At 44.1% G+C, this 288,358-nt stretch overlaps 5 protein-coding genes, 2 long non-coding RNA genes and 2 pseudogenes across 19 annotated transcripts; 3 read left to right on the top strand and 6 right to left on the bottom strand.

Annotated features, from left to right (window-relative positions):
* Positions 1-17,494: 17,494 nt before the first annotated feature.
* Ipo5-ps1 (importin 5, pseudogene 1) lies at positions 17,495-25,172 on the top strand (annotated as a pseudogene).
* Positions 25,173-36,662: 11,490 nt separating this feature from the next.
* LOC102551486 (uncharacterized) lies at positions 36,663-42,923 on the bottom strand. Of its 5 annotated transcripts, none has more exons than XM_063277684.1 (5): positions 42,788-42,923; positions 40,366-40,409; positions 39,888-39,968; positions 38,928-39,087; positions 36,663-38,216 (listed from the first exon to the last, which is right to left on the bottom strand). In XM_063277684.1, exons 2-5 carry the CDS (start codon positions 40,395-40,397, stop codon positions 38,175-38,177), a joined length of 315 nt encoding a protein of 104 aa, XP_063133754.1. In that variant the 5' UTR covers positions 40,398-40,409; positions 42,788-42,923; the 3' UTR covers positions 36,663-38,174. The 5 variants fall into 5 exon arrangements, with proteins under 5 accessions (XP_063133754.1, XP_063133752.1, XP_063133751.1 ...); XM_063277682.1 differs by lacking the exon at positions 42,788-42,923 and adding an exon at positions 41,685-42,150 and having other exon boundaries at positions 38,782-39,087; XM_063277681.1 differs by lacking the exon at positions 42,788-42,923 and adding an exon at positions 41,685-42,150 and having other exon boundaries at positions 38,849-39,087.
* Positions 42,029-98,883, top strand: B4galt6 (beta-1,4-galactosyltransferase 6). 4 transcript variants are annotated; one of them, NM_031740.2, is given in 9 exon segments: positions 42,029-42,991; positions 59,439-59,555; positions 67,741-67,854; positions 79,129-79,253; positions 84,534-84,650; positions 92,670-92,857; positions 94,214-94,336; positions 94,518-94,619; positions 95,000-98,882. In NM_031740.2, coding segments are annotated over 9 exon segments (1,149 nt in total). In that variant the 5' UTR covers positions 42,029-42,876; the 3' UTR covers positions 95,148-98,882.
* A 7,377-nt stretch (positions 98,884-106,260) lies between these two features.
* Ttr (transthyretin) lies at positions 106,261-115,549 on the bottom strand. 2 transcript variants are annotated; one of them, XM_006254457.2, is made up of 5 exons: positions 115,427-115,549; positions 113,296-113,480; positions 112,119-112,249; positions 109,442-109,577; positions 106,261-106,514 (listed from the first exon to the last, which is right to left on the bottom strand). In XM_006254457.2, the coding sequence occupies exons 2-5, from the start codon at positions 113,362-113,364 to the stop codon at positions 106,407-106,409; spliced, it is 444 nt and encodes a 147-aa protein (XP_006254519.1). In that variant the 5' UTR covers positions 113,365-113,480; positions 115,427-115,549; the 3' UTR covers positions 106,261-106,406. The 2 variants fall into 2 exon arrangements, with proteins under 2 accessions (XP_006254519.1, NP_036813.2); NM_012681.2 differs by lacking the exon at positions 115,427-115,549 and having other exon boundaries at positions 113,296-113,475.
* Positions 115,550-127,388: 11,839 nt separating this feature from the next.
* Positions 127,389-134,830, bottom strand: LOC102551809 (uncharacterized). Of its 4 annotated transcripts, none has more exons than XR_005496211.2 (4): positions 134,390-134,830; positions 133,824-133,969; positions 131,418-133,377; positions 127,389-128,921 (listed from the first exon to the last, which is right to left on the bottom strand). It is a non-coding gene; the product is annotated as an uncharacterized LOC102551809 (long non-coding RNA). The 4 variants fall into 4 exon arrangements; XR_010059781.1 differs by having other exon boundaries at positions 131,514-133,377; positions 134,390-134,826; XR_361255.4 differs by lacking the exon at positions 133,824-133,969 and having other exon boundaries at positions 134,390-134,824.
* A 17,812-nt stretch (positions 134,831-152,642) lies between these two features.
* On the bottom strand, positions 152,643-210,946 carry Dsg2 (desmoglein 2). Its single transcript, NM_001427278.1, has 15 exons — positions 210,764-210,946; positions 188,683-188,718; positions 186,903-187,037; positions 182,757-182,918; positions 182,516-182,660; positions 181,208-181,374; positions 178,683-178,820; positions 178,406-178,591; positions 175,870-176,135; positions 172,385-172,527; positions 171,874-172,101; positions 169,530-169,757; positions 167,835-167,956; positions 164,744-165,091; positions 152,643-155,686 (listed from the first exon to the last, which is right to left on the bottom strand). Exons 1-15 carry the CDS (start codon positions 210,821-210,823, stop codon positions 154,664-154,666), a joined length of 3,387 nt encoding a protein of 1,128 aa, NP_001414207.1. The 5' UTR covers positions 210,824-210,946; the 3' UTR covers positions 152,643-154,663.
* On the top strand, positions 164,582-166,563 carry LOC134482997 (uncharacterized). Of its 2 annotated transcripts, none has more exons than XR_010059783.1 (2): positions 164,582-164,884; positions 166,333-166,563. It is a non-coding gene; the product is annotated as an uncharacterized LOC134482997 (long non-coding RNA). The 2 variants fall into 2 exon arrangements; XR_010059782.1 differs by lacking the exon at positions 164,582-164,884 and adding an exon at positions 164,900-165,135.
* A 15,332-nt stretch (positions 210,947-226,278) lies between the features above and the next one.
* Dsg3 (desmoglein 3) lies at positions 226,279-257,912 on the bottom strand. The gene is made up of 16 exons (NM_001191079.2): positions 257,756-257,912; positions 247,836-247,871; positions 246,988-247,119; positions 245,981-246,136; positions 245,419-245,563; positions 244,666-244,832; positions 243,770-243,898; positions 243,127-243,312; positions 240,220-240,491; positions 239,305-239,444; positions 236,643-236,870; positions 234,776-235,030; positions 231,709-231,851; positions 231,374-231,437; positions 228,816-229,033; positions 226,279-227,754 (listed from the first exon to the last, which is right to left on the bottom strand). The coding sequence occupies exons 1-16, from the start codon at positions 257,801-257,803 to the stop codon at positions 226,942-226,944; spliced, it is 3,132 nt and encodes a 1,043-aa protein (NP_001178008.2). The 5' UTR covers positions 257,804-257,912; the 3' UTR covers positions 226,279-226,941.
* Positions 257,913-267,546: 9,634 nt separating this feature from the next.
* Positions 267,547-269,571, bottom strand: Tuba1b-ps14 (tubulin, alpha 1B, pseudogene 14; annotated as a pseudogene).
* Positions 269,572-288,358: the final 18,787 nt, after the last annotated feature.

The following is a 288,358-nucleotide window of genomic DNA, read 5'->3' as shown; positions in this document are numbered from 1 at the left end:
ATAAGCCATTGGTGTTTTGTTCAGGAAATTTTTTCCAGTGCCCATGTGTTCCAGATGCTTCCCTAGTTTTTCTTCTATTAGTTTGAGTGTGTCTGGTTTGATGTGGAGGTCCTTGATCCACTTGGACTTAAGCTTTGTACAGGGTGATAAGGATGGATCGATCTGCATTCTTCTACATGTTGCCCTCCAGTTGAACCAGCACCATTTGCTGAAAATACTATCTTTTTTCCATTGGATGGTTTTGGCTCCTTTGTCAAAAATCAAGTGACCATAGGTGTGTGGGTTCATTTCTGGGTCTTCAATTCTATTCCATTGGTCTATCTGTCTGTCTCTGTACCAATACCATGCAGTTTTTATCACTATTGCTCTGTAATACTGCTTGAGTTCAGGGATAGTGATTCCCCCTGAAGTCCTTTTATTGTTGAGGATAGCTTTAGCTATCCTGGGTTTTTTGTTATTCCAGATGAATTTGCAAATTGTTCTGTCTAACTCTTTGAAGAATTGGATTGGTATTTTGATGGGGATTGCATTGAATCTGTAGATTGCTTTTGGTAAGATGGCCATTTTTACCATATTAATCCTGCCAATCCATGAGCATGGGAGATCTTTCCATCTTCTGAGGTCTTCTTCAATTTCTTTCCTCAGTGTCTTGAAGTTCTTATTGTACAGATCTTTTACTTGCTTGGTTAAAGTCACACCGAGGTACTTTATATTATTTGGGTCTATTATGAAGGGTGTCGTTTCCCTAATTTCTTTCTCGGCTTGTTTCTCTTTTGTATAGAGGAAGGCAACTGATTTATTTGAGTTAATTTTATACCCAGCCACTTTGCTGAAGTTGTTTATCAGCTTTAGTAGTTCTCTGGTGGAACTTTTGGGATCACTTAAATATACTATCATGTCATCTGCAAATAGTGATATTTTGACCTCTTCTTTTCCGATCTGTATCCCTTTGATCTCCTTTTGTTGTCTGATTGCTCTGGCTAGAACTTCAAGAACTATATTGAATAAGTAGGGAGAGAGTGGGCAGCCTTGTCTAGTCCCTGATTTTAGTGGGATTGCTTCAAGTTTCTCTCCATTTAGTTTAATGTTAGCAACTGGTTTGCTGTATATGGCTTTTACTATGTTTAGGTATGGGCCTTGAATTCCTATTCTTTCCAGGACTTTTATCATGAAGGGGTGTTGAATTTTGTCAAATGCTTTCTCAGCATCTAATGAAATGATCATGTGGTTCTGTTCTTTCAGTTTGTTTATATAATGGATCACGTTGATGGTTTTCCGTATATTAAACCATCCCTGCATGCCTGGGATGAAGCCTACTTGATCATGGTGGATGATTGTTTTGATGTGCTCTTGAATTCGGTTTGCCAGAATTTTATTGAGTATTTTTGCGTCGATATTCATAAGGGAAATTGGTCTGAAGTTCTCTTTCTTTGTTGTGTCTTTGTGTGGTTTAGGTATAAGAGTAATTGTGGCTTCATAGAAGGAATTCGGTAGGGCTCCATCTGTTTCAATTTTGTGGAATAGTTTGGATAATATTGGTATGAGGTCTTCTATGAAGGTTTGATAGAATTCTGCACTAAACCCGTCTGGACCTGGGCTCTTTTTGGTTGGGAGACCTTTAATGACTGCTTCTATTTCCTTAGGAGTTATGGGGTTGTTTAACTGGTTTATCTGTTCCTGATTTAACTTCGATACCTGGTATCTGTCTAGGAAATTGTCCATTTCCTGAAGATTTTCAAATTTTGTTGAATATAGGTTTTTATAGTAAGATCTGATGATTTTTTGAATTTCCTCCGAATCTGTAGTTATGTCTCCCTTTTCATTTCTGATTTTGTTAATTTGGACACACTCTCTGTGTCCTCTCATTAGTCTGGCTAAGGGTTTATCTATCTTGTTGATTTTCTCAAAGAACCAACTTTTGGTTCTGTTGATTCTTTCTATGGTCCTTTTTGTTTCTACTTGGTTGATTTCAGCTCTGAGTTTGATTATTTCCTGCCTTCTACTCCTCCTGGGTGTATTTGCTTCTTTTTGTTCTAGAGCTTTTAGGTGTGCTGTCAAGCTGCTGACATATGCTCTTTCCTGTTTCTTTCTGCAGGCACTCAGCGCTATGAGTTTTCCTCTTAGCACAGCTTTCATTGTGTCCCATAAGTTTGAGTATGTTGTATCTTCATTTTCATTAAATTCTAAAAAGTTTTTAATTTCTTTCTTTATTTCTTCCTTGACCAGGTTATCATTGAGTAGAGCATTGTTCAATTTCCACGTATATGTGGGCATTCTTCCCTTATTGTTATTGAAGACCAGTTTTAGGCCGTGGTGGTCCGATAGCACGCATGGGATTATTTCTATCTTTCTGTACCTGTTGAGGCCCGTTTTTTGACCAATTATATGGTCAATTTTGGAGAAAGTACCATGAGGAGCTGAGAAGAAGGTATATCCTTTTGCTTTAGGATAGAATGTTCTATAAATATCCGTTAAGTCCATTTGGCTCATGACTTCTCTTAGTCTGTCTACATCACTGTTTAATTTCTGTTTCCATGATCTGTCCATTGATGAGAGTGGGGTGTTGAAATCTCCCACTATTATTGTGTGAGGTGCAATGTGTATTTTGAGCTTTAGTAAGGTTTCTTTTACATATGTAGGTGCCCTTGTATTTGGGGCATAGATATTTAGGATTGAGAGTTCATCTTGGTTGATTTTTCCTTTGATGAATATGAAGTGTCCTTCCTTATCTTTTTTGATGACTTTTAGTTGGAAATTGATTTTATTTGATATTAGAATGGCTACTCCAGCTTGCTTCTTTTGACCATTTGCTTGGAAAGTTGTTTTCCAGCCTTTCACTCTGAGGTAGTGTCTGTCTTTGTCTCTGAGGTGTGTTTCCTGTAGGCAGCAGAATGCAGGGTCCTCGTTGCGTATCCAGTTTGTTAATCTATGTCTTTTTATTGGGGAGTTGAGGCCATTGATATTGAGAGATATTAAGGAATAGTGATTATTGCTTCCCGTTATATTCATATTTGATGTGAGGTTATGTTTGTGTGCTTTCATTCTCTTTGTTTTGTTGCCAAGACGATTAGTTTCTTGCTTCTTCTAGGGTATAGCTTGCCTCCTTATGTTGGGCTTTACCATTTATTATCCTTTGTAGTGCTGGATTTGTAGAAAGATATTGTGTAAATTTGGTTTTGTCATGGAATATCTTGGTTTCTCCATCAATGTTAATTGAGAGTTTTGCTGGATACAGTAATCTGGGCTGGCATTTGTGTTCTCTTAGGGTCTGTATAACATCAGTCCAGGATCTTCTGGCCTTCATAGTTTCTGGCGAGAAGTCTGGTGTGATTCTGATAGGTCTCCCTTTATATGTTACTTGACCTTTTTCCCTTACTGCTTTTAATATTCTTTCTTTATTTTGTGCGTTTGGTGTTTTGACAATTATGTGACGGGAGGTGTTTCTTTTCTGGTCCAATCTATTTGGAGTTCTGTAGGCTTCCTGTATGTCTATGGGTATCTCTTTTTTTAGGTTAGGGAAGTTTTCTTCTATGATTTTGTTGAAGATATTTACTGGTCCTTTGAGCTGGGAGTCTTCACTCTCTTCTATACCTATTATCCTTAGGTTTGATCTTCTCATTGAGTCCTGGATTTCCTGTATGTTTTGGACCAGTAGCTTTTTCCGCTTTACATTATCTTTGACAGTTGAGTCAATGATTTCTATGGAATCTTCTGCTCCTGAGATTCTCTCTTCCATCTCTTGTATTCTGTTGGTGAAGCTTGTATCTACAGCTCCTTGTCTCTTCTTTTGGTTTTCTATATCCAGGGTTGTTTCCATGTGTTCTTTCTTGATTGCTTCTATTTCCATTTTTAATTCCTTCAACTGTTTGATTGTGTTTTCCTGGAATTCTTTCAGGGATTTTTGCGATTCCTCTCTATAGGCTTTTACTTGTTTATTAATGTTTTCCTGTGCTTCCCTAAGTGTGTTCAGGTCTTTCCTGAAGTCCTCCAGCATCATGATCAAATATGATTTTGAAACTAGATCTTGCTTTTCTGGTGTGTTTGGATATTCCATGTTTGTTTTGGTGGGAGAATTGGGCTCCGATGATGGCATGTAGTCTTGGTTTCTGTTGCTTGGGTTCCTGCGCTTGCCTCTCGCCATCAGATTATCTCTAGTGCTACTTTGTTCTGCTATTTCTGACAGTGGCTAGACTGTCCTATAAGCCTGTGTGTCAGGAGTGCTGTAGACCTGTTTTCCTCTCTTTCAGTCAGTTATGGGGACAGAGTGTTCTGCTTTCGGGCGTGTAGTTTTTCCTCTCTACAGGTCTTCAGCTGTTCCTGTGGGCCTGTGTCTTGAGTTCACCAGGCAGCTTTCTTGCAGCAGAAAATTTGGTCTTACCTGTGGTCCCGAGGCTCAGGTTTGCTCGTGGGGTGCTGTCCAGGGGCTCTCTGCAGCGGCAGCAACCAGGAAGACCTGTGCCGCCCCTTCCGGGAGCTTCAGTGCACCAGGGTTCCAGATGGTCTTTGGCTTTTTCCTCTGGCGTCCGAGATGTGTGTGCAGGGAGCAGTCTCTTCTGGTTTCCCAGGCCTGTCTGCCTCTCTGAAGGTTCAGCTCTCCCTCCCACGGGATTTGGGTGCAGAGAACTGTTTATCCGGTCTGTTTCCTTCAGGGTCCGGCGGTGTCTCCGGCAGGGGTCCTGCCGCTCCTGGGCCCTCCCCCACGGGAGCCCAGAGGCCTTATACAGTTTCCTCTTGGGCCAGGGATGTGGGCAGGGGTGAGCAGTGTTGGTGGTCTCTTCAGCTCTGCAGCCTCAGGAGTGCCCACCTGACCAGGCGGTTGGGTCTCTCTCTCACCGGGTCTGGGAGCAGAGAGCTGCTGCGGGCCGGGATCCGCGGGTGTGGGACTTCCGGTAAACACAGAACGTGCCCGGTTCTAGAGAAATTCTGCTTCCGTGTGTCCCAAGCTCACCAGGCAGCTTTCTTGCAGCAGAAAATTTGGTCTTACCTGTGGTCCCGAGGCTCAAGTTCGCTCGTGGGGTGCTGCCCAGGGGCTCTCTGCAGCGGCAGCAACCAGGAAGACCTGTGCCGCCCCTTCCGGGAGCTTCAGTGCACCAGGGTTCCAGATGGTCTTTGGCTTTTTCCTCTGGCGTCCGAGATGTGTGTGCAGGGAGCAGTCTCTTCTGGTTTCCCAGGCCTGTCTGCCTCTCTGAAGGTTTAGCTCTCCCTCCCACGGGATTTGGGTGCAGAGAACTGTTTATCCGGTCTGTTTCCTTCAGGGTCCGGCGGTGTCTGTGGCAGGGGTCCTGCCGCTCCTGGGCCCTCCCCCACGGGAGCCCAGAGGCCTTATACAGTTTCCTCTTGGGCCAGGGATGTGGGCAGGGGTGAGCAATGTTGGTGGTCTCTTCCGCTCTGCAGCCTCAGGAGTGCCCACCTGACCAGGCGGTTGGGTCTCTCTCTCACCGGGTCTGGGAGCAGAGAGCTGCTGCGGGCCGGGATCCGCGGGTGTGGGACCCAGAATTTCTTTTATTGTTGAAAATAGTTTTTGCTATCCTGGGTTTTTTGTTATTCCAAATAAATTTGCAAATTACTCTTTCTAATTCTATGAAAAATTGAGTTGGAATTTTGATGGGGATTGCATTGAATCTGTAGTTTGCTTTTGGCAAGATGGTCATTTTTACTATATTAATCCTGCCAATACATGAGCATGGGAGATCTTTCCATCTTCTGAGATCTTCGAATTTTTTTCTTCATAGACTTGAAATTCTTGTCATACAGATCTTTCACTTGCTTGGTTAGAGTCACCCCAAGGTATTTTATATTATTTGTGGCTATTGTGAAGGGTGTCACTTTTCTAATTTCTTTCTCAGCCTCTTGATCCTTTGAATAGAGGAAGGCTACTGATTTGTTGGAGTTAATTTTATAACCAACGACTTTGCTGAAGTTGTTTATCAGCTGTAGGAATTCTTTGGTGGAATTATTGGGGTCACTTAAGTTTATAGTATCATATCATCTGCAAATAGTGATATTTGACTTCTTTCTTTCCAATTTGTATCCCTTTGATCTCCTTTTGTTGTCTGATTGCTCTGGCTAGGACTTCGAGAACTATATTGAATAAGTAGGGAGAGAGTGGGCAGCCTTGTCTAGTCACTGATTTTAGTGGGATTGCTTCAAGTTTCTCTCCATTTAATTTGATGTTGGCTACTGGTTTGTTGTATATGGCTTTTACTATGTTTAGGTATGGGCCTTGAATTCCTGATCTTTCCAAGACTTTTATCATGAAGGGGTGTTGAATTTTGTCAAATGCTTTCTCAGCATCTAATGAGATGATCATGTGTTCTTTTTTCCTTTGAGTTTGTTTATATATTGGATTATGTTGATAGATTTTCGTATATTGAACCATCCTTGCATCACTGGGATGAAGCCTACTTGATGATGATGAATGGTTGTTTTGATATGTTCTTAGATCTCGTTTTCAAGAATTTTATTGAGCATTTTTGCATCAATATTCATGAGAAAAATTGGTCTGAAGTTCTTTTGCTTTGTAGGGTCTTTGTGTGGATTAGCTATAAGCATAATTGTGGCTTCAAAGAACGAATTGGGTAGTGTTCCTTCTGTTTCTATTTTGTGGAATAGTTTTAAGAGTATTGGTATGAGGACTTCTTTGAAAGTCTGATAGAATTCTGCACTAAACCCATCTGGTCCTGGGCTTTTTATTTTGGTTGGGAGATTTTAATAACTTCTTCTATTTCTTTAGGGATTATGGGACTGTTTAGATGTTTATCTGATCCTGATTTAACTTTGTTACTTAGTATCTGTCTAGAAAATTGTCCATTTCATCCAGATTTTTTCAGTTTTGCTGAATATAGGCTTTTGTAGTAGGATCTGATTTTTTTTTGAATTTCCTCATTTTCTGTTGTTATGTCTCCCTTTTCATTCCTGATTTGGTTAATTTAGATACTGTCTCTCTGCCCTCTGGTTAATCTGGCTAAGGGTTTATCTATCTTGTTGATTTTCTCAAAGAACCAGCTCCTGGATTGTTGATTCTTTGTATAGCTTTTTCTGTTTCTACTTGGTTGATTTCAGCCCTGAGTTTGATTATTTCCTGATTTCTACTCTTCTTGGGTAAATTTGCTTCTTTTTGTCCTAGAGCTTTCAAGTGTGCTGTCAAGCTGCTAGTGTATGCTCTTTCCAATTTCTTTTGGGAGGCACTCAGAGCTATGAGTTTTCCTCTTAGTACTTATTTCATTTCATTGTGTCCCATAAGTTTGGGTATGTTGTGCCCTCATTTTCATTAAATTCTAAAAAGTTTTAAATTTCTTTCTTTATTTTTTCCTGGACCAAGATGTCATTGAGTAAAGCGTTGTTCAGCTTCCATGTATATGTGGGCTTTCTCTTGTTTTTGTTGTTATTGAAGACCAACCTTAGTCCATGGTGGTCTGATAGGATGCATGGGATTATTTCAATCTTTCTGTATCTGTTGAGCCCTGTTTTATGACCGATTACATGGTCAGTTTTTGAGACGGTACCATGAGGTTCTGAGAACAAAGTATATTCTTTTGTTTTAGGATGAAATGTTCAATAGATGTCTGTTAAATCCATTTGGTTCATAACTTCTGTTAGTTTCACTGTGTCTCTGTTTAGTTTCTGTTCCCATGATCTGTTCATTGATGAGAGTGGTCTGTTGAAGTCTCCCACTATTATTGTGTGTGGTGCAATGTATGCCTTGAGCTTTAGTAAAGTTTCTTCTATGAATGTGGGTGTCCTTGCATTTAGAACATGTTCAGAATTGAGAGTTCATCTTGGTAGATTTTTTCCTTTGATGAATATGAATTGTCCTTCTTTATCTTTTTTGATAACTTTTGTTGGTTGAAAGTCTCTTTGATATTAGAATGGCTACTCCAGCTTGTTTCTTCAGACCATTTGCTTGGAAAAATTTTCCCAGCCTTTTATTCTTAGGTAGTGTCTATCTTTGTCACTGAGTTGTATTTCCTGTGTGCATCAAAATATTGGGTCCTGTTTACGTATGCAGTCTGTTAGTCTATGTCTTTTTATTGGGGAATTGAGTCTATTGATGTTAAGAGATATTAAGGAATAGTGATTGTTGCTTCCTGTTATTTTTGTTGTTAGAGGTGGAATTATGTTTGTGTGGCTATCTTCTTTTGATTTTGTTGAGAGACGATTACTTTCTTGCTTTTTCTAGGTGTAGTTTCCCTCCTTGTGTTGGAGTTTTCCATCTATTATCTTTTGTAGGGCTGGATTTGTGGAAAGATATTGTGTAAATTTGGTTTTGTCATGGAATATCTTGGTTTCTCCATCTATGGTAATTGAGAGTTTTGCTGGATATAGTAGCCTGGGCTGGAATTTGTGTTCTTTTAATGTCTGTATGACATTTTTCCAGGATGTTCTAGTTTTCATAGTCTCTGGTGAGAAGTCTGGTGTAATTCTTATAGGTCTGCCTTTATCTGTTACTTGACCTTTTCCCCTTACTGCTTTTAATATTCTTTCTTTGTTTTGTGCATTTGGTGTTTTGACTATTATGTGATGAAAGGAGTTTCTTTACCAGTTCAGTCTATTTGAAATTCTTTAGGCTTCTGCTATATTCATTGGCATCTCTTTCTTTAGTTTAGGAAAGTTTTCTTCCATAATTTTGTTGAAGATATTTACTGGACCTTTATGTTGGGAATCTTCATTCTCTTCTATACCTATTATTCTATGGTTTGGTCTTTTCATTGGTCCTGGATTTCCTGGATGTTTTGGGTTAGGAGCTTTTTGCATTATGTATTTTCTTTGACTGTTGTGTCAATGTTTTTTATGGTATCTTCTGCCTCTAAGATTCTCTCTTCTCTCTCTCTGATGATTCTTGTCTATGACTCCTGATCTCTTTCCTAGCTTTTCTATCTCCAGGGTTATTTCCCCTTGTGATTTCTTTATTGTTTCTATTTCTATTTTAGATCCTGGATGGTTTTGTTCAATTCCTTTACCTGTTTGGTTGTGTTCTCCTGTAATTCTTTAAGGGATTTTTGTGTTTCCTCTTTAAGGGCTTCTACTTGTTTACTTGTGTTCTCCTGTATTTCTTTAAGGGAGTCATTTATGTCCATCTTAAAGTCCTTTATCATCATCATGAGATGTGATTTTAAATCCAAATCTTGCTGTGGTGGGAGAACTTGGTTCTGATGGTGCCAAGTAGTCTTGGCTACTGTATCCGGCAAAACTCTCATTTACTTGGTTCCTGTTGTTTAGGTTCTTGTGCTTGCCTCTCACCATCTGGTTATCTCTGATGTTAGCTGGTCTTGTTGTCTCTGACTGAAGACCAGCTCTCTCAGGGCATGTTTTGACCTGAGAACTGTGGGACCAGCCCCAGTTCTGGGCACAGATGGAGACTGGAAGGGTCCTGTCCTAGGCTGCCCTGTGGCTCCTACACCCTGTGTGCTCCCAGCAGGTCTCTCCTTTGACAGTCAGTGGAGAGAACATGGGATCCTACTTGTGAGCTTAGGAGGGAGACTGCTCCTGGCAGAGTAGCTCTCTGCATGCAGGTTTTATGTCCTGTTTCATTTTCTTTAACCTGTGAGAAGAGCACCTCATCTTAAGAAGGGTGTTCTATATTTGATGACATTATCATTATTAAATGAATACTCTGGGATTTCACAAATCCACTGTTATGTATTAAATGTATTATAAGCTTTAGGTGTGGCATCATTTATATTCTAATTACAATGTGTTTATTGCTTAACTAATTCAGTGTGTGTGTGTGTGTGTGTGTGTGTGTGTGTGTGTGTGTGTGTGTTCATGCACATGCTAGGGTACATTCATGAAAGTTTGGAAACCATTTATTGGAGAAAGTGGGTCCTAGAGATGAAACTCAGGTCATCAGGCTTGATTGGTGGCAGGAGCCTTTATCTGCTGGGCCATCTTGAGGCCCCTGACCTATTCCTTTCAAACCAGTAAGAGTGAATAATACCTGGGCTATATTCTGGCTCTCAACACTCCCTGACCTGTGTCAGATTACATCCCAGCCCTGGATCCTCACAGACATAAAACTCTGTCTGCCATTCTTGTTTCAAATGATAAAAAATTCATCTCTAATTTGAAGTGTCAAGGTAGGTAGTCCACCTGACTGTACCCAGACTCTCACTTCCATCAACAGAGGGTATTCAGAAAGCAGAAAACTAACCATGTAAGACTGAACCCCCAGTGAACTAGACTGGTGGGGGGAGGGCGGCAATGGGGGGAGGGTTGGGAGGGGAACACCCATAAGGAAGGGGAGGGGGGAGGGGGATGTTTGCCCGGATACCGGGAAAGGGAATAACACTCGAAATGTATATAAGAAATACTCAAGTTAATAAAAAAAAAAAAAAAAAAACCTAACCATGTATCTTGTCCTTGGCTCACACACGAGGACAGCCACAGGAGCATGTGGGATTACCCAGGGGTGCAATTCTCACGAAAACAGAGATACATCCCAAAGCTTCAGAGAGATAGCAGGCCTGGGCTGTGCCAGCATAAAACCATTGCTTTCCTCTGGCAAATATTGGGTTTCTATAAAGCCCTCCTCTACTTTCCTTACTGCCTCAGTGTGTGTGTGTGTGTGTGTGTGTGTGTGTGTGTGTGTGTGTGTGTGTGTGTGTGAGAGAGAGAGAGAGAGAGAGAGAGAGAGAGAGAGAGAGAGAGAGAGAGCCAGACCTTGAGCACACCAGGCAACACCAGGCAAACATGCAGCCAGGAGCTACAGCTCCAATGTGTCTTCTCCTTGGTTCCCAGTGCCCTGCTTCACAAGGCAGGCTATTCCCCTGCAGTTCTGAATGCCGACCTCTCACTCACTGACTTTATACACACAACCTGTTACTTAGCAACTTCTGCCAAACCTGAGACCCTCTGACCAACCTTTCTTGCTAAAATGAGAGAAAATAAATTGAAGAGACTTTTTACCACTAAAGAGATAACGTTTATTCAATAATAGGTTTTTTACAGATTTAGGGGTTAGAACAGATACCTCTTTAAAGGTTTTATTTTGGGAAGTTCTCACCCAGTACTGTAATACTGGTCTGGAAATAACGCATGAGGTCATCTGGTCACCAGCCCTTTACTTCCCATGTAAGATGACTATTTTTAGGCAAGTGTGTGAGCTCACGGCCCCTACTTCTGTTAAAGTAACAATAAAGACAGTAACCATGCTTTTTTGGCTACTTTATTGGGTTCTTATATCTACCACCTTTCTCTATCCCAATCCCTTCCAACTCCCCAACACTAGGTTGGAGAGGATAGTGAGAGGGAAAAGAGGGCATTAAATCTCTTTAGACTACTTCCTTCTGACTAGAGGTGTTGAGTTTCTAGGGCGAGTCCAATCTTCCTGGCCAGGATATCTGCAACCAATAACCAGAAAAGGCAGCAAAGCAGCAGACCCGCAAACACAACCGCAGGGACCAGGAACAGCAGCTTTAAATCCTCTCAGGACCCTCTCCCAGGATTCCAAACCTAAACTCCCTGGAGCTGGCAGAATCACACCCCTGCAAGAGCACGAGACGAATCAGTCAGCTGCCGCGGACAGTCTGAAGCTGCCGCATATCCCTGCTCTCCATTTTAATCCTGGGATTAAAATGAAAGTATATTCACAGAACATAACTGGGTTTTAAAATAAACCAAATTTCTCACTACAGATGACTATTAAGGAAAAACTTCTTGTGGTCAGGAGAATAGTCCCTGGTCTGGGAAAGCAGGCCCACCTTAAGGCATGCCAAAGAGATAGGCAGAATAAATTTTCTTTTCATGAGATGCTATACTTTCCCTCTCAGCGATCACACCCTCCCCCAGTAGTCCGCAGGAGCTACCATGAAGTTTGAGGTTTGACTGAGTCGTCCCATCTTTCTGAGGCTTGAGCTTGAGTCAAAGGCACGATTTTCCCTTTCTCTGCCTTTTTCTTGATACTTTGGGTTTCCTGTGTAACGTGTAATTATTAAAAAAACAATCCACACTATCTCAGATTAGGCATTGGTGGTATTGGGCTGGGAAAAATCGGAGACCAAGACCACGTGTTTCTCTGAACCAATGCCTCTCCCACAAACACTGGCTCTGCCTCTCCAGGGCTCCGAGGTCAAGATTGCTCCAAACCTCTCCACACTCCCGATTTTCGCAGTTAGCTGGGGGCACACTCTCGCCAGCGCGCGCCCCACTGCGGTTACCTCTCCCCGGAGCCCACCTGAGTCTCTGCGAATGTAAAACACCAGTCAATCTTAGTTTAGAATCAACCTCTGGGAGTGGACTCTATCGTCCTAAACCATCACTATTCTATGTTAGAAATCTTCCGGTGGTGGAATTGGCCACCAGATCTAAGGGTCCCTGGTCTACATTTTGCCTGCTTTCACTCCGGCATCACCGTCCCTTCCTGCCTTCCCTCTTCCTCTCTCAGACCCAGAAGGCCTATCCCTCCTTGCCCAGCAATTGGCTTCTTGTCGTCTTTATTATCCAATCAATTAATTAGGGGGAAATTCCGCTACATCTGTGACTCTCTCAAGCTTCCTTCCTGTTGTGTGGTGGTTAGTTCACCATGTGTCTGACCGCGTGGCTTTTTCCTCTTGGTTCCTTGGACTCACAGCTTACCTGCTGTGCGCGTTTAACTTTTGAACTCGAGTACAATTGTCCTTGAGCGTCTGTTTGAGTCAATTCTTAATTTTTTTTTGTCAGCGAAACTAAGAACCCCCAAGAAGGGACCCCGATTTCTCCTTTATCATTTCTACTAATGATTGTTGTCTGAGTAAAGACAACAATAGATGTTTCAGCCTCATTCAGAAGTTTTCCTTGGGCTAGAGTTTTAGGACCTTGCCTAGCACACTCAAGGCCCGGAACCACCCCCAAAGCATATATTGTTTTTCCTGGTCTAAGATGGGAAACGATTTCAACTTTCTAGACTTCAAACTATTACTGTATTGAAAATGTTTTCAGTTAGGTCCGGGAAATAGAGCCCATCTGTAATCTCATCGCTCCCTACAAGATAGGAGGCAAAGAAAAGAGAGCTGTCCAGAGGTCTGAGGGCCAGTTAGCCTGCAGTACAGCAGTGAGGGGGTGGGGGTCTGGGTCAGCCGAAGGTGAGAACGGAGTCTCTGAAGTTACCTCCGTAAGAGTGAACTGCTAGGTTCTAGCCTCTGCCCCACCTCTTCTCACAGATGCTGACAAGCACCCTCCTGGGAAGATTGTCCAGTTAACAGACTTGCTGGTACCATGACGTCTCACCTGGGAATCAACTTTCTATCAAAGGGGTACCACAACTTGCTCCCTACTGACTTCCTTATCCTCTGTCTAGGAAGCAGAGAGCTTAGCTACAAACTCCTCCCGTGAAATCTTTCTATCCTCAGAGAGCTAGAAGAGATGTCCACTTGTGCCACGTGGGCCCTGATTCCCTTTGAGACCCTACCATGGGGTTGGGGATTTAGCTCAGTGGTAGAGTGCTTGCCTAGGAAGTGCAAGGCCCTGGGTTCGGTCCCCAGCTCCGAAAAAAAAAAAAAAAGAACTAGAGACCCTACCATTCTGTCTGTCTCTGCTGGGGCCCGAGCTCTCCCGGAAGCCCCCGTCATACTGATGCTCTCTGTCTGTCTGTCTGCCTGTATCTCTGACTGTCCGCAGCATTAATAACTTCTTTTTTTTTTTTTATTAACTTGAGTATTTCTTATATACATTTCGAGTGTTATTCCCTTTCCCGGTATCCGGGCAAACATCCCCCTCCCCCCTCCCCTTCCTTATGGGTGTTCCCCTCCCAACCCTCCCCCATTGCCGCCCTCCCCCCACCAGTCTAGTTCACTGGGGGTTCAGTCTTAGCAGGACCCAGGGCTTCCCCTTCCACTGGTGCTCTTACTAGGATGGCATTAATAACTTCTAATCAGCCCCTTAGTTTTCAGCAATCCATCTCAGTGTCCTCCTGAGCCATCTGACACACCCAAGCGTAACAGTCCTCTGACCTCTACCCACATGCCTTCATGTACTGTAACGTGTGCGGGCACGCACACATACAAAATGAAAATAAATAAATAAACTTCACTTGTATTGGCACAAACGAGGAAACGAAGAAAGCTGAGTACTAGGTGTATTTTGCCACACAACACAGTAAGTAGTATTGTGTTATTTGGGGGTAACTGTTCAAGTGTTTTGGAGGCTAATAAAGTCTGTCTTAGTCAGGGTTTCTATTGGTGTGATGAAACACCATGACCAAAAAAGGGAGAAAAGGGCTCATTTGGGTTACATTTCTGAATTGCTGTTCTTCACTGAAGGAAGTCAGGACAGGAACTCCAACAGGACAGAAACCTGGAGGCAGAAGCTGATGCAGAGGCCATGGAGGGATGCTGCTTACTGGCTTGCTTCCCCTGGCTTGCTCAGCCTGCTCTCTTATAGAAACCTGGACCAGCAGTGCAGGGATGACTCCACCCTCCATAGGCTGGGCCCTTCCCCATTGACCACTAATTGAAAAAATAAAATAAAATGCCTCACAGTTGGATCTCATGGAGGCATTTCTACAACTGAGGCTCCCTCCTCTCTGATGACTCTGGCTTGCGTTAAGTTGACACAAAACCAGCCGGTACAAAGTCCAACATAATTCTTCTTGCAAGCTCTAATGGAGTCAGATGACCGTGTTCGTAATGACTGATTCACTCTGCTGAAGGGCAATATAGGTTGCTGAGGTGCAGGAGAGCCTGCTAAGCTACAGCCTCGTCTCATATCCACGTTCATCCCATGCCTCCTGTGGTGTCGTGCATGGTATCATCTGTTGAATCTCTGCTCAGACGCAGAGAGCTTATGGAGATAAACACCTCAACTCCTTCCGCCACCCGCAGGAGTGCAACTGAGGCAGGCCTGTCATCTCTCCTCTGAAGCCTGAGAGCCTGAGAGCCTGAGAGCCTGAGAGCCCAAGTCCATGGCTTTTCCCTGCGCCCTCTCCCTTTGCATAGGTAACCTCTTTTTGACCTTGTTCACTGTAGGGCTCCTGGGGCAGAACAGGCCCAGGGCTACTCATTACCTGGCTGTGAGGAAATTCTAGGCTTCAAACTAGGTGACTGAGGTAAATGAGAGGTTGAATATCTCATGACTGTTTAAGAACAGTTCTGAACATAAAATATTCTTGCAGGCAGGCTCGGCCTGCACTGCTGCTTCTAGTCCAAAGGCCGATCTATGCGTTCCTTTGACTTTATTGTTCAGTATGAACTGTGTCTCAGACCCCTACATGTCTGAGACCTTGGGTTTTTCAGCTTCCCTCAGTTCTTTCCCTTTAACCTTATAGTTGGCTGGTGGGTCAGAGATGTGACCCAGTGAAAACGTTAATTCGTTCTGTCTCTGTCTCTGTCTCTGTCGTGTCTGTCTCTGTCTTTTTCTAATTCTCATACCATGACTACTTATACAGGAGTTGAGATTGGAGCCAGAAGACCCTCTCTGGGGTCCTAGGCTGACTCATGTAGTAACAGCATCAGCTTCCTCATTAACAAAATGAAGTAACTCTGCTGTTATTACAGTTACAGTGGTGATCAAACAGAGTATGAAGGTGACAGCCAAAGGTTGCCTCAGATTCCTCCCCAGGAGCCTGTAATTCCCCAGAAACAGACAACTTTTTAAAAGGGAGGAAGTTTGCCTGAGAAATAAAACACATTCCAGACACAAGCAAATTAAAAATGACCAGAGCTCATACGCCTGAGTGAGCTCATAAGCATTAGAATTAGTGGGAGGATGTGTGTGTGTATGGGGGGGTGCTGTGAGGGGAGGGTTTAGACCAGATGTGCATGTCAGAGGGGAGGATTTAGACCAGATGTGCATGTGAGATGGGAGGGACTTAGACCAGATGTGCATGTCAGAGGGGAGGGACTTAGACCAGATGTGCATGTCAGATGTCTGCCTTGATTATTCTTCACCTTATTTTTTTAACCTGATATTAAGGTTTATTTACTGTACTTTATTTGTATGAAAGTTTTGCCCACATGTATGCATGCATGCTACATGTGTGCCTAGTGCCTGAGGAAGTCGGAAGAGGGCACTGGATCTCCTAGAACTGGAGTTACCATGGTTATTTCTTATCTTTTGTGACAGGGTCTTTCACTGAACCTGGAGTCCAGGGATTGAGCTGGGTGAGCTGGTCAGAAAGCCCCAGGGGACCCACCTGTTTCTACTACTGCAAGGTAAGCAGTTTATTGAGTCATGCTTCCAACTCTCAAAGCCACATTTGTATGTGAGAGACATTAGTATAGATTTCTGTTAGTGCATGGAAAAATCACACACGAAATAATATTAATTGTTCAACTGAAAATCAAACTTTACTTATAATACCTGGCAATCTTACTCAGCTGATTTTCTTAAGCAACCTGCTTTTGCAGCTACTGGCACAGCCCCTGAGCATAAAACCAGAGAAATGAATTCATGGTCTCTATGGGCTCTTCCTCTTCCTACAAGGGTGAAAATTGCTACTTTATCCTCCCTTCTAAGCCTGACATTTTACTCTTGGATTTTCATATACTGTATATGCATAGTATATGTATATACAGGCACCCACAGTATAGATACTTCAGGTGAGTGGTATCTATGAAGGGTGTTCTTAATTGTCAACTTGAATACATCTGGAATGAACTACAATTCAGAAATAGAGGGCACACCTGTGACACACACACACACGCACACACACATAAACTTTCTGCTGGAAGTCTATATAAGGGTATGAAAAAGGGAAGATTTTGCTCTTTGCCTGCTTGCCCTTCCCTTGCTAGCAAGCCCATTTCTTTACTGGTATTAGAGCTTACTTTCTTCAGAATTCTAGCCTCTAGGGAAGACCAGCCCAGACAACTAGCTTTGTGGACTGAGAAATGTCTGGATTTTTGGGCCTTCTGTTCATAGGCAGTCATAGTCTTAGTTGGACCATAGTCTGTAAATCATTCTAATAAATAAGTTAATTAATAAAATGTAAATAAATAATTTATACGGGGATTTATTATATAATTATATTGTCTATTATTATATGAATATAATATGTATGGTGGTTTATTATATATATGTACACACATATGTGGGAATTTATTAGAATGACAAACTATGGTCCAACTAATCCAATGAGTATGTGTGTGTGTGTGAGAAAGAGAGAAAGAGAGAGAGAGAGAGAGAGAGAGAGAGAGAGAGAGAGAGAGAGAACACAGGTAGCAGGGACTAGTGGGAAGGGGAGACTGGGGCCAAGCCCTTCCTTGGGATTGCTCACCATATGCTTTCCTATTTCCTAGGCCTGCACCATTTTACTGTGTCCTCAGTGACAGCCAGGCTCAGCCTGGTATGTTATTTGAGTGTAGGCGTCCTGTTTTAGAGGAAGAGAAATGCCAGGGACAACCTGAGGGCAACACGTCCACTCTGTAGTGAGAGTTGGCAGATCTTCCCGAGGACAGCAACGCAGCTCAGGTTCCCTAACTCTGGGAATTCCTCTGCTCAGCACTGCCCGACAGAACTTTCTACTGGTAATTCCACAGAATAAGGCCACTACCACAAGTGTTGAGTCAAATTTGAAGCCAGAATGATGGACCTTGGCCAGGTCCCTATCCAGGATTCCCAGAGAATGGCCATGAATCATGAATTATGTTCATCAGGTAAACCAAAGGCAAACCCCACAAGCCATGTACTTCCCACTTTCATCCAATCAGAGGCAAGCATACATCCTGACATACTTCCTGCCTACATACCTCCCACCTATATATGATCAAGTACATCCTGTGCAGCTAGGCAACCAAGCTTGTTTACAGAAGCAAAAACATGTGACTTGTTGTCTTTTCTTTTCTTTTATTTTCGGAGCTGGGGACTGAACCCAGGGCCTTGCACTTGCTAGGCAAGAGGTCTACCACTGAGCTAAATCCCCAACCCGTGACTTGTTGTCTTACATGAACAACAGCTCCAACAATCCAGGAAGTTGTCTGTCCTGGGTAAGTGGGGCTTAGAGTTTAGAACTGTTTTTGTTACATAGATCTCTTAAGCATAACAATTTAAACTCAAAACATAACTTTATCCCCTTTAAGTTGTATTCCAAGTCAAATCCTTGACTCTGTGGTGAGTACCTGTTCATATTGGGATCTAATAACTATCAGCTTAATGGCTGCCAGAATGGGAATTTATGTATCTGGTTAAGGCATCAATCATTCAAAGGCCAATAGCAATTAGCAGAAATAGGAGGACCAAAGGCTCTGTGATGGTGACACAGAAAAGACAAAAGGCAGCAGCAGATCCCATCCTGTCCTGTAAACTCTATTCTAAGCCACTGTCCCTGGGAAACTTTGGGAAACCTTGGGAAAGACTGCTGTTTCTTGCCCTTGGAGGAAGCAGAGGCTGCAGTCTCCTGTCCTTGGAGTGATACTGCTACTAACCCAGACATAACTCTTCTTCAGTATGTAGATGAGCTCATGGTTGTAGCAGAAACTAAAGAAAATTGCCAGAGAGGAACTCAAAATCGTCTACAGGCTCTGGGGGACATGGGATATCAGGTATCTGCTATAAAAGCTCAGCTCTAGTCCGGGGTCCTGAGCGTCTTACACAGATTTGGCACTTCATGTACGACACTCTCATCAAGGCCATCAGCATGGAGCCTGACCCAGTCATCCTCTCAGAAATAATGCACTCCTTTGCAAAGTGCATTGAAGTAATGGGACATAGGTGCCTCACCAATGAACACTCTGAGGAGCTGGAAGGTATAGTGAAGGAGAAGCTTGACAAACATTTCAAAAATCAGAGTTGCGACAAGTTAAAAGACAAGATGAAGATTATGAATGAACAGGTTGAAGAGTCACAAGATGAGGATGATAATGATGTTTATATACTGACTAAAGTGTCAGATATTTTACACTTGATTAGCTACAAAGAGAAGGTGTTGTTGTGGTTTTAACATCTGTTCCCATTAATTGTCAACCTGATTTGTCCACATAGACCATGGCCAGACAGACAATGGGCATTGTACATCTTCGATGATATCATAGAACACTGTAGTCCAGCTTCATTTAAGTATACAGAATATTTCTTAAGGCCAATGCTCCAGTAGGTATGTGACAACAGCCCGGAAGTCAGGCAAGCTGTCGTATGGCCCTGGCGCCATGGTGCAGTATGGTGGACATAACTACTGCCCCTTCTGTACAGAAGCACTCCCACTGCTTGCAAGTGTCATTCAGTCTGCAGATTCTGACACCAAAGAAAATATCAATGCCACAGAGAACTGCATCTCAGCAGTGGGAAAGATCATGAAGTTCAAGCCCGACTGCGTGAATGTGGAGGAGGTCTTACCACACTGGCTGTCTCGACTCCCCCTCCATGAAGATAAAAAAGCTGTCCAGACCTTCAGTTACCTGTGAAACCTGATTGAAAGTAATCACCCAATTGTGCTTGGCCCAAGCAATACCAATCTACCAAAAATATTCAGTATAATTGCAGAAGGAGAAGTGCATGAGGCCATTAAACATGAAGACCCCTGTGCCAAACGCCTGGCCAATATAGCTCACCAAGTACAGACCTCTGGAGGATTGTGGACTGAATGCATAGCACAGATCAGTTCAGAGCAGGAGGGAGCCATACAGGAGCTCCTGAACTCTGCCTGAAGGGCCTTAATACCACTTGACAGAAGACTCACTGCAAATAAATGTTTACCCTTTTGTTTAAAAAAAAAAAAAGCAGCTCAGCTCTGGGAGACTGAAGTCACCTATCTCAATTGTATTCTGGAAGAAGGCCAGCAATGGCTTTCCATGACAGGAAAAGAGACTGTCATCAACATCCCTTCCCTCCCCCACCCCAGAGCCCACGATAGCTGAGAGAGTTTCTTGGGGTCTGTGGGCTTTTGAAGATTATGGATTTGGGGCTTTGCTGAAGTAGCTAAACCTTTGTATGAAGCCACCAAGGAAGCCAAGGACTTTGTTTGGACTCAGGAACACCACAGGGCCTTTCAGAAAATAAAACAGAACGCACTGTTGGCCCCTTGCTTTGGAGCTCCCAGACATTATCAAGCCATTCCATGTGCATGTTGATGAACATAAGGGAGTAGACAAAGGGGTCCTGACCCAAACTCTAGGGCCATGGAAGTGACTAGGGGCTTATTTGTCAACGAAATTAGACCCAGTGGCAGCAGGATGGCCACTTCGCTATGTATCATCACTGCTATGATGTTACTGGTTAAGGATGCAGATAAATTAACTTTGGGACAGAATTTAATCATAACTACCCCCTATGCAATAGAAAGAGTATTCAAACAGCTGCCAGAATAGCGGCTCAGTAATGACTGTATGATTCATGCTACGAGAATGCCAAAGCTTTACTGAGGTCCACGGTATATATACACCAAGTCCATCACGTGGAAAAACCCTGGAGGCACAATGGAAAGACAAGTTTATGTTCTCAGGATAAAAACAGGAACTGACTCGACGGTGTTACTGCCCATCAGCCAAACAGCAAAGGCCAAGATGTTCTTTTCCTAAAAACAAAAGCTTTTGGGGTTGGGGATTTAGCTCAGCAGTAGAGCGCTTGCCTAGCAAGCACAAGGCCCTGGGTTCGGTCCCCAGCTCCGAAAAAAAAAAAAAAAAAGGAGAGAAAAGAAAAAAAAATTTCACATGCATCAGCAAGGCTCAGCAGGGGGCAAACACTGAGGGAGCCCAGGAGGGTCCGACAGGTCCCCCTTTTTTTAGTTTTTAAAGTAGTCCTCTCTTAGGTCACTCTGGGAAAACCAATACCCTTACCCGTCATTTGGAGTCTCTGCTAGTCTCAGAGACCCTGTCTTAGGTGGTTGCTGATCCCAAAGGGTTGTCCGTCATATGCTAACTACTTCTTGTAAAGGCTGAGTCAGATTTTGGCAGAGTGAGTGTCTCCTGCCAAGGAGAGCAACACTTGCTTAGTTGCTGCCTGGGAATGTTGTCTACGCATGTGACAAAGAAGTAAAAGGTCAACTACTGAGGCACCAAGAGCCATAAGCCACTATAAGGTTTTGAACTCTAGTTGGAGTCACACAAACATGCGTGAAAATAGGAGAACAGGAGGCCATATGAGATCAAGCCATTCCTGTAAAAGTGCTGTCTGTTGATTTAAATTTAGAGTTCCCAATTGTCAGCAACTTTTCCTTTAAATTTATGTACTGTGCTTGCCTTAACAACAGGCTGGGAGAGGGCAATCCCAGACACTGCAGCTACAGTGGCCACAGTGGCAATGGCTGTTATAATAGAAGTGATGATGTCAATGTCTCTCCTATGACGGTTCAGGATCAGCTGACTCTCTCCCAAATGACCAACAGGCAATGGAACCATGCCTGGGATCTGCACAACCAGGGCAGACTACTCTGGTCCCCAGTAACCTCACATAGATGGCAATTCCTGCAAAGAATAGTCAAGACTATCTCCAGCACTAGTACCATTCCAAACCACAAAGAAAATGGAGGAATTACACAGGTGAAGGAAAAGATATTAAAATTTTTACTAAACCTACTATTTTCAAATTAGAGGGAAACTTCAAAGGTGATAGATGTATTCCAAGAGGCAGTGGAATTAAAAGCTACCCCCTGTCTTAACATCAGAGGAGCAGCATCCAGGCATGTAATAGGACCACAAAGAAACATTCCAGGGGGAAGTAGAGGGAACAATGTGTGCTGCCTGCAACTGCTCCCACACAAGTCCATGTGCTACCTCCAATCCCCCAGAGAAAAGGGACCAGTGCTCCACCCACACAGGATAGGAAGCAACTTAGCAGTGGCCCTCATGAAAAATCTCCCAATCCCATCCCATCTACATGGGCTCAAACAATCAGGTCCTCAGTAGACACAGATTGAGCATCCCCCTGTCTTACCTCCCCAAACCATTACAGGGGGCAAATTCCTGTTGATGCAACATCCTCAGCACTGATTGGGGTTGACTGGCAACCACTGCTCCCATGTCAGGAAAAATGTCTCTCCCCCAACCCGCAGAGCATCTCCTTGAGCTGTCTGGGCGCACTGCTCCCGACATTCTCCTCTGCATATGAGTCAATCTCCCCCAGACAGCACTGCCCTACATAATTGTAAGTAAAGGGAGCAAGAGAACCATAAGCAAAGCAACTCCTTAAAACTTAGAGGAACATGTTATCTAATAAACTGATCTACATTGGTGGGGTCCGGGACCTCAACAACAAGATACACTGCTACCTGTCTAGGGGGAGGCTCAGGAAAAATTACCCCTCTCCTTGTAGCCTTGTCTTCATAACAGCACTCCAAGGAAGGATAAGGTTCATAGGCAGGAGGAGCAGTAGCTCCCTCTTCTTTACTCAAGAAAGAAAACATCCTTGATCAATCTCCACAAAGAGATCATGGCGAGAGGAATGCTCTCAGGGCCATCTCTCAGCAGTGTGTTTTGCAAATCTGTCTTAATATGTTCCCAATCAGGAATATTAAGTCCTCCTGAATGAACAAACCAAGAACTAGTCTTTTTTAAAGTTTTAATAAATTCTTTAGCTATTTTTACCTCTATCCCTGTTCCCTGGTGTTTGAGCAGAGCTACCATCTGATCTGTTAGCTGTAATGTGGAGCTCGAGGTTCCCCTGGCCCGATCCTTTTACTTACTCCGAACTAAACTTACCTTTGGTTCGTCGCTGCACCACTCACCCAATATGTTCCTTTTACTTCACCAGCTGGCTTCCTGGAATGATCCTGTCAGGGGCTCCTCAGTTTCCCAATCTCGGTGGGACCTCCACTTGATGGTTCCTGTGCTACCATGGTACTAAGAACTGGGAGTAGGACTGGAGGATTTAACAAAAGACAGAGACTTGGGTCATTTGTGCTATGAGAATGCAAAAGCTTTGCTGAGGTTCACAATATATATACACCAAGTCCACCGGGTGAAAAAAAAAAAAACCCCTGGAAGCACAATGGAAAAAACAAGTTTACATTCTCAGGATAAAAACAGGAACTGACTCAACGGTGTTACCCCTCATCAGTCAAAGAGCAAAGGCCAAGATGTTCTTTTCTTTTAAAAAAAAGTTTCCACATGTGTCATCAAGGCTCAGGAGGGGGCAAACACTGAGGGAGCCCAGGAGGGTCCGACAGAAAGGACCTTTCATTATCCTGCTAACCATGCCCACTGCCATTAAAGTGGACAGGATCACTGCCTGGGTGCACTACATTTATGCCAGATCAGCTGATCCACTCTCTCCTAAAGAAGATTGCTGAACCCTAGGGGTGCCGAATGAAAAGTTCAAAAGGGCACCACCCCTCTTAAGTTAAAATTAACTCGGTCTTGAACCTATTATTTTTGTTAACTGTATGTATTACATCAGTTTTTTTACTTAATCTGGGAGATTGAAAATCCTGAGGCTGGCTATCATGCCCAACTAGCCTGTACAAAGGGACCACTTAGAACACCCTGATTTGACTTTTGATTTAGGCCAGCTAGCTGATAACTCATGGCCTGACACTCAGACATGAGATTCACATCCCAAATGTAGATGGGAGACTTTTCATATATGTCTGGAGGCAGGGCTGCCACATGTAAGGGTCCCGAACAATAGTACTGTGCTGCTTGGGCATGTGAGACATCAGTCACAGGAAACCGGGAGTGGAGGTGTCAAAAGGAGACCTTATCACAGTCGCCTGGCAGGGAGATGGCTCCAAAGTTTTACTCAGGTTCACTGCCAAAGAGAGGCACGCTAAAGGATGGGGAGGCACGAAGTTGTGGGGCCTTAGGCTTCACACTGTCAGAGGTAGCAATCCTGGATTGCTTTTTACAGTTAGACTCTTGCTAAGGCCAATTGTAAACCCATTGCCAGCAGCTGTGGGCCCACATCAGCTGCTATAATAATGTCATCTCTACATTATCAACTACCTTATCCCCGGTTACCCAATTGCAGGGACCCTCAGCTCTACAACTTCTCGTGAAACACTCAGAACCAGTTGCTCCACTCTGGTCACTCTGGTCAATGATGTTAAAGACCTTTCAAATTCTGAATGCCTCCAATCCAGAGCTTACCACCTTTTGTTGGTTATGTTATAGCTAGACCCCCTTTTAAGACTATTTCACACTGTGTATAGATGGTCACAAAAAGTTCTAGCTTTAACCATGCAAGCCATATCAGGGCAAGGTTTCTGTCTGTGGAAGGTCTCTGTGTCACACCAACACCTCTACAATTAGACCATTCCTACAGTTCATTCCAAATGGATTATTCCCTTGAAACAGGCATGGTGGGCCTGCTCAACAGGACTGACCCCTTGTGTGCATAGAGAAGTTCTTAATTCCTCTACCCCAAAAGGGTTTTATATTTTAGTTCAGTTAGTGCCTCATAACCTTTTATTCAGAAAAGACAGTATTGAAAACTTTGATGGGGCATGTTGAAGGAGACCTCATGGAGCAGACAAGGGAACCTATATCTTTAGCCTTAACTTTAGTTGTAGGGACAGTTTAAAGGTTAACATTCATTTACCCCTTACCTAATCATGTGATAGCAAGGCTTGATAGCCCCAGCTTGTGAATTTTCCCTATATAAACCCTAAGCCCCTAGGCCCGAGTGTCACATTCCTAACCTGTTGTGCAGGGAGGATTACGGTCCGAGTCCAAACTCGAATAAATGATTGTCGTGTGTTTGCATCAGAGTTGTGGTGCCTGGTGGTCTTTTGGGGGTCTCACAAACTGGGCATAACAACACCAGAATTATTGTCCAGGAGGAGCATAAAAAATGAGAATGGGAGCCAGTTATTTATTTCATCTCAGAGCCCCTATTTTTGAATTTTTTATGAAGTTCAGCCAAATTATCTCTAAAGACTCTCAAGAGGTTTGAACTGAATCAACAATTTTCTCTTAAAGCTACCTAATAACCTGGCTTTACATGCACCCAGTTGAATGTCCTATCATACTGTGGAACTGTTTCAGCTAATCAATCTACCTGTTGATAGTTCCTGGTCTATTTGGTTTTAACAGGTATCTTTCTAATAGTGAGAGAGCCTGGAGGCTATTATGAGTCCTGGCATGCCAGTAGGCACTAGGGTAGCCATTTTGTCTCCTGTGCCAGGCAAATTCCTTTGGATCGTACATTCTAGCCTTTTGCTGAGCATACAGGATGACATACTCTTTTTGTAACTATATCCTGCTGAAATTAGGATGCTGTTATCAGGGCCCGGCAGGCTGGAGTGCCAGTTAAAGGACAGGTGGGGACTCAGGCACTGGGGCATTCATCAGAAGAATCTGGTTTGTTGACCCAGTTGAAGAGACAGGGAACAATATGGACTGACTCACATTAGCTTTCAACAAGCCCAGGGCTCCCAGATATTTGGACCAGTTTCTAGCCCATAGCTGGTTTCTGGATGGGGTCTGCCAGCTGAGTAGAAATCTGCTGGACCAGATATAGACTAGAGATAGGAATCAAAGTTAAGAGACTTAAAGAGAAATCTTACATTTTAAACTTCCTCCTTAGGAGTTAGTGGTCAGTGAGGAAGCCGAGACTGTTTATTGACAAGAACACTTACCCAGAGTCCATTTGAACAGTGACAGGTGGATTCAAATTGTGAATCTCCATTCGTTAGTTTGCAAAAAGAGAAAAAGTTTTAGATACATTAGCATTTCTGTGGCTTATAATCTGTACTGAAATCCATGTTGTAGAAAAAGCACCTAACAGGTGTCCGTAAACAGCTGGAGTAGACCTTCACCTTTGAGTAACAGCTAGAGTTTTATTTTGGGTTTAAAAAGCATGGGTACTCTTTCCTCTGTCACAGAGGACTGGATATACTGATTTTTTCTCCCTCCCAATGATGTTTTCAATCCAATGAGGTCTTTTAAGTCTATATTTAGAAGAGAACCAAAGGAAATTTAAAATCTTTTGAAACTTAAGAGTAATCAGAGCTTCACCACTTTGTCAGATCAATGTTAAAACTCTGAACTTTAAAAGTTATACTTTAAAATCGTAGTCTAGCAATAGCAGAGAAAGGTGGAATGCAAGCTGAAGCATTTTTTTCCTTATCCTAAACCATGTTCTTATACCTTTATAGCTTGTATTTATATACCTTAAATCACGTTTTAAGCTTTCACATTCTCAAATGTTTACAACTTGAATTTGCACACCTTAGATTTCTTTTTAGACCTTTACCTTTATATAAACCTTAAACTTTTTTTCCCTATCTAATCACTTGCCACAAGACTCAAATAGTTAATTATTGAAAGCAGTCTTGCAAAGTGACTGCCTTTAAATAAAGGAATAGCAAAAAGCTACATCTAAACCCTGTTTGTCTTTTAGTATGAAGGAGACCAAGAAGCTTTAGGAAAAGTAAGACATGATTTTTTGTATATGAAATGAAGTAACAGGATAGCTACTTAGGGGAAACACTTGGTACCTGTTGCTGCCATAACTGATTATGCTACAGTTAGCTGTCAATACCATCAGAGACCTGAGAAATATAAATTAGAGCAAGACATATAAATGAAATGACCTCCATACTGGTTAGAGAGACTTTCCAGCTATCTGGATGATTACCCTAGTGGGCTATGTGATCTCTGTAGCTTTCTTGGAAGGCTGAGGGTGTGCGTGTTCAGCTGTTACACAGGACAACATTATATTTCCAATTGCTGCACAGATCAGCATAGGGCTTCAGCTGTCAGACTCGGAAGATCTGATTTTCCTGTGGGGAAAAAACTTTGGAAAATTAGCCGACCCTGACTTACGAAGAGTAGGGTAGACAACAGTGACAGCAGTTTGTATGGGGGCCCTATCAGCTGGCAAGGCAAGGGACAGCTTGTCCAGTGGTTAACATCTGTGCTCCAACTGTCTTCTTGGGAGACCTTAGGTTTGCTGTTAACACTTGGCATTTCTGTCTGTTACAGGAAGCCTTTTCCATTAAACATCTTAAATGCCATATTCAGCAGACTTCTGAAGATTTTGAAAATGATAATCTATTAAGTATACCTGCTTTTAAACAAAATTCACTAGATTTTAGTTATTTGATTTAGGCTTGAAAACATACAGGAAACTAAACAAAGCTTGTCCTTGTAATTACTTGCATTAGTCCTGAGCATGACCACGAGTATCGTTCTGAACAATTCGATCATTTACAAGGTAACTGACTCTTAACTTGGATGTCTTCATCATCTTTAACAGTTTACAAATTAGTAGCTTTTATAAGACTAGGATTTGCATTTTTTTTTGTCCCTGTTAGATTAGCCTTAAAAATACCCCCACCCCTTTTTTTTGGTTTTAAAAAAAAATGAAACTCTTTTAGTATGAAAATAAAACTTGAAATTTTAATTATAGTCCATAGGGGGACTGGCAACCTTAGTTACCTGGTCCTTTCATAGTGCACATTACAGAACACCACAGTTTCTTGTATGACTCAGTTTATCAAAATAGCTAAGGCTTAACAAAGTTAGCAACGGCTAACATTCTTAAGCCAGCCTCTGTTAGCCTACACTTTCTCAGGTAAAGAGAGACACCCTATGGCTCCTTGGTTAAACCTGGGTTATTGTTTAGCCTCATCATAAGATGGTTAGTGTTTGGTGTTCGTATCTGTGGCCCTAACTCCTTAGCCTTTTGTTTAAGATTACACATTAATAAAAAATGATAAAATAGTCTTACAAATGTAAATATTTTAAAAGATGTTTCTTTAAAAAAATCCAGGTTTTTTTTTTAATTTTAATTTTTTGGGTAAAATTTCAAAATTACATCTCTTAATTGTGGAATCCTATTGCTGAGTCTTATAAAATGTTGGCAGTGTAATTCGGTGGGAGGGAGCACCTCAGCGGCTGGCCAAGGCGTACCACTCCAGCCCCCACCGGAACAATCAAGCCATCTGACAGGCCTAATATAAAGAGGTGTATTGGCAGGAAGGGAAGGGGACCTGGAGAAGGGAGTAGAGGCAGAGAAAGAATAAGGAGGAGGAGGGAATATGCCTGGCTCCTGGCTTTTACCTAGAGGGCAGAGAATCAAGTTGTTGCTAGGTAACTGTTGGACTAAGCCACGAAGAATTGCTAACACCTACAATATCAAAAAATAATTCAAGTATCTTTTTCACCTCAAGAGGGAAAGGGCGCAACCACAATCCGGAGAAAGCAATACAAACTCCAGCAGCACAAACAACTCAATTGCTCAACAGCCAGGACTCTCCGGGCTCCTTCCTCCAAGGGACTTGGGTCAGCTCTCAGCTCTGCTCTTGGCAGTGTATACAACCTGTTGTCTAGACTCCAGCCAACTCCATTTCACTGAGGCAAGGCTGTTGTTTCTGGTGGCTAGCACAGGGCACTAGCATCTCCAAAACAGCTGGGGTTCCTTCCTATTCCGAGGATCTCATTAAGAACTCAAGCCCTGCCACACCACCAAGCCTCAGCTGCTCCCCAGGACTCCTTCATGCCTTTAAAACCAACAAAACCCAGGTGACTCGAACATTACAAAGTTCGGCTCTCAGAGCGAGGTACATTCTTATATACGAACACATGGAGATGCAGCTTTAATCCCTTATTTTAAAAGCACCGAGATGAAATGGATACAGCCCTGAAGATCTGTGGTTGATACTGCATGTAAAATTCAGGAAGCAGCTTATTTTAGGTTATACTCGGTTATTTAGGTTATTGTATTTAGGTTATCTACAGCTTTTGTTTTTGAGGCAGGATCTCACTGTGTAGCCCTGATTTTCCTGGAACGTGTAGCTCAGACTGACTTCGAACTCGGGATTCTACTTGAATGTGCCACCACAGCTGGCTGACTTACAGTTTTCATACAGAACATCAATTTTGGGGAAAAAATGATGGAAATTAAAATAGTGTAAATAGTAGAGTGTCTTTCTTGTTAATAAATAAAAAATAAAGTTCAGAGGTTTGTGTATAGCAAATGTAGGGAGCCGTATTGGATTTGGGCCTGGCCGCTTTGTGACTGTATAGCTCAAGGTGGCTACGTGACTCTGGACTGTATGGCCACAGATGCTCACCCCTAAGATGGCTGCTGTAAGATTATGAGATTGTTGGACAAAAGCCTCTCCCAGGAAGATTCAGGGAGCAATCACAGGATGTTTCAGCCTGAGCAAAGCTAGTGCCCTGCCCTGAGCAGATTCCTGAGAAGGGCTCGACCTTTCAAAGAATATGTCCCCGGAAGACTGTTGCCTCTTTGTTTAAGGAGGATATCTTGCAGTGTAGTGATTCACCTTATATCCTTGGGCACTTCCCAATACTCCCCCACCCTAAGCTTCAGCTCCTGCTTCAATTCCTGCCTCAGAGCTTTAAATGCTGTACATTCCTCTCAATAAACGAGACCTTGACAAGGACACTGCTTAGTCTTGCTCCTCTTTCTCGCCCGTTCTCCAGCAGGTATGGGTCCCTCTCGACCCCCACAAATAACTGGGTTCCCGCTGGCGGGGGCAAGGAAACAGTGTTTTCATATTCTCATTACTCATAGATTAATAACTATACGTGAACCTGTATTTCGAGCCTACCAGGATGACAGACTCATTACCATTCCATTTCTGGCTTCATGCCATTCTTAATCTAGCATTGGAAAAGAACCAGATTTTAAAACACAATCAAATTTAGACGGAGCATAGCGTCATTAAAAATTCTTTAAAAGGTGGCAGTGAGTATCAATATGAACGCAACAAAAAGAACTGTGCAGGAAGACATGGGCGTGACCTTTGTAAAGAATACTGCAATAAGAAAGCTAAAGGAGAATGGACAACAGTGACAAGCACAAACTGTTGCAGAAATCCAGCAGTAAATAAGAAACGACTTCTACTACAGCTGGTTTCCAAGTCGTTAGGAGAAGTGGCTAGGCAGAATTGGTCAGATTTTAATGTAATTAATTTTGTAAGACAGCAGTTTAAACTTTTTAATTACAATCCTTTTTAAGATGTTTGATTATTTAAAAAGTTAACATTTGAGTAAGCTTTAAATGCAGAGCAGTGGGAATAAATAATCAGGACTCGGCTTTTTGTAGAATAATCGGAATTATTCCTCTCCCCTTCTAGTTTATAAATGCACGAGACTCAACTACGGTTTATTTATTTATTTTTTTTTGGTTCTTTTTTTTTTTTTCGGAGCTGGGGACCGAACCCAGGGCCTTGTGCTTCCTAGGTAAGCGCTCTACCACTGAGCTAAATCCCCAGCCCCATCAACTACGGTTTATTTACTTGGCTTTGGCAGTTACTGGGGGGTCACCCGTAAGCTACTTTTCTAACTGCTGGACTGGCTACTTCCCCAAAATATTTGAAAACGTTTGAATCTTTTTGGGTTTTCTGTAGTCTGGTAGTCTGATGTCCTGGGTTGGGGTATTTCATTTGGGCACACAGTCCACCGTGTTTAATGGAGACTTCCTGTTCTCCCAGTCTACTCCTCCTCTTCTTTAAAGATTTATTTATTATTTATGAGTACACTGTAGCTGACTTCAGACACACCAGAAGAGGGCATCAGATCTCATTATAGATGGTTGTGAGCCACCATGTGGCTACTGGGATTTTAACTCAGGACCTCTGGAAGAGCAGTCAGTGCTCTTAACCACTGAGCCATCTCTTCAGCCCACTCTGGTCTCTCTCCTCTCCTCTCCTCTCCTCTCCTCTCCTCTCCTCTCCTCTCCTCTCCTCTCCTCTCCTCTCCTCTCCTCTCCTCTCCTCTCCTCTCCTCTCCTCTCCTCTCCTCTCCTCTCCTCTCCTCTCCTCTCCTCTCTCTCTCTCTCTCTCTCTCTCTCTCTCTCTCTCTCTTTCCTTCTCTTTTGTGGTCCCTACCTTTGATCCCAGCCCTGTAACTCAAACTTCACTTCTCTCTATTTTCCCCAGTAATTCATTGTAGCCATGTTTATTTAACCAGTAGTTTTAAAGTTGGGAGCAAGATTTGCACAACAAAGGCTAGTGTACAAGGGAATTTGCTTGTCTTAGGGAAACCAGATCTTGGGGTACAGAATTTAGCATTTGAATACATAGCAGCATTAGACTATCCCCCAACAGTTTGTTATTACAAAAATGAAATTTAAAAAGTATTAATTTTATTTAATTTACTTACTTTTTGAGACATTGTATCACTTTGTCACCCAGACTGACTTGGAACTCAGTGTGAGGAAGTAAAAGAATAGAGAGCCAATGTGGAGACATGACACAATGAAACAGTTGCACATTTGATATTGCTGAAAAAGAAGCAAAACGAACTTAATGGAAAAAGCTCAAAAATGGAATTGAACTAAAAAAGAGAACAAGGACCTCTATTTAGTATAGATTTTGCTGGTTCTTTTAGTCTTATCAAGTATTGATTAATCAAGTTTTATTTTATTGCTATTTCTTCTTTGCTCTTCTCTACCTTCTATTTCAAACATTTTATTGACTATGCTCAGATTTTAAAACACATAGCTAATTTGTTTATGTGTGTGTGGTACAAGCTAGTCCAAACTATATAGTCCAAAGTAGCCTGGGAGACATGATTGTCTTAGTTCTGCTTCTGAATGCTAGGATTTTAGGTATACTCAGCCACAGCCCGCTTTTAAATGGTTACTAAAGCAGAGTAATTAAGAGGCGCTTTCTATGGACTTATCTGTAGAGAAATACCAAGTCTTCAGGAGGGACGAAACCACAGGATCTGTTAGAGTCAGATAGCCATGAAGAACATTCCCGATGATGCATCATTTTGGTAAAAACATCTTAAAAGATGGGGCTGGGAAGATGGCTCAGAGGTTAAGAGCACTGACTGCTCTTCCAGAGGTCCTGAGTTCAATTCCCAGCAACCACATGGTGGTTCACAACCATCTGTAATGGGATCTGATGCCCTCTTCTGGTGTGCAAGTGTACATGCAGGCAGAACTCTATACATAATAAATCAATCTTAAAAAAATAAAAACAAAACCTCTTAAAAGATGACTCTTTAGGACAGGATTATAACTTTGCAAAACAAACAACCCCCTAAACGAAGGCCAGGCAGCTTCCTGGCAGATGCAGGGCTTTCAGGGTAGATTATCTGTGGTTGCAGGCTGTGCGTTCCAGGAGCTCTTCAGTCAGGGAGCCTACACGGCAAGCATACTGTGGCCTCCTAACCATGAAGTGAATCTAGGAACGCACACATGCATTTGCTCCCTCTGTGAATTGCACTACATCTTAAAACTCTAACGTTGAAGGTATTGTGTCATGAAATTTAATAAAACTACTGAGAATTTACTATGCTCTAAGCACATTGTCTTATCACTACCTTTCTGAATATACTTTATAAAAATCCCCAAATATAATTCTCACTCTGATACGGAATAAATTTATCATTTAACTCTCAAATGCCTGAATCAGCAAGATGATAAAGCTGTTAGAAGAGTATTTTGAAGAAGCAAATGTGTGGGTGTTTGAGGAGATTGTTAGATAGATTATACTTTGTAACTATAAGACAATAAAACTCTGAGCACAATCTTTCAATCCTACTGAAATTAGTTTAGGTCTGGTCCACCTGCAAGTTAATATATAATTCCACTCTTACTTCCTGCGTGAGTCATACAAAAAGCTCTGTACAAAAGTCACAGCAATTGTACCCTGATAGTTCATTGGAATGTGAGTGAACAGAGTTAAATAATGATCTAGTGTGTCACCAAAGGCACACCCTGGGTTCTCTCTGCCTTAGATGCAAGCTTTCCACATGATTTAAGGAATTCACGCTGCTGTTCTCTAGAGGAACAGATCCTGAGGAATCTATTGTTATAAAAGGGATTTTCTAGATTGGTTTACACAGTCTAAGGCTAGGTAATCCCATGATGCTTGCTTGAATGCTGGCGAGTCAAACAAACAAAACTCAAGCTGGAAGCCTCAAAAAGTCACTGTTTTACTTCTTTTTAAAGGCAAAAGTACCTTAACCAAGGCAACTTACAAAGAGAAAATTGTAGTGGATTGGCAGAATGTTGCTTGTATTCTAATTAATGCTAACTTGGGACCCCCAAGACTGGTTGCGCCAGAGGCGAGCATGTCCCTATGTAAGACACGGACAGAGTGGTCTGGCCCCAGTTAATTGTGATTGGTAAATAAAGATGGCAACAGCTAATATCTGGGCAGAAGAGACATTGGTGAGGTTGAGGCTTGGTGAGAGAGGACCATGAGGTGGGAAGGAGAGAAAAAGAGCCACCATGAAAAAAGGAAAAGTGTGCATGAGGGAGAAGGAGACCCACCATAGTAAATAGTAAGTGATACCTCAGGCTTATCAACAGGAAAATAGATTCTCTCAGCATGGAGGGTAGGTAGCTACCCAGCTATTTAAAAATATAAAGGCTGCGTGCTTCTTCCAAGAACTCAATAACCAAAGGCAGGGTAGAGACCCCATGACTGGGTATTCGATATTTATTGCTACTGAACATGTTTACTGGGACTCACAGTTCCAGAGAGTTAGAGTCCATGATCACGTGACAGGGAGCGTCACAGAAGACAGGCGGGCATGGAGGAATGGTGTGAACTCTTGAAACCTTGAGTCCCATCCCCCTAGTGACACACCCCCTAAGCAAGGCCATACCTAATCCTTCCCAAACACTTCCACCAACCGGGAACAGGTATTCAAGTATATGGGTCTATTGGCACCGTTATCATCCAAGTCACCACAGGCCAGGAGTAACAGCGCAGTTCCCGAGGCCCGGGTCGCTGAGGCCCGGGTCGCTGAGGAGTGGCCGATATGAATCTGAGTTAGAAGGCTGCAATCTGTGGATGATGTAGCAGCAACAGCTTCCCTGCTGCATGAACCCTGAGCTTCTTGCCTGCTGGATCCTTCTACTTCAGTGCTCACGGGACGACTGGGTGGTGCTGATCATTTTGGGAGGGCGGTTGACAGAGCTGCTTTTATTTCGTGAGTGTGAACTGGAAAGCACACTCAGTCAGTCTACCCTTTTTAGCGAGCTTTCTTCTCGTTGCGTGAATAATACTTGTTTGATTCCCTTTTCTGTGGCAGTGGAGAGAGACGGGCAGAACAAATATCCCAACCTTATTTTATTTTTTAATTTTTATTAATATTATTTATTTATTTTTAGAGATTTATTTATTTATTATGTATGAGTACACTGTAGCTGTCTTCAGACACAGCAGAAGAGGGCATCAGATCTCATTATGGATGGTTGTGAGCCACCATGTGGTTGCTGGGAATTGAGCTCAGGACCTCTGGAAGAGTGGTCAGTGCTCTTACCTAACCACTGAGCCATCTCTCCAGCTCCCCAACCTTATTTTAATGACATACTTCAGAGCATTAATATTCTCTCTCTACGTCACAGCATGGTTTAAGAATTAAGGCATGGTGGTGCTTAATCCCGGCAGTCAGGAGGAAGAACCAAGAGGGTTTCTGTGAGTTCAAGGCCAGCCTGGTCTATATAGTGAGTTCCAGGACAGACAGAGCTACATAGTGAGACCCTGTCTTAAAAAACTGAGCCTGGTGTGGTGGTGAACACCTTTAATTCCAGCACTAGCAAGGCAGAGGCAGGCAGATCTCTATGAGTTCAAGGCCAGCCCTATACAGAGTAACCCTGTCTTAAAAAAACAAAAGCCAACAAACAAGCAAAAACCCCAAAAGCCAACAAACAAACAAAAAACCCCAAACCAAAAAGCATTGCTGTCCTCGATAAAGACTTCTAGAAGATCTTCAAGTCATTCTACTAGTAGGGGTCAGGAGCTGGGTGTAGTGGATCTTGCTTGTAAGCTGGCAAGAGGGTGGCTGTAATTTGGAGGCTAACTTGGGCTATATGAGTGCCAGGCCTGCCTGACTTGGGGTACATAGTAAGGCCCTGTCAAACCAAACAAAACAATACCCAAACAATCTTGGAATTTACAGGTTTGTTCATTAGTCACTATGTGACACACATTGCTAAAATTATCCTAACATGTGCTCTGGACTTTGCTGGATTAAGATGTATTTGTCGTTTCTTTGTGCTGTTGATTTTAGAGTTACACAGGTTATGTTAACATTTAATATTGGTCACGTGACATTTTAGTAAGATAAGGTTGCGTATACGTGTGTTTGCATATATAATATGTGTGTATACATCTATACTACAGTGTTGAGAACTGAGCCCAGGGTCTGTGTGTGCCAGGTAACCCTGTATTACTGAGCTGTATACCTTCCCTTAGTAGCTTTTTATCATATCTATGAAAAATCGGAAATTTTTTTTATCAAAGTAAGTTGATGATTGTTTCTGTCAAAATGACAGTGTTGGCCACTAACTTGGTAAAAACTGGCTTTCTCTTCAAGTATCCATGTGACTAGAAACCCCACTGGTGCTTTTCATTCCGACCTTTGATAACAACAGAAGTATGTTTGTGTAAATACTTACCTTAGACTGTTAAGGTGACCTGGGGATGATGGGGTTGCCCAGCAGTCCGAGAACTTGTGCAATGTCTGTATCTCCAGAAGGCATATAAATGCTGCATAGCATGGCTGCCAGGCATAATTAATACCAACCTTGGCAGGCGAGACAGGGGCTGGGGCTGGGGATGGGGCACGGTCTCTGGAGCAAACTGGTTGACAAGACTAGCATCCCACAAGCTCTGTGCTCTACTGGGAGACTCTGGTCAGTGAATAAGTTAAGTGAGTGATGGTGGATGTTTTCTTTTCTTTTTTTCTTTTTTTTCTTTCTTATTTGTTTATGACAAATATTTTCCCACCTTCACTTTGAGACAACAGTGTCAGCCTTAGCCAAGCTGAGAATAGAATTGTCTGACTGACCGAGCCATTCTTCATTAAAACTGCCTGTGACCTTGTCAGCCTCAGTCACATTCATCTGGACGGACATGTGGTCCTTGTCTCCAGTGATGCTTTTGGTCTTGGAGCATTTTCACAGCACACACAGGTCCACGAACTCTCAGGTGTCAATCTGCTTGTCTGGGTCACGTCTTCTCCTTCCACTATTTTTATGAACAGGGCTGTTTTGCCTGTATGTATGTGTGTCTGTCTACTCACTTGCATGCCTGATGCCTCCCGAGGCTGGAAGAGGGTGTTGGATCCTCTGGAGCTGCAGTTGTGAGCTGCCACGTGGGTTCTGGGAGTGAAACCCGGGTCCTGTGGAAGAGCAAACAGTGCTCTTTATAAATGAACCTAGCCTGAGGATGATCGTTGAAGTCTCCATACATGCTTTAATATCAAGCTCTGATCTCCATACATGTTCATCCACACACCTGAATGGATATCCACATACATATGTACACATACACACAAGAAAAATGGAAAAAGGAAAAATTACTGCATTTTCGACTTGCTATATTATATTACCTATTTGCTTAGTGTTGCGAGATGTGTGTCATCTGGCCAAGGCTCACTGGCCGTGGTTACCTGGTGTTACTCTGACTTTGTAGGCAAAAGGGCTTTGTTTCTTTCTTTTAGGTACCTGTGACATATCTAATGTTCTTGCCTTTTATAGTAACTTATTCCCGTTTACAGTAACATTGTCCTTCCTGTGGCTGTGCAATGAAACCCTAACTGCTAGTCTGGAACCCCTGCTCATTCCCCCGACCCCAAACAAGCTAGGGAGCCCCATCTCTGCCCTCCTTCCCCACAACCCATCCCCACAAAGAAAACTCTGCCTCCCACTTGGAGAAAACTCCAGACGAATACATTATCACTCCTCATCTCTCTAATTTCCAGCAACCCGCCCAATAGTATCCACCCAGGGGCTCAGGTTCTGACCATGTATGAACACCTTCCCAGCTCCTAGCCAGCACATCCTCACTCCTCACCTAAGCTCTGTAAAACCCCCTTGCTTTACCCCGGATGTGCGACTTCACTGACCTCCACCTGTGAGATCAGGAACCCACCGGAGAGCTGCTTCCTAGTAAACCTGACTTTATCTACTTTTTTTTTTTTCTTCTTTTCGGAGCTGGGGACCGAACCCAGGGCCTTGCGCTTGCTAGGCAAGCGCTCTACCACTGAGCTAAATTCCCAACCCCGACTTTATCTACTTTTAATCTGGCCTGTATTTGCACCAAAAGAGAGAAGCCTGTCAGTAACCAGCACCACCAACAATAACAGCAACAACAAAACAAATAAACAATGTGTCTTCTCTCAACCAGAGCACACTAGCAACACAAGTGTTATACTCACAGGTGAATGCCTCAGATAGAAGATTTAGGCCAGTGGTTCCCACCCTTCCTGAAGCAGTCGTCCCTCATGTGGTGGTGACCTCAACCATAACATTAGTTTCATTGCTACTTCATAACGGTTATGAATTGTAATGCAAATATCTACGTTTTCTGATGGTTCTCAACAACCCCTGTGAAGGGGGTCGAGACCCACAGGGTGAGAACTGCTAATAGATGGAAGGTCATGTGTTATGAAAGAGGCCTTTTACCTCAAGAAGAGAGCCAGGCAGTGGTGGCACTCTCAGAGCAGCTTCCCAACGCATCTGCCTTTAAGATATTCTAATCTGGCTTGAATTGGCTCATTTCACTGGTGGAGAAATAATCTATAGCCAGGAGCCGTTTGCCACTTCTCTGAAGCATGAAAAAACAGAGAGAGAAAGAAAGAGAGGGAGAGGGAGGGAGGGAGGGAGGGAGGGAGGAAAGGAGACTGTCTGCCAGGCAGAGTCGAGGCAGGGCAGGGTCTGTCGGCAGATTTCCCGGCCTGCTAAGGCATGGACCCATAAGAGGAGGTATGCTTGAGGCTCAGGGTGAGGGACTGAAGATTCTATTGACCTTGGCGTCCTTTTGAACAGGGAATTTTTGGGGTGAGAGCAAATGTCTTTTATGTAGTTCAGCAAAACTGTTCCTGTTGGCCTGTGGCTTTGCTTCCCATGGTACTGTAGTATAAGACGGCTGTGAGAACTACACTCGGGTTTGGTGTGGTGATGACCCGCAGCCCTCCCATCAGTGGCTTGCATCGTTTTTTCATCTTCCCTATAATCAGCCTCACTCCCCCACAGAGGACTGTCTGACTCTGTACCAGCCTTACAGGTACAACCCATCCCTTATTATATACACAACTTTTGCTTAGGAAAACACGTTTTTAAATAGCAAGGATGCGCTTTGCCTCCATTGCGGCAGATGACGCCATCAGCACGAAGCCACGGTGTATGCTTCCATTGCAATAAGTAACAATAAAACCCTCCTTGGCAACCTTGTCTTGGAGAGGTCATGTCCTTATTTTATCCACATGCATATGTGTGTGGGCAGGGGGACTTCACTCAGTCTTTTTGGGCTGCACAAGCCCCACGTATTTATAGCCTCAGAGGAGCAAAGGCAGGCTTTTTATTCAACCTGGGTGTCTAAGACCACCCCTTCCCAGGGAGGACGATGGGCTTTGCTTTCTGTGGGCCAGTGCAACACTTTGATCCTTCTATCTTCATTCTTCAGCTGGGCGTGTCGGCGCGAATGGGTGTAATCTCTGAAAGGCAGAGCAAGGAGGATCAGGATTCAGGGTCATTTTCAGTTACACAGTGAGCCTGAGGTCGACCTGGGCTATTCAAGACCATGTTCAAAGTAAAAACTAAAACTAAAAAGTTTTAGTTCACCCCGCCCCTCCCCCGACCGCATTCACTCCTCCTGCCTGTCTGCTCAGTGCACAACCCGAGGGTGTTCTGAATGACTCTTCATTTCCTCCAGGCAGGCTTCTTACTCCAGTCAGCCTTGGATTTGCTGGCCCTGGACTGGGGTCCATCGGTGACTATCAGGTGGTTCAGATTCTCCGGGATGCAAACTGCTCAATAAACCTGCCACACTCTGCTAATCTTCCATTTTGGTTTATGGACCAGATGGAAATGATCTAACTCCCACAAGGGGCCTGGCCTTCGTACACTACGCTTCCCTCCCAGAACAGTTCCATGTAGGACCGTTGAGACAGAATCCTGGCACAGACGCTTATGACAAAACTGCTACAGAGAGCTGGAGCCACAAATCGTCCCTATCAACCCCGACAGAGACGATAAATGCTCACTCGCTAGAAGCCCTACCGTGACAAGCGAAGGAGCCCAGGGGAAGATGGTGCATGTGAGGCTAGCAGGAAGGGCAAGAGGTCACCTTGGCTGATAACAACTGGCGGAGTTCCCAGCTCTGTTCCTCATTCATGCTTGACCTGAGGTCAGTTGTTTTTGTTCACCTGTCTAGCTCCTGTTTCCTTATCCCCAAATGTCCTATAACGCTCGCCAACGGGGTGTCGTGAAATGACGTGCAAGTAAGTCATCTGAATCCTTGAAAATCTGACAGGGTGTTCCAGTGATACGCGAGAACTGTCTCGTGTTAGATGAGCGACAGAAGGCCTGTGGAGGTCAGCACAAAATGTGGGTCAAATGTTGAACTAGGGATTTTCTATACATTTTTATTAGACATTATTTCATAAATGCTGTATATCTGAACATGAAGGTATGGCTTTAATGTGACCAAGTTTCCATGTCGATATGACATTTATTTTAAAATTTCTTCAATAAAGCCTAAATATTGAAGAAATCGATATCTTTTTTTACTCAGCAGAATTCTGACCATTTATGAGGGAAAATTTTATTTTAAGAGAAGGTTCTGTACTGCAACATATGTATAAAGAATTGTATAACTCATGCTAGTGTCTAACTTTCAGGTGATTTACATTTAATTATATAAAAATTTTTGTGAAATATTCAGTTGTTTAAGCATAATTTATTAACCCAATATTATTTCCGAGTCTCAGATAAAAAGACCGCGCATAGAACAAGGTATAATACTATCTATTAATATGCTTATCAAGTTAAAATCGATTTTCTGTGTGTGGTATATGCATGGTGTTGATTGGTTCGGATGTGCAGGTGTCTTTCTGTCTACCTCTTGGCTTTAATTATCGAGGTAGGGTCTCTCTCTGAATCTGAGCTCCCTGATGCAGGTAGTCTGGCTGTCCTCACTCTCCCAGAAGTAAGATTGTAGATGAGCCTCACCACGTGCAGCTTTTTACCTGGGTGCTGAGGATCAGAACCCAGTCCCTCATGCTTGACTAAACGCCTCAGCAACCATAGCCCGAGCCCCATAATTACCTGTTCATCCAGTGATATGGAGGATTGAAGCCTTAGCAACAATAAAAATGAGATGTTACCTCTTTTCTTTGAAGAAATAGGATCTTGTTAGGTTAGCTTGGCGGGCTGGATATTTGCTGGTCTCAAACTTGTAGCATTTCCTGGAATTACAGATATGTTCTACAGTGCCTGGCCCGTGAGAGACTATATGCTATTCTATTTCCCATTCCCTCTTCTATCATATAAAATATTTTTAGCATGCTCATAAACTTGGATACTGCTCTTTCTTACTTTACATTACACCAAGTAGAGACAGACAATAAACAATTTCTCTATCCTCCCACATTTTCACATTCTCTCCTTCCTCCTCCTCCTCTTCTTCCTCCTCCTCCTTTCTCCCCCTCTTCCTCCTCCTCCTTCTCCCCCTCTTCCTTCTCCTTCTCTTTTTCTCCTTTCTTTCTTCTTGGCTTTTTGAGGCAGGGTTTCTCTGTGTAGCCCTGGCTGTCCTGAAACTCACTTTGTAGACTAGGCTGGGCTCAAACTCAGGGATCCACCTACCTCTGCCTCCGGAGTGCCGAGATCAAAGGCATGTGTCACCACACCTGAGGAATAAATGAAAAAAGGATTCCATTAGTGCTCACAATGTACCAGGCTCCCCTGTGTCCTTTAAAGGCATCAACTTGTTTAGTAAAGTCACCACATGCACTTGTTTCCATTTTTTCTTAATTTATTTTTATTTAATGTGCACTAGTGTTTTGCCTTCATGTACGTCTGTGTGACGGTGTCAGATCTTGGAGTTACAGACAGCGGTGAGCTGCCATGTAGGTGCTGGGAGTTGAACCCAGGTACTCTGGAAGAGCATTCAGAGCTCTTAACCACTGAGCCATCTTTCCAGCCTCTAAACTTGTTTTCTGATGGAGTTGTGGAGGGGTGTTTTATTCCAGAACAGTCGGTCTTTTGTACCGGAGGTTCTGTGTAATGTGCGTATGTGCATGTTTGTGTATGCATACAGCTTCATACGCACATGTATGTGTCTGTGCAGGTGGAGGGCAGAGGTTGACATTGGATGTCATTCTCTACCTTGGTGTTTGAGACATGGAGTTGAGTAGTCTGTCACCGAATCCACAGCTCGCCGATTACCCAATAGGTATCGGGACAGGGATCCACCTATGTCTGAGCTGCCCAGGGATAGGATCATGCAAATAACGATACAAGAGCACACAACCGTTGCTAGAATCGTTAAGATCAGAGTCGGGGCCCTGGCTGTCCAAGCCCCTGTCCTCAACAGGACAATTAAACAGCTAAGTAGCAGTGACAAACAACACAAAACAAAACAAAAGATTTACTCAATGTGACCACAATGGGAGAAGACGCAAATAAAGAGATGCAGTGACCCCACCCCACCCCACCCCACCCCACCCCACCCCACCCCACCGAGTCCTGACCTGAGGTTTCGTTTGTAATGCAGGGCAAGAGATATGCCTAACTAAGCAGTTCTGGTCAGAGTGTGGTCCCTACCATCTTGACCTAGTTCCTTCCCCAGCATGATACTACGGAGAAATTCCATTTTTTTTGTTTTTTGTTTTTTGTTTTTAATAGTCTGATGGCTAAGGGAAGGAACACATGTCTCTTTGGAATCTACCTGTAATCCTGCTGGGATGGTTTATGTAGTCATGATCAGCTGAAAAGAAACACCTGCACACAATATGCGGGGAACGTGTGCTGTAGGTAAGGAACCCAGTTACGTAGCTAGCAGCAAGAAACATTCGAACCAAGGGTAGCCTTGTGCCTAGGAGATGTATCCATTCACTGGTCAGCTTGGGGGTTAGCTAAGTGAATGGGGCTGCCGTGCTGGTGGGCCTAGTGACTGTATTCACCTTCAATGAGAAGGCTGGTCAAGGCATAACGGATACACACAGGCCCACATCGCATCGACAGTCCATAAATCCACGAGAGAAATGTGTCTCCTTCATCCTTCTCCATAAGGTCCTTGTTTCCCACAAACGTCATCCCTGGTGCACAGCGCATCCCATGCTGAGGACCCAGTACTTGCTTAGTGTCTGGTCCACCAGGGATGGTGACCGGGTGGGCGGGGCGAGGTGGGGGATGCTGGCGCGGAGTAACAGGACCAATCAGGATCCGCGGCGCTCCAGGGGCTAGGGCTCTTGGTTCCTCTTCTCCCCGCGCAGCGCCGCCTGGCGAGTTGTGCACGGGCGGGCGGAGCCTGCAGGGGTCTCGGGGCGCACAGGGCTGCCGGGATTGTCCTCGTGGGTGTCCGCAGTCCGAGATCGCCGCGTGTCTGTCATCTGTTTCCTTCGTCCTCTGGGCCCCGGCCGCGCGCATCCGCCGGGTAGTCCGGGGTCCGTGCGGGGGCGGCGCCGCCTCTCCCTCGGGCCGGGCGGCGGGAATGCGGTTGCCTTGGCCGGCTGGGCAGCGGGCGGCGGCTGCAAACGGAACCCGGGTGCACTCGCCGCTGGCCGGGACGCCGCCCTGGCCTGCTCTCGGCTCCCGAGGCCGCCGCTGCGCTCTGGGGCCCGGCGCGGAATGAGGTGCAGGCCGCGCACCGGCGAGCGCCCCGCTCCGCGGCCCCCTGGTTCAACGCGGCCGCCCGCGCCTCGCGTGCCCCAGCGCCCACGTTAGAGCCTCGCACTGGCAGCGCTCGCGGAGGCACAGGCCTGCAGAGCGCACGCCACTCGGCCCGGGTCCCGATCGCGGGGACTCGCCTCTTGGACACCGCCCCAGGTGCGGGGACCCCGACACGCTGCAGCGCGCGGGCCGCGCTCCGCATCGCAGAGCTCCTCCAGCCTGGCCCGTGGCTTTGGCCTCCACGGAGCCGGATCTCCCTGCCTCCCTCCACATTTCTCCGCATCCTTTCAACACCCTTCCCGCTGCTCTACCACCTCCCATTCATTGCATCCATTTCTCCTTCCCGGCTCGGTTCTTCTTCCCATAACCTCCCCGGCCGGACCCCGCTACCCACCCGGTACATTCATGGAAGTTTAGGGCCTGGACCGTGGCTCGGAGTCTGGCCTGAGAGCGCAGCCGGAGCTGCTGGTAGGGCAGAGGAAGATGTCTGCGCTCAAGCGGATGATGCGGGTCTCCAATCGCTCCCTGATCGCCTTCATCTTCTTCTTCTCCCTCTCCACGTCCTGTCTCTATTTCATCTATGTGGCTCCAGGCATCGGTAAGCACCCAGACACACCCTCGCCTCCTATGGTCAGAAGGAAGGTAACTGTTGTGTTGAGGGGTTTGGAAGCTGAACCAAAGCATCTGATTTGACTTATTTATTTCAAAACTGTCGAAGATAATGCTTGGGCGTATTCGCTTGGTTAAAAAAACCTTTAGATGAACTTAAAAGGTCGCACTCAGGAGATGCAAGAAAATGAGGGGCCTGGTGGCTGGTGAGTGGGGTGTGTGTGTGTGTGTGTGTGTGTGTAGTGCCTCTTGTCCCTTTCTTGAGTATTCATCACTACTTTATTTAATGGGGTAGCGTTTAATTGTAATTTTACCCAGACACCTTTATTTTATTTTTATTTTTATTTTTATTTTATAAAATAACAGGTAGGGAAAATATGAGGTACCAGTCTGTAGGAACTGCGGGAAAGGTCAAGAGTATCTATCGTGGCATTGCAGGTCAACAGACGTTTGCAGCACACTTGAGACATTTTAGCCGTTGAAACCCAGCTCTGTAAATTGGCTTGAGTCTTCTTGTTAAATTCAGCCTCTACCTTACCTGTGAGATGCCTGCTCAGACAAAATACCGATGAAAACAATTATGCACGGCAATTTGTGGGTTTAAATTTTTAACTTTCTGTGAGTTACTTTTGACTTTTGCTCCAAATACACCTTTGATCTTGGCTTCTTTATCGAAATATTCTAATTCCTCATTTCTCCTGCTGCTGACAAGGGATCCATATGGCTTTGTTTTAGTGAATGAAAAATTCTATGGATTTATATGGTTGTTAAAACACATCCTGTTCACTAAGCTTGGCTGAGTCTTCTTGTCGTTGGGCATTTAATGCTGAGTGACTTGGTAACAGGGCATACTCTGTCATTTTTCATTAGATATTCAGTTGTCTTCTGTTGAGTCAGGGTTTCTCCCCGGAGTTATCCAAAAATGTCATTTCTTTCAGAGAGGAAAAACACCTGCAGAATTTTAAGGTGAAATTCTTATCCCTGAAGAGGGCGTGTGTGTGTGTGTGTGTGTGTGTGTGTGTGTGTGTGTGTGTGTGTGTGTAGTTTCAGGGGAGAGACTAGCCTCATCCAGACTGTTTCTTATGAAAAAAAAAAACACTATGTGATCTTTCTCCTTGTTGGATTTAATAAGTATACAGTCAGATGATAATACTTAGAAAGACCTTCTCGTGTCATTGCCAACTAGAAGTTTTGGGTAAAGTTTGAAGGAGTATGGATTTATTTTATTATTATTATTATTATTATTATTATTATTAATTTAACAATTTGGTCCTTTAATGTGGGCTTTCTTTAGGTAAACATGAATAACAATCCATTCTCTTGAAATTTTTGATACTTATGACAGCAACTCACATTTTAGCCTAAATTGGGCAAAATTTTCATAGACATGGTTCATAGACTATGTAAGACTGTTTTTTATTGACCCTAAGTTGGATGTTTTGAATCTCTATTAGGAAATCTTTATTAATTCTACCACACTTAATATCTTATCATTTAGAAGTTGGGTATTGCTTAGAACATTTAGGAAAAAGTTTTAAACACAACTTGTTTTCTTTCTTGCCATTTTAGACATCATAAATGGCATTTAATCCTATAGAAATTTTTTACTTTTCCATGTAACTCCTTAAACGTTGAACTCCTTTGAAGAACATTATTTTACCAGATATTTAACTGTGAGATTCTGCACAAGAATATTTTAAAGTATCTTTATAGGGTTTCACTAGGAAATTCAAATTTTGTGTTTGGCGACAAGGACTGTCAGGTCACTTTCTTAAATGCAGGTCTGATACCACAGTCTGTCAGCTGTTTTCTGAAGTGAAAATGATGTGGCAGATGTGGTGAGAGAGTTCACAGTGCCTCAGCCAATTGCATGAATGCTTTCCCTTGAAGCCACAGGTGCCTTGTGGGGCTCTCCAGGCCATCACCTATTCCTTGTAGTTCTCCATTGGATAAGCATACTTCTCTCGGTGCTCGGAATTCTCACACAAGTTATACCCCAGAGCAAAACTTCCTAGTGACTGGAGTGTGCTACATGGGAGTTCATTTTATTTTATTATTTTTTTTTAAATTATTTTATGTGCTTGAGTATTTGCTTGTGTGTCTGCATCATGTGCATGCAGAAGCCCAAAGGGATTGTTGGGTGTCATGAAGCAGAAGTTATCGATGATTATGAGCTGTCATGTGGGTTCTGGGAATTAAACCCCAGTGTTCTGGAAGAGCAAACAGTGCTCTCAACCATCTTAACCACTGAGCATTCTCTCTAGCCAGCTGGCCCCTCCCCCCAAACACACACACACACACACACACACACACACACACACACACACACACACACACACACACACGGTTTCTCTGTGTAGCCCTGGCTATCCTGGAACTCACTCTGTAGCCTAGGATGGCCTCAGACTCAGAGATCTGCCTGCTGGATTCCTTTCAGTGATTAAAAAAAAATGTTTCCGATCTACTCCATTAAGTCCTTACAAGCCACGTCACATGAACTTGTTAGCTAGGTGTTACGGTATTTCTCTACTTTTTGGGTGTAGACAGGGTTGGTCATGTATGTTCCTACACACAGGTCTCCCATTGTTTAGTTAGTTGACTCTTCCTTGGGCCTTTTCCCCTATGCCCATCTCTTCCTCTCTTTCTTTCTTCTGTGCTGACGGGTCACACACTGTCAATCTGGTTAATTCTCATTCTGTCTGTCTGTCTGTCTGTCTCCCCCCCACCACACTGCTCTGCATTCTCTGGGCTCTTTGGGCCCCAGTCTACGGTGTGTTCAATAGAACTCAAAGCTCATTATTTTAAGAGTAAATCGAAACCTTTTCCCTAATACTTCATTCAGGAAACACAAGATAGCGTCTTCCAGTTAGGAACTTTAGTGCTGAGGAGAACTGGGCTGTAGCTAAGTCTCTTGGAACTATCTGCACAGGAAGTCTGCGAAGACTTTGCCCTGGCCTTTCCAGCTCCAGGAGAGGCCAAGCAACTTGTTTTGTTGTCTGCCCTTGTGTATGACAGCCAAGGTGAGTGCAGTGTCCACCCAAGGCCTTGAGCTGGCTGTATTGAGAATAAACTTACATTTATTAAGAAGCCATTTCCAGTATAACTTTCCATGCAACGTAGTCATGTCAGACTCCTGTCATATCAGAGGAACAATTGGTTTGCCTGGAGCACCCAAGAGAAGCTGGACCACGAGGTCTGGAAGACATCAAAGGAGATCATCTTTGGAGGTTGGCCCCAGAAGGAGCTCCGCTGTACGTGATAGAAAGCATATAGAGGGGGAGGTTTGCTTATAGGTTCCTAGGATGGGTAGCATAGGATTGGGGTATATTGAACGCAGAAAGCACTTCTAGAAAATGTCAGTACTCAGGTTCTCTAAGGCGACTCCTTAGGGTGTGGAGAGGTAGGTTGCAAAAGGACTTTAGAGCTCCAAAGTGCAGCCCAGTGGAGTTCTTGAGGTCATTAACATTCACAGCAGAGTGGGCTGGTCTGGCCCTCACAGCTTTATCTAAATGATGATAAGAAAGGCCGTGCCTGCCCCTGGTAAGAGACGGCATAACTTCCTTGGGAGTGGGGAGTTTACTGTCCTTTTGACTCACCAAAGTCCTTGACCTTTTCCTGGAGAGGCTTTCTTGGTCTTTGGGGGTGGAATCTGGTTAGACCACAGGAGTCTGAAGTCCTGTGGGTCTCTTGGTTACTTGGGCCTCCAGGGCATTTGTTTGTGGCCTGCAGGAGAAGGTGGAGTGGGTGTTGTGGGGTGTGTAAGAAAACAGATGTGTTCCTCAGAGGCAGCTCAGATATTTTGCTTGCAAGTCTAGCCTGGGGTCTGACTTTAGTTTGCTTTGGGCTACCTCAGCAGGTAGCTAGCTACTTGCCTTGCAACCTTTGTGTGTGCTGTTTTAGACTCGGATCCTCAGGTACCTGTCAGGGCTCTTTGAGCAGATTTAACCTGCTTTGTTTGGCAAAGGCCCTTTGTTTTTCCCTCATCAAGTTCCCTGTTCTCTGGGGCCTCTTCCTGCGGTTCTTCTGATTGGGTATTGGTCACATTTTTGCCTCTGGGCCTCTCTAGCTGCTACACGCTATTTTTGTTCTGTGAGTAGCAGGACTCAGCAGGAGCTTTGCAGAGGGAAATGAGACAGCCCTTTGTTTTGGAGTAATCCTAGCATGAAGGATGGGGAATGTAGGGCAGCGACCGGGAGACCAGGTAAGAAGCTACAGTAGTGGTTCCAGCACAGGAGATTAGATTCAGGTCAGACCATCTAGCCAGAGCAGTGGAGAACGAAAGGGACGTTTTCCTACGACGCTCAGATTCTAACTTAGACCCCAGGTGGCCAGTCTCAGATGATGTCCAGGTGCCGAGGTTGAAGAAGCAGTTTTGGCTTTAGGATCCTGGAATTGGTTGACCCTGGAATATCCAGGAAGAGTTTGTCAGTGGCTAGGTAGGTGGAAATAAGGTCTTGAAGCCCCAGGAGCAGAGTAAAACAGAGCCCACCTACCCCGGGATCCCCTAATGTGCTTTAAATCGGGCCTGCAAGCCCAATTGCTTATCTCTCCATCTTGGAATGAGAGACCCCCTCCCCCCAATGTGGATTTCTGCAGAATAAAATGCTCCTTGCTTTTGCATATAATTCGGGTCTGGGGTATCATTCTTTGTTGAAAAATGGACCTTACACAGCGTATAGGAGAGTTCCATTTGGCTGTCTTTGGCATCACAGCTGAGCAGTACTCTCCCTTCTGCAAGTGCTTTTAACTCACCACGGTGGTGTCCCCTAAGCATGGTCTAGTGAGGGTACTGCCCAGGAGGCCAACGTTCCACTTGCAATCATTCCCAGAGGATCTGCCATCGCTTCAGCCCCTGCCTTTTAGAAAGGAATCAGCAAAAGTTTTCAGATTTGGGCCCAAGGCAGGGGGAGGGAGGCACTGTGTCAAATTGTCCTTTAGGGTAAGATGTATTAAAAAGAGTTATTATCACCTCGAACATGGTGTGACAGGGGCTTTGAGGAGACAAGAGTGATGATCCCTTCTTATCGCTCAAAGGAAGGGAGTGGCTTCATGTGAGCATGTGGTCAGGCTGTCAAGGAGAAGGAAGGAAAGGCACTGCCGGTAAGAAATGTACAACTATAAGATGGGGAGACAGGGGGAGGAACACATCTTGTTGAGAAGTAGTATTTTGGAGGGGGGGGGAATGTGCCCTCATAGTAGCCTTGTGATTGATGTGTTAGTGGCTGGCAACTTCCCTGGGGAATTGGGAAGGCAACAGGCCATTGTCCCCGAACATGGGTACCTGTTTAGGGGTCAGAGATTCACCCACCTCCTCTTGGTGGGAGGTTTAGCTTTCCCTTTACCAGGCTGCCGCAAGTCGGTGAGCAGAAAGGCAGTCTGGTTTAGATTCTAATAGTTCGGAACTGTCCCTTGTTCATGACAAGCAGTCCCTCAAAAGGACGGTCCGAAGCAATGGGATGGTACACTCAGGACTTGTGACTCTGCCCTGAGTGTCAAAGACAGTTGATGTAAATCATATGTCCTGGTGGGAAACTAGCTAATTTATTGATCCATAGAAGTCCATCACAGCCCTCCCCTCCACCTTGTTTGGTGATGTGTGCCATCTACAACCCTGCTTTTTATTTCTGCCTTGACTGTTTATTGAAGACAAAAATAGCCGTGTCTGAAAGAGAAATCCTAGCCTGGGTAGGGTAAGTGTCTCTGTGTGATAGATCTCTTCAATGCTGTAGACAATGCTTTCAATCTTTATAAATATGGTAGTTAAATTTGGAAACTACCGAAGCCATAGTGAATGTAGTAGCTTTTTGTTGTTTTGTTTTGTTTTGTTTTATTTTCTTCAAGACAAGGCAAGGTCTCTAGTTCAGGCTGGCTAGAATTCTGTAAGGGTGGCTAAGGCTGACTTTAACTTCTGCCCTCTCCCATCTCCCGAGTGCTGGGACTGCTGCTCCTGTGGCTCTTTTTGTGCATGGCAGGCAGGCAGACACACTCTGTTTCAGCTGAGCTACCTCTCTACCCTGAGGTACACTCTTTTAATAACCCCTTTACTACATCTTATCTCGCAAGAGCTTGGTTCTTACTGTTTTGAAAACAATTCATCCCATGCAAACGACTCCTCCTCGACTTTTCGGTCCTTGGACCTCAAGCCCGTGGTTCCATGGGTGGCTGCTTCTGTCCTCCTCATGGTCTTCCTGTTTTCTTTGTGCAAGGGCGTGGAGCCGAGAGAGCCTGGAGCGTAGATGATGCTTTGGTGTCCTGGCTGCCACAATTGTTCTTCAGACAGTATCAGGGTCGAAATTCCAAAAGTGGCCCACAGGCAAATCTTATAAAGACAATTACTACACCGAGACTTGGCCCTTTTTTTCTGGTGATGCTAGGCTGGGTCAAGTTGACAGTCAGTGCTGACTACTGCACTCACAAACTTAAGGTTTAACGTTACTAGACATAGCTTTATCGACATTTTGCTGTGTCACAGCCAAAAGCATAATGGCTGACACAAACACTCCAACTCCTATTTCAACTAAGCAAGGTTTCTGTAGCAGCTCAAATCAAACGCTGGCAAACTCTGCTATGACCGAAAAGGCAGATATGCCCGCAGGAGTTGAACCATAAAACTGATCAAACTGGCCACGCCATGGACAGAGAGTACACTCTGAGCTACCAGTGGAGGAAGCTGGTATTTTCCCAAGGCATCCCCGGCCGGGCCTTGCGGAAGCCTGTACCGTCTGCTTCCTTCCCCTCATCCGCTTGGTCTTCACATCCACTCTGTATCACTCACACAGTGTGCTCTTTGTTTCTGTTCTGGCAGAAGGCTTTTTAAACTATTAAGTCATTGTGTGCACTGGGAACAGGAGGCTCTGCAGGTCCTCCTCTGTGGCCTCCCTCACTGGTTATCTTTTGATACTATTAAAAGTGGCTCTCAAATGTGAGCGCGTGTAAGCCTTATTTAAGGCGGTCTGTTTTAATGAGCTTTTTTTTTTTTCCGGGAATATTTTTCAGATATACTTTTCTCCCCCTTTCATACCCTTATCTTCTTTTTGCCTTTATTGAGGCAGGGTCTCGCACTGTAGCCTTGGCTTTTCTGGAACTTGCCATGTATAGATCAGGTCAGCCTTGGATTTAAAGATATCCACCCGCCTCTGTCTCCCTTGTGCTGGGATTAAGGTGCAGCCACAATGTCCTGCCATACATTTTTTTTTTTAGCTTGCCTTTGCTGTACAAGATAATGGGCCCCTTTGTAGCAACTGTTTTGTATTACACATATATACTATGTACCGTGATCTTATAACCATCCTGAAGCCTTTTCCACAAACAGGTCTCTTCTATGCACATCTGTCAGTAGAGCTATTGATTGTAGCTCCCACTCAGTACTCAGATCATTGTGCAACGTGGCGGTGGCAGTGGTAGTGGCGATGGCGGTGGTGGTGGAGGTGGTAAGTAAGTACCTGCTAGGTTTATTTTTGTTTTGTATAGTTGAGAATGACCTTGGACATCTGATCCTCCTGCCTCTTCCTCCAGAGTGCTGGGATTACGGGCGTGTATTATCAAGTTGGTTTCTGCAGTGTTGGGGGTTGAACTCATGGTTTGGCGGGCGCAGTGGAGCTCCATTTCCTACCCCTGTGTTTACTTTTCAGAATTGATGACTTGAGTCCCTTTGATCTTTCGAAGAACTAGTCTTAAAGTTTGAGAGCCAAACCAGCTTGTTTTAAGATAGAAGTGGTGGGCCATTCGTGGTAAACCATGTTTTGCATCCAGAGAACTGGAGAGTGAATGAAAAGACCGTGTCATGTGTCCGTTTATAGGTTAGCAGTGTCTAGGGGATTTGGCCGAAAGTTGATCCTGAGTGCTTTATTTACCATTCTTAATTATTAGAGAGGCACGTAGCAGTTCTTTAACACAATTAATAAAAATCTGTAAAACCTTACAGGTTCCCCGGTAGGTTTAATTTTAAAATAGCATTTCTCAGCATTGGGCTAGCAAGCTTCTTAAACTATCTTTACAACAGCTGGCTCAGTGGTTAAGTGCCCTGGCTGTTCTTGTAGGTTCAGTGCATAGAACCCAGACGGCTGCTCTCAACCGTTGGTAATACAGGTTCTAGGGGATCTGATGCTCTCCTCTGAACTTCCAAGAACACCTGGCAACACACTAAACAAACAGACCTAAAAGAAAATATAAAATATCTTTAGAATGTACATTTTTGGGGTGTGGTGGTGGGTTGAGGCAGGGCTTACTGTATAATATAACCCTGGCTGTCTTGGAATTCATTCTGTAGACCAGGCGGACCTCGTATTCAGAAATCTGCCTGCCCATGCCTCTCTAGTGCTGGGATTAAAGGCATTTACCACCAGTGCCGACTGCAATAGCATATTGAGTGATTGCCTAAAGTTTGTTACTGAAGCTCCATACCTTGGTTGAAATATTCCGTTCTGTTGGTCCCCACTCCCCAACCCCCAGACAAGGTTTCTCTGTGTAGGCCTGGCTGGCTTAGAACTTAGAGAGCTGCCTGCCTGTGCCTTAGACGTGCTGGGATTAAGGGCATTTGCTGCCGCCACCTGGACTATTGGTTTTATAATATGAATATAACTTGGACTAATATTACTTGTTGAATAAATAATGTTGCATAGGTTGTCTGTGGTAATTGAAGAGCTGGCAGGCAAATGGCTTGGTTCTAACTGTCTAGCATACTGATCCAGGAGGATTGCCTGAGTTTGAGGCCAGCCTGTACAATATAGGACAACATCTCTTGAGATAGAGGAAGAAAGAAGGAGAAAGGACAGAGAAGAGCCTGACTTCGCAGGCTAGTGGAACTTCCAGTTTGACTCACAGGAAGGAGGAGGAATCTGATAGTTTCCACTTGAGTCAACAAGTTGAAGGGACAGAACCGAAAGCTGCCTTGCTTCCTGGTCAAAAACATCCTTTTCTTTTGGAAGTTGCTAAAATCCATTTTTATTATCCAGTGTCCTCTCCTCTGTGCCTGGCTTTAGAGTTCCTCTCTTCTTGCGAATAAGTTGAAATTCTGAACTGTTATTCATTAAAACAGTGTTTGGGGATAGAAAACACAGCGTATACCATGCTTGCTCCGTCTGTTTCATGTAAGTCTTAAGTGGGAAGAGATTTGCTTCACACTCACTTGTGGACGTGGAAAACACTGGCTCTCCAATGCTTTCAAGGTATGTCTGATTGCTTTGTCCTCCAGTCTGTCAGACCACTGGGTTTCCTGATTAGATTTTGCCTTCCTTTCTCTAGCCCTTCCCTTTATCCTGGTTTCATGTGTGCTTAGCTCTGTTAGAGTCCCCGGGGTCCTTGGAAGAAGCTATGCACACATCCTAGACGATTAGCGCTATAAATTAGCAAGTGCAGGACACGTTGTCCTTGGTTAGTGTTTTCACACCAGTAGGTTGGTTCCAAGTGTACTCTTAAAATACGTTTGTTGCCTTTAAACAAGGCTGAAGCCACGGCTAGCTGTTTGTCTTTCTTTGAGATCTTGATTTCTTTCCCCCCACCTCCCTCCCTTTCTTCCTTTCTTTCAGATTTGTTTTTAAACTAAATGAAGTTTAATGCTTAATTTTGAGGCAGGGTCACTCTGTGGGTCATGATGGCCTTGAACTACTCAGAGATCCGACAGCCTCTACTTTACAAGAGCTGGGATTAAAGAGGTGCGAGTTATAGGCAGTTATAAGGCATCCAACATGGGTGATGGGATTGCACTTGGGGTACCCTGTAAGAGCGCTATGTGTTCTTAATTGCCAAGCCATCTCTTCAACCCTGTTTTATTTTGTTTGTTTGTTTATTTGTTTGTTTATTGTTTTTGAGACAGGGTCTCGTGTAGCTCCAGTTGGCTTTGAAACTACCAGGTAGCCAAAGATGACCTTGAACTCCTGATCCTTCTGCTTCGCCCTCTTGTGTAGGCTCCAGTTTTATGCAGTACTGGGTATGAGACCTTTGTGTGCCAGACAAGTGACCCTCACAGTGAACTCCACAGCCTAGAATCTAGGTGCCTGGTAAATAGTAGATAGTATATATCTGCTGGATAAACTTGTCTCCACGCGACTAGTTTTAATATGATAAGGCTGTTGGAAAAGTCAGTTGTTGTTTAAAAATGAAAGCTACGACCAGCCCTAACACACATGCTCTCGGAGCATAAGCTGTTGCCGGCTGCCCAGAAGTGATAGACACGTTTAAAGGCACTCCTGTTAATTTGTAGTCTCCATCAGCGAAGCTGTTGAGTGGGATTGGAGATGGGCGTGCTTTGCCTGTTACCATTGGTTATTATCAGTTGACGAACTGGAGCTCTGAACACAGGGTTCTTTCTCTCTTCATGAGTCAGTTCATGACTAAGTTGGAAGATGGAGTTGAATCTACAGGCTAATGGTTTGCACAGTAGATTACCTTGAGACCAGTGTAATGACACTGAATAATACTTTGGCCTAATGGGAATCGTTTATCGACCTGGCATAGTACCACCATTTATTTTTGTTTTTAATCCTTTCCCGTAAGCAATGGCTCTCAACCTTCCTAATGCTGTAACCTTTAATACAGCTCCTTGTGTTGTGGTTCTTTTCGTTGCTACTTCTTATCAGTAATTTTGCTACCGTTATGAATCGTAACGCGTAAACAGTTGTGTTTTCTAATGGTCTTAGGCTACCTCTGTGTAAAAAGGTCTTTTGATCCTCAAAGCGGTAACAATCCACAGGTTGAGGCCCGCTGCAAAATACAAATCCTGTTTCATGCTTGATCTGGCCTAATCCTAGTGTAGCCATGATTATTATAAATGTAGCTTTGTTTTGGTGAACATGGATGAGTAATTTCCAGAGGACCGTTGGTTATGGCACTAAATATGAAAAGAAGATAAGTTTGCGGTGTCTGGAACATGTAGACTATTGTAATTTGTAGAAACTCTTGAGGTACCTGGCTCGGTAGATAATGTTGGGTAAGTGGTATGGTGTCTTCTGAGATACTGTCTTCTTGTGTGTTCTTGGACTTTGTGAAAGGCAGCTTTTCGCCTGCCATCCCTTCTGGCTTTTGAAATTAATTGCAGTCTGTTTATTGTGCTGCTTTCTTCATGATTGCTTTCATTTACTTGTGTGTGTGTGTGTGTGTGTGTGTGTGTGTGTGTGTGTGTGAGAGAGAGAGAGAGAGAGAGAGAGAGAGAGAGAGAGAGAGAGAGAGAGAGAGAGAATATGAATGGAAGTGTCTGAGTGTGTAGTATGTATGTGAGGTCAGAGAATAGTTCTCTAGAACTGATTCTTTTCTACCCTGTAAGTTTTCAGGTTCAAACTCGGGTTGTCAGGCTTGAAGACACCCCCAGAAAGTTTTGTCTTGAATCCTTTTTTTCCTTACTTGCTCCCTGTGTCTTTGCTGCATTGCTTTTAAAGTCCCGATTCTCAGGCCCTTCATAGCTACCCTTGAATGTCAGTCTTCAATCTACTTGTAAGGTACCTCTGGGTTTCTTTGTCTTCCTGTTTTTCTTACTGATCTCATAGTAAACAAAGTTGACTCCCCTTCAGCTACTACACTGGTTTCCTAGGTCTACACACCTTCCAACGAGCTTGGCTTAAAATACTAGGAATTCTCTCTTCCCAAGGCTTAAAATCTGGAATGGAGGGCCTTGGCGGGATTCGTCCCCCTGAGATTGCAGGTGCCTGCTGGCTTCCTGGGTTGGTACCACACGAGCTTCTTCTGCTTCTGTGTTCCTGTGCCTTCTCTGTGTATATCCACAACACATCCCCTCTCCCTTTCTCTTATAAGAGCAACTGCCCTTGGGTAATCCAGATGAACCAGAATGGTCTCTTCATCCTGAGACCCTTGACTCTGCTTTGCTGAATGCTGGGTGTCAGTCAGCTCCTCTGGCTTGCCCTTCCCATCCTCTAAGAACCCAAGGCTCTTCCTCAGCTTAGTTGATTTTCCACCCCATCTGCTCACTTCTCTTTCGGCACTGGGAGCTGTCCAGCTCATCTTCCTTTCCTTGTGACTCCGGGAGGGAGTGGCACTATGAGGAGGTGTGTCTTTGTTGGAGTGGATGTGGCCTAGTTGGAGGAATTGTGTCACTGTGGAGGTGGGCTTTGAGACCATCCTCCTGGCTGCCCGAAAGTCAGTCTTCTAAGTGCCTTCAGATCAGGATGTAGAACTTCTCCAGCACCGTGCCTACCTGGATGCAGCCATGCCCCCCACCACGATGATAATGGACTGAACCTCTGAACCTGTAAGCCAGCCCCAATTAAATGTTGTTCTTTATAAGAGTTGCCTTGGTCACGGGGTCTCTTCACAGCAATGGAAGCCCTAAGACACTACTAAACTCTCCTGTGAATCTTTTGCACTCCCTTCCACCCCAGGCACACTCAGGCATCCCGCTTCTAAGGAATCTTCCCTTCATCTTGTTGGCTGCCCACTTTCCTTTAGTGAAAGGTGCCATCTACTGAACCACAGACTATTTTACTTTCTCTTCCAAAAGACACCGCCCTCTCAAAGGTTGGAAAGGCCCGCCTCCTAGCATTGTCAGGAGGTGTGGCGATGACTGCTCCGTCGCTTGCAATAAGGATGTGGTTATCCCAGCGACCTGCCTCAATTTCTCGATCTATGAATTGGAATAATATTAGTTTCCACAGAGTTGCTTGAGAGGGTTGATCGAGATGACATCATCAAGGGATGGTGCCTGGAACACGTGTCAGGGACCATGCCCTGCAGTAAGAAGAAATCTATTAGTTTATTTTAAATCATTTATAGCTAAGACAGTACATTCCTCAGGTAAATGGGCCTTGGAGGGCTGGTCCCTAAAGACGGGAACCCACTTGAGGATAAAGATCTACTTAAACACAGGGCAGCCAACAGGGACTCAGTGGTGTATCAACAAGTCACACTAACCAACCGTCAGGACACAGTCCCCAACATCAGGCAGCCACACTGACAGCCACGCTGACCCGAATTCAGCTAAATCCTGGCTAACTATCACTTAGATGAAGTGTAATCTCTCTCTGGTAAGACTTAAAAGAGAAAAATCCTCGTCTAAAATTCTCATTCCAACTTGTGAGAAGCTATAATTCAGGAAATAAGTAAGGAAATCTTTCTCAGCTTCGCCCTGTGTCTTGAGACAACTCAGAAATATACTAACGAACGCTGCTGCTTAATTAAAACCATGCTGTGCGTTCTTTAATTAGCTCATTTTCTACTTTCCTCTACACAGTGAGACATAGACCCAGTCTGTTTGCCAGTTATCCTTTCAGAAGGAAGAAACACATCTTGGGGAAAGGAAAGAAAAACTTCAAAAGGCAATAGTTTACAAATGCAGCTAGGCACTCTACCAGGGCTTTGGACAGGAGCCTCCTGAACCTGTCTCCTTCTCCAAAAACAACAACAAAAAAAACCTCGTGTTGACCACCCTTCCCATATCCAACTCTGCTCACTACAAGTGTTGAGTGTTACGGTGAGGGCTGCCCATGTGCGGGGACACAGAAGTGCCACTGGACAGAGAGATCTCCAGCACTGACACCCAGTTCCTGACCACTGAGGTTGCCTGCCCACGAGGTCCCTTTGGAAGCAACTGTTCACCTGACACTAAAGTACCTAGCAACAGGTATAATGGTAGGACTGCAGCTAAGAGGAAAGACGAGGAGACGGGCAGATAATAGCACAGGCTGGAATAGACTGGTAAATCGCCAGAAAAAGGATCCAGAATGGATGTAAGCAGGTGACAGGCCCATGATGCAGATGACACGTGGGAGGTCCCCAAATTAATTAACTTCAGAAGAATCTACAGACTAAACAGAAACCATCTAGGTTAGATGCTACAAAGGCTACAGAGGAAGTACTGTGATGGCCTGAATGTTGGGAAGATGGCTCAGTGGTTAAGAGTGTTTGTTGTTTTTGTAGAGCCCTAGGGTTCTGTTTCCATCATCCATGTCAAATGCTCACAATGACCAGTAACTCCAAGTCCAGGGGATCTGACACCATCTCTGGCCTCTGTGAGCACTGAAATAAGTCTTTTTTGGTTGTTTAATATTTATTCATTTATTTTATGTTCAATGAGTGCACGGTCTTCAGACACCAGAAGAGGGCATTGGATCCCATTACAGATGGTTGTGAGCCACCATGTGGGTGCTGGGAATTGAACTCAGGACCTCTGGAAGAACAGTCAGTGCTCTTAACTGCTAAGCTATCTCTCCAGCCCCGAAATAAAAGTCTTAAAACAATAAAATAAAAGGATAATTTAGGAGAAAATATCCAACATCCGACATCTGACACATGTAGGGACCATGAGCTATTTAATAATTATTAATGAGACATGCAAATAGCATTAATAAAATAATTAATAAATTGGAATGAGAATTTTAGACGAGGATTTTTCTCTTTTAAGTCTTACCAGAGAGAGATTACACTTCATCTAAGTGATAGTTAGCCAGGATTTAGCTGAATTCAGGTCAGTGTGGCTGTCAGTGTGGCTGCCTGATGTTGGGGACTTTGTCCTGACGGTTGGTTAGTGTGACTTGTTGATAGCTATAAATGATTTAAATAAACTAATAGATTTCCTCTTACTGCTGGGCATGGCCCCTGGCTCTTCCTTATGCCTGTTTCTTCATCCCTGGTGTAGATATAAAATGCATTTCCTTTGGTTAAAAAATTCATTTACGTCATAAAACATTTTTTATAGACAGTTTTGTTACCTGTAACTGGAAGTGTGTGGGTTTTAAAGATAATGTCTCCAAGATCTAGGAATGCCCCTCCACTCTTAGCATCTTAGCATCCATACAGGTGCAAAAGTGGGGTATAATCATGTGGTCTTTCTAACTGTACGTAATTCATGCAAGTCTAAACAAGCTAAGTCCAGTTATAAGACTGCGTTCTAGAAAGGTGAGGGTAGCCCTTTACATTTATTTTATTGTGTGTATGCGTGCACATGCCCGTGTTCATGTGGAGGCCAGAGGACAGCTTGAAGGAGTTAGTTTTCCCCTATTGTGTGGGTGTATTTACCCTCTGAGCCATCTCCTAGCCTAGACCTACATTCAGATGTATGACTGCGGTAACTGAAACCCAGATTCCTGTTTATCTCCTTCTTGTGCATTGAAAGTGAAAGGGAAAAGGTATGCAGTGCTGGATTGAACCGGGGGCTTCCTGTGTGGCAAGACAGTTCTCGCTCAATGACATGTCCCAGCTTGGGCGTTCGTTCTCTGGGAGTGTCACCACTCTGAACAGTGACAGCTTTTCATCGGGTGGACAGTCTTTGGTGTTTGACTGCTGTGGGAGTGAACTTCTTGCTTGAATGGAGTCCTGAAGGTTTGTCCTTGTGATGAAACTAGTTAGCATGGGAGGGGCTTTAGCGGGCATCTAGTGTGATGTTACCTCCTTAAAAAGACGGAATTGGGGTACTGTAGGCTATCCTGGGTAGGGCTTCCAAGAGGATCTCCTGAATTAGTTCCCCGCCTGCTTAAAGGAGTATCACACCTGAGTCAAGGTGTTCTGAAGTCTGTCCGTTTACTGATTTCCTCAACAGATAGAAATTATGGGCCTGCTTTTGAACACCACAAATAATTAAAGAAACCTTAAACTGTACACTGATGGGTGATTTTTTTTTTCATACTTTATATGTGAAAGGAATAATAGTACTTTAACTCATAGTGACTTAAGAACTATTAGTTCTAAGTTACTGCTCCTTTCAGACACTTTAAGGCTTTGTGGAGCTCCAGAACAGTGACCCCATCTTGGTGTTATGATGATCTGAAGATCCCATCCCAGTGTTATGGTGATCTGCAGATCCAATCCTCATGTTATGGTGATCTGTAGTGTATTAACTGTCAGGTAACAGATTCTTACCTTTGTGGAATATTTCATTTTAGGGAATTAATATGGAATTTTTAAAAGTGAATTTTAAGCTACAGGACTGTGTCCTTATAATAAATAACTTTTTTTTTGCAATGACTAGTTTATATGTTTTGTAGAAGTTAAGGAATTTTATTACAATTTGTGTATGTAGTCTTATTCTGTTAGCTAGATGGATATTACCTGTTGTAGAAAATTCCAACCTGGGGTTTCTACCCCTCCTTGTCCATTTATTGAAAATTTTAATCATTGCCACATAACTTTTTTCATTTTTATTTAACAACTTGATATTTATTTTGTGTGTGTGTGTGTGTGTGTGTGTGTATGTACATATGTGTATGTGTGCATTCAAATGCTACAATGCACATGTGGAGGTCAGAGGACAACTTTTGGGACTCGGTTTTCTTCAATTATATGGGTACCAGGAATCAAACTCAGGTCACTTTAATCTCTGAAAGTCCATTTGTTCTTAAGTTTTAAAGTAGGAAAGAGGCATCTTGTATTTTGTTTTCTCCTTTGGCATGGTAAAAAATTGAGTGTCCACTTTCTGGATACTTCAGTAAGTCTGAATATATCGAAGAAAGTCTTATTGTATTGTGACCTTTTTCCCTTTTGCCTTTCCCTTCTAGCCAACACATACCTCTTTATGGTACAAGCTAGAGGCATCATGCTGAGAGAAAATGTGAAAACAATTGGACACATGATCAGGCTGTATACCAATAAAAACACTACGCTCAATGGGACAGGTAAGACTGAGTTCCAGATCAGTAAAGAAACCTTTTAAATTCTAGCTCCTTTACCTGCACATAACTCTGTTAAAGAGGGATCTGCCTCCTACTAAGTGCACTGAGAGATGATTAGCATCCCCTACTAAGTGTACTGCTGAGGGGGTGTCTTCTAAGGGTGCCTGTTACTAGATAGGCGTCCTCTGAGCAGTATGGCCAGGTTGGTCCATTACTTAGTATAGCACTAGGTCAGTGTATTCATTGCTGATTGTTGTATCAAGGTTTAGATCCCCTCCTAAGTGTTCTACTAGACTAAGTGTTCTACTAGACTAAGTGTTCTACTAGATTAATAGGCCTGTCATTTAGCTTTGGATGTACTTCTTAGTAATTTTATGACCTTTTAAAGAAACAAAGGATACATTTTTATGATACTGGACATTACTGACTGACTGTTCTTTCCTGTTTACCGTGTTAACTGAGAATGGGCTCTCCCATTAGAGTCACACAGGCTAATATCAAGCTGATTCAAGGAGGGATTTTCTACTAGGAAGTACTTCATGGAAAAAAAGTGTCTCCCAGAGTATTATGGGATGTCATATCATCATTGATAAGATCAAGATCTTATCATCATTAGATCTTTGGTTAGATCTTTGGATCTTTGCTTTTAAATAGCTAAAAATATCAAAACTCTTTGTGCCACTGCAAACTAAGTTCTTATCAGTTCTGCTACCTTCCTCCCAGCTAGAAAGCCTCTGTCCCCACCCGTGGTGGTATTTCAGTCTGTGGTAGGTGGGTGGAGGTTTTAGGATGAGATGTGTAGAGAATTCATGGTACTCGTTTGTCTGATTTATTTATGATTTCCCCAAATCTAGGCATAGGTTCTTTCCTTTAATCTTCAAACCTTAGTCTCCCTTAGAAAGACTGGGGAGCTGGCCCTATGGCAGTACAGCGCAGGCCCTGGTGGGGATACTCGTTGGTCTATTGTGCTGGAGTGTAGACTATGTTTAGGTTACTGTATCTGTCTGTGTGAGTACTAAGAGTTTCCTGTGCCTCACCCCCACCCTGGGATATGAATAAATTTTATGTGTGGGTGCTGGGCTTGGCTGGAGCAGTGGTAACTTTAGCAAGCAGATGTTCCCTCACAGCACCCTGCAAAAACACAAGGGAGTTCTTCCCCACTATGAGCCACGGTCTTAATAAAGACGGAGCAACTGGTGGGTACTTTGACAAAGAGTTACTTACTTGGTGAGCCTCTTAGAACCTTCCGGAGGACTCCCTTGCTGATGGGAAATGTGTTCTAGAGTGCACACGCAAGGCGTTCCTTTCCAGGGGAAGTCTTGTAAGCGGGTAGCCCGAGGTTGTTGTGTCCTGAGCACAGACGTCAGCAGGTGGCTTTCCTCCTTCCCCATCTGCCCCACCACATTACCTCTTAGTTAACTACAGCCCCAAGCAGTTGCTAGCGCTCCACTCGGCCGCCTTTCGGCACGTACTTGGTTCGGTGGGGGTGGGGGTCAGGGGACTAAAGACATCTTCTTTTAAGGAGGCTTCACAAAAGTGGCAGTGTGTTCTTTCACCACCTCAGTGGCCAGACCTGATTACATGGCTGCACGGTGCTGGGAGTGAACATTTGAGATATGCACACCCGGGTTCTGAGTGAAGCTGGGGGTCCGTCATCCAGGGAGGCAGAAGTAGAGTGGGGTGGCAGCTCTGAGGCTCTGACAGTCTCGTTTAGGCAGCGTTTATTGAGCAATTAGTGTAGGCCGTGCATGAGTAGATATGGGAGATGCAGTGATAGGAAAAAAAATCCTCGTTCAAGGAGGAGCCTTCCAGGCTTCTGGGAGAGACAGAGACATGATAGCTGAAAAGCACATAATTATTTCTGCAAACACTTATATACAATTGACCAAAATTAAAAAAAGAAAAGAAAAGAAAAGAAAAGAAAAGAAAAGAAAGAGGGCAGTAAAATGTATAAAGCTGTGAGCCCTATAAGAGAGCTGATCAATGTATTTATAACTTACCACAAGAAGGCACATTGACTGTGGTGTTTTATGAGTGTATTTGGTCTCAGAAGGTTCTCAGAGCTGTCTGATAGTCGTCACCATCAACTGCAAACAGAATACTTTTGTGTAGAAATTCTAAGTTCTCAGAATCAAATGATGCCTTTTTGAGTGGCCTGTGGAGTTGAGGAAAGGAGGTGTTGTTATTGACAGTGGGTGTAACAGGCGACCAGGGCTGTGTGGGGCAGTGATGAGGTGACCAGGGCTGTGCAGGGCAGTGATGAGGTGACCAGGGCTGTGCAGGGCAGAGATGAGGTGACCAGGGCTGTGAGGGGCAGAGATGAGGTGACCAGGGCTGTGAGGAGCAGTGATCTGGTGACAAGGGCTGTGAGGGGCAGTGATCAGGTGACCAGGGCTGTGAGGTGCAGTGATGAGGTGACCAGGGCTGTGTGGGGCAGTGATGAGGTGGAGGTGACCAGGGCTGTGAGGGGCAGTGATGAGGTGGAGGTGACCAGGGCTATGAGGGGCAGTGATGAGGTGACCAGGGCTGTGTGGGGCAGTGATGATAGGTTTGTTTGAACGAACCTGGTGCACATCCTTATTTAACGGATGCTTAGAGTGAGGCCATCGGGCCTGTTAATGAGGAGCAGAGCAGAGCTCTAAAGAGCTCCCACAGCACCTTCTAGGGTTCCTCTTGTAGACAGGAAGCTGTTGAGGGGTGTCCTTTGGTCCCCTCCTTTTCTCTGTGTTTCCACTTGAGAGTGGTGTTGGGATCTGCTTAGCCCATCTCTGCAGGAGCCTTCCGCTTCTCTGGGTGTGGTTGTGGGAGGAGTAGGCAGGCAGGTTTCCTGGGGGCTGGTTCTGTTACCATCCATTCATTAGATGAAATCATGTCTGCCTTCACAGAAGCTGCGGTGAGGCCAATGGTGTCTGTCTTTGAAAGTGGTGGTGGCACTGTGAATCCTGCCCACAGGGGTAATGACTGTGGGTTTTCAGTGTCCTTTCCGCAAGCTTACATCAGGCTCCTTTATCAGAATTTGGTGTTGATTTGCAGAATGTGCCTTGGATGCCTTAGGTGCCTTATTCTGGAGGTTAAGGACAGTTAAAGTGATTCCAGTTAAAAGTGATCCTTGAGAGCATGGAAGCATTTCCGAGTCTCTTAATGACTGGTGCTCTTTACGGTCATTTATTTAGCTCCAACACCTGATGCTCAAGTGATTAGCCGGCATCCCATGCCTTTCAGGCACTTAAAAAAATTATTGTTGGATTTTATTAAAGCTGGTACAAGAGACGATTGTGTCCTTTTATGAAATATGTAATCAGCCTAGCCTAGATTACCCATTTGGCCTTCTTTTTGTCCTCAGACTCCCTCTAGGGAGTGATGGTTAAATTTGTTTTATAGAAGTCACCAGAGACCTTGAAATTTAAGGGGTTAGATGCAAGTCTGTAGAACTGTAGAATGAAGAAGAGGAGAGGCCCGGATACTAGTGACACAAATTAATCAAGTATGCAGAACAAGAAAATACCATGATTTAAGTTAACACGTAACACTAAGGAGTTACTAGGTGGGGCTGGAGAGGGGTCTTCAGTGGTTACTGAGAGCAGAGGACCCCAGGTCAGTTCTCAGTACTTAGGTAGGATAGTTCACTTCCGGTAACTCAAGTTCCAGAAGCTCTAATATTTCTTCTGGCTGCAGAGGTACCCACACATGCTGTACAGTCATATACTCTCTCTCTCTCTCTCTCTCTCTGACAGACAGACAGACAGACAGACAGACAGACAGACAGACACACACACACACACACACACACACACACACACAAGCAAAACAGTTTTATAACAGAGAAATCACCCCAGCATTAGGGAAACTGGGGCAGGAGTGTCGATGCAACCTCAGGCTAGCCTGGGCTACAAAATGAATTGAATTGCAGGCCGCCCTGAGCTAGAATCAGATCTTACCACAAACCACCAAGTAACCTAAAAACAGACGAAAACAGACTTGAGAGCTGTACGAGAATACAAGTAGTTTTTAGTCTTGGCATCATTTAAAAAAGTCTGGGGAGCACACCAAGGCAGCGGGCCCAGGACGGTCTGGATTTCCACTCCCATCTGTTGTGGGTAAGCATGTGCAATAGAAAAGTGTCTAAGAAAAGTGGACGAGGTTAAGAACCGTCATTGACAGAACTGGACAGGCCGTTCTCCTGGCAGTGTTTGCAGAAGGAAGCAGTGAGATGTGCATATGAGAGAGGTGTGGGGGGAGGGAGGGAGGGAGGGAGGGAGGGAGGGAGAGAGAGAGAGAGAGAGAGAGAGAGAGAGAGAGAGAGAGAGAGAGCGCTCATATCAAAAAGCAAGCTATATGAAATGCTTTCTTCAGTTTTTACTTGGAGTTGGAGTAATCGTTTATTTTTTATAAGGTAGAGGGGGGTTATGATTTAAAAAAAAGTTTCTGTGACTGGCCCTCTCAGTTCTAGTACTCAGAGAACAACCTAGAACTTCACAATTTATTCTGTATTTATGTGGATGTCTCTTCCGCCCTCCCTGCCTGCCTGGCTGAGCCCAGGGCTTCAGCAGGCTGTGCATGAGCTTTGCCTGCCCAGATTGCTCTGCCGCTACCCTGCTGTGGAAGAAATGCGTTTGAGCTCCCTCGGCTCTCACAGCCGCCACACTAGAGTAAAGATAGGACTTAGAGTCAAATCCGCAGAGTTCAGAATATAAATAGTGGTTTCTGAGTTCCGGGGCCAGCTGTTTCAGTGGCACTGCTTGTCCACCCCCCACCACACCCTCCATCCCCCCCTCACCCCCCACCCTTTCACTAAGCATTTCTGCTGTCTGTCATCAGGATGTTCCCTGGGCTGTTTAGACAGACCGTGAGCTGTGCTTATGAAGGGTTCCAGGTGCCCCTGTGGTATTTTCTGTCCTCTGTTGTTACTTTTGAGAAAGTGGCAGACATTCTGATGCCAGTTACGTGTTTGGACTAACTGTTTATTTGATTCTCCCCTTTCCTGGGGTTTTGGGACACTCCCTCTTCCTTTGCACTCTCCTCCTTCTAATGTGTTTTATAGAGACCCTTCACGCTGTCTCTTCTCTTACATAGTTGATAGCCATGGCTGTGGGCTCTCTGTGTGCTTCTCTGAGGTACTGATTGCTTGGTTCTTTTGCTGCCTGCTTACGTTTCTGGTTCTCAATTTTTGTTTTCTTTTATTTTTAGTGTTGTTGTTACTTGGTTTTTCTTGAGGCAGTGGCTCTCTTCATAGCTCTGGCTGTCCTTGAATTCACTGTGTAGACCAGGCTGGCCTGGAGCTCAGAGATGAGCCCCGGGATTAAGGGCATGTGCCAACAAGTTCAGCTTGTTTGTTTTTCTTAACTGTGTTTGAAATAAGAATCCCTTTCCTGTCGAATGAAAAAGGAAGCTTCAGTTATGGCTCAGTGGTTAAGAGCACTGACTGTTCTTCTAGAGGTCCCGAGTTCAAATCCCAGCAACCACATGGTGGCTCACAACCATCTGTAATAGGATCTGATGCCCTCTTCTGGTGTGTCTGAAGACAGCTACAGTGTACTTGTTATACTTGTAATAAATAAATCTTAAAAAAAAAATAAACAGGAGAGTCTATTTATTGATTAAATAATTATAAGCAGCTCTAATGTATAAATCTAAGAATTTGGCAAGAATCTGCTGACACCCACAGCGGTAGTAATAATTAAGTATTTTTAGTGGAAAGGGAGAATTTTTATTTTTTAAATTTTGAGATGGGGTTTCTCTGTGTGGTCCTGTTCTATATGAAATTGCTCTATAGACCAGGCTGGCCTTGAACTCAGAGATCCAACTGCTTCCAGAGTGCTGGGTTTAAAGGCATGCGCCACCATGCCCAGCAAGAATCTTTTTTTTTAAAGAGTTATTTTTACTTTTGAATTATGAGTCAATGTGTATGTCTCTGTGTGGGCACATGTGTATGTGAGGGAGATGCCCGTGGAAGGCAAGAGAAAAGGAAATGCAGTTACAGGCGGTTTGAGTTCCCTTGTGTGGGTGCTAGAAACCGAACTGGGGCTCCTCTGCAAGAGCTCCATGTGCTCTTAAATACTGAGCCATACCTCCCCGTGTGCGGCCTCTTCATGTTTAGAGCACCAGTTCCTCCCACTGGCAGAGCAGAATTCCTTGTGAAAGAAGAGATGGTTTTAAAGATATCTGCATTTGATATATCCAGATACTTTCTTATAAAGCTTGAAGCAGTGAGCCTCATTGGACCTCCTTGTCTTGGATTATGTTGAGCATAGTATAAGTCTCTCAGATACATTAGGTGAGAGTATAGAGTGTGGCCGCAAGAGGTTTTATGATTTTGGTCTGCCCCTGGCACGTTAAATGTTGACTGCTCGGTCTCCCCTGCCCCTCTGGCTTGGAGCAGCTCCCTGCCTGCTGTTTTCCAGGGCTCCTCCTGAGAGCAGCAGGGGACTGGCTGTCATAGGGGTGGCTTCCCATATCCGGGTGAGATATACCATAGTGTTCTCCGATCTGTTTATCACGTTAGGTGTTCCTGGCAGGTCAGCTAATGCCTCACTGACAAGCTCCTCAGTTAACGGGAAGTGAAATGTAGCTGCTCAGAAATGTCTGTCTGGTTCCCACCAACTTAACTTCATTGATGGTGACAACCTCTGGTCTGGGGTGGTGCTTACCCTGCAGTGGCTTTTGTCACACGTGATATAACCACCACAGTGCTGCTTTCCCACGGGTCAGAGGGTTTAGACTGCAGGAGTTTGTCCACATTTTCTGTGCCCATGGTTGGATGTAGCAGGCACAGCAGCTGGGCAGTTGTTTCTGTCTCTTATCTCTAGTAACTACTCTAGGCCAGCTTCCTCCACACAGCAGGAAATGGGCACATCCTGGCCCTCAGATTTATTTGCATTTTGCATCCATGCCCTAGAGAGTAAACTAAATTGCAATCCTGGATTCCATGGTCAAAATCCTGTTTGTTACTGTCTCCTTTTGGGTTTGTATTCTGTCACTCACAACTAAAGCTATTGAAGTTTCATGAGATTATTCTCTCTCTCTCTCTCTCTCTCTCTCTCTCTCTCTCTCTCTCTGTGTGTGTGTGTGTGTGTGTGTGTGTGTGTGTGTGTGGTGTGTGGGGGTGTGGTGTGTGGGGGTGTGTGTATGTGTGTGTGTGGGGGTGTGGTGTGTGGGGGTGTGGTGTGTGTGTGTGGTGTGTGGGGGTGTGGTGTGTGTGTGTGGTGTGCATGTGTGTGTGTGTGGTGTGTGTGTGAGAGGAGAGAGAGAGAGAGAGAGAGAGAGAGAGAGAGAGAGAGAGAGAGAGCATGCTATGCATTTGTGTACAGGTTTACACTGGGTATCTTCCTGTGACTTCCACAGTCAATTTTTGAGACAGGCTCTCTCACTGAACCTGGTTGTTTCAGGTAGACTGGCTGGTCACCAACCCCCTGGAACCGTACCTATCCCAGTGCAGGATTTGTAGACGTTTCCATGGTTGTTTGGGATCCGAACTCAGGTTCTCATGTGTGCACAGCAAGCACACTTTATCCACGTGGTCAACTCTCAGGCCCTCATAGCGATTTCTTCTTATCAAAGTCCAAAAATGCCAGTGGCAGGTAGCAAAATGAGAAACGGACTATTGCACTCTGAAAGGGAGTGCACGCTGGAGCGGGGTTCTAAGGTGAGCGTTTGCTGGTGTTCTAGGCCATTGCTCTGGGCGTGGTGGAACTTGATGACTTTAAGGAAAATGGGCCTAATTTAACAGTTACAGACAGGTTCCTCAGGGGAACCTGAGATTAGGAATGTGACTGTCTGAAAGGCTGTGTTCCAGAAGTGAGTTCGAAGGAGAAATCTCGGATTTTTCTTCATGCTCTGTACTCAAGAAGCAGTGCACAGATGGTGTGGCAGTCAGAAGATTGAGGGAGTCCATGTTCCTTTAGGTTGGGCTCAACTGTGGAGGTAACGGAGCAAGTGGCCTCTAGCCACAAGAGGCTCTGTTGTGTTTGTGTATAAGGGGAAGGGCCTGTGGCTTTCTGCTCCTCCCTAGGGAAGTCCTGCAGAGTGTCTGGCCTAGCTGTGGTATGCTTTATTTCATATTCTTTCCAGGTCGTTGCTTGTAGCTACTGCTGGGAATCCCGCAGTCTGCCATACCGTGACATACTTCACATTAGAGGCAAAGAGAGGCAATATTGGGTTGTAAATTTCTTCTTCTCTCTCTCTTTCCAAGATTATCCCGAAGGCAATAATACAAGTGACTATCTTGTTCAAACAACAACGTATCTTCCGCAGAACTTCACGTATTCACCGCACCTCCCCTGTCCAGAGAAGCTGCCTTATATGCGTAAGTGTGACCGAGTTCCTTTCGGCTGAACTGTTCTGCTGTCGTTATAAAAGACATGGTTTGAGCATGTCGGATGGGTCATTATTGGGGGTGCTAATATTCTAATATACTGCATGGGTTTCCTTTTTTTAATTTTAATTTTTGGAAGTGTAGTGGACACTGCTTTTGAAAACGGATAATTAATTGAAACGCTGAAGAAAAATACAAAAGAAAAAAAGATAACGAGAAATACCTGTGTTTCTCCCATTCAGATTTGAAAATGAATACTTTGACTTAATTCTCTTAAAGCAGACTTAAAAAGAATACTGTGGGGGTTGGGGATTTAGCTCAGTGGTAGAGCGCTTGCCTAGCTCTGAAAAAAAGAAAAAGAAAAAAAAAAGAATACTGTGTTATTCCCTCTGGATTTATTAGAACATGGTAAATTAAGACAAAGTCTCTCTCTTTCCTTGCCCTCTCCCAAATGTTAGTTCCTCATCCTTCCCTCGGACATGACCGGGTGTCTGTTTGATGTGTGTACATGTAGATGTTTTTATGAACTTGGTTTTGCATAGGTAAATGGAGAGATTACAGTTTTAAAAGCCTTAGGAATATTCCAACCCTAGAAACTCTCTCCCATTGGCAATCACTTACAAAGGAAAAATCAGTTTTCTCCAGTGGAGTGTCAAAGGGTACACAAACCACTCTTAAGGGCAAGCCTCATGTCCGGCAGTAGGTGGCCAACACAAAGCTGAACTAAATAGTAGTTTTTGAGGTTTTTCATTTTTATTTTATAAACATTTGTCTGGCCTTTTTCTTTTTTAATCTTACAGATATATGTATATATATACATATATATATATATATATACACACACATACATTTTGATTTCTGATTTCTGATTTTTGGTTTCTGATTTTGTGGGGTTTTTTTAGTGGAATTTCCATGGGCAAATACACATGCATATGCTCGTGTGTGTGTGTGTGTGTGTGTGTGTGTGTGTGTGTGTGCGCCCGCGTGTGCGTGCGCGCGCGTGTGCTTTTTTCCTATTTGTTTCTTTGTTTGTCCTGATCTGGTGGTTAGTTTTTGATTCTGGTTTTTAATGAGATTCCTATTTGTTTAATGAGAGAAAGAAAAGATGTGGACTTGGGTGAGCGGGGAGGGTCTGGAAGGAGATGGGGAGGGGAACAATGACCAGAATATATTCTGTGAAGAAAAATCTATTTTCAATTAAAAAATGAAATAAAGAACTCCCACTCCCAATTAGAGGGTTGTATAAATGACAGGCTCTTATGCTATGTCCCTCTCCTACAGTTCTATAGTTCCTTGTAAGAGGGCTTCTCTGCCCGGTGCTTGGCTGCTGTGGGCTTTGTGGCTGCCACTCCACTGGGGTCTTAGAGCTGCTGCTGCTTTTTTTCTGCCCTCCCCCACCCACACTTAGAGCCCTGTATTGTTTTAGAAAACGGGAGAGCCCTGCGGGACAGCCCCCCTTTCACAGCAGGGTTCTTCATGGTTCTTCGCTTCAGACTGGGCAGCAGCCCCATGAAAATGTGACTGTGTACAGGTGATATTATTTCAGAAAGGGACTTTGAGTCTGACCAACACAGTGAGGCTCCTGGGTGCCGGGAGGGGAGCACTCTAGCCCTTCACTGACCATATGACTCTGCCCAGGACACCTCTAAACCCATTGGTAACACCCAGGATGGCGGTGTCACCTTCATTGTGAACGAAGACGAAACTCAGTGTGAAGGGCAAAGCTCAATGGCTGTCAATTGGATTCCTTCCTTTCTTCCCTACTTCTTTGATAGAACCAGACTTTCCAATGATCAAGGGGATGAGACGTGCATGTCCTCCTGAAGCTTCAGACCGAGTCGTGCAGACTTAAAACAATCTTCCCTCTGACAGCAGAGAGCAGCATTATGTGATGTCTGAGTGCAAACTCTTAACAGCATTCAAAATAATTGACTAGAATACCTTTCCAAGCTGTGGTTGGATGCAAGACATTCATGGTGATATTTAAGCTACCTGTGCCTGACAGATGTGAAGTGAACTAGTAGTGTGTAAGTTTTTCTGGATTCTTCTCTAGTGTAATTGTAGGACGGCCAGCTCCAGGTTTCCATAGTGTAGAGTCTGGATTTCAGTAGTGTGTGGTATTCGATAGTGGCCAATCATACTAGAGTCGATCTTTTTTTAAAAAAAGAGTTTATTTACTTATTTTATCCATGAGTGCTCTCTCTGCATATACACCTGAATGCTAGAAGAGGGCATCGGATCCCATTGCAGATGGATGCGAGCCACCATGTGGTTGTTGGGAATTGAACTCGGGACTTCTGGAAATGCAGACCGCTGAGCCATCTCTCTGGTTCCTAGAATCTATCTTACTGCATGTTACTTGTTTGAAGGGGGTGAGTGACTCCTTCATTGCTATTCATATTTATTGGCTCTGCAGAGGACAAGTCTATGCTGTTTTGTTGAATCTCTGTGATTACCAAGCCCAGTAGCAACCTGTCCGGGGGGGGGGGGGGGGCATAAACACAAGTGCTTTGCATGCTTGTTCTGGTTTTGATTTTTCTGGGTGAGGTAGAGAAGGGAAATGCCAGTTGTGCATGACACATAACAACGAAGGTAGACTTCCCCCTGATTGTCTTGTCATCCAAATAGAATACACTCGAAGTGACTTCCTTATCCTGCCCTTGCCTTGATAGTTCCCATAGTTACAAACCTTATGAATGCAGGAACTTTCTACGACGAATTTAATAAGTGAATTGAAAATAAGTGAAGAGGGAAAAGCACATAGACTTTAGAAGAGCTCAGATAATGCTAAATGTGGCAAACTGTCATGTTACATGGATGTCAGTTGTAGAGACAGACAGCCTTTGAGAGTGATTGAGAGTAGTTGGTCAGGGGCTGGGCTGCAGGCCTGGGTGTACACGGGGGCTCTCAGTGCCATCTTGTAGGACTGGCCAGCCAGCAGCAGGCGGCACCAGAGAAATGCAGTATTCTGCTCTCAGAGTGAGGCTTAGGGCAGAGGGAATAGACACTGAGGGAACTTTGAAGGTAGGTCTTCAAGACAATCCAGCACAAGGCTACGAGAGAAAGCACCGTGGGGCTGACAGGCAGCTTATATGTTCTGGAGTCGGGAGGGCAGCTCCAGCCAGAGGGCTGTGTGGGTTACACTGAAGGTGACTCTAGAGTAGAAGTGTCTGTGCTGGGGAACCTTCGGGCATCCGTGACATGGCTTTGGAGGGTACCAGACCTGGAAAAGGGTTGATCATGAGTCTGCAGGTTTCAAAGGTGATAGAATGGGGGTGGGGGAGTTGGGAGCACTGCTGTGGGGGAATGAGGCCATAAAGGCGGGGCGGATGAATGATGGACTAGGTGTGTTCTTCACAAAGGTTGTTCACTTGGGAATTTCAAAGATATTTGGGAGAGGCTGGATTCAGGGTCACTGGTGAGGAATGGAACTCCCTTGCCCAGATGTCACCTCTGTCTGAAGGATGTCTGACTTGGTGACCCTTTACTGACGCAAACAGCTCACAGAAACATCCCACGTGGAGAGTGGGGAAACTCATGAGTTCAGTTGCACGTGTTTTATTGGAAGTTCAGAAAATTAACTTGGGGTCTGCATTTTGTAGGAGGAACGGAGTTGGAAATCAGAGGAACTGAGACAGGAAGAAGGCTGAGGATGGGCTGCGAGAGGCCCTGGAGTGATGGGGAGAGCTGACTAAGAGAGGGGACACGGGGAAGGACACGGAAGTCAGGATGGGGTCCCAGGCGGGATGAGGGACTGTGGACTGACTGCCGTGGAAGATGTGTGCAGTGACTGGGAGTCTGTAGAGAAAGGGAAGGGACACAGGGATCCCCTCAGGTGTGTGAGTTAGCTGTGTGGGTAGGAAGCCTGGTCCCCCAGGCCACCATAAACTGTCCCTGTGGAGAGGAGTCCTGAAAGTTAAGGCCTTGCTTCTATGGTGTGTGATACAACTAAGATGTCTGTGTATGTGTGAGACAAAGGGGTGGAGTAGTAGGAAGAGGAAGAGGAGGCAGGGAGGGAGGGAGAGGGAGAGAGAAGATGGGGTCAGGCAGGGGAGACACAAAGAAAACTAGCAGAGTAGGACCGAGTGCCTTGAAAGGGAGGAAGAGTGGACAGTAGAACCAGCTAATCACACAGGAAGGGTGACTCACCAGACAGGGGCGCCTGCCAGAGCACTCACAGGGTGAGTCCTGGCTGGGTCTGTTGGAGGCAGTGATGAGGGTTTGTCACGTCATGGTAGGATTGCTCTGTGCTTTCCTTCAGTGCTTTGTGTTAGCTAGAGAATTCAGGCACAGCCTTTGCATCAAGGTCAGGTTTGAGTCCATCTTGCCAGGCTCAGAAAGGGAGTAGAAACAGGTGTGGGTGAGGGTGTGGGTACTGTGCTGGGACGAAGGCTATTGACTATGTTTTCCTGAATGTGGTTTGGGAGCACAGGTACTGGAATCAGCTGGGTAATTTATTCAGATCCAGGCCCCCAACAGCCCAAACCACTTAGACCCCTAAGTAAAGGTTTGCATCCCTTGTTGCAAAGCACACTGTGTATGGTTTAAGAAGACAGATAGAGACTATGGAACAATACTAGAGAGACTCTGGGGAACTTGGGTGGACAGTTAGGTTGAGAGATTGAGTAGCACAAACGAGGCCCAGCCCGTGCTGTGAAGAACCTCTTGGTCGCCTCTTGGCAGAGCTCACAATCCCTTCAGTCACACTCAGGTCTGAAGACGGAATTGCCATTGTTTCGTGTCCCCAAGCCACCACGTTTACTGCAAACCACATTGCAGAATGCCCTGTCTTCATACTATTTATTGTTTTTCTGTCTTTTGTGGTCATGTGACTGTCCTTTCCTGCTTGAGATGCTGAGGGTTGAATTCTACATCCTTCCTTTGGGAAGTCAGGCTCAGCAACCAAAAATATACACGGGAGAGTTGGTCACCATGGCCATGCCTTGTGGGCCTCCATTGACACAGAGATATTGAAAACCCAAAACTCATATTTTAAAGAAGAGCACCCCCTAAGCTGTCAAACCTTTTTTATGAGGCTGGATAGAGAGGTCATACTGAAACAGAACCAAGACGACATGACCATCAAGATGCCGAGGAAGGAACTTCCAGGAAGAGAAGGGGTTGGGTGATAAGAGAGGAACTGTATTGATGGTCCATCGGAAGTCTGTGCTGAAAGGCCATTTCCCAGGATGTGCAGGGCAGGAGGCACCTGTCAGAGAATGGAGCGGTGTAGAATAGCTGGTGTGGCTATTGGCAGAAACCGTAAGGTGTTGAAAGTGTGGCACAAGGAAGCAGACAGTTTGGAGAAGGCAGGTAGAAGTGTGCAGACACCTCCTTTGTGCTTGGCTTCAGGGTTACGGATTTGGCAGTGTGACCTTGTGTTTTGCACTCTTTGGAGGCAAGAGAAGGGTTTCTGTGAGATGAGAAGCTAGGAGTGGTGCTAATTTATGCAGATCATTGAGACACAGTGCATGGGAGTTTCTTGGCATGTGACTGTCTCCGGGAAACACATTTGAAAAGGCAGAAGCAGATGATGTATTTTCTTGATTTCATTTGCATAGTGGCTTTTGGGGACAAGAAAGAAGCATTGTGTGTAGTGCCCATGTTGTACCCTGTGTCAAAGCGAAAAGGAAAGGACAAGTGAGTGTCTCAGAAGCAGGGGAAGAAGAGGTAAACAGTAGTGGCAGGTTATGTCTTCTAAGGGAATGGTCAGACTTTTCGTTGTTGGGGAAGGGGAGACAATTGGCAGCATTTGATGAAAGATAATCTCCAGCCCTCCCAGGGTGGATTTCAAGGCAGAGTTGGGAACAGAACCAATGAAATTGACTGGAAACTCAGTTGTTTATTGTTTGTTTGTTGTGCAGAACAAATCAAGGAAAACAACAAGTGAGTGTGTGTTGGGGGCAGGGTGAGTGCTAAGAAGTGTGTACTGTTTAAGGGACAAGGGCCTGGGAAGTTATGGGATGTGTTAGATTGGGTCATTTACACATTGAATATTTTTGGTACAAGTGCTTTCAAAGATGTGTTGTAGCACCTGGGGGAATCAGAATACAAATACAGGTAAGAAAGGAAGGGGAGTGTAACAGCTTTACTGCCACCATGCACACGGATATCTATCCACACAATCTATTCATACACACACACACACACACACACACACACACACACACACACATCCATCCATGCACACATCCATCCATCCATGCACACACACATCCATGCATACACACATCCATCCATGCACACACATATCCATGCATACACATATCCATCCATGCACACAAACATCCATGTACACACACATCCATCCATGTACACATCCATCCATGCACACAAACATCTATCCACGCACACATACATCCATGCACACACATATCCATGCATACACATATCCATCCATGCACACATCCATCATCCACCCACCCACCACCCATTTATCCATGCTGAAGGCACTGACTTTGTGTTGGAATTTATAACTGAAAACCACCGTTTTATGCTTAGAAAGCTCTAGTTTGGTCATTTAAAAAACAGCTGAGTAAGAAAACATTTTGAAGTCATGGAAATTCGAGAAGTCCATGTACGACATTTGAAGGAGTGCTGGTGCTAGCTTCAAAGAGGACAGTAGGTGAACGGTGGCAGGGTGAGTCATCTTCAGCCGCAGAGCCAGGCTGGGCAGCTGAAGGGTCAGGGAGAGAACATCCTTCTCGTGAGAGGAATATTCCTGGAAGTCTTTCACGCTGTCACTAGAGGTCTGGACAGTGCATATTTAAAACCCCGGGGGGCAACACAGCCAAGCAAAGAGTCAGGAATCAGGCTTTTTCTACTCAAAACTGATAGAGCCCCCGATCCCCATCCCCACCCTCTGTGTGAGTGATGAAGTCATTTCAAACTGTTGATTTATAGGGAAAGAGCCCTCTGCCTGCATATTAGAAGTTACTTGAGCTGTAAGAAGGATTTAAGCTTGAGTAATTCACACAAATCCAATGCTTGTACATCAGAGGCTTGCATTTAAGAGAAAAAGAAAACAAAGCCCTCAATCCTGCCTAGAGATATGTTATAATCCACCTTGCCTTAGCCCATCTGTGGTCATTGAGGACCCAGCAAGCCCCAGATGCATCAGGTCCAGCTTCAAGCCAGGAGGCATTGCTTCACGCGTGCACACACACATGTTCAGGAGGCTGGAGTCTTTGTCCACAGTGGAATAGATTCTCATGCACAGCAGCAGTCCTGGGGCTTGTGGGCGTGGCCGTAAGACTGACAGGTGACTGGCCTTGGCTCAGATTCCGCCTTCCCCTTTGCTCTGTAGGTAACTGGGAGAGCCTCATAGACACCTGGCTCCTTCGAAGGCTCTCGTAAAGCACTGAGACTTGTAGGGGCCAGCTGTTACACAAGAAGTGGAAGTGGCTTTCCTTAGGGACCAGCACACCCACGCCAGAAATGGTGGTGCTGCTGCTGGCAGGATGACTTCAGACACTGGGTCACCTCCGCCCTTCAGAGCGAGGTGTTAGGATTACAGAGCAAAGTGCAGGGGCTGCACGGGAAGCTGATAGCAGACAAGGTGGGTTGCAAATGAAGGAAGCAATCAAAGGGAAGATGAAGCCCGGTGCCTCTGGTGTCCTTCAGCAGGAGCCCATAAGGCCTGACTCCTGATTGACTGGAGCATATAAATTCATAGGGAGATGGAAATTAAACTGCAAAGGATGCTGGGAAACCTGATGATGATAATTACAGCTGCCGAGCTGAGAAAAGATAAAAAATTGTTTAATAGTGCAAGAAAAGTCCAATTAGGTAAGTTGCTTATAATTTTGCCTGATCACTAACTATCATTTTAGTAAGGCGCTTACTTTAAAATGCATCTGATTTATTAGTGTGATTTATTTACTCATTATTTAATGTATGTGAGTACACTGTTTTCTTCAGACACACTAGTAAAGGACGTCGAATACCATTACAGATGGTTGTGAACCATCTGTACGTGTGGTTGCTGGGAATTGAACTCAGGTCCTCTGGAAGAGCAGTCAGTGTTCTTAACCACTATCTGCGAGATTTTTATTTGATGAATGCTAAATTCTCTCTGTGCTTTGTGACCAAGTCTGGGTATTTTATACCTGATGCCGGGTTTCCCTTACATTTGACTTGCCTTCCTCTCTTATGTTTGTAGGCCTCATTCTGTTTTACATACATAAATCTGACTTTTTTTAAGATCAGCAACTTTGCATATCTTGTCTCCTGAAATGGTGGGTATTTGTTTATAAATTTGTCAGTAGAACAGGCTGGTGTTAGAAGATAGATTTTCCTCTTTGTTCACTCTGGGAAGCTTAGGCATTTACATCGACAGATGCGTCTCTGTAGCGTGCGTGAGTGTGTGTGTGTGAGTGTGTGTGTACGGTGTGCAGTGTGTGTGTGTGTATGGTGTACAGTGTGTGTGTGTATGGTGTGCAGTGTGTATGTGTGTATGGTGTACAGTGTGTGTGTGTGTGTATGGTGTGCAGTGTGTGTGTGTATGGTGTACTGTGTGTGTGTGTGTATGGTGTGCAGTGTGTGTGTGTATGGTGTACAGTGTGTGTGTGTGTGTGTGTGTATGGTGTGCAGTGTGTGTGTGTGTATGGTGTACTCTGTGTGTGTGTGTGTGTGTGTGTGTGTGTGTGTGTGTGTGTACGGTATGCAGCCTCTGCCAGGCCTGCTTCATCAGGTGAGGTGGGATGGGAGGGGAGACTGTGTCTAGACCTGAGGAAGAGGAGGGGACGCCTAGAGAGGGACCAAGTGTTTCCTGTGTGCAGCTGTGGCTGTGTGAGGTTCTGAAGACGCAGGAACATGGCATCCAGTTGGTTTAACCTTACGAGATGAGGAAGTTAGAAGAAAGACTTGACCAGAGGGCTTTCCACACCACTTTGTACCCATTTCGAACTTCAGCAGGTGTCGGGTTAGTAAACTGCTACAAGACGACATGTGATTCTATGTTCCCGGCTTTCACCGAGGATAGGAGGACAGCATGTCTTTGAGGGGTGTTAGTGAGTTGTGGTTCTATGGTTCAGGATTCGACTAGGTTAAGAGCAGTTCCTTCTCGTTGCAGAGAGAGAGCTGGGAGTGTTCTGTGGTAGAGTGGATGCTTGTGAGACCAAGAACATCTTAGAAACCCTTAGCTTTTCAGCTTCACATAACCAGGGGCCTGATGCGCTGCAGGTACTCAGAATAAATGTGCTGTCTTGGATGTACAGTTCTCGCTTAAGAACTGCTGGGGTGGGGACTAGAAAGATAGCTTAGTAGTTATCATCACTCTTCCTGTGAACACAAGTTTGGTTCCCAGCACCCTCTTAAGGTAATCACAACAGGGAGATCTGTGAGGTGCACACACACACACACACACACACACACACACATACACTTTTATAAAAGAAAGATGTATCAGGGGTCAGCTGTGACGGTGCATGCCTGTAAGCCTAGACAGGAAGCTGAAGCAGGAGATTTGAGAGTTCAAGGCCAGAGCTGTATTGGTGGTTTGGGTCTGCTATCCCAGCTTTTTGGGAGACGAAGTCAGAAAGATTGCAGTTAAGAGCTCAGCTTGGTCAACCTGGAAAGACTTTGTTCTGTACTTAAAACAAAAAACAAACAAACAAACAAACAAATGGGGTACCACACAGAGACCTAGGTTCCATCACCAGCACTGCACAACCCAACCAACCAACTCATGGGAGTTCAAGGCTGGCCTGGGCTACTACTTAGTTAGACTGCGTCTTTATCATCACCAACAAACAAGTCAGTAACTGAGGGCTTAGAACAGGGAGCTGCCACAGAAACTTCTCAGGCAAGCTGGATCCTTGACTGCACTGCAGAAGAGTTCAGGACCAGCCAGAGTGAAGCAAAGATATTTAGACAGAGCTGTACAGGAAAAGGTCACACACCAAAGACGGGTGTGAGGGTTTCTTAAGAGCAAGAGTCCCCCAGAAGTGTATTTAGGTGACTGTATACATGATCGTGTTGCTTTGAACATTACATTATTCAGTGGATATAATTTGCGATAAGGTTTAAACGGTGTACAAGTAAAGCTTAAATGTATATGAGTTGGTTTGTATATTTATTTATCGTAAAGAATTCTTTTGTTTTTGTTTTTATAAAAATATTTGTAAGGCAGTTTTCTGAGGTGCAGTGTTTATTTGGGGGGAGGGTGTCTAGCTCAAACCCACAAACATTCTGGCCCCAGGTAAGCTTCATTTTTCTGTTTTCAGCACCTTGGAGAACTGAGCACTGCTTTTGCAGCTCCTGTAATGTTATCAGTAGTGGTGCAGATTCCTGACTGCCAGCCAGGAAGAAATGCAAAACAGCTAGGACGAGAGGCTTCTCCTTCCTCCTCTCTAGGGAGTGGGGGATTGACTTCAGGACCTTCTGGTTCAGAGGCCCAAGTCCGGGGACTCTTTCGTTCTTTAGGTAAATGTTGTCGTGTTTGCGTGTATCCCGTGCATGGACTCATGCACACTTTTAGTTTTCTCCAGATTGGTTATACTGTCTGATACATGAAGGTATCATGTATGTTGTTTGTTTAGGGAAGAAAAAAAAGTCTACATGACATTCTTTTTTTCTCCCAAATGTTTTGAATCAAATGGGTCTAACCACTTTGGATGGTGCCTTTCTACAGAAGAGGACCTAGAGTCAGAGAAAGAACGATGTCCCTGGGCTAGGGAGACTGATGGTCTGGAGAGTTCTTGCCTCGTAAGCACGAGGACCTGAGTTCAAGTCACGGGGACACACACAAAAAGTCGGTTGTGTCTGTGCACGCTTGCAGCTCTGTGATGGAGAGATGGGGGGATGGATTCCTGTAAGCTTGCTGGTCAGAAGGTGGGAAGTACGTTAAGGACCTAGACCAGAGGAAGTTAACCTCTGACCTCTATACACACACACACACACACACACACACACACACACACACACACACACGCACACTTTAAAATACTTGATTTGTTGTAAGAGTGTGCTGTGTTTGAATGTGGTTCAACATTTTCCATTTTTTTTTTTAACTCAAAAGCAAAGGAAGGGCTAACGATTTTCATTTTCTTAAGCCAGTGTGTCAAGTGTAGTGTGGTGGCCATAAAGGTTACCGTCTAAAAGTGAAAGGAGGTGCTATTCGCTGACTACATGGTGGCGACGGGAGTAACCCAGATCGTGCATCGCTCTGTTACTGACGTTGATACTTCATGCAGTTTGAGGCTAAATAAATGAATGAATAAATAAATAGCTGGAAAACAGTTCCTTATGTGTTTTGGCTTGCAGGGGGATTCCTCAGTGTCAACGTGAGTGAAATCAGCTTTGATGAAGTCCATCAGCTCTTCTCCAAGGACTCGGAGATTGAGCCGGGAGGCCACTGGAGGCCCCAGGACTGCAAGCCTAGATGGAAGGTGAGGGAGTTCTCCTCACGGCGACGTGAGGCAGTTCTCCTCACGGCGACGTGACAGTGACTGAGCATTTGGGGACAGGCATGTGCCTGGTTCAAAGTGGAGGCATTCGAATGTATGCATTCACCGCCCCGCAGCCCCGCAGCCCGCGCTGTCAGTTTGAAGGCTGTAAATGCATTCGTGCACAGACAGAGTGTGTGCGCATGCGCTCCGGGCCTCGGAGCTGCCGGTAAAGAAATAAGATAGAGACTGGATTTCTCTTCGGAGCCGTCTGTCTCCTGCGGGTGTCTCCACCAGTTTCCGGAACTGAGAACTCAAGGGGGGATTCTAATGTCTTTATTTTCAGTTGGGTCCAGCACTGGGCCACCGGGGGCTTCTCAGAGACCACAGTCGAACTTGAAAGAGAGGATTTGAGCCCTTTGCTTGGCTTAAGGCTGAGCACAGTGCTTCACATGTCAGAATTCTGCTTAGTGTTTTGTTTGAAAAACCGTGAGGGAGTATGTCAGCCTCTTGTGCACGAGGACAAACAAACAAACAAATAAACCAACAGCAGCAGCAGCAAAGGAAACAGGTTGGCCGTTGTTCTCAGCCCTGTGAAACGGATCCTGGATGAACATTGTGTAATGGTGCTATGTTTGAGCCAGCCTGGCACTGTGCACTTGCAGTGAGAACCAGGAGTCATTACATCCGGTATACGTCCTCAAGGGATGTGATGTGACTTCAGCCTGGAAGTAGTCCTTTTAGAAAGTACCAGTGTCCTTCTAACATACTTGTGTGTTTGTTCAGATTAAAAGTAGATATTCCCAGTTAAAATGATTTAATTAAGGAAAGAAAAACCTTTCCCACGTGTACTCGACCACTTGGGTTTTAGATAATTCCAGATGTAGTCAAGTTGACAACCATCACAATGAGACATATGTGGGTTTTAGTTTTAGGCTGAAGGTCCTTCAGAGGTGAGCTATCCTTGCCAAGTTCAATTCCAACCCCACCCACCCCGCCTTTGCGTGCATGTATGACTGTAACAACGCCCATTCGAATGCCATGCAAGTCTGAGAGAAGAAAGCAGTTAGACACGTGTTCCTTGAGGCTCTCCTTCCCTGTTTTTTATTTAAGCCCCAAAGTCAGTCTGTACTGCAGTCTTCCAATATTAGAGATTCTAGAGGTCTGTGGGTATTCCAGATACCACAGGTTTGAGAGGAAGGTTCTCCACGGGTCCGGGATCTTCTGAGGCAGGCTATCTTCCACATGGGAATCGTGGAGGGACGGATTGGTGCTTTTCAGGCGGTCACCTGCAATGTTGGCTTTCCATGCAGGGCTCGCCTGAGGTCCTGAGTCACTGCTCTGACATCTGCAGGCTCAGGTGTGATGATGCTGTCCTGATTAGAGGCTTGAACTTCCTCATGTCACCCGGGGTCCTCGGGGATGGGTCTTAGCCACCTGTGTCAGCCCGCAAGAGCTGTTAAGGCACAACATGCCAATTCTTGAGCAAAGTCATCAGACCTGACCCTAGTAGAGGAAACAGATAAGAACTGCCCTCTCCCTTCTTTATGAAAATGAGGAAGAGGAGGAAGGGTGAACTACAACACCCCAGGAGGTGAGAATTCAGTAGCTCACGGCTTGTTTCCATCTAGTTCAGTGGTAGCAGCTAGCTGGGCTCTAAACCAGCCTGGTCTAAAGCCCCGCCTTGCTGGAGCATGTAGGTGGTGTGTGATTCAGAGTGTGAGAGGGGAGTATATACACATCATACACACAAAAATAAATACATTTTAAAATCCAAATTATAGGGACTGGAGAAACGACTTAGTAATTAAGAATTGTTGCTGTTCGTGCAGAGGACTTGAGTTTCATTCCAATACCCAGTTTCGGAGGCTCACAGCCACCTGTAACAGCGTGCTGGCTGGGCAAATGTCTGTGTGGCAGACATTTTCCTGATTATCTTTTCATAGTGTACTTACGAGGCAGTGAGGAAGGACTTGGGAAGATAAAACATTGTTTCCGAATATAGTGACCAAATGTCCTTCATGGTGCATCCAGAAGAGAGGGGCTCCGGCATGTCCACACATCCGGAAGACGTGCCGATGACCCCACAGGACACTGTGCTTTCTTCTTTCTGCACAACAAATTACAAACTATTAAGAATATCCTTCTTGATAGGAATAAAGTATCAGTCATAGCAAGAAAAAAAAAAAAAGAATATCCTTCTATGGGCTGGAGAGATGGCTCAGTGGTTAAGAGCACTGACTGCTCTTCCAGAGGTCCTGAGTTCAAATCCCAGCAAGCTACTGTGTCCTTATATAAAATAAATGAATAAATTTTTAAAAAGAAATGCATTTAAAAAAAGAGTATGGAGTACAAAGGGAATGCCAAGTGAATTTTAAAGATTTATTACACACACACAAACACAGAGAGAGAGAGAGAGAGAGAGAGAGAGAGAGAGAGAGAGAGAGAGAGAGAGAGGAGAGAGGGGGGAAGGGAAGGAAGGAGAGGGAGAGAGAGAGAACAAGTGTGTGCACTTTAGGCCTGTCACTTAAAATGTGGATTGACCTTGTGTGTTTTTCTGCATGCTCGTGTTTTCCTTCTGGCCCTGCTCCTGATAGAACGGCTCTGAGGCTCAAATAGATTTGCAGATACTTAGGCCATATGCTTTGGCTGTTCCCCAGCTAGTTCATAAGTTAATCATTGGGTTGCTCTCTTCTAAGGTCTGCCATGTGGCTGGTTACTTGGTCCTCGGTTTTTTGCTGCTGTCTCCATCCGTGTTCTGGGGCCAATCTCCGACCTGCCTCTATCCCAGCATCCTTCTCTCTCTTTGCTGGATATCTCACCTTCTAATTTCCTATCTAAACTCATTGGTCAATCAAGTTTTTATTGACAGGTGAATACTTTTTATATAATACACAAGAGATTATCTCTACATGATAGCATCTCATTGTAATTTGGACATGCATTTGCTATTAAAATTTTATTTGTGGAGGTTGGGGATTTGGCTCAGTGGTAGAGCGCTTGCCTAGCAAGCGCAAGGCCCTGGTTTCGGTCCCCAGCTCTGAAAAAAAAAATTATTTGCCAGAATGCTTTCTTATTTTCTTACTAAGATAAAAGACAAACAAATAAACGAACAAACAGCAGGGGACTGGAGAGATGGCTCGCCATTAAGAGCACTGATTGCTCTTCCAGAGGTCCTGAGTTCAGTTCCCAGCAACCCATTACAACCATCTGTAATGGGATTCAGTGCCTTCTTCTGCTGTGTCTGAGGACAGCAACAGTGTACTCACATACATAAAATAAAAATAAAGTCTAAAAAAAAAAACTAATACAAAAGCCAAAGAAACAGTAACAAACAAACCAAACCCTACACCAACTCTTGGTGTTTTAAGACCACTTAAAACTTCTCTACTTCTCTGAGGATCTCACGGCATTAAGGACTGTAACTTGGTACTTTCCAGTCCGTGTATAGTCAGCTTCTCAACCTAATTGTATTTAATTCATGGGGGCAATCTTTAATCCAGACTGCCTTCTCTGCTTAAATGTATATAATCTATTTCTTTAAATACTTATTTTCATCTGTGCATGTGTCTACGTGTCTGTGTGTTTGTATGTCCGATGCCCTCAGAGGCCAGAGAAGGAAGTCAGATCCCTGGGAACAGGAGTTGCAGGTGACTGTGAACCACTTATGCTGGGTACTCAGGTCCTCTGCATGGGCAGCAAGCACTTTTGACCACCAAGCCATCTCTCCAGCCGCTATAATTTGGCTTTGGGAGTTTTTATTTATTTTTGTGTATATGAGGAGCATAGCATGGGTGCTGTGACCTGTGGGGAGGGGTCTGGCTTGTCAGGCAATTTCCCCGAGTCATCTCCCCTGATCTATCTGTAATTTCTCTTAAGTGCTTTGGAGAGCCTTTGTATTATGTCGTAGGTAGGCAGCTTGTAGCCAGAGGCAAAGCCAAGAGAGGCAGATTTTTCTACAGTTCCACTGCTAGACCCTGGGCATGGAGGTAACACTCACTAACTGTCCTCCTACCCTCGTATCTACTGTGACCCCACGCCCTGTGAGCTGGTTGGCTGCAGATCGAGTTAGGAAATCCTCAAATGTGCCAACCATCAGAAGCCCACAGCAAGTTCCCGCTTGGCACCTTCTGTGAATATCAAGTGGGGAGCAGGGTAGGAGTCTTGGATGCATCGTGCACATAGATCCCCAAGAGCTAAGAGATATCTTCTGGGGCAAGTCAGACAGGTCCTTAGGGGAAGAGAGTCATGGTGGTGCCCAGGACTTAGCAAATGTGAAAGCATCAATGGGAATGCCAGCCTCTTAGCATGGTCTCTGTCCTAGCTGTCACGTCAGTCAAGGAAGGAGAAGTGTGGTCTTCTAATCCCGGTACCTTCTTCTCTTCTTAAGTAAACCCTCGATAACTCAGTTTGTCCCTTTTGTAAGTCTGGTAATAGACTTGTCTTCTTCCCCCGGTGTTGGGGGACTGAATCCAGGACCCACACACGCTAAGCACGCGTTTCACCTTTGACTACGCCCCTACCTCCGTTGATGACTTTTGTGGTTGTTGGCAATACCTAATGTCGCGTCCCGATTTCACAAGTAGAATGAGCCCCAGGGCTTAGCATTCTCAGTCAGTGTTTCTGGTCTAGATTAAAAATGTCCACAAACGCCAGGTTTGTGGTTCTTTCAAAGCCTAGACTATGGAGTGGTACAGACACTGTAGTAACCTTTTTTATTTGTGAAAATTCGGTGATGTTTGGAATTCATGTATAGAAAGTTTACTGTGCTGATTTCCAGTTATATTAGCAAGCTAACACTAAGGCCAATTGAACTCAGACTCAGGAAGCAAATTAGAAGACACTGGAGCTTTGAGAAGGTCAGAATCAAAGGTCTGGCCTTTGATTTGTTTGGATCCTAAGAAGTTAAGGATGGGGTGGAGGGTCGTGGGGATGATGAGGGGTGGAGGATGGGACTCAGGGTGGGTTGGGGAGGGTGGCTTTGTGAGTGATATTTAAGAATTGTTCAGGGGGTTGGGGATTTAGCTCAGTGGTAGAGCGCTTGCCTAGCAAGCGCAAGGCCCTGGGTTCAGTCCCCAGCTCTGCAAAAAAAAAAAAAAGAATTGTTCAGAGGTCATCTGTCTTCCCTAGCTTCACAAGACCAAGCCTGTGTGTGTCTGATAAGACAGTCACAAGGTTAGTGACTTAAAGGCTGGTGTCCAAGGCCCAGCTGTTGTACGCACTTGTAGGCCTTGCTGCAACAGTACCTTACATGTGCTGCAGGGGTTCTGTTTTGTTTTGAAGGTGGCAGTTCTCATCCCCTTCCGTAACCGCCATGAACACCTCCCGATCTTTTTCCTGCACCTGATCCCGATGCTCCAGAAACAGAGGCTGGAATTTGCCTTTTATGTCATCGAACAGGTGAGGAGAGTTTTCAGAACGGCAGTAAATATTCTAGAGCCTCACCGATAGAATCAAACGAGATCACTGGAATGGAAATTTGTTTGTTTTTTTTTAATATTGCAATTTGGTCAAATGAATTGAGCAATGATTATGCTTGATGTTGAGATGATAGTATTATATTAATGGCTTTATATGTTTGCCTTAATTTGTGTTTCTCTGCTGTGATGTGACCCCATGGGTACAGCAATTCTTATAAAGGAAAACATTTAGCTGGGGCTGGCTTACGGTTTCAGAGGTCTAATCTATCACCGTAGTCACGTAGTTCAACGTGTCGATCAATAAGCAGCAGAAGGAGACCGTGCCGCACTACGTTTAGCTTGAGCATAGAACTCAAAGCCCACCCCACAGTGACACACTTGCTCCAGTAAGGCCGCACCTCCTAATAGTGTCAGTCCCCATGGACCAGGTATCCCTGGGACCAAGTATTCAAACTTGGGGGTCCATTCCTATTGAACCTACCACACCTATGATTGTGTTGTCAAATTGTTTTGTAAGTACCCGTGGCTTCCTCTGCAGAAGTAAATGCTGAACTTGTAACATTGATCCACTTCTGCTTTCCGGATATATGTGAGCTTGTATTGTTCTTAACCTGTGCGAAGGGCAGTTTACTAGAGGGTACTGCTTCTTATTAACGTCAGCTACTTAGGAGTATTTGGTCCTATGCAACTGTCTGGGACTCATGATGGTGCAACTTGGAATGCCATCCCTGCCCTGTCCTATCTGAATTATGGATGTACTCACTGTGTGAAAGCCCTCAAACACACCCACTGTGTTTTCATTTCTGACCTATTGTTTTATTTCAATGCATAAAACATAGGATAAAGATCTTTATTGTTTTTTTTTCAAGGTAAGTATTGATAGTCTTGATAGGGTATTTCTGTCTGGAAGGGTTGCTGACTAGCCTTGAAAGTTAATATTGCCTTGACATTATTAGGTAATTAGAGGTTCTTGACTAGAGCCAGGTAGTAATCCTTGAAAAGAGAAATGGTACGTGACGGACATCTTCTGTTCTGATGTCATGGTTTGCTATTTTCAGAATTATTGTTTCTTGGGAGCAGAGCTGTATCTGGTGTAGACACACGTAGCTTGTCAGCCACACATAGGCTGATTTCAGTGATAGAACACTATCCCTTTCACAGTAGGGACCAGCTCGGTAAGTCAATGCTCATCCAATGATGGACAGACAGGCCAAAATAAATTACATAAGAGAATCAATCTGTAATGCCCAGGATCTCTTCCAAATGGGAGTCTAGAGTTCTTTCAGAACAAGAGATAAACAGGAAGTGAGTAGAATTAGTAAATACATGTTGAGTGGCTACTATGCGAGCTGGCATGGTCTACATAGACTTGAAGTGACTTTGCCTTTGTTTAAAGACCACGATTGTAAGTGTAATGAAACAATGTAGTTGCTTCATTATATTCTCTTAAGTGGAAAGTGCTGTGTCAGAAACCTAACGTAGTCTAAGACACCTTAAAAAGAGAGCTCTCTACTGCCTTCTGCCTCTCCTACTGCGACCTCAGCTGTAGGCGCTGTATTTTGTCCTAATGCACACCGTCCGAATCATTTCTGTGGCTGTGATAAATACCCTGACAAAAGGCTGAGGGGAAAGAACTTACTTCACCCCACAATCCCAGCTTATAGTCTCTTACGGCAGGGACTTAGACTAGTTGTCATGTCCTCAGTCAGGAGCAGAGACAGAAGGGCTTATGTGCTCACCTGCTTGCTGGCTTGCTTGGCTTAGCTACCCTTCTCCACTCATGCAGTTCCAGACAGGCAGGAAACGGGGGGGGGGGGGGGGGGCACTCACAGCGAGCTGACTCCACCCACATCCATTAACTTAATTATCCCCAGGACAGTTCCGTGGGCCAACCCGATCTAGACAGTCCCTCCTCGAGATTCTATTCCCAGGTGACGATAGGTTGGGTCAAGCTGACAATCAAATCTGACCTGCCTCCTGGCTGTTCCGGTCACAGAGCACTTTCCCACGTTCCCCGGTTACGTCTCACTGCATCTTTCATTTCTCTTACTGATAAATTGATCTTTTAAATGTCTTTGCTGTTCATTCGAGTCGGAAGACTCTGTTTATTCTTTTTATGATATTTTAATTGCGGTGTCTTTGGTTGGGTTGAAGAATGTTTTGTATGCTCACGGTAGGTAATTGGTGAGTCATGCTTGGCAAGTGTTTATCTACAGACTGTGGGCTGCCCTTTCATTCTGACGGTGTTTGTTTTCCCCCGTTCAGTGCTGGGATTAAACCCAGAGCCTCCCCACCCCCCACCCCTGCTATACAGTCCATACAGGGTTTTATTGAAAAGCAAAGGTTTTAATTGTAATAAAGTCCTATTTATTGATTTTTTTTTTTATTTCGTAGTACCTGCTTCTTGTTTTGCAGCTGAGAATGGTTTTCAGATACTCTCAGAGTATTTTTCTCCAGAGCATTTGTGGTTTTTGACTCTGATATTTAGGCTAGTCCCTCTGGTGTGAGGTAAGGAAGAGGGGTTGGTGTTGGTGTTGTTTTGTTTTTCTCTTGGCTTTGGATTTCAGCTATTTCCTCATATTTTATCACCATTTATCAATTAAGTAATCTTTTCCTCATCAGCCCTTTTGTTGGAACTGAGTTCCCATACACATATATACATACACGGAACGTGTATAAATCTATTTCTGGTCTTTCAGTCCAGTTCCATTAAATCTACTTGTCTGTTTCTGTAAGACACTTTTTTGGGGATTTCACCCTCCATTTTTTTAGTAAAATATGGAACAAAATTAATAATGGCCAAAGTGTGGCCTAACTTGTATTACTAAAGGCTGCTTCTTTCTTTCTTTCTTTCTTTCTTTCTTTCTTTCTTTCTTTCTTTCTTTCTTTCTCTGTTTTCCTTCCTTCCTTTCTTCCTCCTTCCCTCCCTCTCTCCCTCCTTCCCTCCTTCCCTCCCTCCTTCTGTCCCTCCCTCTCTCCCTCTCTCCCTCCCTCCTACTGTCCTTTCCTCCCTCCCTCTCTCCCTCTCTCCCTTTCCTTCCTTCCTTTCTTTTGTAGCAATTACTCATATTTTTACTGAAGACTAAATAATATCCAATTGGAAGTTTTTCTTCTATGATTTATTCTGAATCTTTTAAAAACCTTCTCAGCTTTTTGTATGCGCCTTACTCCCTCCCTTAGAACAATGCCCGCTCACCCCACATTGAGAGCATCTCACTGTGTGGCCCGCCTGGCCCAGCCGGTGTTCGGTATACAGAGCAGACTGGCCTTGAATTCACAGAGCCTTTACCACCCAAGGGCCAGCATTAAAGGCCTGGGTAATGAGGCCTGACCTAAGTGTGTGCACTTTTTTTTTTTTTCCGGAGCTGGGGACCGAACCCAGGGCCTTGCGCTTGCTAGGCAAGTGCTCTACCACTGAGCTAAATCCCCAACCCCGTCTGTGCACTTTTCAACACGGCAACTTATCCTGTAAAAAAAACAAAAAACAAAAACTGACCTTTTTAAAAAATGGTGACAAGTCGGAACTTTAAGCCACCTTCATGGTGGCTGTAGTTAGGGGTCTGCGTGGTTTCGGGAACTGCGAGTTTTTGTTTCTGCGTCTCATTCACCCATAACGCGCAGAGGTGAGCTAGCACTGCACTCTCAGAGGCATGCAGTCTGGAATTCAGTGGATTCTGCATGGGATGAGGCCAGAGCAGCCGAGATCTGCATTTTAACTCTCAAGTCTGTTAGGTCTGAATGCCAGCCTTGATCGATCAGCAACACACGTTTGATAGCTGCGGCTGTTTTCACCTTCGCCAGTTAGAAGAGTCACTTCCCTGCTGGGCGAGCGCCCAGAGGTTCAGCACAACTGAAGAGCTCCCAGAAAGCTGGGGTATCCAAGAGTGTGCATGGCTTTGCCTCCTCTCTAAGACGAAACGTAAGGACAGAGATGAGGAAGGCAGTGGAGCTAAAGGGTGCCCAGCACGGCAGATGCTGTTTAGATCTTTCATGTAGAACACAGCTGAGACAAGAAAGAAGTTAATTCCCGGCTAGCCGATCGAGCACAGAGACGGGCTTGAACACTGAGCTGCTTATGTTCAGTCACAAGACAGCCGAGTGCCTCATTCATGCGGCATCCATGCTGGTATTGCTAGGTGACCGACACTCATAACCTACAGTGTAGCCTCCAGAGAAGCTATAGGGGAAGCCCTGGGCTGTCGTGGGGTCTAAAGACAGGAGTCAGCTTAGGGTCTCTCAGGTCTTTACCTTGCCTGTCTTTTTAAGAACAGCAAGGGATCCCTGTACTCATTCATTGATGACAAGGCACACACAGTGACTTCACCAGAGAGACGCTTTAGACGCAGAAGGAAGTCTAACCTAGACATCTGCAAAGGCCAAGACGGGCCACTGCCTTTTCGCTTGTGCAGCCCATGTCCCTTCACTCAATAAATCATTATGAAAGAGCGATCAGAGCAGAACATCAGTGCGTGTGAAATGTGGTTTCTGCAGTGAATAAACCAGGGCTCCTTTTTGTTGCTGTGGCAAAATGCCTTGGCAGAATGAGACTTAGGGAAGAAGGGATTTGTTTTAGCTCACAGCTCAAGATTATAGTCCGTCATCCCAAGGAAGTCAAGGCAGGAACTTGATGTAGTCAGTCACCTCCTGCCCACAGTCAAGAGCAGAGAGAGAGGAACATTCATGCCCACCTCCTCTTTCACCTTCTACTCCCTGATGTAGTCAGGACCCAAAGCCAGGGGATGTTGCTGCCCACAGTGGGCTTGGTTTTACCATGTTAATCAATACAAGGAAGATCTTTCACAGACATGCTGACAGACCAGCCTGACCTCTAGACAACCCTTCATTGATACTCCCCATCATACCAACTAAAGCCCCTTATTCTTCTGAAAGAGAGCGGTAGTAAATTGTCATGTGATGTGCAGGCTCGGTCTAGAAAACACGATGGGCTGGCTCTATGTAGAGAAGGAGACATAAGTGAGACCAGAACGAGAGGGAACACTTAACTTCCATAATCATCCTTAAAGGAGATGATAACGGCTTGGGTTCCGGTGGCCCAGGACATTGTGAACAGTGGCTGGGTTGGGTTTTAATTAGAGTGAAATTATTTACTCATACAGTGGTAAGTAGCTTGAGTGGTACGGAGCTCTCCTTGGCTTTTATTCTCAAGCATGAATAGGCAGCCACAGAGCTCCAGGTTTTAAAGAAAATGAACAGTCAAGCCAGGTAGCGGAGAGAACAAAGAAGACAGAGTCAGCAGAAACTCACAGTCAGGAGCCACAGAGCTAAGGGAAAAAATAAAAGTATTTCTGACAGGAAAATGGTTTATCATTATGAAAGAGCGATCAGAGCAGGACGTCAGTGCGTGTGAAAATGTGGCCGCTGAAAGCTTTTGAAAGAATAGCTGGGGGGCAAAATAACATCTAAAGCAGAACCAAAATGTCAGAAAGCAGAGGCCACGAGCATCACTGTCCTCCGAGAGGCCTATGGATAGCACCATCCTCTGAAACTGGACCTCTCACTTGCCCTGGTGAGGCTCTGCTCTGCTCCCAGAAGAATTCTGTTTCTGTCGATGACATGGTCAGCATCATAAGTGTTGGCTGGCCTTTGTCATTTCTGCTCCTTTTTTCTATCTCTAGGGATCTAGCATGGCCACTGAGTTACACGTCCCATCTATGGAGGTCACTGAGTTTTACTGCAGTTTTTAATACATTAATGTGTAACTGATACACACATTCATCAGAGTTCTAGAAGAACCACAGCAGAAACGTTTTTTAGGAGTGGGGAGAGAAGGAGCTAAAGAAGAAACTATAAGGAAAAATTCCAAAGCTTGATGGGGTAGTTCATGCCTTTAATCCTAGCCCTTAGAAGGCAGAGGCAAGTGGGTTTCTGAGTTCAAGGACAGCCTGGTCTGTAGAATGAGTTCAGGACAGCAAGAGCCACACAGGGAAATCCTGTCTCAGAAAAAAAGCATATGTCTTTAGGTGAGAGGCATCCTCCCTGGTGCCCATGTGACTAGAGCACATATCCACTATAAAGCATAGTATTTGTCAATTTTAGAATAAAAATAAAAAAAGAAAAATATTTAAATAGAGTATAGAAAAAAATGACAAGAATCAGGAATGTATGAACTATCCTGCCATTGCAAGTAGCTAGAAGCCTGACTTCCGGATTCTAAAATAAGAAAGGTACCATGCCCTAGAACTTTCTTTCTACTCATGGTATCAGTCTGGGGTAGACGGTGGCATGTTCAGTCATTCATGATGAAACACAGACACACAGACATACAGACACACACACATTTTTCAAAGAACCTTCTGAAAGACAGACATGAGCCCCATCAGAGACATGAGTGGGCAAGGGCATGAAACAGAGTCCTGGGTGATATTCACGTGGCTGGCCCATGAAGACAATGGGAATTGAGCTGAGGAGAAAAGGAACCGAGAGAGGTTTGAAATTTCTATAGTTACATCAGTTACTAAAGGGCTAGGCTGTATCGACTGGCCTTTCTAGTTATACAGAAAACCAATTATCTCCTTGATGAAGAAAAAAATCAATTCAGTCAGCACTGAGGAAAAATTTACACAGTATCCATAATAACGTTACCATTTATCTTCCTTTGCATCGTTTCTATTTCACTACAAAAACCAGTGTGCTTTCTGCAACCCATGCACCACACCGAGTAACATCTCTCAGGAGGCCACACGCTGGTGTTGGCCACACTGCACAACTCCTTCCCTTCTGCCACAGTCCTTTTTCCTGTGTTTCTGGGGGTGATTTTGTAACAATTGTTAAGGCATTTGTAAATGTCCTTAATTTTCTTTAGATGCCAAACCAAACTTTGCTGTTTCCTGTAGACAGGATCATCACTGTGAATAGAGGAAAATGGTTACAATATAGGAACTCGGGTTTTATGTAGTAAGTTCCTGTATTGTGTCAGTTTAAAATGTTTAGAGTGTAACAAAAGAAACCGTTGTCCACGCACTGTAATGTAACATAGTTACACTAGGAAGGGGGCTGGCTGTGTGTCGTCTAAAATGTTCTTGGCGTACTGTAAACATCAAGACTTTGAAGTCCTTCAGAGTACATCTGTCCTTCCAGGAAGATGTCCCGCTTTATTATATAGGAGAGTGCCAGCCTGTGGGTTGCCTTCAGTTTCCTGCCTTAAGTTTCTCCCCATCCCCCATGTTAGGGATCAAACCCAGGGCTCTAAGCATGCTGGGTAAATGTTCTCATCACTGAGCCGCATCCCCTTCCTCCTGTCTTAATAAAAATTGTTTTTATTACTTAAAGCGGGTGCGGGCAAATGAGTGCAGGTGCCCTAGGAGATGGAGTCACAGATGTTGTGAGCTCTGTGATACGGGTGCGGGAAATACACTCGGTTCCACTGTAAGAGCGGACGGGGCTCTTGAGGGGGCTGCTGAAAATTAACACAGCAGGGAAATACGGAATATACTTACTCTCAGTCGTTCTGTGTGTTCTTTGGTATAGCATCTCTACTATCTTATCTTTAGATTTTGGTCACACATAGTCTGCGATCCGGCATATTTGAAGTGAGGCAGAAATGCAAGTTGACTTGTTCATGGCATGTGCGTTGCCCCGGTTGAGTAGATAGCAACCGCTATTCTCTTTTCTTCAGTCACCAAAGGGGTCACGAGTAGATTTAAACAGTATGCAGTCATGCGCCCATATCAGCATCACCAGTCAGTGGCATCACTCATATAAAATGGCAGCACCCAAAGTGTATCACCCAATGGTACAGCAGCCACAGTTGTGTATGTGACCCTGGGACGTCTCTACGTCCATCAGTCCCTCACCCCTCAAAATGCACCCTCAACTGGGAAGTGGCGCCTGGCTGCGTCCCATACGCTTCTGACTTGTTTCTTTCGTTAACGAGACGTAATCATTATTACTTAACCGTGATACAGCAAATTAAGAAGCGAAAGGAAAGCCTCACGTGACCGAGTCTGAGTACATTTCTGCTTTTCTCTGTTCTGTGGAGACCGGCACACAACCGTTCAATCGTGCCATGCTCTTTAACGTGGGTTTCAAAGAGGCCATGAAGGACAGAGCCTGGGACTGTGTGATCTTCCACGACGTGGATCATCTTCCTGAGAACGATCGGAACTATTACGGATGCGGGGAGATGCCGCGGCACTTTGCAGCGAAGCTGGACAAGTACATGTACATGTGAGTAGCTCGTCCCTCTCGATCCTAAGTGGCGTGTGCTTGCAGCAGCCTGCAGGGCGTCCGTCTGGGACTGGTCAGCGGACGGAGGAGCCTCATCAACACCATCCCCCGCTCCACTGTGTCCTAGGGAGCCGGGACGGGGACTGGTTTGTCCATTGGAGATTATACAAGGGTTGAGTGGGGGAGAAAACTGGCTCCTGTAGTAAGCACATGGATTTAAATCTGGGTTTTCACCCTTGGGTCTTGCTTAGACACTCAAGGTTGCTTTCCTTTTCCTTGGACAATGGAGCCCAGCCGCGGGGCGGCTTTCTTGGATCACACATCCTAATCCTACCATGCTAGCTCTTCCTGCTTCCCCACCCCTTAGAGACTGAAGACAACTCCCAAAAGGTGACTTGGGATAGTCTCCCTTCCTCAGGCACACACACAAATAAATAGATACAGCAAGCATTTAAAATGTTTCAAAGCTTGACCTGCTCCTTGGAATTTGAGTTAGAGGGAATAGGGAAAATAAAACCTAAAAATATTTTTCTAAGTGCTAGTGTTTTAAAAATAAATTATATTTGGGGCTGGTAAGATGGCTCAGCGGGCAAAAGTGTTTGTAAGCCGGCCCGGCAACCTGAATTTGATCTCTAGAACCCATGTGGTAGATGAGGGAACTGATGCCCACAAGTGGTCCTCTGACACCACACCCCCTTCCCCCACAATAAATGTGTGAAAAAAATGTTTTAAAAGTGTATATTAGGGGTTGGGGATTTAGTTCAGTGGTAGAGCGCTTGCCTATGAAGCGCAAGGCCCTGGGTTCAATCCCCAGCTCCGAAAAAAAGAACCAAAAAAAAAAAAAAAGTGTATATTAAGTATCCATGACTGTTTGGTTAGTTTAATCCAAGCAGGTAAAGTAAAGCCTTTTAGAAATAGAAATTCATTTCAAAACTAAATGCGTTTCTTTCTGGTTATATTTACGCTGTTCTGTGTAACTAATAACACACTTATAAATAGTTAATATTTCTAAATGTTTTCAGCTTAGCGACATTTAGCACTGCATTTGCAGTTATTAGTATGTTTAAGCCTGGCTTTCGTGAGAATATTATGCACCTTTTGAACACTGGAACTTGAGTCAGAAAAGTACTACTAAATTTCAGTTGACATACATGTTTTGATTTTACATTTGATTTAAGCACTTGCTTTGATATCCTATAAAAATGTTTCATTTTTTCAGTTCACATTCTCCAGAATCCTTTTATTTTTTTTAAATCAGCTTGTTTTTTTTTTTTTTTAAATAGAAGTACATGTTATAGCGTATGAGGGGTGGGGCGTGTGTGACTGACCAGCCCAATGGGTGTTCTCTTTTTCCAGTCTTCCTTATAAGGAGTTCTTTGGTGGGGTGAGTGGCCTGACAGTGGAGCAATTTAGGAAGATCAATGGCTTTCCCAATGCCTTCTGGGGATGGGGAGGAGAGGATGACGACCTTTGGAACAGGTATGTTGAGCTCAGCACAAGTAGCTTGGTAACTCAGCTTCCAGATTCTGGAATGGGTAAATCACACCTCTCCTAAGAAAGGAGACTTTGGGTTGGGGAGTTTTGGAAGTTCCCAGATTTGTTTTTGTGGTAACCCATTTCGTTCTGAAATTCATTTAATCCATTTTATGTCACCCTGCAGAGTTCACTACTCTGGATACAATGTAACCCGGCCAGAGGGGGACTTGGGAAAATATACATCTATTCCCCATCACCATCGAGGGGAAGTACAATTTTTAGGACGGTGAGTGTAGTGCTATCCTGAGACTTCAGGGCTTCAAAATGAATGTGCTGCGTGGGCTTTTGTTTGGTTTGGGTTTTTAAGGGGAGGAACTTTTTTTCATGATCAAAGGTCTCTGGCAAATGTGTTTTTGGGTTGCAGTTATAGGGTTTGTCTCTGTGTATGTGTGTGGGGTTTTCTGTGTGCGTTTTGTGTCTTGTGTGTGTGTGTAATCTAAGTTGCAAAAGTAAAAAATTCTCTCCTTTTTTAGGGTAATCTGTTTCTGACTAGTAAAAGTCTAATTTAAAATAATGGCTTAGATAATTTAGAGTATGCTTTTATTAAAAGAATGACTCAATATATTTTCCTCTTCTTAACACATTCGCTGCTGTTTTTTTCCTTAGGTATAAATTACTTCGCTATTCTAAGGAGCGTCAGTTCATTGATGGATTGAACAATTTATTATACACACCCAAAATACTGGTTGACAGGCTGTATACAAATATATCTGTAAACCTCATGCCGGAGTTAGCTCCAGTTGAAGACTATTAAAAAGAAGTCATTCCCGTGGTGGGGTAGACCACAGCACTGAATCATGAACTTGGCTTGGAATGCACTCACCGTGGAAGTTAGAGATTGGTGTGTATCTCAGTGTCCCAGTCTGTAAAAAGAACCAGCAGTCCTTAATGTTTACAGCGTGGGCTCCATCCGTCACACTCCCCACTCTCCTCCCTGCTGGGAGCACCTCCCATGGCGAGCACTGTCGAGATACAAACCCATTGCTTGGGATTGGAAGTGAAGAAAACTCCCTACACAGAGAAGATTTTTTTTATACTGAAATCTATAATTTAATTCAAGAGAATGCTTTTATTTCCGTTCAAACATATTTTGTACATATGTGATGTAAATTAAATATGTTCAAATTGTTGGAAAATAAGATGTCATAATTTTGCATGTAATTGGTTATGCCTTCATTGGACTTTTATAGACATTTTTTTTATTTGCATGGGGGAAAAAACTGTAGATTTATGTCGCCAGACAAAGGTTAAGCCTTGTGTGAAATGAAGGGACTGTCAGCGACGGACAAAGATAATACCGTAACTGTTTCGTTGAACTGGTGTTCAGCTTTAGGCCTTCAGCCTCATGGGAAGAGGCACAGTCCTCTGAGGGCTTTGAAGGAAGGAAGGAAGGACTCGAATAGCTTTTCTTCCTGCCAGGATTACCTGTTTTGTTTGTTTGTTTTTTTCACTTGCTTGCAGTCTCATCAGATCTTGCCAAGTCAGCAGCCATATTGTTTATGCATACTGCATGAGTATTACCAAGAAAATCTTCAGAGTTGTAAAGTGACATGCTGTACAGGACCTCTTCGTGTTAAATGTCTCTATGTACCTCTGCTGTGTCAGGGATCTTGTGCCTCAAAAAAAAAAAATGTCCCCAAGGTTGTGTTTATACACGGTCTATATTTTTTTCAATCTCATAATGAACAGCATTATTATTTCCACTTTAGAAGAACCAAAAGAAGGTATCTTCTTTTAAAAACATTTTTTTTAAAGAATGAATTTATGGAAAATCCAGTAGTGCTTATACAGATGAATTATACTATTAGATGAGAAATTAGATGCTCTATTTTTATGAAGATAAATGCTTAGATTAAAACAGACTTTAACTTTAATTCTCAAACGTACATAGTTCCCTTTCACATCAGCCAGTCACTTGAACTGTTTTTTTTTTCTTTTTTTCCGCTTTCAAGAAATCTCTGGTGTTATTCAAATTTTTTTTTCACTACCAGTATAATTTAATGCCCCCCCCCCCGTCCCCAGTGGAGCTGGGAATTGAATCTAGGGCCTGTAGACTTACCTTAAAATCATTATTGTATGTGTGGATGCTGTGACTTCTGAACTAGGTCTCACAGCCTAACGCCAGGTCTGCTCATCCTCCTCACTTGGGTGAGGCTTTTGACAACCAAAGAACAACAAAGCCCAAACAGTGTTCTTACTTGAAAATTATCAATTCTAAAGATTCTTGAAAAATAGCTTGTATTCTCATGTAAGATCTTATCTCCCATATTTAAACAAATTGAAAACATCGCCTATCTGTCAAGTGAACCCTCCCAAAGAGCAAAGAGTGAGAGAATTCTGAATGTGGGGAAGTTTGTCCCCTTGTCTGACGTGAGAGCTTAGCTTGCAGTTGTCCTTGTCTGTCACAGTTTTTAATGCTGATGGCCACAAGCCAAAGTAATTAGATCCTTACACCGGAGAAGACAGACACCCTATCTGTTGTGACAGCAGTCTTTCCAGGTTTCTTCTTAGACGTGCTTCTAAAATACTTACCTCCCAACTTTTTTGGTTACTCAAAGTAGTGGGGGGGGGGGGAATCACAACCTGTGGAAATGAAGATTTTTGTATGCTATCAGTTATTCTCTGTCTCTTGTGGCTAATGAGGTGTTTAATTCGACGGAATGACAGTAAAGTGTAATGTTAATGTTAAGGCTGGTGAGACAGGACTCTGGGTGTGTGGTGAGCCCAGCCCTGGTCCCTCCTCCTGGTTCTGTGGAATGTGGTACCACGTGGATTCTTACTGGGGGAAACACACTTTATAAGGTGACAGGCTATCCACAGTCAGCACCTTTTGCATTGATATATAGTTCACAGCTTTAGGAAAATTCAGAACTGGTGAACTGCCTTACTCTCTTAGGGTAAGTCTGGCATTAACATGGCTGCGGGAGTCGGATGTATTTCTGCTAAATCTTCATGCTGAATCTGCTGTGTCAGCTTGTGAGAACCGCCTTTTCTAATTCAGACCTGGAATTATTTTCTTTTTCTTTTTCTTTTTCTTTTTTTTTTTTTTGGAGCTGAGGACTGAACCCAGGGCCTTGAGCTTGCTAGGCAAGAGCTCTACCACTGAGCTAAATCCTCAACCCCCTGGAATTATTTTCAGTAGTGAATAGTGATCTCTATATGTCACCACAAATGACAGTTTTGCCCTGTTACCATGACCACAGTGAATCTCCTCCTTCTATATTAGCCCAAGCAGACAGTCTGATAGAATCAAATGCACTTGGTGGCTTTGCACTGTCTGCCCACATCCGCTGCCTTGCCAACGGCGGTATTTAAACGTGGTTTTTGTTTTGCTTTTGCCTGAACAAGTCAAATCGAGACAGTTGAAACTTACCTGAGATTAGGAAGAATGTCCTCTGGTAACTTACCTGTCACTTGTCTTAGACTCGGAGCCAGTGTGGCCACAGATGCTGGGAGGCCCTCGTGGCACTGGGGAAATGATCGATGCCTTTGAACTGAAGAAAGAAAGCATGACTGACAGGCCGAAAGTTCCCACGTCCACTGTAACATTCTGTCTGATTTTTTAATGAAGATGTCATTTAATTATTTGCCAAAACTAGGGTTTTAATGAAGTGGCTTCCCCAGTCCCCTTTTTATAGTTATTTTCTGGTGTAGACCCTTGAGGTGGCTCAGGGTATAAAGGTGCCTCTCCCAAGCCTGACAACCTACGCTTGATCCCTGGGGTTCACACTGTAGAAGGAGAGGACTACCCTGGTACATTGTTCTCAGACTTCTGTATGTGTGCGCGCTCGCGCTCACACACACACACACACACACACACACGCGCGCGCGCGCGCGCGCAAGGCAAATTAAAAGGTATATAAAAGTTAAATTTCTGTTTTATAAAACGGTGTTTAATAAGAAAATATTTATAAAATTTAAGTACAAAATTATCTATTAAAAATTCCTATTCCTGCCAGTCAATGGTGGAGTTTGCCTTTAATCCAAGCTCTCTGGAAGCAAGGCAGGTTCTCTGAATTGGAGGCCAGCCTGGCCTGTGGAGTGAGTTCCAAGACAGCTGGGGCGACACAGAGAAACTGTCTCAAAAACAAAACCAAATCAAAACAAAAACTGCTATTCCAGTTGATACTGATAACCATTGTAAAAGAGAGCAGAAATATCATCAATACAATATCGTCCCTTTGGGACTCCCTGGGGGGGAAGCAGATTGTATTTGTGTCATTGTATCTGCCCTGTTTCTTTATAAATAACACTCTAGATTTCTTGCCTTGGGTTTGCAGAGTTGTTGAGAAGCAAACTGTCGCCGTGTTTTTTGGAAGGTGGAAGTGTACTTAAGATTATTTATTATGAAATGGAGTACTTCTATGTAAGTGCGTTGATGTAAACGCTAGTGATTTCTCGCTTTTTTTTTTTTGTCTTGTTTTGCTTCTCATGGAAATGTTTGTACTTTTTTTATCATTGTCTTTTATGAAATACAATGTTCTAAAGAGTTTGTGTGGTGGCGTCATTGTTTTCTCTCAGAACGTCTTGGGGATTATCTGGTTTTCTTCTCCCTAAATTTTGGGTGGATCGTTGATGCTTTAGTCGCTGTTAAGGACGCACTGAAAATACGTGGAGATCAAAGCGTAAATACACTCAGTGTTCACCATGACTCCCTCCAAAACACACTATCATTTAATACTCATGCGTACACTTGGTAATCCGTGATATCAAGACTCATTTAACTCAGAATTATTAATTAAGAATTAGTTAAGAATTGTGTAAAGCGTTTTCCCCACAGACGTGAAGACCTGACAAACTAAACACCAGAGTTATGTTCTAACCTGTAGCCTTTGCTTCATTTTCTAGGCATGGCTTCTAGGTACTGATCCGGATGTTACAGCTTACGTGTTTTTCAGATATTAAATCATTTTAAAGATATTTTAGGAAAAGCAGTCAATTTCAAATACCTTGGGGCTAGGTTTGTATTGGGGCTTTTTCTGGCTTGCTATTTCTGTACTCAATTCTGGTATTACTAATATTTAGACAACGTGTGATCGGCGGATCATTGTCACTGCATAGCAGAAATAATTTCAGTCATTAACCACCATTTAAACAATTAGTCATAAAGTTTAATTAGGTTCTTGTGCCTGGGGTTCATAGCCATGGTTTGTGCTCAGAGAAGAGGTTTTACTTAAATCGAGTGTTACAGGGGATGGAACCCAGAACCTATCACTAAGCTATGTCCTCAGACTACTGTTTCGATTTTCTGAGGTAGTCCCCAGGCTGCTCTAGAACTGACTGAGAGGCCCAGACTGACCTCTACATTATTCTAGTACCTCAACCTCTCAAGAGCTGGGATCACAGGGGTGCGCTACTACTCATGGAGGTTGAGTTTAAATAGCGTGTGTTCATTTTTGGTCCTGTCTTTAAATACAAGTTGGGACAAAATGGTTTTATCTAGAGAAGGTTATATTTATAAGGAGTCCTATGCTGTATCACGCGATTAAAATGACTTCAGAACAACGTGATTTGCCACTACAGTATACTATAATTAAAGGGAGGAAGAGGAAAAGGGGGAGAAAGCATGGTTTGAACAATAAAATTAACTCTCAACATTTTCTGTTTTGTTTCGTTTCGTTTGAGACAAGGTCTCGTGTGTCCCAGGTTGGCCTTGAGCTCACTGTGTGGCCAGAGCCAGCCTGGAACTCCTGATCCGTGCCAAGTGCTGGGATTTGATTGGGGAGACAGCCCTTCCAGAGGACAAGAGTTCAATAAGCAAGCACCAGATGACATGTGTATACTAATATGCCCAGACTTCAGATAGTCTTAAAATATAGTTTGATGTGCTTGAGATATATTATTAATTTAATCAACTTATGTTCTAGAGGCTCTTTGTGGTAGTTTGAATATTCTTGGCCCAGGGAATGGCATGATTTGGAAGTGTGCCACCATGGGTGTGGGCTTTAAGACCCCAGTCCTAGCTGCCTGGAAGCTAGTCTTCTGTTTGCCTTCAGAACAAGATGTAGAACTCTCAGCTCCTCCTGCCCCATGCCTGCCTGGACACTGCCATACTCCTACCTTGGTGATAATGGACTGAACCTCCGAACCTGGAAGGCAGCCCCAATGCAATGTTATCCTTATAAGAGTTTCCTTGGTTATGGTGTCTGTTCACAGCAATAAAACCCTAACTGAGACGCTCCTGAAGGGGCAGCAGACACGCTAACCCTCAAGAAGAATCTGTCTTCTGAACATAAAACCAATCGAGTGTGTAGACCTAAAGAGCATGTGCCATCAATGAGGCTGCACTTGGTGACTCAAGTTCCTCAGCGTCACTGTAGGAATGACTCTTCTCCATGTGCAGACGCTTCCCAGCTCTGAATATGGACTCTGAAAAGGTAGTTCTTCTGCAGTAGACTAGCAATCGGTAGTAAACTCTATGGTCTATTGAGGTTTGGTCTGTTGCTATGTGTTGTAATGCTAAATACTGGCCCCCGAAGTCTGGTTTTCCCCAGGGACAAGGAGATCATCATGTACGAGGGAAGCTATGTAGCCTTACCTGCCCTGCCCCACCCAAGTTACCCTTGATGGGTAAATAAAGATGCCTACAGCCGAGGAGAGGTAGGCAGGGCTTTAGTTCCTGGGCTTGAGATCTGAAGTAGAGACCAGAGAGAGGAGAGAGAAAGTGGAAAAAGGAGAAGGCACTATGGAATAAATGAGTCAGAAAAACATGACCATGAGGGCTGGCCAGTTGGAGTAACAGCAACCCCGGCAGACAGGGCAAGCTATAACTTGAGGTTATTGATAGGGAAGTAGGCACGAATAGCTTAGATGGCAGATCTCTGCTCAGCTCTAGTGCTTTAAAAGCTTATCATAAATATGAAGGTTTTGTGTATTTTATCTGGGAACTGAATACTCAAAGGTGGGGTAGAAACCCTCAATTGGCACTAATTTTTACCACAACTAACTCTTAGGAAGGCTCTGTGGGAAGACTCATACAAGACTTAGTCAGTAAACAGTAAGTCGTTAATTAAGGCTGGTGTTCTCAGTTCTGTGAGCCACTGGAGAATTATGGGAAAAATTAGGTAAGCTAGCACTTGGAAGACGCTTGGCACTCCCAGCAAGAACTTGATTGGTGTGAAGCCAGCTCCTGGCTTTACCTTAAAAGCCTTTCTTCCATGCCAGAGGTCTGGGTTATGTTTAAACAAATATTTGGCAGGGAGTCCTTTGATTCTCAGAAGTTTTTGACAGTAGTTATTATGCACAATTAGTAAAACTGACAAATGCCCTTGATTGACACGTGTCAGGAGTAGGAGTAAGAGTAGAAATGTGACCAAGGAGCAGGTGCTTAGAGGTAAATATGATACAGTTAGCTCGCCATTAGCTAACGAGAGGGCCTTTTAAGAAGAAAGGGAGGGAAGATTCCACATCTTAACCATGTCAAGTCAGTTCCATTGCTCTAACACACACACACACACACACACACACACTCTCTCTCTCTCTCTTAGGGAAGACGTAGACAGCATTCATCCCTCCTCAAAAGGTACTAATAACAAACCAGTGTGTAGTCCACCTCGGGGAGCCAGTGGGTTTTAGAGTTATTTACAGAGTACGGGTGATGAGATTCTGACAGGGGCCTGAGCAACTCCAAAGCAGCCACACCTGAAAGTGTTCACGTGATGGTGGCCTCCCCGTACCCCCATACATGGTACACCCAGTATTCCCCAGTATTCCCCAGTGTATGTTCTAGCTATGGGCAGAACCGAGTACGAATGACTAGAAGGAATGGCCAGATACTCCAGCTGAGGGTTGGTGACTTTCCCATTTTCCTTCCAGGGGGAGTGTTAGCAGTTCCCATCAAGATGGCCTCTCTCGAGTATAGGCACAGCTGATCTCAGGAAGATGGTGGCAGTTTGGCTCAGAGGATAACATCTTACAACACAGTTTATAACTTTAGTCTTTAAGTTCAAAGAAATCCAATAATCTGTGAAGGCTTTGCACGTCCATGAGTGTGCACACACAGTGAATGGTCTATGTGTAGGACGAAGGGTTCCACTGCATCCAAGAAAAAGAATACAGCATTGCCTATACGGAGAACTTGTTAAATAAGGAAATAAAAGCTAGCTAAAGGACTATTAGGAAAAACGGAGGAAATAATAAGTAAATATTTGTTAATAATGAGTTTTTAGTAGCTACTTATCTAAAAATTCCTTTTAGAAGTCATTACTGGAACTGGATGTAATTTTACTCTGTGCCCCGAAGCTAAAGCATTATAATTACAAATCCCACCAAAGAACAAGTTAACAGGAATCATGGAACCAGGGAGAAAACTTTCAAGCCATTCGATTCACTTCCTTTACTTTTTATTAGAAACAAAGTAGAGATAGAGACTCTCTTCCCTCCCTCTCTCCTTCCCTCCTTCTCTCCTTCCCTCCCTGTCTCCCTGTCTCCCTGTCTCCCTCCCTCTCTCCCCCTTTCCCTCCCTCTCTCCTTTTCTTTTCTCTTCTTTGTTTCCTTCCCTCCCTCTCTCCTTCCCTCCCTGTCTCCCTGTCTCCCTTCCTGTCTCCCTGTCTCCCTCCCTCTCTCCCCCTTTCCCTCTCTCTCTCCTTTTCTTTTCTCTTTGTTTGTCTTTTTGTGCACTCCAGGCTGGTCTGAAACTCACAATGTTTTCTGCTTATCCAATATAAACAGAAATGCTGTCTCTCCACTGGGCAGTCGTACCAGGCTTTCAGTGCCCACAATCCAGTCCCTTAACCACAGGCTGAGCTTCCGAAGGCCCTGATTCCTCACCACTCTTCTTACAAACTCTTCAGACTTCTTGCCTCGATAGGATGTGCACAGGTCCTAATAACCAAGTGCAATCTTTCTGTGAATACTGTGAGTCTCCGTCTTAGCTTTCTTTTCATGACTGGGCTTTTCCTATGCACTTGCCTAGTGGGTCCCGGCAGCTTCTACAGATTAGCAGTTTTCCCCTCTTAGTGAGGTCCCTGGTCCCCAGGAGACCACAGTACAGTTTTCTATTTTGCTACTCTAGGCTTTAACTATTTTGATGACAATGGTGACTGGCCATCCTATCCAACTGGTCTGCCTTCTCATCTTCCTGCCGTTCTTCCACCCCTCTCCCCGTATATGTGTCTGTGTATGATGTATGCATTTATAAGTTTTCATATGCATACACATGTGTTAGAGGTTCATGTTGAGTATCTTCTCTTACTATCCCCTTTATTTTTTGAGACAGAGTTTCTCTTTGCATCTGGAGCCCACTGATTTGACAAGACTAGCTAGCTAATGAGCCCCAGAAGGCCTCCTGTCTGCACATCCCTCACCCCAGGATTATAGGCACGAGATACCACGGTCAACTTTTTATACGCATTCTCGCCCTCCAATCTCAGGTCCCCATGTTTACATGACAAGGACTTTACCAGCTGAGCTGTCTCCCCACACCCTCAAGCTTCTTCTTCTTACAGCCATTATATCTGAATCCTTCTGTTGGACTCCCTACTCCCTGGGCAGGCTCCAGTGACCTCAGTGGGGCTCTGGGCCATTAGTGTCCTGATCCTACTCTGAGGGCTCTCATCTTGTGATGCTTCTCTATTAGACAGGCTTGGGCTAGCAGAAGCTTGGCTCTGCTTTTTAAGACCCCCGCTGAAAACTTTTCCATAGCCATTTGTTGTCTTTTTGAAGAAAGACTTTGGGCGTGGGGAATGGGGAAGGAGGGTCTGAACCTTGTCAGAGTGAATAGACAGTTTCTACATTTATTTAAAGATTTTTGAAAGTAGTCCGACAATGTAGAAGCTGGCCTTGATACATAAAGCAGGTTATTCGGAAGTAGTAGAAAATTTCTCATGCTACCAAGTCTCCCATGCTATCAAGTCTCCCATGTGTATGTTAGAGAGAAAAACCCAATTGGTGAGTCACATGATGTGGGAGGCTCAGATTTGCCTACCTAGAACTAATCCTTTCCTTCATTCATGCATTGGTTCATTCATTCCACGTATTTAGAACATTTGAAAGTTGTGTGTGGTAGGTGTTATTTTCCAGAAATTGTGAGGCACATCTAATGTGCTTCCCACATGTTCCTGAAGTCACCAGTGAGCAGTGTTTGTTCTTTTAGCTGAGCACGCGCTCTCATGCAGAAAGCTGTTCTGGGTTCACCTTGTAGCATCAGCCTTGGCCCTCTTTCCCATCATACCTTGTACCTGTGTCTCTAACCACCCGCTTCCTGGCAGTAAATAAGAGGTAGCAACAGCAAGCGGTTGACTGGGGCGGGGTGCACACCCCTAGGGTTAATTTTAGGAAGATGAATTACCATCTGCTCTGGCTTAAAATTAACCAGGGCAGCTCCCACCCGGAGAGAACGGGGATCCGGGGAAATGGAATTGCTTCTGAGCTTATTTCCATTTTGAAAGGCTGGAAGGAAAGCTGACAGAGCTTCTGAGGGGTGTGCTCTATGAGCTGTGAAGGAAGGAGTTGCCTGGGAAATGAAGCTGGGCTGCTGCAGGTTTGTCCCTTTGGAACTCGCTGCTCTTAAACACGTTTTAGTGACTGATTCTGTTTGCTTCAGTTTTACCCATGTATACAACCGACTCTGATGCTCTCTTCCTTACCCTCTCTTAGCTTCCTCCCACCCTCCCAAACCCTTCTCTCAGATTCACGACATTTTGTTTGGTTTCGTGACTTGTTTCTTCACCTTGGCTTGCGAATGTCCATTGGAGCCTGTTGGGGTCACCAGTGGGCACACAGCTGAAGACAGTGACTCCCCTTCTCCCTGAATGTATCATTCTAAATAGCTCAGCAGCAAGGGGTGGGGCTGGAGCCCTGTTTCCATCGTGCCTGACTGCTGATAGGCCCATTCTTGTGCAAAGGAACTTAAGGCCCTCGAATGAGTAAAGTGCTTCTCAAAAATGCTTGAAGAATTAGTTGTACTATCCAGTTAGATACTTACATAGATCCTGTCTGCTGCAGTTCACTCATCACTACTTGTCCCAGTGTTCTGGGTTCCCAAATGAAAGACACACACATGCGCGCACACACACACTCAGACACACACACACACACACACACACACACACACACACACACACAGCCTTTATACTTTGATATACTTTAATCAGTTCAATGGCTGGGCCATTGACTAATCCACCTCCCTCCAATATTCCCAAGTTATTCTTACTAATTCTATCTTGGCCACTCAGGACCCAGACGGGCAGCCTTCTTGGGCCGCTATTCCCTGGCACCTACATGGTGGCTATGCTCTCTGTCCCGGACTTTTTCAGGCATGTTGTTTCTCCTCTCCTTCTCCAGGCATGGTGCTCTCCTCCGTCCTTCTCTCTCAGTCCCTCCCTTGGGAATCCTAAAAGTCCTGCCTCCGTCTACCCTGCCTGGCCATTGGGTGCTTGCAACTTTGTTTACCAGTGTGAATTTTTGTAGAAACAACTCTGGGAACCCAAATTAACATAATGTAAGCAGCCACAATTAGCCCTTAGATTTGTCTTATAGAAAAGCCAAATATTACATTTTCAGAATATGTCTTTTGACTCATTTTTCAGTATTGTGATTGAACCCAGGGCTTTTGAACATGCTCTGGGAAAGCACTACTGTGCATCTCTAACCAATCGGGCCGTGTGCTTTTAACGAGTACAGACCATGCTTTGTACATGCTTTGCTTGTAAAACATTGAACAGTTGGCCCACTCTGCTTCCTGACCTATCTGCCTCGAGCAAGTTGCCATGACTTCCCCAAGATGGACAGGATTCTTTTAAACCATGAGCCAAAAGGTATTTCCTTTCTTTAAAAGGTTCTGATCGAATACTTTCTAGAATTCTTTAGTAAGAGTTTGGGTTTTAGCAGCAGAGGAGAACAATGAGGAAATAAAAAAAGAAACCCAGTTTGAATGAAATAAAGGTGGTTTAATAAGAACGTTTCACGGCATCTTCCCGAGTTGCTAACACGGTTTATAGAGCAAGAACACTGTTTCAGTACAAATGGGAAGCTACTGCTTTGGCAAGATCCTGGTCCTCCTGGGCTGGGTCCCTCAGTTCTGGGGGTTACTGACGACAGCAGTGGTGCTGTAGGAGTACGGGCTGAGCAGGGCTGCGATGGTGTAGTGGCGATGACCAGAGTCATTGGCTGTGAAAACCACCTAGGAGAGAGGAGAGACAGCTAGTTCTAACAGAGCCCAAAGGTGGGAACCACAGTCAAAGTGTTCATCGGAAGCTCACTGCCAAACTGGTAATCGTCCTTTGATTGTCTTATTGTTTTCTGGGGCGGGGCTGGGGGATGAATAATTAGATTATTCCTAAGTCTTTGGAGCTGTAAGCTGCTTCTATTGAGCTGCAGGTCTCTCTTTGCAAGTTTACTTCTGTAGTGTAGATGGCCCTGGTCAGACCAAGCTGAGTTAGAGAGTCTGAAGGCTATTGTTCACTTTCTTGGGTTCAGAGAAAAGTGAGGAGAATGGAAACACTGACACACACACACACACACACACACACACACACACACACACACACACAAAAGACCTGTGGTGAATGGTGGTTGTCAACCCCACACAAACTTCCAGACCTAGAATGTTGGCAGGATCCGTTCTCGAGCACCCTGCGTGCTGAAGTTGGCTGCGTTTCTACAAGTGACAGCCCAACCAGAAAGGAAGGAATCCCAATCCAGGGATTTCGCTCCCACCGCCCCTTTGTATTTTCTAATGTGAGAAGATGAATATTTTAGGGAAGAAGCAATGCTGAGAGATGTTGTGGGAAGACATCACAGGGTTCTCTCTACAACACAAGCGGTTTGCGCTCGGCAGAAACGCAAGTGAAAGTTTTGGAGCTCATGAAAGTTTCTGGACACGGATTTTGCCATTAATCACTTCTCACATCACTAGACTGTCTGCGACATGGGTGCAGCAACAGCCGGGAGCCGGCGAGCCAAACCCAGGACAGATGTTAACTAAAGAAGATGGATGTGGGGCTGGAGAGATGGCTCAGTGGTTAAGAGCACCGACTGCTCTTCCAGAGGTCCTGAGTTCAAATCCCAGCCACCACATGGTGGCTCACAACCATCTGTAATGGGATCCGATGCCCTCTTCTGGTGTGTTCTGAAGACAGCTACAGTGTACTCATATACAAAATAAATAAATAAATCTTTAAAAAAAAAAGAAGATGGATGTAATTGTACTCATTTTGTGTACAGATTTTGGATACAGCTTCGAACGCACTTTGAATAAAGACTTTTTATGTCCAAATATATGGTAAAGAGGGCTTGGGGAATAGAGTAAAACTAACACAAAAATAACATCCAGAAAAATGGAGGGAGAATCGTCTTAGAGTCTCTGTTGTATTTATTTACTGCTATTTATTGTGCCATAGATCAAGTCTTGTGAATGCTAGGTGAGCCCTCTGGCACTGAGTTTCAACGCTAGCCCCTGGCCTAGGCTGGCCGCTAACTCATGAGTGTTCTACCGCAGCCTCCAGCATTAGATGAGAGGCATATGTCGCCATGCACACTCCTTGAAGTTGCTTTTCTGTCACGTTGTCATCCGGGTTCATTTGGTTCTTCCCCAAAAGTGGGAAAAAAAAAAAAAAACCATCTACCACGTAAGAGAGCTCAGTCATTTAAGCTCTTGCCTTGCTATTATGAAGACGTGGATTTGATTCCCAGAATATGTGTAAACATGTCTGGTGTTATAGTGTCTGTAATCCCAGAGCTGGGGAGGTGAGATAGCCTGGGTTTTGCTGGCAAGCCTCGCCTAATTGGTGAGCTCCAGGCCAGTGAGAAATCCTGTCTCACAGTTTGTGTGCAGAGTGTGTGAAGGGGGAGGGGGTGGACAGAGTGCCTGAGAATGACATCCAAGGCTTTTCTGTAGCCTCTATATGCACATATGTGTGCCTGCACACACACACACACACACACACACACACACACACACACACACACACACACACACACACACATATGCACAGGGCCATGCATAAAAATTACCCCAAGCAAAGAGACCTGTTAGCTCCAAAGAATATTTCCTAATTTTCCTTGGTATCATCCCACCTGGGACCCTGGCTGGGAGGAAGTTTCTTACACCTAAGTTGTGTAAGACAAGCAGCTAAGCAAGACAGGAAACAGCGTTCCCTCTGGTCTCTGCTTCAGTTTCCCCTTCCAGGTCCCCGTCTGGCTTCCCTCCACGGTGGATTGTAAGCTATAAGATGAAAGAACCCTTCTCTCCCCAGGTCGCTTCTCGGTCGTGGTGTTTATCGTAGCAACCGACAGCAAACTAGGTCACATGCCGAGCTATTTTTGATGGGATTCGTTATCTCCAGTTCTGACCAACAGGCCTGGATTCTATTTCCATGACAGTCGCTTCTGTGAAATGAGAACTGAGGAGCCAGGGAGGCTGAGCCCGGTGCCAAGCAGAGGTCACTCATGTGGCTTTGGGCTTTGATTTAGCTCGATTTCTTACACAGAAATTGGCTGAGGCATGGAAGGCACACTAACCAACACAGAGGCCAACTCTGTCACTTGCTAACCATACTAGCCTTGTGACCTCGGTGAGGTACTTAACGTCTCTTAGCGTCTTCATTGGTAAAGTGGGTGTAAGACGAGGCTAGACCTCCATAGACTGATCGTAAGGGTGGAACAGTTTTGATTCAGAAACCGCTTTGCCATGGGATGTTCGCCTGATGATTTAGATATTGAGCTGTTTGGTTTTGAACATGTTGTCATTTTCTGCATTGCCAAGAATTAAACTTCTGGGAGCACTAGATGTGCTTTGGAATGAAGAAAATGCCAGAATTTAGAGAAATAGCATAGGGAACCCTCTCTTTGACTATGAAATGCCCTCAGAAACAAATACAGAGAAATGAATATTTGTATAAATGCAGCTATCCAATCGTAAGCAGTGTGAACAGGTTCAGGCTGTGTTGCAGAATGAGTTTTAGACAAACTCAGAAGTGCTTGCATCCCAAGCACTGGGGATTCTAGCTGTAGAATCCTCTTTCCAGCTCATGCCCAAGGTACATCAAGAGCAGAGTGCATTTCATGAGACCGAAAACAAAACCCAAACAAGTCAGTGTGCCCACTTACCTCTGCGTATTCATGGAATGGGGAAATGCCAAGAGCCTTCCAGTACGATTTGGTGTCCAGTTCTACCCTGTACACCCCTTCCGTGAACTTCTCATCTGTGGTGAGCCCGTGCAGCTCTCCAGACTCGGCGGTCTTCCTGAGGGCAGAGAAGTCCAGAGGAATCAAGAGGGAGGGAATTCTTGTGTTTGTGATAAAATAGCAAGAAACTCAAAGAAGTTTTATGTACAGCTCTACTGTAGCATTTTGTCTTATGAGACCAAAATATAGTAAAATGTTTACCTTAAAAGTCCCAATCTAAGCTTGTGGGGTCATCTGTTGTTACTCTAATGCTCTAGGGAAGAGGCACCAGGGTTGCTGCAAGTTTGAGGGCAATTGGGTTTAAGTAGTGAGTTCTGAACTGGATGGGACTAGGTGTTGAGAACCTAACTGAAAATAAATTAATTACAATTTTAAAAAGAAAGAAATGCTAAGGTCTACGGGTGTTGTTTAGTGGTAAAGTTCTTTCTTAACATTTGTATATCTCTGGATTCAATCTCCAACAACACAAAAAGGCAAACACGAACACACACACACACACACACACACACACACACACACACACACACACACCATTTTATTCAGGTTTAATGACTTGGAGTCCCTGAAAGTGTCTCAAACTGCCCTGACTAACTCTGCAGTCACCTGTGTCAGTCCAGTGTCCCATGGCCTAAGGGTAACTTTTGGAAGTAGTATAATTTATCACAGCAGAAAGCCTAATAAACAAAGGAGAACTTGAAACTTGTGACTTTCTCCTTTTGGAAATTTAATCTGTTCAGCAATTCTTTGCCAACAAGGAAGACCAAGTGACTTCTATTTCACCCAGACATCAGTTCAATAGTGGCAGCGTTAGAAACTGCTCCCCATTTAGTTACAACCAAGACAAACGAAAGCAGCAGTTGTCCTCAGTGACTCTGACCATGCCCTTTCCTATCTCTCCAGCTTTTCTTTTTCTTTGGCGTGGGTACAAGAAAGAAGAGTCACAAGAAAGTGTGAGTATTCGGGTGTCCATTCCATTCCAACTTAGAATCCCCTGGCCACTTTGCATGCTGTGCTCGACACTTACGTGATCACAAAGACATTAGCAAACAGAAACTCAGTTAAAAGAGCACCAGGAGAAAACAATCTTCCCAGGGATTGTTGAAGAACGCTAGTGCTTCTGGGTATTCAATTAAAGCCTAGTATAAAGTCTTCTCCCAGGAGACGTAACTGTATAGCTGTTCTGCTAAGGGAACTTTTGCTGTTTTCCCTCTTGGCTTGCTTGTTTAGGGTAATTAGCAATTTCTTCGAGATCACTAATTGTTAAAAAACAGAACAATACAGAATTGTTAAGTGGCTGGCACAGGTGTGAAGTCATGTTGACACACGCTAGTGGGTGGCTTGAGATTGGCCAGCCCCTGGGTTTGCCTTGCAGGTCTCTCATGATGTGTTTCTTACTGAGCAGGTTGCCAGGCTTACACAGAGCTACTCTGTTCTGAGAGTACATTTTAAAAGCCCCTGATTCTGGGTAATGGCAGCAAGTTCCAGAAGGATGCTTCGTCAACCCTTTCTTTTCATTAATAAATTAGCACACATGAACACGTCCTTCGTGAGATTCTAAGACTGGGACTCAAAGCTTGAGCATCACCCATGGGTGCCAGGGAATTTGAAAACTTCTAAAATTATATGGCTTTATACAGGCTTGTCTTTGAGCCTCTTTGTGGCCATGGAGTCTTTAACTTTCTTATTTTTTAAATTTTTCTCTGTCTCTGTCTCTCTCTGTATGTATGCTGTGTGTGTGTGTGTGTGTGTGTGTGTGTGTGTGTGTATTGTTGTGGGTGGGATGTATATGTGTGTGGTGCACACATTTGCGTGATCTAAGCTCAAAGCTGGATGTCTTCAATTAGTCTACACCTTGTTTTCTCTCACAAAACATGAACCTACCTATTCAGGGAAGCTGGCAATTAATAAACTTCAGGGTCCCCCTGTTTCTAAGCTCCTACGCCAGGCTGGTGTTAGAAGCATGTACTACCATGCTGGGCTTCTTAATATGGAGTCTGGGAATTCAACTCAAGTCCCCAATCTTCTGAGCAGGAACTTCACTGACTGAGCCATTTCCTCAGTCCCTGGTGACTATAACTTTCATTGTCCGCTTAAAGTGGGCTGTGATGTAAAAGGGTTGCAAACCCCTGCTAGACAGTGGGGTACTGACCTCCCCTTCTACTCCCTTCAGTCTTGGATTGTATGCTGGTTCCTGGTCATGCTCTAAGCAACACAAGAAAGCGGCTTTCTTAAAAAAGGTCTCTGCCCATACCTTTAACCTCCCAACAGATTCTTTAGCTACCAGGTTCGTTTGGGGGTGTTTGTTTATTTATTTGTTTGTTTTATAAGATTTTTGGCTGCATGTGAATTAGTGCACCACATACATGGTAGATGTCGGATACCCAGATCCCCTGAAACTGGGGTTTAGAATAGTTGCGAGCTGCCATTGTGGTGCTAGGAATCAAACCCATGTTTTCTACACAAGCAATAAGTGCCCTTAACTACTGAGCTGTCTCTCAGAGCCCTCTAGCTGGTGAGTTGCATGTGCCTATCTCTAACAAGCAGAGGAGTAAATGAAAAGCTGGAACCAATCCTGTGGTGGGCTGCTCTGTAAGCTTACCCAGAGGCAAACGGCTCCCAGCTTCCGTCTGCAGTCTTTTTGAACACTTTCACGGCCACATCGACAGCAGGGCTGCCTCGGACAGCATCCAGGACTTTGACCATCAGAGGACACTTGGATTCTCCAGCACCCTGGGCATAGAGGAGACAAGAGAGATGTCAGTGAAGTGGGTCAGAGTAAATGGGCTTGTTCTTTCCGGTTACAGAATCTGGAACAAAACCAAAAGTACATGCTGATCCCATTACGATAACATAAGTATTGACAATTAATGAGCTGCTTTATTCCGTGTAACATAGACAGCATTGTTTCCAAAGCAAGAGCAGTTTCTGCCCCCAGATGCACTGCTGGGCACCAGGGATGTGGATAATGAATTTTCAAAGGGAAAATAGGCCCTCTGAGAGCCATTGCTCTGTTCGCCTCTCCATCCGATTGGAGCCACTGAAAAGGTGCATGGTGCAAAAGACAGAATGGGCTTTTTCTTGAGATCATTTCAATCAGCTGTTGCTATAGTAATTCTCTCTGGTTGTAAAATAACCCTCACATACTTCCTGGCTCATTTAATTATACCGATTAACTCTTTTAAAGGACTTCATCAGAGACTGGAATAGAGTGTTGGCCATAAAAGACAAAAAGAGATCAATAATACATTTTGATTAGCTAAAGAGCTAAAGTATGACCACAGAATAGCTATACAAAATATGTCTACTAAATATATTAAAGATATTTTATAAGAATTCAATAATAACAGTCCCACTGATAGTATATATCTTCTCTCTCTCTTCCTTTCTTTCTTTCTTTCTTTCTTTCTTTCTTTCTTTCTTTCTTTCTTTCTCTCTTTCTTTCTGTACCGCTAGAGATTGAACAGAAGGCTTTCCACATACTAGGCATGCACCAGACCACTGAACTACACAGCCAGTCCTTTTATATCTCTTATTCTATGTTTATTTCATATCTTCATTATCTAAGGACACCAGAGACTGAGCATTACAGACTGAATGCACTAAAGCAACAGGAGGCAGAGCCGGAGGAACCCCAGCTCTTTTCTTGGAGTTTAATGGTAAATGTAGAGTCTGGGTAGCCTTGTCCTAATAGCGCAGCTAGTTCCCAAAGCTGGAGGGAGGCACTCCTTTATCTAAGGTCTACCTGCCATGTCTGGGTCACTCACAGGACCACTCACCCCAGGGCCAGCTTCAGACGCAAATATCAGTCCAGCGAGGCAGAGGAGGAACAGGCGAAGGGAAGCCATCCTGTCAGGAGCCAGCGGATCTCTACGATGACTTCTCCTGGTGAAGGGGCTTATATACCCCCTCCTCCCAAGGCAGCCTGCTGATCCCTGCCAATCTGACTCCAAACCTGCTGATTCTGATTATTGACTTAGTCAACAAAGGGAGAATAAGTAACCTACACAAATATGAACCTTGTCTAGGGAGATTAGAGCATCGGAACACTCGCTCTACGAAATATTCTTAACTGGTCATTTGACCAGCCAGAACCACACCAGAAAACAATGTAAACCAAACCAGAGCAGCTCATTTGGGCTGAGTGCATAGGATTTGGGGGGTTTCCCCTTATCAATTTCTATGCATCTTTCCCAGTTTCTATACATTTTTACCTTTGGTTTTAGATGATAGATATAAATTGTAATGATTCGTTTTTTGTTTATTGACCCCTGGCTGTCCAGGCTTAATACAGTGCATCAGAAGATGCCACTGTAGTTGGTTATGAGACAAGGAAGACCCCTTAACAGTTTAAAAAAACTCTCTGTAGTCAAACCAAGCCTTCTGGAAGTTGCCTTTGTCTCAATGTGCATGTGTGCATGTGTGCATGTGTGCATGTGTTCTCCTTTTCTAGATAAGGTTCATCCCAACACCAGGAGTAACTGCTACTTTTGAGACTAACAAGTCTGTACTGAGTCTCATTGGGAATGTAGGGGAAAAGGCACTGGCTGGTTTTTGTCAGAAGTGAAATTTCTGTAAGAAAGCAGACATGGCTATGAGGGGGAGATGCTGTACCTAATGATATCTCTTCATCCTCATTGAATTACAGGAATTACAGATTGGATGATTCACTAACTAGGCATCGACTCTTGAGGTGTGTGTGTGTGTGGTGTGTGTGTGGTTTGTGGTATGTGTGTGTGTGTGTGTTGTATGTTGCATGCATGTAAATTAAGGCAGGTTTTTATCTTTGCAGGGATGATATGTAAGAGAATCATAGCACGTGTGTGTTTTGAACATATGTCAAAGGCAAATGTAGCTTGGGGCATCTAGACATGGGCAGACATTTCCATGGCAGAAAGAACCAAATTAGTAGAAGTTCATCAAGAGCCCATGAAGGATCCTAGCTTCCAGGGAGACATAGAAGGGACAGGAAGGAATCCCAGGATATGGAAATGTATAGACACCTTTGGGAGAGAGGGCAACTGTCTAAAAGCAACAATAAGTAGATACGGCCAGAGAAAGGCTACTTACAGACCTGAGCTTCGAGTCTGTCAGGGTTAGAAGCTCTGACGTACCCAATCTCAGATCTGCTACTCAATGGCCCACTTGCTTCTGGAAATGATCTCCTATCTCACTATCGGTCCACACTTTGTAAATCAGAAACGTCACATTTCGCTTTGAGGAGATTTTCTAAGAACGTTAAAAATGACATGATATATATCATTTTGTAAACTGGAAAATACAACTGTTGTATGATTGCATTCAATTTCTGTGCCTAAGGAGGAAATGCTTTCTCCAGAATCTCTTGTGCATTGTCAACCAAGGTTAACGTCATTATTTTCCATTGCCCAGAATGTGATGGGAAGCCATTCGCCATACAGGAACCCTAAGTATTTGAAGGTTTTTCACTACCCAGTAAAATCTCCCATACATGCATGCTAACTCCACACTCTATTGAAACCAAGAATTGCCTCTGGGATCTTGTAAACTGGCAAAGCTGGGCTTCCCCCGGACCACAGGCCCCACCACTTCTCTAGTCCTGGAGGTTTGTTTTGAAATACGGGCAAGAATTACAAATTGAACCATGTTACGTTAAAACATAGACTTTGGCTCGTCCTGAGAAATTGGAAGATGACAGCAGTTGACTTACATTCCCATGAAAATAATTTATGGGGTCCCGTGTTGGGACATCTCCGTTTCCCGAGTCCCCTCCCACTCTGAAGCTAGATGACATGACTTCTGGTGCTATCATACTTCAGCGTCTCTTTGTCGTCTGTTTTTAGTGCACATCCCATGTTCTTGATCCACGACAAAGCCCAACCTCTTTATAAATTTGTCACTGGCCTTCTGACAGCAAATAAACATGCCCACCTCTTTGAGAGATTTCTCTTCAGACACAGGACCTGGAATCTTCTCTCCCCAAGGCTTTGTTCTCTGGCTTCCTCCCACTGGCCAATGTTTCCCTTCCAGTGTGACGCACTGAAACCAGAACACATTCCAGATAACTAAACTGGACACACATTTCAGATAACCGAACCAGACACACACTCCAGATAAGGTCATGTCAACCCTGAAGACAGGGTGAGGAGGCTTTAGTCTCCCTTGACAATTGTGCTCTGCAGACAGTGTTGTACCCTGAGGGCATCCATAACTGTCCTCACCGTGACCCCTCGCCCAACCCTGTGTTAACACAACCATAGAGCATTCATCATAGTGAGCGATGCTCGTTTATCAGTTTTATTTAGTTTTTGGTTTGCTGTTTAGGGACAGAATCTCATTTTGTAGCTTTGGCTGGCCCGGAACTCACCACGTAGACCAAGCACACAGAGATCCTCTCGACTCTGTCTTTTATAAATTTTAATCTAAGTGTAGGATCCCAATTTTATCTTTGACCATAACATACTGGTAGTTCTGATTAACCAGTGAATTAGAACACCCTCAAGTCTTTGATTTGCTTGTTTGTTTGAACTACATCAACCTAGGAACCAATTTTCTAAACTTTAATTTGAAAGGGGCAAGGATGTGAAGAAAGAGTGAGGTGCTTTGAAGCACAGGGAGGACATTGAGTATGATGGAAAACTACTGATGACCGTTACAGAGACAGAGTATTAGGACATGTTTGAACAGAGGCCGGGCGATCAGCAGGTAGACGACTGTCTGGAGTCTGAGTCAAAGGTCGGGCAGTATTTTATGTGACAGAGCAACACCGAAGGAGAAACTGACAGAGTAAGAATACATTTGCTGTCCAAGACATGCGTGTGGGATAAAAGGGAGTTGCCCCCTTGGAGAAGCCCAGTGCCTTTTGCCTGAGAGTCATTTTGTGCTGTGCTGTGAACAGGTCCCATGGATAAATAGACTTTTCTGAACAAAGAAAGGTGTGCTTTCTCATGTTTAGTTGAATTTGTAAAAACTCTTCTCAGAGGATGGTTAACAGGAACCCATGAAGACTGTGGACTCCGGTCAAAATTCACCACCTTTCTGGGGTCTTTGCTGAAGACATTGCCTGTTCTGGGTTAATAATAACAGAAACTACCTAGAGAACACAGGGCTTTGGACGCAGTGTATAAGTTAGAAGGTAGTGTCTTTTCTTAGCCCTTTTACTGACTTTCTTCACATCCTGGCCGTGGGACTGTAGCTAACATGTTTCACTGAGGTGAATGAGAGACCGAGTTATTGACAACATCTCTTTCCCTACTACCAAATACATGGTAGTTAATGAACAACTCCGCCTGGCTCTTGATTTGAGAGCCTTTGGCCTTCTCCCTTAAAATGTACAACCTCGTTCAATACCTCTTTTAATCTCTAAACAATCTCTTCTTTTGTTTTCTGAAGGTCCAAACAAACCCCGAGCCAGCAGTCTGTAGGCCCTGGAATACTTGCTAATGCTATTGCAATAAGCTGATTAGCAGGAAGGGGCCTTGGTGGGCCAAGTGTTTGTGCTGCACCTCCTGGTGAGGGAGTTAGGAGGAAAGAAATAGCAGTGTTTGGGGCTTAGGATCTTCGCAGGTCAAGGAATTCAATTTTGTTAGCTCACCTTTAGGTGGATAAGTCCTGGATGTTTCATTAACGTGAAGCAAATCATAAAGCCATAATGCTGATTTAATTAACAGTCAGAGGGTCTTCTGATAATCAAGGGATTGGAGCAAGAGAGCTTTGCGTGTTTTCTAGGTGGGAGAATGTTTTCTAGGTAGGAGAGCCTGGCTAAGATTGCTTACTTCATTGTTGAATATACATTTTTTTTTTGTACTGGACATGCTTGAACCTGCCTTGTCCAGTGTGTCTTTCCTTCCGGGAGTTGCATACCTAATGAAAACGGCCTTTTCTTCTCCTTTTCCTTCCTCCATTTTCTAACCACCTAATTGAAAACTAACATTATCTAGGACATCACCTTTCATTTCAGTCTCATGATTGAACTGTAGTGGCCATCATAGCTGGGAGCAACACCCTTCCATAAGAGTGTCCCCTGATTCCTATCATGCATGCTGCCATATACGATAATGGGAACAACATTACCGAGAATTATTGGCCTCAGCTGTTCTGCTGGCTTTACCCTACTTTGTCTCTCTCAGGTGGGCCTTAATTTGTTTATTATCTGCAGTTCAGATGATTGACAAGTTTCAAGACATCATGACTTGGTCTAGTCTGGGTTTGCTTTGGTTGCTCTGTTCACACATATTTCAGTGACTTTATCCAAACATAGACATTCGATCGATGTGGCAAGAGTTCTGGCTTCTAGAATCCTCCAAAGATTATCCTCCTGTTTTCTGTGGATAAAGGGAAGGTTCCAGGCCTTTTTGTCAAGAAGATGGGTTTCCTTTGGTTTCTCTTTGCTATTCCTTGTAGTTTTCAGGCAGGTAGTGAGGCCCAAGAGTTTTGAGAGCACTTGGCACTTACTCCTGTCTGGCTACAGTCTGTGAAGCTTTCAAAGGAGCATGGTGCAGCCCAATGGAGAGACGGTAGAGACCACATATCTTTCCTATCTAAACATGTCATTGGCTATTTCATAGCTTAGCCCAGTTTCTAAAGAGGATGCACTGGGCTTGGGTCAGCAGTGCCAGCCAGAATTAAAGATTCAAGTGATTTTTTTATTTGTATTCACATCTTTCTTGCAATTAGCTGCATTGGTCTGAGTTCATAATCCACCATCAAGGATTCAAGCTCTGATTTTGACCACTGCTGTTCTCTTCTGACAAGGGAGGTATGACTGATAAGGAGATATTGTAAGCTCAAATAACTAGAAAGAAGTACTTCTGGGCATGTCAATGTGCCGTCAGTTTGCCTATCATTTGACTCTTAGGGAAAACACGTGTTCTTTAAACTGGAAGCAGTTGATGAATGGACAAGAATTCATGGATAGAAGTAGCTTTGGATTCATGAAGGGACAAGATTTTCCTTTTACTGTGAAAGATAGCATATCTAAGCATGTACAAAGAAATTGTGCATGTGGTTCTTTTCTTATTCACGAGGAGAAGTATGTGAGTCACCAGCCATTGATGGTGAGGGGAAAATGAATGTCGTAAGTCCCATAGGGCATGGACTGGAGGGACACTCAAAATCAAGGATTAGGAACTGAACAGATTCTGAGAAAAGCATCAGAGCTCTCCCTCCCCCCTTTTCTTGTTATCTTGCTTATGTGGCGGCCAGAGGTCAACCTTGGATGTTGTCCCTCACTCTCTATTAACTTTGTGTGTGTTTTTTTTTAAGACAGTCTCTCATGGGATCCAGAAGTAATTAGGCTGAGGCATCCGGCTACTGAACCTCCTCCCCATTGCTGGAACTACAAATGCTCCCCACATTTGCCGTGCTTTTTACCCAGTGCTGGGGATTGAACTCGGGTCCTTCGACTTACATGGCAAGCACTTAACCGGGTGTGCTGTCTCTCTGGTGCCAAACGATATCATTTTTTAGAAGGTTAAAGAGAGATTTAGAGGAGGCAGCAGTGGAGTAGTAATAGAGCAAGCAGAAGGGGAGAAGTCAGAGCCTGGACCCAGTGGGCTCTAGATACAAGAGGGTTTCAGATTCTGTGCATCTGTGAGTTCCTATCTACATAATAAGAACAATTACATCCTCGGAGGCAGGCGGAGAATCCCGATCACGTGGATGTGCTGAGCACAAGGAACACAGCCATCGCAGGACTCATCTGACAATTAGTTTCAAGGTTGGGGCTTTCTCTGGAACAAGAAAGCATTGAGGAAAGATTTCCCACAAATATGGCAGGAAGTGAGTCCACTGGTCTTTCTGATTCATATGCTCGGGGGCACACTAGGGAACATCACCCTCTAGAAATCTCTATATGCGCTTTAGGGTTTATGAGTTTGTGAGTTTTGCCTCTCCGGTTTATGATGAAACCAGTCCTGAGCCTGCCCGGTGGACCTTGGACATTGCTCAACCCAAGGGAAGTAGAGAATCCATCTAGGTGATATTCCTGCTAGGCAAGGTGAACTTGGCTGAATCTGCAGCCACTCTGCCTTCAGTAAACCTCACTCTTAGGGCAACGGTAGCAATCTGGGCTGGTGGCGAGCCTTTGACTGCAAAGGGAAGGAAGATGCCAACAGACAATGGTAATCAAGGGCCAGTGCCAGAGGGACAAGGCACGAGGAGGAAAATGGAGGGCGTCACTCTAATTGCTCAGCTTAGAGCCAGTGATGATTAAAGTGTCTTTGACAGAAAGCCATGAAACAGTGAATCAAGCTGTGCCTGAGGTTGTTTACTAAAAGGGTAGCAATTAGACATTTAACTTCTTAAAGTTAAATTTTATTCTATCACATTTATGGATATTTTGCCTGCATATGTGTCATATGTGTGTCATGCCCACACAGGCCAGAGGAGGGCGCCAGATCCCCAGGGACTGAAGTTACAGACGGTTGTGAGCTGCCATGCGGGTGCTGGGAACCACACACAGATCCTCTGGAGGAGCAGCTGGTGCTCTTAGCTGCTGAGCCCTTTCCGTAACCCCAGCAATTAAAGCAGAAGAGAGTGTGCTGAGAATGTTAGGTGTTTAGTTAGATGCCCCTGCAGAGATCCAGTGCCTCCCTGGCAAAAGGGGCCTTGAGTGTCCTGAAAGTGGTAATGTGGGACAAATGGGTGTGAAAGGCAATGTGTAAGGTGATCTAGCTCATCAGGTAGACACCGGGAAGGATGTGAGGAGTGTCCAGCTGATTGCACACTAACACTTACAGACCTGTGACCTGTGACCTGTGACCTGTGACCCGTGACCTGTGACCCGTGATTTGATGGGCTGATCTGCCAGCCAGGCATGTCCCCTCACCTCTGACTTCTGCTCTTCCCACAAAGTTATTCTTGTCAGTACTCATCCCTCCATGTTCCTTCCGATGAATCCCAAGCAACCGCAATGTCACTGACTGTAAACTTCAGCCTCAACCAGTGTGCTGAGTCCTCCCTCGACTGCTCCACGATGTCTGTCAGGAGTGGTGCCTCTCTGGAGCATTCTTCGGGGTTATTGGTTTCCTCTCAGAACTCGCAACCCTCCTGGTTGGGCTCTGTTGGCCTTCCGGCCTCTGCCACACTGTCAGGTGTTTTAGTGACTCTCTCCCTCACATTCTTTATTCTGTTTTTCCCTATCCTGGCTGTTTGTCCTACTATCTGATTACATGGAATATCCATGAAAGGAGACAATGTCTAAGGCTGCCCAAGGGAAAAATGACAAAATCGTCTTGATCCTTCCCTAAGGTAATTGGCTTATTTATTTTGTAGTCTCAGTACAGCATTGCAATTTTGTGTATCCACATGTATCCTGTGGTTCCTGTTCCCTGCTCCTACAACCTGTCCTTAAAGGCTTACATGTTAACCTTGATTTCTTTTATAGATTCTTCCTCAGTGTCTTACTTTAGCTTTGTTTTCCACTCAGAAAGAAGATAGTCCACGGTTTCTTCCACGTTGCCACCTGCAATGCTCAATGGTCATCGTCACTTATGCAAATTTAGAATCACCATAGAAACACACCCTAGGGTGTGCCTTATGTTTCCAGAAACTTTTTAACAAAGGAGAGATGAGCCACTATGACTGAGGGTGGCTCCAATCCTTGGGCTCAGGCCCTAGACAGAATAAAAAGGAGGAAACACACTAAGACCCAGCCCACCCATCTCTGCTTCCTTACTGTGGTTACAATACGACCAGATTCCTTATGCCCCTGAGGCCATGGCTGCGGCACCTTGATGGGCTGTAGCTCAAAGTGGGCCAGAAAAAAACCCCTTCTTTCCTAATAAGCTTCTGTTGAGTATTTTGTCAAAGCCAAGAGAAAAGGAGCTAATAAACATGATCTTTCATAATAGTAGATGACATTGATCTGAGATGGCTTCTTACTTGTTGTTCATTAAATCTTCACCCTCCTTCCTCTGTGCCTACAAGGTAACCAGCATTTTCCTTTCCAAGGTAACATCTCTCTCTCAGTCTTCCTACGGTTTTGTCTATGAACTCATCACCATCAAAGGCTGGTCTGTCTTGTCCTGCCTGTAATCCCAGCACACGCAAAGCAGAAGCAGGCAGATCAGGAGTTCAAGGTAAGCTTGGGCTGAATATAGAGACTTTGTCTCAAAACTAAAATGTTTCTTGGCTCTGACATTCCATTCCTTGCCTTCTGTTTCCATAGCCGTCGGTTGAGTCTCAGTCTTCATTCCTGATCACACAGGCTTTTTCAATTTTGCCACAACTGATCTCCTTACTGATAATCTATTTTCCATATAAGCTTTTCCTATAAGCTGTTGCCAAATTAATCTTCTTAATGCATACCTCTGACGACATCATATCTCTGTACAAAGGCTTTTTCTCACTTCCCTGTGGCCAGCCAAATAAAACCCAATGTCCTTTGCTTGACATTTAGACAGAATCATGACTCAGTTGTGTTCTATCCTTGTTTATTGCTATGGTTCTTCAGACTCTGATTGAAGGTCTGGTGAGGGAGGTGGCTCATTGGGTACAGGCACCTGCCGCCAAGCTTGGTAAACTAGCTTTGATCACTGGGATCTACGTGATAGAAAGAGAGTACAGACTCTCACAGTTGTTCTCTGACCTCTGCATATGCACTGCAGCTAGTGCCCACTCACACAGGAAACACAATGTAATAAAAACAAAACCCAATTGAACTCTGGTAGATTGGCTACCTGAGACAGAACCTTTCTTAATCACTTTTACCCACACTGAAATTGCCAGAAGAAGCAAACATTGGTGAAGTGTTCAGAAGCAGTGATCACTGAGAGAAAAGACCAGAGACACATACTGTCTTGCAGGGGTCCCAAGTTTTATCCTCTGATGGTTCACAGTTACCTCTAACTCGAGCCTCCAGGATGATCCAAGGCCTGCTGCTAGGCTCTGTGTGAACAGTCACTTTTGTGCAAATACCTCTCCTCCACTCAGACATACCCACATATGCATAATTAAAGATGCAAATAAATTAAAAGAATGAGTCTAGTACCATCAGGACCAAAAACATTGATTAGGAAGAGGAAAGATGACTTGGATATTTTATTTGGCTTGGGGGAGGGGTGGTCAGATAGCGACGCCATTAGCTTATAGTTAGAAATGCATTAAGAATGAATCTAGTTTTGGGAATGCTGATGCTACACATTTGTTCCCCTGGCATTCGTGTCTAGACAGCAGCTGGAGAGCCTGGGAGACAGAACTTGGCAGGAATCAGGCTGCGGATTCACATTAGTGTCCTGAGCGTGTGGCCCGGACGGCAGTATTTGGAGGTCACCAGTGCATGCTCACAGTAAGAGGACATTCAGTTCCCCAGCATTGAGCGACACAATCACGAGAAGGCTGGAGATGGTTTTGCAGACAGAGGTTGGCTGCCTTTGAGTACTCCGTGTCTCTCCTAAGCAGCCGTGCCACTCATGGCAGTTGTTCTTACACTTTCCCTTGGGCGTGTTGGGTCCTCCCTCCCTTTGCAGCTCCATACTCCATGGTACAGGGTCAGGTCACAGGACGTGCACTGCAACGCTTACTGAGCAATGCCATGGTTGAGTGGTGACGGCTTCAGGCGTAGCACTGGACATCCCTGATAGACAGACAGACAGACAGACAGATAATCTAGGTGCCCTTTTCCAGTGTTGTCCGTTGCTGTTGTCTGGCCAAAGCCACACTGCTTCTGAGTTCCAAGCCTCCTCATTCCCTTTCGTAACACCCTCATGTATCCGCCCGCTCACCTGTACCCATCGTCCATTGAAGAGCAGGTCACCCTGTAGATCCTTCTGTGTGCCCAGGGATCCATTTCTGTGTCTTTGGTTACAGACTTTCTTTTAATAGGGTTCAATAGGATGGACTCCCTTCCCCCAACACACACACACACACACACACACACACACACACACACACACTTAATTATATTTGAAGACAAATGTGTCTAACTTATGGCACCAAGAAAACATTCTGAATCTGGAAGAGAATGCTCTCCTCTCCGGTATTCCACGTGACTCTTTTGTGTCTTTGAAGTCTGATGAGCTATTTCTATCTATTTCATGACCACACATCCTGGATCAGTTCTCCCAAGCAGGAGCTCAAGACCAACAATATCTCTATTGTCCGGGAACTTGTTAGAGATATAAATTCTAAGATCCTGCCTTAGAAATGCTGAATCTGGGACTCATGCTGGAGCAATCCTTGTGTTTTATGAACTCTCCAGGGTATTTTCATATCAAGTTTTGTCAGCCATTATATGTAAAAGTCTTTTTTTATTTCTCTGAATATAATTGCTGTCTTGGGGGCTTTCGGCCACTGTTTGCAAACCTAGGCCTAGTCCCCAAAGTGTCTAGCCTCTGTACAACCTAACGTAGGCTGGAATGGTTTCAGCCTCTGAGACTGACTGCCGAAACACCTTCCTAGCGTTTTCTGACCTCTGGCCAGCTGATTCAACTCGGCTGTTCAGCCTCAGACTCCTTTTTCAAGCTGACTGATTCAATCTGGTTTTTCTCTCAGCCTCTGAACTGCTCTGCTTGGCCTCAAACTAGTTCCCGCAATCTTTTTAAATCTTATTGCTTCTCATTCTCTTGCTCATTCTGTTTTTACCTGTGTCTAACTTGTTTTCTCTTCAGTGTGTCTCTGTAAAACTCTCCTAGTAAAACTGCCTCATTCTCCTCTCTGTGCCAGTCTACTCCCCCTCTGAACAACGCTGTCCAGCTCTTCACAGGACAGTATTGTACTCTTTCCTTCCTGTACTGACTATCTCTCCCTTAAGTAGCTTCCCTTTCCTTTCTTCTCATGCAAGTTGGGCATGTCCTATTCTGTCAAATCTTTCTCTGATTCATTACTTTGTCTGCCACTCATCACATGAGAGCTCCCTTTTACAAACTCACTTTACCCGCATTGTTGGGATTAAAAGTGAATACTAAGGGTATGTTTGTCTTCCAGCCAGAGGGATTACAGATGTGTGCTTAGGGTTGAGCCACACCATATCTAGAAACAGGCTCAAATATTCTGTAACAATTATGTTAGGTTCAAGTAGTACTCCAGAGTAAGGCTGGGCCACGAAATTACAAGTCTGGATTCTTTACAAATGTTGCTACACTTTCATCGAGTAACTCTTAACCTCTTTGTTAAAGTGAATGGGTGAATGTCCCCCCACCCCAAGAAACAGTGTTTTGAACCTGTTAAATAGTGGCATGTGCTTGTAATTTCAACACTTAGGAGATGGAGGCAGGATAAGGAGTTCAAGGTCTTGGGAGATGTAGAGTGAGGCCAGCTTGTGTTATGTGAGACCCTGAAGCAGAAGAAAGTCAAATTGTGGAGTTATTCGCTGTGTCTGTGAACAATGTTGAAGACATTAGCTTCCATAGTGTTAGCAGGACAGTGTTTCAGGGTGAGTGAGGCACATTGTAAAGGCTGGGCTGAGTGGTAGCCATGCCCAGCTAGCTACCTTTAGTTCCTCCAATCTTTCTCTCTTTTTAAAATTCTCTCTCTCTCTCTCTCTCTCTCTCTCTCTCTCTCTCTCACTCTCTCTCTCTCTCTCTCTCTCTCTCTCTCTGCCTCCCTCCCTCTCCCTCTCCCTCTCTTCTCTCTCTTCTCTCTCTCCCTCTCTCCCCCTCCCTCCCCCTCCCCCCTCCCCCTCGCCCCCTGTGTGTGTGTGTGTGTGTGTGTGTGTGTGTGTTTGTGTGTGTGTGTGTGTGATGCTTCATATATGGTTGGCCCAGGAGGCACTATTAGGAGGTGTGGCCTTGTTGGAGTAGGTGTGTAGTTGTAGTTGTGGGCTTTAAGATTCTCATCCTAGTTGCCTGGAAGCAGTCTTCTCTAGTGGCCTTCAGATGAAGATGTAGAACTCTCAACTCCTCCTACACCATTCCTATCTGGACTCTGCTACTGGACCTGGAGCTTGCCAATCTTGGCTACTTTTGCTAGCAAGCTTGCCCTTGGGATCTCATGTCTCCACCTCCTAAGTTCTGGGATTCCAGGCTCTGCTATACCATCTTGCCTATTCGTCACGGCACATTTTAATGAGGATATTATATGAGTCACTGGGACATATATGGATGGACTTTATTTGTCTTGTAGAGGTAGTTGAGCAATATTGACCAACAAACTCATCCAGGACTCTTGTGTAAGGGCACAATTTGAATATTTGGTGACAACACTTTTTAAGCTTTCAAAACATCTCCCTACTTTTTTTTTTTTATTAACTTGAGTATTTCTTATTTACATTTCGAATGTTGTTCCCTTTCCCAGTTTCCGGGCAAACATCCCCCTAATCATCCCCCTCCCCTTCTTTATGGGTGTTCCCTTCCCCACCCTCCCCCCATTGCCGCCCTCCCCCCAAGAGTCACGTTCGCTGGGGGTTCAGTCTTAGCAGGAGCCAGGGCTTCCCCTTCCACTGGTGATCTTACTAGGATATTCATTGCTACCTATGAGGTCAGAGCCCAGGGTCAGTCCATGTATAGTCTTTAGGTAGTGGCTTAGTCCCTGGAAGCTCTGGTTGCTTGGCATTGTTGTTCATAAGGGGTCACGAGCCCCTTCAAGCTCTTCCAGTTCTTTCTCTGATTCCTTCAACGGGGGTCCTGTTCTCAGTGGTTCTCAGTGGTTTACTGCTGGCATTCACCTCTGTATTTGCTGTATTCTGGCTGTGTCTCTCAGGAGAGATCTACATCCGGCTCCTGTCGGCCTGCACTTCTTTGCTTCATCCATCTTGTCTAATTGGGTGGCTATATATGTATGGGCCACATGTGGGGCAGGCTCTGAATGGGTGTTCCTTCAGTCTCTGTTTTAATCTTTGCCTCTCTATTCCCTGCCAAGGATATTCTTGTTCCCCCTTTTAAAGAAGGAGTGAAGCATTCACGTTTTGATCATCCATCTTGAATCTCCCTACTTTTTAACATGAGGACCATAGCTGAATCTGTCCCATACTACCGTGACTGGAGGAAGGGTTGCTAGGCAACAAAACAATGCCTTACCTGAAAGGCAATGTCCACTGGTGGAAAACACAGACTTTGGACCTTTGACAACTCTTGGTTTAACTATAAGCTTGTCTGGTAGAAGCTCTTTGTTTGTGCTACCTTACACACTCCATAAGACAGAGTCCTCTGTTAAACAGTGATGAGAACAGCTTCTGTTTGAAGGCAGGAATGGAGAAGCACACAGCCCAGGTGATGGTCCAAAGTCATTTACAAATGTTTAACTAGAGGTATCAAATTAGGTTAAGGAGAAGAAGGATTTTTGGGGTATCTACTAATGTTGTTCAATATGACTTTCCCCCTGATCATCAGCCACACAAAAGAAGAATTTTGAATAATTTGTATGGGAAGGATGGTTGGAGCTGGGCCTTTCCGTTTGCTGACAGTCAAATAGAACTCATTAAATCACATTTCCAGTGGCTGTGTTTGCACTGATGATCGTTGGAGGCTGGAGGTTGCATCAGTAGCATCCAAACTTTGACCCAAGCACGGAGCTTTGATGAATTCAGAAACATTTTGTCAGACTAGGTGAGTCTGTAAATAGGGAGCTGGACTCCTGGTGTGGGGAACAGGAATCCATCTGACTAAATGCCCAGAGAGGAGGCCAGCATCTCTGGTATGGTTCAAGGACTCCAAACTTTTTGATAGGATAAAAAGGCTTTTTGGTGTCAACAGCTTTCTGTGGGCTGGGGGAGGTGATTCACTCAGTAAGGTGCTTGCCACACACAAGTGTGAAGAAAGACCTGAGTCAGCTCTCCAGTAACCTCTGGAAACTGGAGAGGAGAGACAGAGGATCCCTAGGAATCGCTGGCCGGCTGGTCCAATAGAATCAGTGAGCCCAGGTTCAGCAAAAGATTCCTTCTCAAGAGTAAAGTAAAAAAGAATTGTTTTAGTTTGGGTTTCTATTAGAGTGATAAAACACCAGGACCAAAGGCAACTTGGGGTGAAAAGGGTTTATTATGCTGTCATATCAGTCATCATTGAAGGAAGTCAGGGCAGGCACTCAAACAAGGCAGGAACGGAAGCAAAGGCCATGGAGGAGGATGCTTACTGGCTTACCCCTCATGACTGCTCAGTCTGCTTTGTTACACAATGCAGTACCCTTGCCCAGGGGTGGCCTGACCACATCAATCAGGATTTAAGAAAATGTACTCCAGATCTGCCTACAGGACAATCTTACGAAAGCATTTTTTTTTTTTTTCGGAGCTGGGGACTGAACCCAGGGCCTTGCGCGCTTGCTAGGCAAGCGCTCTACCACTGAGCTAAATCCCCAACCCACGAAAGCATTTTCTTAATTGAGAGTCCCTTTTCCCAAATGAGTCTAGCTTACATCAAATTGACACAAAACTAGCCTGCAAAATGATCCTTGCTGTTAACCTCTGACCTCCACATGAGTGCATGTGGGGTGTGTGTTTGTGTGTGTGTGTGTGTGTGTGTGTGTGTGTCTGTATGTCTGTCTGTGGTATGTATGTGTATCTCTGTGTGTAGTATGTGTCTGTGTCTCTGTGTGTGTCTGTCTGTGCACTATGTGTATGTGTCTGTATATCTGTGGGGTGTGTGTGTGTGTGTGTGTGTGTGTGTGTGTGTGTGTGTGTGTGTGCATGCCCATATAGGGTGCTTGCTGCACAAGTCCGATGATCTGAATTCTATCCCTGAATCCCATGTGGAAGCAGAGAATGGATTCTTGAAAGTTGTCCTCTGATCTCCACACATGTGCTATGGCATTTACTTGCCTCTCTCCCAACACACACATACACACACACACACACACACACACACAGAGAGAGAGAGAGAGAGAGAGAGAGAGAGAGAGAGAGAGAGAGAGGGAGAGAGACAGAGAGAGAGAGACAGAGAGAGAGAGAAATATATGGCAAGAAATTAGAGTCAATGGTGACTTGAAATGGTTTTGTATTTTACAAATTACACATGTGTTTATGTACATGTGTTTATATGTGTGCATGGACACTTGTGTGACTAAAAAGCAGCAATCCATGTAGCAGCACCTTCAGATCCTTTGCACGCTGGGCCAAGCACCGGAAAGCCCTTTGCCATACTTACATGTCTACTCTAGGTGTCCACTGATGCTCGGCAAGATCGAGATTTTTATCTTGGTTCTGACAGAGGATAGCTTGTAGGTTCTTCCTTTGGTGCCACCTAGGAAAGGGTGTTCGGGGCAGAGAGTTCAAGCAATGACTCAAAGCTTGTCTTGAGGGTGAAACACAGCACTGGGTCCAAGTGGCAAGATGAGTTTTATTGCAATCTGCCCTTGAGCAACTAAAACCCGTTGAGTGGGTCAGGAACTGAGCCAACATGCTCGTAACCTGCATATATAATAAAGCGCATGGAGGATGATTCAGACCGGAGCTGCTCAGTGCTCTTGGGAAACACCGATGTCTATATAGGGTTGAAGGATTGGTGAGGATCTTGCGAAGGTGTAGATGGTGAGGCTTAGAGGAGACACAGCCAAAGACCTAGAAAAGAGGAAAGGAGAAGGAAGAAAGGAACATGAAAATTTCCTGGCTTTTACTTCCCAAAGCCTTGCTCCCCCCAGACCTCTTTCTTGTAGAGAAATATTTTTAAGAAGCTACCTCATGTTGTTCCCAATATTCCCATACCACCATCTTCCAACTGGAAGATCTAATAAGATCATGGGCCAGGGGCTGGGGCTATGGCTCAGATGGTAAGGTACTTGCCTAGCAAACAGGAAGTTCTGGGTTCAAGCTTTAGAATAGCATGAAATCGGGCATGGTTGTTCTTTAAGTAACCCCAGAACTTCGTATTTTACAAATTACACACGTGTGTATGTACAAATGTGTATATGTGTGCGTGGACACTTGTGTGACTGAAAAGCAGCAGTCCTGGAGGAGGATCAGGAATTCAGGGTCATCCTCAGTTACATAGACAGGTGCCAGAATGCGATATATATTGTGTCTTTGCCTTAAGGAAGGAAGGAAGGAAGGAAGGAAGGAAGGAAGGAAGGAAGAGAGGGAGGGAGGGAGGGAGGGAGGGAGGAAGGGAGGGAGGGAGGAAGGGAGGAAGGAAGAGACCACATGAATTCAAATACTGCTCTTAAGACCTTGTGGAAGAAAAGCCCATTTCTCAGAATTTCCCATTTCTCTTCAGCATCAGTGAGGCTGGGTAAGGAGCAGGGGACAAATGTCTGAAAGAAGCACAGATTTATCAAAAAGACAGCTCTCAGTGGATCTTTTTCTCCTAGTTCAAGAGCAGCTTGGCTCGAGACTTCATTTTATTCCTGGTAGCAGCTTACCGATGAAGAATTATAGAAATTTAGAATTTTTGACCCGAAAGCGTCAGGCCCAGCTTCTTTTTCTCTGAGTGACCACTGCAGCTCAGGAGGTGAGTAAGCTTGCACAGACTGATATCTGGCAGGCTCGAGAACTTGGCATGCACTGGCTTTTACACATGGGCAGCCATCTTACAGCTTGGAAACAGAGTAGCTTGGGCTTGAGCAATTAACCTCTCAAAGCCTCAGAACCATGCTGAGAAACTAGAACACATTATCCAGGTTCATCCTTTCTTTATACTTAAGACTCGTCACCCACGATGTGAATGGGCAGGTCACGGCCCCTTCCTTTCTGTCAATAGACACCTTCAACTAAACTCATGGGGAAACCATTGGCAGAGAAATTGTTAGAATTTTTAATTTAATTTACTTTTATTTTAGATTTATTTATTTATATGTACACCATAGCTGTCTTCAGACACACCAGAAGAGGGCATCAGACCTCCTTACAGATGGTTGTGAGCCACCATGTGGTTGCTGGGATTTGAACTCAGGACCTCTGGAAGAGCAGTCAGTGCTCTTAACCCCTGAGCCATCTCTCCAGTCCCAGAAATTTTATTTTAAAAACACCATCTTAGTTTGGATTACTATTGCTGTGATGAAATGCTGTTATCAAAAGCAACTTAGGGAGGAAAGGACTTATTTGGCTTACAGATCCTGAACCATAACCCACTGAGGGAAGTCAAGGCAGGAACTCACACTGGGCAGGAACCTGGATGGAGGAACTGATTACTCACTTGCTCCTTATAGCTTGCTCAGCCTGCTTTCTTATAGTTCCCAGAACCATCTACCAGGGGTGGCCCCACCCACAGTGAGGCAGGTTCTCCCATATCAATCATTAATCAAGAAACTGCACGCCAGGCTTGCCTCGAGCTCTATCCCTCAACTGTGGCTCCCCTTTCTCCAATGACTCTGGCTTGTGTCCAGTTGGCAGGACACTAACCAGCAGAAAGACCAATAGAGAGAGCTGGTGAGCAAGTTACAATGCTAAGCTTGATAACCTGAGTTCGGTCCCCAGATCCCACTTACATGGTTGAATTTCTGCAAGCTCTCCTCTGACCTCCACAGAGACGCTGTAGTATACGGCGTATTGGCATACCCCCTCCCCAAGATACACAAAATGTAAAATGTAATAAAAATAAAACTCAGCCCCCTGCTACAGACGGGGGCCTCGGGCAACCTCTTTGTGGCCACATATACACAGTGGCATTAGAAATCCCCAGACTCTATTAGACCTAAGGGAGTCACCACCCCCACCGTGATCAGCAGCCATAGGCCTCAGCCAAGGAGCACGGAACATTCTGGAGCACTGTCAGTCACACATGGCACTTTGGCCATCAGGAAGTTTCTTAGTGACTTCCAACCCCATTGTTGCATATCTTATCTAGACTTCTCTGCTCTTGTATAAACACTGCCCAAAACAAGGTGAGGGGCGGTTTATCTCACTTTACAAAGTCAATCTCGATCACGGTTATCTCTGAGGAGTCAGGGCAGAAACTCCAGGAAGGAACCTGTAGATGGGAATTAAAGCAAAGCCCAGAAGAATGCAGTTTGATTAAAAAAAAAAAAATCAACGACGGCTGTACAAATTAACTGAAGATGACCTACAAGTAAAAATATAGCTAGGACTGACGTAAAAGAAGGTTCTAGCATGCAGGCAAACCTGATACTGCTCTCTTCTAGACGTTGATTTCTTGATACATGTGCTTTTCAGACTTCCTTCTGGCAAGTAGCAAGGTTTTAGTTTCATTTCTGTTACCTGATAAAAAGCAACTGTGGAGTCAGAGTTTCTCAGTTCACAATTTCTGGTGACAGCCCATCACCTGGGGGGAGTCATAGATCCAGGAACTTGAGAGAGCTGGTCACATTGATTGAGTCGACAGTCAAAAGCAGAGCGAGCAGGGCGGTGGTGGCATATATGTCTGTAGCTGCAGCAGAGAAGGCAGAGGTAGGTGGATCTCTGTGAGTTTAAGGTCAGCCTGGTCCACAGAGCGAGTTCCAGGACAGCCAGGGCTACACAGAGAAACCCTGCCTCAGAAAACCAAACAAGGCAGAGAGTGAAAGGGTTGCATGCATGCATGCATGCCTATTGCCTAGGTTAAATCCTCTTCCTCAGTCTGAGTAGGCGTGAGCTTCAAGGCAGCTCCTGACTGGAGAGGAAAGTCTGGGTCTGACATTTTCAACTTTTATCAGCCAGAAAGGAAGAAAGCCCAAGCCCTTGGCGTCTGTGAGATCAGATTACAGCATAGGCCAGAGCACTGCCGTACTCCTGACACGAAGGTCCTGTTTGAGAAATCTTAAGTCCAGCTACACAGCAGTGGATGTGATCTCCAGTTGCTGTCCATTGGGGTTGTGAGAACAAATTTGATCTCACAACTATTGATGGAAATCCTAACTGGGAAACAAGCAGGAAGTTGCTCTTTTCATTTCCCATTACTTCCTGTCTCCAGCCACCATTTGTGAACTAATTGGAGCTGCTGGAACCTGGTTGAGACTGTTCCACAAACAAACAGGGATTTTGCTGGAGAAATTTTTGGAGAAGAGTGTTGATGTCAGTCATAGAGACAGTATACATCATGGGGTATATCCGCTCAGTGGAGAATCTGTCACATGCCAGCTATCAACGCAATGAATGCTCTTGCCGTGAAATGACTCTTTCCATAGCAAATGTATGGAGTCTGTCCCCAAACTCCAACCTTTGGATGGCCTTTTCTGAATCCGGCCAGTATTTTTTTGGCACCTTGATGAGTGCTTTGTTTCGTGGACTGAGATGTATGAACACCATGTTGGGATGCTCCCCACTCCAGGTGATGGCCAGAATTCATTTCTAGTTAAGAGGTGCAAGAAATTAGAGGCAGCAAAAGAAGGTATTCTCCCCCCCACCCCCCGGAACTCTTGCAGATGGTGGTGGATGATGAAGGATGCCTCTGGGTGTCCCAGGCTCTCTTTGCTCCCTTCTTCTCTTTGCACAGCCCTACTCTGATTGTTGGTCTAGAATGTGGACATACACCTGGCTGTGAGCATGAAGTGGCCAACAGTTCCAACCCAGAAACACAAGCTTCTCTGTTGCTGTCTGTTTCTGCTTGAAGTGTCTCATGCATCTGAACACAGCTGGTGGCCTTATTTTGGGATGTTGTAGAACCTTTGTGATGTTAGCGTCTAGGCAGCTGCTGCAGGTCTTCATTGAAGGTTAAGTTCAGTCCCATAGCTGGCCCTGGTTCTCTGTTTCCTTGTATAACTGGGTGTGGACCCTCCTGCCTCACACTCCGATTGCTATAGTTGAGACTGCCCAAAGCCACGCTTTCTCTGCTATAGTGGGCTGCGGCTTCTGGACAGTGAGCCGCAATAAATCCCGTCTTCCTTAAGTTGCTCCATCAGATATCTTGTTGAAATGATGGAGAAGTCACTAGCACATTGTTCTTCTTGGTGGCTGATGCTATATGCTTCTTCTGGGTAGGTCCCTGGCTCATGATTCAGGATGACCCTAGACAGCAAGTGTCCTCAGGCCTCCCTTCCAGACTTCCATTTCCTCAGCAGCGCCCTTGATGGTGTCAGCACTAATCTCTTATCACTTTTCTTGGAGTCGAACTCAACTTTTGCAGTGTTAATGAAACAGTTCTCACCTTAAAGGGAAGAAGGATATTTTGAGATAGATACTAGTGTCCAGGATACAAAACTCAGGGTAAGACATATTACACCATAAAATTTACTATATGGGATTTTATTACTTATAGAACAAAGAAAGACATCCAGGAAAGCATTTTACAAACATATTTCTGAATACCACAGGTACAAAGGGGTTATATCTAAGGGAGAAATTGTACAGTTTGCCTTAGGTGCCATCTCTAAGGTTCTATTATTAGCTTTTGGGTCAGAAAGTAAGTGGTCTGCTAAGAATCCACTTTAAATGAGTTGTAAAGATTTATTTTATGCATGTGAGCGTTTTGCCTGCATTTACGTTTGTGCACAGCATGGATGTCTGGTGCCTGAAGAGGGAGAAGAGGGCATCAGACCCACGGAACTAGGGTTATGGAAAGCTATGAGCTGTCATGGGACACAGGAAACAAACCTTAAAGAGCAGTCAGTGCTTTCACCACCAAGCCCCCCTCCAGTGGTGGCCTACGTCTTTAATCCCAGCACTGCAGGCAGAGATAGCCGGATCTCTGTAAGTTCAAGGCCAGCCTGTCTGCCGAGCTAGATGAAGAACAGCCAAAGCTACACAAAGAAGAGAAATCCTGTCTCAAACAAACAAACAAACAAACAAACAAAAACAAAAAACCCCACCACTATCACCACCAACAAAATGATTTTTTGTTTGTCTATTTTTTCCAACAAAGTAATTTTAATGGAGAGATGGCTCAGTGGTTAAGATCTCAGTGTTCATCTAGAAGAACATGAGTTCCCAGAACCCATGTCAGATGGTTCACAATGGCTTGTAAGCCTAGCCTCAGGGGATCCAATGCCCTCTTCTAGCCTCGGTCACGCACAATCATTTTCACACCCCCACACACTACTGCTCGTGCGTGAGAACATGCACGCACACACGCACACACACATGCGTAGACACACACACACACACACACACACAATTCTAAAAATAAATCTTTAAAAAAGAATATATTTTTAAACGTTTACCTGATAGCTGCAAGGAAACTGTCAGATGCTGGGTTAGGCAATGGATGAATTTCAAGGAACTAAAAATAGTGCGAGATCACGTGGCTTGTGTCTGCAGCTAACGGTCCAGAGTCAGCTAACTCTGGCAGAGGTGTGCCTTTTTATTTTTCTAGGAACTTTAGCTTGCACTGCACAAATTCAAACAATCCATACGGCTGCTCCGACGTAGGTAAAACGGGCCTTCTCTTGCCTTCTTTCTAAGCAGATGCAGAGGTAGAATGAGACACTACTAAATTCACCCAGAAAGCAAGCAAAAGACGCCTTCGTATGCTCTAAGTCGCCATTTCTGGATCACAGGCCACTGAGGCCCTTTCTTCTGTTATCTTAAAATGCACATGAACATAGGGAAGATACCCATGCCAACCCCTCCCACCCCCCGGGGCTGGGGACCGAACCCAGGATCTTGCGCTTCCTAGGTAAGCGCTCTACCACTGAGCCAAATCCCCAACCCCTTCGATTCCCTTTTTACAGAGGTGTCTAACTCGGTCTGCTCGGTAAGCCGGGATCTGACACTGCCTTCCGAGACTCCTGACACTTGCCTGTGGAGGAGGAGGTGGTCATACCCTCTCTGGGACCTCATTCTTGGCTCCATCTCTGATGGTTGCTGTGTCCCGTCAGAATCTCAATACCATGACCAGACTTGTTGATTTCTGAATTCTACCCCATGGCAGTGAGGGAGTCAGGTCTGTGAGGGAGTTGGGCTGTGAGGGAGTCAGGGCTGTGAGGGAGTTGGGCTGTGAGGGAGTCTGGGCTGTGAGGGAGTTGGGCTGTGAGGGAGTCAGGGCTGTGAGGGAGTCAGGGCATGTTCTCAGAATCCTTTTGGGACCTTTCAGAGGCTTAAGGGGATCTGCAGACAAGGTTGAAAAAGAGTTTTAGAACTATCAGAAGATTTCAGTCCAGAGTGGTGGGAATGGAGCCATACCACCGGAGCTTGGGGATTTGAAATACATGATCTGAGGGAGAATGAGTCCAGCTGTGGGAAGGTTCCCAATGCTCCCCAGAGGGGAGAAGGAAAACAGAGCCCGTGGGTGCACTGAATATAGGCATTAGCGCACCATGTCAGCATGGCTACTGGCACCTGAAAAGCATCTACAGGGAAGACCCGGGACTTGGGCAACACTGGAGGAAGCTCTCGAGAGCAGAACTGTGGACCTTCTAAGTGAATCTCATGAGCTCAAATCCTGGGTCTGAGGTGAAAGGTAAACCCTTTCCAGAGCCTCAGTCTTCCCAGACAGTGAGTATAAAATGGTGCTGGTTGGGAGCAGGTGACTGTGAGTATCGTCATTAGCTCTGCTGGGCAGACATCACTGGTTACAAAGCACCAGCAGGAAAAGCAGTCAAAAACCAGTCTATGCATCCATCACCTGAAGATGGTCCCATTTCCCTGGGTCTCTGAATCCACAGGGTGCACACTTTGCTGTACTGGTCCCCAGTTTTTGACCCTTTGTCCTCTTGTTGAAGTGAGGCACACGTCAGAATTGACATCTCTCCTGGTGCAGGAGGCACCTGGTCTGGGTGTGGAGGTACAGCACTCGGTGTTCCTTCTGGTTCTGTGGCCCTCTAGTTGGCAAACCCATGCTGCTACTGCTGTACCCCCACCCCAGTGGAAGTCAGTATGGATTAAAACTCCAAAGAGAATATGGGAACTCACAGAACCTCGTGGTGCAGGCTCCATCTTTAAAGGCGGACTCATGCCACGAGAACACGGCGTCTGGAGAGTGGATTAAACACCGAACCCAGAGAAGAGAAAGTCAAGGCGGGACTCCCTTACGAAGAGCTCGAGAAGGAATTCGTTTGAAACAGAAGCACGTGGGATTCTGCTGAGACTTGGAGAAGAACTGCCTTCTCAGAAGCTGAGAATTTAAGGACTTGATTGTCAAGGACAGTAGCAGTCCTTTTTCCTACAACAGGTGCCCGTCGGTGACAGGCTCTGACGCATGCGCAGTCTCAACTTACTTCAACTCTTTGGGACCTTGAAAAGATTTTTTTTGGGGGGTGGGGAGACCTCAAGGCATTTCACAGACATTTCTTTTTTTTTTTTTTTTTTTTTTTGTTTTTGTTTTTGTTTTTGTTTTTTTTTAATTTTTTTTTGATTTTTTTTTTTATTATCTTGAGTATTTCTTATATACATTTCAAGTGTTATTCCCTTTCCCGGTTTCCGGACAGACATCACCCTCCCCCCTCCCCTTCCTTGTGGGTGTTCCCCTCCCAAACCTCCCCCCATTGCCACCCTCCCCGCATAGTCTAGTTCACTGGGGGTTCAGTCTTAGCAGGACCCAGGGCTTCCCCTTCCACTGGTGCTCTTACTAGGATATTCATTGCTACCTATGGGGACAGAGTCCAGGGTCAGTCCATGTATAGTCTTTAGGTAGTGGCTTAGTCCCTGGAAGCTTCACAGACATTTCTTTATCCAGGGCTGGGATGGCGTCCTGGAGAGCTGAAAAACAAGCAGGTGTAGAAGTTGAATTACAGATTCAAGGACAGGCAAGTGGGGTCTCCTGCAGTCTGCACACGGTTTCCCTCCAATGATCATAGAGTTCCACAAACCGAACGAACAAAGAAAACTTGTTTTGCTCCAAAAGAAAGCAAGAGCAAGGGTTGGGGATTTAGCTCAGTGGTAGAGCGCTTGCCTAGCAAGCGGAAGGCCCTGGGTTCAGTCCACAGCTCCGAAAAAAAGAAAAGAAAAAAAAAAAAAAAAAAAAAAAAGCAAAGCCTCTTGAGCCCACAGCTATGTTGACCTCTGTAAACCCCAGAGCTAGCTGCTGGCTCTGCTTTGTTAGAGCCTGACCACCCTGCTAAGGTGGAATGCTGCCCAGCCTAGCTTTGACCTCCTCCACTATTAGTTTGTTGCAGTGAATGGAAATTTCTTCCTTGCACTGTTTAGAGAGATTAAAAAAAAAGTTGTGGGTATTTGAGGAAAAGGACTTTTCTATGTCTTTGGCTCTTGGATGTGGTCTGAGATTAATATTTATTTATTTATTGATTGGTTGGTTGGTTGTATGTGTCCAGTGTGCATGTTGGTGCCCAAGGAAGCCAGAAGATGACATTAGGTCTCCTGGAACTGGAGCTTGTATACTGCCTGCCATGTGGGTGCTGGGGCCTGAACCACTGCAGGAACTGTACCCAGGTGCTCTTAAACGCCGAGCTACGTCTTCAGTCCCACAGATTATTGTTTAAAGAACCCCCTTTAACCTAATAAATCCAAAGGCAGAAACAAATGACTGATGGTTTTCTGTGGTCCTAAGGTGCTCTCACTCTGGGCTTTTTTCTTTTTCTTGTTCTTCTAATTATTTCTTTCTCAAGGGAGAAACATCAAGACCAGAATTCAAAAATTCTGGGTGTGATGGCGTAGCCTATAATCCCAGTAACTAGGGAGGTGGAGACTCTACAAACTCAAGGCCAGCTTGGGCTGTGTGGTGAGACCTTGGCACTCTACCCTACTGCTAAAAAAGGAAAGGGAAGCTGAAGGGCATGGAAAGAAGGCTTGTAGATCCCTTGAGCTCAGGAGTCTGAGTTGGACAACACAAGACTGTAAACCATCCTCCCCTGAGTTAAAATGTTAATTGTGGAATCTTGTGTGAAAATATGGATACTCACCAAAAATTCTTTCAAATTCGCTATGCGCATGAAAATTTTCTCAAGAGTGTTGGGGAAAATATCTACTGACACAGGTATGGTCTCAGCTGTCTTTGGCCCTATTCTGTGACGTTTGAGGACATCTAGCAAGAACTGCTTTGTATAAAGTGTTGAGTGTAGGTAGAGACAAAGTTCTTGGCTCAGAGTGCACATAGTTCTATGTCATATGTTTGGGTCATAGCAGACCCAAACAATACTGGGTTGTCACGAGCACAAACACACAGACAGATTTTCTGCAGCCATTTGCTTTGTCTGTTAAGTGTGAGCAGTTCATTAAGCCTATGCTGTTTTGTTTGCTTTCCATAGAAATATGTTCATAAATCAAGAAAAAATTCTTTGGTTATATGTATCGTTCAATATGCATTATGGGACTACATGTTTGTCAGAACCATATTTTGCCATTGTTGATTTTATGACTTTGTTAACATAACATTTAATATTTACTTTAGAGCAAGGAGAAGAGGCACTGGGAACACATGGAAAGATCAATAAGATCCAGAGGAGAAAAGGGTGTTAATGTTTAACACTCCCAATGGTTAGCGCTGCCTTCAACCCCCACCTCGAACCCGGCTGCCCCTGGTTCAGAGCCTGTCACTTCCAGCCCATCTCCCACTGCCGGCAGAAGGCTCTTCCAAAGAGCTGTCTGCTGAGACCTGGGTGTGGGACTGCACGGTATAGCCTTAACTGCCTCAGGCAAGTCTTCCCCAGAGCTGTCCTGTCGCTGTCTGCTTCTTCACTCTCAGCTTCTGTACCCCCACCAACCTCTGACCGGTGTGAGGTGAGCTCTGACCTGCTGATCCCTCTTCTGTGTATGCAGCCTCCCAATTATTACCAATCCTTTACTGCTCTGCAAAGACCTCCTACATGTCCTCTGTCCCTCTGCTTCTGGGGGGTAGGCCATGACAGGGAAACGAAGAGAACAAATCTCTCTGATAAGCCTTATCTTCCTTCCGTTCCTTCTTTTCCTCCTCTTGCCCATCTTCCCCACACCCCTCTGCCTTATACTGAACCCACAGCCTTATACCACCAGATGATCACCCCAGTGCCTCAGGACGCCCCCCAGCCTCTGTCTTGTCATCGATGGCTTCTTTGTCAGCTCTGGCTTCCATTTTCAGAATGAGTTCTTTATGACCCCTGCTTCCAATCCACAGTGAGCAAGGAGGGCTAAGGGTTGCACTTCTTAAGCTTTGAGTGGGTGCTGTGCACAGAACGAGGCATCAACCGATGTTTGTTTAACTGAATGCAGTTGTGCTGAAAAAGTAAACATCTGTTCTCAAAATTGCCCCCACCCGGCTGTGTCACTTGTCTGTCCAACCAGGAAATTTTTTTCAATGGCAACATTTTAAAGGTGATCAAATGTGCATGGTTGACAATCAGAATGCATTTTGTATTTCACCACCAAGAATGGTACAGTTTTGGTTTGACTATCATAACCGGGGCATCTTTTCACAGGCAATTTGTTTTTAAAATGGTTTTCCTTTGCATAGTATGTATGTGTGTATGAGAGAGTCTGTGAGCATATGTGTATGTGTGTATGTATGTCCATGAGTGTGTGTCTGTCAGTGTGTGTGTGTGTGTGTGTGTGTGTATGTGTGTGTGTGTGTGTGTGTGTGTGTGTGTGTGTGTGTACTCAAGTGTGGGAGTGTAGCAGCACACAGCTCTGCTCCTGTGGAGGTCAAAGGGCAGCTTCCCTTAGGTCTCTCCTTCCACTGATGAAGAAAGCTTGAATTGTCAGTCTGGTGTGACAAGAGCTTTTACTGTTTGGGCCATGGCTCTGGTCCATCATTGGCAATGGTAAAGCACCTCACATTATCTGGAAGGCCCATACTGAAGGAAAGGACCCATTTCTGCCAGTTTGCACCACTCGCTCATGAATCTACCAAATTTCTGACTTCTAGATTGGTTTGTGTTCCCCTTTTCTGCATGCGCAGTGCCATCCTGTGGCCACTGAGTGCATAGCACTTATATTTGCTTCTGCTAACATTTTTTTGGCGTAATTCTCCACCCCAACACCTCCCCCTGCCCCGCCCTCAACACACACACACACACACACACACACACACACACACACACACACACACACACACACAATATGCTAGTGATTGAACACAGCTCTGTCAGAGTTCCACCACTGTCTTTCTCTTTTGTGTGAGTTATTTCTGTACTAGGTAAACATATTCATAGTTTACAGCTAACTCAACTCCAGTTGGACTTACCTAGCAAGATATATTTGGAAGCAATTAAAATTTTTGTGTTTTGTGCATTTTCCAACGTCTCTCATTGCAGTACAGCAAGAGTTATTAACCTAGTGCTCTCTCTTTGATCCTATGTAAAACTCAGACAATGACAGAAGTGGCTATTTGGTATGACAAAACTCAGAAAGGTCCAACTGCAGAGGGATTATAAAAATAAACACACTTGGCTTATAGTATGTATCTGTTTCTTTTCTTATGACTGAAAGCAAATATTTGAGCAGGAGCAGCTTAAGGAGGCTCATGGTTTGAGGTTACAGCCCATGACGGTGAGGGTGGTGGTTGTGGGTGCTGGAGGCTTGGCAATGAAGGCAAGTTTTAGCTATGGTGGCAGGAGGTACTTCTTCACATGATTTGAAATGATTCTTCAAAGGGCAGGAAGTGTGTTGAAACAGGGAACTGGGCTAGGTTTTTCACCCTAAGATCCATCCCCCAGCAACTGACTTTGTTCCATGAGACCCAACTTCCCAAAGGTTTCACAACCCCCTCAAACTGTGAGCTGGGGTTCAAGTGTTGAAACACATGAAGACATTTCACATCTAAATATTACACAATAAGGGCTGAGGCAGCAAACGCAGTTGGAATCCTTGGCAATACCTAACTGTTTTTCCTCTCTCTTGAGACAGAGATCTCACTGCTACTGGTGTTGGTTGCTATTAGGGTTCAGTGGGTACCAAGTTCTGTGTCTCAGAACACAGAAATGTACAGACACAGTAAGAGCAGAAGCAGGGACAATTTCTCAGTAAAGGAACAACTTCTGTGGGAGGAAGTGGGCTCAAACAAAGAGTATAATAGCTTTAATGACCAGGTTGTGCAAAGAATTGTAAAAGGAATGATCTTTAATATAAATATAAACTGGATTAATCTGGTGACTACATATTATCCAGCTTATTCCCCAATAACCATACAGAGAGACTAAGATTTATTAAAATTGCATTCAGCTAAATACTGAGTAGCCATTACTCTGTTCTAAACCTCCAGGCTGGTCAGGCTCCCTCCAGACCATGTTCCCATTTTACTTGAAAAATTTCACCCTTTCTTGGTTCTGTTCTCATTTCCTGATGTTTTTCTCCACTTCCTGCTTGCCTCCTTCCCCTTTTCTCTCTCTTGCTCCACCTCTCCTAGGAATCATAAGCCCCTCCTATTCTCTCTCTAAAGCTCTGTATTGGCTCATGGGCTTTTATTGACAAGGCAGAGAATGAATGGGGAGCAATGTAAACTTGAGACAGGAGCTTTAAGAATAAATGTAGCAAAGCCAAGTCTGGGCTGAAACAAGATAGGAGGGCAGAGAAATCAGCCCTTGTGTGAAGGGTAAGCATTACACAAGTATAAGCATTATACAGTGTACAAGAACATTATGCCGACAAAGAATTGGGTTTTTATGCCACCGAGTATGACCTTTTTAGTTCATTTCAATACCACTGGCTTTCTCATGTGTGTGCTCTGCTACACGTAGTTGTACATAGAGCTTCATGTGTCACATGTCTGAGTAGCGTCTGAAGTCTCTGTCCAGGGGTGTGCGTCCTGAGAGTATAATGAAAAACAGATCACTTGACGCTGGAGTATCCCTGTGTCAGGGCAAGATGTTGTGGACTTTAGCGAGCGAATAAAGACTTTTCAGTCTTCCTCTCTTCTGCTATTCTTTTTCTCTACTCATTTTGAAGACATGACCCAAGGCTCTCAGAGACTCACTCTCTGCCTTGTTACTCTGGCTAGTCTTGCGGTGCCAGTCTCCAGAGATAACTCCAGCGATGTCTAAAATCATAGGTGGTGCATGGGTGCCATCAAGCCTGTGTGGGATCCCAGGTGGTACGTGTGTACGTGTCACTAAGCCTGTCTTGCTGTCTGGATTTTGAACAGGTGCACATGCTCATCTCATTTCTTCAACTTCTCTCACAGCTTGGTGGATTTTGATCTGGGGAACAGCACCAGTCCATTCTCACCCTCTTACAGCTCATGATAGAAGATGAGAAGGGTTTGGGAGGCACAGGAGGCAACATTTGATGAGCACATGAGCGGGCGTAAAGAAAAGAGATGTCAGGATATAACCATGACCCTGTGCGGAAGCCCTGGTGGAAGGGGAACGCGGCTGCTTCCTTCAACACTCAGTTACAACCCCTGTCACTGGCAGAATTAGTGCAGGAGTCTCAGCTGCATCTGACTTGCAAAGAGTCAGCAGAAGAAAACCTTCTGTTATACACTTGTCACAGGAATGGATTCAGGGACACACAACACTGCCAGGCCCAGAACCACAGGCACATTACACCCCAAATACAATCTTGTCATAACTTGTTGTTGCTGTTGTAGTTTATTTTTTGGGACAGGGTTTCTCTGTATAGCCCTGGCTGTCCTCAAGCTCACTCTATAGAAAAGGTTGGCCTCCAACTCACAGAGATCTACCTAGCTCTGCCCCACCAAATCCTGGGATTAAAGGTGTGTGCCACCATCATGACCCAGAAACATTTATTTTTAAAAATTACATGTAAAAAAAAGGCAAAAAGGGCTGGAGAGATGGCTCAGTGGTTAAGAGCACCAACTGCTCTTCCAGAGGTCCTGAGTTCAAATCCCAGCAACCACATGGTAGCTCACAACCATCTGTAATGGGATCTGATGCCCTCTTCTAGTGTGTCTGAAGACAGCTACAGTGTATTCATATATAATAAATAAATCTTTTTAAAAACATTACATGTATTTGCTTAGTGTGGAGGAAGGGGCTGACATAGCCACATGAGGTCACAGTGTGGAGGTCAGAAAGCAGCTTGCAGAAGTTGCTTCTCCTCTTCTAATGAGTGGATCCTGAGGATCAAACTTTGGTTGTCAAGCTTGGCAGAAAACTCTTTGAGCCATCTCACCAGCCCAGACATAATCTCTGCCCAGATCACGTGGGGATCTTGCCAGGTGGTGGCAGCATAAGCCACCCCAACAGGTCCCCCCACAAGTCCCTCATAAAAATCTAAATGAAAGATTTGTAACCCCTTGTTTTTCCTTAGCCTGGTCTTCAATAGAAAGCTGTCTCTGACAGAATGGAAACAGCCTGTAAAAAGTAATCTACATCTATCCACGTAAGGGCACAGTGAATGTGGGAGATGCTTTTCGTATTTGCATTTAAAAAGTATATATATTTTAATTATTCAAAATGATGGGTGTCACCGAGGCATTTTCATGCATTTATATAATGTATTTTGGTTACGGATACCTTCTCTACCCACCCAGCTTCATGCCCTACATGCTGGTTTCTGTCTGACAGATACCAGCCTGTATTCACAGTGGGCAGGCCCCTCCCTCATCAACCTCTGATTAAGAAAATTCTCTACTGGCTTACCTACAGGCAGGCAATTTCTCAGTTGAGGCTCCCTCCTCTCAAATGACTTCTTTAACCTGTGAACTGTGGGCTTTTGTCTTGCTTTGTACAAAGGTTTCTCTAACTGGTTTCTTTACAGGTTGCTGATAATGTCCCTACCATTTTGGTTTAATGTTTACTTGATAGTAAAACGAGGCACCAGAAAGATGGCTTAGTGGTTAAGAACACTCGCTGCTCTTGCACAGGACCTGGGTTCAGTTTCCAGCACCCACTTAAAGCAGTGAATTACATTAGTCAGGTGCTATTAAAGGCAAAACCCACGAGACTGAGTACTTCCTGCCTTTGTTCAAACAAGAACAAGCTTACATCCTTCCTTCCTGTCTAACTTCCTCCTGCCTACATGTGATCAGGCACATCCTGTGCTGTTGGGGCAACCAACCTTGTTTACAGAAGTGAAAAAAGGTGGGTCGTTACCTTACATGAACAACAGATCCCAGCATCCCGAGAGGTTCTCTGTCCTTGGGGAAGTGGGGCTCACAGGTGAGAGGCATTATTGTTTTATAGATCTGTTAAGCACTGTAATTTAAACAAAGCATAACCTAAATCAATAAATCAACACAGGAGTGTATAGTTCCCAAGTCAGTATTGGAGCTATGTGGATCCTTAAAGGAAGCACTGCTCACAAGGTGTTATCAGCCCGCAGACAGGGCAGAGAGTGAGGTCTGGAAGGCTTATGCTACCAAGTTAGCGTATTGAGCAAACAAGCTGTCAGAGACCTAGTGGGGATAAAAGACAACCATACTTTTTTTATTGTTTATATTTTTACAACAACAGATGGCGAATCAACGTGATGGGTAAAATCTACCAGTAATCCGAAGAGTTGAGAGAAAGTTTTAATTTATAAGAGGAGGCCAGCGCTATGTTAAATCATGTGATATCCCAAGCGCGGGGGAATTTAAACAAAGAAACAGGGAGGCAGCCTGGGCTGGCAGGCTGTAGGTCCACTGCTGTGTGATAAGTAATGGCAGATCATAGAGTTAGAGATTAAAAGCTGCTCTTTAAAGAAAGTTGTTTAGAAAGTCTTTCGGGATACTCATATTCCTTCTAACATAGGCTCCACGGGAATTTTGGGTTGAAATCCTACTTAGACAAGCTACTTCTTAATGACAGGTATTAGTAAAAGGTGATTAAGTTTGTTTTTAGAAAGAAGAGAGTAAAGAGATTACCTGAATCACGTGGGGATTTTCACCCATGGTTCGGAACTTAAGGAAAATTAGTCACTGACTCCAAGTAGAGAGTTGTGATTAATACAGACATATATTATAGAAGTTATTAAGGTTAAATAAAAATCTGTGGCTCTGGGTAGAGAGCTTGACAGATAGATATATTTTGGGCTAAAGTCATGACTTTTTTTTCTTTTTTCTTTTTTTGGAGCTGGGGACCGAACCCAGGGCCTTGTGCTTGCTAGGCAAGCGCTCTACCACTGAGCTAAATTCCCAACCCTAAAGTCTGCTTTTTAAGTTGCTTATTGGTATTAGAATTGATAGAAGGTGTTTAGTTTGTTTTATGAGTTACCCTGCTAAAGGCCATATGGCTCATTGATGCTGGCTAGCGAGGGTTTGTGGTTACTTTTGATATTTACCACAACTGGAAGTTCAGATTCTCTTAATGTGGGCTCTACGGGAATTTTGGGTTCATTTCCTGATATCATAGTGTACAAAAGCCTATCAGGCTCATTGTTTAGCTTACTTCCTTTTTTAAAAATTGTTTAATCTTCATAATGGGTATGACTTTGAGTTTTATGGTTATATTATTACTCTGGGAGAGAGTACAAGATACAAGCTTTTCTGATAACAGACAAAGAAAGATTTTGTCTTTGTGTTTTTAAAAAGTGTGATTAGGCTCTGGAAACCTCACAGAGTCATACTGATCAGATTTGATAGAGGTAGACCACCTGAAAAACTAGATTCAAGAGAATCAAACAAGAAGATATCTTGATTCTAAACTTTGTCTTGAGAGTCATATTTGGCAGAGTGTGCCTACTTGAATTCCTGGTCTCAAGGACTTTCAGCTGGGTCCAGTCAGGACACATTGGCTACAGCATTTGCTTCATTCTTCCTACCCTCCAGCCCCCAAGGAATCTCAACGCCCACGTACAGCTTGAAGAAGTTATGGAGGAGCCATCGCCCCAATTTCCTGGACTTTTGTGGGGCTGAAAGTGGTTATTCTAAAGTTGTTTTCATGAGGAATTTAAAATTGGTTGTAATTTAACAGGGAGGAACTAGCTAGATTGAGTTGTACAGTCATAATCTCATTTGGTAACTAAGCTAAAATCATATCTTTGCTTTGGTATAGAATTTATTTGTCAAAAAAGTTTAAAAGTACAATGTTTGAGCCAGTCCTTCTTTTGATGTCATCACAAACTTTGAGTTAATTACACCTGTGAGTTAAGGGCCAAATAGCAAATTCATGGCTCTGACTTTGTGAGAGTACTTTCAAGACAATATTAAGATATAAAGACAACGGTCCAGATTGTCTTATATAGATAGATGGTTTTCAAAAACGTCAGAAATCCACAAAATTTGAGATTTAAAGTTATTTATCTTTTGTTGAGACATATCTGCTCCTAACAGCTCCCCTTTGGCAGATTTAATGAAGAATTTAAACATCTTTACCTCCAGGTGAGGCAATGCTTTGTGTCTAGGCAGCCACTGGAAAAAACTGCCTGTTTCATCTGCAGACTAATACTGTCCTGAAAAGGACAAATTATGCAGGATAGTTGACTGAAAAACCCTGCCAAGACAGGGTGATCGGCCTTTCAAAGTCTGCATTTCAAGAGTTTCAGACTGATTATAGTCTCATAGCCTATCAGGCGGTATAACTCTGAAAATACATATTTTATTGGATACTTATCAGATAGTATACAAGCTAGCCAAGATATAATATAGATTTTAAGCATTTTTAAAAGCTGGAATGGATAACTAAATGTTCTGTTTAACTGATAAAGTGTTGGACTGGGCATTATATATTTTATGCCTTTAATTACAAAATGATAATAGTTGTGCTCAGCTTATATTTGAGAGAAAAGTTTTTTTTTTTTAATTAGACAAAAAGGGTGAAATGTGGGATGATGTCACAGGTGAGGCAGGTACAAGATAGAAGGAGGCCTGTCATTGGATGAGAAGGAAGGATGGGTGGGAGAAGAGTTTGAAGGAAGAGGAGGAGACTGGAACGGAAAGGAGGAAGAGACAGGAGAGAGAGAGAGAGAGAGAGAGAGAGAGAGAGAGAGAGAGAGAGAGAGAGAGAGAGAGCCATGGCAGGATAAGATGGCGCTGACGTTAAAATTCCACGCTGTACCTTCATGGTTGTTATGAATGTTCTTAAGGGATGGATGTGTACAGGGCTTTGTATGGTTAGGTGGGCAATTATATATTATCAATTGGATCAAAGGTTATTGTGTTGTGTGTTCTTCATGTGTGGATTTAAGTGTAATGGAGTGTGGGGCGCCTGGTCTGGGCCATCACGGAGTTGGGATGTGTGTTTCTGACATGGAAACCTGCCTTGGGAACTAGATAGGCAGAGAGATTGCTGACGGCTCAGAGAGAGGCCTTTGGTAGTGTGATAGGGGATGGAGCAAAGCGGGTGAGGGACTTTGCTGACTGAGACTTAAGATATCCAGCAGATATCTTGGGGCACTGTGGTGTAGACCTAGTGGGGATAAAAGATACTTTTTTTACTTTTTATATTTTTACAACAACAGAAGAGCTGTGCGGATCCTTAAAGGGAGCACTGCTCAAAAGGTGTTATCAGCCTGCAGAGACTGGAGACAGGGCAGAGGGAGTCTGGAAGGCTTATGCTATAAAGTTAGCATATTGGACAAACAAGCTGTCAAAGAGAATGGCTAGAAATCTCTGGCCAGTGTCTCCAGACACAGTACTCCACAGTGTTCAGGAGAGACCTATGGTCCACCATAACGCCTACACGTACACCCGAGCTGAAGATTTAGGATGATAGTGAGCATTTATACCAGAAGCTGTGTGTGAACTGCATCCTGCAGAGTGTGCACCAAATAGCTGGCCCATGCAAACGAGCGCAAAGCTTGTTTTAAGGTAACACTAGAGCCCCAACTTCCTAAGCAGCAGGACCACTGAGTATCTTGTCTCTCAGTGGAGACTCAGCAAGGATCACAGTTATGGACATACCTGAAGGCAGGAGTGAAAAGCTTATGAGACAAAGAGAAAATCTGTTCCATGACGGAAGAATGAGACTCACCCATGTGACAACTGCTACAAAGTCTTCCTACAAGACACGTGTTGGGGGCATAGACAGACAGACAGGCAGAGAGCAAAAGGATCCGAAAGGCAAACTACAGAAGCATCAGAAAGCTGGCTGGTCCTTTTAATGACAGATACTAACAAAAGTAAGTATCTGTCATTAAAAGTAGATACTAATGAAAATAAGAACATCAGAGATGCTGAGAGAAAAATGCTTGATGCTAAAGAAATCAATTTTAGAGGAGCAGAAGATAACCCTAAATATTTGTGTCTCGTAATGACATAGATCTAAAACAGGAGTACAGGAACCCAAGGCAGAATTAGAGGTGATGATAATCAAAAGTGTAAGGCATAGGAGGTTTTAATAGTTTTTGTCCAGCCACAGATAGAGTAGGAAAAAATAGAAAATATACATATGATGTAAATTATGCCAAAACAGCAAAGGTAAGAGTTTGGATGTGTTAAAGATAAGACTTGATTATCTGAAGATCACTGTCTGAAGCCCTGTTTCCCCTGCGGAGCACTGGCCACACCTGAGTGCGTATTTGAGGTTGTCATGACAGGAATAAGTAACTGCATAAGTGGGGCAGTTACTCCCAGGTGCCACCTGGAGTGGGGACCCTGAGGCCACAAGAATGTACAGGTCTTCATGGTCCAGGAGGTGCTGACACACTGGCCTTGGCAAATTTTCAGCAACGTTCACCCACTGTGGTGTTTCCAGCGTAGGAGAAGACATGTGTCACCTCCTTATGGGACTTCATCTGAAGGACTCTATTGGTGCCTGTCAGCAGATGTGTGACAGGAAACAGGAAATAGAGACGCTGGCCCATGATGAACTTTCCTGCAGTAGCCTGAGGAATTCCTTTCAGAGATCTCTGCTCAGGTAAAGCTGGATCCTTGGCTTCACCACAGAAAGGAATGCAGGATGAGCCAGTTTGAAGCAGAGTCAACATTTATTAAAAAGGATTTAAAAAAAAGATGTATTTATTTTTATGAGTGTTTTGCCTGTCTGACTGTCTGTCTACCATGTGCGTGCTTGGTGCCTGTGGAGTCTAGAAGAGGGTGTAGGGTCCCATGGAACTAGAGTTACAGAAAGTTGTGAGCCATGCGTGCTGGGAGCTGAACATGGGTCCTCTGTGAGAGCAGCCAGCGCTCTTAACCACTTAGCGGCCTTTCCAACTCCTTAAACAGATTTACAACATACGTTTGAGCACGGAGGTCAATAGAAGAAGAGGAGTCCAGGGGAAAATAAGACACACCCAACTGTGGGCACGCCGTTCTCAAGAGTGTCCAGTTCCTTTGCTCTTGCAATAGTCTTATCTAGGATTTTGAAGTCATCCATCAAAGTTTGTTCAGGAGTTTAAGGAGATGACAGGTGGCTTCTGCCAAGGGCTCTGCAGGACTTTACCTGGTGCATTTACATCTTAGAGCCTAAGGGTTGTGAGGGAACCTGGTCTTTTTACTGTGAATAAAAGTCTTGTTTGAAGAGGAATGGATACAGAAAATGTGGTACATCTACACAATGGAGTACTACTCAGCTATCAAAAACAATGACTTCATGAAATTCATAGGCAAATGGATGAACTAGAAAATATCCTGAGTGAGGTAACCCAGTTACAAGAAAACACACATGGTATGCACTCACTAATAAATGGATATTAGCGCAAAAGCTTGGATTACCCTAGATACAATCCACAGACCACATGAAGCTCAAGAAGAAGGATGACCAAAGTGGGAATGCTTCAGACCTTCTTAGAAGGGGGAACAAAAATATTCATAGGAGGAGATATGGAGACAAAGTTTGGAGCAGAGACTGAAGGAATGGCCATTCAGAGACTGCCCCATGTGGGAATCCAGCCCATATATATATATATACAGCCACTAAACCCAGACAAGAAGTGCTTGCTGACAGGAGCCTGATATACCTGTCTCCTGAGAGGTTCTGCTAGAGCCTGACAAATACAGAGGTTGATGCTCGCAGCCAACCATTGGACTGAGAATGGGGTCCCCATTGAAGGAGTTAGAGAAAGTTTTGAAGGTTTGCAACCCCACAAGAACAACAATACCAACCAACCAGAGCTCCCAGGGACTAAACCACTATCCAAAGAGTACACATGGACACACCCATGGCTCCAGCTGCATATGTAGCAAATGAAGGCCTTGTTGGGCACCAATGGGAGGAGAAGCCCTTGGTCCTGTCAAAGCTAGAACCCCCAGTGTAGGGGAATGTCAGGGCGGGGAGGCAGAAAGGGGTAGCTGGTTAGGTGGGAGAACACCCTTATAGAAGAAAGGGGATGGGGGATGGGATAGGGGTTTTATGGACAGGAAACTGGGAAAGGGGATAACATTTGAACTGTAAATAAAAAAATATCCAATAAAAAAAAGTCTTGTTTGAGATTTCAAAACATTGTTTGGGGGAAGGAAGATGACGATATTGCAGGCCACTGGCTCAAGGTTAAACACAACAAATAGCTCATTGCTATTTTACATTCTTAACTGAAAATACCTATGTAAGAGGGCTGCTATGTTGGTAACCTTCCCAGCTAGTGTAAGTTGTCCTGGAACTCATAATTCTCAAGTGACCAGACTCTGAAGTGAGGCCTCCTTTCCCTGCTTGGGTCCCCATAATTTCCCTTGTCCTTCTATTCAGCTTATACATAAAATAAAGCTCTCACCTCAAAGGGGACAAAGGGTTTACTCTTGAGCCAAACGAGTGAGCATAGACTGGGGACACAGACTAGGTTGCCTGAAATATTTTACCATGGAACATGTTACATGAGACTTATATTAGTTATAGAACAAAGAAAGTCACCAAAGAGGGCATTTACTAAATAATGTGACTGAACTGTTAGTGGGTGTGTTAGAGCAAAGCACAAAAAACTGCTTTAGCTTGTGTTGCTGGAAGCTAGCTCCTTTAAGATATGTTGTAAAGGTTTTGGTTGTAAGAAAAACATCTGTTATGTCAGCCGGTTGACTGGACAATCGGTTATTGATTTTTTTTTGGAGATAGGATAGTCTCATGCATCCCTGACTGGTCTTTAACTCACACAGCTGAGAATTCCTGATCCTCTGTCTCCCCTTCCCCAGTGGCTGAGATTACTGCCATGTACCTTACGGGGTGCTTGGGATTAAACTGAAGGTTTGCTACACAGCAGAAAGGCAGTTATCAACTGAGCGCCACCCCCAAGCCCTCAGTGGCTTTCAAGGAACTAAGCATAGTCTAAGAGAACGTGGCCCCGATCTGCAGTACTCTGTCTCCACAGTCATTAAAGGTCATACTTTTGCGATGCAGAATCTCTAACAAGGTGCAGCTTCTTACTCGGGGGAACTCCAGGCTACGTGGGACAGATTGTTTGAAGAAGCTGCAGACACTGGAGGCACTCAGAGGACATTAGGAAAACTTCTCTTTTTGCGTGAGAGATTTCCATTGATAAAGGAAATTGTGGATTGTTTGCAAGGGCATCTGTGTCTCCCTCAGGAAAAGCAGAACAAGGCCCATCACTCATGTTGGTGGAGGAGGAATGGGTTCCAATCTTCAGACTTCCCTTCTTTACCACATCAGTCCCACTTACCTTCTGACTTATCTTCCCTGCCAGAAATCCACAAGGCTCTTCTTTTGTGCCAGCCCAAGTAGTCATACAGTTAAACTAACTTTGGCCTAAGGGGGCATCCATAAATTGAGTCCTTCCATAATGAACTGCCATTTGGTTACTAGGTAAAAACAAAGAATCCTTACTTTACTTTTCTTTTTTTAACCTCAGCCAACCACAGGATACCTCCTCCATGTTGATCTGCAAGCAAGAACATCCGTCTTACTGGTTGTAAATCCTGTTTGCCCATGTTGCCTGGAATTCTCTAAACTTTGTCTGGTTCAAGGCTAACTCCTCCCCATGCCATGGGTCATTCCTTGAACAGTGGTTTGTTAAATTTATTTAAAGCTTTGCTCTAAAAAGTACAAACCCAAATTCTACTTTTCTACTTGCTCGATTCTAAAGCTTTTCCCTGTCTTATATATGATCATGGTCTTAATTTTTCTCTCATTAATATGTATTTTCCTAGAGTCCCAGCATAGAATAATAGTCTCTTTCTTCTGCTGCTGCAGTAACTCATATCTTTTGTTGTGAAAAATTAACAAGCACCTAAAACAGTTCTCTGGAAACATTATAGAGAAAAGTCCTTTCTTTGGGTTAGATAAGGGAGCTCTCTCTTCTGTTAAATTATAAGAGATTCCTGTAGTTTCTTTCTGGTCAGGGTGACCTTCAATTCCTTAAGAATAGAGCTGCTCGACTAACCACAGGAGTACAACCATAGACCTTCCTTAAAATTTAATTTCAGATAAATAATATAACCAGTCACAAACAAGTTGGTTCAACTGCAGGGTGCTGCCAAAGTGACATATGTTTGCTCAGAACTGTATTACAACACTAGGTGGGCCGGGCGTATTAACTACATGTCTAATTTACCACATTTTCAGTTAATCCTGGGTTGATTGGGATAGAATTCCATCCATCAAGAGCACAGTGTGTAAACAATTGAATGTACAGTAAAAGACTATGCTATGTCAATATTCAACGTAACTACCCTTCTTAGGAAGATTAGCAGTTCTTTCAAAGAGGCTGGCTGGTTGGACCAGCAGAGCGGGTCATAGTCATTAACAAAGCCCAGGAAACCTTCTGCCTTCAGGAAGGTCCATTTACCACACAGTAACATTCCATGTAAAATATCAGTAGGAAGACATGGGGAGGACACTCTGAAGGAAGATGGCCTTTTTATTACAATATATCACACACACAAATGCAACCCTCTCAAGGAACAAACATTAAAAACTAATGGAAATCACAAGGAAGATTATACTCTGTACAAAAGAGGAGTGGGGCCTTAAACCTACCCACCGTGGGAGTCCAAGATTGAGTTTTAGGTTTTGTTTTTAGCATGAATCTATAACTTCACACAGTAGGACAATTCCTGTGCACACTTGGCAAAATGACATCAGCTACAATGAAAAAGAAAGCAAAATCCCCACAAAGCTTACTCTGTAGAAAGTAAACAATTCCAGATCAGAGGAATAAGGTGACCTCTGCCCCACAGAGCAGATCATGCAAATAAGAACACCTCCCGAATCAGTTAGGGTGCACGGTACAACTTTTTTCACAACACAATTCATGTAAACAACATTTTAAAAAGGCCTACAAAATGTAAGTGTAGAATTTTATTCTCCTAGCAAAATATCCAGAAATTTGATGGTTTTCAACATTTATTTTTGGATGAGAAATATGGATAGAAATATGACTGATATGTTTTGAAACATTACTTTTTAGAAGCCAAGTTTTACTATATAATACTTTCCATTGATGTTCTGTAAAACCCAAACAACAACTTCCTTAAAGAAACAAGGCAAGGAAGCTGGATGAAATTGGGCCAATTTATGATAAAACATTTACTTTATATATATCAAGTCATGACCAGACAATTACTTTCAGATACCGTGATTCAGAATTATGGAACTATTGAGTCTTCTTGATGTCTGACTAAATGTAAAAGAGTGGTTTGTGGAACTTATCTTGACCCATAGATCCCGGCTTGGGCCCTGTGAGAGGCACTGAGGATGTAAGGCAGTCAATGGCAAGAGGGAGATATGGCAGGTCACTAACACTCAACTGCGTGAGTGTGACGTCTTTGGAGTCCATCAGAGGGCATCCCCTGAGTTGGAATTAGAGGTGGTTGTGAGGCACAGTGTGTGGACATCAGAAACTGAAGTAGGCTTGTCTGCAAGAGTAGTAATGTGCTCATTTGTCCCGCCCTAAGGGCACTAACTTGTAGCCAGGAAACAAATATATGATGAGGTTTTTCTTAGTAGACTACTATATTGTCACGGAAAAGTTGACTATGAGTTTTATCCTGGGTTATGACTAGTATTGCTTTTGTTGTTGTTTGTTCTTTGAAACAGGGTTTTTCTATGTAGCCCTGGCTGTTCTGGAACTCTTTATATAGACCAGGCTGACCTTGAACCCGGAGAGATTTGCCTGCCTCTTGAGTTCTGGGCATGCACCGTCACGTTTGGCTGTCATGGATTATAAAACTAATTTGAAATGCTCAACATTTTCACAACCTCTGATAAGCGAGGAGAAATATGAAGTCATTTTTTAAGCTTACAGGACATGTTATGTGCAGAGAAGTACACAATATGTGTCCTTATCCCTCTAGCGCTCTGAAGTTCTGTCAACTTTACATTAAAAAGGGCTCCAGCGTTTCTTCCTTTCTGTTTTCTCCAGTGCACTCAGGGTTCCAGCGTTAAAGTGAAGCAGAAACTGAAGTTGAAGGCCCAGAACGGCAGAATGGAGACGTGTCTCTGGATGGATGTGCTATTTGGTACCCAGAACCTGTGTGGTTCTATAATATTAGGGTTGGAACTGTCCCTGCTGAATATCAATGCATTGTGCAGAGAGCCATCCTTCTGGACCAGATTAATTAGAAACTGTGCTTTAATTTGGTAAGTTCTTAGAAGCCAATTTTCCATGTCCTGTAGGTGAGTATTGCTTGCAGAATGCACTAGAAGGCACTTAGGAACTAGCATCTTAACTCCACCCCCCCCAGTAATCACAGAGCATTTCTGAAATACGACCCTGCCTGAGACACCGTGTCTTTGGCATGCCGATGAGCTTTCCCAACGTGCAAGTCTTTGTGCGGCTCATATGACATTAGGGACACGGAAGGAAAAACACACCCAGTGGAACCTGGTTAAGCTCCGAATCAGACTGCGGCTGGCTTCTCTTTAGGAGTAAGAATGCTGCACGGTGCTATGCTTGGTGACCCTGGTGGAAGACGTGGTTACAGTAGAGTTGGGAGGACCAGACTCCTCTAAATCTAAATTGGGCAGCGGGCCCATGCCTCCCACACTGGACAGCACCGTCTTCCTAGCCTTGATGGAGGCTTCACTGGGAATCTGGTAACTGGACTGCAGAGTGGAAGCAGGAGTCAGTACTCTTTCTGTGACAGTGACATTCTGCCCTCCTGCTGCCACACTGGGCATTGCCAGAGTGGGCTGCACGCCTGAGCTGGGAGCCAGGATGCTCTCTCTTTCCCTCACCATGACATACTGAGCATCGTTCAGATGCTGGGTGACCTCAAGGGGCTTAGGGATGCCTCCATTAGGCTGGATCACTCGTTCGGTAACAAGGACATTTTCTTCATTGGCATAGTGCTGGTCCACCAAGGTGGAGGCTGGTGCGTACACCCTCTCTGTTACAATAAGGCTCTGTGGCTGTCTAGGAGCCAGGATCACAGTGCTGGGTGGCACCGCTGATCCCGCGGCATAGGAAGTTTCCGTCACTATAATGTTACCTGAAGCCACAGGATTGGGTGGTGGTACTACCTTTTGACTCTGCCTGGAAGACACAGAGCTTTCAGTGACAACTTCCTGTGTGACTTTCTCTGTGTGTGCTCCATGCAGAGGTTTGGGGGCTTGGAAGCCACTGTTAGAGGAATACGTGCTCTCTGAGCTGGCTGTCACTTGTGTGTAGTGAGAGCCGGGAGCTGCATTCACACTTGTTTCTCTGACCGGCTTTTGCCTCTGTTCAATGTCCACATCCATATCGATCTTTCGACCTAGGCAAACTTCGGCTAGGGTCTTGAATTTCGGCCCCAGGTCATCTAAGAACAGATCGTCGAGCTCTCCCTCGATAAAACTGCAGCACCCGACGGAGCCTCGGAGAGAGTCCGTGTCTTCCTGGGAGTAAACGAGAAGGCAGTCTTTGGCCAGGTGAAAGTCGTCTTCCCCGGCGTAGGAAGCTGCTTTCTAAAAGACAGTAAGAATGGACACAGATCATTACCAGCACAAATTCGCTTCAAAACAGGCTTGATATTTATTATATAATGCAAAAACTGAAAAAAAAATGAGTCTAATTACAAGAAAACATAAAAGACATAATCAAGCCATCCTACATCACGGTTGGTGTGTCATCTCACAAATATTAATATGAAAAATGTGAAAAGGGTGGATACAACTTCAGACTAAAAGTGACTAGCGCTTTGGTAACTCAAATTAGACAGTGTATAGGAAATTAATGGCTCTAGGAGACTGTCATACTCACGGAGCTAATCAGGGTCTAAACTGACATGCACATTGTATCCCTTTTAGGTCTCTTATTTTGTTAGCCATACTGTTACAGTACAGAACGTGCACTGTTTCTGTAGGCACATACATGTGCTAATGTGAGTAGGGACAGAATGGAAAAAAGCAAATGAAAATAATGACGAATGCTAATTGGCGAAAATCCATGTACACAGTGGATATGCTTGAAAACTTCTACCCTCTTTGAGACATGATTTTATGTATCCCAGGCTGCAAATTCTATATGCAGCTGAAGATAACCTTCAACTCCTGGATCCTCTTGCCTCAGCCTCTCATGTACTAGGATTACAGATATGTGTCTCTATGTCCAGTCATTGATTCTTATGATAGCTTTGAAATTTTTAATTTTTTTTTAATTGGATTTTTTTAAATTTACATTTCAAATGTTATTCCCTTTCCCGGTATCCCAGACATAAGCCCCCTATCCCATACCCCTCCCCTCCTTCTATAAGGGTGTTCTCCTCCCCATTCACCAACCCCCACTCCCCCGCTTCACGCCACCCTGACAATCCCCTACACTGGGGGTCCAACCTTGGCTGGACCAAGGGCTTCTCCTTCCATTGGTGCCCAACAAGGCTATTCTCTGCTACATATGCAGTTGGAGCCCAGGGTCAGTCCATGTATAGTCTTTGGGTAGTGGTTTAGTCCCTGGGAGCTCTGGTTGGTTGGCATTGTTGTTCTTATGGGATTGCAACCCCCTTCAGCTCCTTCAATCCTTTTTCTAATTCCTCCAACGGAGGTCCCGTTCTCAGTTCAATGGTTTGCAGCTAGCATTCGCCTCTGTATTTGACATGCTCTGGCTGTGTCTCTCAGGAGAGATCTATATCTGGTTCCTGTCAGCATGCACTTCTTAGCTTCATCCGTCTTATCTAGTCTTGGTAGCTGTATATATATATAGCACATGTGGGGCAGGCTCTGAATGGCCATTTCTTCACTCTCTGCTCCAAACTTTGACACCATATCTCCTCCTATGAATATTTTTGTTCCCCCTGTTAAGGAGTGAAGGATCCCCATTTTGGTCATCCTTCTTCTTAAGCTTAATGTGGTCTGTAGATTGTCTCTTGGGTAATTCAAGCTTTTGGGCTAATATCCACTTATCAATGAGTGCATACCATGTGTGTTTTTCTGTGACTGGGTTACCTCACTCAGGATATTTTCTAGTTCCATCCATTTGCCTATGAATTTCATGAAGTCATTGTTTTTGATAGCTGAGTAGTACTCCATTGTGTAAATGTACCACATTTTCTGTGTCCATTCCTCTGTTGAAGGGCATCTGGGTTCTTTCCAGCTTCTGGCTATCATAAATAAGGCTGCTATGAACATAGTGGAGCATGTGTCTTTGTTATATGTTGGGGCATCTTTTGGGTATATGCCCAAGAGAGGTATAGCTGGGTCCTCAGGTAATGCACTGTCCATTTTTCTGAGGAACTTCCAGACTGATTTCCAGAATGGTTGTACCAATTTGCAATTCCAACAATGGAGGAGTGTTCTTCTTTCTCCACATCCTCACAAGCATCTGCTGTTGCCTGAGTTTTTTATCTTAGCTATTCGGACTGGTGTGAGGTGAAATCTCAGGGTTGTTTTGTTTTGCATTTCCCTGATGGCTAAGGATGTTGAACATTTCTTTAGGTGTTTCTCAACCATTCGGCATTCCTCAGCTGTGAATTCTTTGTTTAGCTCTGAACCCCATTTTTTAGTAGGGTTATTTGTCTCCCTGCAGTCTAACTTCTAGAGTTCTTTGTATATTTTGATTATTAGCCCTCTATCTGTTGTAGGATGGGTAAAGATCTTTTCCCAATCTGTTGGTTGTCCTTTTGTCCTAATGAAAGTGTCCTTTGCCTTACAGAAGCTTTGCAGTATGAGGTCCCATTTGTTGATTCTTGATCTTAGAGCATAAGCCATTGGTGTTTTGTTCAGGAAAAATTTTCCAGTGCCCCCACTTTTTCTTCTATTAGTTTGAGTGTATCTGGTTTGATGTGGAGGTCCTTGATCCACTTGGACTTAAGCTTTGTACAGAGTGATAAGAATGGATCAATTTTCATTCTTCTACATGCTGACCTCCAGTTGAACCAGCACCATTTGTTGAAAATGCAATCTTTTTCCATTGGATGGTTTTGGCTCCTTTGTCAAAGATCAAGTGACCATAGGTGTGCGGGTTCATTTCTGGGTCTTCAATTCTATTCCACTGGTCTACTTGCCCGTCTCTGTACTAATATACCATATCACTATTGCCCTGTAACAACAGCATGAGGTCAGAGATGGTGATTTCCCCCAGAAGTTCTTTTATTGTTGAGTATAGTTTTCGCTATCCTGGGTTTTTTGTTATTCCTAATGAATTTGCAAATTGTTCTTTCTAACTCTATGAAGAATTGGACTGGTATTTTGATGGGGATTGCATTGAATCTGGAGATCGCTTTTGATAAAATGGCCATTTTTACTATATTAATCCTGCCAATCCACGAGCATGGGAGATCTTTCCATCTTCTGAGATCTTCCTCAATTTCTTTCTTCACAGACTTGAAGTTCTTGTCAAACAGATCTTTCACTTGCTTGGTTAAAGTCACACTGAGGTATTTTATATTATTTGGGACTATTGTGAAGGGTGTCATTTCCCTAATTTCTTTCTCAGCCTGTTTATCCTTTGAGTAGAGGAAGGCTACTGATTTGTTTTGAGTTAATTTTATACCCAGCTACTTTGCTGAAGCTGTTTATCAGGCTTAGTAGTAGTTCTCTGGTGGAACTTTTGGGGTCACTTAAGTATACTATTATCATCTGCAAATATTGATATTTTGACTTCTTTCTTTCCAATTTGTATCCCTTTGACCTCATTTTTTTGTCTGATTGCTCTGGCTAGGTTTGAGTACTATATTGAGTAAGTAGGGAGAGAGTGGGCAGCCTTGTCTAGTCCCTGATTTCAGTGGGATTGCTTCAAGTTTCTCTCCATTTAGTTTAATGTTAGCAACTGGTTTGCTGTATATGGCTTTTACTATGTTTAGGTATGGGCCTTGAATTCCTGATTTTACCAGGACTTTTATCATGAAGGGGTGTTGAATTTTGTCAAATGCTTTCTCAGCATCAAATGAAATGACCATGTGGTTTTTTTCATTGAGTTTGTTTATATAGTGGATTATGTTGACGGATTTCCGTATATTGAACCATCCCTGCATCCCTGGGATGAAACCTACTTGATTATGATGGATGATCTTTTTGATGTGTTCTTGGATTCAGTTTGCGGGAATTTTATTGAGCATATTTGCGTCTATATTCATAAGGGAAATCGGTCTGAAGTTCTCTTTCTTTGTTGGGTCTTTATGTGGTTTAAGTATAAGCATACTTGTGGCTTCATAGAAGAAATTTGGTAGTGCTCTGTCTTTTTTTATTTTGTGGAATTGTTTGGACAGTATTGGGATGAGGTCTTCTATGAAGGTTTGATAGAATTCTGCACTAAACCCATCTGGTTCCGGGCTTTTTTTGGTTGGGAGACTTTTAATAACTGCTTCTATTTCTTTTTTTTTTTTTTTTTTTTTGGTTCTTTTTTTTCGGAGCTGGGGACCGAACCCAGGGCCTTGCGCTTCCTAGGCAAGCGCTCTACCACTGAGCTAAATCCCCAACCCCCTTCTATTTCTTTAGAAGTTATGGGGTTGTTTAGATGGCTTATCTGTTCCTGAATTAACTTTAGTATCTAGGTATTTGTCTAGAAAATTGTTCACTTCCTCCAGATTTTCCAGTTTTGTTGAATATAGGCTTTTGTAGTACAATCTGATGATTTTTTGAATTTCCTCTGAATCTGTAGTTATGTCTCCCTTTTCATTTCTGATTTTGTTAATTTGGACACACTCTCTGTGTACTCTCATTAGTCTGGCTAAGGGTTTATTTATCTTGTTGATCTTCTCAAAGAACCAGCTCCTGGTTTTGTTGATTCTTTGTTTAGTCCTTTTTCTTTCTACTTGGTTGATTTCATCCCTGAGTTTGATTATTTCCTGCCTTCTACTCCTCCTGGGTGTATTTGCTTCTTTTCTAGAACTTTTAGCTGTGCTGTCAGGCTGCTGACATATGCTGTCTCCTGTTTCTTTCTGCAGGCACTCAGCGCTATGAGTTTTCCTTTTAGCACTGCTGTTATTGTGTCCCATAAGTTTGGATATGTTGTGCCTTCATTTTTATTAAATTCTAAGAAGTCTTTAATTTTTTTATTTCTTCCTTGACCAAGTTATCATTGAATAGAGCATTGTTCAACTTCCATGTATATGTGGGCGTCCTGTTGTTTATGTTGTTATTGGAGACCAGCCTTAGTCTGTGGTGATCTGATAGGATGCATGGGACTATTTCTATCTTCCTATAATGTGTTGAGGACTGTTTTGTGACTGATTATGTGGTCAATTTTGGAGAATGTACCATGAGGTGCTGTGAAGAAGGTGTATCCTTCTGTTTCAGGATGGAATGTTCTATAAATATCTGTTAAGTCCATTTGGTTTGTAGCTTCTGTTAGTTTCTCTATGTTTCTGTTTAATTTCTGCGTCATGATCTGTCCATTGATGAGAGTGGGATGTTTAAATCTCCTACTATTATTGTGTGAGGTGCAGTGTGTGTTTTGAGCTTTAGTAAGGTTTCTTTTACGTATGTAGGTGTGCTTGCATTTGGAGCATAGACATTTAGGATTGAGAGTCCATCTTGGTGGATTTTTTCCTTTGGTGAACAGGAAGTGTCCTTCCTTATCTTTTTTGATGACTTTTGGTTGAAAGTCGATTTTATTTGTTATTAGAATGGCTACTCCAGCTTGTTTCTTTGGACCATTTGCTTGGAAAGTTGTTTTCTAGCCTTTTACTCTGAGGTTGTGTCTGTCTTTGTCTCTGTCTCTGAGGTGTGTTTCCTGTAGGCAGCAGAATGCTGGGTGCTCTTTACGTATCCTGTCTGCTAGTCTACATCTTTTTCTTGGGGAACTGAGTCCTCTGATGTTGAGAGACATTAAGGAATAGTGATTATTGCTTCCTGTTATTTTTGCTGTTAGAGGTGGAAGTATGTTTGTGTGTCGGTCTTCTTTTGGTTTCATTGCAAGATTACTTTCTTGCTTTTTCTACGGTGTAGTTTCCCTCCTTGTGTTGGAGTTTCCCATCTATTATCCTTTGTAGGGCTGGATTTGTAGAAAGATATTGTGTAAATTTGGTTTTGTCATGGAATATCTTGGTTTCTCCATCTATGTTAATTGAGAGTTTTGCTGGATACAGTAACCTGGTCTGGCATGTGTGTTCTCTTCAGGTCTGTATGACATCTGCCCAGTATGTTCTGGCTTTCATAGTCTCTGGTGAGAAGTCTGGTGTAATCCTGCTAGGTCTGCCTTTATATGTTACTTGACCTTTTTCTCTTACTGCTTTTAATATTCTTTCTTTGTTTTGTGTGTTTGGTGTTTTGACTATTATGTGACAGGAGGAATTTCTCTTCTGATCCAATCTATTTGGAGTTCTGTAGGCTTCTATTATGTTTATGGGCATCTCTTTCTTTAGGTTAGGGAAGTTTTCTTCTATTACTTTTGTTGAAGATATTTACTGGGAGTCTTCACTTTCTTCTATACCTATTATCCTTAGGTTTGATCTTCTCATTGTGTCCTGGGTTTCCTGGATGTTTTGGGCTAGGAGCTTTTTGTGTTTTACATAATCTTTGACAGTTATGTTGATGTTTTCTATGGTATCTTCTGCCCCTGAGGTTCTCTCTTCTATCTCTTATATTCTTTTTGTGATGCTCGCATCTAAGACTCCTGATCTCTTCCCTAGGTTTTGTATCTCCAGGGTTGTCTCCCTTTGTGCTTTCTTTATTGTTTCTATTTCCATCTTTAAATCCTGGATGATTTTGTTCAATTCCTTCATTTGTTTGGTTGTGTTTTCTTATAATTCTTCAAAGGATTTTTGTGCTTCCTCTTTAAGGGCTATTTGTTTACTTGTGTTGTCCTGTATTTCTTTAAGGGAGTTATTTATGTCCTTCTTAAAGTCCTCCATCATCATCATAAAATATGATTTTATATCTAAATCTTGCTTTTCTGGTGTGTTTGAATATCCAGTATTTGCTTTTGTGGGAGAGTTGGGCTATGATGATGCCAAGTAGTCTTGGTTTCTGTTGCTAAGCTTCCTGCCCTTGCCTCTTTCCGTCAGGTTATCTCTGGTGTTAGCTTGTCTTGCTGTCTCTGATAGTGGCTTGACCCTCCTGTAGGCCTATGTGTCAGCACGCCTGTAGACCTGTTTTCTTTCAGTCAGATCTGGGAAGAGAGAGCTGCTCCTGGGTTTCATGACCTGAAGCCTCCAGGCAGGTTGCTTGGCATAGAAGAGTTGGTCTTACCTCTGCTCTCAGTTGTGTAGGTGCTCCTGGTGACTGGCTTTCAGCTCTCAGCACAGGCAGAAACCCAAAGGGTCCTGCCCCTGACTGGTTCTAGGTCCCTGTGCCCAGGGGGCACAGATGGCAAAATTTCCTCTTGTGTTGGAAATTTGGGCAGAGAGTAGTTTCTTCTGAATTCTCAGGAGTGTCCACACTTCTGAGGGTCCAGCTTTCTCCCCCACGGGATTTGGGTGCAGGAAGCTGTTTGACTGGTTCAGTTCAGTTCTGGGCACAGGCTGGACCCAGTTTTGAAATTCTTGTTCTCTTTATTTGGGGTGTGTGTGTGGGGGGTGGGGGAGTTGGAGACTGAACATAGAGCTTTAAGCTCCTTCTTTTGAGCTAAAGTACTTATCATTGCAATGCTAGCAGGCCTATTTAAGTTGTTCTGGTACCCAGCTCTCTACCATGTCAACTAGATCCAGCCAGCTGACAGTGCTACTGTTTCCCTTACGGCCTTGCTGGCTTCCTGTCTACTTCGCTCAAGGACTGGTTATAATTGTGGATTTGTCTATTTCTCTAGAAGTTTTGCTTTAAGGCTTTGGATTCCTGTCATAAAGCACTGATATACGTAGGAGAGTTACGCTTCTGTATGAATTGACTAGTTTACTCTTAAGTAAAATAAACACTTTGGTTCTGTCTGGTAATGAAATGTATTCTGGGATAAATTTTGTCTAGGTCAAACACATATCTTTAGTCCTGTTTTCAATTGCTAATCACAAGTGATGACATATGATCATCTTTTGTGTAACTTTTTCATGGATTCGTGTGTGTGTGTGTGTGTGTGTGTGTGTGTATGTGAATTCCCTTTAGAGTGACAAGTTTATTATATAAATTACAAGAATGTGGAGCTAGAAACATGGTTTAGTGCTTGAGAGCACTTGCTATTCTTCTAGAAGACCCAGGTTTCATTCCCAGCACCCACGTGGCAACATACAACCATATGTACCTCCAGTTCCAGGGTTCTGGCCCCCTCTTCTGGCCACTACTGGAACTGCACACACAGAGCACTCAAGACACACATGCAGGCAAAACACCCATACACATAAAATCAATACAATTAAAACAAATAAACCCCCCCACCAAAAAAAAAATTTAAGTGGGTTGATTAGCCTGAGAGTTTTAGACTACGATCTCTGTCTTCTTTCCTGTGTTTATTCCTCAGAAACTTGCTTGTACAAAGGGGCCGTATTTCTGACCTATGGTCACTTATCATAGTCACATGACTTTCTTTGACCAAAGAAATGCAGTTGTGAAGGGGGCAGAGTCTGAAAGAGCCTGTGGTGATTGATCTTCATTACTGACTTGACTGGATTTAGATTCGCCTTGGCAGCACGTCTCTAGGTCTATAAGGCAGTTTTCAAAGAGGGTTGAGCGGGGAGGTCAGAGTCACCATTGTAAATGTGGGTGACACCATTCCAAGGGCTGGGGTTCCAAACCAAATAAAAAGGAAGGCAGAGTGGAGTTGGGGATTTAGCTCAGTGGTAGAGCGCTTGCCTAGGAAGCGCAAGGTCCTGGGTTCGGTCCCCAGCTCCGAAAAAAAGAACCAAAAAAAAAAAAAAAAAAAAGGAAGGCAGAAGAGAATGAGGTGAGGACCAGCATTCACCTCTCTCTGCTTCCTGCATGGGGACATAATTTGGCTAGTTGTCTCGTGAGTCAATTACCACGCCATTCTGTGTCATGATGGTCTGTCATTAACTTCTCAAACCACGAGCCCAAATAAATCTTCCCTCCTTAAGATGTATTTGTGGGGCTGGAGAGATGGCTCAGCAGTTAAGAGCCCTGACTGCTCTTCCAGAGGTCCCGAGTTCAAATCCCAGCAACCACACTGTGGCTCACAACCATCTGTAATGGGATCTGATGCCCTATTCTGGTGTGTCTGAAGACAGTGACAGTGTACTCATATACATAAAATAAATAGATCTTAAAAGAAGGAAAAAAGATGCATTTGCCAGGTGTTCTATCCCAGCCAGGAGACAGGTAGGCACAGGGCCAGTGCTTGGTCCTGCCACTGTCGTCTCTCCTGTGTCCCAGGACGGCAGCTTCCCCGGCTCCGCCTGCTTTCTTAGTGTGCATCATAGCGAAGATGACACAGCAGAGCAGGAACAAACTGACGGGTACAAACGTGAAGAAAAAGAACGGAGCAGATTGTGGGGTCATTCGTTACTGCCGGGTAACTTAGCTACCACTGGCTACTTCAATGGGTCCCAATCCTCTTTCTCATTGCCTGCAAACACAGCTCAAAAACCCCCGTGAAACTTCCCCACTAACCGTAACCCTCACGGAAGCCCACTTAGTAATCTAGAATCTCACATTTTGATATAAACGTCTCCTTCCTCACCAGCCATAAAAACCAGTGCTTACCTCTGTGAAGTAACTTCTCAAGAGTTCCTCATTCATGGCAACGGCTCCTCGAGCCCCGCTCATGTCTCTGGACGCCCCAGTGGCTCTTGTTGTCCTTATTGTGGTGTCATTGGCAGCGATGGATCCTGCGGTGGCTACATGGTGAGTGAGCCCACTAGTGAGGAGGCTTCTGTGTTCTTCCCATCTTCCGTCAACCTCAATTAGCTCATGCTGCCCTTTGGTAATGGAGGCTGAGCTACTCACGCCTTCCTTGAGCTTCACCCCTCCTACGCCGCCGCCGCCGCCGCCGCCGCCGCCTCTCACTCCCGAGTTCTCCACGTGATCAGTCACCAGAAGCGATGGCACCACCTAGGGGATGAACACAGCTCAGAAATGAACCCGAAGGACAAAGGGTCAGTCAGTGTACTTGGCAGGAAGATGCGAGAGTCAAGTGGACAGAATGAGAGATGAGCTATTTCCTCCTGAGCAGATTAGGAAAACAGTTGGGTGGGGCGGGGGTGGGGTGGGGTGGGGCGGGACACATCCACTGGGGTCTTGCAAAGGATTTCTTTCTTCCTGCTTTAGAGCTGACTACAACCAGAAGACGACACAAAGCCCAGATTTCTTTTCTTTTTTTTTTTTTTTTTTTTCCGGAACTGGGGACCGAACCCAGGGCCTTGTGCTTGCTAGGCAAGCGCTCTACCACCGAGCTAAATCCCCAACCCTAAAGCCCAGATTTCTTTATGTGGACTTGGTTTACCCTCTTAACCAGAACCAGTGGCACCCACCTCCTCTTTGGGGACTTGTGTGACAGTTACAGAACCCTGAAATTTCAGCTGGGCACATGGTCATTCAACATGGAGTCTATTTCCAATCATCCATTGCTACGAGATAGAGAGAGCCTCTTGTCTGCTGACCAATGAGGACCAAGAAATGTGCCTACAGAGCAGTTCATGATGCCTCAGCTGCTTGCTCTAGTATGAGGACAGGAGCTAGTGTCTGGGATGAAACCCATCTGTGGAGGAGCAGGGAGAAGGAAGAGTGGGGGAATGTGCTGAACGATCTCCATGTTGATCAATCCAGGACCACTCACATTTACCCAGTTTTATTATTATTTTTTTTTATCTTTGTTTAGTCGTTGCTATGGTTTGTATACTATTGGCCAGGAACTGGCACTATTAGGAGGTGTGGCCTTGTTGGAGTGGGTGTGTCACTGTGGGCGTGGCCTTAAGACCCTCACCCTAGCAGCCTGGAAGTCAGTCTTCCACTAGCAGCCTCAGATGAAGATGTAGAGCTCTCAGCTCCTCCTGCACCAGGCCTGCCTGGATGCTGCCTTGCTCCTGCCTTGATGATAATGGACTGAACCTCTGAGCCTGTAAGGCAGCCCCAATTAAACATTGTCCCTTATAAGACTTGTCACGGTCATGGTGCCTGTTCATAGCAGTAAAATCCCAAGACAGTGGTTTGAGAGAAAATCTCACTGTGTAGTCTAGACTGGTCTTGAGTTTGTGACTGTTTTCCATCAGTCTCCCAACTACTGGGGTTATAGGGTTGTCGTTTGAGTATGAAATGCCCCCACAGGCTCATGTGTTTGACTACTTGGTCCTCAGGTGGCGGGATGCTTTGGAAGATTGTGGAACCAGTAGGAGGCGGACCTTCACTAAAGGAAGTGGACCGCTGCAGGTAGACCTTGGGGTTTTATAGCCTGACACCACTCCCTGACTGCTCTCTGCTTCCAGACTACAAATGAAACGTGACCAGCTTCTTCACACTTAAGCTACCAAGCCTTCCTTGCCGTGATGGTTTGTATCTCTCAAGCACTAAGCCTTTCCTTCCTTAAATCGCTTTGTCATTTTATTTTGGCTGTAGTAACAAGGGAAGTGATCAACATGGAGAGTCACCACTTTGACGGCACTCAGGCTTCCTGTCACTTGACATTGATACATATATCCTGCAGGAAATGGAGCTTGTGGCAGATGAAGGGGAAAGGCCCAGGGTCAAGACATAATGGAGAGACAGGGGAGCTAACTATCAAGCAGTAGACAAAGGGCTTTGGGCACACTTCATAAGCGCCTTGGAGTTGGAGTTCACCTCTGTCAGCGGAATATACTGAAGAACGGAGTGGACCCAATCCTGGCATTGAAAGGACCACTTAATAACGGGGTGCTTTCCCTGTCCTTTGCTCTACACAGTTTAGTCACCTGCTGACTCATGGTCTGCACTCTCATTAGCACAGGACATACCACAGTACAGTCAAAGCCTTTCTACTCTGCTCTGGCAAACGAGAGAGAACATGCCATCACTTGAACCTGTCGTTCAACGAAGGCATATGCAGGAGATCTGATGACCAGTGCTCTCTGTCTTCAACCGTCACACTACAACATCCACACGGGTTCCTGCGACCTTGAAAGGTATGGTAGGGCTTCTTCCTCACCAGCAAGCACGTGGTCAGTTTTGCAGTGGGTCCAATTTCATTGTGACACTGTCAGATCTTACAGATGTAGGGCTCAGTGCTACAGACATTGCTACTTCCTAGATCCCAAGGACGTTAAGAGTCAAGTGCCAGCTCTTAACGTATATATTTCACAATGTAATGGCTGTGTCAGTCTTTCATGACGAAAAGTGTTGCCAACACCCTCTAAGTAAGACACCTTTAAACTCTTTTTTTTTTTTCTTTTTTTTCGGGGCTAGGGATCGAACCCAGGACCTTGTGCTTCCTAGGCAAGCGCTCTACCACTGAGCCAAATCCCCAACCCCAAAAATATTCTTTTTTTTAAATTTTATGTTGCTGTCTTTAGACACACCAGAAGAGGGCATCAGATCCCATTACAGATGGTTGTGAGCCACCATGTGGTTGCTGGGATTTGAACTCAGGACCTCTGGAAGAGCAGCCAGTGCTCTTAACCACTGAGCCATCTCTCCAGCCCCACCTTTAAACTCTTAACAGGAGCTGGTGGTTTACACCTGTAATCCCCACACTTGGGAGTCTAAGGCAGGAAGATTGCTTTGAGTTCAAGGCTAGTCTGAGTTATAGAGTGAGATTGTCCAAACTCCCTATGTCCCCCAATAAAGTCAGACCAGGAGCAGATCGCATCACTGTCTGCGGGCTGACCTTGTCCTCGGGTGGTGCCCCTTCATTGTTCCAAGGATGCAGCATCTCTATGGTCCCGGGAATGGGGGCGAAGCCTTTGGCGCCCTCTCCACAGTGGCACATCAACAACAAGAGCGGCACCACTGTACAAAGCAAAGGGGAGTCAGGTTATTCACCAGCTAATCCCACGTCACTTAGAATTCACATCTGACTTCTCCAAGCCCATGCTTCCCATATTTGCAGTCTTATCTTTCTGTTTTCTGTCTTTTCCACTCTGACCCAACCTTTCCAACCTTGCTTCGGTTCAATTGCACCAAAGCCCGGAGGCAGACAGAGTCCTCTGACTCCAAGGTCTTCCTTATCACAGAGAGCCTATCACTGGCCTCCGAGCAGAATGTGGTGACTGGATGAGATCCTTTAAACCACTGTCTCCAAAATTATTTTTGTAAGACCACGGTCTCAAAGATAAGTATCAGAGTGATCAAAAGCAGCCAGGAATGGCAGCACATGCCTGTGATTTCCCCAGTATGTAGCAATTTTTCCATGCTTGGGAGGCTGAAACAGGAGGATTGCTGTGAGTTTGTGGCCAGCAGGACCTACAGAGTGAAACCTTGTTTCTAAAGCCCCATTCAAACAAAACAAGATAAAACATGCATGCATGCATGTGTGTGTGTGTGTGTGTGTGTGTATGCTCTAGTGCATGACAAACACACACACACACACACACACACACACACACACACACACACACACACACCTGGGAGAAAAAAAAAACCAGAATAAAACATCAACATATTCTAGACCATCTCAGAGTGGGGCTTTGTATAAGTTCTGACTCTCTGGTCCTTCACTTTTGACTTACCCGAGCACCATTTTCTTTTCTTTGCCTGCATTTATTTATTTACCAATTAATTAATTAATCAATCAGATAGGGTATTACATAGCCCAGGCTGGCCTTGAACTCAGTATGTAACTGGGAAAGATCCTGAACTCCAGACCCTTCTTCCGTCACTTCCCGAGTTCTGGGGTCACCGATGATCTGCACAGCATATCTGATTTTATGGAATTTGGAGGTTGAGCCCAGGCATGCCACATAAACAGGACCAATGGAGCCACACCCCCAGCTCCTAAGCACCATTGTTAAAAATCAATAGTAGTCAAATGTCATGGGCTGAGTGCCAGGTTAGACTTCGGGGAAGCTGGGAAGAGAGGGCGTGGAATTCCTGGGTAAAAGATGCACGCCCGAGTCGACGGTAAGTCAAGTCAGTCACAATCAAACAGAGCTGGTGGGCTGGAGGGCCCTGTAGACCTTTGCACTGAACTAGACACCTGTAAGTGTCTTTAATAGGCTTCTCCTCTTTGCGTGGAGATAGCCTGGGGTGTCTTGGAGGTGGTACTCTGCCCAAGTTCAAGTACAGTGCAACTACAGGGCAGAACGGAGGGCAGGCAGGACTAGCTGGACACAGCTTGTTAGCGTGAGGGCACACCGAGGTGCTTAGGAAAGGGTTGACCGCAGTGGGTTAGCAGAGGCAAGCCGAGCAGCCAAGAATGGGGACAGAGGAGACGCAATGAGTTGAGCGCGCGAATCACGCTTGGATTGGAATAAACGTTTGTAAAAACAACCTTATAAGCACACGGCGCACGGCTGTGGCAAGTCCTTTCTGAAGACCTAGTAAACTCGTCAAGGCACTGGGAATACAGGCTTTGAAGACTTACGCAGCAGAAGCAGGAGAGCCAGAATCATGAGGGCGATCGCGGCGGGGCCCAAACCGACGTAGTTGTCATACAGCGCAGCCACACAGCCACCGCCCTCCAGACACTCGCACACGGTGAGCTGGAGGACTTGCCTCTCCAGGCAGCTGAAACCCTGGCTGTCGGAGATGAGGAAGGGAATCTCACTTCTCCCAAGCTTCCGCTCGCTTGGCTGCAGCAGCACACTGGTACCTGCCAGAGAGGAGACGCAAGAGAATGGAAACGGGCGGCTGTTGAGGGAAGAGAAATGAATCCGTGGAAAGGGTCTTAACGCGGCCCAGGTGGAAGCTTTATTTCTCCCACCTCCTCCGGGCGCCCATTCTCTGTGTTCACCAAAAATGTGTCCACAGATTTCAAAAGTTTAACTAACAGAAGGTTGGGGTTGGACACAACTTTCATGATGATTCGATTAGCTATTGTGTGTGGTCTAACAAATGCTAGGAACTGCCACCACGTGACACGCTCCAGTCAGTGGGGATGCAACCATACACGAGATGTCATTTCTGTGAATAACATTTTCATTCGATGACACTTATATTACCAATTATTAAAAAAGAAGCTATCAAAGTAGTTTTTCAATGTAGCAGAAACTGATGTCACCCCCAGTTTTGATACTTTTCAGGATAAGCCTGTCTTATTTTTATCTTGGTCTTTTTATTTTTATCTTGGTCTTTTCTGTTTTTTTGATAATACCTTCTCTCTATACCTACTGTTTTGTTTCTTTTTGTGAAAAAGTTTGGTAATGGCATTTCATGTTATTTAAACGAGCATTGTAATACGGTGAGAGACACATGAAAAAAGACAAAGTAAGTAACAGATGTGAGCACCGGGAAGTTGAGGCAGGACAACAGCAGAGTTTGAGGCCAGCACAGGCAACAGAGCGAGATCCTGTCTCAAAAAACAAGCAAATAGAAACAACAACAACCCCCCCCCCCAAAAAAAACAATAAGGGAATTTTTGAAGTTGTATCTCGAAAGAAGAAAGAAAGTTACATTTGTTTATTTAGAGCAGACCTGGTTCTATCTGTGTTCCAGTGTCACAGTCAGTATGTGGAGGTTAGAGGCAGGTCCTGGGTGTGGAACTCACTAAGCAGGCTTGGCCGCAAGGACCTTTACCCACTGGGATGTCCTGCTCACATTATTTCTTTGAGACAGGACCTTGCTATAGAGAACAGGTTAGTCTGGAACTTGATGTGTAGTCAAGGCTAAGCTCAAAACAATCCTCTCGCCTCTGCCTCCCAGGATCTCACTAAAATTTTGAGAGCCATTTGTATATGTGTATTATGCAAAAAACAAACAAACAAACAAACACCGAACCGAAACAAATGACGTTAATAAATAATAGAAAAACCAAACGAAACCTTTTTGTGAATTATTTTAAGGTAAACAATAGAACAGTCGCTGATAACTGCATGGTAGGCCTTTCTGAAATGAACACTGCTTGCTAAAGAGTCTTCTGGGTAGAATTTTCTGCATTGGAGACTGTCCCAAGGACACCCAAAAGATCACACCAAGAAGAGGACTACGTGCAAGATACAGGCGTTTGACTGCACCTACGGCACCGGCTCAGACCCTTTGCCAGATCGTCTCTGCCACAAACTAGTTCTGTGCCTTTCAAGAAGTTGCTACACCCCAGTTAGGCCAGCATCCTAGCCCACCATCGGGAAATAGTGTTACTGAGCAAGGATTAAATGAGACAGTGTATGCAGAAGGCGTGATACCCAGTACATGCTCAGTAAATGTGATTTTAAACAGGACTGTTAGGAACACGCTTCACAACACATAACTGTTACACACGGCAAATCTCTAGTCTCTTCAGCTTGTTAAGACAGAAGCACTTGAAAAGATACTTGGAGAAAACCCAACCTCCCTTAAGACAAGCTAGATCGTTTTAAATATCCACAGGTCCACAGCGCTAAGATACAACTGTAGGTTTAGAGTTTAGACCCTCATTTTATTTCCCTCTTAAAGCCTACACTAGGGATGCATTGAAGCACGATTTGAGAGAAGACTCATGGTTTATATTACCATCATGACTACTATTTTTGATACAGGGTCTCACTGTGGAGCTTGGGGGATGGGGAGCTGGAACTTCTGATGTAGACTAACCTGGCCTTGAACTCACAGAGCTCTCATGGAGGGCTGTGTTCTTCCTCCCAGCACTGGGAATTCTTTCACAGTGTGCCCACTATGCCTGGACTAAAACTGTACTGAAAGTTATACTGGAAATACAATTTGGGAGAAGAAACGGCCTGTTGTAAACTCTTACTTATCAATCATGCTTACTGTCTAGATGTTGATGCACTTACTTTCTTGGTGCGTGATTTTCCACTTCTGTGCCGTTCCGGGAGGCTGGTCAATGATGGAGAAGGTGAATGGCCCACTGTTCCGGGGTCCATCCAAGTCTTCCGCAGTGACGTTCACATACGGTGCATCCGCACAGACACTCCGTACTGAGTCCACCAGTACGGGACAGTTGTCATTGACGTCTTCAACATTGATAAGGATGGTGCCAGTGACGGTTTTTTGAGGGTGACCTTGAAAGCAAGCAGGAGAGAGTTCAGACTCTGAGTGCATCACCGACCATAGACACAGGTCAGTCCAGAAGCCAATCAGATAAAGAGTGGGTGCTAGGCATTGGGATAACCCCCACAGCTGGCTCTCAGGTTCCTATCAGTGCGAAGTCACAAAATAAGCAAAAATGGGCAGGCGCACTGACGAGATGAGCCCTTTATACACAGTCAGAACAAACACTTCTGGTGGCGGAAGTTAAAATCTAAATGCATTTAACCACGAAAACCATGTGCTTATTTGACTTACCTTTGGATATAGCGACAACCTTTACAGTGTAGGTGCCATTCTGGACGTGTCGAGATTCAAAGTCGGGAATCTTTACCAGCTTAATCTCTGAAGTTTCAGAGTCCACAGAGACCCAGTTGTCGGTGTCTTGCACTTTTACGTACCTGTTACAAAACAAACGCCAGGTTCACTTTTAGTTCTGGATACATTGGAGCTAACATCTGTACCTCTTGTAGAGTTAACTTTATCCCAGTACCCTGGGTTTGAATGTCACAAGGCAGGTGGGGTAGGCTTATGCTATATAGTCTACTGAGATATTGTCAGAATGTAAAAATTACAAAAAAAAAATTAGCGGTTGACTTAAATGGAAGGAATTGAAACATGGTATAGGGTTAGGAATGAAGACTCTCAAGAAGAAATGATTTAAAATGAAATCATTGAGCTCCTGAATCTTTTTTCTCTGAAATCAAGGAAAATCAAAGTGGAAAGCAGAGAGTAGATGCTCTTACCGGGTTTTCAGAATTATATACAGTGAATACTACTGCGCTTAACACATAAAAATACAAACACAAGCCCAACGCATGAGTGTCTTGGTTCAGCCAATCACATCGATAATTTATTTTCTACGAAGTAGCTATTTAAGCGCACAAGACCGGGTGTCTGACTTAGAGTGATATTTGTGCACAGTATTTGGGGGTAATCCAATTATATCCTTGAACTACATTTTAATGCCTCTCATTATTGTCTGTAGTAAATAATTATAGAGGGAAGCAAAAGTAGGACCAGGAGTTCAAGTTCATCCTTGGCTACGCAGTGAGTTCAAGGCCAGCCTGGGCTGATGATATCATCTTAATAAACAAACAATAAAACTAGAAAAAGCAAATGGTAACACACTTGGATTTTCACAAGTACTTTTGAATGTCAGGAATTCTAAAGTAGGTGTTGATCGTCTGCCCCATTTTCCCATTTTCATAGCTCTTATGTAATAAGGTCATCTAAGCAGTAAATCTACGTGTCCCAATGGATGCATTAGGTGACGTCACTCAAAGAGCTTTGCAACTAATCTGTTGTGGAACTCTGCTTCTAGGCTCACGCGGTGTCTCAAATACTGATAAATTACTGAGTGAATAATCAGTACGACACCACACTGACAACATTAAAAATATGGTTCTCGGGCTGGAGAGATGGCTCAGTGGTTAAGAGCACTGACTGCTCTTCCAGAGGTCCTGAGTTCAATTCCCAGCAACCACATGGTGGCTCACAACCATCTGTAATGAGATCCGATGCCCTCTTCTGGTGTATCTGAAAAATATGGTTCTCGGGGTTGGGGATTTAGCTCAGCGGTAGAGCGCTTGCCTAGCGAGCGCAAGACCCTGGGTTCGGTCCCCAGCTCCGAAAAAGAGAAAAAAAAATATGGTTCTCTTGCTGTCCTTATTAAGTTTTTAAAAAGGATTTTATTTTAATATTAAATTCTGTGTAAGTGTGCTTATGTGTGTGTGGATACATGCAGGTGGCCTCAGAGGCCAGAAGAGGGGGCCAGAACCTCTGGAACTGGAGCTATGGGGGATTGAGAGCCATGCAAGCAAGGTTCAGTTCCTCTACAAAAGAGCAAGGCTCTCTCCTGCTGAGCCGTCTCTCCTGATCTTCTTGAAGACTTCACTAGTTAAATGGTTAAATGATCTAACTAGCTCTGCCTCCCAGAACCCATGAAAATGCCCATGTGTGAGCCCTGGTCAAGGGTGCTCCCTTTCTAATGTTCCATAATGCACGCTAAAGAAAGGAAATAGGACTGCTTGGAGAAACAGCTTATCATCCTTCAAAGAACATGTACCATTTCGATGATAGTCACAGGCCCTGATAAAAATAGCAGCAAGATTTAAAAAAAAAAAAAGTCAGGAAGCCATTTTCAATTGGGTCATTATTAGAACACACAAGCTTCTCAGTGAATGCAGAGAGAAAGCGCACAGAATAGCATCCTGGGGAGTCAGGTAGGGGCTGCCATGTTAGGTAGGTAGCGCCATGAAGGCTAAAAGTAGAGACCGCCCACCTGGGAAGAGCAGCGTGGCCTCCCGCAGGCAACATCAGTAAAGATGGTCACGAGGAGATTCCAGGCAACAGTGGGCGATGCTTATTTATATGAAATTGGGAAAGAGTTATCTATTCTATGACTGATAGGTTCCACTAATGGAGACACAGATGGGAATGGGAGCACACAGGTGGGGAGCTTTCTCTGCCTTTCCCTCTGCCACAGTGGGCCCTGGTTTTAGATGAGGTGTTTTATGGGGCGCCAGCACCCAGGGTCACAGGCATATGGACACATGAGCAAGAGAGTATCTCGGCCACAGAACAGAAAGTCCCCCAAAGCTGTGTTTCAGCAGCCGAATAACCCAACCCAAAGAACTACACAGATAGCAGGTTTACATGGAGCTCTCCCACAGTGAGACCCTAGAGCTAAGACAGAGATTTACAGTGTACACTGGCACTATAGGCGGGACACAATGAAATCCTTTTAGTACAGTGACAATATCCACTCAGTTCTTAACAAACCTTCTAAGTAATGGCTGCTGGGATCAATACACACCTAAGCCCTCTGGAAAGGTGGCTCAGTGGTTAAGAGTGCTCAGTGACCTAGGAGAGCACCCACAGGCTGGCCCCCAGCTGCCCTCAACTCTGTGAACTCATGTGGTGCACAGACATTCAGTCAAGTGCATACACAAAAAAGCTCACCCCTTCTTGAACTAAATAAAATGGCCTGAATAAAGATAGAAAATATACAACATGTATTTGCACATAAAATGACTTCTCTTATATTGGAACATATATTGAAACAGTGTTTAAAAAAATGTGTTTGTAAAGTGGCATTTGTAGCAAGACTTTCTCTTCACTCACTTATTTGAGACAGGGTCTCCCTGCGTAGCTCAGCTTGGCCAGGATCTCAGAATTCCTCTGCCTCAGCCCCTACAGTACTGGATTACAGGCAGGTGCTGGCATTCTTAGCACGAAGTTAATCTTATCTACTACTTCTTTACGCCCTAGTGTGCTGGGAACGAGGGGAGTTTCCCAGTTATTTTCTGAGATGGTTTTCAGTCTTCTCTACTAGAGCTGATTCAGAGGTGACCTCCACCTCCACCTCCTACCTCCACCTCCACATAGGGGCTGAGGGGCTGAGGGGCTGAGGGGCTGAGGGGCTGAGGGGCTGAGGGGCTGAGGGGCTGAGGGGCTGAGATGTTGAGGGACTGAGGGGCTGAGATGTTGAGGGACTGAGATGCTGAGGTGCTGAGGGGCTGAGGGGCTAAGCGATGGCTATCGGGATAAATGCCCTCCTCCTTCCTTCAGTGACAAGCTCAGTTTGGAGGAACTGATTTCTCAGATTTTTGGCAAAGTAATCCTGGGGTGTGAAGGAATGAGCTGCTTAGATTTCACTATGAGTTTTAAAATTAGGCATTTCAGAAAACAGGTATGTTAGATAATTAAAACCCGGAAATACACTCACAACCATATCTTACGTTACATCAGCTGCCTTTCCAGTGTCTTCATCGAAAACTTGAAATTTTCCAATCGACCGGCTGAGGCTGGATCGATCCATCGCCTCACTAGCTCGGAAGGTGACTGTGCTGCTCTTGAAATGAATGCCTTCGACCACGTTCTTGACCTTGACAGTGATGGGAATGGGCGTGGCCTTGTACTTGCTCACAACGGACTTGTGGAAAGCTGCTTTGTTCGTGACAAGGATGCTCAAGTCCAGCTTCTTCATTTCTTCATAGTCCAATTCCTGGAGATACAAAGCCAGAGTTAATACAGCGGAACCAGAGCACACACAAACACACAGACACGTGCATGCCCACACATACACACAACATAGAAACACAGACATACAGACACACACAGAGATAAAACACAAAGAGACACACAGAAGACAGATACACAGACACATACAAGACAAAGACACACACACACACACACAAACATACACACACAACATAGACACTCAGACATACAGACACACACAAGACATAGATACACAGACATACACAGTTAAAACACAGAGACAGACACACACAAGACATAAACAGACAGACACACACACACATACAACAGACACACAGACATACAGACACACACAAGACATAGATACACAGACAGACACACACATAGATAAAACAGAGACACACACACAGAAGACAGATATACAGACACACACAACATAGACAGACATAGACACAAGACACACACAAGACATAGATATACAGACAGACAGACACACACACAGATAAAACAGATGTACAGACACACACAAGGCAGACAGACAGAGACACACACACAGATAAAGCACAGAGAGAGACACACACACACAAGACATAGACAGACAGACAGACAGACACACTCGGACTTAAATAAGAACTCAGGGAGACACAGCTGCGCCAAGCAGTCCACTTCTACATTGAAGTAACTAACTGCAAATCCTGTTAATTTGGAAATTCACAGACATGAAGGATGTTTATGAGTTTCTCCTTCTCCTTCTCCTTCTTTTTCTTCTTCCTCTTCCTCTTCTTCCTCCTCCTCCTCCTTCATCATCATCACTATTGCTATTATTTTTCTCACTGTACTTTGATCAACTTTAACCCATCTCCCAACTCCTCCCAGAGGCAAGCCCATTTTCCTCTCACTCAACTCTGTTCTCCCTCTCACTCTCGCTCACAGAGAGCCCAGGTTTTGCTGTCTAGTTATTCTTGGCCACGAGGCCATGACACCTGGTCAATACACCAGGCATCACATGATTAAAGAAAGCTGACTTCTCATCTAGCAGCCATCAAATGCAGACGGCCCCTCAGTGAGGGGTGGGACTTTGTTCTGACCATTGCCCTTCCATTAGGGAATTTGCTTGGCTTCAGCATGTACAGGCCTTGCACATGCTGTCTCAGTCTCGGGGAGTTCACATGTGCAAAACACTTTCCTTGAGTCCCTGCCCACCTCGGGCCCCTCTAATTATTACTATTCTGGGGACAAAAACCTGAAGATCTTCCTTGGCCTGGAACTCACTCTGCCCATAGCACTGGCCTTGAACATTTCATTATATTTCCGCCTGTCCTCCTTACATGTCCAACAAGCAAGTACTTCAGTTTATTTTGGTAATTTGGTGATTGATGGGAGAGGCCCAGTCCAGGGTGGGTAGTGCCATTCCTGGGCTGCTGGTCCTGTGTTCTATAAGAAAGCAGACTAAGCAAGCCATGGGGGAGCTGCCATGGGGGATGGGGGAAGGAGAGAGAAAGAGAGAGAGAGAGAAAGGGTACACAGGAAGAGGAGAAAGAGAAGGAGGAAGAGGAGGAAGAGAGCCACTCAGAAGAGCCCAAAATGTCTGGATTATCTAGGGAGGAGCCTCTGGTGGAAGGGGAGCCCAGCCACAGGGCTGGAAAGTTCATTGAGGTCGAGAGCAGGGTAAGTCAGGTAGGTACTGAGGGATGCTGGGAGAACCTAGAGGTCAGGTCTGCTTTGATGTGTAAAATACGGACCTCAGTCCTTTGTCTCTGTCAAACCAAACACCAGCCCCCAAGGTCCATCCCTTTACTTGGAAATTTCCACTTCTTCCTTCTAAAGCGGATTACTAAGGTCCAGCTCTCAAAATATTGAAGTTCAGCAATCAAAAGCCCACTTTGATTCAATTAACATGTCCAGTTAAAATTAAACACCCAACGTGGGAGAGCAGGTTACTTTCTTTCAAACTGCAGCCCTTAACGATACTTGCAAGTAAAATTTCGATTTTTCCCTGAAAGGCAAGTAATTGAGCTCTGGCCCATCAAGCCCCTGCTGCTGGAAGTGTGCTGTGTAAGGCTGTGTGACTGGGATCTGCGGTCCTGATCTGGCTCCGAACTGTAGCATGTCTGTTTTTCCATATGGCTGCACCAGAAAGGAGGTTTCTGATTCTGAGCAATGCCCGTACCGGTCGATATCCTTGCAAGGCCCCCATGAGAGCATGGAACTCAAAACATGTTAGTCTCTCCAATAGCCACAGACCCACGCTGGTGGTGGACACTCAGAACTCACCTTGACAAGGGTCACGATGCCTTCGTTAGTCTGTGTGTCAGTCTCGATGTGGAAATAGCCCCCTTCATTTCCTGATGCGAACGTAAAGTTTGCTAGCCAGTTATCCGAGCCCACTTCATCCGCGTCGGTCACTTTGATCCGCATGACTTCTACATTGACCTGGTTTTCTTCCACTACCCCCTCGTACTGCAGAGCACAAACACAGCTTTCATTAATGCAATAACGTATTTTTAGTTGAGAGTCAAGAGACAGTAAGGCTACAATAAAACGGAGTTACCGTTCCGTATTCCACCACAGGTATATTGTCATTGACATCCAAAATGCGAATCTGAACTTGGGCTTGTTGCACGGGTTTGTCTGTTATCTGCCCGTTACCGTCTCTCGCTTCCACTGTCAAGGAATAGCTGCTGTGTTCCTGAAGAACGAGAAGAAATGAGGAAGACCATCTGAGGCGGTCATTAACAGACCCGGAAGATGCTGTTCTGGTTTTGGTTCACTTATCTGTGAGAAATGGGCTGTGGTCTAGTCCATTCATAAGCGTCTTCTGTGGTCATCGACTACTGGTGAGGAGATGCTATTTATATCTACACACAGTCAGAGCTTTTACGGAGGGGCAGAAAAGGGGCAGGGAGATTTCCATAGCCCTCAACTATGTCACCAGGGATAGTCTTGGGAGATTTTCAAACGGAGGTGGACTGTGCGTGCTGCAGTTTGCTCTGCCCCAGAGGTGTGTGGCTGCTTCTGTTTTGCTCTTACACTTTTTAATCTGAGTTAAACGCTAAGTCAGGAAGACTTGGCTGGGGTCCAGACTAGAAACATGTCCGACAGATGCCCTGAGGAGTCGAAAATGCCACTCAGAAGCATTTAAAAAAAAAAATCTCAAACCAAAAATAGTGTACCCTTTTCTGGAGGAGGAGGAAGGAGGGACAGAGGTTCCTGGTTGTCCTTAGATGTATGAGAAAACATAAGAACCACTGCACAGCCCAGCCCAGCCCAGCCCAGCCCAGCCCAGCCCAGCCCAGCATAGCACAGAACAGCCCAGCCCAGCCCAGCCCAGCCCAGTATAGCACAGCATAGCATAACACAGAACAGCCCAGCCCAGCCCAGCCCAGCCCACCCCAGTATAGCACAGCACAGCATAGCACAGCATAGCATAACACAGAACAGCCCAGCCCAGCCCAGCCCAGCCCGAAGCAAGCCAGTAGAAAAAGCAACCTTTTTCATATATGTGGCCTCCTGGTTAGGGCTACATTGAGTGTGCCTGGGGTTTAAGGGACTCAGCAGCCACATTAGTGAGGGAGGGTCCCGTGTGGGATGGAGAGAGCTGTGTCTCTGAAGCTCTTGGCTGGACAGTCACTAAATCCTTTGAGCCTCAGTCTCCTTAAGTGTAAGATGGGAATAAGCTGGATTTGCCTCACAGGGATTCAGTGTGGATGACCTTGCTTAGAAGATCCTCCAGGTAAGTACCCCATGAGTGACAGCCATGGCTATCAGCTCAATGGCCACACTTGAGGCAGCAGCTTGCTCAAAGGAATACTTTCCCACTCCAGTTTGATGTGAGAGAGCATGCCACAGAAGTTAGTCCCTGGTCAGATTCTTAAACCTCGCAAAGACCTGAATAGGAACGTTGGCCGAGGTCCTTCCCGTTCGAGCATCTGGTTCCGAAACATGTCACAGCACGGCTGCTTAAGATTTACATCTGACAGCACTGCCGTGTCCTCAGGATCCCCAACATTTTACCTTGTATGCTGTAAAAATTCTGTGTGTGTGGCACTTAAAGCCTACCTATTTCCGCTTTGATTAAAACATTAGAATTAAGGGTTGAGGAGATGACTCAGTGGCTAGGAGTACTGGAAGCTTCCTCAGAGGACCCAGGCTTGGTTCCCAGCACCCACAGAGCATTCACAGCTGTCTTGTAACTGCTGTCCCAGGGGTCTAACACCCTCTTCTGACCCCCGCAGGCACCAGGCGGGTATGTGGTGCCAGACAAAAGCAAAACACTAATATGCATAAAGGCAAAAAATTTTTTTTGAAATCAAAATAAAATGTTTGAGAGAATAATCTTTCTACGAAACTACTCAAATTCTTAATTTTCTTTTTTTTAAAAAAAGATTTAAAACAAGACTTTTCTCTATTACGAACTTTTTTTTTTTTTTTTTTTGTTCTTTTTTTTTTTTCGGAGCTGGGGACCGAACCCAGGGCCTTGCGCTTCCTAGGTAAGCGCTCTACCACTGAGCTAAATCCCCAGCTATTACGAACTTTTTAATTCTCCTTTCTGCTTTTGAGACTAAGTCTTACTATGCAGCCCTGGCCTCGAGCTCATGGAGATCCAGCAGCCTCTGCCTCCAGAGTGCTGGGATTAACAGTCTGCGCTGTCAGGCCAGGTGTTTATTTTGAAACTGAGTTTCACTGCGTAGCTAAGGGTAACCTGGAACTGCCTACATAGAACAGGCTGCCCTTGAGCCTGTGGAGAGCTTCCTGCGTCTGTCTTCCGACTGCTAGGCCCTGCTCCATGTCTGAGTCATAAGGCAATTGTAGTCCTCATGTCAGGTTTCCCAACCTCGAGCTAGTCGCATTTCAATATGAACACAGTGCACGTCAATTTGGAAGGCTCGCATTCCAAGACAGCATACGTTGCTAGTAACTGCCATATCGGCAGCACGTCCCTACACAATAACTCTTATTGTTGAGTTATTCCGTGAGTGAGGAATACAGGGCTAATTAAAATGAGAACATACAAATCGAGGGAGTGGAGAAACTAGGGAGGGCAAGACACGAGGGTGACAGGTGACATTAACTTACCTCTCTGTCCAAAGCAAAGCTGGTTGTGTAGATCTCCCCCGTGTCTTTATTTAGGTAGAACACAGGAGTGTTTGCAGGCTCCTGAGAGACAATTCTGTAGGAGATTTTAGAGTTCAGGGTCTGAGGATCGTCTGCATCCGTCGCGGTGATTTTCATCACTAGTGTATCTGTCATGAGGAACGAGGCATCGGAGGTTAAGTACTCCTACAGATCACTTCCTCTTTTATTTATTCTTCTAGCTGCTTCCTGCAAGGAGCTGAGGTTCTTATCAGAATTTCACTATACCACTGTCAAAATAGAGATGTCAGGGGCTGAGGGCACTTGTCGCCAAGTCTGCTGAACTGAGATCGATCCTTGGGGTCACACGACGGTCCGTGAGAACTGAACCCCACAGGCGTGTTCTCTGGCTTCCAAGCACGGAAATAAGAGGGGGAAAATAAAATAGGAATAAATAAAAAATTGCTATATTAGGGCCACTCGTTTGATCTAATAGCCAAGACTGAGAACCACTAGATGCTTATTCAGATGCAAACAAATTAGGAGAAGCACAACTATTCTTTTTTTATTATGATCAAAGAGAAATCTCTCTTTCGGGTCTTAGAGTATTTCATTGAACAATGATGTCAGCATGCAGTAAAAATAATATAAATCAGAGGTCAATGACACCCCACAGTAGCCCAAAACCAGAAGGCTGTTTGATTTTGCTCATAGAATTTTAGTGGAACACAGCCCTGGCCGCTTTGCATAGTGTCTACAGCCAACTTCCCCTTATAGAGCAGGCGTCGTTGCTATGGAGACCATAACACAACAGTGTGCCAGTCTAGCATCTCTTCGAAAGATCACGATTCCTAAGGTCTTATACATTTACAGTAAATGTACAAGGAGTAAGGGGTTCATTAATATTATACTTCCGGGGAGTAATATTCAACTTTTACTAAAAGAATTTTGTGTTCTATATATGGAGAATAAATGATCTGGTCGTATATCCCAACAGCCAAAAAAGGAAAGAAAAGAAATATATTTTGGTCTGGAGAGATGGCTTAGTGGTCAAGAGCACTGTCTGCTCTTGCAGAGGACTCAGGATTGGTTTTTAGCATCCATGGATCAAGTGGTGGCTTACAAGTGCCTATAACTAGTTTCAGAGGATCCGATGCCCTCCCTCTTCCGGCCTCGCCTGCCCCTGGATGCAAGCGGTGCACGCATGGACGAGAGCGCACATGCCAACACACAGAGCTAAAGGAAGAAATGCACGCGTGGACAAGAGCACACATGCCAACACACAGAGCTAAGGAAGAAATGTACTCTTACGTGCTGCACTCAGTTCCTCAATGGACCCAACAAAGACCTCCTGTGTGAACACTGGCTCGTTGTCATTGATGTCCAGAACTTTGATGCGGAGTTCTAAGGGCTTCTCCAGGTTGTTTCCTCTGGAGTCCAAGGCATAGCCTGTCAGCTGAATTATGACACGAACATTAGCAGATTTGCTATAGTAAACCAATTGCTATGTAATTGTTTTATAACCACAAAAGGTATAATTATTCCTTCTTACCAGGAAAAATGGCGTTTCTTCCCGGTCAAGAATACTGGTGATGTTCAGGTCTCCTGTGTTCCTATCAAACACGAATATACCGAAGGGTGGCTCTGTAATTCCCTTCCCAGTGTACTTGTAGGTGATCTTTATTCCCCTTTCTTCTGCAAGGTCAGAGTGTATCTAACAAAAAAGAACAGAAAAATGCCTCAAGTTAAAACCTTTACGATTTATATGAAAACACTTAATGACAATGTCTTTTTGAAGGAGTTGTGGAATGGACAGGTGACCTGGTGCCATGGAACCAAGTTCTAATTGTGTCTCAGTGCACACAAGGGTATTGTAGTGGCTAGGTGCTCAGCCTTCCTGGGTCTCAGTTTCCCTTCCCTTCCCTTCCCTTCCCTTCCCTTCCCTTCCCTTCCCTTCCCTTCCCTTCCCTTCCCTTCCCTTCCCTTCCCTTGCCCTGCCCTGCCCTTGCCCTTGCCCTTGCCCTTGCCCTTGCCCTTGCCCTTGCCCTTGCCCTGCCCTGCCTTGCCTTGCCTTGCTTTTCCCTTGCCCTTTTTCTTCCCTTCCCTTTCCTCCTTTCTCTTCTCTCTCTCTCTCTCTCTCTCTCTCTCTCTCTCTCTCTCTCTCTCTCTTTCTTTCACTTTATATCCTGCTCACAGCTTCCAATAATCTACTCTCCTCCCAGTCCCACACTCACAAATCCCCTCCCCTGCCCTTGGCTACCACCCCACCCTTGGACATCAAGTTGTAGCAGGATTAAGTGCATCTTCCTCTACTGGGGGGAGGGGGCCTCAGTTTTCTTATCTGTGAAATGGAGAACAGAACAGTGCTTACCTTTTAGGACTATTGTGGAATTAAGATACAGTTGGGCTACGTCTTGGAAGGGAAGTAGATTTTTTTCCTTTGGTGTACTAGGGCAGAAACCAGGGACTTATGCTTGCCAGTGGAGAGCTCTTACTGAGCTACAGTCACTGGAAGTTGGTATTATGAGATAGGATTTCACATAGTTCAGGCTAGCCTCCAACTTTCTATGTAGCCGAGGATGACCCGAACTCCTGATCTTCCTGCATTTATCTCCCAAGAAATGGGAGTACATTTTAAATTTAAATACATACAGTAACTTAAGAATCAAAAATAACTTTCATAAATCCAGCCAACTGCCCAGAAGATATTAACACAGAATCTTCCCAGATACGGCTGAATACAGCTAGGTACTTTTTCTGCAGGGGACAAACACTTGAGCGAATCAATTTTTGTCTCTAACCGCTGGGTCCCCTCCAGTCAGCCTCTTTATTCTCCATAAGCGATCTTCTTATTCCTACCCACGTTCGCATTAATTGTATTTCCCTGTGTGCCTCCCCAGGCTTCCTCATCTCTGTCATCTGCTGTCACACATCACTGAGGACGTCAATCTCTACCTGCCCATCCAGTCTCCATATTGAAACCTTGGCATTAATACACATTCTTCCGACGGTTTCCCAGTCTACGCTGGGGGCGTCTGCTGGGAGAGTATTACTTTTAGAGGGAGAGTTTGGAAAGTGGGATAATTTCCTGAGATATTTTGCCTTCTGAGGGAAGTAATTTTAAAGGTGTATTTTATGCAGTGGGATGTGGGTGGGCAAGTTTATGCATGGAAGTGCTCAGGCTTGCAGAGGCCAGGGCGAGGGGTCAGGTCTCCTGGAGCTGTAGTTACAGGCAGTTGTGAGCCACATGAGGCTCTGGGAACCAAACTCAGGCCCTCTTCAAGAGCAGCCTGAACTCTTCCTCAACTGGGCCACCTCTCCAGCACCTTACTTTTTGTGAAAATTTTACTTTTAACACCTTGCGTGATTAAGATGAATAACAGCAAACGCCGGTTCAACTCTTAGGTGTCAGTTTATGAAACCTATTGAAAGGGCGATGACTGAGGTAGCCAAGCCAAGACAGCGGCAAGCAAAGTCCAAACGAAACAGCCCCGTTGCCTGTACACACGCTGCACTGTGAAGCCACAGGGAAAGTCTGGATTTTAGAAGGTTTTCCATTAACAGTGTGGTTGGGGCTGGAGAGCCGGCTCAGTGGTTAAGAGCACTGGCTCCTCTTGCAGAGGACCTGGGTTCGGTTCCTCGCACTTATATGGTGGTTCACAAGTGTCTGTAACTCCAGACTCAGGGGATCCAAGGCCCTCTTCTAGCTTCCGTGGGCACTGAATGCATGTGGTAAACACATTCATGTGGGAAAACACAAATACACATAAAATAAAAGTGAAAAATACTGGTTATGTTAAAAAAATTAGTATGACACAGTACTAGAAAAGGGGAACTATTTTCCTTGATTCTACAGCTGCATTTCTCTTATAGAAGCCCTTCACATATATGATTGAAAAGTTGATGATGATGGACCTTGAATGCAGGTGAGTAGACATTTACATGATGTTTACTGAGTAGCCAGCCCATGCACATGCAGGGCACAGGCAGGACAGAGAGCCCTAAGGACAAAGCCTCATGTGGAACTTCTATACTAATGAGGGAGGCAGACAGCAAGCTAGCGGTGTCTGGCCAATGTCCGGCAGTCAAATATGCTGTAAGCCAAAACCACACAGGATGAAAGGTCAGAGAGAAAAGGGACTGAGGTGGAGAGAGGACGTGATACTCGAGCAGAGATGTGATGATGTCATGTATCAAAATCCCCATGGGGAACCGACTCCGGGAGGAGGGGACAGTGAGTGCCCAAGGCAGCAGAGTGAACTGTGGCCAGTTCACTGTGTGTGCAGTGAAACAGGGGGTAGGTCTCCAGGAAGAGAGAGGCCAAGGCCAGCAGTCCCATGGGCTCCCACAGACCATGTTGGGGGTGATTTGTCTTTTCTGAACTTTGCGCTTACTAATTCCAGAGAAAAGGCTTCGTGTGGGCGAGAACTTGGCAAGAGTGAAACCAGGAAGACCAGGTGAGAGGCAGAGATGGACGTTGGCAGCGGGACTGAGGAGACGTGAATGGTTTGTGCTGTATTTCAGGGTAAACTGATAGTAACTGCTGTGGACAGGAGCAGGGTCCACAAGGCCCATGCTTCCTGAGGAGCTCAGGAATGTTTGTGGTAGCTGGAGGAGATGGTGTCCTCTTCTGTGCAGTCACTGGGGACAATGTAGGAAGAAAGGAAAAGGAAGGGGGAGCCAGCGGGTGGCGGGGAGGGACATAACAAGCATCACAAATACGTTAAAGCTGTTAGAATATAAAGGACGTTCAGCAGGATGGCTCTGCAGGTAAAGGCACTTGCTGCCAAGCCTGGTGACAACCTGGGTTCAGTCCCTGGGACACACATGGCAGAGGAAGACACTCTCACTGTTGTCCTCCGACCGCCACATGAGTGTGACACTTCCCCACTAAACCAACATGAAAACAGTCAATAAACACAGTAGAAAGAAAGAAAGAAAGAAATCCTAGGCCTGCTCTTCTCAACCTCCCTAATGCTGCGACCCCTTAACACAGTTCCTCATGTCGTGGTGACCCCAACCAGAAAATTATTTCACTGCTAATTCACAACTCTAATTTTGTTATGCTTATAAATGATGTAAATATCTGTGTTTGGTCTTAGGCTGCGCCCATGTAAGGGTCATTCAACGACCGCACACCACTGACCTAGACGGAGTTACAGTGCTAGTCACAGAATATAAAGAAGAGCTTTGAGTAGACCAACAAGAGGGCTTGCAGACCCAGGTTTGCACGGCTGACCTCACTTTGGGATTCAGAGTACTCATGCAGGTTTTCCGCCATGAACTTTATTTGAAAATTGGAGTCCTCTTGGGGGGGAAAGAGAGCTGTGAATCACTAGTTCTAGAAGACAGGCATACAGCGCTGTCCCAAGCCAAGAAGGACGTATGTCATAGTCACACTTCCTCAGACATCAGACCCCAGTCTGCTTGCTTTTAGTGATATTACCTTCTTTTGAGTATTGTAAGGTTTATTTATTAGACTAAGATTGACCCAATATCAGATTCCTCAAGTTGTAGCTGAATCAGATCCTAAAATCGTATGTTAAAAGGTAACTTCTGGTCATTTTCAAAAACATCTTGAATATTTTAAAACCCGCTATGTACATCACCTGATTGAAAAGTGGACCTCGTAATTTTCATACGCCACAGCCTTAACCACCCATCCAACACATACACCATATTGCTCTGTAGCCAGTACCTTGGCGATTGGGTTCTTTTTGGAAAGGTCTTCTCCCTCCCGAAGAGCCACAGGGGCAGTGATCCAGGCTCTCTTTTGACGAACCAAGTGAGTGCGCTTAGTGAACAGTCTGTCTTCACCTCTCGTGCTGAAGACCTGTTAAGAGAATTACCTTTTGTTATCACACACCCCAAAGCTTTGGTGAGGCATTCTGTAACTTCCTAAACTTAAAAATAGTGCACGTGTTAAGGTATTAGTTAAAATAAACACGATTAAAAATAGCGCAAGACAACATTTCAAAACTTTAAAATATTTAAATTTTATTTTATGTGCATTACTACAGGGGTGTCAGATCTCCTGGAATGCGAATTACAAATGGTTGTGAGCTCCAGGTGGGTGCTGGGACCTGAACCTGGGTCCTCTGGAAGAGCGGCCAGTACTATTAACCACTGAGTCCGTCTCTTTGGCCTCCCAGGTTTCAAAGGTTTTTTAAGTTTTACTTTCACAAAGGAAATGTATGTGTTCTACTAAACTCCCCATGCACATGAGAAATGGCCTCCCAGCTGTTAATGTGGCAGAGTTTGCTCTCCACAGTTAGAACAGATTTCCAAAGTGAATGGTAAGGTCCCAGGGAGTGATGCTATTAGAAGGTGACCTTGTTGGAGTAGGTGTGTCACTGTGTGTGTGTGTGGCCTTTAAGACCCTCATCCTAGCCGTCTGGAAGTCAGTTGTCCACAAGCACCTTCAGAGGAAGATGTAGAACTCTCAACTCCTCCTGCACCATGCCTGTCTAGAAGCTGCTGTGCCCCCCCACCTTGATGATGATGGACTGAACCTCTGAACCTGTCAGCCAGCCCCAATTAAATGTTGCCCTTTATAAGAGTTGTCTTGGTCATGGTGTCTGTTCACAGCAGTAAAACTCTAACTAAGACAGTGAGGCTGACAAACACCCTAATCTCTCACAGGTTAGAGACAATACCAGTCACGGACTTTCCTTTCTCACTAGCTGACAACTGAGATTCACTTTCTGTGATGACTTTTGGATTAAAAATACAGACCTGCAGGTTTTAGGACTTACTCTTTAGAAACCACTGATATAAATTAGATCCTTCCAGGCAAGATTGTACATGCTGTGATCCCAGAAATGTCTCTGTGCTGGCTGGTTCCTCTACCCTCCTACCTGTATTGTTGCACTAAGTAAGTATGTTTTATTATAAGTTATTTATGCTGTCATTCACTTTTCTCAGAATGTGACTGTAATTTAAAACATTTTTTTCAATTACAAATTTTCATGCACTATATTCTAATCATGTTTTCCCCTCCCTCCTCTCCTCCCAGATCCTCCCCGCTTCCTCCCCTCTTAACTTCATGCTTGCTCTCTGTCTCTGTCTCTTTCTTTCTCTGACTTACTCTCACAGTAAGAAACAGATGAGATCATTTAAAACTTAAGCTATAAGTCTGGAGAATGGCCCAGGGAAAACCTTCCACGATCTCCAAGATATGGATATGAGCTCACTATGCTGACCAGGCTGGCCTCCAACTGACAGAGAGACCCACCTGCCACTGCCTCCTGAGTGATAAGACCAAAGGAATGTGTGTGCCAAGCCTGGCAAGGCAGCAATTGATTGATTTATAAATAAAATATGTACTGAACATCGTTTGATGCGTGTTCCTCTGTGCTTGTTTGAATGGGAAGGTCCAGGTTTAAGGGAGTGTAGATTTCCAATCTAGTAAAACATAGCAAGTCCATCTACCACAAAACTAGAGCACTGGGTCCCCCAGATCCTCCTTAGCGCCTTACCTCTAAGTGAAGTCCATCTCCAAAGTCCAAGCAGACCTATAAAATAAAATTATAGACATTAAAAATAAGAGTAACTACCATTAGGCTTTGGAGTTGTAATGCTCTCCCCTGACTTCCAAAAACCAGATTCAGAGGGCAGACTCTACCTCCTTCTTTGGTCCACAAAGTCTCCTTCAGAGAATAGTATATATTGGATGGCATATATATGCATATGAATATATATGAATTTGTATACACACACACTGATACACACACACACAAACACCGATACACAGACACACAGAAACACACAGACTCTTTCTCTCTCTCTCTCTCTCTCTCACACACACACACACACACACACACACACACACACACACACACACACACGGATATATGGGAGGGTATGCATGTGACACAGGACGCAGAGCCTGAGAGTTTTTGCACCATGTGAGAACTGGGGATTGATCTCAGGTTGTCAGACTCGGTAGCAAGTGCCTTTACCTGCTGAACCGCCTTGCTGCCCTGAGAACACCTAGTATTTTAACAAACAAAGTACGTCTGGGAATGTGGCTCAGGGGTAAAGGGATGTGCTGTGCAAACCTGACTACTTTGAAGCCGTGTGCTGTAACGCTAGCACTCCTACAGGGTCAGGGAATCGCCCAGAAGCTGGGTGCTGGCCTGTCACGGTAAGACAGTAAGAGAAACTGCCTCAACAAGTGAGGACTGACGCCCCAGATTTGTCCTGACACTCACATGCAAAGCGAATAAACAAAAATTAAAAATGAAATCGTTTGCCTCTTGACACCTTAGACCTCCTCCATTTTCTCCTCACCCTGTGGCTTTATCTCGTGCTTACAGGGACCTTTCCTCAGGGCTGTGCAAATGTGTGCTCCATTCGGACTACAAACTACGGTCACTGTAGCTGGGTCTCTCTCTCTGTGCCCCCACCATTGGCATCTCGAACTCGCAAACCCGGGAGTCATGCTGACTTCTGGACAGCATATGACACACTGGGCATGAGTCACACTGGACTGTGATGTCATGTGTTGTCTGAGACTATCTTCAGTCCTCCTTCCGCTTTTCCCAGGCAAGACGAGTCCTGAGGACTTTTTAATGTAACCACCAGTACTTTGCTTTGTTTGCCACTCTTGCTGCCTCACGCTCCTCACCTCTGAGAATCCCCGCCATTCGGCTAATCCTCCGTCATCGTTTCTAAGGCTAATACAGCACGCTCATTCTGTGTGCCCTGGATAACCACACAGACTCGCGTTGTCCTCATCCCAGAAGATGCACCTTCTCTGTGCCTGCTAACGCTGAGGCATCCCTCTACCACTAAGTGCAGACTGGAAGTGGTTTGCGTGGATGTCTCCACTTTTCCATTATGTATGAATTCACTGGAGTGAGTCCTCAGCCTGAATTTCTGCAGCCTTATATGCCATTTCCACATTAGGAAACACAGGTCCACGGAGTCCATGCGAAGTGGTAGTCAAGCTTTCCGTGAAGGTTTATGCTGACAGCCTCCATATTGCCTTGGAGGCTTCCTTGAGGATACTCTTTCTATGCACACTTAGCCCTCCCACCCACTTTTCTTCCTTCTTGCGTCATCTAAAAGACATTCAAGGTTGGTTGACATTGCAGCATCTGGGCAGATCAAAAGCGATGGTTGTTTGATGAGATGTTTGCCATGAGTCTGGCATCTGAACACTTGGTCCACAGCTCGTGGCTGTTTGGTCAGGACTTGGAGGTGTGGCCTTGGTGGCGGAAGACTGTCAGGGATGGGGAATAGGGGGTTGGGACTCGGACTTTGACATTTAGAAAGATCGATGCTGTTTTGCGATAGCTCTCTGAGCCTCCTGAGTGAGGTTCGCGATGTGAGTTGTGAATGGAGCTGTTCTAGTTGCCTGCCACCTGTAACCCGCACCCTGTCCATGGATTCCAACCTCGAGTCTCAAGTAAAGTCTCTTCTATAACTTGCCTGGGTTATGATGTCTTTGCATAGAGAAAAGTTAACTTACAGCAGCCTTAGACGGTTATCTACTGTCAATTTTGCAGCTAGATACATTATTTCTTACTTTTTAAAATATCACTTTAAGCAAGATGTGCTCCAAAAATCTCATATTCTCAGTAACACGGTGGCCATGTTGAAATGTTTCGCTGTTAGGAATTTTGTATAGGAAAGACTACTGCCTGCATCCAAGATGGCTCAGAGTCACATCAGCCTGTGCAGTCTCAAATTGGTACTTCCTTTTGCCTCCTATCAATCAATCTCTCTTTGATAGTTACATGGGCAGTTTACCATTTCCATTTAAAAAATATTCATTTTTATTTGTGTGTATGTGTGTGTGTATGTGTGTGTGTGTATGTGTGTGTGGGTATGTGTGTGTATGTGTGTGTATGTGTATATGTGTGTGTATGTGTGTGTGTGTGTGTGGATATGTGTGTGTATGTGTGTGTGTATATGTGTGTATGTGTGTGTATGTGTATATGTGTGTGTGTATGTGTGTGTGTGTGTGTGTGTGTGTGTGTGTGTGTGTGTGTGCGTGCTGGAGTGCAGAGGCCTGGAGGCCAGAAGAAGGGATCAGAGTCCCTTGGAGTTGGAGTTACAGGTAGCGCTGGAAACTGAACCCAGATTCTCTGCAAAAGCAGCAAGTACTCTTCCCCTCTTGGGTCATCTCTTCAGTCTCCCATTTTTATTCGTGACTAGAATCTTACTGGCCCTAGTGAAGAGGCATAATTACATGTTACTCTCACTATATTATTCAGACCAAGTTGCATATATTTTACTTGATAAAAGGAGGTGATTTATTACCCAACTCATCTTGTGAGCATTTTTAGGGACTTACTGAAATTTATTTCCTAGATGATTGCTTAGAAAAACAGATTAGGAAAAAATGGAAGAATGGAACTCAAGTGAGCTGCAGCCAAGATGGGAGTAACCGAGACGGAGACAACTCCAAGTGTCTTTGCTGGGATAGAAACTCTGGGTTCACCTGTGAGCAGTCACGGGAGCTAAAAAGTGTACTTTGAGTCAGACTGCAACCCTAAGGAGGAGATTCTGGAGGCCTTGGCTGAAGCACTCAATCTGACAAAAGGACAGAGGATTTGGTTCTTCAATAAAAGGCAAGAGAAGAAGCTCAAGCTCTAAGGACCACAGATGAAAGCTGAAGTCTATGTACAAGTCAAGGAACCAAGGGTTCAGGCAGAAGTTCACGTCGAGTTCTTCCAAAAGAATTAGTGTAAACGAGCTCTTGTACAAGAATTGGGAAATGTTCAGTTACCCCTCAACACCAAGAGGGACCACAGGCAGAACCCTGAGGAGACCTCCCCAAATGACCCTGGACTCCCCGAAGCTTTGGAAGCCAAAGAGAGGGCATGCTGCAGGGTTTCTGCCTCCCAGCAAAGGCTCTTTTTGTTAACGTTTTTTCAACTTCCTTCTTGAGGTAGGGGGCTGTTGGGTTTTATGTCTGTCAGTGGTACATTAATAATAAACCTAGCTATTCCCAAGGATCGGGGGAAAAATACAGATCAGATGCAAACAAGACATACCCAAGTATGGGAACAGACATCTCATGGGAGATCAGCCATGACTCACTTTTCTTAGAAGGAATTGATGACAGATAATGTCACATGTAATGCCTGGATGAAAAGTTAGCCTCTATGTATTTGGCTAAAATAAGGTTTTTAGATGAACCAGAAAAGTCTTTCAAGAGCTTCCTCACTCCAATAAGTTTAAACGTTTCTACTGTTGGATCTTGTGTGTCATGTAAAAATTGGTCTTCCTGGTAAGGAGTGAAAAACCGAAACCAATCAACCAGAACAAAAGGTGTAGCAGCAGGGAAGGGTACAGAGCACTGAAAGAATGCAAACAGTGTACTGGTTGCTCTCAGGCTCGGTAACCTTAGAACAGGTTTCCTGTTTGAGGCTAGTTTGACGAATGTCACCAGAGGACTCTGGAGGACTGGGTTTAGCTGGCTGACCGCTCCTCCTGGCTGACAGGTTCTCTGAAATCTTGCTCCACAGCAGGTGACCTTGAATTTCCTTCTGTGGGCCTACAGTTCCACGGTGAGTTGACCCACGACCTTCAACATGTCAGACTAGTATCTCTACTGAATACAGAGGGATAGGAAGGTCTCAAACGCGGTCTCATGACTGCATGACCATGTACAATACTTCCATTGTAGTAGAGGTGTCTACAGAGTGGGCGGCGGCATCTCGACGGAAGAGCTTTGGGTTCCACATAGGGCTGATCTAGTATGGCAGGTTGTTTCTTACGTTCAGATCCTCTTTGTGGTGGCTAACATTGTCAAGCTGACAGGACCTACCCCCTAGGAGACAAACCTCTGGGAATGTCTGTGCGTTTCGAGACTGGGTAACTAGGGTGGGAGAATCTACCCTCATTTGAGCGGCAGCGTTTCATTTGCTGTGGTCCCTGACTGAATAAAAGGAGAACGGACATGAGATCCATCATCACCCTCCTGCCTCCTGCCTGCAAATGCAACATCACGGCCAGCAACCTCACCCTCCCGCCACCGGAACTTCCCACTGTGGGGTTGTGACTCTCAGAGTCAACCTTCTGTTCTTCTAGGCGTGTGTGTGTGTGTGTGTGTGTGTGTGTGTGTGTGTGTGTGTACTGTTAGCAATGGGAAAAGTAATTCCTATTAACTTACGAGACCATTCTAGAACACTCTCACTCCACCTGTCTAACAATGAAAAATGCTCCAAAATCTTCTGTTTCTCCTTTGGGCTACATAGAAGGCCAGATCGGGCATCAGACTGAGGCTCCTTGGCTCTGCTCACATCCACTCATAAAATGGGTTCAACTTCGGATGACTTAACAGGTGAGTAAGATGAGGGTCACTGAGGGCACATGTCCCGATTTCCTGTCTGTGTCTACAGAGCTGGAGATCTGGCTCCTGGATCGATCTGAAGAAGATTTGGGAGGGTTTCTCTGGTCAGAGTCTTACGTGACTGGCAGAGTTGGGGACTTGGCGATGTCAAGAGCCCCATGGTTTTGAAGCATTTCTCTGATTATTCTGACATGGACCAGATTTATGCTGGAATTTAACATGCCGTACAGTCTTCTTGAGCTATTTTTTATGGAGGGAGGTTAGTCTTTGTATTTCTTACTTTATGGGTAAATGTTACAACTTAGTTAAAAAATCCCAACTTCACACTTCAGCCAGTGAGGTGGCTCAGTGGGTAAAGGTGTTTGCTGTGCAAGCCACTCTGCTGACTTGGGTTCAATACCTGGAACCCACGTAAGAGTGGACGGAGGAGCTTCCTGGTTGCTGCCGCTGCAGAGAGCCCGTGGGGAGCACCCCACGAGCGAACCTGAGCCTCGGGACCACAGGTAAGACCAAATTTTCTGCTGCAAGAAAGCTGCCTGGTGAACTCAAGACACAGGCCCACAGGAACAGCTGAAGACCTGTAGAGAGGAAAAACTACACGCCCGAAAGCAGAACACTCTGTCCCCATAACTGACTGAAAGAGAGGAAAACAGGTCTACAGCACTCCTGTCACACAGGCTTATAGGACAGTCTAGCCACTGTCAGAAATAGCAGAACAAAGTAACACTAGAGATAATCTGATGGCGAGAGGCAAGCGCAGGAACCCAAGCAACAGAAACCAAGACTACATGCCATCATCGGAGCCCAATTCTCCCACCAAAACAAACATGGAATATCCAAACACACCAGAAAAGCAAGATCTAGTTACAAAATCATATTTGATCATGATGCTGGAGGACTTCAAGAAAGACATGAACACACTTAGGGAAGCACAGGAAAACATTAATAAACAAGTAAAAGCCTACAGAGAGGAATCGCAAAAATCCCTGAAAGAATTCCAGGAAAACACAAACAAACAGTTGAAGGAATTAAAAGTGGAAATAGAAGCAATCAAGAAAGAACACATGGAAACAACCCTGGATATAGAAAAACAAAAGAAGAGACAAGGAGCTGTAGATACAAGCCTCACCAACAGAATTCAAGAGATGGAAGAGAGAATCTCAGGAGCAGAAGATTCCATAGAAATCATTGACTCAACTGTCAAAGATAATGTAAAGCGGAAAAAGCTACTGGTCCAAAACATACAGGAAATCCAGGACTCAATGAGAAGATCAAACCTAAGGATAATAGGTATAGAAGAGAGTGAAGACTCCCAGCTCAAAGGACCAGTAAATATCTTCAACAAAATCATAGAAGAAAACTTCCCTAACCTAAAAAAAGAGATACCCATAGACATACAAGAAGCCTACAGAACTCCAAACAGATTGGACCAGAAAAGAAACACCTCCCGTCACATAATTGTCAAAACACCAAACGCACAAAATAAAGAAAGAATATTAAAAGCAGTAAGGGAAAAAGGTCAAGTAACATATAAAGGGAGACCTATCAGAATCACACCAGACTTCTCGCCAGAAACTATGAAGGCCAGAAGATCCTGGACTGATGTCATACAGACCCTAAGAGAACACAAATGCCAGCCCAGGTTACTGTATCCAGCAAAACTCTCAATTAACATTGATGGAGAAACCAAGATATTCCATGACAAAACCAAATTTACACAATATCTTTCTACAAATCCAGCACTACAAAGGATAATAAATGGTAAAGCCCAACATAAGGAGGCAAGCTATACCCTAGAAGAAGCAAGAAACTAATCGTCTTGGCAACAAAACAAAGAGAATGAAAGCACACAAACATAACCTCACATCCAAATATGAATATAAAGGGAAGCAATAATCACTATTCCTTAATATCTCTCAATATCAATGGCCTCAACTCCCCAATAAAAAGACATAGATTAACAAACTGGATACGCAATGAGGACCCTGCATTCTGCTGCCTACAGGAAACACACCTCAGAGACAAAGACAGACACTACCTCAGAGTGAAAGGCTGGAAAACAACTTTCCAAGCAAATGGTCAGAAGAAGCAAGCTGGAGTAGCCATTCTAATATCAAATAAAATCAATTTCCAACTAAAAGTCATCAAAAAAGATAAGGAAGGACACTTCATATTCATCAAAGGAAAAATCCACCAAGATGAACTCTCAATCCTAAATATCTATGCCCCAAATACAAGGGCACCTACATACGTAAAAGAAACCTTACTAAAGCTCAAAACACACATTGCACCTCACACAATAATAGTGGGAGACTTCAACACCCCACTCTCATCAATGGACAGATCATGGAAACAGAAATTAAACAGTGATGTCGACAGACTAAGAGAAGTCATGAGCCAAATGGACTTAACGGATATTTATAGAACATTCTATCCTAAAGCAAAAGGATATACCTTCTTCTCAGCTCCTCATGGTACTTTCTCCAAAATTGACCATATAATTGGTCAAAAAACGGGCCTCAACAGGTACAGAAAGATAGAGATAATCCCATGCATGCTATCGGACCACCACGGCCTAAAACTGGTCTTCAATAACAATAAGGGAAGAATGCCCACATATACGTGGAAATTGAACAATGCTCTACTCAATGATAACCTGGTCAAGGAAGAAATAAAGAAAGAAATTAAAAACTTTTTAGAATTTAATGAAAATGAAGATACAACATACCCAAACTTATGGGACACAATGAAAGCTGTGCTAAGAGGAAAACTCATAGCGCTGAGTGCCTGCAGAAGGAAACAGGAAAGAGCATATGTCAGCAGCTTGACAGCACACCTAAAAGCTCTAGAACAAAAAGAAGCAAATACACCCAGGAGGAGTAGAAGGCAGGAAATAATCAAACTCAGAGCTGAAATCAACCAAGTAGAAACAAAAAGGACCATAGAAAGAATCAACAGAACCAAAAGTTGGTTCTTTGAGAAAATCAACAAGATAGATAAACCCTTAGCCAGACTAACGAGAGGACACAGAGAGTGCGTCCAAATTAACAAAATTAGAAATGAAAAGGGAGACATAACTACAGATTCAGAGGAAATTCAAAAAATCATCAGATCTTACTATAAAAACCTATATTCAACAAAATTTGAAAATCTTCAGGAAATGGACAATTTCCTAGACAGATACCAGGTATCGAAGTTAAATCAGGAACAGATAAACCAGTTAAACAACCCCATAACTCCTAAGGAAATAGAAGCAGTCATTAAAGGTCTTCCAACCAAAAAGAGCCCAGGTCCAGACGGGTTTAGTGCAGAATTCTATCAAACCTTCATAGAAGACCTCATACCAATATTATCCAAACTATTCCACAAAATTGGAACAGATGGAGCACTACCGAATTCCTTCTACGAAGCCACAATTACTCTTATACCTAAACCACACAAAGACACAACAAAGAAAGAGAACTTCAGACCAATTTCCCTTATGAATATCGACGCAAAAATACTCAATAAAATTCTGGCAAACCAAATTCAAGAGCACATCAAAACAATCATCCACCATGATCAAGTAGGCTTCATCCCAGGCATGCAGGGATGGTTTAATATACGGAAAACCATCAACGTGATCCATCATATAAACAAACTGAAAGAACTGAACCACATGATCATTTCATTAGATGCTGAGAAAGCATTTGACAAAATTCAACACCCCTTCATGATAAAAGTCCTGGAAAGAATAGGAATTCAAGGCCCATACCTAAACATAGTAAAAGCCATATACAGCAAACCAGTTGCTAACATTAAACTAAATGGAGAGAAACTCGAAGCAATCCCACTAAAATCAGGGACTAGACAAGGCTGCCCACTCTCTCCCTACTTATTCAATATAGTTCTTGAAGTTCTAGCCAGAGCAATCAGACAACAAAAGGAGATCAAGGGGATACAGATCGGAAAAGAAGAAGTCAAAATATCACTATTTGCAGATGACATGATAGTATATTTAAGTGATCCCAAAAGTTCCACCAGAGAACTACTAAAGCTGATAAACTACTTCAGCAAAGTGGCTGGGTATAAAATTAACTCAAATAAATCAGTTGCCTTCCTCTATACAAAAGAGAAACAAGCCGATAAAGAAATTAGGGAAACGACACCCTTCATAATAGCCCCAAATAATATAAAGTACCTCGGTGTGACTTTAACCAAGCAAGTAAAAGATCTGTACAATAAGAACTTCAAGACACTGAGGAAAGAAATTGAAGAAGACCTCAGAAGATGGAAAGATCTCCCATGCTCATGGATTGGCAGGATTAATATAGTAAAAATGGCCATTTTACCAAAAGCAATCTACAGATTCAATGCAATCCCCATCAAAATACCAATCCAATTCTTCAAAGAGTTAGACAGAACAATTTGCAAATTCATCTGGAATAACAAAAAACCCAGGATAGCTAAAGCTATCCTCAACAATAAAAGGACTTCAGGGGGAATCACTATCCCTGAACTCAAGCAGTATTACAGAGCAATAGTGATAAAAACTGCATGGTATTGGTACAGAGACAGACAGATAGACCAATGGAATAGAATTGAAGACCCAGAAATGAACCCACACACCTATGGTCACTTGATTTTTGACAAAGGAGCCAAAACCATCCAATGGAAAAAAGATAGCATTTTCAGCAAATGGTGCTGGTTCAACTGGAGGGCAACATGTAGAAGAATGCAGATTGATCCATGCTTATCACCCTGTACAAAGCTTAAGTCCAAGTGGATCAAGGACCTCCACATCAAACCAGACACACTCAAACTAATAGAAGAAAAACTAGGGAAGCATCTGGAACACATGGGCACTGGAAAAAATTTCCTGAACAAAACACCAATGGCTTATGCTCTAAGATCAAGAATCGACAAATGGGATCTCATAAAACTGCAAAGCTTCTGTAAGGCAAAGGACACGGTGGTTAGGACAAAACGGCAACCAACAGATTGGGAAAAGATCTTTACCAATCCTACAACAGATAGAGGCCTTATATCCAAAATATACAAAGAACTCAAGAAGTTAGACCGCAGGGAAACAAATAACCCTATTAAAAAATGGGGTTCAGAGCTAAACAAAGAATTCACAGCTGAGGAATGCCGAATGGCTGAGAAACACCTAAAGAAATGTTCAACATCTTTAGTCATAAGGGAAATGCAAATCAAAACAACCCTGAGATTTCACCTCACACCAGTGAGAATGGCTAAGATCAAAAACTCAGGTGACAGCAGATGCTGGCGAGGATGTGGAGAAAGAGGAACACTCCTCCATTGTTGGTGGGATTGCAGACTGGTAAAACCATTCTGGAAATCAGTCTGGAGGTTCCTCAGAAAATTGGACATTGAACTGCCTGAGGATCCAGCTATACCTCTCTTGGGCATATACCCAAAAGATGCCTCAACATATAAAAGAGACACGTGCTCCACTATGTTCATCGCAGCCTTATTTATAATAGCCAGAAAATGGAAAGAACCGAGATGCCCTTCCACAGAGGAATGGATACAGAAAATGTGGTACATCTACACAATGGAATATTACTCAGCTATCAAAAACAACGAGTCTATGAAATTCGTAGGCAAATGGTTGGAACTGGAAAATATCATCCTGAGTGAGCTAACCCAATCACAGAAAGACATACATGGTATGCACTCATTGATAAGTGGCTATTAGCCCAAATGCTTGAATTACCCTAGATCCCTAGAACAAACGAAACTTAAGACGGATGATCAAAATGTGAATGCTTCACTCCTTCTTTAAATGAGGAAAAAGAATACCCTTGGCTGGGAAGGGAGAGGCAAAGATTAAAACAGAGACTGAAGGAACACCCATTCAGAGCCTGCCCCACAGGTGGCCCATACATATACAGCCACCCAATTGGACAAGATGGATGAAGCAAAGAAGTGCAGACCGACAGGAGCCGGATGTAGATCGCTCCTGAGAGACACAGCCAGAATACAGCAAATACAGAGGCGAATGCCAGCAGCAAACCACTGAGCTGAGAATAGGTCCCCCGTTGAAGGAATCAGAGAAAGAACTGGAAGAGCTTGAAGGGGCTCGAGACCCCAAAAGTACAACAATGTCAAGCAACCAGAGCTTCCAGGGACTAAGCCACTACCTAAAGACTATATATGGACTGACCCTGGACTCTGACCCCATAGGTAGCAATGAATATCCTAGTAAGAGCACCAGTGGAAGGGGAAGCCCTGGGTCCTGCTAAGACTGAACCCCCAGTGAACTAGACTATGGGGGGAGGGCGGCAATGGGGGGAGGGTTGGGAGGGGAACACCCATAAGGAAGGGGAGGGGGGAGGGGGATTTTGCCCGGAAACCGGGAAAGGGAATAACACTTGAAATGTATATAAGAAATACTCAAGTTAATAAAAAAAAAAAAAAAAAAAAAAAAAGAGTGGACGGAGGAAACTCCCTTCATAAAGTGGTTCGCTGACTTCCACATGTGTGCCATTACATGTGCTCCCCTATACTACTACTAATTATTAATAATAATTATAACAACAATAAATAAAAATCCTGTCAGGCACGGTGGCACAGGCCTTTTATTCCATCAGCCTGGAGGTTGAGGGAGGTGGATCTCTGTGAGTCTGGGACCAGCCTGTTGTATATAGTGAGTTCCAGGACAGCCACGGTTACACAGTGAGACCCTGTACCAGTAAGAAATTAAATAAATGAACCATCCAACGTAAAACTCCAACTTGTAAATGACCCAGGTACGTACACGGCCTAAGTGAACAGCTGTAGTCTTCGGTGGCTGCTAATTTTGAAAAATCCTCCCTAGCGGAGGAAGCAGGACCCTGAACTTGGCTTTCACGTTTATGAGCTCTGTGTTTGAACCTGGTAAATACCGGACGGGTGAGTAGCAGTGTGTGATTGCCGTAATCTCCTGCCTGCTCTTCAGATAATGGGTCAGTCTCAGTAACGACGGCGACTCCTGGTGAATCACCCATGAACGTCGGCTCCAGCAGGAAGGCTTGTGCATGGTGCCCTTTTACAGACTCAGAAGTTGGAGGCATAAACTGAGCCAGGCTGGGTTACATCCAACCTGCCCCATCCTGTCCTGCAAGGAATTTTTCTTTCCTGAGAAGTTCTTGGTCATTATGCTAGTTCACAAGATTAATTTTTATTCACTGTCGATTTTATTAACATCCCTAAATCATTCTCTAAGAAGCATCTTCTTGGCTAACAGAGGCCAGCTTTCGAGTTTTTTTTTTTTTTTTCTCCTCTGGGTTTTACCGTACAGAGATGTGAACGGTGCCTCTCACATGTTGCTGGTACCAGAATTAACGGTGAAAATGGTTTGACCCCACCTGATCATTTCCTGTTCAGTGAGTCTGGACTGGGGCCCGGGAACATGTATGTCTCGTCACTTTCCAGGTAATATTGAGGCTTCAAAAGGTCAGTTTCAAAAGGCACTGCCTAAAAATCACAGGGTAGCAATGGAAAGAAAGAAGATGACAGACTGAGCCCGGGCACTTCGTAAGCCCGACAATGAACCCTTTGATGCGGATTGCTGTGGGCAGACGTGACTTCCATATGGTGAAATTTAAACACCGTGAGTTATACGGGAAGGGTTTCACCTTATAAGTACCAATCACGAGGCATAGGGTTGCCTTAGAAATTGTTGTGTAGTCCCCATTAAACCTTTGATTAGTACTCCGCCTGTCTCATCACAGCCAAAGGTTAGTACTCCAGTAGTTAAGCCAGGACCAGTGTCACATTCGGCTACACAGCAGCCCGTGACTGCTGACAAGCAGCAGGGCCATGACCCTGTCTCTCCACGAAGTCTTCAGCGCTTAAGTAGCCAGAGAAGTCCATCACCTGATCCAAATCATACTTGTAGTAGTAATGCATCAACTGCAGCTGTTGTACCACAGAACGCATCTGCTAGGCCTTCGTGTTCATTAATACCTACTCTAGCAGCACACTTCAATGATAATCTCATAAAACATGTTCAAGGGTGGCCTGCAGACCATGCAGAGAAACAGGCATCAAGATTGCGTGAAGAAGCCCATAATATGGGAAGTGTTCATATGTCAGAAATATGTACTGAGTTAAAAAATTTGAGATCATTAGTTCGAGTATGTGAAATTCAAGCAACTTTGCGAGAGCAGAGGATACTCTTTTTGAGACAACAAATTAAGGAACTCGAAAAGCTAAAAAATCAGAATTCCTTCATGGTTTGAAGATGTGAATAATTGCACATGATCTCATAGAGGAACTGTAAATCTGTTGCCCAGTCATAACATTTTGAGCTGCATTTCAGTAGACCATGGACTGTTAAGCTGGGCAAATGAAATGACAAGGGGACGGGGTCTGTGAGAGTCAATTCAGGGGAAAGATACAAGATTGATTTGTAAAACCCTTGAAATGTAGATTTCTTGTAGATGTATCTTCACGTTGTAAATATGTTTTGTAGAGTGAAGCCATGGGAAGCCATGTGTAACAGAGCTTAGACATCTGAAACTAATCAATGCTGAGGTGGCTAAATACCTAGCCTTTTACATGGAAACCTGTCTGCAAAATTAGCTTTTTTTAAAAAAAGAAAAAATTTGGGGGGTTAATTTATCATTCAGAAATCTTGCATTTTCAAAAATCCAGTGCAAGCACCAGGTGATCTGTGTGTGAGGATACGATTTTGAACCTTATGAGCAGTGTACAAATATCATGAGACAACTGATCAGCACTTGCACCTGATCAAGAGCAGTGCTGCTCCATTTGTTTTGCAAAGAAATGTTTTCATTTCCTGTATGTTCCATTCCCTCTGAAGTCCCTTGGCCTGATTTTATCCATTTTTTTAAAGGTGCCCTCTTTCCTTTCTTGGGGCACTGTTGCTGTGGCACTTTTCTATAACCTTCTCATTCCTGTGTACAGTAGCTGGAGTTGCAGTGATTGAGCATAACCCACGTTTGTATAAATTATTGAAATCCATTTTCACCCTGTAAGAATGGACTTAAAGTACTGCTGGGCAAGTGTGCTGGAAGTACATTGACTGCTCAAATACAAGGAAGTGGCCCAATGAACATGGTTGTGGGAGGGGAAAGGAGAAACAAAGCTAGTCAGATGTGAATTGTATCTGTTGTAATAAACATGTTTAAACAAAAAAAAAAAGAAATTGTTGTGTATGTGCATGAATGCATGTGTGCCTATGTGTGTCTGTGTGTGTACTCGTGTGCACAGAGGTCAGAAACTGAGCGTATGAAGTATGAGCTGCCCCTTGTGGGTGCTGACAACATAGACCTGGTCCTCTCCATGAGCAGTGAGCACTGTCGACGCGGAGCCCTCTCTCCAGCCCCAAGACTGCTTTCCGTACGAGGTACTTTCCTTCTGGTTTATATCTCTCCTTCAGGTTTACAGGTAACACCGATCCTGGACATTGATCATTGATTTTTTTTTTTTTTAAGATTTATTTATTATATATAAGTACACTGTAGCTGTCTTCAGACACACCAGAAGAGGGCATCGGATCTCATTACAGATGGGTCTCAGCCATCATGTGGTTGCTGGGATTTGAACTCAGGACCTCAGGAACAGCAGTCAGTGCTCTTACCCGCTGAGCCATCTCTCCAGCCCTGATTTTTTTTTTTTAACCATTTTATTGCCGCACTTCTCTGAAGGCAGCCACAAACGCGTTTGAAATTGGACAAGCCAGAAGTTAAAGTGTATATATGCTCCCTTTTATTTGACATTTAAGAATCATGGGCGGTTTCCATCTTTTTTTAAAAAAAAATTTTTAATTGCGGCGCAATTATCTCTGAAAAGTACTCCTAAAAAAATAAAATGTGAGAAACTGGATCTTCTTCCCTGAGGTTTAAGAATGCAGCCTTCTTACCCCCCACTAGATGGCACTGGTCTGCCAGGAAGACGGACTCCACGACGCACCAGAAACTGACCAACGATTGTCTCCAGAAAAGTGGCCCGGCAGTATGGAACGGTCTGTGCGAACGCGTTTGCAGGATTCTAGCCATGAAATTAGGTAAATTGCTTTTACATTTCGTTGCAGCACCGTGCACTGGCATATGTGAGCTGGCAGACACTGGGTGCTCTCTATGCAGCCCCACATACTGGCACTGAGGGATGCTATACAACCATCGAGTTCCCTTGCCCACACTACCGTTCCCCACTGTAAGCTCCACCATCATGGGAGAGTGTGAGTGCACCCAGAGACTGCTTTGCACCCACATAATTCAGGACTGTGAAGTGTACGGGAGTCAAGTACCTCATATTCAGTGTATCTGGGCACTCCGTTTAGGACCCCTGGTTAGCCTGCAAAGGAATGGGTGTCATGTGCTATTTTATAATACCTTCAGGATCACACTCTGTCCCATCTTCCTCCTGGCCCCAGCTCCTTCTTGCTTGTTCTCTCCTTCCCTCCACACATCCCAGCCCCTGCGTTTACAGCACACTTGGCCACTGCCATCTGGTTTCCCTTCCTGCTTTGTTTAGGTCTCTTCATTCCCTTTCGTAGCCCTGCTTTTTAAAAACTCTTGTGTTCCACACAGATATCATGAAAATGGAGATTCCACGTGTGATAGGAGAAGTGCGATTTCACCGGGCGTTGGTCTACACTGCTTACTATTCATAATTATCCCCAGTTTTATTCACTAACTCTCCCGTGCAAGTCAGATGGCTTTGCTGGCTTCTCAAACACAGAAAGAAATGGACTCACTTGGAAGGACCCTCTCTGTGTTTAAGGAATTTAGTGAGCTTCTAGGCATATGCAGTAGGGTCGCCGCTCTAGTGACTGTCAGAGCTTAGCTGGGAGAGAAGGAAGTTTTTATTCCTCCCAAGAGGGGCTGGTCCGGACCTCTGCATCTCTATTATTTGCATAACCACACGACAGTGTTATAGCTCATAAGTTAGGCGTAGTAAGAGATGTGCAGCAGCTGTAACAGGACCAATCACCTGGACCTTATCGTGGTTTTCCTATCATGGCTGACCATGGCTAACCAGTAGGAGAGTCTTAATCCTGGGAAAACCATCTGCATACGGGGTTCTGGGGAGCTAGCAGAGGCCAAAGCTACTTCCTGCTTCCTGCTGGGAGGGAGGAGGTGGCAATGGGCGTGGCTTTGGAGAAGGTGCAAAAGCTAGGAGAAAGGAGGAAAGCCACAGATCAAAAGACGCTAGCAGGCAGAACAAGCAGCTGTGTCTAGCTAGCGTCTAGGCCTTCCGTAAGATGGTGGCAAGCAGGAAAATCAGACAAAGTGGGGAGGACCGTCACTGATCACGAGGGAGCCACCCCCTTCAAATGGGGAATCTGAAGAATTTCCTGGTACTACAGAAAAAGGCAGGAGACAGTTTGAAGATTAAAGGAATAAGCCAGGAGAGATGGGACGGATAGGGGGAGGGCCATCCTTGGCAGTGCCCCTGGCATGGGGAGGTAAGTGTCTGGACGACTGAGGTTTTCAGACAGCAGCTTTGTTAAGCTAAGATGTTGGGGAACCCTTAGGGAACAACAAAGAGTGGGGGTGCCCAGGTCAGCCTGGCTACTGGGCGGCTTCCCATCCTTCTTACTCATGGTTCTGGGGTCAGTATTCTCTCAGCTGCCCCCGCCTACTCCCTTCCCAGCTTCTGGTCCCAGACGATGTCTCCCAGTGAGGTACCCACACAGTACTATCCTTTCAACCTGTTTGCTTGAAAAACTGGGGTGATGGGCAGAACCCTCTGGGGCCAAGAGCCACAATGAATCATTCTTCTGTCCGTTGCTCCTGTTGGCATGTGAACATTCCAACACTGTGAAGGTAAGCAATGTCCTCCCAAAAACTCCCACTTGGCAGGGAGCCCTTTTGGCTTCCTCTGTTAGTTTGGAGGCCAATGACTTCCCTCTTATCCATTCGTCTGTTGCACATCCTACGTTAAGGCAACAAGGAATCCTCTTCTAGCTTCTCTAAAGGACAGGCCTCCAGGCCTACGCACAGTACTCTCAACCTAGACCTCTTCCTCTTCCTACCATCTCATCGGTTTGTCGCTATTCTCCTGTGGTGTCTGGACACCCAAGGCTGGCACAGTTCCTCCTTTGGTACTGCGTCGATCGATCGCTACTCTTCTCTGTACCCAGTGGGAGGTCAGTCATTCTATTTTGCAAGCATCCTGTGGGCAGGATATGTCTGCCTTTGCTACAGACTTCTTACTTCCAGCACACTGCCTAGCACTATGTGGTCATACATAGCTAGTTTTTTTTTCCTATAGGCGTTTCTTATGAGAGTGTGATATATATCCTGGCACCCCACCTTCCCGCATACCAATTTTCAGACTTAACTATTAAAAAAGCTTATTGAACTTTAAAGTAAACATGTTTATTGTCATACAAGGTATACTTCTGAATGTAAGCATGAACTAAGGAAGGATAGGGGGATGTCTTTCATCACCGACAGAGCACATCGTTAAAATGGGCTTCCCTTCAAAGCAGCCGAGCTTTGTGGCACCCGTTGAGAAAAAGCTGTGTTAATGGGAGGCTAAAATACATCTAAACCCACGGGATGCAAAGCCCTCTTCTGGCCTCTGCGGGTACTGCAGTGTGTGCTGCACAATACGTGCAGGCTTAACACTTGTACACAACGTAAGTAAATCTCTGGACTCCAATTTTAATAGAATTTGACTGTTTTAAAAAGTATCAATCCAGAGGCCAGAAAGACAGTTTAGAGGTGTGGGTATTTGGTGCCAAGCCCAGCGTTCCTAGTTTGACCCCTGGAACACACATTGCAGAAGGAGAAGATGCTTGAAATTGTCCTCTGACCTCCACATGCACACTGTGGTACACAGGTGTACACATACAAAAATACATATAAGTAATTAGAACTATTTTGAAGAAAAACTTAAAAGCGTCAATCCAAACATGGCTGGCTATTCTTTCTTCCTTCCTTCCTTTCTTTCTTTCTTTCTTTCTTTCTTTCTTTCTTTCTTTCTTTCTATCTTCTATCTATTATCTATCTATCTATCATCTATCTATCTTCCATCTATTATCTATCTATCTATCTATATCTATCTATCTATCTATCTATCTATCATCTATCTTCTATCCATCTATTATCTATCTATCTATCTATCTATCTATCTATCTATCTATCTATCTATCTATAGGTAGGGTCTAGCTATGTAGTTCCGGCTCACCTGGAATTTACAATTTAGGATTTTCTGGAATGCCAGACCCCGCGTGGTGTGAGTGTGTACATCCATGCCTAGCTCTAATGTGTCCCCCCCATGTAGACGTGGGTCTACTGTCAACTGTTTTGGAAAATGCAAACCACTAATCCTCACTCTTACACAGGGCCAACTGGACTTTCTATAGGAACATCTTTCGACCTCCACCTTGAAAACTTGAGTTTAGCTTCTGAATCCCTCACCATCTGGGAGAATTTAGATTAACAGTTTCATTTTCCAGGTGAAGTACTTTGACTTAAATTTGCGGCTAAAGAAAACTATAACAACTGGCATTTTCCCATTTATTGATTTTTAAAAACCGAAACACAGGAGATTTTGGTTTCAAAATTCACAAATATCGGATTATTCTTATGAGCGCCAATGTTTACCATGCAGCTTCAGTTTGTACTTTATTTTTAAATCTGTGCAATTTAGTGGCATAATAAGCACAATTATCTAATCGCTGGTAATGTATGCAGCCCAGTTTTTACACTGTGTCCCCTACAAGGAGGTGTTGCAATGGTAATGATTTAGAAACAAGAAAACAGATCCAGGCAAACCGAGCAGAGGCTGGACCTTACTCAGTGTAACTGGTGTCTTCGAAACCCAGGACACAGACACACAGAGGGGGATGACAGCCAGAAGTGACAAAAGAGAAGCTGTCACGTGAAGATGGGGGGCTAGAGTGACACACACATGCACAGGGTGCCAGGGACAGCCTGCCAGCTGTCAGATGCTGGAGAGAGGCATCTTGCTGACCTGCTAAATCAGCTCTGGAACCGGGAGATGGTAAACATCTGTTGTTGTAGTTGTGGTAAACATCTGTTTTAGCACTTCCTTTGAGGTCTGGCAAATGAACATCTATTAACTACATCAGCTCAGGATTATAGGCTAAATCCATAACATAACAATCCATAACATGAAGTTTGAGTCTTATTTAAGGCAAATTTGAGGCCTGATCAGAAAATCTCTCCACCTCTTACCTCCCAAGGCAGCCTGTCCTTAGAATGGTTTAAAAAGGTATACAGTACACTGCATTATAAGCCCACGTATGTTAAAGTTATTTTAGAATTTATGGGTTAAAAACGTTACACTAACTTCACATAGTTTGCTATCGAAACACTTAAGAGTCCACTAAAGTCTATTAGTGATACTTAAAATAAATGGTATTTTGAAATACCAAATATATTAAAATGTTGAACCATACGGTGAAAATACATGTTCTGCTAACATAGACACATCACCATAACTTAAAGAAATGGGAAATCTCAGCTAGAGAATTGTGGGAATACTCATGTGCTTAGGTCCCCTCATTTGGGAATACACATGTGCATAAGTCCCCGCATTTCTAGACCCTACTGGAACTCTGTCTGTGGCTTCATGGCAGAGGAACCCTAGATGAAGAACTCTCAGGTTTTATTCAGAAAACCTCCTGTCATTTTGACAGCGCTGGCCTAAACATAAGGGACATTAAACAGTTACTTCCTGGTGTGCTATGGAGGGGACCAAATGGAGCCAAAGACCATTAATAGCTCTTCTGAAGGCCCAGTGCTCAACTCGTGGGCTCAGCCACTATCAGCTGAGCACCTTTAACGGAAAGGTTTGGGACATAGATCTCAGTGGTTTCACAAAACCAACATATGCACGGACTTTACTGACAGAGCATCTCCAGTGCAAAACTCCAGCCTGAAATCCTGACTCCGTGGGCTCCACCAGGCTCAAGAAGCTTAGAGTCTGAGAGCACCACAGTCAGTCTTATTCAGCCTCTGGTGTTTACTCTTGTAGACCTGTGGGCGGCCAGGGGTGAGGTGCAGACATGTGTCTTCCTTTGCATTCCAGTCACTGCGCTCTCTAGACTGTGGAAGGGACACAGTGACTCCTGTCCTGTGAGCGCAGGTAAGGCTCCCTCAGCGGCTGGGACTGTGACTTTGAAATCCCAACAGTTCAGATTGGTGTAGGTTTCCCCAACCCCTTTACTCCATGTACAGTCAAGCTATAATGTTCTGAAGTAAATCCCACTTAATGTGTGTTCCTGCACGTATGCACGCACGTGCATGTGTGTTAGCGACCTGTATACTTGTGCAGGTATGGAGGCAAGAAGTTAAACTCATGGACTGCCTGCTCCATGGACTGCAACATGCACTCGGCCTTTGGAGGGTCCTAAGCCTGGAGCTTGCAAGCAGACTAGGCCAGCCAGCCATGAAGCCCCAGGGAGTCTGCCTGCTCGCACTGGGATTAGAAGGTGCACCTGTACATGAGCAGCTTTAGGTGGGTTGTGGGACTCGATCTCAGGTCCTCCTGCCTGCGGGGCAAACATTTCAGCAGCTGAGCTCTCTAGTCCTGGATCTTTTTAACCCCTTCTGGAACAGGCTGGAGTAAATGCTGTGATTTGGGACTGGACCGACCAAACTGGCTACAATTTACATTCCTTCCGGTGAAGGTCCCACCGTTTCCCATCCTTTATACAAACGCCGCAGTGAACCTCGCACAAACTGGGAACAGAACGCTGAAAAGCCTACTCTTCTCAATGGGTCGCCACACCCTTTCAGATTGTGTCAGGAAGAGCACTACACAGGTACACAGAGAGTCGCCTGAGATCCTGCGCCTTTTCAGAGTAGCCCATACCGTCTAATTAAGTAAACGCAGACGTAAAATGCTAAAACGGAAAGCCTAAACTCGCCGTTCCTAGCCTGAATTCGCTCTGTTTGCTATACATGTGGAAATTAAAGGGAGTTTCTTTTTTTACAAGGAAAGAATTCATACTGAGCCTTCTAGGTGAGCCCAAAGGCTATTGGCTTTAGGTGGGAAGCAGCAAGAGGAGGGGATGAAGTTAATCCTCAGGTCGAAAACAAAGCCCAAGATTAGGTCATAGAAATATCTCATGAAAAATGACCTCAGCAACATTGGCGGAGCAAAACCAAACAGCATGAAACAGGCTGCACCAGCGGCCTGTAGTTCCTTGTTACCAAGCTGACTGTGGAAAGGGAGTTCAGGGAAATCTTTTGTTGAATTTACTCATTTTCCTTCTGTGTTTCCTTAAAACAACAAGGGCAACAACAAACCTATTGTTTTTCTCCACCGGTACCACACCACTCAGGATCCCATTCCTCTCTCTCCTACTGTAACTCCTCTCTGTCTGTCTGTCTTTCTCTCCTCTCCCACAGCCACAGCTCTAAATGTTTAGAGGAAGAACTTCCAGTAGAGTGAATACAATTACTTCTTAAATTTCAATCATGATGTAAGAAAATAGGGTATCATTTTGTGTCTAATATCTCTGAACCTATTGGTGAAGTCTCTGAGATATGATCCCACAATTTACCAAAACCTAGTTGGCAAATCTCGGTAAGTCACAGGCATTCATTCCTAAATTATATGCAATTTCGTTAGCAAGCAAGCAAGCAAACAAACAAACAAACACGGCCACTTAAAATCCAAGTAAAGCATAGAAACCAAACGTACGAAAGAAATCTAGACCTTGGGTCTGAACCTCTCGTGTGGAAAACCCTTTCTTTCAAATAGGCCATTCCTTTGATGAGAGTGACTTCGCTTTCCTTCTAAATTATAAAACCTATTACATACATTCATTTAAATACCGGGAAAGTACTATCAGCTCAGGAGGGTAACCAAGGTACTTTTAAGAGTAGAACTTTAAACTCTGTAAACAATACTTTTAGAGTAGGCATTTTTAGTTGTCATTATTCACTCTAGGAACTCGGGTGCTTCCTGGTTTCCCGGTTCACTGACTATCGGTAGCTGGAGGAGCTGGAGGCTGCGGGAACTTTAGCGAACTTGCAAGAGGGTGCGCGTGGGGCTTCCCACTGCCTCCATGTTTCTCAGAAGGCTCCAAACAAAGCCTTGGGCCCCTAGGAAGAGGGTTCCTTGCAAGGGGCTCACCGCACTCACAGATCCCAGTTAGGAAAGGTCACTGGGACCTGAGTGTGACGGTCACAGGGAGAGAGTGATTGAGCGCGCGCCCACCCTGCTCGCCCGCCCTATGTTGGGCCCTGCGCTGTCCCACTGCGGGGACAGCGGTGCCTTCTTGGCTAGGGCGCGGGGGTCACTGCACTTACCACCGCCAGCAGCTGCAACAGCAGCAGTAGGGTGCACCGGCCGCTCGGGCTCCGCGCCATCGCCTCGCTTCGCCGCGCCCTTGCCGCCGGGCCTTGCCAGAGTCCCGCCGATCCTCCGGGCCAGGTCTCTCCCGGGGCCGCCCTTCTCCGCCTCCGCCCGGCCCGGGGTGCGGTTCCAGGTGTGGCCGGGTCAGAAAGGGTAGCCGGGAGCCGGGCCGCAGTCTGGATGGAGGAGGGGAAAGCGCTCGCTCTGCCAGGAGGTGCGAGGCAGTTCCCGCCCTCCGCACCTGGGGCCGGTGACGTCCCCCGCAGGGGACCTTGGGTGGCTGGCCCCGCCCCGACGTGTCCCCTCCTCCTCCGGGATCACCTCCCTTGCAGAGCTTTCTAGACACTGTCCAGACCCCAAGACAGAGGATCTAAGGAGCAGGACTCGACCCACGATCACAAGGCTGCGGTGATAAAGGGCTGGGGGTTATGGGAATAAGCACAGGTGGACGACGTGGAGACACGCGGGCCACGTGGCGTGGGGCCTGCTGTTGTGAGCGTGGCTTCAGTAGTGTCTCTTTTAAAGGCCTCTCACCTGGTCTCTGTGGCCCTATTCGGCCGGTTTGCAACTTTTCTGGCTCTGTGAGGAGAGCGTAGAAGACTCACAGTAGGGCAAAAGAGACAGGTCTTTGATCTGTTGAACGAGATTAGTGACTACCCAGCATTGGATTACTGTACGAATAAAATTAGAAAATTCATATGCAGTGGCCAGCTCTTAAGGACTCAGTGATAGTTGTTGAAATTAAAACAATATTTTTGCAAGAGTGAGTAAGCGTTAAATTGAGCTCTGTTGTTGTTCTTATTTAGACATAATCTTGCTTGTGAACCCAGGCTGTCCTCACACTTGAGATCCTCCTGCCTCATCCTCCTTGCCTAGTTCTGTGATCACTGGTGTGTTACCAGGCCTGGTTAAACGAAGTCTTGGAGAGCAGAAACTGAAGGTGGGTGTCCGCACAGATTGGAAAAGTCCCTGTTGCATGTAAAAAGCAAAGTATTATGGAAAACACTCAGGCAAATGTTCAACATATGTGAATATTCATGTTAGTTATCTGCACACATACATTTGGAACGAACACAGCAAATAACGGTGTTTGCCGTAATCTTTAGCTAGTGGGAGGGTGGTCTTTGTAAGTTTTAATTCTCATATCCTATTAACATTTCTGCTTATTTCTGGCTGCTGTTGTGGTAGTGGAAGGCTCTATGCCAAGAGGGCTTACAGGAAACAGACCAATTTGTCACGAAATTTAGCTGGACTAACTGAGTCATGTCTCAGTTTCAAGCTGACATATTTTTACAGTTCAGCACCATCATCTCTAAGCCCCTTTCTCCCCGAGTCTGCAATAGCATATCCTCTCATTTACAGTTTAGTCGCTGGCCATCTTTCTCTGTTCCTTATATGGTGGCTGGTTGGTATAGGAGTTGGGGACTAGGCTGAGCGACTCAAGATGCTGCTTGTGCCGTGGATGGGCCCACTCTGCTCAGTCCCACAGCTACTGCAGAGGGAAGATTGTCTTTCGCTTTTACCCCTTCCCCTTGGACTAGACGTGTGCGCTAGCATAGCCCAATTGGCAATTCTCACTCCTCACAACGCTGGAAGAACTCCTAATTCAGGACAGCAGGATTTACCAAGATGTGTTTGCAAACCTTCCCAGGAAGCTTTTTCTACACCCCGCCTAAGAGTGCTCTCGCCTTTGAGTCCTGAAGACACCCATTTTACGCTTCATCATCGAGACTGCGGGAGCGGTTTCGTAATGAAGATAATTGTAGCTTCCAGCGTAAGAAATAGCTAATAAGATTTTATTTCTGTTGAATTATTGAGCAGCCTCTGGGGACTGTCAGCTTCAGGCAGTATTCCTTCTAGAAGGCGTCTGTCCCAGGATTTGAGCAAAGGTGTCAGTCAGTGCCTCCACCACATGACATCATCAGATTTCATCCTTGTATAATTAATTTTCACTTTGCCAACTTTGAGCATAGGGCAGGTGAAGGGACTTTCTGAGGATCAGATAATTCCTATCTGCCTCCTTTGCCCCGGATTTTTTCATGCTGGGATGAGGTTAAACTTATTTAATAAATCTGCATATAAAACCAAATGTGGTCCTTTCCAGTGAAGCAGTAAAGGTAGTTTTGCTGTAAGTGGAAACATTGGTAAGAGGTGACCATTTTAAGGTCCAGGCTCCCCACCTAAAGCAGCTTAAGACTAGGATACCCACATTGTTTTTCTTTAGATGCCTACAGCAATGTTAGTTCAAGACATTTTGTTCAAATAACTGTATTCAAAGATATTAGAGTTGGGATGGAGAAGCGGTTTGGTGGTAAGATTGCTTGTGGTTCCTGAAGAGGACCTGAGTCTGTTTCACCACCATTTTTAACTCCAACTCCCAAAGTCCATCTCACTCTACTGAACCCTGCCCCCTGTTCACCGACAGACAAAGATGTGTCTCCGACTTGTTTCCACCCCTCTAGAGCAAGTGTGCTCATTCCTCACATGTGTGTTGTAGTGAATGGTGGCCTTGTCACTTGGCCACCCAAGCCAGATCTGAGGTATCATCCTCAAGCTCCCATTTTCAGGTCTTTCCATGTTCTCTATAGTTATACTCATGAGGACTCGCATGCGTGGTCTGTAGTAGCAAGCAGTGTGATTTGTAGGTATTTCATCCCGGTCAACTGCTGTACCCATTGCTCTGTCTCAAGACTGTAAGTTCCATATACGTGAGGACCATTTGATATTCATGGTGGGCTCAGCCCTAGTCTCAGGTTCATACTGGATGATCAATAAACACTTGTTGTACCAAACCTACATACCAGAAGGAATTAATTATAAGTGAAAAGTGAGTATTATGGAGGAAAATGTTTTGAATATTCACTGTGAAATATTTGATAGATCTAGTGGGAAAATGCTGGGCTGCGATGTGTGTTTCTTGTGTGTGTGTGTGTGTGTGTGTGTGTGTGTGTGAGAGAGAGAGAGAGAGAGAGAGAGAGAGAGTATTCACACGCAAATGCATGTGATTTGTGTATGTGCGTTCCCTTAGTAACCCTGCAGCCAAACACAGATAGCAGGTGTGAGTCAGGCTGTGGAGCATCCCGGCCGATGGTTAAGAGATTTAAGTATCCAGTGGGTATGTGGAACTGAGTGTGGCTGGGAGGGAAGAGGTAGGGTGAAGCTGGAAGAGTCCAGGAGCCAACTGAGGACAGAGTTCAACACCCTGAAGGTAGAGAAATTAAACAGAATTACCCTTCCCCTCAGTTCTAGAGAAGGAGCCATGCCCTGTTCACTGAAGGCCAAGGTATGAGCGTCAGGCATTGACAGCTGGATCGTGAAGTGTCTGAATTCTCTAGTTTGTTGGACAACAGCCAAATGCTGGTTAGGGAGAGAGAAGAAAACACTGATAGGCTAAGGAATGGCTCGCAATGGCTAGCTGGGCAAGTACCAGCCTTTCTGAGGTACAGTCACAGAGTGGTGAAGCCAGCAGGGTGTGTGCACTGAGACAGCACTCAGAGGAACCAGCACACTAGTGGTAAACAGTCCCTGCACCCTGGAGGAGGGCACGGTCCTAAGCGCCATTGAAGACACCAATATTTGAGAAGAACGATACGGCCTACCACAATGAGTCAGTGTCTCACTGGACAATTACCCACACCTTCTTCTGTGTGAGTCACTGCACTGCCTAGGACCCATGATTGTGGGTACAGAGTCCCTGAGCCTAGATGGTTTAAGGAAATTGTCAACGTTGGTCATGAAGTAGAGGAGAAATAGAAAAGGAGGAAAAAAAGAGAAAAAGGGATTTGTGGGGCACGCGTGTGTGTGGGTGGTGCAGAGTCTACTCTTGGGTCAGAGTAGTTTCCATGATCCAAATGCGACCATGTTGTTTTGAGGTGGATAGAGAAAGGGCCTGGGAAAGCCCAGCAAGGTGTTGGTGGCCTCCTCGTCTGGCACTCCCTCCCACTGAATCATACCGGAAAGCATCTGGCTGAAGGCTTCCCTTCACATCCAGTGAGTGTTATGGGAGCGTTAAATCATGTTGATCCATTCTCTATGATGTGCATGTGGCTCTGCCCCTCCCCTAAATATGAAAGCCACAGAATGAAAAATAACCAACTTAATAAAAAATTAAATAGGCCAACTCAGTAAATATTAGTTAAATGTGCGGAAGGGGTCTGTGTGTGTGTGTGTGTGTGTGTGTGTGTGTGTGTGTGAGTAGTAGTAGTAGTAGTAGTAGTAGTAGTAGTAGTAGTAAGGACAAAGTGGGAAAGAATAGGAGGATATCGGCTTCCTGGAGCTTATGGGTAAGCTCTCCAAATTGGGGTTGGGGGGCTGTGGTTGAGCCTAGTTCACTTTGGACAAAATTCTCTGACATCCTCATGTTTTCAAAGATGGCTATGACACTGTAAAGCTTAGAGGCCACCAGAGAGCATCTCTGTGTCCGACTGAGTGTGACAGTTAATCTGCTAAGTCCACTTAGCAGGACTTGGTATCACCATGGAAACACACCTCTGTGTGTGCATGGGAGTGTTTCCAGAAGTATTGAGGAAGAAAGGCTCACCCTGCCTGTGGGCAGCATGGGTCCACAGACTGGGGTCCTGGACTGAACGATAAAGAGAAAGAGAGTGACACCACCCTTCACCTCTTTGCTTCCCACCTGGGGATGCAGTCTGGTCAGCTGCCTCACTTCCATACCTGCTGCAAGGCCTTCCCCACCGTGATAGACCATGCTCTTATGCTGTGAGCAAAACAAACCGTCCCCTAAGTTGCTTCTGTCATCTATTTTTCATAGCAAAGAGAATGGTAACTAATACTCAGGAGGACAGGAAAAAAACAAGAACAATCTGGAAAAGCCCCCTTCCCTCTGGGGCCAAGCAGAACTATTCATTATAGGAATTCAGTACTAGGAAGGTTGATTTGATCCACTCTTGGGGAATCTAGGCTTTCATTTTGCCCTGGGACTGTTTATGGGAATTCTTAGAAAGATAAAGGCACCAGCCGTGGTCAGGAATGTGATGAGAGGAGGCTGACCTTGGCTGCCGACAGGAGCCTGGAATCCATCTGGGAAGTGACAGGGTGTGCAGGGTTTCATGGGAAGCCAACTGCAGTGTTTACAGAAAGCACCAAACAGAAACCACTACTGACCAAAGGTGACTAATGGGCTGGTAAAAACCCTGAAAGAAACCCCCCAGAGGACAGAAAAGACATTTCTTGGCTATTTCATTTACTTGCACACAGACAAGTATAACAAAACTCAAAGCTACCAATCAGCCACCAAGCACAAAAAAACAAAGAACAAAAACAAGAAGCCAAAACAAAACAGGAGACATTCAGAATCTCAAAAGTAATCTACCCAAGGACTTAAAGAAAGTGCTTATTTTAATCCACTCTAAAGACAGTTTAAAAGTATATAAATATGAATATGATTGTTTAATAGTTCCAACGCCATCTGAGTTGATATACTGATTCATTGACGGTCAAGTTCAGAAGTTGATGCGTGGCTGACTTTGTTAAGATGTCTGGAGTGCAGCTAAGATCACGCAGTACTGCTGCTTCTGGGAGCCTAACAATACTAGGGTGTGGGTGTGCCTTGTATGTCCCAGGCTTGAGTCTAGGCGCTGAAAACAAAAATGTCACTGGCTTGCATTCTTGGGTGGAGGCGAGAGGAGCCTCTGTTGCGAGCTTGGAGGGCAAGAGCTTGTGTTTCTACCCAGAAGGCATGAGCCGTTCTTACAGAAACAATATTCTTGATTCCGGTTAGATATTGTGCATGGCAAATTATCCTGACTCAGAAAGTCTACTTTTGCAGCAAAAGTATTCGAAAAGCTCAGAGCTGGGAAATAGTCATGTACCATTAAGGAGGACATCAGACCGCTTTAGCATTTCAAGAGAGTGTTTATATAAACATGTTTTGTTTGCACTGTTATGTCTTTATTTTTTCGAGCAAGTTTGGCTTTCATCACTTCTACTTCTTTCTCAAGGTAGAGTTTTTATTAAAAGAAAATATATTCAAATGTAAAGCAACTAATGAAAGAAAAATTTGATTCCGGGCCAGGGGATGTAGCTCCGTTGGAGACTGTTTGCCTGACATGAACAGAGCCCAACAGAGTTTGATCTCCAGAGCTCCACAAACCCCGTGTCTTGGCACGCAGCTCAGTCAGTGATAGCATCAGGAGGATCAGAAGTTGAAGGTCATTCTTGGCTACCCAGTGAGTCCTAAGCTAGCCTGGGATACACGAAACCTTTCTAAAAAATTCTGGTGCAAAAGAGATAAACAGGAGAGCTTGCTTTCCGTGATGTACACTTAACAGTCACAGTGACGCTTACTAGCCTGTGTGAGGAGATTGTGGTGATTTTTCAATACAAATCATAACGTTTACTCCAAACATGACTGTATATCTTGAAATGGGCCCAGTCATTTAGCTGGGTAGTTGTTAGTTAATTTTTGGCATAATTTTCAACTCTCCCCTCCGCCTCTTGGAGCTTCTGCTGAAGAGTTATCTAAGTGATAGAAGGCGTTTGGTGTGAATCACAGCGCAGTGCATGCAAATTCAGCCACCATGCAGCTAAGCCCATCAGCAAAACCCTCTTGCGATGAATTTTCCAGTGGTTATGTAGGAGGAAGAAAGTCCACCATTGTTTTTTAGTTCTTAACATTGGGGTTAGAACTGTCATGTAAATTAATGGATTAGTGAACAGGTTAGGCAGAGCAACCCTTAGCAGTGAATGGGCTGAAATCCACTTGAGGCTGTTTCTGAAGGACTTCTCTGAGGTTTCTAAGAGCAACAAGGTGCGTTTCCGTTGGTTAGCACGGTGAGACAATCAGCCGGTCTCAGATTTTTCCATAGATGCCGTCTTGAGAACAAGGTAAGGGTGTGCACCGGAGGACGATAGTTGTTCTAGAACACACACTCTGGGATTTCACTTTAGAATTTCCGTGAGACATCAAAAACGACCCACTTCTCCCAACAGAAGATGGTGAAGTCTGCTGCCTTTATCTCCTGGGCCCTGGCAGCCTTCGGCCGATTGGTTAGAATACCACGTCCCAAGTATTTATTTACATAGAGGTGATCCTACGCGAACAGATGCCAAATATGGGATTTACTTGTTTTTTTGATTTTTGAAATACTCTCTATTGTATTAAATCTCTCAGCTCTGGCTGTCCCGAAACTCACTATGTAGACTACATAGACCAGCTTTGTCTCCAACTCGTAGAGATCACCTGTCTCTTGCCTCCGGAGCGCTGGGATCAAAGGTGTGTGCCATCTCTCCTAGCGTAGGATTTTATATTGAAGCAGTGTCTTTTGTAGCTCAGATTGGCCTCAAAGTCGATATGTATCTGAGAATGACCAGTTCTTATATTTTTGGTTGTGAGCCTAGCCTTTAAAGGCTAAGACATCTCTCCAGCCCTGGATGATGACTAGTTCTTAAATCAGGCATTGACCAACGAGTTCTCCAGATTAACTCTGAACACACACACACACACACACACACACCCACACACACACGTATATATAATCTATAGGCGTGTGGTGATGGTGGCACTTGGCTTTAATCCTAGAACTTAGGCAGCAGAGGCTGGTAGATCTCCATGACGTTGAGGCCAGCCTGGTCTACAGAAAGAGTTACAGGACAGCCAGGGCTACACAGAGAAGCCCTGTCTTGAAAAACAAAAGATTTAATATACAGATATAACATTTTCTAAATACTCACTGTGCCCCAAGTCTGTTTTACAACTACAAGGCCCTGCTGAGGTAGAGATGGATATTATCACCATGGTGGTTATTCTATCCACAAAGGCTAACCAACTTGCTGTGATTTTGAGCGCTAGTAGTTTGTTTCCTGAGTCTAAACTGTTGTTAATGAGAAACTCAGAACACACATGGACAGAAACAGAATGAAACTTTTTTTAAGTTTAACTTTTGTTAATCATTAAAACGTAGTTATTTCTGATTGATTAGTAGATGAAATAAGATTTCAGACTTTTCTTTTAATTCTTCCCATAGCAATTTGACTTTCTGAAAAAATTCAGTGTGTTTTCTTTGCTTGGCAACTCACTGTCTCTCCTTATGTCTCCGGGCTTGCTTTTACAGTGGAGAGATCTTTGGCTATTGGCAAGGATGGTCATTGCAGGCTTTGGCATGTTGGAAAAGCCCTGGGAAAGCTTTGGCTTACAAGGTCTGAGGTTACCTTGGCAACATAATCATTGTTTGCTTCATGGAGAGACTACTCAAAGGCCAGCATAAAGGATCTAAGATTGTCTATCTACTAAGAACTGCAAGGACTTGTTTGCTTGTTTTGTTTTTAAAGTCAACTTAGGGGCTGTAAAAATCGCTCTGTGTTTAGAAGCACTTGCTGCTCTTGCAGAGGACCCCTGTTTAGTTCCCAGTACTACGATGGGGAGTTCATGACGACCTGTGACCCTAGCTCCAGGGAACTGGCCACCCTCTTCTGTTCTCTGGTGTCACAGAACTCATGTGCATGCACACATGGATACATAATTAGAATGAAAATAAAATCTCAAAAATAACTTAGATATTACCTTATAGCCATGAATAGCTTCTGAGGAAAAATCTGGAAGAGTTTATAGAAGTTGTTTATAGGAAGGAAGCTGCGAAGAAGAATACATTTTAGAACCTAATAGATTAAAATTGATAATTTTTGAAGGGACTGGGGAATATCTTCTTTGCTAAGCATGAAGTCTGGCCAAACACAAACTAAATGGAGTTATGTGGAAAAATCTAGATCATTCTTATTTTTCATTATCAAAACTAGAAAGCAAACTCCTTGAATTTGGAAACAGTAGGTACATGCTGAGCATTGCTGTCCGACCCACGGGGTTGACAGTGAAAAGACTCATTTCAGCTACTTCGAGATATGAGATTACTTGAGGCTGTAGTGCATGTGTGTGTGTGTGTGTGTGTGTGTGTGTGTGTGTGTGTGTGCGCGCGCATGTACATGTATATGTTGGTGAGTGCACAAGCCTGTGTTTTGCCGTGGAAGTTGGATCACATGAATCATACTTCAGTACAAATCAGTTAACATGAGATGATATTACGAAGTCAATCTTATGCTTCGTTTTTATTTTATTTTATTATTTTTTTACTTCTCTCTTGTATCTTGTGTGTAATCAGTTTTAGCTTAGAAACAGGAGTGGGAACCATGCCATTGTGCCATTTAAGTAAATATAAAATTGTTTGGTTCTTTAGGACTTTATAATTAAGGAAGGTTGGAAGTCCGCTCTGATGAGTCTTCAGGCTTCTGTGGAGTCATTCAGTGTCAGCGTGTTGTTTGTTATTATTTGACATTCTGCTTCCATCAGTTCCTTTCTCACTGCTGTGACAAAGTTCTTGACAACAGCAACTTAAGGAAGGAAGGAAGGAAGGGTATATTTCCCCCCACCGTTCGAAAGTCCAGCTATCCCCATGGCAAATCACAGCAGCGGGATCGTGAGGTGGCTGTGCGCATCTCATATTTAGTCAGGAGTCCCATAGAGGTGAGGGCTGTTTTCAGCTCACTCTCTTCATGGCTCAGTCTGGAGCCCCAGCCCATGAGATGATGACACCCATTTGCGGTGTGTTTTCCTTCCTTAGTTGAAACTTTCTGGAAATACCCTCAGATAGGTTTCCTTAGTGATTCTAAATCCAATCGGGTTGGCAAGGAGACCGAACCTTGCATTCACATTGTATCCATACACTGTGTGTGAAAACATACAATTCATATTTACAGAGTTAATAATGATGGATTCAGTGCACTGTAAGGTCATAGCTTTGTGAGGAGAAAGGCTGAGAATATTTGGCTGGAATAAAAGTAAGTGGCTTCAAGGAGTAAGGCAGGCATAGCTGTTGTACACGCCATTTCTCATGGGCCATGGATAGTTTCATACAACGGACTTAGAATGAGAGGACTCTTTTGAGGATACCGTATTTATGCAGAGCAGATTACCCCAAGCTCCTCCATGTGGTTTGCCACTCGTTATCTGGATGATTCTTAAAGGTTTACTGGAGCAGAGTCTGTCACTTCCAAGTAGCTCATTTTGGTGCTTATGCCATCTATCAACAGGGACTGTGATTAGGTTTAGCTTAAAGACTTGGTTCTGCAATTTAAAAGCCTCTATTTACCCCATCTGCCTGCCTATCTACTTTCTATTAATTTATCCGTCCATCTGTCCTTACATCCATCCATCATTTATCTATCAATGATAGATATCTACCTCCTATCATTTTTGTATCATCTGTCTGTCTGTCTCTGTGTGTGTGTGTGTCTGCCTGCCTGCCTATCATCTATGTCATCTATCATCTATCGAACTATCAATGTAGTTAGCTTTATATCTGTATATCTGTGATTATGTTATATTATGCATGTTTATGTTATATAGCCCAAACTGGCCTCAAAAATCATGCCAATTTTCTGGCCTCAGTCTTCTGAGTGCTAGGATTATGGTGTGAGACATTATGGCCCACACTTTCAAACATTTGTTTTGTTTTATTTTTTAGTAATTACAATGGGCCCTAGGACCTTTCCCAGGTGAAGCCGCTACTCTATCACCGAGATACAGCCTCAGAGAGTTTTAGTACTTGCTTTGAGACAGGCTCTCACTAAGTTGTTCAGGCTGGTTTTGAACTTGCAGTCATCTTGGCTTAACCTCTGGAGTAGCTGTGATCGCGGAACTGTGTCAGCAGAGCCAGATATGTTAATCTCTAGGCTCTATGTGTATATTTCTAATCCTTCTTACTCTGCTCACTATTTCTACACTTTCTCTAATTTTTCAGGTGTTGCTCAAGTCTTAGAGTGGACAGTGAAGAGAATATTCTGAGTAGCTACTGGGGAAGGCTATTTATCGATATGCTTTTATGTCTGTTCTACTTCGATGGGTGATCTGGGAGAGTCTGCTTTTCCAAGTCTCTTTACCTGTGAGTACAGTCCAAGCTTCACTCTAAGAGGTTAATTAGAATGTGAGGCTCCCACAGTCACAGGTAACTCTCAGCAGTATCATCAGATCCTCTTCTGGTGACTGTAACATTGTACATTTACCCCAGTGCTGTTGTCTTGATTCTAATTCATATCACCACTTTATCTATATTTCTTTGTTTTATATTTGTAGCACAAAGTTTCAAGAGAAAGGAAGATACAAACCTGGGCATGGCTAACACATTGGCTGTGGACAGATCTCACTCGTGAACCTGGCAAAGCAGCAGGGGCCTTGGATTTGTGGAGGGAGCTCTGTGGATTCTGGCACCTGGAATTTAAATGACTGTTAGTTTTCTTTACTTATCTGTTGTCCCTCTTCCATAAAAGCATCCTAGACTGGGTTAATGAGTGAATGTTAAGCCATGTAATTTCTGATTTGGAATTCCTTTTTTGTAGACCAGGCAGAAGATGTGAAACAAAACAAAACAAAACAACAAAATAAAACAAAACCAACTCAGACTGACCAGAAATAAGGAGCCTACTTGTCTTTGTCTCTTAACTGTTGATGTCCATGAAGCTAGACAGTTGCACATGTGCCCAACACACTCTGACTTTGCCTTTGAGGTCTCAAAATTAAAACATACCAATTTTGCCTTGGTTTGCTTTGGAGTGCATCTGTCTGTTTGTCTGTCTGTCTGCCTGTCTTCCTGCCCGTCCCCTCTCTCTCTGTCTCTTGTGTGTGTGTTTTGTGTGTGTGTGTGTGTGTGTGTGTGTGTGTTTGCGCGTGCGCATGTGTGCAGGATGTGTGCATGTGTGTGGACGCTGCAAGTCAAATGCAGATGTAGCTTCTCAGGTGCATCCACACTGTGTGGCACAGATCTGTGCGTTTGCCTGGAGCTCACTGCTAAGGGTAAGCTGGCTGGAGAACCTGGGGACCTGCCTTGACCAGTCTCCTGGCTCTGGTTATTATGATTTGGAGATGCAATGTTTGGGGGAGAAAGTATAACAGAAGCTTTATCAACTGGCCCATCTCCCCACCTCCAATTTTGTCACTTTTATATCTTGACCTTTCTATGACTAGAATCTAGAGATGGTTGTGTAATTTTCCTAGGTGGCTTTCACTCTTCTGGCATTGATTCTGAATGTTCAGGGAGTCGCCCATCATTCTTCAAGTGTTCATCTCACACTCATCTTTATTGTGGGTTTTTTTTTTGTTTCCTCCCCATTATCTTCATTTAACCCCCACTGTCCAGAGTTATAAAGGAGAAAGGCAAGGTCCATGCAGTGTCTTGGCACCTCTTAGAAGAAGACGTAACAGCACGGCATTTATTTAGTGACAAAGCCACCAAGAAGATGGACCCTCCCAGCTATGTCACAGCTACAGACTTCTGTCACAGCACATGAATGTTGTCACGTCTTTACTCCAGCTTCTCTTTCTATGTCATAGAAGAAGGTTGGACTTTTGCCTGTGAGGTTACTCTGGCCATCCAAACACACTGTGGGTGACTAAAAACATCCAGTTTCTAACATCTTTCTTCTTTGAATTCATTGGGTATCACATCCACCCAATGCAATGCTGAACACCTACATGCTCCCTCATTGCTTGGGAGAATGAAGAAGTACTATCTAGAAATGAAAAGTGACACACTGTTAAAAGATTCACGTGCACTTCCACAACACATTTCTTAATAACCGTTAGGGAGACTTTCACTTTTCACAGAGTGACTAATGTATATTGACAGTTTTATTGTAACAATTGTTAACACTATTTGCTTGCTCTATCTATCTATCTATCTATCTATCTATCTATCTATCTATCTATCTATCTATTATTATCTATCTACCTACCTATCTATTATCTATCTATCTATTTATCTATCTATCTATCTATCTATCTATCATCTATCTATCTATCTATCTATCTATCATCTATCTATTATCTATCTATTGTGAGGGGCACACATGTGCCATAGTGTCATGTAGAGATCAGAGGAAAGCTTTTGGGAGCTGGTTCTCTCATTCCTCCATTCCCGTAGGTCAAGCTTAGGTTGTCAAGAGTGGCTGCAAGCACTTTACCTACTCAGCCCTGACTCAGCTCTGCCATGTGTTTTAATATGTACTGTTTAAAATATGAAGCCAAAGGACATTTACATTTTCTGCTTAAGGAAATTTTTATTTTTAATAAAAAATACAGATACATTGTTACAAACAAAGAAAACTTCTAGGTCATTCCAAACATGAATACATTTTCAACTTAAAAAGCACAGTTAGGTTCTTATGTATACAAACTTGACCACTGTGACCCAGTTTTGTCTGCCTTTTAAGAATACAGCCAAATCTCCATTTTTGAGGGTCTTTTTTTTTTTTTTTTGGTTCTTTTTTTCGGAGCTGGGGACCGAACCCAGGGCCTTGCGCTTCCTAGGCAAGCGCTCTACCACTGAGCTAAATCCCCAACCCCTTGAGGGTCTTTTTAAACTTCTTTTGGAGACAAGGTCTCGTGTAGCCAGGTTAGGTGTGTGGCTGAGGATGACTTTAAACTTCAGATCCTCTTGCTTCTATCTCCCAAGTGCTATGGTTGCCACCATGCCTGGCTCCGAATTTCTATTTGTTAAGATGGGCTTTAGGAGCTAAGGTTGAAACGCTTGGGGAAACTTCAACCTATCTTTGCACATTGGATAGGGGTTGTTCTTACTGTTAATCTAACACTCATGAAAAAAGCAGAAGCATGTATAAAAATAACTATCAAACTTAACCTGTCTAACTTTAAATGAATGAGACACAAACTATGACATTTATTTATTAGGCTCTGCACAATTACTGAGGGATTAACCCTACTCTAAATCTCTAAATGTCAGTCTGGATACTGGCTCAGCCGTGCTCCCCAAATGCCTGCTGTTTGAAACTCTGGGTTACTTCTGCTCCAGCAGTCTGGCATCCTGGGGAGGCACAGTACTCTGGCACACGCTGTTGATCCAGCATGACTCCTGGACACCCTCTGTTCTCCAGTCTTCATTCTTCCTCCCTCCTTTCTGCTCCTTCGCCTCATGGTACCTACCTGTGACCCACAGCCTGGTAACTCAAACTCCACCTCTCTCTATTCTCCTCAGGAATTGGCTGTTGCCAGTTTTATTTACCCAATAATTTTAAATTGGGGAACAAGGTTTGCACAGCACCACTTGGGGAGCTCAATGATCTGCTCATTGTTGGGGGGGCAGCCAGATCTTGGGGCCAGTGTTTAGCATTTGAGCCCATTGCAGTACCAAACTAACTCACGACAGAAACTCAGACCAGTGTCTGAGCTCTGGGTCAGATAACATTGCTGTGCAGAAGTAAAGGGCAGTCTGCACCACAGGCTGGACCCCTCTTTCTCCAGTCCAGGCATACATACCTAATACATACCTGCCTGGTAGTCTCTATACTAGCAAAGAGACAGCTAGTAGGCCTAGGGGCATTAGGTGTTTGTGTCCCTCTATCTTTAGATACTTTGTATCTGCTTTATGTATCCAGTGACATTAGGTGTTTGCTTCCACCTCAGTATTTTTAGACTGTATTTACTTTTAGAATTAAAATGCAGTTGATTAATACTCAGTGTCTAGAAAACAATTTAAAGCTTTTATTATCAAAGGAAATTTAGTGTATGTGGTGTCTCATGCCTATAAACTTATCACTCAGGAGACTATTAGGAGAATCACAACTTTAAGGAGTATTGTGACTACATAGCTGGTTTCAGGACAACGTCAGCTGCAGCAAGACCCCGTCTCAAAAAACCAAACCAAAACCAAGCAACCAACCAACCAATACCAATATCATCAATGAAAACAAAAACCCAGAAAGAAAAAATTGAAAGCCCTACTTACACCATTAGAGATAACTGAGCCTTGGAGAGATTGGACCAAGGCAATAAGGTCCAGAAGCAGATGAGGTAGGGTATTTTTTATGGGCTAAAGGGTGGGGTCATGAATAACTGGAAATGACTAGAACTGCATTCCTCTTAGGGTGACTTTCATGCGATACGTTTTAAGCCAGAGCTTCCTAACCCGTGGGTCGAGCCTTCTTTGAGGGGAGTCCAATGACCCTTTTACAGGAGTTGGATATCAGATATCCTGCATATCTCATATTTACATTGTAACCCATATGACCTCTATGGTTGGGGTCACAACAGCATGAGGAACTGTATTAATGGGTCACAGGATGAGGAGGGCTGAGTACCTCTGTTTTACACAGCTACTCACACACCATCTTCACACAGCATTAAGTTGCCACAGCTGTCCAATTCCTTTTCTCATTTGAAACTTACTTCATTATTTTCCTAAAATGAGACACACTTCACTCCATGTGATTTTAGGCCACAGCCCTTTTTGCTTAGAAGAGAAGCCGTGCTCTCTATACTCACAAACCCTGTGAGCCGTTGCTAACTTCACGAACCTCACTGCACATCTTTTGGGTCATTTCTACTCCCTGACGCATTTGTTAAAGACTGACACAGGATCAGTTTCCGAGGAGTATCAATGAGGAAGTTCACTGTATTTTTCTTGGGCTAGATCAAAGTACGCACAAAATATTATTTACACCATACTAATTTTTTTACATGTTCTATGATATTTGTATTTCAAAATTATCTTTTTAAAAAAGATACACAGCACATAGGTATGGCAAGTTAAACAGGTTTTTCACTCATAAAAATACGTTTTGAGTTTCCTTACCAAATGACAAAACAAACTAAAACTAAAACCAAAACCAAAAACAACAAACCAAAAAACCCCAGCTGCATCTATTGCCTTTATTCCAAGCTGCCCTGTAAGGTAAACCAAGCACCTCAAATCCCCATTGCTATTAATAATACTCTCATATCCTTATTAGTGACACCAGAATAGGTGTTAGAGACAGGAACTTGCATTCCAAGAAGGAAGCCAATCTACTAACCCACACTGCATTTTAAGGTGACAGCATCTTCTTTTGGTGTTGATAATAGAGAAATGAGAAGATGCTTGGGACATATTCCTGTCTAACATCTTAGATAATTAAAAAAAATATACACAGGTTTGCTCTGCTGGAAAAAAATCAGATAATCAGAAATGATAACATACCCAGCTTTGGTATATGAGTCAGAATATTTGAATTATACTTATGATCAGAGATTATCCACTAAGAGCCAAATTAGTCCAACAGTGCTAGCATTGCTAAATTTAAAAAAGGTACAAATACCCAAATTTGTCTGGTACGTTTTTCCAGTTTGCTTTGGTCATAGATGGGAACAGGCTTCTTTTGTATAGAGCATACTGTAGGAGCCTCGAAGCTCTGTGGGAGCCACTATGCTGCCAGAGGCACTAGGAAGGGGGCAAATGACTCTTTCTGTTACAGTGACATTTTGAGTGACATGTGGGTCAAAGGTGGCAGTGGTGGGTTGCACAAAGGAACCTGATGTTGTGTAAGTTTCTGTGAGCAAGTAGTTACCAAGCTGTAGAGGATCAGGGATGGCAATAGCAGGGTGGACAGACCCAGAAGAGGACAAAACAGAAGTATCTTGGTTGCCAGGCAACACGTGGCACACTTTGGAACCTGATTGGGTGACTTCCAGACCGCCAGGCAAAGTCTGGTACCTGTTAGAACCCGACTGGGTAACTTCCAGACCGCCAGGCAAAGTCTGGTACCTGTTAGAACCCGATTGAGTGACTTCCAGACCGCCAGGCAAAGTCTGGTACCTGCTAGAACCCGACTGAGTGACTTCTAGACTGCCAGGCAAAGTCTGGTACCTGTTAGAACCTGCCTGAAGGGCTTCTGTAGGGCGAGCACAGGCGTCAGCCCCAGAACTACTGTCTTTAGGGCCTGGCTTTACTTGCTTGGCTTCGTCATCAACGCCAAGACATATCTCTGCAAGCTTTTTAAATTTGGGGCCAAGGGAGTCCAAGAAACTGTCGTCCAGGTCATCGGCCATAAAGCTGCAGGAGCTGAGGGCTGGGGAACGGGGGGCAGCATCCTCGCCTTCGTCATCGTAGATCAGCAAACAGTCATTCACTTCACGATCATCCTCTTCCTCAGCATAGGCGGATGATTTCTAAAGATGGAGAAGGAGAAATGGACCTTATACTCTGTTCATAAAACCCTAGATGCACAGAACACATGAAACTCAAGAAGGATAACCAAAATGCGAATGCTTCACTCCTTTAAAAGGGCAACAAGAATACCCTTGGGAGGGAATAGAGAGGCAAAGTTTAGAACAGACACAGAAGGAACACCCATTCAGAACCTACCCCACATGTGGCCCATACATATACAGCCACCAAACTAGATAAGATGGATGAAGCAAAGAAGTGCAGGCTGACAGGAACCGGATGTAGATCTCACCTGAGAGACACAGCCAGAATACAGCAAATACATGGGCGAATGCCAGCAGCAAACCACTGAACTGAGAACGGGACCCCCGTTGAAGGAATCAGAGAAAGGACTGAAAGAGCTTGAAGGGGCTCGAGACCCCATATGAACAACAATGCCAAGCAACCAGAGCTTCCAGGGACTAAGCCACTACCCAAAGACTATACATGGACTGACCCTGGGCTCCAACCTCATAGGTAGCAATGAATAGCCTAGTAAGAGCACCAGTGGAAGGGGAAGCCCTTGGTCCTGCCAAGACTGAACCCCCAGTGAACTAGTCTGTGGGGGGGAAGGATGAGGAGGGGAACACACATAGAGAAGGGGAGGGGAAGTTAGGGGGATGTTGGCCTGGAAACCGGGAAGGGGACTAACAATTGAAATGTAAATAAGAAATACGCAAGTTAATAAAGATAAAAAAAAACTGTATATGATGCCTGGAATCTATCACTGGGCTTTTGATCTTTGTGTTGGGGTAGGGAGAGCTTTTCCAGTATGCATTGAGACAGTTTTCACTCCATGAGGACTTTGTGTTAACATAGTCCTTGTTGTCTTGTCTTGTGAGTTTCAACTAGTGACTCAATTTTGACAGCCACCAAAGTTACTTGATTTATTTTGACAAGAGGAAGCTTTTATTTCCTTACATTAAAAAAAAAGCGTAGAAAAATGAATCTTAAAACCAACAGACATAATTAAGTAACCAGATGTCCTATATAAGTGGGATAACCAAGTCTGACGGTTTGCTACCTGAGAGAAGTAGGATCCTAGGAAAGTCATGTTCACTGGTGCAGCATAATCCTTCAAGGTCCCTCCAGTGGAATGCCTCGTTCTCATCGTTCCTGAATGACCCAAGCCAAGCGCCACTGCAGCTCCTGATCCCGTAGCTCCTCCTAGCTTGGTAGTCATCTCCATTCCGGAAGCACCTTCTACTAGGGTCCCTCCAGCGTAGGTATTTGTGCAAACTTCTAAAGACAGGAGAGAGAGAAAGAGAGATCTCTAATATTTCATGCTACGATTTTTTTTTTGTTCAGGCTCCTATGTATGCATTTGTGTGTACATTTGTATGCACCTTCATAGGCGTGTGCATGTCCATGTGTGCACATGTGTACATGTAGAAGTAAGAATTCAATCCTGGGTGTTATTCCTTAGGACACTGTCCATCCTTCTTGAATCAAGGGCTGTCTCTGGTCTGGAATTTGCTGATTCAGCTTGGCTCTCTGACCAGCGAGCCTGGGATTTGCCTCTCCCACCTCCTCAGTGCTGTGAGTATAAGCATGGGCCACCATGCTCAGCCTTTTCATGAACCCAGGACCTCGTGCTTGCACAGTGAGCATGTAACTGACAAGTCATCTTTTCAGTCTCCACAGTTTTTTCATTTTTGATGCTCATGAGCATGTAAAGCACCAATGTGAGGGCAAGCACAGTGATGTGGCTGGGACAATGACATTCTGGTAGGCTTATGTGAGGGTAACAGAGCAGGGTGGGGGGCATGGGCCCGTGGAAAGCCCTGAAAACAGATATCAATTAAACCAACAGCGCAGGGGAAATAGATTGTCAGTGGCAATAGCCAGAAACAAAGAAAGCGAAAAGGCAGAGTAGTCAACGAAGAATAACCATGGACAACTTTGGAACTCCTGTGTTCTCAGGAACAATAACACTGCAGTCAAGACAGTCATAGCGTTTCAGTGTAGAAACTGAAGAGAGGGAAGGCCTCCATGATGTCCATCAAAGTAATAATGGAGGATGTGAAGAAAAAGGTGCAGAAGTTTGCTTGTTCTTCCTGTTTCTTCTATAGCATGCTTTCCCGGAGTATTTAAATCTATGTCTAATTTTTATTTCTGTGTATATGTGCGTGTCTCTGTGTGAACATGGGCACACGTGTATGGGTGTCCACAGATGTCAGAACAGGATGTCAAATCCCCTGCAACTGGAGCTAAAAGTGCTTGTTAGCCACGCAGTGTGGGTACCAGGAACTGAGCATTGGGCCTTGTCCCCGTTCTCCAGCTCAGCGCCTGTTATCTTTCACAGGCGATTCTAAGTTCAGTCTTTGCTCTGAAATGGGAGGAGCAAGTGAATGTCAGAGACGCTGCTAAAGGCAGCCAACCGGAGAGAACTTGTGCAGATTCTTGCTAACTATAGAATTGGCAATAAAATCCAATGAGGTTAAGGATCTTACTACTCACTAGTGTAGAGTGTACTTCTGACAATGAGACAACATGATTAAAATGCCAAGAAGTGACAAATTCACGTAAATGCCAGCTTCAGCTGTCATGCCCCATAGTGACTGTGAAGGATTACTAAGTTCATAGTTACATGAGGGAAAGGGACAGAATTGAAGACACACACACACACACACACACACACACACACACACATACACACACACACGCACACACACACTCACGGGGATGCTCACATGTCAAGCACAGATACGCTAACGTGAGACTTGACAGGCAAACATGACCCAATCTGACCTACCATGGACAGTGGTAGGCACAGTTAATGCTTACATTTTTATTTAGAGTGTTCTAAATGCTGTAAAATATCACCTAATTAGAAATTATTAATTAGGGGTTGGAAAGATAACTCAGAGGGTAAGGGTACAGGCTGCTCTTTTAAAAGACCCAGGTTCAGTTATCAGTATCCATAAAGCAGTTCACAGCTGTCTGTAACCCCAGGCCTGCACATGGAGCACAGATGCAATGAAGGCAAACTACCCATAAAGAAAATGTAATAATGAATGAAAAAATGTTTTCAAGATAATGATAAAGATAAAGATAATAGCCTGAGGGCTATGCTTGCTTCAACCTGTTAAAGTTTGGAAAAATCAAAATGAAAGTCTTTAGATTTTCCAAACAGTGACATCATCAAGTGGATTAACTTAAGGAGGGCAGACCAATGCTGGGAGAATTAGAATATAAATATTAAGATTAATTAATCAATAGAGATATTGATATTCTATTAATAAGATATTAATAGAAATAACAGCCAGCTTCTCACTGCAGTGGCGACCGTTCCTGTTGTGCACACACATGTGCAATTACGGACCACTCCTTAATTCTGACTAGTTCTTCTTTAACCCACCGTTGCTTTCAAAGACAAGTTTCAAAAATAAATTTCAGTTTGAGAGAGGAGGGCTTCAAGTTCAAGGCCTGCCTAGGAAAAATTAGTGAGACCGTGTCTTAAAAACAGAGAGCATAAGGAAGAACAGTGTCTGTAGCTCAGCGGGGAACAGTTGCTGAGGGTCCGCAAAGCCTGACTCAAATCCCAGCACAAACAAGTAAACAAATTTGACGTTCACTCACCAGAACTTTCCATAAAATCTGCTCCATTGCTTGTGACTGGAGGAACACAAATATTTGTGATTTCCTGAAAATGATGTTAAAAGATAAACACATAGGTTTCAGAGCACTATAGGTAAGGTCCCTTGTAAGTGATAACTTTACATTCCTTCTAGGGGTGGCCATTTTCCAGATGTGACATCTATAAAGCAGAAATCCTAAGTTCCCATCCCTGAGTCTCTGCTCCCCGCTGAGGGCTGAGATGAACCCTGATATCCCTCTGTTCCTCTTCCCTATTTCTACAGGAATCATTCTCCTGCTCCATGACTGCAGGACGACTTTACAAACCCAGTCCTCACCTTGTCTTCGGGCTGAGCTCCTTCGATTCCCCACTGATGAATCGTTCCTTCCGAGCCATCGGGCACTGGGACAAAGCCACCTGTCCCTGCTCCTCCGATGGGACCTGACCCACAGTCACAGGTCAGAAGCAGAAGTGGGGCCACTGGGCAGGAACAAGGAATGGTTGAATTAGTTAGAAATATTTGACATGGGAATTGTCAAAATGTTACAAAGACAGCACAATATTTTAAACATTAAAGGGATGTATTTAATGAAAGCAAAATTAGTGTTTACAGCACACAATTTAGTAAGCGAAACGCAGTAATCCAATGATCATGGAGGAGGCAGGACCATTTCTTGGAAGATTTGTATAGTTTCTCAATCCCTCTCCATACTACATAATAAAATAATAATAATAATTATTGATATATATATTTAGTGTGTCTATTGTGTTCTGTAAGTATGCACACAACTATGATACCTCCATAGCCAAGATTTTAGGTGATATATGACAATACTTTAGCAACCTGGTCTTTAGTAATTTCTTATTAAATGGTCATTGACCAACAAAGTACAAGAGCAACGAGAGAGAGAGAAAGTGTGTGTGTGTGTGTCTGTGTGTGTGTATCTGTGTGTGTGTGTCTGTGTGTGTGTGTCTCTGTGTGTGTGTTTGTGTGTGTGTGTGTGTGTCTGTGTGTGTGTGTGTGTCTGTGTGTGTGCACGTGTGAGGATTGGGGGTACAAGGTGCTGGGAACTGAGACTCGGACTGCTTGTAGAGTCTATGCTCCTAAGCTCAGAGGTCTTTTCAGTGCACTTTTAATTGTGCTTGGAAGATCTTCCAGCCGTTGCATCATTCTTTCTGCTAATGGGCTAAAAACCATTTATTTGAAAATATTTATTTCATATGCATGGGTGTTTTGCCTGCATCTATCTCTGTGTACCCTGTGCATGCCCCGTGCATGCAGAGGCCAGAAAAGGTGTCAGATTCCCTAGAACTGGAGTTACTGGCAGCTGTTAACTACCATGTGGGTGCAGTGGTTCAAATCCAGGTCCTCTGGAATAGCAGCCATTGCTCTGAGCGGTTGACCCATCTTTCTAGCTCCAGAAATGCTAATTTTTGAAGCAGGTGTTTATCGTCTTCTGTTGTCAGTGACTCATCACCTTCTCTGCCCTGTCAGGGCCACATGAACTTGTCAACTAGCTCACTGAAGGGGTGTTAGGGAGTCTCTAAATCAGGCATCTAGGGTTTGAGTTTTGGATGCCACTCCTCTCCAGCTCTGTAAGCCCAAGTGTCTTATGTGATTTTTCTTTGCTCAGCTAACTCATCTGTTCAAAGAGGAAATAAATGGTTCATCATGGTTGTCTGATAGATAGAAGAGACAGTAATGGATGCTAAGGAAGATTGCTAGCATTGGTAGAATGAACTACATAATTATGCAAATTAGGTCAGCCCTATATTTCTATATAATTCGGTCAAGTTACAAAATAAATGGGATGTAATTGATATATTATCTTGAAATTTAATGTAGGATATATATAAATTGTATTTATTTTTAAAATATTTTATTTTATTTTTTTAAATATTTTATTTTTTAATTATGTGCACATATATGTGTGTGTGTGTGTAGGTATGTACATGTAATTGCACATATCTCTGAAGGCAAAACATGTCCCTTTTCCACATGTCACCTGAAGCTGTAGTTATGAGCCATCCAAAATATGTGCTGGGAACTGAACTCAGGTTTTCTGCAAGAGCTAGATGCTCATAGTAACTGAGCCATATTTCTGCCCCTAAATGATATTTCTAAAGATAGTTGAAGTATAATATATTATCATGAGAATTTGTTTTACCATTAATATTTTTATGAATTTGTTAAGGATCTCTTGTTTATTCAACTCCTTTCAAAGTTCCCTTAAGTAGAGGGTAGAGGACTCTCACATTCAGAGAACCATTTGATTAATGAAGTGTTGATTAAAATGAAAAATTTCAGAAGTCTATCTATTGAATAAAATAAAATGCATATTTATTAAAAGGTAGTACAGACACGTAATTTCCCTAAATGTCTTCAGTATTATGTGTGAACATTAAAATGTGTTTTTAAGGACTTTTACATGTCTAAGTACTACATGAGGGCCTGGGAGTTATAGGTCACTGTGAGCTTCCACATGGATGCTGGGAATTGAACCTGGGTCCTCTGCTAGAGCAACAAGTCCTCCTAAGCCATCTCTGCAGCTCAGGTGTGGGCATTTGAAAGGGATGCACATGAGGTAAGCTCTGTTTTGAGACCTTGTTGGGTTAAACAATAAATTCTCAGAGCTGAATTTCTGTTAGTGTGCACCAGGATGTGAGTCCTAATGTGAGCCTTCTCTAACGCTATTTGACCAGCATGCTTTCAGTTTAGGGCCTCGCCAGACTTGTGTATGCATCTGAGATGTTTACGTTCACCTTAGAAAGCCCACGTTTACGCATAAAGGCATGGTTTAAGTGCGAACATTATTGACTGAACATAGAGTAGATTTATAATTTCTGTCTCTCTTGTCCATCCTCCCTCATATGTGTGGAGTGTGCCTATGATCTCACACCTGGATGAGCATGCTTATGGAGGCCAGAGGGCAACCATGAGTATCATCTCTTAGGTGTTGTCCACTTTTTGTTGGGTAGGCACTTTCAACGCCCAGAGCTTTGCTAAGTAAACTAGGCTAGCTGGCCAGTGAGCTGTAGGCATTAGCTTGTCTCTGCCTCCCATCTTGCTGTGGCTGGTGTACAAACATTCTCCATTGCTCTTGGCTTTTTAGGTAGGTGCTGGAGATCGAATCGAGGTCCTCATGCTTGTGGGAAAAACACTTTACTGACTGAGCTGGCTCTCCAGCCCTGTTTTTTTTTTCTCCAAAATGTTGGCATATATGACCTCTTTTGCTATATTTAAATTGTTACTAAACACATTTCAGACTCTTTCTACAGTTTCCTTCAGCTTTGCCAGTCAAGCGGCTAGAAAATGATGCTTCTCACATTGTACAAATGAGCACTATGGCTTTTGTAAATGACATTATTGCCATGGATTCTGAAGGACATGTGTGTTTACTCACGTAGCAACATCAGGAGTCCTAGCAGGATCAAGCCAATAGCAGCAGGCCCCAGCCTCCAGGTTGACTCCTCACGGATAAAAGGCTCTCTGCTCGGGCCAGGGGCTCTGCACATGCTCCGGTCATCACACTGACACACTGTCAGGGTCAAGCTCTCTAGTGTGTCACACTGCCCATCCTGATTGTCCTTCACGATGACTGGGACATTGTACACTCCTGGAGAGATATGCTGCTGGGCTTGTAGAAGTGCTGAGGTAGCTAGAAAAAATACACATCAATAGTGAACGTAGGTATCATTTGGTCTTAGAACTTCTTGTTTGTGATAATGGTGACAGACTTGTCCTGGCATCCTGGTCACAAATAGCAGAGCTGGGGTGACTGGAGCAATGCTGAGTGGTATTAGAGGTTTGGCTGGATTGGTCTGTCTATCACCAAGTGTCCCATCCGTGACATGTAGACCATGCTTGGCCCAAAATAGCTATAGATGCAGCCCAACACGAAGCTATAAAAGTTAATTAAAATACTAAGAGATTGTTTTTGCTCGTTTGTTTTAGACTGATGGCTAGGTACTTGAAGTCACTAGAAGACAACTTCATAGTGTTGTATCATGAAACACACTGTCATGAAAAAATAAACATATCTGTACTCTTGCAGCCCCCAGGCTCTTGCAGTTCCAAGGTTGTGGGTTGGACATCCCTATGTGTCCCAAGACAGCTCTTCTTCATCCAGTGGTTTCCAGAGTAGCCAAAAATTTGGGTGCCCCTTGCAGCCCCTTCTTGTCACTCATTCCCACAGTCTGACAGGCCCATGAGTCTCCTCCACAAGGCCCTATATTGCCTTTCCTTCCCTACTAAAGAGGATAGAAAATGCAGCATCACGCCAGTGTCAGGTCCCTGTCCTGGACTCACCCACTCTTACGTATGTCTATACCAATACTTACAGGTACATGGCCTCGCATGGCCTCATGTATGCCTTTACCTCTGACCCTGTGTCTGACTCACTGACCCCTTCTTCCTAAGTGGGGACCCTGACAGTGCTGTGTTGTTTGAATCATTCTGGATCCCACAGTACCCCTGACATTGTGCCATGGCTACCCACTTTGCACTGCCCAACCAAACTCAGTATAATCACCCCATTCTGCCACCCCCAGGAATTGACCCTGGAACCTTGTGAATGCTGGGCATGTGCAGGACCACTGAGAGGTACTCTTAGCTGTCTCTTCATCGACAATTTATCTGTCTGGTAAACTCACTGGGAGACCAATGTACAGTTTGGAGCGATTTCTTTAAATAGGATCAGAAGTGCCAAGGGTTGAAGGTCACTCAGAGCAAAATCTTTGGTCTCTCTCTGGTCATGGCTAACATATGATGCAGGATACCATGGAGCACATCCATGAGAAAAAGCAAGATCTGTACAATAAACAGTGAAGGAAAATGAATTTATGGAGGGTTAAAAGTGCTTTGATGGTCAGTTTACAGTCCAGAAAGGGAGATTTTTATTGTCTATGAGACTTTTGAAAAGCCACCGAAAATAATAGACATGATACACTTTAGGAGCAAAGAATTCCCTCTTCTTCACTGGTTTGTAGATGTCAGTCTGCCATGCTTTCAAGGTTACCTCTTACATGGCAAGCTCCAGCCCAGGCTGGCTGTACAGAGACCTCGGCTCCACAGTGATGCTAACAAACATAAAACAGCCAATGCTGATGGAATTCATAATTTCTCTTCTCCCCAGAAGAGAACAGATTCACATCTTAGTTTCAAAGAAGTGTCCTCAGTCTTTCTCAGAAAGGACCTCTGTCAAAGGATTCAGATTCCTCCGGAAACACACAGCAGCAGCAGTTTTGTCTATGGAAGGTAGTCAGACTCACCATTCAGCGTCGTGATGGTCCACACAACCGGCAGCTTCAGTGGCTGCTCCTCCAGAGACACTGTGTAGGGGCCAGTGTATTTAGCCCTGTCCAGGGTTCTCACTGAGAGGGTCACCGATGGTGAGGATGTACAGATCTCTCTCTTCTCCAGGACAACTGATGGACAGTTTTCATTAAAACTGGGCACTTCCACATATACTGTGCCTGTGGAGGTCTTACCAGTGTTTTCTGTAAGAATAATAATTGAGCATTAAAGAATTACAAGGAGTAAAGCACAGAAAATCGCCTTCCGTTTGCTCTCTGACTCCCTCCCTCTGCCTTCTTCCTTATCTCTCAGCTCCCCTTCTCTTGTCTGTCTCTTCAGCTTCCTTTCTTTTTCTGATTTCTTCCCTTCCTCCAACCTCCTTCCCTTCCTCCCTCCTTCCCACCTTCCTTCCCTCCCTGACACTCTCTCTCTCTCTCTCTCTCTCTCTCTCTCTCTCTCTCTCTCCCCTTCCCCCTCTCCCTCTCCTCTTCCCCTCCCTCTCTTCCTCCCGCTCCTTCTCTCTCTGGTTGTGAGCCTAGCCTTTAATAGCTGAGCCATCTCTCCAGCCCCTCTCTCTCTTTGATGAAGAGTTGCTCTAAGTTTCTCAGGCTGGCTTTGAACTGCCCCAGCCTCCTGAGTAGCTGGAAGAGTAGATGTGCCACTGCATCCAACTTATAAAAATGGAATGTTTTGTATTTCTTTTTTTGCTTTCAAGATAGGATAACTTCTCATGAAAAATTATATTTTTATTCTCAGGAGTAAAAAGACATCATCCTACTTCCATAACTAATAAAACCAATTTAAACTTGCCAAATTGCCTATTGTCTCTAGCAATCAGCATTAGTATTAGTCAAATATTCTTAAAGTCAGAATAATGAATTCACTGATTACAAATGAAATCGTTATGAAAACAATAGCCTGTAAAGCTGTGGCTATATCTGTAATCAGGAGAGGACAGATTCTTGCTCCTGCAACTTGAGCCCAAGTATTTGGACTCAAGTAATTTTATTTGTTACTTAAGACCTCTCCTGGGCATACACCCAAAAGATGCTCCAACATACAACAAAGACACATGCTCCACTATGTTCATAGCAGCCTTATTTATAGCAGCCAGAAGCTGGAAAGAACCCAGATGCCCTGCAACAGAGGAATGGATACAGAAAATGTGGTACATCTACACAATGGAGTACTACTCAGCTATCAAAAACAATGACTTTATGAAATTCATAGGCAAATGGATGGAACTAGAAAATATCATCCTGAGAGAGGTAACCCAATTACAGAAAAACACACAGGGTATGCATTCATTGATAAGTGGATATTAGCCCAAAAGCTTGAATTACTCAAGCTACAGTCCACAGACCACAGGAAGCTCAAGAAGGATGACCAAAATGCAGATGCTCCCACTCCTTCTTAAAAGGGGGAACAAAATATCCATAGGAGGGGATATGGAAGCTAAGTTTAGAGCAGAGACTGAAGGAATGGCCATTTAGAGCCTGACCACATGTGGCCCATATATATATATATCTCCACCAAAACTAGATAAGATTGATGAAGCTAAAAAATGCATGCTGAACGGGACTGGATATAGATCTCTCCTGAGAGACATATCTAGAGCATGTCCAATACAGAGGTCAATGCTAGCAGCAAACCACTGAACTGAGAACAGGACCCCCTTTGGGGGAATTAGAGAAAGGATTGAAAGAACTGACTATATATACATGGGCTGACCCATGGCTCCAGCTGCATATGTAGCAGAGAATATCCTTGTTGGGGCACCAGTGGAAGGGGAAGCCCTTGGTCCTGTCACAGTTGGACCCCCAGTGCAGGAAAACGTTGGGGGAGGGGGTGGTAAGGGGGTGGATGGGGGCATTCATATGGGGGAGGGGGAGGGGATGGGGGGACTTATGGACAGGAAACCAGGAAAGAAATAACATTTGAAATGTAAATAAATAAATATATCCAATAGAAAAATAAAATTAAAAAAAAAAAGCTTACTGGATGAAACTGCACACTCAACATCTTTCTCTGGCCTCTACAAATACATTGGCATATGCACCCCCATACACATATAGATGAACACACACTCACACACACACACATGCACACACACATGGACACTCACACACATGCACACACACATGGACACTCACACACATGCACACACACATGCACACCACATGCAACACACGCACACCACATGCACACACACATGCACACACAACACATGTACACACACATGCACATGCACATGCATGCACACACATGCATGCCCACATACACACATACACATACATAACACATGCACACACAACACATGTACACACATGCACATACACATGCACACTCACACACATGCACACACACATGCACACACACATACACACACACATATGCACGCACTTTCTCCCACACCCATAGTGAACCAAAGGGACAAGGGTTATGGGCACTACCAACTAAGCGGAGAAGTGGAAATTCTTAGGTTCCGGTATGGTATCTCAGATTCAAGGTCCAAAGCCCCTAGATAATGATCTTTAGTAATAAAGGAAATATATAAAACAGTCATGACCATCTACTGTGGAAGAAATGCTATTTGAAATAATAATTCACTCAAAACCATGGAAATATCTTTCTTACCGTCTATGGCCAGAACCTCAGCAGAGATTGTCTTGTTAACTATGAAAGTGGAATCTCGGTTGATGTTTTTTACAAATTTGATCTCAGCAGTTTTTGAATCAATAACAAGAAAACCACCATCATTACGACCCAGGACATATCTGTTTTATCATAGAAAAAAATATTTATCTAGTAAGTATTTCTTATGCAGTCCACATATTTATGCATGATCTGAAATATTGTATATGTACTTATTAAAAAGCATCAGGGTGCTGGAGAGATGGCTCAGTACTCAAGAGAACTTGTTGTTCTTATAAAGGACTTGGGTTTCGTTCCCAGCACCCACATGGCAGCTCAGGTCCAGAGTTCCTCTTCTGGTACCTTGAGTAAATGCACACACAGTGCACAGACACACAAAACAAATGTGAATCAACCTTATATTAAAAAAAGAAAATCCACACTTCATAATCCTTACATGTGCATTAGTCTGGTTACTCAAACTTTGGTGTGCGAAAACAATAAAACAGAGTAAGCAAGCCTTGAGCCTCTGTTCTTCTACTGTGGCCGTTACTCTGCTGGGTGCTTTATGCCTCAGCCGCTATGGACTTTGTTTGTGCCAGCACAGAGTCTTATCTCACTGGAACTCACTCCTGCTACGAACATTCAACCTCTTGCAAGACTCAGCTGTGAAGTTCTTTCCTGATTTTCAAACAGGCTAAGGTGTCCCTTTTTCTTAGTTCCCACTAGTTTACGAGCATGTTTTTGCTTGTGACATAATATGTTCTACTAAAGTATCTGTGTATCTCTTTTGAGTTATCCTTAACTTCACCCCTTTTATATCTCACTCTTTGTCAACTTGTTGGCTGAGCATTATGTTGGAATCTCATATAGATGAAAGCCACAGCAAGGACTCAAAGGATACAAAACTTGTCTTACCTGACAGAGGAGGCAGCTTTACCAGTGTCCTCATCCGTCGCTTGGTATGTCCCCAGGATGTAACCAGCTAATTTGTTAATGCTTACACCCCTTTGCACAGTAAATGTCCTGGAAGGAGGACGGAATGAAATCCCCTCTTGGACATTGATGACTTGAATTGTGACTGGAGTTGACTGCACTTGGTACTGAGAGATCACTGACTGGTGGAACTCAGCTTTGTTCCTCACGGCAATACTAAATTGCATACTTTGCATTTGTTCATAATCCAGAACCTGGAGTAAAACCAGATTAGACAGAAGGAAGTGTCAGAAAAGACAGAACAAAATAAACATGGTCTGGAAGACCAAGAGATGGACACAACCATCAGTGCAAGAAGTGAATGGGAGCTTCTACTTCTGTGGACCAAAGTGGTTTAAAAAGCCATCGTACTGTCAGATAGAGTGTCTTAGGGTTCTTAACTCACAGGTCATATTTTGGTAACATGTTTATCAAACACAATGTCTCCTTTCTATACTATCAAGACATCATTAAACCTTTTTGGGTTGTGAGGTAGAACTTAAAGAAGTCCTAACTTGTGGTGACACGGCTTGCGCCTTGATTCCGTTATGTCTGAGTTGTACATTGTAAAGCCCAGGCTTTGCTTTCTCAGCTTCTCACCTCTAAATGTTATGTGCATTTTATTAACGTGTTTAAAATTTATTCTTCCCAGTGCTGAGAATCCAACCCAGGGTGTTAACTATGGCAGGCGAGTGCACTCCCACTGTGCCGCATCCCAGGCCTCAACTTTTCTTATTGAAGAGCAAAGCTAACCTCTGTCAGATGGTTGTAAGAAGGAACAAATGAAGTCTTATGATACATTGTTACAAAGAGCAACATTGGCTGTTAATAAAATATTCATTGGATTCATAAACAGTAATGTCTTTTCTGACAAATAAAATTCCAAGGTTTAAAGGACAAATTACCTCATTTTGGTTAGCAAGAAACCCGATCAAGTCTTTTTTTTTCTAACAGTGAGCAATTGACCCAACTCTTCATAGAGCCAAGTTTAAGTGTTACTTGTAGTTTACTTGTAGCTGCTTGATTTTTTAAACTAAGGTGGCCCAAATCAAGTCCCAAGAAATCCTAGGATTAGATTAGCATTTTTCATTCATTAGTTGTCGTCATCCTCCTCCTCTTTCTCTTCCTTCTCTTCTTCCTTCTCTTCCTCCTTCTCCTCCACTGTTGCAGCTGCTGCTTCTTCCTCCTCCTCCTCTTCTTCCTCTTCCTCTTCTTCTTCTTCTTCCTCCTCCTCCTTCTTCTTCTTCTTCTGCCCCTGCCCCTGCCCCTGCCCCCTGCCCCCTGCCCCTTCTTCTTCTTCTTCTTCTTCTTCTTCTTCTTCTTCTTCTTCTTCTTCTTCTTCTTCTTCTTCTTCTTCTTCTTCTTCTTCTGCCCCTGCCCCTGCCCCTGCCCCTGCCCCTGCCCCTGCCCCCTGCCCCTTCTTCCTCTTCTTCCTCTTCTTCCTCTTCCTCTTCCTCTTCTTTTCTTCTTCTTCCCCTTCCTCTCCCCCTCCCCCTCCTCCTCCTCCCTCCTTCTCCTCCTCCCCCTCCTCTTCTTCTTCTCAGGATGAGAGATAAGAAAACAATAATTTCTGTTTTACCTTTTTACCAGTAGAATACTTTCTCAGGTAAGAGATCTGAATTTGAGCAGCTGCAATGACTACTCCTGGGAGCTCAGAGTTTCCCAGTGGAAGGGAAGACATAGGTAGAGACAAAGAGATCACAGGACTGCGTGTGGAAACATGGGTTCTAAGAGTGTTAGGAAAGGCATCTGAGAGGTTTGGAACAGAGTTGAGCATTGAAGGATGCTGTAAAGTTATCCAGGGAAAAGTGAAGACACTTTTGGATATCCCACGTTGCAAAAGGTGATCTGAGAAGGCTGGTGATGCTGTAGGACCTTGGGCACCATTACAGGAAGGCCTACTGTTTCATTTGGCATTAGGTGGTTACCCACCTGGATTGGATGTTAGAATCATGTTGGCTAATTTAATACTCAATAAGATAAGGGTTTTACCCACAGATTTACCACACAATTCCTTTTTGTATTCCAGCTAGAAAAAGTTGCAGATGATTTGAAAGTGCCATCAGTGTTGTGGTCCATCACTCAGCTAATGAGAGCCAGGGGAGAATTAAAGAAAAGAGGAAGTCATCTAACTAGTAGTAGCAAGAACTAGGTCAAGTGCGGACAGGTAGCGGGGGACACTTGCTAGATGGCACTGCAGTAGTACAAAATGGATGGAGCAGGTCAGGCAGAAGATAGGGGCAGAAGGCAGAGACAGAGGATGGGGGTGGGGAGAGGCGGGGAGAGGCGGGGAGTATTCAGATTTCAGGTGGGGGGATTTGTCAAGTTGAACCAGAGCTCAAGATTTTGCTTTTACGTAGCAGAATTTGTTAGCAGTTCCCATTTTCTGGAGAAAGTGTGACTTCTTTTTGTGAGGACAATAGCCAATGTATTTAAAACACGTTGACAAGTTCCCAAGCCACCATCCCAGGTATTCTCGTCTCTTCTGAACTCCAATCTAATTGCAGACTTTGTAGATTTGATGACTATATGAAGTGTCTCAGTTTTCCTGTCCCAAGAACATGCAAAGCCACGTGTGTGTGTGTGTGTGTGTGTGTGTGTGTGTGTGTGTACCATGTGTGCATGTGTGTGTGCTCTATGAAAGCATAGTAGCTTGGAAGGAAAAAATTAGTAAATCAATAAATGTGTTTAGACAGTACAACCATGATTATAGTAAACACTATCTACTTTGGTATGTTTTCTAATTTTTAGATAATAAAGTGGTAACATTATTAATGTAATTTGTCTGTAGAACTAGTTCTTTGAGTTACTACAGAATATTTTTACCCTCTAAGAAAACTCAGATCTTACCTTAACCAACTTCAGGATGCCTTCATTGGTTCTAGGATCTGTTTCGATTTCAAACCAATTCCCTTCATTCCCAGAGGTAAAGAAATACACAGCCAACCAATTATCTGTGTATTCTTCATCCCAGTCTGTCACTTGAAATCGGAGTAACTCTGAATTCAAAGTATTTTCCTCAATACGTGCTGAGTACTGAAAGGGAGAGACACAGGCTTTCAGATTCAGTGCTAGGAGTTGTGAGGATAACCTGGATGCAGCCATTGCTAGGGTCCTGTGGCTAATCTAGCTGCCTAGGCAAATGTGCCCTTCCCCCCCTCCCTGCATCAACCATCCAACAGAGGAGGATGTCTTCAGTCAGGCTGAATGAGTGTAGCTTTGTTCCCCTGCTAGAACCCCTAGGCAGGTGCTCGAGATTCAACTCTAGGGTTTATCTAAAACAATTAGATTTTTAAAAAATAGCATTAATCCTTTCTTCTCGAAATATGTGTTAATTCACACTGACTCTTTACCTCTTACATTTAAGCTTATTTTTTTTCTAAAACAGCAAAGCACAGAAAATTAAAAAGCCACTAAACAGGCAGTTAATGAATTGGGATGCTAAACTATAAAGCATATATAAAAATGGTTCTTCAAGGACAAGTGGATGTACCTGCGAGTCCGTAAGCACTGGGAAGTTGTCGTTGACATCTTTAATTTTGATACTACATTCACACTGAGTCGACAGTCCTGTTCCATCGTTGTCTGCACCGCTCACAATCAAATGGTAGCTACCAACTTGCTAAATTTGGAGATAAAGAACAAAGGTTAACTGTCAAAGATCAAGAATGGCCGGTAGTTGCTTTCCTTGGATAAGATAGTGAAAATATTTAAGTCTATGAATCATGGCTCTCACACATTGTCCATGGCAGAGACAGGCTGGTGGGGCTCCAGAGGACTGGGTGGAAGCAGCTACAAGAGGCTACAAGAAGGCAGTGTTGTGGACTCAGAGAGGAAACGGGGGTCTGCAGTGATGAGGGGGATGTGATTGTCTCAGAGAATCCCCCTTGTCGACTTTCCCTACCGATCTACTGGGGGAAAATGTGTGAAAGTAATGGATCTGAGTAGCCCGTTGCGGTGGAGATACACGGTGGTGGCAGAGACGATGAGAGAAGACAGGAAGGGATTCTTTGATGTTTTGCAGGCAGAGGTAAAAGTAAGTGGAGAGACATCTAGAGAAAAGGTACGCCATCAAAGTTTTATAGCAAATAGAAATCTCTTCATCTAAAAATTCTCTCCAAATCTTTAGGAATTAATCACAGTGCAGTCTTTGTTTCTGTACACCAGCGTCCTCCTTAATTTTCCCACTTGAGCTGTTGTGTGAAAGGTTGCGATCACAGGAACCCATTGTCACCCTGGAGACAGTTTCCCCTAGATTGGCTCCGTGAAGAGCTGGTAGCCTTCCCCACTTCTGTTTGTATTCCCAGACAAGATGGAGGCACCCCTCTCTCTTGGGTTGCTTGCCATCAAGCCGTTTAGGGTTTTGATGCTTTCAGGTAGCTTGTTTACCTCTCGATCGAGAGAACTGGTCAAAGTGCGGACTTCTCCGGTGTTTCTGCTGATGAGGAACATGGACATGCCGGCGGGCTCCTGGGAGACAATTTTGAAGGCGATTTTAGAGTTCATATGGTTTGGCTCGTCCGCGTCTGTGGCATTTAGGATCATCACCAGGGAATCTGGGAAAATAGAAAAATCATCAAAGTCTTAAATTATGCTCTCATCAAATAGTCAAAATCGTTTAGCACTGATTCCTACGTTTTAAAAAACACTATGTCAGGCTTGCAGTCTCTTTCTAGAAATTATCGGCTTTCAGAAAAGTCTTTCAATGCTCTCACAGCCCTGGCTTTGTTGAAGTTGGGTCTGTCTTCTGTTTAGAGCGCCTCTCCACATGATGCACCTGTATGTTTCCTTTCCAAATGATCCAAATAACGTGAGCACGTCTCTGCTCCTTATTATATAAAAACATGGCACCTGTGCACCCAGGCTAACAGACCTACCTCATCAGCTTTGTGGCTCCCACGGAGGCTCTGCATCTAGGCACCAAATTGGTGACAGAGCCTTCATTTGCAAATAGAATTCTGATGTAACTGTTAATTAAGAGTTAGCTACAAAGTTTGGAAAGGAAATCTCAGACTATCATAATGACTTTTCTGCTACCGAATGACTGAGCAAACTAATGGAACAGTTTGTGAAAACGGTGGAAGGGTACGTGGAATTGAAAGCTGTGAAAACTGGAGGTGGTTGGCGCTGTAAAAGACTTACTTGAAGCACTGTTTTCTTCAATTTCACCCTTGAATATGGTTTGTGAAAATATTGGAGCATTATCATTGACATCTAAAATTTTCACTGTCAGTATAAGTGGTCTCTCTACATCTTGTCCCAGGGCATTAAGGGCTCGGCATGTGATCTAGAAACACAGGGAGAACATGCGTCATCACCATATGGAGTTAGTTTGTATATTATTAAACTCATAGAAATTGGACCAATATTGGCATGTACAGAGTTTAGTGAGGAAAGAAGAGAAAACACTTCTCCAAACCGTGGGTAAAGGTAAATGTTCCCACCCTCATCTTTGGTCCAGTTGCCCCTTCCTTAAAGCTGCTGTGTCTTGGCAGGATGAAGTTCTGGAAAGCTGTGTGCTAAATCCCAGCTGTCTCTGGGCACTCTCCAGGTATATTATGTCAGAAACACGAGCCATTGAAGAAGATTGTTAATAGAGGGGCTAATATTATTTTTTGATAGACTATTCCCTTTTCTTATAAACCTACCAGACATTCTAACTTCATAAAGCACATGAAGAAGGATGACTTGATTGAGACCTTACCAGGAAGCTTGGGGTTTCCTCACGATCAACTATGGCTGTTATGTTGATGTCGCCATTGTTTGGGTCAACAACAAAGATCCCGAAAGGGGGCTGATCAATTCCCACTCCGGAAATGCGGTAAGTAATTTTCTGATTTTTTTGGAAATCTGAAGTGATCTGTAAGAAAAGGAAAAAGAAAAAAAACCCAAACAGACAAAAAAGAAAATGGTTTAAATGTCAAGCTGGCCATTGACGAGGCTTCTCCTGCCTCCTCTATCTCCCTGGTCTAAAGACATCTGTTTACTTGGCTACTTCTTTCCATCACGGTGCCACTTACTTCCGGCTCTACTTACTAACTGGAGAGCGGGAGTTAGAAATAAGTATGGTTGTTCTGCCCACCAGCACATCCAAGCATGACTAGTCATTATGGCTTTTGAGTCCTCATTTGGGTTATGGCACCATGGTGGGAATGTGAAAAAATTGTTAGAAAAAAAATGGGGACTTAGTCTTGAGAAGACTTCTAGATACAAAATTCTTACTTAACTCTTCAAAGGGATGATTCTCTGAGTGGGAAGGAGTGACAATGAAGGGGAAGGGAAAATGATGCAGCAGACGTTCAAAGTATGTATGAGTGTGAATTGGTCTTTATTGTTAGAATTTTAAAGCTATTTAACAGAGAGACTAGTACATTGCTCACGAGATAGATCATCATTCTGCGTCAGTAGTTTCCCATCCAGTCATCTACCAGTCATCTCTCTCCCCTTTTATCCTTGTTTATTAGAGTCTGGACATACACCAATTTATACATTAAAAAGAGCCAATACATTTCTTAATCCCATTTTATAACTCCAGAGTTTATCATTCCTATATCTTTTAATTTCTTATTTTTTTACCATTACTATTATTGTAGTATTGTTGGAGGCAGTACGTTGTTGTTCTGTGGACTTTCTAGGTTACATATTACTAGGTGGAATTCCTGTATCATCTTTAATTCTAAGGCTCACACGGCTTCTGTCAATATGGCTCACCTTGGCAATTGGGTTTCGTTTTGAGTTGTCTTCTCTTTCTCTGCAGGGCTTTGCAAATTTCACCCATTCACGTTTGTACCTCCTTTTGGTCAGCTGCAATGCCATCCTGTCTTCTCTGTGCTGTCCTCCCGACTGCGTTGAAAGAGATCCCACTTTATCATATGCATGGCAGACAGTCTTCGCTTCGAACGTTGTCATAGATAGATAGATACCTATGCTGAGGAACTTTGTGTTTCTATGTTGATGGCCGTTTGCTCACTTTGTCAAGAAGCAGCACTAAACTGGTCATTACTAAGCTATGTGATTTTTAATATTAACATTTGATCATATTTGATTTCCCCCTATATATTCTGCAGTTGACTTTGACTTGTTATGTGTTTAAGATAAAAAGTAAAGAGCCAGATATAGTAGTGCAAGTCTGAAATCAAGAACTGGTGAGGCTGAGGCAGGAGAATTGTAAGGAGTTCAAAGCTAGCTTGGTCTACATATGAGTATCACACTAAGTGGGACTACATAAAAGACCTGTTCTTAAAAGACCATCAACCAACCAACCAACCAGCCAACTAACCAAGCAACCAAGCAACTAACTAACTAACTAACTAACTAACTAACTAACCAACTAATAGAATCCAATAAAATGAAGAATAAAAGGAAATAAGCAAGACCATATGAAATGATAATCATAATATTTATAGATACCCTTAAAAGATTTTGGATTATTTGCTAGAATTTTAGTTTTATATGTTTTCACAGTTGATTATCAAATAATTTGATTAAATACTTTTCTCAATATGATTTTAAGTTTTAAAAGTAACCTCTTATTTCAATGATAAAAACTATGCACTTACCTCTATGTGTAGTTCCCCGTACACCATGAGCACCACCTGTAGACATCAGATAGAAAATGTCACTGGGTTCTTCAAACGCATGTCTATTTAAAGCTAATGGTCCTTACTATTGTATTCTGTTCTTCAGATTATAGTTTGTTTCTAGTTTTAAATATTTTGGTGTACAGAAACATTCCAAAGTTGAAAAATCCTACAGGAAAAGGAATACCCTTGTCTCTAACTCTTCAATCTGACTTCAGACTTTTTAAAGATCATGCGTTTTATTTTATGTGTATGAATATTTGCCTGCATGCATGTATGTGCACCATGTGTGTATGTGCACGTGTGTGCATGTGTTGGATCCCCTACAACCAGGGTTAAGGATGGATGTGAGCTGCCATATCAGTGCTGGGAATTAAACCTAGGTCCTCTGTAAGAGCACCAAGTGTTATTAACTCCTACAATATATCACCAGCATCATGATTTTCATGTCACAGAAGAGGAACCTACCAGAAGTTAGAGGCTGAGGCTGGAGGATTGTAGCTAGTTTGAGACAAACGTGGCCTATATGGTAAATTTAGATCTGCTTGAATACAGAGGGAAACTGTCAAAACCAAAAGCAACAAAAGGAAACAAAAACAAAGAAGACTCATAGCCACCACCATGACCATCACCATTATCAGCATCACCGTCATCATCACCCCCATCTCTTTGACTACAAATTGATGCTTTTGGCCAGTTGCAACCACTACATGTTTCTTACATGGTTATCATATGATCAGCTCCCAGAGCTTCAGAAACTGTCGTGATAAACTTCTGAAAGTGGTCATGGAATGATTCAACACTATGATGTTGGGCATGGTGGCACATGCCTACAATCCCAGCATGTGGGATGCTAGGCAGCAGGGCTGTAGAGAGTTGGAGGGCAGCCAGGGTGACACAGCGAGACCTGTCTAAAAACACTAGGAAAAATAAAAGCAGCAACAAAATCAAACCCCTGTTATCTATACCGTGTGTTTATTTAAAGCTTATATATAACCCTTATATAAAAAGTTTAGCTCCTTTTTTTTTTTTCTGGAGCTGGGGATCGAACCCAGGGCCTTGCGCTTCCTAGGCAAGCGCTCTACCACTGAGCTAATAGCTCCTTTTTAAGACAGGTTTTTTTTGGCTCTGTGATTTTTCTCTCCTTCTGTTCTTTTTAAAGCTGAACTAGAGTAAGGAATATAGAATGGAGCTATTCTGGTTTATGAAATTGGAACCTTTTCTAGAAGCACGGGCTATTCTATGGCAGTCTCAGGTGTTGCTTGCTATTTGATATAGGTCTGCTCTTCTCTTTCCTGCTGCAACTTAAACATTGAACTTTATTTTGAATTCCAGATGTGGTGGTGCTACTCTTTAATCCTAGCACCCATGAGGCCGTGGTAGGCAGATATCTAGGATTTTGAGACCATCCTGGCTTACATAGTGAGTTCTACGCTAGGCAGGGCTACATAATGAGACCCTGTCATAAACAACAAACTAACCAATAAACAAACAAGGTCTTCATTGTATATTACTGATATAAAAATTAAACGAGGAGAGAGGAGGCTGGGCAGCCGGAATCTGCTTTCCCAGGAGCCCACAGGCCTGGCATCTGTGTTGCTTTCCACCTGGGATGCATTCCTCTCTCCTTACTGCCTGCCGTCTGTGATTCGTCCAGTCAAGTACCAACAAGCTACATGAAGCTGTCTTTTCTAATGCCTCCCTCTCTGAGTTTGTACAGCTCTCACTCTGTTTAATGCCATTTAACTCACAGCACCCCCTGTATCTTACTATTTGTGTGTATTAAGGAATTTATCCATGAGCTTTTTAAATCCTGGGTCTTATCCTATCATTCCTCCTGTTCAAGTGTTTAAGTATTGGCTGATCCACTGAGTGTGAGATCTGAGGAACAAAGGCCATGGAAAATTACAGGATAAATTACAAGTGTGATTGATAGTGGTGGGTGACTTGATTAGTTTTTATTTACATAACATTGTACTTAATACTGCTATTATTTATTGCGACCACCCAAAGAACATTTTCTTATGTAATCCCTGTTTTGATAGATATAGAGAAATGAGATTGTGAAGACTTTGTCCCAGTTAATAGTCCTTGACCAGTAAGGATTTAAAACACAGACACTTTATCTCCAGAGTGTGTGTCATGATACCAGATCCTAACCCCAAGTGAACGTGAATGCACAGAAGAAAGTTATCTGACAGTCACCTTAGATTTTTATCTGGCCAAAGGCTGTGCTTGATTCTGAAACAATGTAGAGCTATTAGATCATTTACTTTTAAAGAGCGTAATGATAGACAGGTCCAAGTCTGAACCAAAGGAGCGATCCCAGAAGGCTTAGGATGAGAAACCCCTCCATTGTAAACATTTTAACTGAAACTCGGATTTTACATTGCACATGGAGATGATACCCCAAAGTCACATCGTCTGTTAGGAAAGAAGGAAGCAGTGTGGTGTGGTCACTGACTTAGCTGGCTCTGAGGGTAAGGATGGGCCAGGCATACTCCTCTTTACAGGAAAAATGGAGTCATCCAGAAAACATGAATCATGTCTGTACTAGCTCTGAGGAGAATGAGTCTTCTAATAGACATGAAATCCCTGCTCCTACCTTCCCAGGAAGGCAAAGCCCAGTCTATGGAGAGTCAACAGAGCATACCAGGGGCGTGTGTGTGTGTATGTGTGTGTGTGTGTGTGTGTGTGTGTGTGTGTGTGTGTGTATGTGTGTGTGTGTATGTGTGTGTTGTGTGTTTGTGTGTGTGTTGTGTATGTGTGTGTTTGTGTGTTTGTGTGTGTATGTGTATTTGTGTGTGTGTGTGTGTGTTTGTGTGTGTGTATGTGTGTGTATATGTATGTGTGTGTATCTTGGTTTTCTTTTCAATTGTGTATGTATGTGTGTATGTGTGTGTGTATGTGTGTGTGTTTGTGTGTTTGTGTGTATGTGTATTTGTGTGTATGTGTGTGTATGTGTATTTGTGTGTATGTGTGTGTATGTGTATGTGTGTGTTTATGTGTGTGTGTGTCGATGTGTGTGTGGATGTGTGTGTGTGTGCATGCGTGTGTGTGTGTGTGTATGTGTGTGTGTTTGTGTGTGTATGTGTGTGTGTCCAGGGCCTTCATAGAGTCAGAGCCTTCAGATTTATTCATCTTAAATTTTAAAGTTTTCTTTTAATACTGATCTCAAAGAATATCCCCCTTATTTTAGTCTTGTGGGAAAATGTCCTTTGTTTCCAGAAACATGAGGAACCTGACAGGAAACATTTCTGAAGGCTGAGCCCCTCTTTGGCTGGCTATGATTGCAGCTGAGCATCAAGTCTGGGGCCATGGAGCCTCAGGAGTGGACCCTGGCTGGAGAAACAGGCCACTGAGGGTGGTGCTTACAAAGCTCTACCCCTCTCTCATCCCAGCAAGCTGTCTTTGCCTCCAGTGTGAGCAGCCATTGAAGTAAGGTTCTCTTGGCTCGGCTTCACCATCATGCCTTCCAGACATGGACTGGAACTGTGAGCCGAAACAAAGCTCTTCTCCCTTCAAGTTTCTGTCAGGTGCTTTGCAGCAGCTGTGAGAAAAGCAACGTACACAGCCACATTGCCCATTTCTAGATGCACCAAAGAGGGCTCCACACCCTGCTCTGGGGAACCCAGAGGACAGTTCAGTCAATTCAAAGGAATCATTACATGTTTTAAGTATGACTTACATTTTGGGCAAGAAATGTCATGAGACGCACACAGGTTGGCATTTCACTGCTACAACGGATCAACCAACCAATCAGAAGCACTGACTGTGAACATGCCAGGTCATAGCAGTCCTTCAAGACACATTGCTGAATGAGTTACACAATACACACACAGTTCAGGAAAACGAGTGACTTCCTCTTCCCACTTCTATGGAAGCTCCTTCACTTATGGTGTCTAATGTCCTAATAATCCCACTATAGGACGAAAATGCTAACTGGAACACACATTTAACACCAACAACCCTCTGAACACCATAGTTTGGCCTGCTGTCCCCAGAATACCTATCATTCTCTAACACAAAGGCCATTCTATAATGGAGCATTGAATACCTCATGTTATTTATTGGATTTTTTTGGGGTTGGGGATTTGGCTCAGTGGTAGAGCGCTTGCCTAGGAAGCGCAAGGCCCTGGGTTCGGTCCCCAGCTCCGAAAAAAAGAATAGAAAAAAAAAATTATTGGATTTTTACATGGAAAACAAACCCTAATGGTTCTATAAATATTAAGTAGAAAAATGTTCTGTTAATAGTGTAAGCCAGGACTCTACAGAACTTTTGAAATTGAAAGCCACAAAACGTTCTACTAAACTTACTATTCATCAAAGCAAATTATTCAATTGAATGATATATATTATTTTGAAATTAGTATTTAATTTCTGACAACTCGGTTTTCAAGAACCAATGTGTAAACTCAATTAACTTAGAAAGCTGTTTTGTTTGTTTGTTTGTTTGTTTTTTAGCTAAAGTAAATAAAAGTGATGCCCTCGGCTGTTTGCAAATATTCTGAATTGGACGATGTTGCCAAGTGTGCTGGTACAAATCTGGACTATGAATCTTGCTTTTCTTTTTAATTGTGTGTGTGTGTGTGTGTGTGTGTGTGTGTGTGTGTGTGTGTATGTGTGTGTGTATGTGTGTGTGTATGTGTGTGTATATGTGTGTATGTGTGTGTGTATGTGTGTGTATATGTGTGTGTATGTGTGTGTATATGTGTGTATGTGTGTGTGTATGTGTGTGTGTATGTGTGTGTGTATATGTGTGTGTATATGTGTGTGTGAGTGTGTGTGTATATGTGTGTGTGTATGTGTGTGTGTATATGTGTGTATGTGTATGTGTATGTGTATGTGTGTATGTGTATGTGTATGTGTGTGTGTATATGTGTGTATGTGTATGTGTATGTGTGTATGTGTGTGTATGTGTGTGTGTATATGTGTGTGTGTGTATCTTGGTTTTCTTTTCAATTGTGTGTGTGTGTGTGTGTATCTTGGTTTTCTTTTCAATTGTGTGTGTGTGTGTGCAGGCACATACAGGAATGTGGGTTCCAGGCCATGTATGTGGAGGTTAGAGGACAACAGTAGGTGTCAATCTTCACCTTCAACCTTTTTGAGAGAGATCTCTTCTTTGCTGCAGCGGTTGCCAGGCTCCTGGGCCGAAAGCTTCCGTGATTCTCGTGCTTCTGCCCTCTTCCCTCACCTAGGAGAGTTCTAATTCCATATGGATATCACCGCATCTGTGCGTGCTAGGGCTCTGATTCAGCTCCCCACACCTGCTTGCAGCCCTCTGCGCCATCGTCCCAGCCTCCAGACTAAGTTACAGCCCAGTCCCAGGCGTGTTCCACTGCAGGATTTGGGACCATGGCCCAACCCTTTCCCTCTCATCTGCCATAGAAGGATAGCGCTATACATTTATGTGTAGGTTCATGTGAGGACTGAAGCATTAACAGGTGTAAACTCCATAGGCGAGCTCAGGTGCACAGTAGGTGCTCAGTAAACAGTAGTGATTTCAGTTAGAGTAACAATAAAAGAAAAGGGGTATCAAAAAACCCTTTGACAAGTATGCAGAGACCCCTAGCACTGGTGTGTGTGTGTGTGTGTGTGTGTGTGTGTGTGTGTGTGTGTGACTTCTTTCTCCTCTGAGCAAAGGAGCAGTGCTCCACTGTACCCCTGTGAGGGTGATCTTTACAAACTTCGGGTTTGCTGCTCCCGCTGCAGTGCCATGAATGTGCCTACTGACGTTGTGCAACACAGCCTGGCTGGTTGCACTCCATTAAGAAAAAAGTGTGCATTAGGCAGATTCAATTATTCGTCATGTAATTATGGATAACCCCATCATCTATGTAATTTCAGCATGAGGCATTTCCCCAAGCAAGCCCTCACCTTAGGCTACCAATTGACTTTTTACTGGAAAGGAAGCACCAAGGGCTAGGAGGTTTACGAGAAGCCTCTGGGACACGAAGTGCTCTAGTTAAGGGTGAGAACTGGTTTCTGATATTAAGCAAGGGGGGGATGCTAATTGCTAGAAATAATTGCATCTCCTGACCGCTGCCAAAGTCAGGCCGAGTTAAGTAGTATTCCTGGCAAGCTTCCTCTGCCATTAGAATGTTGAATTTTGAAGATGTTCCGTGGGACTCCCATCTTTATATATTCACTAACAATGAAATAACCATCTCACTGACCAAGAATGGAACGGACACCTCAGAGATTGTCCCATTTATTAAAATGGGTGTTCAGCTTCAGTCCAATTTTTATATACTTTGATATCGTGTAGAAAATATAGAAAAGATGGCTGGAACAACTTTTTATTTCTAGGACACATTCCACTCATGACTTGACATTTCAGTGACCTTCACTTTCCCCTATTTATTACAAACTGTATTAAACGTTTGAGTTTTAAACATCTCTGCTAATCTCCTAAGTAAAGCCTTAGCGAGCATTGTAACATTGACTAGCTCATTCCTCAATAAGGAAGTTATGGCTCAAAACGTGTCTAAGATTTTGCTAACTATAGGACCTGGTTTTCTTCGAAGACAAGTTGCATTTTCATAAGTAGATCCCCAAAGGTGAGCATCTTCAACTATAAGTTTTTCTTGAAAGTTCCATTTTGTGTTGTGTGAAATAATTAAGATAAATACAGAGAATGGATAAATCTCACACCTTTAAATGGATATTTGGGTGGACTTTGTGCCTTCATCTTCCAAGTGGTTAATCTCAAAGTCCAAATAGCTGAGTTTTTTTTTTTTTTTGAGAAAAATCCCTAAATTTGAAAACATGTGGTGTTTCACACTCACAGTAGATGCAGTTAAGGTTGTCCTTTTTCTTGTCATCTTTGTAACATTAGTTTCACAAATACTACATTTTTATTTGTGTATGCACATGTATAGATGAGTGTGTTGTGTGTGTGTGTGTGTGTGTGTGTGTGTGTGTGTGTGGTGTGCGAGTGTGACGTATTTACATGTGTATGTGCATGGAGGTCAGAGGACACTGGATGTTCTTCTTTAGCGATCTTTACCTTACTCTCTTGAGACACGGTCTCTCACTGAACATGTCCTAGTGGCCAGCAAGACCCAGGGATCCTCCTGGCTCCATTTCCCACAATGCCGGGGTTTCAGATCACATGGCAGTGCCTGACTTTTTCTATGTGGGTACTGAGGATTCAATCTCAGGTCTTCTTGTTTGTGCACTAAGCTTTCTTATTCTACCAGGCTATCTTCCCTGCCCCATACAACTATCCCAAAGGTACTCTAACTGAAGAAACATAGGACCTTCCTGACTTAAGTGTCAGTGATTAAGACACTAAAGGACAATACTGTGACAGATGCCATCAAGAACCATTCCCAGTCCTGAAATACTACAACTTTAGAACACTTCCTGTTTTCTAAAGTACATCTGTGACTACAAGGATGCTCTCTTCTCACTGTGGGCATTTTAGGAGGCAGGGCCAGGGCTAAGCTCTCTCTCTCTCTCTCTCTCTCTCTCTCTCTCTCTCTCTCTCTCTCATTGCTGTTTTTCTTTTCTTTCTTTTCTTTTTGAGACAACCTCTCTACAGAGTCCTGGCTGTACTGACCTCACTGCGTTAGAACAGACTGACCTTGAACTCACAGAGCTGTCTGCTCTGCCTCCTGAGTGACTGGATTGAAGGCATGTGCCACCATGCCCATCCTAAGGTGGATGATTCTTATCTGACAGTAGAGGACACAAGACTTGGAGTGAGTCAGTGGATGAGCTGCACGCTCTTGCCTTTCTGTTCTACCTCACACTGCCATGGTATCCAATGTCTTTGTATGGTGTGTATAAAGGGAAAGGCAGCTACCAACCTTTTCCAGTCATGCCTTTCAACATTCAGACTCCACCCTTCAACAACAAATGGTGCCCATGCTCTGAGAACATTGCATTTTATGGGTAACCGCATTATGTCAAGAGTCTGGGTGGCTCCTGTTTGGCAAAAGGATTCCATTTACCATCACAGAATGAACTGTTCAATGTCACACTCATCCACCTTTCTAAATTCCTCCCTGATTCTCTAACATACACTTTTATTCCAGCCAAACCAGTGGCCCCACAGTCCCTGCCTAAGGGCACAATTGTCCTGTCAACTCCTATTGAAGCCACCGAGTCCTACTTGCCTAACGCCGTTCTCTGAAAGTAGGAGAAAGGATACAGCTTAGCTTGAAGTGGAGCACAAATGCCACCCATATGAACGGTTTTAAAATTTCTTATGCTCACATTAAAAAGTTTTATATAAGTTTATAAAAGTTGTTAAAAAGTTTGACAATTAGTGGTGTAATCTACTGAAAATACTATAATTTCAATATGCAATTGAAATAAAAGCTAAAGATACCTTTGACACTCTGTTGGTATGGCTAAATACTTCAGTGTGTATCTTACATTTAGCAGTATATTTCATCTCAGAAAAGCTATATTCAAAATGATAAACATCCATGTATGGATAGTGGCTATGATATTGCACAGGTCAGATCTATAACCTTCAATTTGTATCTGTCTCTCTGTCTCTGCCTCTGTTCCCCTCCCTGCTCCGTTCCTTTCCCTTCTTTTTCTTTCGGAGCTAGGGACCGAACCCAGGGCCTTGCGCTTGCTAGGCAAGCACTCTACCACTGAGCTAAATCCCCAACCCCTTCTTTCCCTTCTTCTCCCCCTGCATGGGCAAAACTTTTTTGAGTGTTGGAAAACACATTTTCTAACTTTCTCACCACTGATACAGTCAGAGAACTGCAGTCACTTCACAGTTAAAAGAGGCCTTGTTCAGTCACTGGTCCCCTCTTTGAAAAGTTACATGATGCCCGTTTTCTGTTTGACCACGGTCATATGAGGGAGAGTTGAGACGCTTTTCCATACAAGGCATGTGTTGCGATGGCAGACAACTTTACGTTTTAGACAGCTCTTGTCGTCTATCTCCCTGTAAGCTTTAGAAATCTCCATTTTCTGTGCTTTGAAATGCACCAATGGCGGGAATGGATGCTGAGGTCAAGTTTGTCATCCACAATGTGGCAATTGGCTTTGGAAACCTTTCCTGTCTTTATTTATATTCAAGTCTTGGTGAGACAAATTATGACATATTTTCACCCCACTAATACACAATGAAGGCATACAATAGCTTATAGCATCTAAGCTGATGCTTTCACTTAGGATTCTCCTTGTCTTTTATAAAACAAAGTGACCCAGTCAACAGAAGAACTACTCTTCTGACATTATTCTCCTGCAAAGGTCATGTTACCCCCTTCCCCCAAAAGCTCCATGTACTTTGTTCATACAGGCTAAACGGAAAACCGGTTTTCTTAAGAATCCTCCCAACTCATCGAGAGTCAAAATGACTTTGATTTTAGTTCAACGGTTGGTGACTGTTCTAAAAAACACGCCGGGTATCAAGATCAGGCATGCAGAGCTCTTAGCCATCTGCCTTAACGAGAGCTTTGTGATCCTGGAGAACCGATTTGCTGGCACCACGAGTGCCGTTTGCATTTGTGTTTTAGAAAACACGTATTGCCTTGAAGAAAACGAAGCTTGTGGAAAATAAAACCTGGGGTTGGGATGGGTTAATCTGATAATGGAAGACATATAAACAGCTACATTAAAATAAACTTTTTTTAGGGGTTGGGGATTTAGCTCAGTGGTAGAGCGCTTGCCTAGGAAGCGCAAGGCCCTGGGTTCGGTCCCCAACTCCGGAAAAAAAAAAAAGAACCAAAAAAAAAAAACTTTTTTTCTGTTTCACATTTCTTTTCAAAATGAAGAAAAACAAAAGAGGAAGGAGTTTAACACTTGCACAATTAGTTCTGCTTCATTCATTTTGGAGCGTACAACAGGGATTCAGTAACCATACCCAGTCTTCTGTGGTAAGCAAGGAAGCAGAGAATTTACTGGTTTTAGCAAAAGACGAGACTTACCATCAGGAGGGACAGAAGCCTCAGGGCTCTGGGGAATAGGCAGGCCATTGTCACGAGTCTCTGGTGAATAAATCCAAGCCTCTGGCTGCAGCTCTTCACCTGGGTGTCTGTATCCTATGTCTGAAGCTCCCGTCTGGCAGTGGTGGCTCTGATGTCTGCCCCAGGACTCTCCTGGTGGCCTGTTAGTCTGTTCCTCCCCACCCCAAGCCAAGGATTGGTCTCACCAGAAACGCTTGCATCACTGCCTCCCAGGTAAAAACTGAGACACACCTCAGTTCCTACAGCAATGGAATCCTTTGTTGGAAGCTAAATGAGAGGTTCACGGGCTAAAGACAAGAGCTGAATGGGAAGGTGTCAGATGAATAACACATTAATCGTGGCATGGAGGTGCAAGAGCTAGCCCTGGCCACAGCAGAAAAAGAAATTCTAGTTGGTTTCTAAGGCCACAGCTGAAAACTGGAAAGTAGACAGGAAAGAGAAAATTTCCCCAAATCTACTTGTGAAAAAACACTTCTTGTTTTCAGGCTATGTATGGGTGAGTGGTGTGTCTTAATTAATAATGTACGCTACTGAAAGGCCTACGAACAACCAAGAAGGAAAAACACGGTAGCTAGTGACTGTGAATACACAGTCTGAATAAAAGCAACCAGAAATAAATAGAAACAGACAGCTCATGGGCGTGCTGGGGTTTGAGGTATATGACTCATGTTCTGAAGGGTTGGATTGTGTTGATGCCGCTGACATCCTATTGTGCCTTTGTTCACTCATAACTTAGAGAAAGTAGATTGACTGTGAGATAGTTATCACAGTGCTCTTTTAATTACACCTTTAATTCCCCCAGGCCGTCAGCCTGCACACCGCTGCATGCTTAGAATCAGTGAAACATTTGGACTATACCTGTGTTAGGGGTTGGGGGCTAGAGCAGGATCTTTGTCGGTTTCACAATATCCAAAGGAGGATATTCGGAAGAACAATTTTATTTTTAGAAGTATTGATGCATTGTTTTAAAAGCATTTTACTTCCCAGGAGTTCATTTAACCCTAGAGTATTTAGCAGAAAATGTTATGTAGGCCAGAAGTTTTAAAAGAATCCGGTAAGAAGTATGTTGCCTCTGTTTCTTTTTAAATGTTGGTGAAATATACAGGAAAGCTACTGTAGTTTTTATAATTTTGTGTGTTTGAGTGTGTGTGTGTGTGTGAGTGTGTGTGAGTGTGTGCATGTGTGCTTGTGTAAAATCAGAAGACAACTTAGAGCCCTCTCCTATCATGTGGGTCATGGTGATAACTTAGGACAGCTTTGGCCATGCCTGCCTCCAGAGCTGAACCACATCTCCAGCCCTCCTGTCAACCACAGTTAAGGTACAGCTCAGTGTCATTCAGTACATTCACAGAGTTGTGTAGCTGTGATCACTATTACCACCCATCTCCAGAAAACTATTGTCCTAGACACAAAGACTTCTTTTTTGAGAGTCAAAGGCTAATGGACATAGCCAAGTCCACTTGTTTTATTGTGAATGGGTGCCTTGGTGCGAGCATGGAATACCTGAGCGGGGTTGAATAGCTATGCAAAACTGTATGGCTGCAAAGGAAACTGATTAACTCTATGTCCTGTTAATTTGCTGATCCTGGGTGATGCCGTAAATGTACGTGTGTGTGTGTGTGTGTGTGTGTGAGAGTGTGTGTGTGTATGTGAGTGTGTGTGTGTCTGTGTGTGTCTGTGTGTATGTGAGTGTGTGTGTGTCTGTGTGTGTCTGTGTGTGTGTGTATGTGGTGAGTGTGTGTGTGTCTGTGTGTGTGTGTATGTGAGTGTGTGTATGTGTGTGTGTGTGAGTGTGTGTGTCTGTGTGTGTATGTGTGTGTGAGTGTGTGTATGTCTGTGTGTGTATGTGTGTGTGTCTGTGTGTGTGTTCTGTGTGTCTGTGTCTATGTCTGTGTGTCTGTGTGTGTTCTGTGTGTCTATATCTGTGTGTCTGTGTGTCTATGTCTGTGTGTGGGTGTGGGTGTGTCTGTGTGTGGGTGTGTCTGTATGTCTGTGTGGGTATAGTAGGGTAGAGGACAACCTTGGGTATTATTCTTAAGGTGCCATCTTCCTTTGACTTATTTGTTTATTTATTTGAATAAACTCTCACTATGTAGCCGTTGTCTGAAACTCACTCTGAGGACCAGGCTGGTCTTGAACTCATGCAGATTCACCTTTGACTCTGGATTATTGGAATTAAAAGTATGTGCCACTTTTCTCCCTGGCTTAAGATTCATCAAGTAGGCTAGGCCAGATGGCCATCAAGAGCTAGAGATCTATCTGTCTGGTCCCCTAGCTCTGAGATCGAGCACACTGCCATATCTGGATTTGGGGTTCTGGTGATTGGACTGTGACCCTTGGGTTCATAAGACAACCATTTATCAACTGAGCCATCTCTCTGGCCCCATTATGTCTTCAAACAGTATTTGTGACAAATCTGTTGGGCATTGGAGCCTGTCACAGAAAAATAATTAGTGAATCTTTTAAAATCTACTTCTATTTGGAAAGAAAACGTCAAGAGGTCAAGTTTGACATTCCCTGTAGAGCTTCTTCCATTGTGGTTCCAGCAAGCATATTCTATACACTTTGGGACTAGAATCAGAACGGGAGCCCTTGGCAACGCTGAAGGGCTGAGGTCCAGGACGAAGTATTTGGACAATGAGGTCGTTATGTGAGCAGGCGTGAGAAGTTGAGAGGAGATTTGTTTTACTTGCCGGTGTCTTGTGCAGTGTTAAATGTAATGATCAAATGTTAGGCGTCTTCTGAAATTAGTGTTTGAACATAGCTAAGAGTGAAGAGGGCTTTGGCGTACATACGTCTACCCTCATTGTTCCCGCGGGAGGGTAGGCAGAGGTTCCCTAATTGATTAGCTAAATAAAGACAGAACCAATCAGTGGGGAAAGATATGGAGGCCGGTTTTCCGGGTCCAAGGAGGAGATGGGATAGAGAAAGGGCTTTCAGCCAGGCTGTGGAGCAGAGAAGACATACTATGTAGGCCTGGGGGGGGCTGTTAGAAACCCGGTGGCGGCCTCTGCCACAAGAGGAGTTCCGACACAGGATAGCTGATGAATTTAGAGCAATAGATTCCGTGCCCAGAGGTTGCAACATCTGGCTGATTTTAAATATTAAGATTGTCTGGTGTTTTTGATCCGTGAGGACTCAGGTGGGCGAGCGAGCGAGAGAGAGAGAGAGAGAGGAAGGGGAGAGAGAGAGAGAGAGAGAGAGAGAGAGAGAGAGAGAGAGAGAGAGAGAGAGAGAGAGAGGAAGAGGGAGGGAGAGAGAGAGAGAGCAGCTGCGTGGCAGTCATTGGTGGTCAGCAGGGGTGGATGGTCAGTGTAGAGCATTTGCTGCTCCGGGCATTTTGGGAAGAGCGCTAGCTAGCGGGTGGACAGCTGAGTGAGGCCAGTGTGGTCATTAGAGGCTAGTGGAGCTAGCTAGTGGGCAGCTGCTGATTCCAGAGCCTAGCGCGCCGTTTTTAAAAATTACACACTATCGGGTTGGGGATTTAGCTCAGTGGTAGAGCGCTTGCCTAGCAAGCGCAAGGCCCTGGGTTCAGTCCCCAGCTCCGAAAAAAAAAATTACACACTATCGATGACGTTGAACATGGCAGGCAAGAATCTACTAATAATTTAGGATTCTCGGATTGATCAGACACAGTGAAGCAGGTCTGGAAGGAGGGAGAGGTAGTTTCTCAGCGAGTGGAGTGGAGTCGCGGTATATCCAGCATCTTAAACAAAGAAACTCAGGCTCTGAGGTTTCCTGCTGTGAAAAGAGACAAGATGGCAGCTCTGAGGAAGAGAGCCAAACAATAAAAGCTGTCTGCTTCGTACAAGCAGGTAATCATAGGATAGAACTCTAAGTTTGGTTTAATTGTTTTTAAAGTTAGAAGAGAGTGTAGATTTTGCCCAAACCACGGGGGAATTCTTCCAGTGTTTCTGAACTAATGCAGGAAGTTCCAGCCCAGAGGTGCTGGGAGTCCTGCTTTGCAAAAACAAACTGACCTAGAGGTAGGCAGAAAGGGCTGCTGCCTCCCACAAAGGACAGAAGGGAGATTGTATGAGAACAGAAATGTTTTAGAGAAGTCATGAAGTCTTGCAGGACAGCTCATATCTATTAATGTGGCCTCCATGGGATTTTGGGTTAAATATCCTGGCTTGACAAGATTAGAAAAAGTCTAAGAATAGGCTCTTACAGTATTTGAGTTTACTTCATTTGTTTTGAAGTTTTAATTATCAAAACGGGTGTGATTTTGAGTTTTGTTTTTTTATTTCATCATTCCTCTGGGAGAGAGTCAAGCTAAAAGTTTGTCTGGCTACTGGCTAAAGGACATGCTAATCTGGGAGAAAGGCTTTATGTTTGTGTTTATAGAAAAGGCCGTTAGGCTCTAGACTCCCTCCAGAATTATATGGATCAGATGTGACAGAGGGAGACCTCCCCTACCCCCCCTCCCCCGGAAGAACTGGGAAAGTTTAAGAGAACCAAACAGGAAAGGTAAAGATTCTTTGTGCCATTCTTCACACGGTATGAACGAAGACTTAGGATTGGTTATTACTAAAATTGGCTCATAAAAAAGACTGTCTTTCACATGTTCAAACAAGGAGCAGAAATTCTTTCTTAACTAGTCTGTTCACCCTACGCAGACTAACACAATCCATGCGGATATCTTGATGATACTTAAATTCTGTTTTGAGATTTGTATAATGTGGAGTGTACAGTTTTGGTGAGATTCATCCTCAGACACGCAGGATGGACCTGCTTGGACTTCTGGTGTCATGGATTCCAGGTCGCTTTACCCCATTCAACCATTCAGATGGATCCAGTCAGAACATTAGACTAAATAGCAATTGTTGGCTCGGCTTTCTTCAGGCCTAACCAACTCTCTTATTTTTCCCTACCCTTCCCCTCCCCTTTAAAGCTATTTCATTGCCCTCATGTAAGAGGTAGAAGTTGTGGAGATCGTTGTCCCAGCCCTTATGTTTGGGTGGATGGTTCTGGTTATTTTATGAATTATACTTAGGCTGTCATTTTAAGGGATAATTTGGAAATGGTCTTAATTTGAACAGGAAGGAACTAACTAGTTGGAATTAATTGTGAGGCTGTAATCTTAATTGGTAGAAATCTTTATAATTGATACAAAGTTGAAGTCATAATTTCTTACATTGGCACAGAATTTACTTTTGATACAAAATTAAGGTTTTGATAGGTATGAATTTCTTATATTGATATAAAAATTGGGATTAGTATTGTTACTCTTAGACAGGCATTGTGCCTATATGACTCTTTCAAAAAATACAAATTTAGGGCTAGATAGCAAACTCATAGTTCTGAGTGAATTATAAAAGGGTATTTTTTGAGATATTTTAATGAGAAATAGCTGAGTAGTTAAAGGGAGAGAATTCAGATATACTTTACATAGTCTTCAAAAGTATCAGAAGTCCATAGAATACAACATTGATAGTCATTTAATTATTAAAAATCATTTGTCTAGAGACATGTCTGTGTCTGACATCCCCCCCCCCACCCCAGTTCAGAGAGGATGTTGAGCATCACCCTCCAGGAGGTTGCTTCTGTGGCAGGGCAGCCACCGGGCAGAAGTTGCCCTAATTCATCTACAAATAAAAAATACTGTCCATGAAAGGACACAAGATGCAAGATAGTCAACAGCTTATCTCTGCCAAGACAGAATAAGCTAGTCCTTCATAATAATTCCTGTTTCACTTAAGGTCTGTCCTAAGTTCTGAGTCAGAATGTTGAAGACAATTGCTCTATCGTTTTGTGGAATAGGAGACTGTGAGGTCTCTTCTTGCCTCTGCCTCCTGTGTGCTAGGACGACAGATGTTGTCCATATCCAGCTTGAGATTATATTAATTTTGCAATTTAAAAAGTTATTTGAAAAATAATATGAATAAAGTAAGATTTTATGAGTGATATTCTAAACATATGGGGAGGAAGGAGATGAACCAAGTGCTTTCATTTTTCTGCCATGATTTTATTATCTTGCAATTCTTTAGATTATTCTTGAGCTAATGGCAAAGGGATCCACAGGCATCCATCTAGGGTTCTCTAATTTTCTCTTCTTTTTCCTTTTTGTTTCAGTGCCCTTAACAGTTTCCTTATGTTTTATTTTACCATTTCATTCTAGTATGCCAGTGTCTAAAATACTTGGAGCATGTTCCCCATGCCATTTTGTCCTCTTTCTCTATAAGAAGACATATGATCTTTGTCTTTATGAGATTTGTGTAATTGAGTTAGTATGATTATCTTAGATGAATCAATGTTTTGTCAAGTAACATACCTTGATCTTTCTTTATGATTGAAAAACATCCCACTGTGTATATAGACTATATTTTTGTTATCCATTCTTCTGTTGAGATGTATGTTGGTTCTATAACTAAGCTACTGTGAAAAGTGCTTCAGGAAACATGGATATGCAAGAATAGCTGTGATATGTTGACTTGGAATCCTTTTGGTAAATATCCAGAGTGGTGTAGCTTGTTTATAGAGCAAATCTATATTTGGTCTTTTGAGGACCCTCCATACTAACTTCCACAGTGGCTATAAGCTTGTTATTTTCTTAGAAAGATGTGCCTCTTAGTAAGGTAAGGAAGTGTCCTGGTGCAGCCCTGTTTATGTGGCTGTAGGAAATCAGTCTAAAGGGTGATTTTATGCAGTATCTTCTGTACTCAGTGGTGCTTTCTCTTGCTATTCATTTGTGTTTGGAGTTAAAGAGGTTGTGAACTGCCATGTGGTGCTGGAAATTGAACATGGGTCCTCTGGAAGAACAGCCAATGCTCTTAACCATTGAGTGTTTTCCAGTGCTTTCTGGTTGAGCAATGGTGTTATTATTTTTGGGATAATGATTTGGAAACCCAAGCCTAGCTTAAACTGGCTCTTGATCAAGAGACTGATATCAAAGCAAGAATCATAAAAATAACAATTAAAGGGGAGCTTCATTGTATGTTTTGGTTGTGAACCAACTAATGTACCATGTGAAGACAGGAGAGTCTGAAAGCAGATCCAACACAAGCTGAAGAATTCATCCCCCCTTTGCTGGAAATTGAACCATGTCATACTGCGTCTCAGAAGCCAAGCAATCAAAATGGATATCTATTCAAATGGGCAGAGATTCCAGAAGTTTCCATGCTGTTTTTGAAGCTCATTATCTATAGTAATTCCCTTATTCATCAAGTACAGAAGGCTCATTAGACTTCAGCTTCCCGGGCAAGCCTTTGCTGGCTTTCATTGCTTCCACTGGAAGCATATATGTAGTCTGTGTCACACTCACTGAATTTTGAATGTTTCATTGTGCAGTGTTCAGAGATTCATGAATGGAGGTTAGTGCTACCAGTCAAAAATGCACCTGTATTTTAAAATGTCTAGCAAAAGTATGGATTCGTCATCTTCTGTCATTCAAGATAGTGAGAACTATAAACCTCTCCCATTCTGCTCATTCAGGGGAGGCATCCAGATGTGTCTGGATGTCTGATTGTGTTTCAGACAACAGTTTTTATTTTAATTAGTGGAAGCCAAGCTGCTGACCCAACAATGCTTCACCATGCTTTGGAGATTCTTAGGAATATATACTTTTCTTTTCTTTCCTTTTCTGTTCTGTTCTTTTCTCTTCTCTTCTCTTCTTTTCTTTTCTTTTCTTTTTTCAATACAGAGTAGTCCTGGATGTCCTGAAACTCACTCTGTAGACAAGACTGGCCTTGAACTTGGAGATCCACCTGTCTATGCTTCCCAAGTGCTGGGATTAAAGTTGTATACTAATACTGCCCAGCTTTCTTAGGAACATTTTTAAAGAAAGCATTACATAATACATGTGTGTGTGTGTGTGTGTGTGTGTGTGTGTGTGTGTGTGTGTGTGTTTGTGTATACTTGTGGTATCAAGGATTAAACCCAGAATTTTGCACATGCCAGCAGAGAACTTTACTACTGAGTTACAGATTAATGTTTATGCCTAGACTTCCAAAGGGTAAATATAAATTAAAAAATTAATGTATGCTACGAACCAGGGTCAACCTCTCTTTGCTCGGAAAGAATCTGATTTGGTAACTGCTTACTTCTGGAAATGTATTTGTAAAATAGTAAAATGTGGGAGTGAGGAGTTTTCTAGCTAATCCTCAATGCTACTTCAGAACAAACTTTTTCTTAGTTCCTGTGATTTGCTGGAGGTAAAATTGACAGACTTGAATCTTTTTACAAAATGTATATTGAAGTCATGAGTTCTATTTTTCTGCCAGCTACATAGTCAAAATTTGTGGCATCTCTCCCGTGGCAGGGACAAGGACTTACAGCTATCTTCTTGCTCAGGTAGCCATTACCACTCACTAACATCCTATATATACCGTCTCAAAAAGATAATGTCTTCCACACTGAGTGGTGGTAGCACACACCTTTAATCCTCATAATTAGGAAGGCAAAGGCAGGTAATCTCTGAGTTCAAGGCTAGCCTGGTCCAGGATGGCTATGGCCACACAGAGAAACTCTGTCTCAAACCCCCAAACAAATAAATGAACAAAGAACACCACAACCACCACCAACCTCAGCAACCAAATCAACCAAACCCAAAACTCCACACACAACATCTGGACAGAACACCAGTAGTGCAGGCATTAAGATCGACAATTAATAAATGGTACCTCTGGAGTGAATGAAAAAGCTTCTGCAAGACAAGAGACATTGTCAATAGGACAAAGAGGGAGCCTTCAGAACAGGGAAATATTTTTACCAAAACCGCATCTGATAGGGGTCTAATATCCAAAATATGTAAAGAACTTGACACTAGATATTAAAAAAAAACTAAACAATCCAATTAAAAATGGAGTACAGATCTAAAAAGAGAATTTTCAATAAGACCCCCAAGTGGCGCAGAAAACTTTAAAAAACGTTCAACATTCTTAGCTAGCAGGGGAATGCAAAATAAAAATACTTTGAGATTCCACCTTGTATTTGTCACAATGGCTAAGTGATAGCTCATATTCGGGAGAATGTGGAGCAAGGAGAACATTCCTCCATTGCTGGTGGAAATGCAGACTTGTATAGCCATTGTGGAAATCAATACGATGGTTTCTCAGAAAATTGGAAATTGTTCTACCTTAAGATCCAGTTATACCACTCCTGTGCATAAACCCAAAGGATATTCCATCCTACCACAAGGACACACTCAGCCATACTCATTGAGGCTTTATTCATAAAAGTCAGAAACCGGAAACAACCTACATGTCCCTCAACTGAAGAATGAATAATGAAAATGTGTTATATTTACACAAATGGGATCATGAAATTTACAGGTAACTGGATGCAACTAAAAAATATCATCCCAAGTGAGGTAACCCAGAAAGACAAAAATGATATATATTCACTTACATGAGGATATTAGTTATTAAATAAACGATAAACAAGCTAGAATCCACAGACCCAGAGATGTTAGGTCAAGAGTAGAGCTCCAGGGGACACATGAACTTGCCGGGAAGGGGGAATAGAACAGATTTTGTGGATAGACTGGGTACAGGTAGGGGTGGAAGAAGGAGGGATCAGGGGTAGGAGGGAAAGGATGCAGGGAGAGATGGCTGGAAGCAATCAGGGGGTAGTGTAAAGCTTAGTGCAGTGGAAACTTCCTGGAATCCATGAGGGTGACCCTAGTGTAGACTCCTAGTAATGGAAGATATGGAGTCTGAACTGGCCATCTTTTGAGGCCAGGCAAGATTTCCAGTAGTGGGCCCGGGTTGCATTTGGTTGAGTTGTTGGCCAAGAAGTTCCTGTGGAGATCCCTAAACAAGGGATGTTAGAACAGAAGGTTGCTCTCTGAAAACTGATGGATCAGGGTGCATTGCATCTCCAACCTCCTCATAATCTTTTTGTGGGTCAGCCATGTCCTCATGGGCTTCAAAGACTTCCCCTTCCTCGTTGCCCTCACTCACGTACCAGTGCATAAAGGGCTGCTTGGCACATATTAGATCAAACTTTTGATCTAGACCTCATCAGCGGTGGTGCTGCTCAGCATGAACACAGCTCTCCAGACCTTGGTCAGATCTCCACCATGTACCACAGTGGGAGGCTGGTAATTAATGCCAACCTTGAAGCCAGTGGGGCACCAGTCTACAAAATGGGTGGTACACTTGGTTTTGATGGTAGCAATGGCAGCATTTACATCTTTGGGAACCACATCATCATGGTATAGCAGGCAGCAAGCCATGTATTTACTATGTTGAGGGTCACACTTCACCATCTGATTGGCTGGCATTGGTGATCTCTGCAATTTAAAATTGTTAGTGGTGGGCTTTCTCAGCAGAGATGACAGGGACTTATATGGCCCGAGGGAAGTGAATGCAAGGATAGGGTACCAGGCTGGTCTGGAATGCTGTCATGTTGTGGTAAATACTATTAAAAGAATTTATTAACCCACACTGTTGCTGGCTCTGAAGGGCCACATGGCATCTGTGGGGTATTTTCATTTCAATCAACAAAGCATCTTAACTGCTAAGCTCCCAATCTCACACTTACACGGCTACTCTCTGAGCCTGTCAGCAATCTTTCCATCACTCTAGTTCCCAAGGCAGGTCGCTGCCACAGCAGTTTCTTACAGAGACCGTCTCTTACAGGTTTCTTGCTGTGGACTCTGCTCACGTTCCCAGCATTGGCCCCCTGTGGTTATAGTCTGAACTCCAGTAACGTGTTAAAATCAAAACTCAATAAACTTGTAACTTATCAATCAGATTTAAATCTTGAATTCTCAATCCACAAAACATCCACATAATAAACTCATGACCAATTGATAATGATATAAACTGCCCACCTAGATAAGACAAATTGTCCTATAAAAATCCATCTCTTAGGAAACATTCATAACTACCCGTGACCATTTAAGGCCACACAGATCGGGGTCGTCCTTCTCTGCCTCCATCTTGGTTCTTCTTCTTTCTTTTTCCCTCTCTCCCTCCCGCCTTTCAAAAACTCTGTCCCCGCCTTACTTTTTCATTGCCCAATCACAGACCTTGCCTTATCTTGTGCCTGCAGAAAGACAACAATCTATACGGTCAGACCAAATCCAGGGCTCCATGGTATCTGAGGGAAACAGTGATTGAAGACAATCACTAATAAGATTATAAGTGTAATAATAAGGTGGTATAAGTTAGTGTAGGTTTGGTTCTTGAAATGTTGAGATTTCTAGGAAAGATGTCGTGGATAGCCTCATTGTGGACTATGAAGGCGTAATCAGAGCGCTACGTACGTGGTGAGGATGGAATTGTATGGCTCAACCACAGCAGTGGAAATCTGCAGGGCTGGAAAAATGGAGAACTCCAGCTTGGATTTCTGCCTGTAATCGACAGAGAGCTGTTCCATCAACATGAAGGTGAACCCAGAGTCAGTTTCCCTGCCAGAGCTGTGGAAAACCAAGAAACTCTGAAGACCCATGCACTGGTCAGCGAGCTTGTGAATTTGGTCCAAAACAAGGTCAATGATCTCCTTGTCAATGGTGTAGAGGTCATGGGCATAGTTAGGACAGCATCTTCTTTGCCTAAGATGAGCTGCTCAGGGCAGAAGAGCTGGCAGAAGGTACTAGTGTGAGCATCATCAATTACTGTGGGTCCCAGGTCTACAAACACTGCCCAGGACTGTGCTTACTGTGTCTCCCTGGAGAAGGTGTTGAAGGAGCCATTTCCTCCTTCAATGGTCTTGTTACTTAGCATCTGGCCATCTGGCTGGATACCATGTTCCGAGCAGTAGAGCTCCCAACAGGCATTGCTTATCTGGATACCAGCCTGGCCAATGTAAATGGAGATGTACTCATGCATATTTAATCCTTGAAGTGGTTTGTGAAAACTGAGGAAAGGAAGAGAGGGTGACAAGGATCTCCCAGTAGTAGACTACCAAGGAATCCAGGGGAGAAGCAGTGTGTGTCAAGAAGAATCTATTTTCATTTAAGACAACAAAATTGATACTATCTTCCAGTGTATTTAGAACACAATCTAATCTTCCTGTTGCAGCTTTAAACACACAGGATCCTTGGCTTCTGTCTTCTATTGATTGAATTGTATTAGTATCATACTAACAAGTCTTATTTTTAAAGTTTTTTTTTTCTGAATTAAATTGCAACCCAATTCTTCTTCCAAGGGAAGAAATAACAAGCAGAATGTTCTGAAGGTTTCTTAACTCCATGCCAGAAGATATAGTGACCACTGATCAGCACCTGGGCTCTCTGTCATGTCATATATGGTGATCTAAGGAGGGAGAGTGTCTGCAAGCAACATGGCATATTGAGAAGACACAAGCTAAAGATCTCAGTTCTCAGTGTAGTTAGGAGTACCAGCTCTGGCATGGCAAGGTAAGGCCATATATCTCAGGGCATATATCAAGGTAATGTGTCATGCTTAATTCTTCAAGGCCTGTTCATTTTTTTCCCCCAAGACTCATATACTCCTGACTTAGTGAGGCATTGGGCATCTATGCTAGTGTGATTAGTAAGTTCCTAGTGCCTTTGCAAAACCTGTAAAACTTGTAGAACTCACCGTGCTCAGGGATTTTTCTATTGTATCGTAACCAGAAGTTCTGAGATACGTCCCGGAAGGATTAGCTGGTGAGGATACAACTTTCAAGTGTGGTTGTCACTTCTGCTTTCCTGGGGACAGAATGACTCTGCCTCATCAGAGACTGTTTTGTTCTCACCTATGGTTGGGCAACCGTTGCCCTACAGTTTGGGATGTCTCGTTGGCCTTTCTTTATCATTGCCATTATCCTATCCATTAATATTAAAGGTGGAACCTGTTGTCTGCTTCAACTCTTCATGAATACGTTGGTTAGTCTATAGAAATTGTCTATATTATTTTACACTGCTTCCCTTTGGACTATGATTACAAGTTACTTCCCATGTCTAAGTTTCTCTAGGATCCCCAGGATTATTTAGTCTGAACATTAGGTGTGACTCTCAAAAAACAATCCTTAGAGTAGGGGTTTATATTTTTTGACCCAACACTAGTACAGATGCAGCATATATGGTCCCTTTCTGGAAATTGGATCAAAAGAAGGATGAAAGTAGAGAAAGCCCCACCTCTCTCCTCCCTCCACATGACTGCTGCTCCATGAGTCACTCAAGGCTGAGTTTCTGATGTATTAGACAAAGCACAAATTTGATGGATGTTTGTTCTCACCCCTCAACTTGTGCAATATAGTAGCTTAGTGTTAATCTTCTGTTCTGAGGTGCAGAGTAAGGCTGACACATTCTCAAGACACCCTTTTGCTTCCTTACAAGTAGGAGCCATACAGTGTAGGCTGCTTAGGCATCTCTTGGAGGAAGTGCCAAACTCAGGCTATTTAAACTCTAGGTTCACTTTTCAAAATCTCCTCAACATTCAACCGGTTTATCAACGTTCTCCTATAATTTGGAGAGGGGCTCATTTTTATAGTTAGTATTTGCATAGGAATCAAGTAATACCTTCAGTTTTTAACATTTATCATCATACTTGTATATGGTACTTTTCTTAAGAAATCTAATTCCTAGAAACATTTGGGGGGGGGTGTTATAGAATAAACATAAAAAAACCAAAGTAACTTTTCTGTAGTAATGAGATTTAGATAATGACACGAGAAAAATAATCTATTTAGGTCCTAGCTAAAAATGATCAAATATTTGGAAGTAATTTTCTTAAGGATGCACAGAAGACCATTAAAGAAGGACATAAAATGAAAGAAAATAATAGCAAGATATCACGTTTCTGGATGAAGCAAGCTGTTCCTGTAAAGAAACAATTCTTTAAAAAGTCTACATGTCTTTTTCAGGATTGACTTGGAATTTGGGCAGAGTATAAAGCTGGGGGAAGACCCATAAGGAAGAAAGGACAATTGGTTCCAAAATGCTCAAAGAGGCAAACTGAGGCAGCCATCATACCGAGTGGAGGAGTGTGCGGTTACCATGTGCAAAGCCCTGTCTTCATCCTCTAGCAATTCTACCTAAGGAAGCCCAGCAATAACAAAGGCATAATTGAAAAGAACAGTGAAGGGTCTTGCTTTAGCAGGCATCTAAATTTACTCTAGTGCCTCTATTGTCTCCAAAGCAGCTATTAGGTAGAACTGTTGCTTCCGGAGGCCTAGAAGAATGGCTCAGCAGTAGAGTGGTGCTGAGTTTGATTCCTAGCACCTATGTTGGGCAGCTTATGCTCACCTGTAACCCCAGCCTCAGGAGGACGCTCTACACCTACAGGCACTTGCTTTCATGAGCACGTGCCCCTCTTACATGCATGTGATTAAAAGTTACAAACAAATCTTAAAAACAAAACAAAAACGAACCATGTGTCTGGACTCAGGGCTCTCTAGGAAAGCTTTGGCTACAGCAAGGTTGGCTTTGCTTCTAATTCTGTGTTCCTGTTATGGCTGGAAGAAGGAATCATCTAGTTCTAAGATGGGAGATGGTAGTAAGCCTTTCTGGTTCAGCCACCATAACCTTGTCGCCATAGTTCCCCATCTAGAGCTTTCTTTAGGGAATGACACTGATGAACATTTAAAGCTTATTCTAGCTGTAAGTTCAGCAGGGCACAGGCCATGCATTGGGAGTGCTAGTGAAAGTTACCTAGGACTTGGTAAGTCATATTCTGACATGGGAGTGGACATTGTGTTTGGCCATCTCACCCACATCAGTCACCACAGTACTGTTTTTTGTCTGCTCCTTTGATTGTCCTGCAATTGTTCCACCATGAAAAGGTGAAAATCATTAGTGCAGCAACACCCGGTGAGGGTGGGATTGCTCCACAAGAACATAAATAAGATAAACACGATGTGGAAAGCAAACTATTCTGCAGACATTAAAAGGAATTAATTCGGGCTGAGAGATGGCTCAGCGGTTAAGAGCACTGACTGCTCTTCCAGAGGTCCTGAGTTCAATTCCCAGCAACCACATGGTGGCTCACAACCATCTGTAATAAGATCTGATGCTCTCTTCTGGTGCGTCTGAAGACAGCTACAGTGTACTTATATATAATAAATAAATAAGTCTATAAAAAAATTAATTCAGGTATCCCAGTTAGCTTCCTGCAGTGTCATCCTTTTGCATAAGAAGACCGAGGTATAAAGTAGTACATGGTTTTACATGTGTTAGTATGTGGCTATATATATGTAAATATCTTATATGCAGAGAAAATATGAAAAACCAAATGTTAAGCCTTTGGGTGAATTTTTACATAAAATGGTGCCACTACTTTATATTCCACAGAGGGCAAGTGTCATTTCAACTAAAAAGGAAGTGGAAAAGGAACTCACTGGAACTTTTTAACATGTGCGTCTGAAAAATAAAATACTTTGATTAAAATGTATTTTCACTTTTCAAAGTTATCTAGAAAAAAGGAACTTGACTCTAACATGAAAAGTTATATATATATATATATATATATATATATATATATATATATATATATATAATCGTTATGTTAGGGACTTTTTCTACTAATAAAAAATACCATATTGACATTGAACTATTGAATTCCTTTGAATGACACGTTTTTCTTTCAGTGAGAAAAATGTCTGGAGACAGGAATCAGCTGTACACATTGTGCTGAAGGTGTTGGCAGAGTGACCAACTGCATGCATTTCCTTCTATTATGGCTGACAGAGATGGATGAGAGACAGGAGTGGGTCTGAGGAAGAACACCCTTTTCACTTGTGGTTGGAAGTAAAAAAAACCCAACCAGCATCTTCTATTATTTGGAAATAACATTCCTACTGTTGAAGATAAAAGCATTGCAGTTCTGGAACATGGTGTTTATAAAAAAAATAACATGCGTAGTTCTGAGACTCATTACCACTTTTTAGGGGCACAAAAGATTTCAAAATGGGATCCCAGGGCTGCGATGCTCACTCAGTGGCCGAGTAGTTGCTTTAGCCAAGATCCTGGGTTCATTGAGGAGGATGGAGGGTAGGTCCTAAGAGGTGGATGTGGTTGCCGCTGTCTTTATCACCAATTCAAGGTAATGTCTGTGGAAGGTCTACTGAGGAGCACACCAGCATCTGCATTGGTTGGGTCTAATCCAAGAGGCTAATGAGGATTCTAGGAGGTGGTTTGAGTCCTGTCACTACTTTTTAGAACAAGGCCATCTTTAATGAAGTATTTAATTAAGTTCAAGTGAGTGGGTCCCTTCCAAATGGAATAGCATGAGTTCTGAAAGGGGAGGGTCTGAAGCTCTCATCTGTTACTTCTTATCTGTTCACTGATTGGCTTTCACTATGTACCTACTGGGTGTGTAAGAACATGAGCAAACCGTTGGGTGAGAGGGGAGAGATGAAGAGAATTGAATGTGCTTCTTGGTTAGGGTCAGATGGGCCAGCGACAGAGCAAAGGATGTCCTACTGGCTTCCCTTAATTCCTGTCAGGCTACAGCCTAAGCCAGTGAGCACCTATGCAAGGGTGACTTCTGCCAGGCCGGGAAGCTGAGATTCAATGTGCTGCTCAATACTGGAGTAAACATCGGTTAGTTTACCCTAGACACCTTTCACTGGAGGTGTTATTAACCCTGTTTTATACCAGACGGTCAAGGGTCTGAAGTAATGACCACTGGGTTTTATCCAAAGCGCAATGGTGATATGCTGAGGATTTGGGTCAGATGTCAGTTTTTTTTTAAAACGAGGCCATCACTATATCACGGAGCATTAGGTAACTTAGCAGGAAGTAGGACTGTCACCTGCAAGTTCCTTCCTGGTGGGCTGGAAACAAAGTAGACGTATGCACCATGATCCTGCTTTCCTAAAATCGTGGTGTTTGTTGCTAGGTCAAATGTCTTCTCATCCGTGTGCTTCTCATAGTGGGAATTTTATTTGGTTTTTGCCCCATTTTCTGGCTTGTAAACTAAATTTGCTCTTTTGTCTTAGACCTGCTCCTAAAAAAAGTCCTCTGGCTTATCCTTGTTCCGTGGAAGGTTATAAGATGCTCTCCTCATCCTAGAGTGGTTCTGCCAATGCCCAGAAGGGAGGAATGGTACCCAGAGAAGCCAAGAAAAATGCTGAAGTGGACACACCTTGCTTCTTCCGTCCTGTCTGTTAGCAATTGTTCCCACACAATAACTTCTGCATAAAACCCAAAGACTGGGCTTAGAGAACTTCTGGGTCCTTATCACTGGGAAGACTGAGGCTTCACAGAGGGCACTGGGGCTTCCTGTTCCTTCTCCTAACCTTACCTTCTTCATCTCTCTACCTATGTCCTTTATGACAAAGCCTAAAAAAGGTTTGCCCCAGCTCTGGGAGCTTCTGGAGAAAATTAATGGAACCTGGAGGAGGAAGTTGATTTCTAATGGGTGGGTCAGAAGCACCATCTGGGGTTTGTTACTGATGTCCAAAGCATGTGTGGGCAGCTTGAGGATCCAAGCCTGAGCTTCTGAGGTTGACACTGACTGCAGGTGGGTGGCGTCTGGACCTAATTGGTTTAGAGGGAGCACAGAGTTTGCTGCAGGTTTTTGGACAGCTTGCTTGCTGCTGGCTAGAAATCCCCTTGACTCTCACAGTCCCAGGGGTGTTTAGTGTTGATGCGTGTAGTTTGACAGGAGAAACAGGGAGCCTTCATTTGTCTAACACTCATCTTTACTACCTATTTTGTCTTCAATGTCTTCTTTCCCTTTTTCTGTGTCTTCCCCACTCCTCACCTCTCTGACACATTGCCCAGGCTAGGTAACATTCACTCTAAGGGCTAGAATTCTCTGTGTTTTGGAAACATGTGATGACTGGGTATTTTCATTGCCCTAAAAATGCCTGCACTCTGCCAATTTATTCTTTACTCCTCTTGGCCTTTAATTTGATCTTTACTAGATCCGTAGTTTTACCCCTTCCATAGTTGGAATCACAGATTATAAAGCTGTATCCCGGTATCTGCAGAGGCCGGAGAGGGTGTAAGATTCTCTGGAACTGGAGTTACAGGCGGTTTTGAGCCACTGACTTGGTCCTGGGAACATAGCCTGCATCTTTTGCAAGAACAGCCAAGGCTCTTAACCAGAGAGCCTTGCCGCAGCCCCTCCTTATGCTTCTGTTTTAGTAACTTGTGTCATCTCTCCATTTTCCCTGTCCAAGCTAGACTTGTAAAGAGCCAGCTTGTTGTTTTATTGCTTTCTTTCTATTTTGTTGATTTCTGCTCTAATTTTCATGATTTCTTTGGATTCAACTTATATTTCCTCCTGCCTTTGCCTATTCTCTGCACTTGTCTTCTTCCTTTCTCTTTTCTCTCCTTCTTCTTTCTCCCTCCTTATCATTCTTTTTTCTTTCTTGTTGATATTGGTCTTGCTATGTAGCTCAAGTTAAGCTTGAATTCACAATCCCCCTGCCTCCGCCTTCAGCACGCTAGGATTATATGTGTATAATTATACACATTATATTCGTTTTTAATTATAATATTAGAAACTAGGATTATTGGTTTTAGATTTTTCTCTATATTGGACATACATATTCAGTGCTGTGAATTTCCCTCTAAATGTTCTTTCTCCATACCCCACAGTGTTTTAAAAGTCACACTTTTGTTTATTTTAAAATATTTAAACTTGAAACTTTGTAGACTCATGTATCATTGACTTTTTAGTTAATAAATATAAACACAAATGTTTGTAAAAAATTCAAGTGAAAAAAATTGTCATCTAATTCTGAGATTACCTTTATTCACCTTTCTAAGTACATGTCTGTAAAATTATAATTTTTTTTCCTGCTGGCTGTTTGGGTTTGAGATTGCCCTATATTTTGTTAAAATGTATATAAGTACAACTCTGTGTTTATAGGTATCTAGACATTTCTGAAGGAGAAAAGAGGAGAAAATCCTCATACGTAAGCATGCAGAGAGCAAAGGGTATGAAATAATTCAACTTCCCTTTCCTTGAGCAAGCTTTCTGTTGTTTTTCTTTTTCTCTTTTTGGTTCTTTTTTTTCCCCGGTGCTGGGGACCGAACCCAGGGCCTTGCGCTTCCTAAGCAAGCGCTCTACCACTGAGCTAAATCTCCAACCCCTTCTGTTGTTTTTCTATCACATTCTTTTTAAAAACAAGAGTCTACCATATGTGCTGCATTGTCTTTTCCTCTTATTCTGTGGTGATTTTACCCTCTCTATGCTAACGAACAGCTGACCCTCAGTTCTTATTTAAATCTCAAATCAACAACAACAACCAAACAAAAAGGCTTTTAGAGTTGATTTGTCTAAGCCAAGGGTCTGCCTAAGAATCACAGTTCCACCTTAAGTTTTGTTTATTCTGGGGTAATTAGTCTTGGATGCTAACTTTGAAGTTCCTGGGGAAAAGGAATCTCAACTGGGAAGGGAATTGCCTTGACCAGATTGGCCTGAGAGCGCATCGGTGAGGCTTTTTCTTGACTGTTAACTGGCAGAGTAGGGTCGGGGCACTGTGTGTGGTTCCATCCCTGGGCATCTGGTGGTCCTGGCTTGTATAAGAAAGCAGGCTGAGCAAGCCAGGGGAGCAAGCCAGGACAGCACTCACCTGTAGCTTCTGCTCCAGTTAAGGCTTCTACTCTGGCTTCCCTCAGTGATGGACTCTACTTTACGTCGAGTAAAGCCCTTTCTCTCCAGGTTGCTTTAGGTCAATGCAACTCTAAGCAAGCCAGGGCACTACACTAGTTGCCTTCTATCTATGTTAGGATCTGTAAAGACCTCAGCTTTGCATGTCTGAGCCAGTTATCATCACAGGAAAATGTCCCATTTTTGTGTCGACCCCATCCTTGGACTGGTTCCAATTCTTTAAATGTTTCTTTTTGTCACCAAGGGTCCACTAGATTTGAATCAGACCCTTTGGGCCACAGTCCATTCTATCTGCTTCATTTTGCATGTCATCAGAAGGTGGATTCAGAATCGATTGACCCACTCATATTTATTTTTTGTTTGTTTGGCCCACATTCAAATTAGCTCAAGTTAAAAGAGAAGTGGAGATTTTTGAAAAATTCCTGGTGGTCTGCAGTGATGCTCCGTTTAGCTCTTGATCTGAATCCCCAAATGCTTCACTTGTTTTAGGATAAAATTTCTGAAATATAAGAGATATTACGCTATCTTATCGATTCTTCAAGGTCTATAGACCTCCAAAGGGGCCCAGCATGTCACTGCTAGTCACAGGGCCAAAGACTCAGAGGTCAGAACTGAAAGCTTCGGCATCCCGATCCACAGCCCTCATCTAATTTTATTCTCCACTGAGAGGACGTCCGGCAAACTCTCAGCTCTTTAGAGATAACAGGCTGTTTCCCCTGCTTTGGCTCAATGAACACTCCCAACTTCCCCTGCCCTTCCCAGCATGCACTTTGCTCTTTTCTGCCTGACTGCAGACAGCTATAGTTAGCACTTCCCACCGCTTTGCGCTTTGCGGGCCGCTCCCTAGAGACTAAGCTAAAGAGGTGTGTTCTTCAGGTCTCCTCCGGTGTTTGCATGCCTAGAGCTCCTGGGAGAACTTCCTTTAATGTTATACTAAAATGTTGCTTAAGAGTTTATCTCTTAATCCCAGTACTTGGGAGGCAGAGGCAAGGCAAGTCCTATATCTATGCCTTTGAGGTCAACCCAGTTCCAGGCAGCCAGAACTGTTAAGCTTTCTGTCTAAGCTCCGCCCCCACAGTTACCTGGCAATAGCCAGGTATGCCTGACACTATAAAAGGGGCTGCTTGCCCCCCTCCTCTCTCTCTTGTTCTTGTTCTTTTGCTCTTACCCTCTTCCCCCTTTGTCTCTTCTGTCCCCATTCCCCTCCCCCCTCTCTCCACGTGCTCATGGCTGGTCTCTATGCTTCTTTCTCTTCTCTCTCTCCCCCCTCCCTCTCTAGCACCCCCCCCCCCACACACACACCTCCTCTAGGTGAGACCGTGTTGGTCTGGTGTGGTTTGTCCGGACCCAAGCCACCATTTCCATCCCAACAAGAACTACATAATGAAATCCTATTTTTTTTAAAAAAGAGTTGATTCCTTTAATGAGCCTGTGATATTCCCCAGTGTAGGTGCCATACTGTATTCCTCTTTGTACCCTCGGTGCCTGTCTCAGTGCGTGTCAATGAACACTTGTTGGATAGCAGCAAAACTTGCACAAAACATGGGCTAGGGCTCACGACTCTGAAAATGATTTCAATTTATTCCGCTGGAGTCTTGAGAGCAAATCTAAAATCAGGGTGGGAGACACCAGGCCAGACTGAGGGCCAAGTTCAGAGTCTGTTAGGTCAGCCTTTGGGAACTGAAACAAAGGAAAGCTAAGCATTATAAAGTTAAGATAGGCTAGAGAAAAACAAGTACACAAAACAACAGGAATTGCGGTGTCAAAATTGGGAACAATCGGGGAATCTCAGGAATCAGCAGGCAGTCATTAGTCCTCCCAACTCCTAAGCCGGAAGCCACTTTCTCAGTACTGGGACTTCACCCTTGCTGAGAACTGGGTGTGGCTGGAGAAGGCTGGGCGGACTTGGGTGCGGTTGGATCCCCAGCAGGCAGGTGAGCACAGCCGGCCACACCTTCATGCTTGCCCTTCGGTTTCAGAGGACGGTGAGTCTCTCCTGGATCATTTCCCTCTTCTCATCCCCTCTGGTGCTTCGTTCTCCCTATCTCTGCCTCTCCTTTCATTCTTCCTGTTTTTTATTATTCCCATATTTTCTTTTTCTTCGTTTTGGTTCCTACTGGGAGCACGGTATATCTGAAATCCCCACCCTCCTCATTTTTGAGAGACCAGTTAGTTACAATCTTGGATTCTCGTTGAGAAACCATTAAAACTTACAAGGTAAAAGCAAGCTGTTGGGGATGGGGTGTGGGTGGGTTCGGGTGCTCTGAGCCTGACCTCAGTAAAAGCTGAAGCACCCTATCAAGAGTGTCAGACAGGGAAAGGGATAGAGCACTCACCCACCAAAAAATTCCACAGCCTTCCAGAGAAGTTACCCTTCAGGGTCAGCTGTTCCTTGCCTTCCCAGAACATCATCTGTACTTTATCTGACCACATGCATCCTTCGGACCATGGATCTGACAGAATAGGGTTCTTTTAAAATATAATGCCTGGAATACTTCGGTCACTCATTTCAGAAAACATCTAATATCTTCCCAGACAGAACAGAATGGGGGCTGGGAAGATGGCTCAGGTGGTGAAATCCTTGCCACACTAAGCACGAGGACCTGAGTTCAAACCTTAGAAAGCCACTGCATGCATGAGTGTGCGTGTGTGTGTGGGGGTGGGGGGGTGGGGGTGGGGGCGTGTGCACGAGCATACTTGTAATCTCAGTGTTGGGGAGGCAGAGACAGCTCATGGCCAATCAGCTTAGATGGATTAGTGAGTATGAAAACCAAAATTAGGTTTTAAGTTTTCATTCCTGAGCCTAAGAGGTCCATGAAACCCCAATCCCTCTAATTTGCAAGCTCCTTGCCCAAGGACAGATGCTTCTCAAAATGCCTTTATTTACAGGAGATAATAAGCTAGCTGTTTTCCCTCCCCTAAACAAGTTTGTTTGACTCAAGTGCACTAGACGTGCTTGAGCACATGTAAGTGGGAGGTAGTTAGGATATATGCTTGCCCTAATTGTACCGACGGCAAATACAATGGCCTTTTGGGTTTGCCTTTTTAAACTTTCACAAAATGTGACTCATTTCCTTGGTCTGGGAACCCAGGAAAGGACATGGGCAGAGCCCATCCTGGCCAGTATTTAATTAAAGCTTGCTTTAAATTTGGATCAAAATTGTGGCAGTGGTCTTATTCTCGACTGGCGGGATTAACATGAGGTCTAGACCAATGGGAGACCATATTGCCAAAAATAAAAAGTGGCTGGTACCCGTGGAAGACCTGTCAAGGATATTCTCTGATTTGTCCGTGCACAAGCACAAGCGTGCACGTACCCACAAACATGCACCCCCTCCACCACCGCACACACAACTGAGTACTGAACAGTTTCACACCTAGAGACCCTGTTGTTGGAGAAACTCACATTTCTGTAGGTAATGACTGCGAAGCCCAAATAACAGACTTCTTGGCCACTGAGTCACTCATTGTGGGCAGAGCTGGGGCCACAGTCCCATGCCTAGGTTTGGAGGTTAGGATGACAGAGTGCCATTGGATGATGGGATCAAGTGTGTGTGTGTGTGTGTGTGTGTGTGTGTGTGTGTGTGCATGTGTGTGTGTGAGAATATAAATTGGTGAGGAAATATGTACCCCCAGCTCATGGCCTGTTTCCATGCAGATGACTGTTCTCCTGAGGAACAATGACTGCAGGCACCTAGTGGATCCCAGAAGACTCAGTTTTATAAATCCTTCTCAGAGTTCAGTGCTTCCTTATTTCCCCAGTGTTTCCTGGGAAGAGGAATTCTCTGAAATGATCTTACCTGTCTGAAAACAGTGACTTAGCACAACTCTTTAATTTCATAAAGACACAGTCAGGGGAAACACTAGTGACTCACTGGAGAACTGTATCCACATGGGAATAGAAGTCTATCCAGTTTCTCAGAGATTAAAAGTGTTCAGGTAGAGCTTGAACCTTGTAATCTCTTCCTTCATTCTTGATAGGTTATAAAGTATTTTTATGTTTTTCTCTCTCTCTTCTTTTTAGATTTATTTTATTTATATGAATACACTGTAGGTGTCTTCAAATGCACCAGAAGAGGGCATCAGATCCCATTACAGGGGGTTGTGAGCCACTATGTGTTTGCTGGGAATTGAACTCAGGACCTCTGGAAGAACAGTCAGTGCTTTTAACCACTGAGCCATCTCTCCAACCTTATGCATTCTCTTCTAGAGAAAAACACTTTAATACTAAGAATTGATTACAGAAATTCAATTCAATCATGAAACATTCATTCCACAAGAACTTTCCAAATATCTAAAGGTGTGGACACAGCTTATACCTCAAGATACAAGGGCAGAGACCGTGTGACAAACTCGCATCTGGGTGTGTTAGATATACAAGGACAGAAGGGAAATGATTATGCCACCCCACCTCAAAATTACCAGCTCAACCCAGCTTCAAAGCATTTCCTTATTTTCACTAGATATTTTCTAGTTGACAAAATGAAGGCTCTCTTCTCTTTCAGCTTTCTCTGCGCATCAGTGGATCAGTGTGTCTGTCATGAAACTTCTGTTGTAGACAAGAGTGCTTCCCAATCACTTTGCTGAGACACGCCATGAATCAAACACACCCTGGCCTCCAGAGAAAAGGATATCTTTTTACCCACAGAAACCACAGTTCCTAAACCAGCAGGATTTTCTGGTCATAATTTTCTACCTTTCCTCCCTTTTTGCCCTCCTGCAAGAAGGCAGAAGAGCCTGAAAGCTGGTTTGTTTGTCACTCCTGTGCTTTTGAAGTACCACTTCACTTTTGGTGTAGCCTGCCGGAGCCATCATAGAGAGAAACAGGAGAGGAGAGAGGAAGGCTCTTATTCTTCCGGCTGGGACTCTTTATGTTAATCCCACTGGAAAAAAAAAAGACCACCAGCACAGTTTAAAAGCAAGCAAATTTGAAGCAAACGTTAATTAAATATTTGCCAGGTTGATGGACTCTGGCCAAGTCCATCTCTGAGTTTCCATTAAATGCCTCAGAGTCACGCCATGTAGAGGCTTAAAAAGGCAACCCCACATGGCCACCTTATTTCCCATTAATCCAATCAGGGGCAAGCATGCATCCTGATGTATTTCCTGCCTGAATATCCTCTCCCCCATCCAATCAGGGGCCAGTAAACATTTTGACACATTTCCTGCCTATGTGTCTCTCACCCACATTTGATCAAACACATCTGGAGCAGTTGAGTGAAACAAACCTGTTTAGGGGAGTGAAAGCAGTGGCTTGTTATCTCCCATAAACAACAGCCTCCAGCATTTCAGGAAGTGTCTGTCCTTGGGCAGTTTTTTTCTTGGATCTCTGTAGGCACAGTAATGAAAACCTAAAACATAACGTTGGGTCTCACACTTGTCCACATATCCCGCTTGTTACTTCTCTGCACAACACGGCCTCTGGATTCCCATCAGAAACTATGAATGGAGAAGCAGTGGTTGTCAACCTGTGAGTCACACCCCTTTTGTTAAAGTTCCTTGGATTTAAAGGTGATCTTTATAGGGTGAAACACTTAGCAATGGTGGATGCAGTCTGATGTGATCATGCTATCTCCTACTGTTCTATGTTAGCACTGCTTGTCCTCATCCTTAATCCTAAACACTGGAGATTTCTACAGGGTCTGTGGTACATTGCGCTGAGACCAGGCTGCCACAGCTTGTGGATGTCATGTTCAAACAGATCCTATTCTAACTAATCCTCTGTCATTTCCACTTCCTCCCTTTGGACACTTGAATTTTTGTCTCATCTGTTCCAACTCATCTTCAGGAGAAAAGCAGCTATGACAGGGAGACTGAAAAGCTTCCATAGAATGTTAAGTTTTTACCCTTTAATAAAGAAGATGGAAGGCTTGGACGTGTGAATGAATGCCCACCACTTTCATTACAACACAGCCAACCTCATCAAACAATTATGACAAGCTGGTAAGATTTGCGTTCTCTGATGGCTGTCATCTATGTGCACCAATGGCCAATCATCAAGTCCTCTTCAGCAGTGACTCAGGGATGCCACTGACTACGGGGATCAAGTCACACTTTAGTCTCTCTGTCTTTTCTCAATACAAAGGATGGAATCTCTTAGCATTCTGTCTAAGCTCCACCCGACAGTTATCTGGTTTTATGTGTCAACTTTATACAAGCTGAAGTTATCACAGAGAGAGAAACCTCAGTTGAGGAAATGCCTCCTTACAGACCCAGCTGTAAGGCATTTTCTCAACCAGTGATCAAGTAGGGAGGGCCCAGCCCATTGTGGGTGGTGCCATCCCTGGGCTGGTGGTCCTGGGTTCTATAAGAGAGCAAGCTGAGCAAGGCAGGGGAAGGAAGCCAGTAAGTAACATCCCTCCATGGCCTCTGCAAAAGCTCCTGCTTCCTGACCTGCTTGAGTTCTAGTCCTGACTTCCTTTGGTGATGAACAGCAGTGTGGAAAGTGTAAGCTGAATAAACCCTTTCCTCTCCAACTTGCTTTTTGGTCATGATGTTTGTGCAGGAATAGAAACCCTGACTAAGACAGCTGGCAACAGCCAGGTATGTCTGATACAATAAAAGGGGCTGCTTGCCCCATCTTTACTCTCTTGCTCTTGCTCTCTTACCCTCTTCTTCCTTTGTCCCTTCCTTCCCCATTTCCCTCCCTCCTCCTCTCCATGTGCTCATGGCTGGCCTTTCTCTCTCTCTCTCTCTCTCTCTCTCTCTCTCTCTCTCTCTCTCTCTCTCATTCTCTCTGTCTCTCTGCCTTTCTCTGCCCCTACTAGCCTCTTATCTCCCTTCCTATGCCCCGAATAAACTCTATTCTATACTATGCCATCATATGGTCCCTTAGGGGGAAGGGATGCCTCAGCATGGGCACACAGAGGCATCTCCTTGCCCCACACCTCCATAGAAAATATCCCCCCTCTCTTTATCTTTTATAAACACATCAGAATCCAGGGGCCCAGGCTCTGCATCAACTTCATCAAACATCAGAGTTTGCATTTGCCAAAATGGCCTGGGCCAGCCTCAGGCTTGATGCAGGGTTGTCTATTCAATGAATTCACCATAGCGAGAAATGCAGTAGAAGGTCCCAGAATGATGTCATGTATATACTGAACTCACAGACTTGGTCTAGAACTGAAAAGGAAACTGAGGTTTCAGACTTAGGGGTACCATAACCATAAGGCATTCCTGCCTGCTTGTAAACTGCTATGGGCAACATCTGGGACTGTCATGCTATGCTCATGTTGTAAGGTGTGATAGATGATGCATCCCCTGTCTTTGGGAATTTAGCTCTGGCAGAAATAATGTAACACACATAGGAACACTGTATATGAAAGCACCAGTCATTATTATTATAACATACAAGAGCTGGGGAAACCTTACTGTCCACTCCCAGGAGGAATGAGCTCTTTTTTTTTTTTTTTTCGGAGCTGAGGACCGAACCCAGGGCCTTGCGCTTGCTAGGCAAGCGCTTTACCACTGAGCTAAATCCCCAACCCCGGAATGAGCTCTTAAGATGCCCTTTACAGAAGAGGTTTAATGTATGTAATAGTGAAAGCATGTGTACATAAATCCCAATTAAAAAGACCCAGTGAGGTGCATAGTCCATGCTGTGACAAAGTTGCATTTTATAGGGATTACCTGTCCTCTGAAGGGAGACTGCTGTGCTGGCGTTGCCTGAGAAAGCTGTCTTAAGCACTTAGACATTTCTAGAGCTGGAATAGGATGTCCACTCTTCCTTAAGTGTCTTAGCTTCTATAATAAGCATATGTGTAATAAGCATGCGTTGTACAAGTAGAATGATTAATGGTTGCCAGAGAGAAAGATAGTCCAAAGTCTCCATAGTGTTTTCTCTTAACTCCTGTGGTGGTTTGAATGAGAAGGATCTCCTAGGCTCATATATTTGGAGACTTAGTCTCCAAAACCGTCAGCTTCAAAAGAAAGTCTGGACAAACAGCTAACTGTGGTGCCTATTAGCATAGCAAGCACATGCTGGTCTCCAGGCTCCTTCAGCATCACAGATACCTGTTAGAGCCCATGCCGGCATCCTGGCTTTTCTCACACTGCTCCCTTCCCTAAACTTCTTCAGCTCAGGGGCTTCTCTTCTGTTGTTATCAGAATCTCATTGTTATTAAATATCGGCCGCACCTGTCTGGAAAGAGCACAAACCAACATCAACACGGTTCTCCGCGGTGAGATTTAATGGGGGAACGAGACAATGGGAAAGAGTGAGAGAAGAAAGAGAAAAGAGAACAAGGAGAGGGAGTCTGCCTTTTATTTGGAATGTGACGTAAAGATTCCCAGGTGGAGGTATGAATTGAGCCAAAAGGTCTTCTGGGAATGTATGGTCATTGCCATGGCAACAGTGGCCAACTGGTGTTGCTGCTGTAGGCAATTCCTGATACCAACATACTCCCCTTTTTCTTATCATAAAAAGAAGGGAAAAAAAGGGAGGGGAGCTGATGGTGAAAGGGGGATGGGGTGATGTGTCTCTTAGGCTACTTCCTGCTGACTTGGGGCGTCGTCAATGTCAGGGGACAGCTGACTTTCACCATCAGACTCCACTTGGTAAATGTTTGCATCTGGCTTCTCAGTGGACAGCGGCCGGTAATCCTGTAACAGGAACTGATTAATAGTTTGATTAGAAATTTTCTGTATCTGTCGTTGAAGGAATGTAGAGACAAGATGAGTGAGGCAGTGAACGAATAGTAACACCAGGAAGATGGCTAGGAAAGGTGTTAGGAAAGGGAGTATCCACTTCCATACAGAGTTTTGGAAAGTCTAGGAAGTGGAGGCCTCACGTTCCTTGAAATTCTGCATGTCTGATTGTATCTCCTGGATTTTATTTCTCACTATCCCAGATTGGTTGACATAGAATCAGCTCTCTTCTTAGAGGAACAGGCAAAGACCACCTTCCTTAGCTGTCAGGACATCTAACCCACGTCGGTTCTGAAGTACCACAGCTGCTAAAGAATCGATCTGTTTCTGGATGGTAAGCATGGTTTGAGACATTTTTCGAAAACCATTGTCAAGCATGTAAGTGAACTTATTGGGTCATGGAAGTCGTTATCCCTGTAACCTCAGTGCTAGCACCTATGGCTACCCCTGCAGCGACCAAGAGTGGCATGACCTGAACTGCCCTCTTATGTTGGGCAGCTATCACATCTACAGCTGGGATTGGCAGGAGCTCATTTCCCTGAATTACCCCTAGTTTAGGGAAAAGGAGCCCCAACATGCAAACTGGCAGGCAAATGATGATATACCTGGGTGCCACAGAGGATTGACGTATTCTGGACTGTAGGGCATTGTGGCAGAGATGGGGCATCAAGGGTTGTAGTTCTAGGTCTAGGGAGCCTAGCGTTCCTACAGAATGTGTCCTGGAGGTTTTAAAACAGTTTGCCACACCAAAAAGAGAAAGGTACGGAGTCATGGCAACATCAGAGCCAGGGCAGCTGACAAAGGCTGAGGTGCAGCTATCAGGTTGGATCACTGGAGAAGCTGTAAGTGGCAGCTCTGAGTTAGTTCCTGGGGAGACTCATAGCCAGCAGTCTTTGAAGTGACCAGGTTGGGTGACGTTAAGGAGTTGGTATGCTGAGGTCAAGGTCTAGAGCAAAAGGCCGAATGACAGGTTGGTGTCATTTATGAGTGGAGATGTTAGAGAGGTAAGGATCTTGGAGGAGTGTTTGATTACCTCTCCTACCTTTCTGATATCTAGGAGAGGGGCAGTTGAGACTTATTTTCTCTGAATGTGGATAGTGCTTATTGGAGCCCCCGATTGATTTTTCCAGTAGAGCTTACCAACAGCTCCTGTCTCCCACCTGGGATTCCATGGATCTCCTATGTAGAAGAGCATCTTGTGTCATTGATAGAAGAAGTGATTGGTCCGTGATCCTAGCATATGTATCTGACAAGACCACTAAGGGCAGCCCCCGTATGTGTCTGGCTATTTTTTACAATCATCTTTTGTTTGGTCAAAGAGAAGGCAAGTAAAGAGATCATAATATTTAGATGGGATAACCGAAACAGGGATGACAGCAATGTGGATCGGTTCATGGCACCCGACCATGGAGCAGTTTCCGGACCCTATTTGGAAAGACTGTTTGTTATCTGTGGGAGTTTCTTGAACCTCAAATTTCCAGATGTATGGGCTACCCTGAATAGAAACAAGCAGCAAGGGGAGGATGAGAAGCCCACGTCTAGTCCAGTGGTGTTGAAAGTAGCTGGTGGAGTGCTGGAGTCTCATTTTCTGGAGTTGGGGACAAGGTGGGTGGTCTCGATGTCTTCTGGAGCTTAACAGAGCACAGTCCTGTTAGGGTCGATGTGTATGAAGAATGTTTAGGAAGGAGGAGGGGTAAAGGTTTGAGGTGGGAAAGGTGGACCCAATGAGGGAGTCCCTCCAATTTGGCAGCTGTAGGTTTCACGAGAATCACCTTAAAAGGTCCTTGCCATTTAGGGGAGAGGGGTGAGGGCTGATGGTCTGGCGGTGGCGGGGGATAGCAGAACTTGGTCTCCAATATTGATAGGGAGGGGACAGGGGACAGTGTGCGGCCAAGGTAGATGGTGGTCAGCAAAGTTCCACAGGAGAGAACGAAGGTGGCAAAGCAATGTGGAGAGTAGATGGTCTAGGAGGGGAAAGCATTGAGGTGAAAGGCCAGGAGTTAGGACCGGGCATCCATACATGAGTTCAAAGGGTCTTTGGGGAATCTATGGCCATTGCCATGGCAACAGTGACCAAATGGTGTCTCTGCTGAAGGCAATTCCTGATACCAACACCTTCCCCCACCTTCTCATTTCTATATAACCTTTCATTTTGGTCATGTGAGCTTTTGCCCACCCTCCCCTTTCCCCTCTCTCTTGGTCCTCTCTTTCGTCTTCCTTTCTCCCTGCCCCCTATCCTCTCATGGCCATATTCAATCTAGTACTTTTTCCTCTTGCTCTGGACTCTTTCAGATGCCTCTGGCTGTTCTCTCCCTTATATCTACAATTAAAACCTTCCCCTCAACCACACCTTGGAGCTTCACCATCTCACTTTCCACAGGGAGGTGTGGTCTTGGAATTGTTGCTATTTTTACCTTTCTCTGACAGCTGGTCACAGACCAAGGTGTGATGAGTTCTT

This window comes from Rattus norvegicus, chromosome 18 (assembly GCF_036323735.1).
Source record: "Rattus norvegicus strain BN/NHsdMcwi chromosome 18, GRCr8, whole genome shotgun sequence".
NCBI lineage: Eukaryota > Metazoa > Chordata > Mammalia > Rodentia > Muridae > Rattus > Rattus norvegicus.
Note: the sequence above shows the minus strand (reverse complement) of the source record. Positions and strands in the feature narration are given on the sequence as shown.

Bases quoted from the DNA above. Each gene is read 5' to 3' on its own strand.
- Dsg3 (NM_001191079.2), bottom strand. From the start codon at position 257,803: ATGGCCTGCCTATTCCCCAGAGCCCTGAGGCTTCTGTCCCTCCTGATG. The intron at 245,564-245,980 runs GTAAGGTCTCAA...CTGTGTTTCTAG, and splicing joins AGGAAACCCCAAGCTTCCTG to ATCACATGCCGAGCCCTTAA. The intron at 244,833-245,418 runs GTAAGTCTTTTA...CTATTTTCCCAG, and splicing joins TGAAGAAAACAGTGCTTCAA to ATTCCCTGGTGATGATCCTA.
- LOC102551486 (XM_063277682.1), bottom strand. From the start codon at position 42,150: ATGCGCGCGGCCGGGGCCCAGAGGACGAAGGAAACAGATGACAGACAC. The intron at 40,410-41,684 runs GTGAATACAGTC...TTTATTCCTCAG, and splicing joins GACCAGCCTTCTCATTGAAG to GTGTGGTGACACATGCCTTT.
- Ttr (XM_006254457.2), bottom strand. From the start codon at position 113,364: ATGGCTTCCCTTCGCCTGTTCCTCCTCTGCCTCGCTGGACTGATATTT. The intron at 112,250-113,295 runs GTGAGTGGTCCT...CTCTATGCCCAG, and splicing joins CGTCTGAAGCTGGCCCTGGG to GGTGCTGGAGAATCCAAGTG. The intron at 109,578-112,118 runs GTAAGCTTACAG...CTCTGCCCTCAG, and splicing joins TGGGAGCCGTTTGCCTCTGG to GAAGACCGCCGAGTCTGGAG.
- B4galt6 (XM_039097085.2), top strand. From the start codon at position 47,164: ATGAAGGATGGGGAATGTAGGGCAGCGACCGGGAGACCAG. The intron at 67,855-79,128 runs GTAAGTGTGACC...TTTGGCTTGCAG, and splicing joins AGAGAAGCTGCCTTATATGC to GGGGATTCCTCAGTGTCAAC. The intron at 94,620-94,999 runs GTGAGTGTAGTG...TTTTTTCCTTAG, and splicing joins GAAGTACAATTTTTAGGACG to GTATAAATTACTTCGCTATT.
- Dsg2 (NM_001427278.1), bottom strand. From the start codon at position 210,823: ATGGCGCGGAGCCCGAGCGGCCGGTGCACCCTACTGCTGCTGTTGCAG. The intron at 187,038-188,682 runs GTAAGGCGCTAA...TTCTCTTAACAG, and splicing joins GAGATGGACTTCACTTAGAG to GTCTTCAGCACGAGAGGTGA. The intron at 165,092-167,834 runs GTCAGCCCGCAG...TTCATCCCCTAG, and splicing joins GGGCACCACCCGAGGACAAG to GTGGTGCCATCGCTTCTGGT.